The sequence below is a fragment of the Dromiciops gliroides genome, chromosome 2, assembly GCF_019393635.1.
Source record: "Dromiciops gliroides isolate mDroGli1 chromosome 2, mDroGli1.pri, whole genome shotgun sequence".
Taxonomy (NCBI): Eukaryota; Metazoa; Chordata; class Mammalia; order Microbiotheria; family Microbiotheriidae; genus Dromiciops; species Dromiciops gliroides.
The window spans coordinates 424,699,858-424,919,933 of record NC_057862.1 but is presented as its reverse complement, the minus strand read 5'-3'; the positions used below and the strand labels follow the sequence as shown (position 1 = coordinate 424,919,933).

At 42.5% G+C, this 220,076-nt stretch overlaps 2 protein-coding genes and 1 pseudogene across 2 annotated transcripts; 2 read left to right on the top strand and 1 right to left on the bottom strand.

The window, feature by feature from the left end:
* The first annotated feature begins 91,618 nt into the window (after window positions 1–91,618).
* On the top strand, window positions 91,619–149,171 carry ADGRD2 (adhesion G protein-coupled receptor D2). Its single transcript, XM_043986440.1, has 26 exons — window positions 91,619–91,714; window positions 96,061–96,187; window positions 96,546–96,609; window positions 97,128–97,352; window positions 99,490–100,128; window positions 106,746–106,844; window positions 107,989–108,074; window positions 110,288–110,566; window positions 112,662–112,773; window positions 114,933–115,052; window positions 115,943–116,072; window positions 117,487–117,592; window positions 119,691–119,746; window positions 125,870–125,996; window positions 127,036–127,139; window positions 127,730–127,832; window positions 130,019–130,172; window positions 131,744–131,877; window positions 132,433–132,548; window positions 135,473–135,593; window positions 138,590–138,631; window positions 140,077–140,130; window positions 140,430–140,568; window positions 142,058–142,116; window positions 143,880–143,910; window positions 149,072–149,171. Exons 2-26 carry the CDS (start codon window positions 96,152–96,154, stop codon window positions 149,077–149,079), a joined length of 3,144 nt encoding a protein of 1,047 aa, XP_043842375.1. The 5' UTR covers window positions 91,619–91,714; window positions 96,061–96,151; the 3' UTR covers window positions 149,080–149,171.
* Window positions 149,172–158,565: 9,394 nt separating this feature from the next.
* LOC122739026 lies at window positions 158,566–159,170 on the top strand (annotated as a pseudogene).
* A 9,055-nt stretch (window positions 159,171–168,225) lies between these two features.
* Window positions 168,226–206,195, bottom strand: NR5A1 (nuclear receptor subfamily 5 group A member 1). The gene is made up of 6 exons (XM_043986441.1): window positions 206,094–206,195; window positions 203,772–203,913; window positions 198,746–199,377; window positions 190,865–190,984; window positions 186,014–186,161; window positions 168,226–168,473 (listed from the first exon to the last, which is right to left on the bottom strand). Exons 1-6 carry the CDS (start codon window positions 206,193–206,195, stop codon window positions 168,226–168,228), a joined length of 1,392 nt encoding a protein of 463 aa, XP_043842376.1.
* Between the last annotated feature and the right edge of the window lie 13,881 nt (window positions 206,196–220,076).

The window sequence follows — 220,076 nt, the reverse complement described above, 5'->3', positions numbered from 1 at the left end:
TGAGGGTCTAGAGTAAATATAAAGGGAAGATGAATAATGAAGAAAGCAAGAGAAATCCCTTTTTTTTTTTGAAAGGGACACAAAAATGAAATTTAAAAAAAGTAATGAACAAGACTAGCAAAAAGGGAGGGGAAGAAATGGGAACTTACTTGACTGAAAGGAAAAAAGAAGGAAAAGAAATAAATATATAACTAGATAAAAGTAGAAGAGAAAAAGGAAGTAATGAACAAATCCCTAAAGGGAAAAGGGTAATAAAGAAGAAGAGGGGATCAGGGATGAGGGAAAGAAAGTCAGTGGGGAAAAGGCCACCTTAAACCTCTTGTAACCTTGAATATAAATGAATTAAATAATCCAATAAAATGAAAAAGAGTAACATATTGGACAAGAAAACAAAGCCCTACTATCTGTTGCTTATAAGAAACACATTTTAGGGGACAGCTAGGTGGCACAGTGAATAGAATGCCAGCCCTGGATTCAGGAGGACCTGAGTTCAAATCCGGCCTCAGACACTTGACACTAGCTGTGTGAACCTGGACAAGTCACTTAACCATCATTGCCCCCCCCCAAAAAAAAAGAAACACATTTTAAAAACAGACAGACACAAAAATTAAATTATGGGGATATAAAAAAATTCCTATGCATCAAGTGAATAAAAAAAGCAAGAGTTGCCATCATACTATCAAAGCAAAAACAAATATTCAAAAAATAAAAAGGGATAAACAAGGAAACTATATTATGCCAAAAGGGACCATAAACAACAAACCAATATCAGTAATAAACGTATGCACTCCAGATGCCTTAGCATCTAAATTCATAAGGGAAAAATCTGAGCTTTAAGAAGACATAGATAGCAACACAATAGTGATAGGAGATGTCAATATCTCTCTATCAGTTTTGGTTAAGTCTATCAGAAAGATAAACAAAAGGGGAAATATGGAACTGAATAAATTTCTGGAGAAACTAGAGTTAAAAGACCTAGGGCATCTTTTATTTATTTTTTTAAAATAAAAGTATTTTATTATTTTCCAGTTACATGTAGAGATAGTTTTCAACATTTGTTTATATAAGATTTCAAATTTCAAATTTTTCTCTCTCCCTCCCCACCTCCCCTAGACAGCAGGTAATCTGATATAGGTTTTATATGTATACATATATAATAATTTTTATAATATTTTATAATTATATAATTTATATATATAATAACATTAAACATATTTCTGCATTAGTCATGTTATACGAGAAGAATCAGAGCAAAAAAGAAAAACAGAAAAACAGAAAAACAACAGCACCAAAACCAAAAGAAATAGTATGGTCCAATCAGCATCCATATTCCACAGTTCCTTTTTTTTTTTCTGGATTTGGAGAACCTTTTCCATCATGAGTCCTTTGGAACTTTCTTGTACCATTGGATTGGTGAGAAGATTCTAATCTATCACAGTTGATCAACACATAATGTTGATGATACTGTATATAATGTTGTTCTGGTTCTGCTCATCTCACTCATCATCAGTTCATGCAAGTCCTTCCAGGTTTCTCTGAACTCTGCCTGCTCATAGTTTCTTACAGCACAATAGTATTCCATTACATTCATATACCACAACTTGTTCAGCCATTCCCTAATTGATGGACATCCCCTCAATTTCCAATTCCTTGCCACCGCAAAAAGAGCAGCTATAAATATTTTTGTACATGTGGGTCCTTTTCCCTTCTAGGGCATCTTTTAAATGGGACAGCAAAATAATATGCATATTTCTCTGTACCACATTAAACTTTTACAAAAATTAACCATATACTGAGGCAAAGAAACATTATAAACAAATATTTAAAAGGCAGATAGCATTAATATATCCTTTATAGAACATAATGTGATAAAATAGAAATTGGTTCAGGGATCAAAAACAAAAGATATAGAAACAATTGGAGACTTAATGAAATTTTAAATAATAAGTGAATCAAAGAACAAATCATAGAAATAATAATGATAGAAAAGAAAAATATATTCATAAAACAACATACCAAAATTTCCTGGATAGAACTAGTGCACTCCTTGGAGGGAAATCATATCCTTACAATCATACTTTAACAAAATAGAAAAAGAGAACGTTAATGAACTGAATATACATTTTTTAAATTCAAAAATAAACAAATAAACAAATGTAAAATAAGCACAAAAGGAGAAGGATTAAAACTAAAGGGGAAATAGATAAATTGGGAACAAAGAAAAAACATAGATATGGTAAATAAAATTAAAATCCAGTTCTTTGAAAAGACTAACAAAATTGATAAACCCTTAGCTCATCTAATTAAAGAGAAGGCCGCAGAAAATAAATCAATAAAACAGCAAATGAGCAAGGTGCAATTATAGCAAAACTAGAAGAAATAAAAAAGAATAATCAGAACATATTGCCCACAGTTAAATGTTAACAAAACGGAGAACACAAATAAATAGAAAAATATGTTTGAAAACATTAAATATACAAAATATCTGACAACCAGATAGAAATCTTAAATAACCTGATCTCAGATAAGGATGTAGATGTATCTGTAAAGGAAGTACTAAAGGGGGAAAAAACTCCCTTTTCCTGATACATTCAGAGAAGAATTCTGTCAAACTCTTAAAGAACAGTAAGTGCTTATTCTTCACAAATTACTCTTAAAAATTGAGAAAGAACCCTACTAGAATCTTTTTATAAGACAAATATGCTCCTACTACTTAAACTAGGGAAAGACAAAACACAGAAAGAAAACTATAGATCAGCATCATTAATGAATAAATATTGGTTCAACAATTTAAACTAAATCCTATTTAAAAAGACTATAGGGGGAAGCTAGATGGCACAGTGGTTAAAGTGCTGGCCCTGGATTCAGGAGGACCTGAGTTCAAATCCAGCCTCAGACACTTAACACTTACTAGCTGTGTGACCTTGGGCAAGTCACTTAACCCCCATTGCCCCGCAAAAAAAAAAACAACAAAAAAAAAAACAAGACTATAGGAATTTATCCCAAAAATTGTTCATTGTGATCAAGTGGGATTTACACCAGGGATTCAAGAATGTTTCAACATTAAGAAAATAATCAACATTTTGGAAAGCAATTTGGAATTATGCAAATTTAGTGACTAAAATATCCATAACTCTTTGAACCAGAGACTACATTACTGAGCTTATAGTCTAAGGAAGCTATTGCTAAGAAAAGAAGTTCCCATATACTCCAAAATATTTACAGCAGCACTTTTTATAATACCTAAGAATTGGAAACAAAGTAGATGCCATCAACTGGGGAATGGCTCAACAAATTGTGGTACATGGAAGCAATGGACTGTTACCGTGCTATAAGAAATAATGTGTGTGTGTGATGAATACAGAGAGGCTTAGAAAGATCTACATGAACTAACGCAGAGTAAAGTAAGCAGTCAAAAAACACAACAAATACAGTAATTACAACAATATTTTTAAATTTTGAGAGCATTTTAATTTTAATTACATGTAAACATTTTTCAAAAACAACATCTAGAGATTAATGGAAGCCACTGAGATACAAATACCATTCCTAGCCAGAGCTACAGAGAGAGTTGGAGGAAATTGTCTATTTGCCTAAGAGTATGGGTTAGAATAGTGAGTGGCGGGGCAGCTAGGTAGCACAGTGGATAAAGTACTAGCCCTGGATTCAGGAGTACCTGAGTTCAAATCCGGCCTCAGACACTTGATAGCTGTGTGACCCTGGGCAAGTCACTTAACCCCCATGGTCCCACAAAAAAAAAAAAAAAGTGAGTGGCAGTCCCTCTGGATGAGCTACTCTTTCTGTCCATTTCTGGTCCATGCTTCAGGCTCTATATGGATTAGTTCCTAACCACAGCAGTATAAATGGAAAGAATAATGATATACCAAAAAAAAAAACAACCCAAAAGTAAATGAAACAAAATTATAAAGATCAAGTCATGGACATGACATGACATGACAGGTCCACAGGGATTACACATTGCACATGTTTTTGGACTTTTTCCTATGTATCTATCAATTGGGCTATTTTTTCCCTTTCTAAATAATACTGCTTTTTATATGGGATGGCTCTCTGGGAGGGGAAGGGAAAGGGATACCATGGTAATGTAAGAAGGAGAAATGGCTTGTGGGCTGAATCTTAGAGGATGCTGAGGATTCTAAGATGTGGAGGCAAAGTGAGAGTGTACTCCAGGCATGAGGGAACAGCCTAAACAAAATATAGAAGAAGGAAATGGCCATAAAAAAGTAAAACACTAAGAGGAAAATATGATGGAGCTGAAAGGAGTCTGAGAACATGGAATGTTGGAGCTAGAAAAGGGCCTTAGAAAATAGAGTATCAGAAATGAAAAAAAATCATAGTATATAAAATGCTCAACCTCAGCATGGAGAGTAGACAAATTAGAATGATTGTCTCACCCAACCAAAACCCACCATCTTTCTCAAGTAGTTCATCCTTATTTTCTTCTCCTCTCTAATTCCTGTCCTTATACTAAGGAACTTCAATATCTATAATAATGCTCTCAAATTCTTTAATGTCCCAATTCTTTGGTTTCCTTAAACCCCATGACCTTTACTACATCTCAGACACATACAGGAATACTTACACTCTGGATTTCACCATTACCAAAAAATGTCCCATCTCCTTAATCAAAAATTGACATTCTTCCATCCTACCATTCTATCATTCAATCTCTCCCTGTGTATCACCTCTTATAAACCTATTCTTGCACCCTCTAATCCCTTCACCCTTCAGTACTTTCTCAGGTCATTACCCACACTAACACTCAATGTGACTGCTTCTGTAGATAACTGTTCCAGCATCTACCACAACCAACCTCTCTCTTCATTCAGCCTATGGCTTCTGGATCTCTCAGACTCCCAAGGTTGCCTCCAAGCTTGGATATGTATACCTTGAGAACTATGTTAAGTCATTTACTCAGGAAGGGGAAATCAAAATGGAAAAGGTCAATGGGGGCCTAACTCATAAAGACATAAAGTCATCTAATGAAGTCCAAAGCACAGCTGGGTGGGAGAAAGTTCACCAGCTCCTCAAAAGGATCATAGAAACAAAAAGCATTACTTGTCACATGGAAAAGTCACAGTAAAGAGGACATCAAGCAGGAAACTGCCCTCTTTTAACTAATGTAGTGCTTGCCCCACCCCCACATCAAAGGGCAAGGAGACAATCAAGGGGACACTTGGTGTTTGTCAGTCTTGATAAAATACAATGTACTTTAAATACTGTGCTACCACATGGCTGGAAACAGATGCCAAAATATCTACACAGTCCACTGGAACCAGGAAGAAAAGTTCTGAGCATAGGGGGAATGGACTATGATACATCTAAATTGCCAAATTTTCTTTTCTTTTCTCAGTCCTTATCCTACTTGACCATTCTGATGTATTTGAAACTACTGACCAGCTGCTCCTCCTGAATATTCTTTCTTTCCAGGATTTTATCATATTACTCTTGCAGTACTCGTCCTCTTCCTATTTGTCTGACTACTCTTTTTCAATATCTTATGCTCATCATTAATAACATACCCCCTAAAAATGTAGATGTTCCTCATAGCAGTGTCATTGTCTTTATTCTCTTCTATCTCCACATTCTCTCCCGTCAACTTCGTCAACACTCATGTTTATTTTTATTCAGATTAACTCATGAGCTCACTAATATATACAACCCTAATTTCTTCTCTGAGCTTCATTCCTATACCACCAACTGCCTATTAGACATTTCAAACTGCTCTATCTGTTTCAGACATTAACTATTGTTTTTCCCCTCAGGTTTCCTGGATGTTTTAGAAGCCATAAAGAACAGGAAATTCAGGACAGGGATGACTTCAGGTCAGGTAACATAAATTATCCCCAAAGCCATTCTAGTGTCCTGCTATGAGGAGAGCATTTTAAAAGAGCATTACTTAGCAAAGTAGCAGGATATAAAATAAATCCACATAAATCATCAGCATTTCTATACATGACCAACAAAGTCCAGCAGCAAGAGATAGAAAGAGAAATTCCATTTAAAGTAACAGTAGATAATATAAAATACTTGGGAGTCTACTTGCCAAGACAAACCCAGGAACTCTATGAACACAACTACCAAACACTCTTCACACAAATCAAATCAGATCTAAATAATTGGAAAGATATCAATTGCTCATGGATAGGCAGAGCTAATATAGTAAAAATGACAATACTGCCTAAACTAATTTACTTATTCAGTGCCATACCAATCAGACTACCTAAAAATTATTTTATAGAGCTAGAAAAAATAATAACAAAATTCATCTGGAAAAACAAAAAATCAAGAATATCCAGGGAAATAATGAAAAAAAATTCACAGGAAGGTGGGTTAGCGGTACCAAACCTGGAGCTTTACTATAAAGCGGCAGTCATCAAAACTATCTGGTACTGGCTAAAAAATAGAGTGGTAGATCAATGGAATAGGCTAGGCTTAGGAAATGCAGTAGTAAATGACACTAGTAATGTAGTGTTTGATAAACCCAAAGACTCCAGCTTCTGGGATAGGAACTCAGTATTTGACAAAAACTGCTAGGAAAACTGGAAGATAGTATGGCAGAAATTAGGCATAGACCAATATCTTATACCTTATACTAAAATAAGTTTAAAATGGATACACGATTTAGACATAAGAGGTGATACCATAGGTAAATTAGGAGAGAAAGGAATAGTGTACCTATCAGATCTTTGGAAAGGAAAACAGTTTTTGACCAAACAAGAGATAGAGTATATTATAAAATGCAAAATGGATGATTTTGATTATATTAAATTAAAAAAATTTTGTACAAACAGAAGCAATGCATCCAAAATTAGAAGGGAGGCAGAAAGCTGGGAAACAATTTTTGAGGCCAGTGCTTCTGATAAAGGCCTCATCTCTAAAATACATAGGGAATTAAATCAAATTTATAAGAATCCAAGTCATTCCCCAATTGAAAAATGGTCAAAGGATATGAACAGGCAGTTTTCTGATGAAGAAACCAAAGCTATCTATTGCCATATGAAAAAATGCTCTAAATCTCTAATGATTAGAGAGATGCAAATTAAAACAACTCTGAGGTACCACCTGACACCTATCAGATTGGCTAAAATGACAAAAAAGGAAGATAATAAATGTTGGAGAGGCTGTGGGAAAATTGGAACACTAATGCATTGTTGGTGGAGCTGTGAGCTGATCCAACCATTCTGGAGAGCAATTTGGAATTATGTCCAAAGGGCAATAAAGCTGTGCATACCCTTTGACCCAGCAATCCCACTTTTAGGTCTTTTGCCCAAAGAAATCATGGAAGGGGGAAAGGGACCCACATGTACAAAAATATTTATAGCTGCTCTTTACGTGGTAGCAAGGAATTGGAAGTTGAGGGGGTGCCCATCAATTGGGGAGTGGCTGGACAAGTTGTGGTATATGAATACAATGGAATACTATTGTGCTGTAAGAAATGATGAGCAGGAAGAGTTCAGAGAAACCTGGAGGGTCTTACATGAGCTGATGATGAGTGAGATGAGCAGAACCAGAAGAACACTGTACACAGTATCATCAACATTGAGTGTTGCTCTACTGTGATGGACTAAATTCTTCTCACCAATGCAATGGTACAGAAGAGTTCCAGGGAACTCATGATAGAAGAGGATCTCCAAATCCAAGAAAAAAAAAGAAAGAAAGAACTGTGGAGTATAGATGCTGATTGAACCATATTATTTCTTTTGTTTTGGGTGCTGTTTTTTTTTTCTATTTTGAGGTTTTGCATCACTGCTCTGATTCTTTCTCTTGTAACAGGATTAATGCAGAAATAGGATTAATGTTATTATGTGTATATATATGTGTGTGTATATATATATATATCTATATGTATATGTATAGAGATATATAGATATAACCTATATCAGATTACCTGCTGTCTAGGGGAGGGGGGAGGGAGGGGAGGGAGGGAGAAAAATCTGAAATTGTAAAGCATGTATAAACAAAAGTTGAGAACTATCTTTACATGTAACGGAAAAAATAAAATACCTCATACATTAAAAAAAAAAAAAAGAGCATTACAAGGGGTAGCTAGGTGGTGCAGTGGATAAAGCACCGGCCCTGGATTCAGGAGTGCCTGAGTTCAAATCCAGCCTTAGACACTTGACACTTACTAGCTGTGTGACCCTGGGCAAGTCACTTAACCCTCATTGCCCCTCAAAAAAAGGGGGAAAAACCACAAAAGAGCATTTTTAAATAAAAGTATTTTATTATTTTCCAGTTACATGTAGAGATAGTTTTCAGCATTTGTTCATACAAGATTTCCAATTTCAAATTTTTCTCCCTTCCTCCCCTCCCTCCTCCTGCTTCCCTGAGACAGTAGGCAATCCGATATAGGTTTATATATATGCACATACATATACATAACAACATTAAACATATTTCTGCATCAGTCATGCTACAAGAGAAGAATCAGAGCAATAAGGAAACACCTCAAAATAGAAAAACAACAGCACCAAAACCAAAAGAAATAGTATGGTTCAATCAGCATTCGTATTCCACAGTTCTTTTTTTTTTCTGGATATGGAGAGCCTTTTCCATCATGAGTCTCCTGGAACTTTCTTGTACCATTGTATTGATGAGAAGAGTCCAGTCTATCACAGTTGATCAACACATAATGTTGATGATACTGTGTATAATGTTGTTCTGGTTCTGCTCATCTCACTCATCATCAGTTTATGCAAGTTCTTCCAGCTTTCTCTGAACTCCTCCTGCTCAATAGTATTCCATTGTATTCTTATATCACAACTTGTTCAGCCATTCCCCAACTGATGGGCAACCCCTCAATTTCCAATTCCTTGCCACCACAAAAAGAGCAGCTATAAATATTTTTGAACATGTGGGTTCTTTTCCCTTTTCTATGATCTCCTTGGGGAAAAGACCCAAAAGTGGTATTGCTGGGTCAAAGGGTATGCACAGCTTTATAGCCCTTTGGGCATAATTCCAAATTGCTCTCCAGCATGGTTGGATCAGTTCACAGCTCCACCAAAAATGCATTAGTGTTCCAATTTTTCCACAGCTTCTCCAACATTTATTATTTTCCTTTTTTATCATATTAGCCAATCTGATAGGTGTCAGGTGGTATCTCATAGTTGTTTTAATTTGCATCTCTCTAATCAATAGTGATTTAGAGCATTTTTTCATATGGCAATAGATAGCTTTGATTTCTTCATCAGAAAACTGCCTGTTCATATTCTTTGACCATTTCTCTCTTTTTGTGTGTGTGTGTGAGGCAATTGGGGTTAAGTGACTTGCCCAGGGTCACACAGCTAGTAAGTGTCAAGTGTGTGAGGCCGGATTTGAACTCAGGTCCTCCTGAATCCAGGGCCAGTGCTCTATCCATGACCATTTCTCAATTGGAGAATGACTTGGATTCTTACAAATTTGATTTAGTTCCCGATATATTTTAGAAATGAGACCTTTAACAGAAGTACTGGCCATAAAAATTGTTTCCCAGCTTTCTGCATCCCTTCTAATTTTGGGTGCATTGCTTCTGTTTGTACAAAACCTTTTTAATTTAATGTAATCAAAATCATCCATTTTGCATTTCACAATATTCTCTATCTCCTGTTTGGTCATAAACTGTTCTCCTTTCCAAAGATCTGAAAGGTAGACTATTCCTTCCTCTCCTAATTTACCTATGGTATCCCCTCTTATGTCTAAATCATGTACTCATTTTGACCTTATTTTAGTATGTTGTTCTATGCCTAATTTCTGCCATACTATCTTCCAGTTTTCCCTGCAGTTTTTGTCAAATACTGAGTTCCTATCCCAGAAGCTGGAGTCTTTGGGTTTATCAAACACTACATTACTAGTGTCATTTACTACTGCATTTCCTGAGCCTAGCCTATTCCATTGATCTACCACTCTATTTTTTAGCCAGTACCAGATAGTTTTGATGACTGCTGCTTTACTGTAGAGCTCCAGATTTGGTACAGCTAACCCACCTTTCTGTGCATTTTTTTCATTATTTCCCTTTATATTCTTGACTTTTTGTTTTTCCAGATGAATTTTGTTATTATTTTTTCTAGCTCTATAAAATAATTTTTAGGTAGTCTGATTGGTATGGCAATGAATAAGTAAATTAATTTAGGTAGAATTGTCATTTTTACTATATTAGCTCTGCCTATCCATGAGCAATTGATATCTTTCCAATTATTTAGATGTGATTTGATTTGTGTGAAAATGTTTTGTAATTGTGTTCATATAGTTCCTGAGTTTGTCTTGGCAAGTAGACTCCCAAGTATTTTATATTGTCTACCGTTACTTTAAATGGAATTTCTCTTTCTATCTTTTGCTGCTGGACTTTGCTGGTCATGTATAGAAATGCTGATGATTTATGTGGATTTATTTTATATCCTGCTACTTTGCTAAAGTTGTTGTTTCAAGTAATTTTTGAGTTGATTCTCTAGGTATACCATCATATCCTCTGCAAAGAGTGATAGTTTTGTTTCCTCCTTGCCTATTCTAATTCCTTTAATTCCCTTTTCTTCTCTGATTGCTAACGCTAACATTTCTAGTACAATATTAAATAATAGAGGTGATAATATATTTCGCTGTTTCACCCCTGATCTTATAGGGAAGGCCTCTAAGTTATCTCCATTACATATAATGCTTGCTGATGGTTTTAAGTAGATGCTGCTGCTTATTATTTTAAGGAAAGCTCCACCTATTCCTAAGCTCTCTCATGTTTTTATTAGGAATGGGTGCTGTACTTTGTCAAAAGCTTTCTCTGCATCTATTGAGATAATCATATGATTTTGGTTAGTTTTCTTATTGATGTAGTTAATTATGTTAATAGTTTTCCTAATGTTGAACCAGTCCTACATTCCTGGTACAAATCCCACCTAGTCATAGTGTATTATCCTGGTGATCACTTGCTGTAATCTCCTTATTTAAGATTTTAGCATCAATATTCATTAGAGAAATTGGTCTATAATTTTTTTTCTCTGTTTTTGCTCTGCCTGTTTTTGGTATCACCACCATATTTGTGTCATAAAACGAATTTGGTAGAACTCCTTCTTCACCTATTTTTCCGAATAATTTGTATAATATTGGAATTAATTGTTCTTTAAATGTTTGGTAGAATTCACCTGTAAACCCATCTGGCCCTGGGGATTTTTTCTTAGGGAGTTCATTAATGGCTTGTTCAATTTCTTTTTCTAATATGGGCTTATTTAAGGATTTTATTTCCTCTTCAGTTAACTTGGGCAGTTTGTATTTTTGTAAATATTCATCTATTTCATTTAGATTGTCAAATTTATTGGCATACAGTTGGGCAAAATAATTCCTAATTATTGATTTAATTTCTACTTCATTGGTGGTAATATCACCTCTTTCATTTTTGATACTGGTAATTTGTTTTTCTTCTTTCTTTTTTTTAAATCAAATTAATCAATGGTTTATCTATTTCATTGGTTTTTTCATAAAACCAGCTCTTAGTTTTATTAATTAATTCTATAGTTTTCTTGCTTTCAATTTTATTAATTTCTCCTTTAATTGTCAGGATTTCTAGTTTAGTATTTAATTGGGGATTTCTAATTTGTTCTTTTTCTAGCTTTTTAAGTTGCATGCCCAATTCATTGATCTCCTCTTTCTCTTTTTTGTTCATGTAAGCAGTTAGAGCTATAAATTTTCCCCTAAGTACTGCTTTGGCTGCATCCCATAGATTTTGGTTTGTTGTCTCATTTTTGTCATTCTCTTGGATAAAGTTATTGATTGTTTCTATGATTTGTTGTTTGACTCATTCATTCTTTAGAATGAAATTATTTAGTTTCCAATTGATTTTCAGGCTCTTTCTTACATGTAATTTTTATTGCATCATGATCTGAGAAGGATGCATTTACCATTTCTGCCTTTCTCCATTTTACTATGATATTTTTGTGCCCTAATACATGGTCAATTTTTGAAAATGTGCCATGTTCTGCTGAGAAAAAGGTATATTCCTTTCTATCCCCATTCAATTTTCTCCAGACATCTATCATGTCTAACTTTTCTAGTAATCTATTTACCTCTTTCACTTCTTTCTTATTTATTTTGTGGCTAGATTTATCTAATTCTGAGAGGTGAAGATTCACATCCCCCACTAGTATAGTATTACTGTCTAATTCCTCTTGTAACTCATTTAACTTCTCTAAGACATCATCAAAGACAATTTATATTTATACCCTCTGTGTATAATCTTTCTGTCTGCCCAATTACATATACAGTTCTCAAGAGTTATAAGTATTATCTTCCCATGTAGGTATGTAAACAGTTTAACCTAATTGAGTAATTTTTCCCCCCTGTTTACCTTTTTATACTTCTCTTGAGTCTTGTATGTTAAAATCGAATTTTCTATTCAGTTCTGGTCTTTTCATCAGGAAACCCTGAAAGTCCCCAATGTCATTGAATGTCCATCTTTTCCCCTGAAAGAGAATGATCAGTTTTTCTGGGTAATAGATTCTTGGCTGCAATCCAAGCTCCTTTGCCTTCCGGAATGTCATATTCCAAACCTTGCGATCCTTTAATGTTGAAGCTTCCAGGTCTTGAGCAACCCTGACCATGGCTCCATGGTATTTAAATTACTTCTTTCTGGCTGCTTGGAGTCTTTTCTTATTCACCTGATAATTCTGGAATTTGACTACAATATTCCTTGGAGTTTTCCTTCTGGGGTCTCTTTCAGGAGTGAGTGGTGGATTCTTTCAATGACAATTTTATCCTCTGATTCTAGAATATCAGGGCAGTTCTCCTTAATAATTTCCTGGAATATGGTATCTAGACTCTTTTTCTGATCATGGCTTTCAGGCAGTCCAATAATTTTCAAATTATCTCTCCTGGATCTGTTTTCCAGTTCAGTTGTCTTTCCAATGAGGTATTTCACATTTTCTTCTATTTTTTCATTTTTTTGATTCTGTTTGACTGATTCTTGGTGTCTCATGGAGACATTATCTTCCAACTGTCCAATTTTAATTTTAAAGGCATTGTTTTCTTCAGTGAGATTATGCACCTTTTTTTCCACTTGGCCAGATGACTTTTTTAAGGAATTGTTTTCCTCAGTCAATCTTTGTGCTTCCTTTTCCAAGCTGATTCTTTTTTCATAATTTTCTTGTTTTGCTTTCATTTCTCTCCCCAGTTTTCTTCTACCTCTCTCAATTGACTTTGTAAATCCTTTTTGAGCTCTCTTCCCATTTTTTCTTCTACCTCTCCCAATTGATTTAAAAAAAATTTTTTTTAGTGAGGCAATTGGGGTTAAGTGACTTGCCTAGGGTCATACAGCTAGTAAGTATTAAGTGTCTGAGGCCAGATTTGAACTCAGGTACTCCTGACTCCAGGGCTGGTGCTCTATCCACTGTACCACCTAGCTGCCCCTCAATTGATTTTTAAAATCCTTTTTGAGCTCTTCCAAGAAGGCTTTTTGTTCTTGAAACTAATCCTGCTTCCCTCTTGAGGCTTCGCATATAGGCAATTTAAGAGTATTGTCCTCATCTGAGTTTATGTTTGCCTCTTCCCTGTTGATAAAGAAGCTCTCAATGGTGAGAGCTCTTTTTTGTTTGTTACTCATACTGCAGCTTATTTATTTATTTTTTAAGTTGAGGTCTGCTCTGGGGGCACTAGGGTCCCTGTTTTAAGCTTCTTGTGCTGGGGTATAGGAGCTGTGTTACCGGCTTTCTACACTGAGGCCTCTATGGCTTGTGGATTTTCCCCCCACCCTGGACTTCCTGTCAGAGTGCACTGGGATCAGTAGGCCTGGTCACGCCTGACCTGTGTGTGGCCATCCAGCTGGCAACCTGTCCTCTCAGCTGGTGCAGGTGGGTTTTGCCACTGTCCTGCTGCGCCACCAGATTTTTGAGCCGGGATCCAGGGGCCTCAGTTGCTCAGCTGTGGCCCACAGCTTCCTGCTGACTTGCCTGACCCTCTCAGTGCTGCACTGCTGCCCTGCACTGTGCCTCCCTTTTGCCCAAGTCAGACTGACCTTTCCTGAAGTCTTCTAAATTATCTCTGGTTGGAAGACTGTATTTCTCTGTCTCTTTTCAGGTTTGTAGTTTCAGAATCTGTCCAGAGGCTTGATTTAATGTTCTTTTTCAGGAAACAGAGGGAGAGCTCAGGCACTTTGCTGACTCCTCTCTGCCATCTTGGCTCCGCACATTACAACACTTTATGAAGAGTATAACAATGTGACTAGGTAGTTCTCAAAGGAATGAATTCAAGCTATCAACAACCATATGGAAAAAATGCTCCAAGTTAGTAATAATTAGAGAAATATAAATTTTAAAAACTCTGAGCTTCTACTTCATGACCATCAAATTGGATGCACAGAAGAAGGAGAAGTAGTAGTAGTAGTAGTAGTAGTAGTAGAAGAAGAAGAAGAAGAAGAAGAAGAAGAAGAAGAAGAAGAAGAAGAAGAAGAAGAAGAAGAAGAAGAAGACAATTTCTCAAGGAAGGCAAGCATACTAATTCACTGCGGTGAAGCTATGAATTGCTTCAGCCATTTTGGAAGACAATTTGGAACTATTCCCCCAAAATAATTAAATTATGCATACTTTTTTGAACTAGAAATAGAACTAGTACACCAGTACCACAAAGAGATTGAAGAAAAGGGGGGAACATATATTTTCAAAAAATTTGTTGTAACAAAGAATTGGAAGCTAAGGGGTACCCATCAACTAGGTAATAGTTGAACAAATTATGGTATGTGAATGTAATGAAATATTATTTAGCAAAATGATGAAAGGGATCATTTCAGGAAAATTTGGGAATTCTTGTATGAACTGATGCACAGTGAAGTGAGCAGAACCAGGGCAACTATTTACACAATATCAGCAACATTTTAATGGGGAAAAAACTCTGAAAATTTTAAGATATTTGATCAATGAAATGACTAACCATATTGACAGAGGGCTGATGATGAAGCATTCTATCTACCTCCTTATAGACAGAGATGATGGTCTTAAGTTTCAGAATGAGACATACATTTTTGGACATGATCAATGTAGGGATTTGTTTTGCTTGACCATGAATATTTGTTTCAGGGGTTTCACTTTTCTCTTTTTTCAAATGCAGTGGTAGGAGGGGGAATTGCAATAGTATTGCCTCCCCCCCCCCAAAAAAAAGAAAAAATAGGATCATTGAAACTTGTATTTAATGCACAGAAAGTAACAGAAGGAAACTCAGAAGGAAACACAAAAAGGGAAGGTTTTGAATGTAACATATTGAATTTACTACATACTTTAAAATAAAAGCAAGCTGTGCATAATAGGAATTCACAGTTACACATACAATCCTTATTATCTGCTCTACTTTTTATATAGAAATGTTCATTTTATTTTGTAGTTAAGTTCAAAGTAATTTTTAAAAAGAAAAGGCACAGAAGCTAAAATGTTAAGTTTAGAAGACAGTGGTTAGTCCAGTTTAGCGGATTTCAAGCAATATGAAATCAATTTGGAAAGGTAAGGATAAGCAGACTTGTAAAGGCAAGGCAATATGGTACAGTGAAAATTCACACATTGTATTTGGAGTCAAAATACCTAGGTCCAAATCCAGATTCTGCTATTGATTATCTATAAGACTGTGGGCAAGTCATTTAACTATTTGTTCCCCTGTCTATTTCAGATATTAACTATTGCTTTTCCCCTTTTGATTTCTTGGATATTTTAGGAGCCATAAAGAACAGGACACACAGAATTGGGATGACTTTAAATCATGTAACATAAATAGTATGCCTGAAGCCATTCTTGTGTCCTGCTATGAGTGGGGCATTTTAAAAGAGAATCACAATGCTTTTTGAAGAGGATAGTGAAGAGAAACCCTGGAAACCTGTGGGAGAAGATGAAAAAATGGCATCTGACCAATAACCCTATAGTGATTGGCCTTTGAGGTATCCAGAAGTAGCATCACCATTCTAGGGGCTAGAATAAAACTGTAGAGCTCATGAAGGCACTGGTAGCAGTCAGTAAAGGAGCAGCTTGATGGTGGGAGGAGAATGTGTTGAGCCAAGAAAGAGATCGTCCACTGACTCTTTCTCTTTGAAACTGAAATGCTTGTGAAGCATAAAGGAATTGATCAAGACACTCCTGATCAATTGATTTTCCCTGGACCAGTTGATGAAATACCAGAAGGCAACGAACGGGTAGGTAACAGACAATGAGGTGTTAAGGTCTTCACCAAGTACATAGAAGTAGCTATACTTTGTTATTCCTTTATAAGATGTAAAGGGATCTATATAGGGGCTGAGCTATGAGAGATTTATGAGTTAGTACATTAGCTCTTTCTATTCCTATATATGAAAGCCAGACATACACTGATAAAAACCAAGAAGAGCAAAACTAAAATTTCACACGTGCACCAGGAGTGACTTGGTACACTTCAAGCTTTAAACAATATCATGATCAGATATATCAACCAACAGGGTCAGCTGTTTCATTCTCTCATGCCTAGTGATTGGGTTAGAACAGTGGTTCAAAGCTCTGTGGTTGAACCTAGAGCACCTCATGGTGCCTTACTCAGATGTTGTTGTTGTTGTTGTTGTTTGTCCATTCTCAAAGAGGACCATGACATCAGGGGTGATGTCATGACTTGCAGTGAATTGGATTTAAATGAGGCAGTGCTGTGCAAAGTCACCAACCTCACTCTCCTCCAGAGCCATCTGGGTCCAGTGGCAAGATGTACATCACCCAAATGCAGTAGGAGACCTTGGCCTTTTAAACTAAGGCCTTTCACAGGTCTCCGATATAGCTCTCTGAGTCACTACTTTAAACCATAACTCCTAGTGCTATTAATTGATGAAACACCAGACTGATTTGTCAAAGTGAAGCAAAATATTTCATCTAAAATGAGGAATTTGGACTAGATAGCCAGTTTCCTTGTGGCTCACTCCTTTCTGTCTCTCTCTGTCTCTCTCTCTTTATCTCTGTCTCTCTCTGTGTTTCTCTTTCTCTTTCTCTCTCTTGATATAGATATATGATTTCATGATCTTATAAAGTCTATTATAAAATTAATGCATAGCCAAAAAGAAAATGAACTGAGTGTGGTGGTACATACCTGTAATTCCTGCTGTTGGGGAGGCTGAGGTTGGTAGATTGCTTGAGCACAAGAATTCTGAGTTGCAATGAGCTAACCTTATTGGATGACTTCACTAGTTCAGCATCAATATGGAGAAATCATTGCAGCACGGGGCCACCAAATTACACAAGGAAGGGAAAACTAGCCAATAATGAGAGAGATCAAAGTTCAAGTTTCCTATCAATAGTGGGATAGGAACCATGAGTAGGACCTATTAGCCTCACAGTAGAGCTGTGAGATTATTGAGTATGATGTTCAAGATATATTTTCAGCCTGGACAAGATCTAGTCTTTAAAAAAAAGAGTGAAAGGGAGGTAGCATGTACCAAGAGGGTTAAAGCACTGCTACCATCTTGACCAATACTCTGTGCCCAAAAGCCCCAAGAAGAGTAGTGCTCCCCAATCCCCTGGCCCTGCCTCCAGCATGGCCCCAGCAGTCAGAATTTAAAGCAGAAATTCCTATAAAGAAGGGGCCTAAAATCACTCCCTGCCTCTCTGAGAAAATAATGGGATTTGGCAGATACTCAAAGGCCCACCAGGAGATTAATCTAAACTGATTGAATTAAGTGAGAGTGATTGACTTTGCTGATTAGCCTAGTCAAGTTAATTAGATTATAACCACACCTGGCCCTTAAGAAGGTATTGTTCTCAGAAGCTAAGGACTTTGAACATCAACACAAGACCACCCTCAAGACCAGTAAACCAGTGGATTTGGATGATGTGAACCAACCAGCTTGAAGCAGTGTGTAAGGACCGCCTCTGCTCCAGACCTATAAAAAGCTTCCACACTCAGTTTGCTGGAGCAGTTCATGATTGAAGCAGGCTCATGGTGGAGGACTTGAGGAAGAACCAGACAGGCTGGAACTCTAGGCTAGATAGGCTTTTTCTTAACTTTCTGAACTCTATGTGTTCTCTTTTTACTAATATCTAGTATGCTTTAATAAATGCTTAATGCCCAAAGACTGGTGCTAAAACTTATAATTTAAGGCAACCATACATTTAGATTTTATTTGTTTTTTTTGTTTGTTTTGTTTTGTTTTGTTTTGTTTTGCAGGGCAATGGGGGTTAAGTGACTTGCCCAGGGTCACACAGCTAGCAAGTGTCAAGTGTCTGAGGCCGGATTTGAACTCAGGTACTCCTGAATCCAGGGCCAGTGCTTTATCCACTGCTCCACCTAGCTGCCCCACATTTAGATTTTAAACATCACACCACCTACTCCCACCATCAACTGCAGACTAATTTCCATCTACAGACAGGTACTTATAGCATCTCTCATACCACAAACATATTTAAAAAGAAAGTGTCTTGGATACATGTCAAGAGCAAAGGATAAGTCTTTCAAAGCCTATGTAATGCATGAGTATCTTTGTAATGTCGAAAGAATGCAAGGAAGATCCCTCACATGCTGAGTGGACTCCCTGTGACAGACTTGTGGGAGAAAATGGAAAAGAGTCTCATGACACTGGCAAGTATGGATGGATTGTGATATGTGTTATTAGAGCATCCACATTAATGAAATCATGGCTCCATCTGTGTATTTGAGTGTGTATACATTTGTATAGCAATGCCTCATGTAGCCTTTCTTTCTTCCCTAGAACCTAGTACAGTTCTCTGCATCTGCTATCTGCTTAAGAGATATTTGTTTAGTGAATAAGTGGGTGAATGACTATGGTTTACTTCAGGCCAACCCATATCATAGTCATGTGTATCAGAGAAAGGCAAATTGAGGCAGTAGCAAAAGCTGCTTTCATTCCCAGGAGCAACCTCTGCTCTGGAGAGCAGGAATTGTAAAAGGAGAGAACAGTAAAGATAGAGTCAGCAAAGACACTAATCAAGATAATCCATAGCTTCAGTAAAATAGCAGGATACAAAATAAATGCATAAAATCATTGCCATTCCTGTGTAGCAACAACAAAAAAGGGAGGAAATAACAGAAATACCCCATTCAAAATAACTACATAACACATTCAAATATCTGGGAGTCAATCTACCAAGACACACTAAAGACAAATATATGCAGTTCTGAAAATACTCTTTACAGAAGTAAAGGAAGATTAAATAATGGGAGAAATGTTCGTTGCTTATGTTTGGGCCATACTTTTAATTAAAATGACAATTTAAACCTGGAAAGACTTACATGAACTGATGCAAAGTGAAATGAGCAGAAGCAAGAGAATATTATATACAGTAATAGCAATATTGTATGATAATTGTTGTTGTTTGCCCTTTGTTCCCAAAGAGAACCATGACATAGGGAGGTAATGTCATGACTTGTACTGAATTGAATTGAAGTGAAGGAGGGCTGTGCAAGGTCACCAACCTCACTCTCTCCTCCAGAGCCATCTGGGTTCAGTGGCAAGATATATATCAGGATGACTGGAGGTGGCCCAAGATGTTTAAGGATATTGGGGTTAAGTGACTTGTCCACACAGCTGGTAAGTGTCTGAGGTGAGATTTGAACTCAGATCCTCCCAACTTCAGGGCCAGTACTCTATCCACTGCTCCATCTAGCTGCCCATTGTGTGATGATCAACTGTGAATGATTTAGCGCTTCTTATCAATACAATGATCCAAGGCAGTTCTAAAAGATTAATGATGAAAAATGCTATCCATCTCCAGAGAAAGAATTGATGGAGTCTGGATAAAGATCTAAGCATACTTTTTCTTTATTTTTGTTGGGTTTTTTGTCTGTGTTTTTTTTTTCACAACATGACTAACATGAAATTATGTTTTGCATGACTGAACATGTATAACTTCTAACGAATGCTTTCCTTCTCAGTTGGGGGGCAGGGAGAAAGGAGAAAATTGGAACTCAAAAATTTTGAAAAATGAATATTAAAAATTGTTTTTACATGTAATTGGGGGGAATTATAATATTACATTTTAAAACTGGCAGTTTTACCTAAACTAATTTCCAGGCTAAGTGCTATGCCAGTCAAACTAAGGGGTTGTTTTATTGAACTAGACAAAATAATAATTAAATTAATCCAGGAAAATAAAATATTTAGAATGTCAAGGAAAATAATGAAGGAAAAATAGGAATGATATGGTGATACTTTCAAACTTCAAATAATAAAGCAGCAATCATTAAATCTTTTTTGGTACTAGTTTTAAAAACATGCATCAGTGAAACAAATTAGGTAATCAAGAATTGGCAATGATTAGGCTCAGTCACCCAGTGTTCAGTAAACCCTAAAATATAAACCATTGGGGGAGAATTTCATTGATTAAAAACTTCTATAAAAACTATAAACTACTTTGGCAGAAGATAGATTTAGGCCAGCATTTTACATCACATTCCATAATAAGTTCAAAATAGATACTCAACCTAAGATATATAGGGAATTAACATAAATGTAAAGCCCAGGAATCATTTTCCCATAGATAATCAGTCAAAGGCTACATAGGAACATAGATTCAGAAATAAGAAGATCCAGATAAGTCATCTAGTTCAACTTCCTCATTTTCCAAATGGGGAAAATGAGTCCCAGAAAGATCAAATCACAACACTAAATGGCAAAGGCAGGATTTCTTTCTTTCTTTTTTTTTTTTTTTTTGCGGGGCAATGGGGGTTAAGTGACTTGCCCAGGGTCACACAGCTAGTAAGTGTCAAGTGTCTGAGGCTGGATTTGAACTCAGGTATTCCTGAATCCAGGGCCGGTGCTTTATCCACTGCACCACCTAGCCGCCCCCTAAAGGCAGGATTTCAACCCAGGTCTTCTAAATTAAAATCTAGCACTCTTTATACTATGACATAATCTCCATCAAACAGTTCTCCAAAGAAGGATTTCAGATGACTAAAACAATGCAAAAGATTGCTCCATGTCACTAATATTAAGGAAAATTAAAATTAAAAAGATGAAGCTTCATATCCAGAAAATTTATGTCCAGCAAGAAAAAAAGTAAAAGGAACAAATTGTCAATGTTGGAAAGGGTTGTTGGAAAGCAAGCATGCTAATATACTGGTGGTAGAGCTGTAAACTGGTCCAACCATTTAGAAAACAATTTATAATTATAGAGGAGAAATTACTAAATTGTTCGTGCCTCTTAAACCACCAATGAATATATAACATGAAGGAGTTGGGGGAAAAACAGAAAGAAAGGTCCCATGTATCTAACTTTTTGTAATAGTAAGGCATTGTAAACAAAGTGACCACTAGTCTAGGAATGAGAAACAATTTGAGTTAAACCACTGTGAGAAATGACAAATGTGAGGAATTCAGAGAAATTTAGGTAGACGTGTATGAGATGATGCAGAGGGAAATAAACAGAATAAGGAAAACAACAGGCAACTAGATGGCAAAGTGGATAGAGTGCTGGACATGGATTCAGGAAGACCTGAGATTGAATCCTTTCTCAGACACTGAGCCTATGAACCTGGGTAATTCATTTTACCTTTCTATGTTTCAGTTTCCTCATTTGTAAAACAAGGGGTTTGTACTCATGGCCTCTAAGTTCCTTTCCTGCTCTAAATCTGGGGTTCTATGAATATACATAGTGACTACAGTAAAAATACAAACAATATATCAAAGCTTGACATTGTGTAAATAAAATGAGGCATCTTGGTCCTAGGAAAAGACGAAGAAAAATACCTGCATCTTTCAATAGAGAGGTGGGGAACTTTGGTTATGGAATGTTACACACACTATCAAATAAATTTGACATATTAATGGGTTTTACTTAACTGTTTGTTGCTTACAAGGGATAGCTCATTCGGAGAGGAAGGGTAGCATATCCAGAAATGACTGTGAGATTAAAAACAAAAGGCAAAAATACAACTTATTTTTAAAAGAAATAAAGATATTGAGAGCAGAAGTCATGGTTCCACTGTGACAATAGCAACCTTCCTGAAAATATGGGAGCTATCTATGGTGCTGAATCACCCAACGTCACAGGAAGCTTCATTACCAATCCTAAAATATTACATCCAGACTTAGCCTGCAGAATGTTAGAACAGAGATACCACAGTATGAAAGCTGAAAGGGATCACATGAGTCATTTATTTCAGTGCCTTCATTTTCCAGATGAGGAAATGGATGAACAAAGAGGTAAGATGATTTGCCCAGTCACACAGCAAAAGTGGGACTAAAAGACAGATATTTTGATTCTTATTACAATGCTCTTTTCACTACATAAAACTACCTTGCCAATACCAAGCACTGTAGCTGTAGAGACATCAGCAGTGTCCCAGACCATGCCAACTAGGAGTATCCTAGTATAGCCATGCCTATTAGTTCAAGCAAGAATCTCCTACTCTTCACTCCTTATCTTTATTTACATTGGCCTCTCCTTAGTCTCACCAAAGAGTCTCTTCACAGCAATTACCCGATGTGTACAGTAGAATTTAATAGTACAATAGATTTTTGAAGACCTACCTTATTAAAGAACTTACCCTGTGGCATATGGTAACCAACTTATCTTTTCCAACTGTTACAAGTCCTACACCCAGACAGGGGCCTAGGCACTGGTCCCAGGGAAATATATCCTTTATGTTATATACTGGGAAGAGTAGAACTTCCTTTCAGAACTCTGCTGGCCTAGCTCCATCTGTATGGGCACAAGACAGGCAGATTCATGAGATAGTTACAAGCTGGTTATGAGTTATATATAGCTATATATACTTATAAGTTATATATACGTTATAGTTATAAGTTATGTATTGTTATAAGCATCATTGACAGCAAGGACAATTGGCTTTAGTTCAAATTATTTCCCTTTATTCAATTTGATTCAACAAATATTTATTAAGCACATTCTCCCAGTGGAAAACACGCTATATTTGGAGTCATAGAGATCAGCTATCTAGAGCTGAAAGGGACATTCAAAATCATTCAGCTCAAACACTTCATTTTACAGGTTGGGAAGATGAAAACCAGAAAGGTAATGGGGAATGGAAGAGAATAAGCATTTATATAGCGTCTATTATGTGCCAGGCACTGTGCTAGGTGTTTTTGACTAATATTATCTCATTTCATCCTCATAACACCCCATTTTACAATGAAGAAACCTGAGGCAAACAGAGGTTAAGTGACTTGCCCAGTGTCACACAGTTAGTAAGTGTCTGAAATCAGATTTGAATTCAGGTCTTCCTGACTCCAGGACCAGCATTCTATCCATTGTTGTTCTACCTAGATGCCTGAAATTACTTATGTCACACAGGTAATAAGTGACAGAATTGTTCTTTGAACTCAGCTCCCATGATTTCAAATTCACTGCACCATGATGAGTCAGAGATTCTAGGCTTGAATCCTGGATCTGTTCTTTACCACCTTCATTTACCTTGAAATAAGGCATTTCAGTTCTCTGGACCTGTGTCAAATGGTTGACATCATTCGGGGGAACAGATGATGAATAATGCTATTCACCTCCTGACTGAGAGGTGATGGACTTATGATGAAGAATAAGGCATACGTTTTTGGACACAACCAATGTGGGAATTTGTTTTGCATCAATATTCGTAAGAGTCTTGTATTTTTGCCCATGGGTGAAATGGGAAATAGAGAAAATAAATGCTTACTAATTGTTTAAAAAATAATTAAATTAAGGGATTGAAACTAGATGATCTCTAAAATCTCTTCCAGCTCTAAATATGTGATCCTAGGATAGATGCAAACATTGCGCTAAGTACTGGCAAATGCACAAAGATAATAACATATATTCCTCATCCTCATAAAGTTTACAGTCTGATAGCAGGAACAATTTAATATTCAATTCAATATGATAAACATTTTAAGCACTTCCAAAGTTCAAGATATTATGCTAGATAGCGTGGATATAAAGATGAAAAATGGCATGTTCCCTGCCCTCAAGGACTTTACTATCTTATGGAGGGAAGACAGCTACAGCACGTATACAGTAAAAAAGACAAAATTTGACAGGAGATTAGGGTAATGGAAAAATCTAGGAGAGATTCAGAACCATAGATAGCTCTTGTACAGGTAATGTGCTATAAGAAATTGGAGAAATAAATCATTTTCACTTGGAGATTCTTATAGAAGTGAGCCTTGAAGGGAACAGATGGGAGGGATATTTGTTTTAAGCATGTGGGATGGTGTGAGGAAAGGCACAGGAAAGGGAGACAGAAAGATAAGAACAGGAAGTAGATAGTGATCCACCAGGGGAAACCAGGCACGGGGGTATCTTGTTCTTGGAGTTAAAACCAAGCAGAGTAATAGATGCAGAGTGGAGTGTCCAATTTCTTTCCTCTACAAAGAAAGGCATTGGAAGGATTTTAGTACTCCACCTTCTAGCCCTCCAATCAGAGGGGAGAGGAGGCTTAGGGAAGTGGTGTCAATCAAGGTTTGAGTTAGTAGCTTGGTGATAAGATTAGAGGGGAAGCTGAATTTTAACCTAGCCTTTAATTACTGAATGGGTGTTGCCTCAGACAAACTGAGACCAGGAAAGACCTTAGCTTAAAAAGGCCAAGGTCTCCCACTGCATCTGGGGCCATTGCCAGTTGTCCTGATGTATGTCTTGCCACTAAACTCCAGTGACTCTAGAGGAGAGAGTGAAGCTGATGACTTTGCACAGCTCTGCCTCACTTAAATCCTATTCACTTGCAAGTCAAGACATCACCCTCCTGATGTGGTTGGTCTTCTTTGAGAATGAAGGACGAACAACAACAACAACAACAGAGGAGATGAACTTTACCTGGAAGGCACATCTTGTTCTGTGGAATTGAAACCAGTCAGACAAGAAGAGACAGGGTGAAGTGGGACAAGAACTGTTTCACTTTTATCTTTGTGTGCATCTAGAACACCATGCCTGGCACTTATTTACTGAGTGATTGATGGTCCAGGAAGATTTGATGAGAACCTAAGATAGGATGTCTGTGTGAGTGAAGATAAGGATATGTATGAGAGATGTCGTGGAGATAGAATGTGGCTATGAGATGGGAAGTGAGGGGCATAAATATGTAAGTAAGTATAATACATGATATTGCATGTTAAGTTCATTATAGAAGGGCAAGGTTCTATGTGAAGAGTAAGAAAGGAAAGTTCATTTCCATGGGCCAGAGGAGGCTTCCTGGAGGAGGGACCATTGAAGCTGATGATATGTCCTTCCATCCTGCTGACTAGTTTTGGGTTTTTTGGGTTTTTTTGACAAACTGATCATCAGTGCAGTCTGGGATGAAGACTTTGAAAGCGTCTCCCCAATTCTCTATAGGACAGGCATATGGGACCAGATTATGGGGTGGGGGGAGTGGTAATATGGTAAAAGTATGTACCACCTCCTATTCACAGTCCTACTACTTAGTTCACAGTGCACTAGTTGCTAGGGAAACAGTGCGCTCTCTCTCTCTCTCTCTCTCTCTCTCTCTCTCTCTCTCTCTCTCTCTCTCTCCAGATATAAATAGACATAACAAACCTGTGTAGCTTTTTTGTGCACAAATTACAGTAGCTGCTGCACAGCTCCCAGGCTCTGTGCTTCCCACAATCCCTTGCTCAAACCCTCCTGTTTTTCATTGTGTGGCAGAAAGCTGGCTTCTCAATAAGTCCAGAGTCATTAGTTTTCCACTTGTGTGACTCTAGCTTTTGAACAAAGCACAATGTAATTAGGAGATTGTCATCCTGGTATATCAAGAAGAGCTCTCAACTTAGAGGCAAAAAAAAATATGGGTTTAAAATGCAACCCTGCTACTAAGTCACTGTGTAACATTAGGTAAGTTACTTCTCTCTGGGCATTAGCTTCCTGCTCTATAAAATTAGTGTTGGGCCAGATGATCTCTAAGGTCCTTCCCATAGAACTAATGTTCTATGCTCTAACATTCTGTATTCCATATTCTAATATGCTCTGCTCCAATATTCTCTATTCCAACATTCCATGTCCTTTAGGACACCTTCCAGATCTAATATTAGATAATCTATTATTCTCTGACACACCAAAGTCCTTGAGCCTCAGTTTCTCAGGTGTCAAATGAAGGAATTGATCTAAATGGTCTCCAAGGTCCCTTCCAGATCAGAACAATGATCCTAAGTCACATCTCTTTCTTTGGTTTCAAGCTCTCCCTCCTTCTCCCCCACCCCCTTTTGCCCTCTGCTTCATAGGATTACTGTGAGGGGAATACTTCATAAATGTTAAAGCACTATAGAGATGGAAACTATGAAGATAATGATCATTATGTAATAGTTGTACGACCTAAGGGAAGTCATTTCTCTCTTGACCTTACTCTCTCCATCTATGAAATGGGAATAATAAAAATCCACCCTACCTATATCATAAAACATGGGGAAAGAATTTCAGAGAGTTAAATGAACTATACGTAGGTATAACAGAAGACTGGCCAATGTGGGCTCAATACTGGGAGCTTGTACAGGGAACCTATGTGGATGTTTGGTGAGCGTGCTTCTGGAAGTTTATGAGTATAAGGATGACTATTTGAGTTCTGGAGGGCCAGTGGGAGGGAAGTATGAACTTGTGGCCTCTCAGGCCAACCTGTGCCTTGGATAGCACCACCTCTCTCTTGTGTCTTTTTCCTTTTGATGATGAGACTTGTATGACTTCATGAGGTTAGGGAAGCAGAGGATCCTGTATAATGGAAGTCCTTAGCAGACTATAGCAGTTTAGCCCAGAGGAGAGAGACCTACAGAAGGAAGCCCACAAGTGGATCAACAGCAGCCAAGGTCCTCTAAAGATTCCATGTCCTACAAACAAAAGGGGCAAATTCATCCATTGGTCATGCCAAATTCAGAAGTGAACTTGGTGGAATATATGCTTTGTAACAACATCTTTATATCTGAGCCCATTCTCCCCAGGGAGCATGTGATGATTTTATATATATATGTATATATATATAAAATATGTATTATGTATTTTTTCAATAAGTGTGCCTTTATAAAACAAAATTGATACTAGTTAGCTAACTGGTATTGGGGCAATAAACACAGGTGATATTATTGGGCAGAACACACCAGAATAGATGTTAAATCTGATAGGAGTAGAAAGATCACTTAAAGTTATGCCCAGAACCCTAATGAGGGAATCTATCTGTCCTCTGGAAAACCAACTTGCTAGTGTAATTCCTTATGGGTTATACATGCAAAAGGAATAAAAGTGGGAAACTGATAATGCCCAACCCACCATCAGTTGTCTCTACATGGCACTAGATATGGCCGAGGACACTTCACTTTGCAGTATGCCCTGTAGCTGGCATTCTCACAGCATTTTGGAGTATACAAAATTATTTACATCTATTATTTCACAACACTGAGGTAAATAAAGCAAATAGTATTATTGCTGTTCCTTCTAGCTCTAGATTTTTGATCCAATCATTTCTAGTTTACAAAGCAGAGAAAGTCTGCTTAGTTCAAGGTAAATCTCTGGCACATATCATCTATATGACCCTAACAATTCTTTTAACTTCTTAGTGTCTCAAACATCTCTTTAAGTCTGAAAGTTGTAAAATAGAAGTTGATCAGCATTGGTCAAGGAAATTTCCTCATTGAGAATTGTCTATATGAATGAGATGAGAGGTTAGCCTTTCTGGCCCTTGCCCCCACCAAATTAAATCCAAGTGGTCTCAGTAGAGGGAAATGACATCTCTAAAGTCTAACATGTAATAATTGAAGAAGTGAATGAATTCTAGACCTTCTGTCTCCAAGTCAAAAGCATTAATATGCAATGACACTTCTAACTCTAAGGATTTCTTCCCTGGTGGCTTTTACATGTTTGATAGAATTCACTTGTAAATACATCTGGTCCTTGGGGTTTTTTTCTTAAGGAGCTCATTTATGGCTTGTTCAATTCCTTTTTCTAAGATAGGATAATGTAAGTATTCTGTTTCTCCTGTTAATCTGGATAATTTATATTTTTTGTAAATATTCATCCATTTCATTAGGATTGTCAGTTTTACTGGCATGTAATTGGGCAAAATAACTCCTAATAATTGCTTTAATTTCATCTTCATTAGTGGTGTATTCACCCTTTTCATTTTTGGTACTAATATTTTTTTTCTTTTTTTCTTTCTTCTTTAAAATCAAATTAACCAATGGTTTATCTAAGAATTTCTTAAACTTTTCCCACTCATGAACCCCTTTTGCCCAAGAAATTTTTATGATGCCTAGGTATATAAAATAGGAATACATAACCTTTTACTGTTGCCAAATTTTTCAGGACCTCCCACATTCAGTTAAGTGACCCCATATGGAGTCATGACCACAATTTAAGAAGCTAGGATCTACTTATTAGTTTTTTCATAAAACCCGCTTCTAGTTTTATTTATTACTTCAATTGTTTTTACTTCAAATTGTATTAATCTTTGGTTTTCAGGATTTATGTTGTGGTGCTTAATTAGATATTTTTAATTTGTTCTTTTTCTAGGTTTTTTTAGTTACATGCCCAATTCATTGTTCTACTCTTTTTCTCTTTTATTGGTGTACACTTTTAGAGATATAAATTTTCCCCCTAAGTACTGCTTTGGCTATATCACAAAAATTTTGGAATGATGTCTCATTGTTGTTATTCTCTTTAAGGAAATTATTGATTGTTTCTATGATTTTTTTTTCTTTAACTCACCTATGCTTTAGGATTAGATCATTTAATTTCCAATTAATTTTTTCCCAATTAATTTTTCATCTATGCTTCCAAAACCCTTTGTTGAATGTAATTTTTATTTCATTTGGGTCTGAAAAGGGTACATTTGATATTTCTGCATTTGATTGTGAGATTTGTATGCTCTAATACATGGTCAATTTTTATAAAGATGCTTTGTACATAAAAGGTGGACAAGGGCAGTTAAGTGGTGCAGTGGATAGAGCACTGGCCTTGGAGTCAGGAAGACATGAGTTCATATCCAGCTTCAGACACTTACTAGCTGTATGACCCTGGATGTCTCACTTAACCCCAATTGCTTCCAAAAAAAAAAAAGATGCTATGTACAGCTGTGAAAGAGGTAAATTTCTGATTTTTCTGGGACAGAGCCAAGATGGCAGAGGAAAGACAGTAAGCTCTCAGAACTCATGACACGATCACTCCAAAAAACCTCCAAATAATGCCATAGGACAATTCCTGGAGCAACAGAACCCACAAAAGAATGGGCTGAGATCATTTCCCAGCCAAAGAAGGCTTAGAAGGTCAGCAGGAGGGGGCTGCAGTGCTGAGGTAGGAGTAGAGCCCAACCCCGCAGTCATGCTGACACAGATCCAATCCCATGCAGGCCGAGCAAGAGAAAGAGACCCCTGGAGCCTCTGAATCAGCTGCAGCACCAGTGTCATCTGGAACTAAGCTTACAGTCTGGTGAGAGGGCTGAGCAGTTGGCAGGGGGGAAATATAAGGGTCTCTGCTGGTGCTGAGGTGGAATGTGAGTGTTTTATCCTTTCTGGGAACCAGGAAGTAGGCTTGAGTAGTGGTGGCCCAGGTGGGGGAGGGCTTGTCGGAGCTAACAACCACACAGGACACAAAGTTTTGCTGCCTGGTTAATTAGCATGTTGGCCTGGGGTTATCCACAGACCAGAGAACAGTCCAGATGAGTGAAGAACCTACCCCTCCTTAAATCGCACCACCTTAGACCCCCTGAAGCTTGGGACAGTACATCCTGGAAGCAGTGCCCCACTTTAAGAAGGAGTTAAAAGTCAAGTAAAAGACAGGCAAGGGGCAGCTAGGTGGCGCAGTGGATAGAGCACCAGCCCTGGATTCAGGAGGACCTGAGTTCAAATCCAGCCTCAGACACTTAACACTTACTAGCTGTGTGACCCTGGGCAAGTCACTTAACCCCAATTGCCTCACCAAAAAAAAAAAAAAAAAAAAAAAGACAGGCAAGATGAGCAGACAGAGAAAGATGTGGACCACAGAAAGTTTCTTTACTGACAAGGAAGATCGAGGTGCACCCTCAGAAGATGATAGCAACATCAGGGCTCCTATATTCAAAGCTTCCAAGAAAAATATGAATTGGTCTCAGGCCATGGAAGCACTCAAAAAGGACTTTGAAGATAAAGTAAGAGAGGTAGAGGAAAAAATGGAACAAAAAATGAGAGTGATGAAGGAGGATCATGAAAAAAAAGTGAACAGCTTGAAAAGCCAAATTGGCCAAATGGAAAAGGAGGTACAAAAGTTCTCTGAAGAAAACCATTGCTTAAAAATTAATATTGAGGAAATAGAAGCAAATGTCTTTATGAGAAATCAAGACATAATAAAGCAAATCCAAATGAATAAAAAATAGAGGGCAATGTGAAATATCTTCTCAGAAAAATAGCTGACCTGGAAAATAGGTCCAGGAAAAATAATTTGAAAATTATTGGACTACCTGAAAAGTATGACCAAGGAAAGAGCTTAGACACTATCTTCCAGGAAACTGTCAGGGAAAATTACCCTGATATTCTAGAAACAGAAGGTAAAAGAGAAATTAAAAGAATCCACCAATCACCTCCTGAAAGAGATCCCAAAATGCAAACTCCCAGGAATATTATAGCCAAATTCCAGAGTTCCCAGGTCAAGGAGAAAATATTGCAAGCAGCCAGAAAGAAACAATTCAAGTACTATGGAGCCACAGTCCGGATAGCACAAGATCTAGCAGCTTCTACATTAAAGGATCGGAGGGCATGGAATATGATATTCCAGAGGGCAAAGGAATTGGTATTACAACAAAAAATCACCTACCCATAAAAACTGAATATAATCTTTCAGGGGGGAAATGGGACTTCAATGAAAAAGAGGACTTTCAGGTATTCGTGATGAAAAGACCTGAACTGAATAGAAAATTTGACTTTCAAATATAAGACCCTAGAGAAGCATAAAAAGGTAAACAGGAAAGAGAAATTAAGAGGGCTGTTCCCTACATGGGAAGATGATATATCTAACTCATAAGAAATTTCTCAGTATTAGGGCAGATGATAGAAATAAATGTAGACAGAGGGCACAGGTGGGAATTGATTATGAAGGGATGACATCTGTAAAGCATTTAATTTTTTGTTTATCCTTTTTTGGGGGGTGGTCAGAGTTGGGTGACATGTCTGGGTGATGTAGAAGGTGAAAAAAAGGGTTAACAGAAAAAACCCAAGACCCAAGCTTTAATTCAGATATTAGCTCCAAAAGGGAGTTGGACCCCAGTTAATGGATAACTTACAAGTCAGCATACTAGGTTCTTGTACCCACAAAAATCAGTGCCCATAACAGGAACAGAGGGAGAGAGGCCATGATGACCTTATACTAAATGACAAGGGTATAGAAATTCTAAAGAAAAATGATTATGTTTTGAAACTGGTCATGGGAACCAGAAAGAGACGTGCAGAAAAGGCCAAATTTGTCCCCAGATTCACCTTATGATGTGTAAACCCCCGAAACACACCTCCACTGAAAAAGGTACCCACCTCAGGGGTTGTCTTAGGACCCCAGGAACTCCAAATTAGGATAAGCCCTCCCCTGAAATACCCCAAGGTGGAGAATATTATAATGAGGACAGGCCCTCCCCTGTACCTCCCCAAGGTGGAGATTATTATAATCAGACTGATAATCAATTTATCCATACTATAAATATAATACAAAAATACTTTCACTATTCGAGAGATACCTTTCCACTATTCTGATTCTCTCCCTGTGGTCACCCAGAGTATTGCAATAAAACTTGGGAAACTGAGTCACTGAGTCTTACAATTCTTTTGGGATGACTCACAATCAATTTGACTCCAAATTCCATCCCACATCATGGGGTCGAGCAGTGGGTGAATGTCTTGTGATTGGGGCCAGATTTTAGCTTGGGTCCTCCTGGGTCCAGGGTAGGTTCTTTGTCCACTGTGTCACCTAGCTACCCCATGATGACATCTTTAGGGTAAAATTGAGGGGTGAAAGGACTACACTGGGGGAGGGAGAAGGGGAGAGGTAGAATGGGGTGAAATCCCACATGAAAGAAACAGGAAAGGGCTTATGGAGTGAGGGAAGAGATGGGGAAGGAGCAGGGCAATAAATGAATTTTACACTCATCAGAAAAGGCTCAAAGACCTCAATCTCATCAGAATTGGCTCAAGGAGGGAATAACATACACTCAATTGGGTGGAATAATCTCTCTAACCCTGGAGGAAAATAGGAGGGGAAGGGGATAAATAGAGAGGGGCAAAAGAAGGAAGGGCAGATTGGGGGAGGGGACAGACAGAAGTAAATCCCTTTTGAAGAGGGATAGGATGAAAGGAGATGGATAATAGAATAAATACCATGAGGAAGGGAACAGGATGGAAGGGAAATAGTTAAAAAATAGTAATTATGAAATTATGAAAAGGGGGGGAAATTGTACAAAAAATATTTATAGCAAAATCTAGCCTCAGACACTTGCTAGCTGTATGACCCTTGGCAAGTCTTTACTTGTTTGCCTCAGTTTTCTCCACTGTAAAATGGAGATAATAACAGTACCCATTTTGCAGGATTGTTGTGAAGATCAAATGAGACTATATTTGTAAATTGCCTGTCACACTGCTTGGCACATAGTAGGTGCTATACAAATGCTTATTCCCTTCCTTTCTCCTTCTTCCCCCACCCCCCATTATACAAATTGTTTTCCTAGTTTTGCTTTAATCTGCATCAGTTCATACAAGTCTTACTAGGTTATCTGAAACCATTCTTTTCATTATTTCTTATGGTATAATAATATTCCATTGCATGCATATATTATAATCTGATCAACCATGCCCCAGTTGATGGACACTCCCTTACTTTCACAAACAAGAGCTACTATCAAAAATTCTATTCATTTCTTTGACTTTTTTCTTATTTATTTTATGGTTTGATTTATCTAGCTCTGAGAGGGGAAAGTTGAGGTCCCCCACTAGTACAGTTTTACTGTCTATTTCCTCCTGTAATTCATTTAACTATTCCTATAAGAATCTGGATGCTCTGCCATTTTGTGCATGCATGTTTAGTATTCATAGTACTTCATTGCTTATGTCTCTTTTAGGAAGATGTAGTTTCCCTTCTTTTTTTTTCTTTTTTTTTTTCTGGTGAGGTTAAGTGACTTGCCAAGGGTCGCACAGCTAGTAAGTATCAAGTGTCTGAGGCCAGATTTGAACTCAGATCCTCCCAAATCCAGGGCTGCTGCTCCATCCACTGCGCCACCCAGCTGCCCCTGTAGTTTTCCTTCTTATCCCTTTTAATTAGATCTGTTTTTACTTTGCTTTGTCTGAAATCACAATTGCTACCCCTGCCTTTTTTACTTCACCTGAAGCATAATAGATTCTGCTCCAGCTCCTTATTTTAACTGTGTATGTCTCTCTGTTTCAAGGGTGTTTCTTGTAAACAACATATTATTGAATTCTGATTTCTAATCCATTCTGTTCTCTGTTTATGTTTTATGGGTGAGTTCATCCAATTCACATTTCCCATTATGAATACTAATTGTGCATTTCTATCTTATTTTCTTCTGTTTAACCTTCCAAAAGTCTGTTTTGATTCTAACCATTGCCTTCTTTTATCTGCCTTCTGTTTTAATCACACACACACCTTTTCTCTTATCTCCCTCCCTTCCTACTTCCCTATTGGGTGAGATAGATTTCTATCACCAATTGTGTGTGTGTGTGTGTGTGTGTGTGTGTGTGTGTGAATTCTCTCTTTGAACCAATTTAGTTGTAAGTGAAGTTCCAGCATTGCCCCCCATTTCCCCGTCCTCTGTAAAAATTCTTCCTTGTGTACATTGTTTATGTGAGATAATTTTACCCATTCTTCCTCTCCCTTTCCCCTTCTTTGAGTATCCCTCTTTCTTTCATATCCATTTTTTTACATCAGCCCAACATAATCGTTTCATTCCCACGTCCTCTATGTAGAATGCTTCTAACTGCTCTAAGAATGATAAAGTTCTTAGAAGCTACATGTAAAATAAATAAATAAATAAAATTTTAAAATAAAAAAGAAGTTACATGCATCTTCTTCCCATATAAAAGGTAAACAGTTTAACCTTATTGAGTCCCTTATGATTTTTCTTTCATGTTTACCTTTTTGTGCTTCTCTTGAGTCTTGTATCTGAAAGTTAAATTTTCTTTTTTTAAATAGTATTTTATTTATATTTTTCCAATTACATGTAAAGATAGTTTTCAACATTAATTTTTATAAGATTTTGAGTTCCAAATTTTTCTTCCTCCCTGTCTTTCCTCCCCACTCATGAAGACAGCAAACCATCTAATATAGATTATACAGTACAATCATGTTAAGCATATTTCCACATTAGTCATGTTGTGAGAGAAGAATCAGAAATAAAAATGGGAAAACCATAAGGAGGAAGAAACAACAACAAAAAAACCCCAACAACAAAAAAGGTGAAAATAGTATGCTTTAATATGCACTCAGACTCCATAGTTCTTTTTCTGTATGTGGACAACATTTTCCATCATGAGTTTTTTGGGCTTGCTTCTTTTTTATTTTTTGCTGCCTTTCATCACAGATTTCTTCACAGGAGACATGATGATCGAGGAGCCATCATGAGTCTTTTGGAATTGTCTTGGATCATTTTATTGCTGAGAAAAGTCTATCACAGTTGATCATCACACAATGTTGCTGTTACTGTGTACAATGTTCTCTTGGTCCTGGTCACTTCACTCAGCATCATTTAAGTCCAAGTTTTTCTGAAACCTGCCTTCTCATCATTTCTTACAGCCCAATAGTATTCCATTACATTGATATACCACAACTTGTTCAGCCATTCCCCAATTGATGGGCATGCCCTCAATTTCCAATTCTTTAAAAAATCAATTTTTCTAAACAGCTCTGGTCTTTTCATCAAGAATGCTTGAATGTCCTCTATTTCATTAAGTATCCTTTTTTCCATTGAAGGATTATGCTATTTTGCTGAGTAGGTTATTCTTGGTTGTAATCCTAGCTCTTTTGCCTTCCAGAATACCATATTCCAAGCATACTATTCCTTTAATATGGTAGCTGCTAAGTCTTGTGTGATCCTGACTGTGATTCCACAGTATTTAAGTGGTTTCTTTCTGGCTACCTAAAGGATTTTCTTTTTGACCTGGGTGCTCTGAAATTTAGCTACACTATTCCTATAATATTGGGAGTTTTCATTTTGGGATCTCTTTCAAGTGGTTATTGGTAGATTCTTTCTTTTTTTGGAGGCAATTGGAATTAAGTAACTTGCTCAGGGTTACACAACTACCAAGTTCCTGAGACTGGATTTAAACTCAGGTCCTTCTGACTCTAGGGCTGTCATCTAGCTACCTTGATTTGTTGATTCTTTCAATTTCTATTTTACTCTCTGTTTCTAGGTTATCAGGCAGTTTTCCTTGATAATTTCTTGAACTATGATGTCTAGGCTCTTTCTTTGATCATAGCTTTCAGGTAGTTAAATAATTCTTAAGTTATGTCTCCTCAATTTTTCAAATTTTCCTTAATATTTTCCAGGTCAGTTGTTTTTCTGATGAGGTATTTCATGTATTCTTTTATTTTTTCATTCTTTTGATTTTCTTTTATTGTTTCTTGATGTCTCTTGGAGTCATTAGTTTCCATTTGCCCGATTCTGATTTTTAATAAATTATTTTCTTCAGTGAACATTTGTACCCCTTTTTCTCTTTGTCCAATTCTACTTTTTAAGGAGTTATTTTCATCAGTGATTTTTCCTATTTCTTTTTCCATTTGGACAATTGTGTTTTTTAAGGTGTTATTTTCTTCTGAATTTTTTGTGCCTCTTTTGTGCCTCTTTTACAAAGCTTTTCATCTTTTCTCCTTTTGCTTTGATTTCTTCACCTAATTTTCCCCTACCACTTATTTGACTTTGAAAATCAAATTTTTAGCTCTTCCAATAATTTTTAATTTGATTTTTAATTTTGAACTTTTCTAATTCAATTTTTTTCTTTGAGGCATTGTTTGTAGCTATTTTGACTTCATTGTCTTTTTCTGAGTTTGCATCTTGATCTTCCTGTTACCATAGTAGCTTTTTATGGTCAGGTTCTTTTTTGTTTGTATATTTTCTACCCTATTTCTTGATTTTGAACTTTATGCTAAAGTTGGGCTCTGTTCGTGACATAGGGACATGGGTAGTACTGTCTCAAGCTTCATGCTTTTTTGCACTGCCTTTTTCTGAGCTAATTCTGGGGATTTGGAAGTTTTTGGTGCTTCCAAGGTGATATGCTCTGGGGAGAGGTGTGATCACTGCTCTCCTAGTCTGTACTGTGGTCCTTACCCAGTAAGGGCCCTTGATCCCTTGGGACCAGAAATGATACTGTTCTTTAGGGTTCTTGATCCCTTGAGAATAGAAGTGATACTACCCTGAAAAGTCCCTGAACCCTTGTGACCAAAAGTGATACTACCCCTTGGGGTTTCTATTCCCTCTTGACTAAAAATGCTACTCTCTGCCCTTGAACTATGACCCAGAAATGTGTATAGGCAATGGAGGTGACAAACAGTGTATGGTCCTATAATCTTTTTCTGACAAGTTACCAGGTCTCCTTACTGTCTCTGGCTTGAGAGCTCCTGAAGCTGCTGCTGTTTCTGTTGACACCACCTGAATGCTGTTTCTTCCATATGGACTTCAGATCAGCCTCCATCCCAGTGTCACAGATCTCTCTTTCTGACCTGTGAAGTTGTTTAGGGCTGGAAGAATGTCTCACTCTGACCTTTTTTTTTTTTTTTTTTGGATCTACCTCTCCAGAATTTGATTGAGGCATTATTTTAAAGTTGTTTGGAGAGGAATGTTAAGAGAGCTCAGTTGTGCTTTCTCTATGCCACCATCTTGACTCTGCCCCTCAGAAGTTGCCCCAAACAATTTGTATAAAAATGAGAAGCTATCTCAGAACCAGGAAAAAATAGATTCTTAGCATCTGGATTCCAGAGGTTGGATTCAACATGGAGCAAAAGGAGGACTGAGTTGTAGCAAAGAAGGGAGAATTTGAGAAGAGTCATTAGTTCTATATGCCTGTGGGAGAAGTCCCAGGCTGAAGGAAGTCACAACTCCAACTTTCCCTTCTGATTCCCATCTATTGATAGATCCTGTAATATAATCTGCTGTTTTATTACCCAAATGTTCCCAGTAAACTTCATTTTGCCTCAAACTCAGAAACCAAAGGTTAATTATATATAACTATAATATATGTTTGTGTGTATGTATGTGTATGTGTATGTCTATATACACACATCTACACATATAGATACATGTATCTCTGTATATTTTGTATGCACGTGTGTATATAGAGATGTATGCATGTGTATATGTGTATCTATACATCTATACACATATACATGTACATATTTACATTTATATACACATATATGTGTGTATATGTTTGTTTGCATATGTGTATACAGAGGGGTGTGTGTGTATGTGTGTGTATGTGTGTGTGTGTGTGTGTGTGTGTGTGTGTAGTTAGGGAAAGCCCAACCTTTGTCTAGTTTTGGAGACTTTTCCAAACTAGGGGCTTAGAAAAATTGCAGCTAAATTCAGTACTTTTCACCTAAAATAGACTTTCTAAAGCTAGAGAGGAAGAAACCAAGATGACTTTAGGGGCCATATGGCCCCTAGGCCTAAAATGGTTAATTATTGTATGAGCCTGTTACAGTGTTGGAAAAAACCCACAACAAAGTCTCCCTTCAATAGTATATGCCTGGGTTACAAAGTGTTTTCCTCCAAATAACCCAATGGAATAGGTGGATAAATATTGACTGGAACTGTGATTTCATTGGCATAGGGAATTTCCATTGGGGAAACCCCTTCCATCAATGCACAGAGTAGCACTTACTATATAACTTAGAGTCTTAGGCTTGCTTGAAGGTACTGAGAGGTTACATAATATGTCCAGGTAGCTAGCAGAATGGAATGAGTACTAGTTCTAGAGTTAAAGAACCAGGGTTCAAATCCTGCCACTGATGCCTGATGACTGTGTGACCTTAAGCTGATCACTTAACTTCTCTGGCTCTTTTTCCTCATCTATAAAATGATGGAGTTGGACAAAGTGATCTCTGGAGTGTGCTGGCTCTATATCTGCAATCCCAGGTTTGCACAGCCAGTACGTGTCAGGAGGTGGAATTTGACCCTAGGTCCTTCTGAGGCCATCTCTCTAGCCCCTCGAGTATTATCCCCATTTTATAGATGAGGTCACTGAGGCTCAGAGAGGGGACTTACCTTGCCTAGAATCACACTATTAGTAGGTGCCAGAAGTGGAAAAAGAAAACAGAACCAGGTCTCTTGATTCCAAAATGTGCTCTCCCATTGGAAATGAGAGCCTTGGGTAACAAAAGTTCTGCAAACCAGTAGTTTGGAATCCCTGGCTTAGAGCTCTCCAATAGAAAAGCCCCAGGGACTCAGACAGAGGACAGAGGTCTGTGGCTGATAGAACAAAAAGAGGCTCTTAAGATCTTCTAGGTCAATTTCTTGATTTTGAAAACTTGGAAACTCAGACTCAGGCTGATAAAGCGACTCACCTAAAAGTCCCTGTTAGTTCTTGGCAGAGTTGACCCTTAGACCTGACTTACTGACCTTTCTCACAGCACTATACCATCATTAAAGGCCAGGACAACTTCAACCCAAGCCTCCAACCCTTCCAACTGCCTCCAACGCATACCTAGACAGGTGCATTCATGCCCGTTTGTCGCACTCCACCCTCCATGACAGTAGCAGGGATGAGGATGTGAAAATAATTCAACTAAACCCAACTAACATTTATTAAGTATTCACTATATATTGTTTCCACCTGCTCGATTGCTTCTCATGCTTTAAAACCCAACTAAAATGTCACCCTCTCAAGGAAATGTTCCCTGAATCAATGACCTTTCTCCTCAGTCTCACAGGGTATTTTGTTTGCATTCTCTAGTTCACTTGTAATGCCCAGATTGCCTAACATGGAGGTGCTCTGCATCCCCTATCCCACGGGGCATAATCCAGCCCCTCTTATTATTCTATTCTATTATTATATCAGCCCCCCTCATATTCTAGGGAAGGGAAGGGGATTAGGTTAATAGCTTAGTAGAGTCCCAGTTTCAAGTACACATCCCTCCTTGGGCTTGAGTCCCAGACTCCCTGGCTTCTGGGGGCTTCCATGCCAAGCTGGCATGCTACAACACCCTGTCTGCAATCCCGGCTCCAGGACCACCGTGCCTTGAACTCCCTGGGCAGTAGGGAGTATTGCTAGCACCTAACACTGAGAAGGACAAATGACAAAGAAAAAACACAAACACCCCTACTCCCATTTCTCAGAACTTGGAAGAGGGAGAGCAGGAGAGTAGAGATAGAAGTCCTTCCCCTCTCACCTCAGTCTGGCTTTTTTTTTTACAACAATTATTGCCCCAACTTCAGAATGGTTTTCTGTGGTCTCTAGAGAGACATAAACAATTTCCATTCACTTTTCCCCTGGTGCTATATAGTAAAGCCTCAATACAACCAATGTCAAATGATCATATACAAACCCACCTAGAAAGATGAAAATCACAATTATCCCCAAATACAAAGTTGTGTAGTTTTGAACATTTCATAAAGTTCGCCAAATATTTCTGCTTGCTCAGCCTTGGGCTAAAGAGCAAAGACGAGGAAAATTGGCTTTCATACAGAGCAGAAACCTGGTCCACACTGAGTTTTCCAAACTACACCAAGCTCTCCCCCGACCCCAAGCCGAGGAGTTGGGTCATGGTGTCTGTGACCCTTTCTCAAATAAGAAACTGTCCTGGGTGGAAGCTCTACTATTCCTTCAGTGCATAAGGCCTTCCAACTGGAAATCTTCACAAAGGATCTCTGTCTACACAGGGCACATCAATATTCTCTAGGGGTCCCTCTAGTATAGCTGGTGGTCAAAGAGGACCAGGCAATTTCCTCTGTTTCCCTTATCCCAAAGGGCACCCTAAATTCCCCCACGGATCCTTGCTACTACCCAGGGTAAACTCACTGTAAACTCACCCATCAGGACAAGGAGACAAGCGGGCTTAGTTAGAGAAGTAATGAGGAAATAACAGGTACTTATGGATTTTAGGCACAAGGCTTCTCACTCTAAGAAGCTGGAAGACATTTTGCAATCTAGGTCTGTCTAAATGCAAAAGGAACAATATGAACATTTCCACTAGCCATCTAACAATTCCAGATTTATCACATTAAACTTAATATCAATTGTTATACAGGATTCAGTCAGACAGAACAGTATCAGTATATATCAGGACATCTATACTTAACTTATTTATTTTTATTCCTTTATTTAGAATTTTCCCCCCAGTTACATGTTAAAACAAATTTTCACATCAATTTTTAAAACTTTGTGTTCCAAATTCTCTTCTTCCCTCCCTCCCCAGCCCCCCTTAAGAATGCAAGCAATTCGGGGGCAGCTAGATGGCACAGTGGATAAAGCACTGGCCCTGGATTCAGGAGTACCCGAGTTCAAATCCAGCCTCAGACACTTTACACTTACTAGCTGTGTGACCCTGGGCAAGTCACTTAACCTTCATTGCCCCACCAAAAATCAATTAATTAATTAATTAAAAAAAAAAAAGAATGCAAGCAATTCAATATGTTATCCATGTGCAGCCATGCAAAACAAGTACATCAATACTTATACAGAATTCAGTAATACAAGAAACATCAGTATTCAAACAGTCAAGTGATCAACAAATGAAAATTTGCAAAATTAAATCACTAGGAACAGAATACTCTTACAGAATTCAATAATACCAAAAGGATCAGCAGCAGCTAGGTGGCGCAGTGGATAGAGCACTGGCCCTGGATTCAGGAGGACCTGAGTTCAAATCTGGCCTCGGACACTTAACACTAGCTGTGTGACCCTGGGCAAGTCACTTAACCCCAATTGTCTCACCCAAAAAAAAAAAAAAGAAAGAAAGAAAGAAAGAAAAAGGTCAAGCATTTAATAAAATGAAAAATTAGCAAAATGCAAAAAATAAAAATGGCTTGTGAAGGAACATTCACAGGGGTGGGGGGGGGAGGAGTAAACAACATATAGCCTAAATTTTTTCCCCAAATTTCTCTAGGATCTTGCAGGACAGGGTATCTAGAATCAAACTAACTATAGTGGTCCTTACTTCCTGGAAGGAGAGGTTAAGTTACATTTTACCCCATTCCCAGGGTTATCCAGTATCTATAAGGGGGCTTGGAATATCTAGACACTCTGCAAATGGCTCCAGCCCTCACCAACAGGTATTCCCCAAAGTGTGTGGGGAGGGGTCCCCAGCTCTCCAGTTCCATTTAGTTACTATCAGTCAAATTAGCTTTTACAAAGAAATATTTACTTCAAAAAAATATAGGGGCAGCTAGGTGGTACAGTGGATAGAGCACCGGCCCTGGAGTCAGGAGTACCTGAGTTCAAATCCGGACTCAGACACTTGACACTTACTAGCTGTGTGACCCTGGGCAAGTCACTTAACCCCAATTGCCTCACTAATATATATATATAATCACAAATATAACAAACTTGCTCCTTCAACATATTAGTGACATAATCTCCTCCTCACTGCTTCCCACCCCCACTACCACCTTAATTTCTGGGGAGGGCTGTGGATTATTACATTCATAGCTTCACTCAGTTCTCATAGTTACAGTTCCAAGTCTAAAACCCACCTTAGGCTTGGGTCCCAAGCACCCTGACTTCTTGGGGTTTTCCAGTCAGGCTGGCTGGCTGACTGCAGTATCTCCCATTATATTGACTCTGAGGTTACTATGGCTTAAACTCCTGGGTCTGGTGAGGATCACTGGCAGCATCTGAAAGGGAGAAGGACAAATGGCACAGAACAGAAACAAACACCTCCAGTATCTTTTCTGGGATCTGGAGTAAAAGAGAGGGAGAGCAGAGGAAAGAAGTTCTTTCCCTCTCTACCCCACTGCGGGTGAACTGTGATCTCTGCCTTCCTCATAGGACAGAGAGAGCCAGAAAGAGGGACTGTCTCACAGTTTCACCAGCTTTAAAGACATAACTTGTTCCCAAGTAGGTAGCCAATAAAAGGAGGCTACCCCCACCCACATGGTAAGAGACTCAGAGCATCTCTGTGTTGGATGATCTGGGCATGCCTGAAAGGCCCCATTGTACACATCATTCAACATTGCATGTTATAGTTATCTGTATGTGTTTCATACCTCTAACAGAATGTGAGCTCCTTGAGTTCAGGGATGATGTCTTACCCAAACTGTACCTTCCTCCTTCTCTCCAGCACCAAGTTCAGTGCTTAGCACACAGTAGCTATTTAGTGGGTGAAATGGGGAATTTCCAGTGTTGGTTATCTGACTTGTCCCTTCCCAGGCTTGCTGGGTAGTTCTCACATACTGGGGACTCTTTGTATACAGAGAGCATGGATCTTGACAAGCAAACAGTATTTATTAAGTGACAACAATGTCCCTAGCACTGTGCTAGGTTCAGAGGACACAAAGGCAAGAACAAAATAAATAGATCCTGCTCTCAAGCACCTTACATTCCACTAGAGCAGAGGAAGGCAATGTGGAGGAAGGGAACAGGTATGCCCACAGCAGAAGAAACCTGGGCCAGCATTTCTACCAGTGCCGAAAATGTACACAGCTAGCATACATAAGGGATGGGGTAGTATAGGCCCCTTCACCCAAGGGTAGGAAAATCATAGATTTAGAACTGAAAATGATGAATATCCATGAATGAAGCCCTTGACTCCAAAGGAATTCTATTAACTTCTATGTTTAGCCTTATGTGAACTACTCATGGTTGATGCATTCAAAGATACATAAGGTCTCCTTACCTTAAGATCAGTGCATTTGTAAGAGGCTACAGCTCCCTTTGTTTATCTCAGTAAAAAATAGCACAGCAACCTAAAGTCTGGGGTCCATTCAGTGGCCAACCTAAATCTGGATAGGGCTGAATTATCGAGGACAGGAACAAATATTGCTTCATTTCCCTGAACTAGATAAATATGGAACCCAGTGGGAAGTTAAAAAGTGAAATGGAGGTACTTTCTGGGATGATGACACTTACATAATTTCTATATTATTCAATAAACCCTGAAGTTGGAGCAAATGAATGTGAGGTTTTGGTCTTGGTTCCACAAACCCTAAAACAGGACACAATCAACATCTTTGACCCAGCTATTAATGATACTATAAATCAGCAACAGAGAATGAGGAAAGGGGATGGGAAGATTGGACTGTTGTTACCTTAAAACCAGAAAAGCAAGTAGTCAGTAAGCTTGGAGGGTATTTTTGTGTGTATGAGTTTTTGTGCTTTACTAAAATCCTTTAGGAAGAGGAACCAGCAGGAACACATCCTGTGTCCCCTTGTTTGTATCTGTATTGTAGGCTTTTGCTGGTTCCAGTGTCTGTAAAAGAACACAAGGGAATGATTGGTGATAAGCTAAGTACCTCCAGGATCATTCGAACCCCATTTCTTTTCTTTTAAAAATGATCAATACCTTAGTTCTTTTTTTTTAACATCACAATATTTCCTCATATACCACCACCCAGAACACTCCTGATAAAAAAGAAAAATAGTCAAGAAAAGCTGACAAATAAAACAACATTTTTAGCATCTACTGTATTCAACATTTGCAGCCACCTGACTGACCTCTGGATTCAGTCCTGGTCAGTGCATTTTATCCTGAATTCAGTTGCTTGTTTTTATACTATTTTTTTTTTTTTTTGGTGAGGCAATTGGAGTTAAGTGTCTTGCCCAGGGTCACACAGCTAGTAAGTGTTAAGTGTCTGAGGCCGGATTTGAACTCAGATACTCCTGACTCCAGGGCCAGTGCTCTATCTACTGTGCCACCTAGCCGCCCCTCAGTTGCTTTTTAAAGTGGTTTCAATGGTCATCTTTGTAGTCATTCTGTATACTGTTCTGGTTCTCCTTACTTCACTCTGTATCAGTTTATACAAAACTTCCTATTTCTTTTAATTCCCCGTCTTTGTTTTTTTTAAGAACACAGTAATATTCTATTATAAGCATGCATCCAAATATTTTCAACCACTTTCCTAATTTATAAACAAACATTATATTTTTTTGCTCCCCAAAATGGTGAGGGTTTTTTTGGTATCCAATGAGATAACATATGTAAGGTACTTTACAAATGGTACAGAACGGGCAGCTAGGTGGCACAGTGGATAGAGCACCAGCCCTGGATTCAGGAGGACCTGAGTTTAAATCCGGCCTCAGACACTTGACACTTACTAGCTGTGTGACCCTGGGCAAGTCACTTAACCCCAATTGCCTCACCAAAAACAAAACAAACAAAACCAAAAAAAACCAAAAAAACCCCAAAAAAACAAAACCCAACAACAAATAGTACAGAACTATGTAATTGCTATTATTATGATAATGGTGAGCTTTTCTGTCTTTGATTTCCTTGAGATATATGCCCAAAGGTGAGATTGCTGGATCAAAAGATATGAACAGCTTAGTAAATATTCTTGTATAATTTCAAACTTATGTCTAGAACAGTTGAACCAATTTATGGTTCTACTAATTTTGTCCAAATGTGTCTGACTCCTTATGGCCTCTCAGTGTTATTTCCTTTTTTATCATCTTTACCAGTCCATTGAATGTGAAGTAAAACTTTGAAGCACTATAGAATATCAAATAGTAGTGGTGGTGCTAGGTGGTACAGTGGATAAAACAGCTACATTTAAATTCAGCCTCAGACACTACTAGCTATATGACTCTCCACAACTCACTTAACCTCTATTTGCCTCAGTTTCTGCAACTGTAAAATGGGGATAATAATAGCACCCACCTCCCAAGGTTGTTGTGAGGATCAAATGAGATAATTGCAAGGTGTTAAGCACAGTACCTGACACATAGTAGGAGCTATATAAATCATATATATAAATATATAAATCAACTAGTAGTCATAGTAACAGCAGCAGCAGCAATCATAGTATCTACTCTTCCATTTTTTTAAATAGTACCAAATCATTTTGATGACTACTGCTCTGTAGTATAATTTGAGATTTAGTAATGCTAAACACCTTCATTTTAGCATTTTTTCATTATTTCCCTTGAGATTCTTGACCTTTAGTTCCTCCAGATGAATGTTATTATTTTTGTCTAGTAGCTCTTTGGTAGTTTGATTGATATAATATTAAACCTTTAAATTAATTTAGGTAACATGGTAGCGGGAGACCATTTGTCATTCTTATTATACTGGGATGTCCTAAGCATCAAAAATTAATGCCTAATTTTTTAACCTTCCTTTATTTTGTAAATAGTGCTTTGTAGTAGTTATATGAATCCTGAGTATGTCTCTATAGGTTAACTCTGAGGCAGTTTATATAACTTGTAGTTATTTTGAAAGAATTTTTTTTATCTTTTCCCCTGGATTTTGTTAGAGACATACAGAAAGGCTAATGTAATGATTGGAATGATGCCACCTGCTGGAGACTTACTGTAGAAAAGCTCCGCGATGAAGTGAAGGTCTTTGAGGGCAAGACCAGGAGTCTTTTCTTTGGCGTCAGGAAGTGATGTCTGCTTGTGGGAGGAAGAAGCGGGGAGCCTGGCGCTCTGACTGAGGGTTCTTTCCTTTGGACTCTGGTGGAGAGCGGAGCTAGAAATGTGCTCGCCCTTTAATAGATAGATGAATGTAGGCCTTTCTCTATCTCTTTACCAAATTCTTATTCTTCTTAATAAATGCTTAAAAGTCTAACTCTTGCTAAAGCTTATAATTTATTGGCGACCACTCATTAGATATTTTAGACAGAATAGCTAGAATTTTAGCCCTTAACAGATGGCTGACCACGAAGAGGAAAGCTGAACCTCACTCTTCTGATCTTCTGGTTGGGTAAGAAATTTCCCCTACCCTGTCCCTTTAAATCTGAAGTACTGCTGAATTGCCAGGTGTTTTCCCTTTAAATTTTTTCAAATGGACCTTTTAAACTCCCTAATTACCCTATTTTTTATTTTAGTCTGTTTAACCAGACAAATGGGAGATAAGATCATGTTAATGCTTTGTTTTTGTGGATTTTCTATTTTTCTTTTTAATTTTGTTGGAGGAGCCATCCCCTCCTCTCCCAGCCATGCTTTTTCAGAGAAGCCTCACACTCCTGTATTTTTTTAAAATTCTAATGCTGAGAGATTCTCTAATTTTGCATGCCTGGGGGCAATGACCCACCCTCTAGAAGCTTTTAATCCCCTAGCGCCTGGAGGCAAAGTGGGGGAAGAGGAATCCAGGCCTGAGTTCAAAATCAAGTCTGATTCAAATGGCCCTGGTCCCTCCCCTCCTCTCCAGACCCCACCTTCTACACCTCCCATGGCCAAGCCCATTGCTTCCCCTGCCCGGGAAGTCCAGAGATCTAATGTGCATGCACAGCTTTCTCTACCTGCATTTGCAGCTTCAGGCTCAGCCCTTCCCTGGCCTGGCTGTGCTTCTGACTCAACCTTAGAAAGTCCTTTAAATTCCAGATATGCTTGTTTTGTTCATAATTTTGCTAATCTTCTTTTGTCTTTGATTAGTAACCTTATAAAGCATTTGTATGGTGAAAAGACTGACAGACAATATAAAGGGGTTAAAGAAGACAAACTTAAGCTGAATAAAAGTGACAATCTTCATCATAGTTCAAGACTCTGCTTCTTTTGCCATGGAAGGGTACATATTTTACAGAAATGTAGAAGTAAGCAGCAAGGTATTGATATGAGTATTGGGGATTTTAGATACTGGAATCAAAAGTGTTCTGAATTCACTCAGAGTAATAGTATCAGTTCAGAGGTTACATAGGATTTCTATGCTATTACATCTACATTTTGAAATTAATGGTATGGGTCTATTTTCATAGAGATTTTCATGCTTTTGAGATTGTGTTTTATACTTAGCTTTTTTTTAAAAAAAAGAATATTTGTAAAAGCCTTTTATAGTCATGTGATCAAGTTTATGTTTTATAATACTCTTATTAATATTAAGTTCATATTCATTTAGATTTCCCCAGTTTGAATTTCATTGTCTTTTATTGTTCCATGTGTATTTTCTTCTATTCATTCATCTATCTGATTTTGAAACATTGCAAGTTGGTTTTGATTTCATAATACAATGTTGTGTTCCCATATTCTGAGTTGTTTGTTTTTGTTATTTTTTCTCAACTGATTATTTGATCAAACTCTTTAAAGCATTTCCCTGGCAAATTGGTTGCCATTGCAAGTGTAAATTGATTCTAGAAGTATTATTTTTGATAAGCATATTTTTTTAAAAAGAGGGGAACATTTGTAAAAGTTTTCTTTTTTCAAAAAAAAAGTTTTCTTTGAGATTGTGTTGTGCTTTAACTTGTATTTAAATATGTTCTGATTTTTTACAAAAGTAATTGTATACTTAGTAAAAAAAAAAGGGTATTTGAAATTGTTGCATAATTACATATTGTGTTCTAAGTCAAGATGTATTCACATTTTTTGCGATCATTTATTATCCTCAATTTTTAAATCCATATGAGACTTGGATTATGGGAACTTATCATTTAAGACATTAATTGCCTTTATTCTGAATTATCAGATGCCAGTTGGCCAAAATGCCATCCAATCACAAAAGGAATACATGCAAGAGCAGACACTGAACTGTCACATGAGGGGAGATATGCATGAAGTCAAGGTATGGCCAAGAGAACGGCTTTTGACAAATGTTGAGGTTGGATTCTCTTGGTTTAATATTTTATTCTCTTTTTCCCCACAATATTGTACAGATGGCTGGAAGTATTCATCCCACCCATCTCATTCTACACCTGGCTTCTATGCCCCCTCCTATATGCCTGATGCCATGGACATCTCAATCCCATGCATCTGATTAAGTCTGACTCAGTTTCCTCCAATATATTCGGTGGCATGGACATATATTCTATCCACCTATTTTAAGCCTGGCATACTGCATGGGCAGTACATATTGCTCAAGTGTGGGAATGCTCATATCCCATCATTTCTCTGTTCTTTTATGGTAACCACCATAATTATCTCAGGTGTCATGATAAATACACTGTTGAATTTGGCCTTGACACCTGTTACCAATTATATTAGATTTTTAAATTTCTCATAATGGCATGAGGATAATTAGGCAGGTGATGCAAAAAGTGATGAAACAAAGATAAAAATTATTTTTAGAAATTAATATCACAGCAATTGTCTTCTCAATTTACCCTCCATAAGGGGGGACTGTAGTAATATTAATTTTATAGAATGTTTCAATTTTTGTTTTATTATATGTTTCATGTGTAATAACTAAGATTCTGAATTCTCTTAGACATGTTTTTGAGAACTTTCATTGTTTGATTTGATTATTGACAAAGCTATTTTAAAGTTGTGTTAAGCTCAATTTTGTAGGAAATTTTCCTGGCTGATTACCAGCATCCACGCATCAACCCCTGAAAAGACTTCCATTCCATGACTACACCTAGAGGACATCTGAGAAAAGACTTTCAGAGACTTTAAATGAACAGTTTTGTTTTGTTGTTGTTGGGTTTTTTTCTTTTTCTCTTTCTGTTATAATATACACCATCTGTAACATGTACTCTCTGCAGAGGCCCTCCCTTTGCAAGACCAATGTCAAAGCATCAGTTCATGAGGACAAAAAACCGCCCCTCTGGACAAAACTTTCCTCTCTCCCTTTTCTATATTGTTAGTTAGCATAGGTTATTATATTCTGTTATTTTTGACTGTTTCATCAAGGAAATGTACCGTTACTTGAGGAAACAAAGGGGGGGACTGTAATGATTGGAATGACGCCACCTGCTGGAGACTTACTGTAGAAAAGCTTCGCGATGAAGTGAAGGTCTTTAAGGGCAAGACCAGGAGTCTTTTCTTTGGTGTCAGGAAGTGATGTCTGCTTGTGGGAGGAAGAAGCGGGGAGCCTGGTGCTCTGACTGAGGGCTCTTTCCTTTGGACTCTGGTGGAGAATGGAGCTAGAAATGTGCTCTCCCTTTAATAGATAGATGAATGTAGGCCTTTCTTTCTCTCTTTACCAAATTCTTTTTCTCCTTAATAAATGCTTAAAAGTCTAACTCTTGCTAAAGCTTATAATTTATTGGTGACCACTCATTAGATATTTTAGACAAAATAGCTAGAATTTTAGCCCTTAACACTAATGATATTGTATGTTCATTTTGTATCCTTCTACTTTACTGAATCTATTAATCTCTTTGATTAATTTTTAAAATTGAATCACTGGGATTCTCTAAAATCTCAGATTTAGCCACAATTCTTCACCTCAACCACCTTTTATTCTACTCCCACGAGCAACCCCTTGCCTTCCTAAATTTTTACATCTTGCTTTGGGATCAAATCAATGCTATCATTGCTTCTGGAAAAGATATATCAGTTGACATCCCTATTGTTCTACTCACTATCCCTGTGGCTACCCAAACCAAAACCTCTTTTCCTGACCATTGCTACAGAGGGGTACTGTTCCCCCCATTGCTCCTTAAGGGAAGAGATTGTTTCACATATGGATTTACAATGACAACACTTAGTACAGTGCCTGGAACATAGTAAATGTTTAATAAATGTTTTTTCATTCATCATCTACAAAGAGAGATAATTTTGCCTATGTATCTTCAATCTCAATTTCTTGTCTCATTGTTATGGCTAGCATTTCTAGCACTATATCAAGTAGCACTGGAGATGAACAATCTTTTCTATGCGTGATTTTATTAGGAAATATTTTAGTGCTTATTGCAAATAATGTTGTCTATAAGTTTTAGATTGATACTTTGGATCACGTTAAGGAAAAGTCCTTGTGTTCTTACATATTTTAGTATCCTTAACACAAATAGATACTGTGTTTTGTTGGAGTTTTTTTCTTTTATCTATTGCTATACTAAAGTAATTTTTAAAAGATGTTGTTAATCATGTTATTTATATTAAGAGTTTTTCTAATGTTAATCTTTGGATTCTTGGTATAATTCTAACTTGATCATAATAAATATTTTTGAATATATATCCTCCCTCTTTGCTAATATTTCATTTAATATCCTGTATCAGTATACATTATGATTTAATTTTTCTACTTTATCTCTCCCTGTTTTGGGCATTAGGGTCAGTTGTGTCTCATGGAAAGAATTGGATAAAGTACCTTCTTCCTCTACTTATGACAATAGTTTGTATAGCTAGCCTAAGAGCTAATGGTTTGTTAGACATTTGCTATAATTCACCTATAAATCCCACCCCCCACCCTTCACCCTCCACCCCCTACCATGAATGTGATTTTATGGTTTGTTCAAATTATATTTTCCAAGTTTGGGCTGTTTAAAATTGGTTCCTATTCTCTTAATATGAGTATTTCATGTTTTTATAAACGGAGGCAATGTAATACAGTAAAAAGAGCACTGGCTCTAAAATCTTAGGACCTTGATTCAAATCTTGCTTGTCCTTGGATAAATCATTCAACTTTGCTGGGCCTTACTCTCTTTATCTGTAGAATGAGGTGGTTAAACTACATAATCCTACAATTAGTTTTTGGCTTTGATTGTATCACAGGATATAACGGGTTCTAATAATTTTTCTTATTTTCTATCCATTTGTTATTTTTCTCATTTTTTATTATTTTAATTTAAAAGATTTCTTTCATTGAGGCTAATGGCTTCAAAAATTATTATTTAAAATAGCTTTTAGTTTTGTAATCACAAAGAAAAAATAAATGTTAAAAAAACAGAAATGTGTTTTGCATGACTTCACATGTATAATGGGCATCATACTGCTTTCCTTCTTAATGGGTGGAGAAGAGGCTGAATGGAGGGAGAGAATTTGGAACTTAAAAAAATGGATGTTGTCACAATAGTATTCTTGTTTTCAGTGTTGTTCATCTCTGATTTTTCAGTATTTCTATTTTTGTGCTTCTTTGGGGACTTTTTTTTGGTTGTTGATTTCTAGATCTTTTAAAAAATTATATGTTCAATTCATTGGTCTTCTCTTTTTCTAATATGCTCCCCCCACCTCTGAACTGACAGTATCTTATTCCTAGAGAATAGAATAGGATTAGAGATTTAGAGCTGAAAGTAGCAGATTATCCCATCCAAACCCCTCATATTCTAATGAAGAAACTGAGATTCAAAAATTAAGTGTCTTGCTGAAGGTCACAGTTAAAAATAGTGTAGAGGAAAGAGAACTAGACTGGAGTTAGGAGAACTGGATTTACCAATACTCTCTAACCCTGATACCTAGAGCAAGTCACTTCCCCTCTTTCAATTCAATTCATTTGATTCAACAAGCACATATTAAATACCTAACCTAGGTGTGATAGCACAAGGCATTGTGCTAGACCCTAAGGAAAACAAAGCCCTCCACTCTCCAGGAGCTTCTATTCTACTAGAACTTTCTCTTTAAGCCTCAGTTTCCTCATCTGTAAAAGGAACCACTTTGCCAACCATAAAGTGCTATATAGAAACATGAGCTATCATCACTATATGACCAGGGATGTCCAATAGCAGGCATTAAGATATGACAAACTAAGCTGGCTAGACCCAGTCCTGGATTTAGAATCAGAAGACATGAGTTCAAATCCCAGCTCTGACATTTGCTCCCTGTATGACATGGGGCAAGTCACTTCCAGTACCTCGGTTTTACCACATGTAAAATGATGGGGGATGAAGTGAATGGTGTCCAAGGGCCCATCTAGCTTTTTATCATCTACTTCAGGGCTTCTGTAAGACTCCTTAAAGCTTGAAATACAATGTTTCAGGTCTATACTCCACCAGGGGCCCTCAGAACTCAAGAGGTTACTAACCACTTACCCTCACATTACTCAAGCCTAGCAGGACATCGAGTCCTCTTGTACTTTACTCTCTGCAGGGTGCTGCTCACCTTGTTGGGAGGATGCTGGGGTGAGATTCCTGCATGGGAAATGAGAGCAGCTGTATTCTCACATTGGCTTTCCTGCTCATCAGCTCTGTGACTTCAGGCCTGTCGGCATCCCTCCCTTGTGTCTCAGTATCCCCATCCACAAAAAGGAAGAGGTTGGGTCAGATGATTCCTCAGATCCCTCCCAAACTGGAAATCTAATCTTATGATGCTATGACTCACTCCTGAGAATGAAATTCTGAGCCATCACTACTCCCCCCCACCCACTCCCGGCCCCTCCATCCTTAATAGTGAGGGAGAAGAACCAGGGGAGAGACAAGCCCTTCAGAGGCACAGGAGGGAGGGAAGTGATGATCCGTTCACACTTTCTCTAATAAACGCTACAAACTTGATCTTTACCAAACATTCCCACTCTGGAGAGATGGAGACAGATGCCTTGTTCTCGGTAGCTGGCACCAGTGTGCCATCCCTCTCTGGTGTCTCTATTTTATGTCTAATATATTTATTTCTCACATGGAGATGGAATGTTAATTACTCTCGAGAGATAGAGACAAATGCTGTCTCCCCTTTTAGCCATACTGAGGTGTAAAACTCCCAGGAAGCTCTCAGGGAGGGGAAAGGAGAAGGGAAGGGAGGAGGGACCTGTATTTGAAAAAAAAAACTTATATATGTAGGAAAATTGGCTGTTAGCTGCTTGGCAGGTTTTTAGGACACAAGCTCTTGATCTCATGGAGGCAAAAGAGAAGAGAGAAGGACAAAGTGCCCAGGAAACATGAACAAGGGCAGTGAGATGGACTCTGAGCATAGCCTTTGAGCACAGGACTTTGGGAATTAAGTCCAATTAGAAGGCTGTTGTTTTTTTTTTTTTCAAAATGGCGCAGCTAGGTGGCGCAGTGGATGAATACTGGGCATGGAGTCAGATTCCTCTTCCTGAATTAAAATCTAGTCTCAAACACTCAGCAGCTGTGTGCCCCTGGGCAAGTCACTTAATCCTATTTGCCTCAGTTTCCTCATCTGTAAAATGAACTGGAGAAGGAAATGGAGAAGAAAACCCACAATGGGGCCATAAAAAGTCAGACATTACTGAAAAATGACTAAACATAATTTCCCCAGAATATTTGCCATCTCTTCAGGTTAAAATTTCATCCATTATTCAAGCTCCAACTCCAATGCTATTTCTTCCATGAAACCTTCCCTGTTCTTCCCCCATACCAAAAGCTTGAAGTGATCTCTCCTTCCTGTGATTTATATGTTGTTTATATCTCACTTACAAGACTTAGAATTATAGAACCATAGAATGTTGGAACTGACAAGAACCTTAGAATACAGACTGCTAGAACACAGAATGTTAGAGCTGAAAGGGACCTTCGAGCATGGAGTATTAGACTAAAGATGATAGAATATTACAGCTAGAAGGGATCCTAAAACAAAGAGTAAGAGCACAGAATGTTAGAGTAAGAAGGAGCCTATGAAATGGAATGTTAGAACATAGAACAGGGGCAGCTAGGTGGCGCAGTGGATAGAGCACTGGTCCTGGAGTCAGGAGTACCTGAGTTCAAATCTGGCCTCAGACACTTAACACTTACTAGCTCTGTGACCCTGGGCAAGTCATTTAACCCCAATTGCCTCACTAAAAAAAAAAAAAAAAGAACAAAGAACATCAGAGCTAGAAGGGACTCTAGAACACAGCATGTTAAAATATAAAATGTTACAATTGGAAAGAATATTAGAACATAGACCGGTCTAACATATAACCTAAAATGTCAGAGGTAGAAGGGGCCTTGAAACAGAGAATTAGAACATGGAACGTTAGAGGTAGAAGTGATCTAAATAAAAATGTTAGAACATATAACATATTTGTTAAAAACTAGAAGGGACCTTAGAGCATAAACTGTTAGAAAAAATGAATTTTAGAGTTTGAAGGGACCTTCCTCCCATCATTTCTGTTAGATAAAATCTTTTCCTATCCATTTTTCAAGTCTCAGCTCCACTCTCTCCTCCTCTGTGCAGTCATCCCTGACCAAACTAGACCACACTGATCTCTCCTTCATCCACACTCCTGGGGCACTGATGATCTGTATCAATCATCTGACATTTCTCCACACGGGCTTATGTTGATGCCTTATCTATTATATATAGTTTATGCTCTGGTGTTTTAACTAAACCATAAACTCCTTGAAGACAGGGATCACATCATATGTGTGTGTATATGTATGTATGTATGTATATACACACATACATACATATATACATACAAATATACATATTTATACACATATATATTAAACCCTTTAGTACCTTGTATAGTTATTTGCATACATTAGGTTCCCCCAAACTAATTAATGATCAATGAAAAGAATAGCTGGCATTTATATGATTGTTTAAGGTTTACAAAACATTTCACATACATTATCTCACTGGATCTTCACAACACCTCCATTTTACAGATGAGGAAACTGAGGCTGAGAGAGGGAAAATGACTTGCTTTGGTAAAACAGATATTCAACTGTATTAAGGTAGGTATTAAGTACCTACTATGTGCCAGGCACTGGGCCAAGCTCTAGGAATGCAAAGAAAAGGCAACAAAAAAAATGTTCCCTAGTTTAAAGGAGCTCACATTTTAATGGGGCAGGGGTGGGGGCAGACGATAGGCAAACAACCACATACACATGAGATACATACAGGATATATTGGGGGTAGTCTCAGAGAGAAGGCATTAAGATTAAGGAAGACTAGGAAAGGCTTCCTGTAGAAGGTGAGACTTCAGCTGAGACTTAAAGGAATCCAAGAAAACCAGGAGAGAAGGAGGGAGAGTGTTCAAGGCATGAGGACAACCAGGGAAAATACTGAGTTGGGAGATGGAATGTGGTATTCAAGGAACAGCAAGAAGACCAGTGTCACTGGATCCTAGAGTAAATGGTGGTAAGGCAGGGTAAACTGGAACACCAAGTAGAGGACCTTAGATTTTATTCTGGCAATAGACAATAGGAAGCCACTGGATTTGATTGAATGTGTGTGACATTCAAGAAGAATGTCACTTTAAGAAGAACAATCTGACAGCAGAGAAGAGGATGGGCTGGAGTGAGGGGAAATGAGGCAGAAAGACCAAACAGACTATGTGGAAGGGACTAAGGTGTTAAAACCAACCCCACCATCAAATGACTTAGCATCCTGGTGGGGGAGATGAGATGTTGATGTGAATTATTAAAACAAAAACCAGAAAGAATATGGGGAAGGGGCTCATAAAAGGACTGAAAGCTGGAGAAGATCTTAGAGATAGCTCATCTACCTCATTTTACAGATGAGAAATTTGAGACCTAGAGAAGGGAAGAGACTTGCCCAATGTCACAAAAGTTGGCAGAGCCAGTTTTCAGACCCAGATCCTTTGACTCCAAACCCACTCTTCTGTGGTAGACCACAATGACCCAATGGCAAAGTGCTGTGAGCTCACATGAGCTCACCACTGCTTAGGGCAGAGGTTCTTAATCTTTTCTGTGTCATGGATCCCTCTGAAAGTCTGGTGTAGCCTATGGATCCCTTCTCAGAATAAGGTTTTTATTCATAAAATGCATTTTATGAAATGTACAGCATTGTAAAGGAAACCAGGGCATCTAGGTAACACAGTGGATAGAGCATTGGGGCTAGAGTCAGAAAGACCAGAAAGATCAGAATTCAAATCTGACCTCAGACATTTACTAGCTGTGTGACCTTAGACATGTCACTCAACCCCTGCCTAAAACTGGAGAATGGCAAACCACTCCAGTATCTTTGCCCCCCGCCCCCGCCAAAAGAAAACATGAAGAGTTGGTCACAAAGGGTCACAAAGAGTCAAATATGACTGAATGACTGAACAACAACAAAGGAAAAAAGTTATATTAAAATATGGTTATTAAAATATTTTTGAAAACAAATACCCAAGTTAAGAAGCTCTGGGGTAGAGGGATCAAGGAAGTCCCAATGGTAGCATCAAGCTAGGTGGTAGCACCTCCTTAGTGAAATCTTAGACTATGTTAATAGAATCATTTCTACAAATGAAGTGAGAGTCCATTTATCCTCTACCCTGGTTATGTATGTGTTTTAAAAAGGTAGATAGATACATAGATACATAGATGATTGATGGATAGATAGTTGATTGATGGATGGATGGATAGATAGATAGATCTCACTGTGTTCAGGTGTTCAGTTCTGGTACCTACATTTTAACAAGGTTATTGACAAATGAATGTGCATCCAAAGAAAAAGGAATAGAATGGCAGAAGGTAAGGGGGAGATCAAAAAATATTGGTTGAAGGAAATGGGTATATTTCCCCAAAAGAGAAGATTTATGAAGGACCTGATCACTCTCTTAAAGTATTTAAATGATTGTCACATGGAAAAGAGAGAGTAGAATTAACAATGAATGGAAACTACAGTAAGGCCGATTTCAGGTTAATATAACAATGATGGTAGTGGTAGTAATAGTGGTGATCCACCTTTATAGAGAAAGAGTTTTAAAGTTTACAGAATCATTTCTTAACAATTACACGAGTGAGGTATTGAAAGTATTATTGTCCCCATTTTACAGATGAGAAAACATTACATTATCACAGATAGAGAAGTGACATGACTTACTGAGGGTGATACAGATAATAATTGTCAAGGTAGATTGAACCCATGTGTCTACTGGGCCCAATTTCAACATTCTTCCCACACCCCCACATGAGGAAGGCCTACCTAAGAATGATGTCTGACCAAAAGTGAAATGGTTACCCCAGGAGATGGCAAGTTAGCATTTTTTGGAGGTCTTCAAGCAGAAACAGGATGACTGGATCAGAGATGCTATAGAGAAGATTCCTGTTATAGTTTTTGCTGCCTGTCTGGGTATAGACTTTCCATAGGAGATGAAGCTGAAAGAGAAAAAGGACTTCCTCTTTGGGCACCCCCATTAGAACACAGGATCTGTTGGCCAGTGCCAGCCCTACCTCTCTTCTTCCACTGTGTGCTGCCTTGTTGTTGAATCATTTCACTTGTTCCTGACTTTTCATGACCCCATTTGGAATTTTCTTGCCAAAGATACTGGAGTGGTTTGCCATTTCCTTCTCCAGTTCATTTTACAGATGAGGAACTGAGGCAAACAGGATTAAGTGACTTGCCCAGGGTCACACAGCTGATAAATGTCTGAGACCAGATTTGAATTCAGGAAGATGAGTCTTCCTGACTCCAGGCCCAGGACTCTATTCACTGTACCACCTAGTTGCCTGGTTAGTGTCTATTCCCTACTCACTACCCTGAAGAGATCTTTACCTACATATACTACTTATTCATTGAATGACCTTGGGCAAATTGCTCAACTTTTCTGGACTTCACCTGGAAAATGAAGGGGTAGGATTGGATGATCTCCAAGGTCCCTTCCAACTCCAATTCTATTATCTTATGATCTACAATCCTACTGCAACCTATACCTGAGCAAATGGATTTTATGCAGCATCCCATAGAGAGGGCATCCAGTCTCTGCTCAAAGATATCCAACAAGGTATCGGGTTTGGAAGAGGTGGGGAGGGAGGCTTCATTACAGTCACTTTTCCTCTAACATTTGTTTTGAAAAAATGCAAATTTTTCCAACAATTGATATATTAAGGAGCAGTTTGAGCATAATTTTAATTTTGAGTTTGCTTATGTGCAGTTTCATCTGAGAGAAACAGCGGGAGCATCGAAAACTGTACCATTTCATAATAACTCACAAGCTGCAACCCTTCTGATGCCCATTTCCACAAGAAAACTTGAGGGTTTTTTAAGGGTAATGTGCCAGATTTATTATACATCTTCTGGTACAGTAGTAGCTTTGGACTGAGGAAAGCTGATTTGTACTCACACACTCCAACCTTCCTTTCCCTGTGGCTTGGGGCCCCTCACCTGTGGGAACCAGGGTGGCAGCTAAGTAAGCAACCTGGGGCTGAAGACGCCACCACTATTTATTGTAGTATTTATGTATTGGGCCTGAAGTCAGGAAGACTCGTCTTCCTGAGTTCAAATCCAGAAAGTCACTGAACCCTGTTTGCCTTAGTTTCCTCATATGTAAAATAAGCTGGAAAAGGAAATGGCAAACCACTCCAGTACCTTTACCAAAAAAAAACCCAAATGGGGTCATGAAGAGTTGCACAAGACTTAAAAATCACTTAACTTTATGTATTTCTTAGCCATTTAAGATGTATAAAACTGTGCCTCCATTTTTATTAGGTTCTTATCTCTTTTTTGTCACTGAAGAAGTTTTTGAGTATAGTACCCCAGCCCCATTTTACCCATAAGCCCTGTTGTTTTTATTGTGAGATATTTCATAGCACAGTAATTTTTAGGAACACATATGTTGAGTTATAGCAGAACTGACTGTACTTCCTAAGGCATTCCATTCTATTATTAGACCTCAATCTGCATTAGGATGTTCTACTTCATACTTATAGGCTTGAATTAATTGAACATGATATCTAGAGAAGGGATCTCCAACTAGTAGATGGCTGTCAACTAATGAATCTTAGTGGTTTGTGGTACATCTATGCACAAGTCAGATTTATAAAACAATGTGCATTTCCTTTAGCTCCTAGTGATTACATATGGGACAAGGGAGTATATAGGGTGGCTAGGTGGCCCAGTGGGTAGAGTGCCAGGCCTGGAATCAGAAAGATTCATTTTCCTGTGTTCAAATCCAGCTTCAGACACTAACTAGCTGTGACTCTGGGCAAGTCATTTAGCTCTATTTGCCTCAGTTTCCTCATCTGCAAAATGATCTGGAGAAGGAACTGGCAAACCACTCCAGTATCTTTGCCAAGAAAACCCCAAATGGGGTCATGAAGAGTCAGACACGACTGAAACAACTGAACAAGGGAGTATGCACAACAGCTACCAGCCCTTGGTCCCTTACAACCCTCTAGGTTTCCCCAATCCACTATGAAATAAATAACAATTGGGCAACTGAAATGAATTCCTCAGTAGGAGAGGCAATGTGATAAAGCAGAAAGAACATTGGATTCAGAATGAGAAGACCTGAATACAAATCCTCATTCTGTCCTTTATTCCCTATTCAATCTTGGACAAGTCACTTCTCCTCTTGGGACCTCAGCCTTTTCATTTGTAAAATAAGAGGGTTGGACTGGATGACATTTTAAATCCCTCCTATCCACCAGCAAACATGCATGTATTAAAATACCTACCATGTGCCAGGTACTGGGCTTGGTGCTGGTGCATAAATACAAGAATGAAACAAGCTCTACTCTCAAAAACTTACTTCTAATGGGAAGACTATTGCATGTGTAAGGATGAAAAGAATAAATTTCAAAATTAATAATTAGGGAGAGAGGGAACTATACATCCATCAATCAATATTTATTAAGCACCCACAATGTTCCAGGCACTGTGTTCTAAGTACAAAGAATGAAACAATAGCAGTAAGGGGAGAGGAGAAATAAGAAAAGGCTTTATGGGGTGCAGCCAGATGGTGCAGTGGATAAAGCACTGGCCCTGGATTCAGGAGGACCTGAGTTCAAATCCGGCCTCAGACACTTGACACTTACTAGCTGTGTGACCTTGGGTAAGTCACTTAACCCTCATTGCCCCACAAGAAAAAAGAAAAGGCTTTATGTAGAAGATGTTGCTTATGATGAATATTGAAGGAAGAGAGAGACTCCATGAAACAGAGGTTGGGAGAGAGTGTGTGACAAGCATGTGGAATGGCCACATGGGAAGGTGTGGAGACAAGACCGGGTTGGAGTGTCCATATGAGAAACAGAGAGAGGGCCAGTTTGGCTGGATGACAGAGTGTAGAGGGGTGAGCCATGTACAATAAACCTGCAAATTTAGCTTGGGGCCTGCTTGTGAAGGCCTCTAAATGCTAAACAGAGGAGACATATTTTATCCCAGAGGCAATAGAAGGCAGTAGAGTTCACTGAGAAGCAGAGTGGCCTGCTCAGAGTTGCACTTAAGGAAAATCATTTTGGCAGCTATGTGGGAATGAGATTAGAGTGATTAGGTACTAGAAGGGAAGCCAATTAGGAGGCTGGTGCAAAAATCTAGGTGAGAGGGGATGAGGGCCTGGAGCAAGTAGTGATTGTGGATAGAGAGGAGTCAGCTATGAGAGAAAGCATATGAGAAGATTTGGCAGCTGATTGGATCTGTAGGGTGAGGTTGCCAAGGTTATGAACCTGGGAGACTGTAAGGATAGTGGGACCTTTGACAGAAATAGGAGACTTTGGAAGAGGGATGGTTTTAAGGGGGAAAATAAGACAGTAAATTCTGTTTTTTGACATGTTGAATTTGAGAGGTTTCTGGGACATCTGGTCTGAAATGTCTAATAGGCGACTGATGACACATGAACTGAAGTTCAGAAGAGAAACTGAGGCTGGATACACAGATCTGTGAGTTATCCACATAGAGATGACAATGAAACCCATGGGAGCTGATGAGGTCAACAAGAGAGACAGAGTCATTGAAAATACCCATCATTAAGTATCATCATATAGATGATGACCCAGCAAATGAAGCTGAGAAGGAACAGTCAGACAGGTAGAAAAAGCAAGATTAATAAATGAATGGGCATTTATTGAGTGCTAACTAAATGCAAAGTACTTTAATAAATACTGAGGATACAAAGAAAAGACCCACAGTCTCTCTTCTCAAGAAGCTCACGTTATAATAGACAATACCTACATAGAGGAAGGAGGCTTTAGCTACAAGTCAGATGGAAAGGTCCCACCATCCTTAGGGTGCAGTGGCAAAGCAGATAGTAATGCATGACTTTAAATGTCATAAAACCATAAAACCGTATCCATGAACCAAATGCCATAGGCACAAAAATATGAAGTACCAAAGACTTGGGTAATGAGAACTTTCTTCAGGGTCTTCAGTAGCTAGTCTAAGAAGCAGGTGCCATGTTACATCTCCACAAGGGTTGGTTTTTTTATATGATGATGATGATGGGGCTCTGGCTGAAAGCAGAGCTTGTGGTCTGGAATGTAACTGTTCCCAGGGCTCTGGGGTTGACTTGTTTATCAGGGGAGGTTGGGCTCGAAGACTTGAGCTATTTCAACCAAATTATGAGGAGATATAGAAATAGTGTAGTGCAAAAGCAGAGAGGAGAAACTATCCAGGAGCAGGGGGTGGGCAACAGTGTCAGCTGTGGCAGATAGGATAAGAAATGAGCAAAGACCTCACTAGGGCTTTTAGCAAAGCCTGAATAGAATGCTGGGTTCTAGTGAAATTTTTAGTTTGGATAGAGAAGACTTGGGTGTGTTTGAAGGCAATAGGGAAGGAGTCAGTAGGTTGGGAGAGCTTCAAAATTCAAGAAGGGGATACCCACTGAGGGGGCAATCAGCTGGAGGAGATAAGAGTGGATAGAATCAAAGGCACATGTAGAGGAATTGGCTTCTGATGGGTGAAGAACCACAGAGGTTGGGGTAAAAAAAGGAGGGGGTAGAAGATAACGGGAAGGAGTTTTGAGATAAAGGGTAAAGGTGGAAGAGGGAGTTCAAGGGAAACAGCCTCTGTTTCCTCAGTAAAACGAGAGGCAAGGCCCTCTGCTGAGAGGGTGGAGGCTCAAAACCAGAGGAGGCAGAAAGGCTTCTGTGGGAATGAGATACGGGCCCATGAGGGAAGAATGAAAGAACTGACTTGCTGTAGTGATGCACTTGTAGTCATATCTGCTCATGGGTAAAATCCAAGGCTCCTAACTTCCTGACTCTATCATTCTCACTTTGAGCTCTCACCTTGTATGTTCTATAAATGGTTCTCTGAGTCACTTCCAGGCCATTTTCAACCTTGCCACCTTCTGCCATGCTACCCCACCCCCTCCTTCTAGTGCTCCTCATTAGAACAGAAGCTCTTTGAAGGCAGGCACTACCTTGTTTGCTTGTATGTGAATCCCCAGCCCTTAGCACAATGCCTGACATATAGTACATGCTCACTAAATGCTTTCTCATCTATTCATTCTACTTAAGCTAGGCCTTGAAGGACATGTAGGCATAACTGAGGCAGAGAACTGGATGAACCCTTCCTGGGGCTACTCTAAGTTCAGATTCATCATGAATCATCTCCATCTTCTGAAAGTAGCATCTCCCAAGTTGTACCGATAAAGGTCTGCTTCTAGCACTGTCCCTTCTCTCCATCTCAGATCCAAGCACTGGATTTTGAATCAGGAAATATTGTTTCAGATCTCAGTTCTGTCACTAACTTGCTATTTGATCTTGGGGAACTGTTACCTGAGCTTCATTTTCCTCCATCTAATCATTTCACTTGTTGTTGTTCAGTTGTGTTCAATTCAATGTGACCCCATGGACTTTGTCCATGTGGTTTTCTTGGCAAAAATATTGAATTGGTTTTCCATTTTCTTCTACAGTGTGTCCCCATTGTATATCTGAGAAACTGAGGCAAATAAGGGTTAAGTGACTTGTATAGGGTCACACAGCAAGCAAGTGTCTGAGGCCAGATTTTAACTCAGCTCTTCCTGACTCCGAGTCCAGTGCTCTATCCACGTTACCATTTAGCTGTCCCAATCATTTCACTACCCTGCTCAAAAATCTTCCATGTCTCCTACTGTCTATAACCTAAAATGCAAACTCCTTTGCCTCCACTGAAGCCCCTCTATAATCTTGTTCCTCCCTCCTATTTTAGCCTTATTTCCAGGGGCATGCTGGTAAATGTCTAACAACCAGCTCTCTGGCAGAACATAAATTTTAAATTTTGAAGGACTATCACATGAAAAAGGGTTTAGTCTTCTGGCTGGCCGCCAGAAGGTAGAAATAGGAGCAATGAGTAGGAGTTATGGAGAAGCAGATTTCTATCTGCCACAAGAAAAAGATCCTAACAATTGAGGCTACTGAAAAATCATCAAGGTTTAGTGCCTGGCAGTAGTGTGTGTGCTTAGTAAATGTGTGGTGCTTAATACATGCTTTAGCCACCTGACTGCCTATACATGATAGGTTATTATATAAGTCATATAATGACTATTTCATTTCTCCCCTCTAGGCCTCAGTTTCTCTTTCTGAAAAATGAGGGAATTGGATTAGATAATCCCCAAGGTCACTTCCCATTTTAAAAACCTATAAAAACAGCCCACTTGCTTCCATTCCTCTGGGTCTTCTCCCTCTCCCCCCTAACTCCCTCTCTCCCCCTCAGTTCCTTTTCTTCACAACCCAGAAAGTTCAGCCCCTAACAAAGTTCCCTCCCTTCCCAGCCTGGCTTCCTCTGCACTTGGTTTCAGCCAGAGCTGCTGTGAACAGCTACATGCTCAGCCCCTGGGGGCCCCAGGTACATTAAACTTCATGTCATGGCCAGCTCCTGCTCCTTTGCTTGCCTTCTCCTCGTCCTTCTGTCACCTTTTAATAGATTTCTTGGGGAACGAGTAATTTGTTCCTGGTGCCGGCTTTACACTCGACATGAAATCCCGGCAGGCCTCAGAGGTCAGCAAGGAGATGCTCAAAGCCGGCTGTGAGAGGCAGATGCTGGGTTATTCATGACCCCTAAGCCGGACCACTCTACCAATTACCGCCCAGCCGGCTCCCTGCCACGGAGCTGCCCAGGGCCAAGCGTTTGAAGTCCATGCAAGGGATCGGCTGCCGGTAAACAAAACTTCCGCAGCAGCCTGGATTGATGGGCAGCAGAGATGAGCGCCATCCTATCAACACAGGCCCAGGCACGCTGGCCCCAGCTCCCACCAGACCCTGCTCCAGGGTGCCCGCAACAGTGATGAGTTTCCAGTCCAGCCCCCGGCTCACCCACAGCCACTAGGGCAGGAGTTCCTTGGGGGAGAGACTGCTGGAAAGAATCCAGCCTGGAGTTACAGCAGTAACAGCTCAGTTTCTGGGTCACTGCTCTGATTACAGTCTCAGAAGTATAGAATGTTAGAATTGGAAGGGAGTTCGAGACCATGCAGTCCAACTGCATGGAGGAGGAAACTGAGGCCCAGAGAGGAGAAAACACTTACCCAAGGTGGCACAGCCCAATTGGAGATGAGGGGATTTAGAACTGGAGGGGACTTTAGAAGGTCATCTAGCCCACCCCTCTCGTTTTACAAAGGAGGAAACAGAGGCCCAGAGAAGGAAAGGAACTTGCCCAAAGGCACACAGGAAGTCAAGGGCAGAACTAGGACTTCAAATTCTGATGTCACATCTATAAGACTAGGGTTCTTCCCACAGCATCATGTTTTACTTTCTTTTTTTTTTATTTTAAAAATTATTTTTCCAATTACATGTAAAGATGTTTTTTAAGTTCCAAATTTTTCTCCCACCCTCACTTCTCTCTCCACTCCCGAGGACAGCAAGCAATTTGATATAGGTCATACATTACAATCATGTTAAACCTATTTCCACATTAGTCATGTTGTAAGAGAAGAATCAGAACAAAAGGAACAAAAACTCAAGAAAGAATAAACAAGAATGATAACCAAAAAGCAACAACAAAAGTGTGTTTCACTTTCCAAGGTGATATTTCTAATAATAATTATAACCTAACCCCCATTTCTAGAATTCTGTAATTTTACAAAATGCTTTCCCCATGACAACCTTATCAAATAAGCAATAAAAGTATGAAATTTTCAGATAATAGTAATAATAATAACTCATCTGTATAGTACTTTAAGGTCTGCAAAGCATTTTAGGCCCATGATTTCATTTGGTTCCTTTGGCCTGTGAAGCAGGTTCCATTTTATAGCTTCCTAGTATCTGAATCAGAATTGGAATCCAAGTTTTCCTGCCTCCAAGTCAAATGCTATGCCTACTACCTCAGGAAACTAAAACTTGAAGAGATTAAATAACTGGCCTAGGGCCACACAGCTACTAAGTGTCATGTATTCTGTCCAGTGAAGAGCCTGTTTTAGACCCAGCTCTACCAAGAATCCACCAAGAGCAGCCTGACCTCTTGGCACTTCTAGTTCCGTAGTTATAAGATGGGGAGGTTACTTCTTATTGGAGAGTTCCACTTGTGTTGTCACCATATTCAAACACCTCCAACAATTACTCAGCAGCTAGGGGACAAAACTCAGACTCCTCACCCAGCTACTTGAAGCAGCTGGTGGTACGGTGGACAGAATGCTGGGCCTAGAGTCAAGAATATGAGTTCAAAATTGGTCCCAGGGGGCAGCTAGGTGGCATAGTGGATAAAGTACTGGCCCTGGATTTAGGATGACCTGAGTTCAAATCCGACCTCAGATACTTGACACTTATTAGCTGTGTGACCCCGGGCAAGTCACTTAACCCTCATTGCCCCATTTTGGAAAAAAAAGAAAAGAAAATATGAAAGGGATGATTTCAGAGAAACATGGAAAGAAAATTGGCCCCAGATACTGTGTGACCCTGAAGAAATCATTTAACCTCTGTTTGTACTGTTTTTACAGTTTCCTCAACTGTAAAAGGATGATAATAAGACCACTTACCGCACAAGGCTGTTGTATGGATCAAATAAGATTTTATAAAGTGCCCGGCCCATAGTAGGTACTATATAAATGCTTATTCATTTCCTTCTTCCCTTTCCCCAGCCATTTAAGGCCCTCCACAGTATTTCCTCTAAACTACTTCTCTAGCCTCATATCACACTATTTCCCTTCATGTACTCATCACTCCCGCCAGACTGGGCTTACTGGTCATCCCTTCTACATTCATGCTTCCCCCATCTCTGAGCCTTTACCTATTGCCATTCTGTAGGCCAGAAGACACTCCTCCCCCAATTTGTTAAGGTTCATCTTAGGGACTATGTCCTACATTAAGTCATCCCTGGTAACTCCCTTATGTGACCAAGACTAGTACCATTTGCACTGGTCTCCTTTCCCTTCTGTCATCATTAAACATGTGTACTTCTTTCAAGGCAGAGTCCCTGCCTTCAAGGAACTTAAAGGAGATGGCCCCTAGAGTGAACCTCAAAGGATTGGTGGAACAGCAATATTAATAATGGTAATAATGGTAAACCACATTTCTACAGTGCTTTAAGGTTCCCAAAGGGCTTTCTGCACATTGACCTGAGGTAGGCAATGTATTATTATAGCCATTTTAAGGATGAAGACAGAAGCTCGGAGGGTTGCATAGCTAGTAAGTATCAGGAACTGTATTCAAATTCAGGTCTCCTCCCTACGTGCCTTAATCCTCAATACAAGGACTTAGTTTCTAGTAGTTTCTAAGAAGGAAAGAAGGAAGGGAGGGAGGAAGGAAGGAAGAAGATGGGGAGGAAAGAAGGGAGGAAGGAAGGAAAGGAGGGAGGAAGGGAGAATGAAAGGAAGGAAGGAAGGAAGGAAGGAAGGAAGGAAGGAAGGAAGGAAGGAAGGAAGGAAGGAAGGAAGGAAGGAAGGAAGGAAGGAAGGAAAGAAGGAAGGAGGAAAAGAGAGAGGGAAGGAAGGGGGCTGCTCCAAAATAGCCCTTCCCTTTCCCAAGCTAAGCAGTGCTATAGGTCAGTCTTTCTAAGATACTGATTTGCAAATGTCAGCCTCCTCATTAACACCACTCCCCTCCCTGCTGCCACGGTTCTCCATTGCCTACCTGAAAAGTCCACAGTCTGCCTGGCATTCCAGGCCCTCCATAATCTGGTGCAGTGAGAGCAGCCCTGGACCAGGAATCAGAAGACTCGAGTTACCATGCTAGCTCTGTCACTTACTAGCTGGGTGACCTTGGACAAGAACCTTCTTTCAGTTTCAGTTTCCTCATCTCTAAAACAAATTGGACCAAGTGAAAACTAAATTCCCTTCCAGAGCATCCAGTCGATGTGCTGTTTTCTAACATTCTATGCTCCAACAGTAGATTCCAAGGTCCTCTTCTGCTCTAAATTCTAAATTCTCTCCAGGCTTATCTCCCATTACTTTCCTAGGGATCCAAATAACTCTTAACTTTGGAGTTGCCATCTCTGGACTCCATCCAGTTCAGAATCTTGTCCCTGAAAAATATCACAGCATGGTTTGGAGGAAGATCATGGATATTCTCCATTAGTTAGGGCTGTACCCCAAATTCCCAGAAATTCACATAGGAAACCATCATGATTCTGTCATCCTGCAATTGATCTAAATCCATCTTAAATTTAGTTCTATTTCCAACCTCTTCTGCTTCTGGGGAAATCAGTGCCATCTGTTTTCTCACTTCCAGCTTTCAGGGGCCCTTAGCTCTGGTGTCTAGAATAATATATTGGAGAATTAGGGAATATTTACTTGAGTTTTCTTTTTATCTCCTTCAAGAATTTATAGACATCTCTCCCTCTAAGCCTGGGACTCCAGTCCCAGCTCTATCCACAGCACAATCCAGTACATAGGATGCTAGAGCTTAGATCCTAGAACTTACTATGCCAAGTATATTATAGAGGAGATTTCCTATTTCGGGCATGTGTTTGGCTAAATCAGTGAAGTCCCTTCCAGATCTGAGAAATCAAAAGTCATGTGGGCCATCTCGGCCACAATGGTACACTGGACTAAGGACTTTAAGCCACTCTCTACAGTGACTCCTAGGTCATTGCCTTATCACGATTCACCCTACAGATGGTCAAGCAGAGGAATGTTGACTACTTGCTGGGGATATTTTTGTTTGTTTGTGTGTTTTGGGGGTTTTTTTGCAGGCAATGGGGGTTAAGTGACTTGCCCAGGGTCACACAGCTAGTTAAGTGTCAAGTGTCTGAGGCTGGATTTGAAGTCAGGTACTCCTGAATCCAGGGCCGGTGCTTTAAGCACTGTGCCATCTAGCTGCCCCTAGCTGGGGATATTTTTAAGGGGATCCATGCTTGAAGCAGAAGAGTTAGATTAGATGATTTCTAAGGTCCCTTCTACTTCTAATATTCTATATTCTAAGATCTCTTCTGGTTCTAACATTCTACATTCTAATATTCTTCAGAAATTCTAACATTCTAAGGAAACTAGGTGGTGCAGTGAATAGAATGCTGAGCCTGGAATAGGAAGACCTAAGTTCAAATCCAGTCTCAGATATTTATTAGGTATGTGACTCCAGGCAAGTCATGTACTCCAATGTTTGCTGCAGTTTCCTTAACTGAGGAAACAGGGATAAATAACAACACCCGCCTCCAAGAGTTGTGAGGATCCAATGAGATAATATTTGTAAAACACTTATAACAGTGACTAACACACAAAAGGTGCTTAATAATTTTTTTTCTTCCTTCCTTCTTTCCTTCCTTCCTTCCTTCATTCTAACCCTAGGAGCAGGTGTCTTCAATTGCTTTAGTGAAAAGAATAATAGATGAATATGTGAGAGATCTATCTAGGCTCTCTCACTCACAGTGCTATCCTAATGAGTAATGCTACTCCTTTTTTGATGCCCCTTGATGCTAGTCCCTTTTCTCTGTTGATTATTTCCAATTTATCCTGCCTATATAGTATTTGATCAGAGTTGTTTGCATGTTGTCTTCCCCATTAGATTGTAAGCTCCTTGAGAGCAGGGATTGTCTTTTGTCTTTGTTTCCCCAGTACTTGGCACAGTGTCTGGCACATAGAAGGTATTCAATAAATACTTGTGATTGATTGGCTAATATCACTTCCCTCAGTCTCAGTTTCCTCATCTCTAAGAGTGCCACACCACTCCATACCCCCATTTCACTTGAGATCATGGACAAGACCATGTGTTATCCCTGTAAAGTGCTATATAAATTCAGCTATTAGTAGATGTTTAAGTGGATTCCTGGTCTCATCTGCATTGGCTCTCCCCCTGCTGGCATAAACTAAAGCTACTCCATGCTGCTGAATTCTTGCTTATATCTTCCAATACATTCTCCCCAGAGGATCCATACACAAAATGCACGAGAAGCCTTCCCCCTTCTTTGAATATCTCAGGAGTATTCTTCCTTTCTTCTGAATCTGTGCCTTGGAATTCCAACAATTCTCCCCTAGACCCTAGTTTCTTAAACTGTAGGTTATAACTCAATATGGTCTAAACCAGAGATCTTTAAACTTTTTCCACTCATGACCCCTTTTCACCAGAGAAATTCTTATGTGACCCAGGGTATATAGGTAAATAAAATAGGTATATATAACTTTTTACTGCTGCCGAATTTTTCACAGTCCTCACATTCAGTTACACAAGCCCACATGGTGTTGTGACCCACATCGTAAAAAGCTAGGCCCTAGACTACTGGGGAGAAGGGGTAAAATGAGGAGGGAGATTTCTTCTTCCTCTCCTTTTTCTTTCCTCCTCCTTGCCCCCAGCATTTGTGGCTGTCGCAAATATCTGGAAGGAAGGAAATAGGCAGTTATTAAGCACCTACTATGAGCCATTTCATCCTGACAATAACCCTGAGAGGTAGGTGCTATTATCCAGTTGAGGAAACTGAGGCATACAGCTTAATCGACTTGCCCAGGGACCACACTGTTAGTAAGTGTCTGAAGCTGGATTTGAACTTGGATTTCCTAACTTCAGAACCAGCACTTTTTCCACAGCAGTGAGCACATGAGTTTATCTGAGTTAGAGACTTAAGTTTCTGGCTAAATCTTTTGCTCTGTGTGTCTTTATTTGAGCAGAGGGATCCTGAAAGGGGGCATTTCTAGCTTTGGTAGTAGTATTATGAGTTCAAGAGGGTGGGGGTTCTTGGGTCAAGATGCTGGTTGTCCAGCAGGAGGTGATTTCTGAAACAACTTCTCATAGGAGATGACCATCACCCAAAGGATAAACCCAAGCCACATCCATGGCTTGCCAGAAGATATGGACCTTGAAGGATTTGCTTAGACAATATAGAGCCAAGGCAAAAGTGAAATGCCTGTTCAACAGTTTCACAAAGTAGTTCATATATATATATATATATATATATAATTTGGGGGGGGGCAATGAGGGTTAAGTGACTTGCCCAGGGTCACACAGCTAGTAAGTGTCAAGTGTCTGAGGCTGGATTTGAACTCAGGTCCTCTTGAATCCAGGGCTGGTGCTCTATCCACTGTGCCACCTAGCTGCCCCCTGGTAGTTCATATTTTAATGTTTTAAGTATTAGCTTCCTAGAAAAGTATGATATGAGTTATGTATTACTGTTTTGTGTTTGTAGTGTAATGTCAGTGGTACTTGGGGTGGGGGTGGGATACCCTAACTGTATTGATTCTAATCTCTTTCACAGGACACGTAGAAACATGCTCAGCCTCTGGGCTGGCTTATTTATTCCAACATGTCCTCACACTGGCAAGTCTAGATTCCCAGAGAAGGACCACTATGACATGATTGCACTCAAATCCTCTCAGGGTACTAAGGTTAACCCTGTGATTCAGTGATATGCTTCCCCCCACTCACCACTCAAGTCCCCACTAATGCACTCCCATTCACACAATGACACATTAAAATCCTAAGCATATTTACTTAGCAATAGATAAAAATAGTAACAACAATATAGATACTTATGTATTTACATCAAATACAGAAATAATAAGTCCCAACAAAAATATGGGGCACACTTTCCTACCAATGAACTCAGTGGCTGAATAAGGGGGGAAAACACTGATAAGTTAAATGTAAACAAGGTTCAAAGGAAGAAAAAGGAATAGATAAAATCAGAATTTAACTGGGAAAAAGAGTGGGCTCATAAGTATAGATACCTGACTAGGAAACATTGGAATTAAGAAAACCCATTTCCTCAGGCAATTCATAACTGTATAGTCTTCAGCATCAGTGGTTCATTAAGGAACATCTGCACCACCCTTTTGCTAACTGTCCCCTTCTGATTTCACTGTTCTTCAACTGAGCAAATACTCTTCTGCAACATGGAAGCAATGACAGCTCTTTTAAGTCCCAATTACCCTTATAAAACAATTGGAAGTGTTATATTGCTGAGTTGCCCAGAAGTTCCCTTTAAGCCAGAGCTCTGTACAGATCATCTGGGCAATGCAGACAAACCTAGCCAGCTCTTCACTCACCAGATTCTACATCATACAATTAGATCTCAGCATTTCTTCCTACAAAGCAAAATAGTGGCAAAACCTGTTTTCCCCTTTCTGCTTTTTTCTCTCAAAGCAGAAAGAGTAACAGAGAAAAACCAACTTCTGAAAGTCTTCCCTCTCTCAAATTGTAGGTGGCACCAAAGAAACAATAGCTGAAACTGAAGTTTGCTTTCAATGAGCTTGAACCTTTATTCAGCAAACCAAGAACTAGCATCCTTGCAAGGTGACTGTTCCTCCTATTGATTTCTTCATAAAGCCTTTTTTCCATTTGCAAGTTCTTGACCCTTCCAGCCAGGTTCTTCACCTCTACTTTCAATGGCTTAAATCAGAGCCTTCTGACACTTAATGACTCACCTATTCCTTATGAGGTAAAAACTCACCAAATCTCCTCTTAATCGTCCTTATTTAATTATCTCATAATTTCCAGTTATATGTTTTCATTTTGTCAGTTTTAAGCACTAAAAAAGGCCCTTCCTGGGCAGCTAGATGGTGCAGTGGATAGAGCACCGACCCTGGATTCAGGAGTACCTGAGTTCAAATCCGGCCTCAGACACTTAACACTTACTAGTTGTGTGACCCTGGGCAAGTCACTTAACCCCAATTGCCTCACTCCAAAAAAAAAAAAAAAAAAAAAAAAAGGGCTTTCCTGAGCTTTAAAACCATTACATGTAAATCAGTTGAAGAACCACAAAATGCTGAAGTTCCAGACATCCTATAATCCTTTCTTTAAAAGAAACCAGGCATTTTTTTTTCTTCTAAGAGGTTCAGAGGTCTTAAGGGGGCAGATAGCTCTTTATATACACTTTGGAGGGGATCTAGGGGCAGCACCTGAAAATCTAAAGTGGAGTGGAGGTATCCAATCTTTTTTATGCCTAATGGGATTGTGTCCTTACCACCTTGGTATGGATAATGCAGCCAACACAATAATAGAGTTTTACATACAGTGTAGGCAGCACCTAGAAGTCAAGTTCCTTGCTGATATCCCTGATGGATGTGGATTCTATGATGTGGTAGATGACAGACTTCTTGATGGTCTAGTCTTTGGGCACACATTAGGCACAAGTGGTACTCTGGATGAGCTGCACATAACTACAGACCCTGCTTATCTATTGTTCCTCTTCTTCTTGGTCCTCTTGTGATCAAGGTTCTGAAAGTATAGTTCTGTAATTGTTTAAGAGTTCCACTGGAATAGTCTGTGCCTTTGACAACTGTGTTTCTTCATACTCACATTTTGTTATTTTTAATTTTTTTTGTGGGACAATGAGGGCTAAGTGACTTGTCCAGGGTCACACAGCTAATAAGTGTCAAGTGTCTGAGGCCAAATTTGAACTCAGATCCTCCTGAATCCAGGGCCGATGCTTTATCCACTGTGCCACCTAACTGCTCCCTTCATTCTTTTTTTGTTTTTTTTGGGGGGGGGTTGTGAGGCAATTGGGGTTAAGTGACTTGCCTAGGGTCACACAGCTAATAAGTGTTAAGTGTCTGAGGCCGGATTTGAACTCAGGTCTTCCTGACTCCAGGGCCGGTGTTTTATCCACTGCACCACCTAGCTGCCCCCCCTTCACTCTTTAAAAAAAATGTAATAGATAAAATTTATTTTATGTACCTTGCAAACATTAAACAGTTCACAAAAAAAAGAAGGATCACCACACATCCTTTACAAGGGGGTTTGGGCTTCTATATTTTTAAATTTTTAAAAATTAATATATTATTTTGGGGGGGGACAAGGCAATGAGGGTTAAGTGACTTGCCCAGGGTCACACAGCAAGTGTTAAGTGTCTGAAGCCGGATTTGAACTCAGGTCCTCCTGAATCCAGTGCCAGTGCTTTATCCACTGTGCCACCTAGCTGCCCCTGGACCTTTATATTTAAGATAAAGTCCATAGTCAAGAAATAGGCTGGAAAAATGAACAAACAACAAAAAAATGAACTTGACCATATAAAGCTAATATAGTGGCAGGGAAGACACAAGATAAATTCAAAAGAAAGACAGCAAAATGAAAACAGGTACAACCAAAGCCTTAAAGAAAAATGCCATTTAGACCCAAGCCCAACAAAAATTCCTGGAAGAGTTTTTAAAAGAGATAAAAAGAGAGTGGTAGAAGAAAATTTTGGAAAAGAAAAGAATTGACAGCTTGGTTTTAAAAAGGTATAAAAATATTGAGGAAAATAACACCTTAAAAATTGGCCAAATGAGGGAAAAGACACAGAAATTAACTGAAGAAAATAATTCCTTAAAAAGTAAAATTAGGCAACTGGAAGCTAATGATTCCATGACACATCAAGAAATAAAAAACAAAGTCAAAAGAATGAAAAAATAGAAGAAAATGTGAAATATCTTATTGGAAAAAAACTGACCTGGATGAGAGATAGTTTAAGAATAATTGGGCTACCTGAAAGCCCTTATTTTTTTTTTTTTTAAAAAGAGCCTAATCAGGGGCAGCTGGGTGGTGCAGTGGATAGAGCACCGGCTCTGGAGTCAGGAGTACCTGAGTGCAAATCCGGCCTCAGGCACTTAACACACACTTACTATCTGTGTGACCCTGGGCAAGTCACTTAACCCCAATTGCCTCACTAAAAAAAAAATAAATAAATTTTTTAAAAAGAGCCTAATCAACATATTTTAAGAAATTATCAAGGAAAACTGTTAACCTAGAAATAGAATAAAATAGAAATTGAAAGAATCTACCAATCACTTCCTGAAAGAGATCCCAAAATGAAAACTCCCAGAAATATTAAATAGCCAAATTCCAGAGTTCCAAGGTCAAGGAGAAAAGATTGCAAACAGACAGAAACAATTAAAATATCATAGAGCCACAGTCAGTATCACACAAGATTTAATAGCTTTCACATTAAAATATTGGAGAGGTGGGAATATGATATTCGACAAGGCATAAGAACTAGGATTGCAACCAGGAATAACATATTCAGCAAATCTGAGTATAATCCTTCAGAGGAGAAATGGCTATTTAATGAAATAGAGGATTTTCAAGCATTCTTGATGAAAATACCAGAGCTGAATAGAAAATGTGACATTCAAATATAAGACTCAAGAGGAGCATAAAAAGGTGGGGGCAGCTAGATGGCGCAGTGGTTAAAGCACCGGCCCTGGATTCAGGAGTACCTGACTTCAAATCCGGCCTCAGACACTTGACACTTACTAGCTTTGTGACCCTGGGCAAGTCACTTAACCCCCATTGCCTGCAAAACAAAAAGAAAAACAACAACAACAAAAAAAAAGGTAAACATGAAAGAGAAATCATAAAGGATTTAAAATATGGTTAAATTATTTATATTCACATATAGGAAGGTGAGAAGTTTAACTATTCAGAACTTTATCATTATTAAGGCAGTTAGTAGGCATCCATATAAACAAAGGAAAGGAGGGCGAATCAGTTATGTCAGATGATCTCAAAAGAAAGAAAGAAAGAAAAAACAAAGAAAACTCCAAAGGAGTGAGAAAGAGGGATGCACTGGAAGAAGGAGAAAAAGAAAAGTAGAATGGGGAAAATTTCCTCATATAAAAGAGGTGTGCAATGGACAGATTTTATAGTTGAGGGGGAAATAGGTGGTGGGCAATGTTTGAACCTCACTCCCATCAGAATTAGTTAAAAGATGGAAGAACACATATGTATGTATGTATACATACATATATACATACACACACTCTATCTGACCTGACATGGATGTAGGAGGAGAAAGGGATAAGATATTGGGAGGGGGGTGATAAAAGGGAGCGGTATTAAGGGAGGCAGTGGTCAGAAGCAAAATAGACTTTTGAGGAGGGACAGGATAAAAAGAGAGTGAGAGAAGAAGAAAACAAATAGTATGGAGGGAAATACACAGTATTCATAACTGTGAATGTGAATGGTATTAATTCAACCATAAAATAGAAGTGGATAGCAGAAATGGATTAGAAACCAGAATCCAACAATATATTGTTTGCAAGAGCCACACTTAAAACAGACCCAACACAGAGTTAAAATAAAGTGCTAGGGCAGCATCTATTATGCATTAGCTCAAGTTTAAAAAAAAGCAGGGGTAGCAATCATGATCTCAGACAAAACAAAAGCAGAAATAGACCTAATTTAAAGAGATAATTGGGGGAACTACCTTTTGCTAAAAGGTACCACAAACAATGAAGTAATATCAAAAAATTTTTCACCAAGTTTCTCTGATAAAGGCCTCATTTTCAAATACATAAGGAGCTGAGTCAAATTTATAAAAAGAAGAGTCATTTCCCAATTGATAAATGGTCAAAGGATATGAACAGGCAGTTTTCATAAAAATAAATCAATGCTATCTATAGTCATATGAAAAAATACTCTAAGGCACAACTAATTAGAGAAATGCAAATTAAAATAATGCTGAGGTACCATCTCAGAAATGACAAGTGCCAGAGAGGATGAAGGAAAATAAGTAAACTTATAAACTATTGGTGGAGTTGTGAACTCATGATGAAAAAATACTTTCTGCCTCCAGAAAGAGAACTGCTAAACTCTGAGTGTAAAGGGAATAATAATTTTCTTTCTTTCTTTCTTTCTTTCTTTCTTTCTTTCTTTCTTTCTTTCTTTCTTTCTGATATGGATAATATGGAAACATGTTTACATGATTTCACATGTATAATTAATATTATTTTGTTTGCTCAGTGGGTAGGAAAAAGGTACAAGGGAGAGAGAAAATTTGAAACTCAAAATTTTAAAAGAAAAGAATGTCAAATAAATAATGGGGTTTTGTTTTGTTTTGTTGTTTTTTTAATGAAAAGAATGAAGCGATTGTCCTCAAAGTTCTATTCTGGGAGCCAGACAATGTGAATAAAGCTTGATTCTCTTCTTTGGGGCTACACTCTCCCAGGACTAAACTCAGTTTACATGAGCCTAGAGATTGTATTTCTTAGAGATAGAGGAGGCCCTAGCTTCCTGGGCCATTCGTGGGCTGTTGTACTACAATAATGTAAAAGAAAACAACCTTGAAAGATTTAAGAATACTGATCAATGAATGCAAAAACCAATCATGACGTCAAAAAACTGATCATGAAACATACTCCCATCTCTTAGAAACCAGGTGAGAGATCAAGTGTGCTGATTGAGCCTTACATTTTCAGCCACAGCCCATGTGAGAAATTTGTTTTGCATGAGTATACTAAATGTGCTGCTATAGAAGACTTTTAGACTTATATGAACTGATGCATAGTTAAGTGAGCAGAACCAAGAAGAACATTGTGCACAGTAACAGCAATATTGTTCAATGAAGAACTCTTTTTTGGGGGGGAATGAGGTAATTGGGGTTAAGTGACTTGCCCAGGGTCACACAGCTAGTAAGTGTTAAGTGTCTGAGGCCGGATTTGAACTCAGGTCCTCCTGACTCCAGGGCCGGTGCTCTATCCACTGCGCCACCTAGCTGCCCCTCAATGAAGAACTCTTTTTTTTTTTTTAACATATAAGGTATTTTATTTTTTCCGTTACATGTAAAGATAGTTCTCAACTTTTGTTTATACAAGCTTTACAATTTCAGATTTTTCTCCCTCCCTCCCCTCCCTCCCTCCTCCCCTAGACAGCAGGTAATCTGATATAGGTTATATCTATATATCTATATACATATACATATAGATATATCTATATACACACATATATATATATACACATAATAACATTAATCCTATTTCTGCATTAGTCCTGTTATAAGAGAAAAAATCAGAGCAATGATTAAAAACCTCAAAATAGAAAAAAAAAAAACAACAGCACCAAAAACAAAAGAAATAGTATGGTTCATTCAGCATCTATACTCCACAGTTCTTTTTTTTTTCCTTGGATTTGGAGATCCTCTCAATGAAGAACTCTTAATGATTTAACTATTCTCAGCAATAGAATGATCCAAAACAATCACAAAGGACTATTGATGAAACATACTATCCACCTCCAAAGAAAGAACTGATATTGATTGAACACAGACTGAAGCATGCTATTTTTCACTTTCTTTTTTCTTTTCAAGTTTTCTTATACAAAATGACTAATATGGTAATGTTTTACATGATTGGACATAGATAATCTTCATCTGATTGCTTGCTGCCTCGGGGCGGGGGAAGAGAAAGGAGAGAAGGAAGGATATAATTTGGAACTCAAAACTTTAAATTAAAATGTTTATTATTATTTAAAAAAGAAGAGAATACTTTTATTTTACTGGGAAGTGAGTGGGCAGTTTTGGTGATGCCAAGAAGAAAAGAAAGAAAAGAACATCAGCGAAATATTAAAAATAAATTGAAGAAAAGAGAAGGAAGTTCAGAAGGTGACAAAAACAGGGTAATTTTCTTTTTCTGTTTTTTAAGTGGGGCAATGAGGGTTAAGTGACTTGCCCAGGGTCACAGTTAGTAAGTGTCAAGTGTCTGAGGCCGTATTTGAACTCAGGTCCTCCTGAATCCAAGGCTGGTGCTTTATCACTGTGCCACCTAGCTGCCCCAAAAAACAGGGTAATTTTCTTAACTATGGTGTTAAATATATGGAACAAGAGGCTGTCCCCAACATGTAGCATGGGGTTGTCAAAGGGAGGTAGAATAGACATCTCTAGTCTTTTCTTCCCCGCCCCCACTTCTCCAAAGGAGACTTTAATTCCTGCCCGGAGGTAAATAGAAGATTAGGGCTAAAATCTTGGTCACTGTTCTCCTCAGAGAGAAGGACTAGTGGGCTAGAATAGTATCTACCTGCTCCCTTAAATATTGGTATTCTAAGGGATGTGATTTTCAGGTTCAAGCTAACTTCTGATCGCTGTTTCATTAATTGGAGAAGCAGCACTCCAAGCTTAATATCCAAAGCTTAACTACCTTCCCACCAAGGAAAAAAAAAAAAGCAGTTCCATGATAAATACATGTAGCAGGTAGCAAAGAAACCCATTTATCTAAGTCAAATAGCAAAACAAACAAAAACAGAAAAAGAGAAGGTATACATAGGAGTACATATACCAGACAATACAGAGTGAAGAAGCTCTCCCATTGGGAGTGAGGTAACTCGACTCAACCAAGAGAAAGAAAGTCCTAGATTTCACCCAAGGGGAAGTTCCTTAAAGTCTCTAGTGTAGCAGGCTAGAGATTCATTCATTCATGTGATTTGCCATAGAAAATTGTTTATGTAAACCTGGCTATTTCCTTATGTTTTCATCCAAGATACCCTTGATACATTTAGAGACCAGTCTCAGAAATATTCGATAACACTTATTATCTGCATGACCTTAAGCAAGTCACTCAATCTCCTTACGCCTCAGTTTCCTCTTCTGTGAAATGAGGATGTTGAGTTTAGATGAGCTCCGATCCCCTCCAACTCTCAATCTGTGAGCCCATCAGCCAAGAATCTTCCTGTGTTTAAGATACCTTATCAATGTCTCCCTGAGTGCCTTGAACATTGTGTTACTTCCAGAAAGGATTTCTTCTGTAGGCATACATCCATGTGTGTGCATGTGCATGTGCATATGTGTGTGTATGATCTGGTTTGCCCAGTTGAGTGCTCTTTGGTATCATGCTACTTCCCAATACAGCACATCTGGTACTGAGTCTAGCATGTGTTTCCACTAATCCACTGACTAGATTATCATAGAATATCATTTTTACCCAAAATTACTCTGGTTTATTTGTCCTTTACACCAAGTAACCCATTGCTAAAATATAGTCAATTTCTTTCCTTTTAAATGATTTTCATACCATCTAGTACCTTTGGATTCTTCCCCCCTCCCTTCCCCCCAACCCTGATGAGCTAGACCTGCAATTTCATCGAAGCTTCTGGTGAGGAGCTCCCTCTAGCAAGGCAAGTTAGCACCTCTTCTGCAGCTTTGGTTTTAGAAAGTTGCCTGGAACATTGAATGGCTAAGTGACTTGACCAAGGTAATACAGCCAATACAGTCACAGGCAAGGCTTGAACATGGGTCTTTCCATCTCCAAGGCCAGCTCTCTAGTGTCTATGTCACACTGCTTCTTAGCTTCCCATTCCTCTTAGAGAAAGTATTCATGATGTGAAAGCACAAGGCTTCTAAGTGATCTAAAGTGCTGAGCCTCTCATTCCTTCATCCCAAACCATATTCTCTAACATTTAAACTATCCTTCCCGTGCCCTCTTCTTAGTTCCTGAGCTTATGCCAATTTAGTTTAAAGAAACTTGTCCAGAGGCAGCTAGGTGGCGCAGTGGATAGAGCACCAACCCTGGATTCAGGAGGACCTGAGTTCAAATCTGGCCTCAGACACTTAACACTTACTAGCTGTGTGACCCTGGGCAAGTCACTTAACCCCAATTCTCTTACCAAAAAAAAAAGAAAAAGAAAAAAAGAAAGAAACTTGTCCAATTCTTTATGTACTCTCATTGTTTTTTCATCTGCAAAAGCCACATTTATCTTCATGATAGACTTTTTATTTACACTTATCCTAAGCAGTCCAGGTTGAGATGACTAAGTATCCCATGAAATATGTTTACTTTGGGGCATATCATGAAGCCAACTCTTTCCTCCACCTCCCCCAGGAGAATTCAGAAGCTGGGCTTTCATTTAGCAGTGCTCTCTCTCCTCTTTGAGTTTCATTTACAGTGAGAATGTCCACATGGAGCTAATTCCATTCCTCCAGTACTGTGTCCATTCCATTGAACACCAGTCACACACCAAGAGGACCAACAATTAACGTGAATTTTGTAGACAATTCAAGACCTCTGACCCCCGCCCCTTTTCCCCACTCTACCACCTCCCTTGCACAGAGGAGGCAAGGCACCCAGGACTGAGAACCCCTTTATCTATTTCATGGGTTTCCATGGCCAAAAAAAGGCATCACCACGAGAATATTGATGTTAAACAGATGTTGTTGTTATTATTATTAATATTATTATTATCATCTCTCTACTAGGATCCCCTCCACCAGCTGCTCCCTATTCCCTGCACTATACTCCTTTCCCTTATTCCAACCCTGTTGTTTTTCTCTGGCCTGATAAAGTTGGACTACCCCCCTCTCTGGGGTGAATTCCAGGCGTTCAAATTGGATTGGCATTCAAACGCCCAAGCAGTTGCTGGCTGCCAGTCTGGGGAACAGGAACAGCAGGTTTTTGCTGGAGGGGACAACTGCTTTATTTCCCTCGTGGCTGTTGACAGCCAAGCAGATGTCCTACAATGATTATTTTTACCTCGGAGTCAGAGCGGGGCCTCCCGCCCATCTTCCCAGGTGCGGCTTCTAGACCCAGCACAGCCCAGCATCTTGGTCCTTGTACAGGTGAGCAGGCTTCTAGCGCCACCTACCTCCTTTCTCTCCACTGCTTTCCCCAGCTTTATATGTGGATTGGTAGGTCCTAGGTGGAAGGGATCTTGGAGATGGCTAGTTTTAGGGCCCCCCTCTTTTTTTTAAACAGGTAAGGAAACTAAGGCTCGGCAGGATGAACTGACTTGTCAAAATTCACTTAAGAAGTAAGTGACAGGGCTAGATAAAATTGGAAACCAGATAAACCGAATTGAGCTGAATTGGTTTGAACTGAACTGAAGAGAGATGTTTAGTGCTTTATCCACTGTGCCACCTAGCTGCCCCTAGACCATCACTTCTAAGCATCAACTATCCCCCTTCCAAGATCCCCACCCTCAGAATCCCAGAGGTGGACGTAGATTGTTAGAGGTCAGCTAGTCCAAATCCCTCATTTTACAGATGAGTAAACTGGGGCTGAGATAAGAAAAGACTTGCCCAAGGTCACACAAATAATAAGGTACATTGAGTGGTAGATGAAAGGTACTAAGAAATAATTCACTTTATACTAACCCATATTGCTCTAAAGCTCTAAGATTTACAAAGATGTTAAAGTGGCAGTGCAAGTGCAATTATTATCTCCAAGAGGAAACTGAGACTAGGAAAGGTTAGGTGATTTGCCCGTAGTCACACAGCTTGTAAGTGTCAGAGCCACAATTTGAATCCATCTCTCACCTAATTCCCACCAGAATAATCATCCCCAATTCCTACAACTGATCCTGATATGGCATAGACTAATCATTCCAGATGCCATCTTCTGGGTCCTCTCCATTGATGTCCTCCTTCTCAACTATGGTGTCTAGAACTGAAACTCTCTTAATGTAGTCTGGGATTCCATTCCCTTTTGTGGCTGCCATATTAAACTGCTGACTCATATTAAGCTTACAGTCTACTAAAACTCTCAGGTCTTTATCAAACTGCCATCTAACTATGCCTCCTCTAATCCTGTATTTGTGAAATTGATCCTTTAAAGCAAAATGTAAGACCTTAGGACAGCTAAGTGGCACAGTGGATAGAGTGCCAGGCCTAGAGTTAGGAAGACCCATCTTCATGAGTTCAAATCCAGCCTCAGACACTTACTAGCTGTGTGATCTTGTACAAGTCACTTATCCCTGTTTGCCTCAGTTTCCTCATCTGTAAAATTAGCTAAAGAAGGAAATGGCAAACCACTCTAGTATCTCTGCCAAGAAATCCCTAAATGGGGTCATGTAGATTCAGATATGACTGAAAAATGACTGAGAAGCAAAAACAAAGACTTATCCCTACTGAATTTCATCCTTTTAGAGTCAGCTCAATGGTCTAGCCAGTCAATGCAATATTTCTGTGATATTCCATACATTTATATACCACTATTTCTTTGGTCATTCCTTAATCAATGGGAACCCTCCTTGTTTCCATTCTTTTTCAATCATAAAAAGTGCTACTACAAATACTTTGGAATACACGAAACCCTTTCCATCTGTCCTTTATCTTTTTGGGTACATGCCCAGTAGTGACATTACTGATATGTGTCTAGATGTTATGTATTGGTACCCAACCAGTGGGCATCTACTTTGCTTCCATTCTTTTTGCTGCCACAAATATTTTGGTAGAAATGAGATTTTTCCTTTCGTCTTTGATCTCCTTTATATGATCCCATAGGGGGTCAGAGAGCACAAACAGTTTAGTCACTTTTCCAGCAGAGTTGCAAATTATTTTCTGAAATGTTTGAACTGATTTATGGCTCCACAACCAGAGATTGCCATCCAACATTGACTATTTCTATCTTTGCCTTAAAGGCTCTCCTCAAACAACATGCATGTTGTTGTTGTTTAGTCTTTTTCAGTCATATCCAACTCTTCCTGGCCCCATTTGGGGTTTTCTTGGCAAAGATACTGGAGTGGTTTGCCATTTCCTTCCCTTGCTCATTTTACAGATAAGGAAACTGAGGCACACAGGGGTAAGGGACTTGCCCAGGGTCACACAGCTGTCTGAGGACAGATTTGAACTCAGGTCTTCCTGACTCCAGGCCCAGGACTCTACCTAACTGCCCTTCATGTATATGTCAGAATGATATAAGATTACTTGAAAAAATAAAACAGAGATGACTTTGTTGAGCAGCCCCGTGTTCACTAATATCATGAGAAGCATAAAACTGGTAGACATATGCTTGACTTTCATGAAAGAGACTTAGTCTAAAGTCCAAATGAAAGAGGGATTCCTATATAATAGAGAAATTGTCCAAATGGACTCATTTGAGGCTAAGATTGTGGGGACTGGATTAAACCCTGGAACACTGCAGAACCTCCTAAAAGAGACCATTAATCAGTCCAAAAAGTTTGGCTGAACTATCCACAGGAAAAACCAAGCAGATGGAGAATGTCTCCTGCCCAGACAATGATATAGTTAGATGGAATGCCAGTAGAACTTGGCTACACGATAGGACATATAGATACATAGAGAGATACAAAAGAGTATATTTATATGTACATACATATTATATGTGTGTGCACATGCATGTGTACACGTGTATATATTTTAGGGAGGAGATAAACCTGTGATTTCATCAGTATAAGGAGCTCCCAGTAAAGAATTTCTTCCAATAATATAGATCATCACCTTTCCTGCAACTTACAGTCTTAGATATTTGCCTGGGGGCATTGAGGAGGAGAAATGACTTGCCCAGGGTCACACAGCCAGTATGTGTCAGAAGCAAAACCTGAACCCAGGACTTTTTGATTGCACCAGTTTGCCTCAGTTAACTCACCTGTAAAATGAGCTGGAGAAGGAAATGTCAAACCACTCCAGCATCTTTGCCAAGAAAATTCCAAACTGGGTCATGGATAATAGGTTACCAACTGAATAAGAAACTGGTCATCCACGACTTCATGTTGCCACACCTCCACCCCATACATAGAAAGCATATTTCTTGGGTAAACACTGCAAACAGACCATGAATTGGCTCCAGAATGGAATAGGAGGAGGGAAGCCAAATGGATTACCTTTGGAACCTACAAAGCTCTTTTAATGACCCAAAACTTCTCCCTGAAACAAAGGATTTTTTTATACCAATTTTTTTCTGGCAAAGCTGTACAGTTGCAAGTCACATAATCTTGCAATTCCCAAAGAAGGGAAGCTGAGAATTGCCTAAAGGGCATGGAGAGGCACAGGGTACTCGTAAAGAGGTAGGAGCCTATGACAGACAAAGCCCTTTGGAGGAGAAGCAATGCAGAGGATGTTTTTGAATAAAAGTATAATGGGAGGGGGAAGCTAGGTGGAGCAGTGGCTAAAGCACTGGCCCTGGATTCTGGAGGACCTGAGTTCAAATCTGGCCTCAGACACTTGACACGTACTAGCTGTGTGACCCTGGGCAAGTCACTTAACCCTCACTGCCCCACCCAAAAAAAAAAAGTATAATGGGAAAAGAAGCTGGTGTGGTCACATAGTGAGAGCTGAGGATGCTCAATGAATAACCCACATGCTTCACTGGTTTCCTTGTAATGTCTAGAACACTTATTAAAGTTCCCAGCACATTGGATGGACCACTCATACCACATTTATCAGAGAAAATAAACAGAAGTCTCATTGGAGAAGCAGTAGTGGATAGATTGATCCATAACATTGGAGGGAATACCTGCATAAATAAGACCATACGGTAAGGAATTAGAGTATTATCTTTGCCAATTAACTAAGTGTGTGGTGAAAGATCAAAGTTGTTTTAATTTACATTTCTTCCCTTATATGTGATTTGGAGCATTTTTCATTGGGTCATTAGTAGTTTACATTTCTTCTGTTGAAAATGGTTCCTATCCCCAAAAATAATGCAACCAAGATTAGAAGGAAAGCACAAAGCTAGAAACCAATTTTTACAGCAACTTTCTCTAATAAGGACTTCATTTCTCAAGTATATAGAGAACTGAGTCAAATTTATAAGAATGCAAGTCATTCCCCAATTGATAAATGGTCAAAGGATATGAACAGGCAGTTTTCAGACAAAGAAATCAAAGCTATAATCTATGAAAAATGCTCTAGATCACTATTGATCAGAGAAATGCAAGTTAAAACAACTCTGAGGTATCACCTCACACCTATCAGAGTGGAAAATATAGCAAAAACAGAAAAATATTAGATGTTGGAGGGGATGTAGGAAAGCTGGGACACTAATTCAACTATTGGTGGAATTGTGAAAAGATCCAACTATTCTGGAGAGCAATTTGGAACTATGCCCAAAAGGATATAGAACTCTGCATATCCTTTGATCCAGCAATACCATTGTTAGGTTTATATCCCTAAGACATCCCCAAAAAGAGAAAAAGACCTATGTGTACAAAAATATATATAGTAGCTCTTTTTGTGATGGCAAAGAATTGGAAATCAAAGGAATGCCCATCAATTGGGGAATGGCTAAACAAACTGTGGTATATGATAGTGATGGAACATTATTGTGCTATAAGAAATGACAAGCAGGATGATTTCAGAAAGGCCTGGAAAGACTTGTATGAACTGATGTATAGTGAAGAGAACAGAACCAAGAGAACATTGTGCAGACAGCAATAATGTTTGATGAAGAACTGTGAAAGACTTAACTATTCTCAGCAATACAATGATCCAAGACAATCCCAAAGCACTATTGATGAAGCATACCATCCTCTTCCAAAGAAAGAACTGATATTGATTGAACACAGACTGAAGCATGCTATTTTTCACTTCTTTCATTTTTTCTTTTTTTCAAATTTTCCTGTATCAAATGACTAATATAGTATTGTTTTACATAATTGCACATGTATAATCCATATCTGATTACTTACCACCTCAGGGAGAGGGTAGGGGAGGGAGGGAAGGAGGAATAAAAATTGGAACCCAAAACTATAAATAAAAATGTTTATTACTTTAAAAAATAAAGAAAATGCTTTCCACATCAAGAGAAAGAACTGATGGTGTCTGAATGCAGATCGAAGCATACTATTTTCACTTCCTGTATTTTTTTCCTGTTTTTTCCCTCTGGGTCTGTCTTTCACAACATGTCTAATATGGAAATATGTTTTACATAATTGCACATATATAACCTATATCAAATTGCTTAGTGTTTTGGGGAAGAGGGAAGGGAAGGAGGAAGAAAATTTGGAACTTAAATGTTTATTTTTTAAAAGAATGTCAAAAATTATCTTTACATGTAATTGGAAAAAATGAAATACTATTTTTAAATGGTTCATATCCTTTGACCACCTACCTAATGAGTCAAGATTTATTTCCCCAAAAGGCACAGTTATCCAATGGTTGTTTACTTGAATCTTAACAGCATTAATTTGCTAATTATCTTTACCACATTTAGTCTCTAAGGAATTACAGTCTCAAAATTCCAACTTTATCTTGAGCATCTCCATCTAGAAATTGAGCCTGTCCCTCAAACCCAGCATGTCCAAAACTGAATTAATTATATTTCCTTCAAATCTGCCGCTCCTTTTCTTTGACACGTTCTAGCCACCAGGGTACATGTTGATCTCAAAGGTGACCTTTGAGTTATCTTTCATGTTTTTTCTCTCTCCTCCCATAGACAATCAATTGCTGCAATCTATTGATTCTACCCTCAAAATATTTCTCAAATTAGCACAATGCCTCACACATGGTAAATAATAAATGATTGTTGACCAACCAGTTGATATTTATTCTCTCATTTTCACTCCATGGCTACTGTTCTACTTTATTATCTTGCCTATGAATAATAGCCTCTACTTAGTCTCTCTTCTTCCAATAAAGGCAAAATATCCTTCTGCAAACTATCCTTTACCCCTTTGCATAACCACCAAAATAATCTATCTAAAGCACAAATCTGGCTGTTTTACTCCCCTGCTCATTATTTCAATGGCGCCCTATCGCCTCTCAGATAAAATACAGATTCCTTGGCCAGGCATTAAATGTCTTCTGCAATCTAACTCCAATCTACCTTTCCATATTTATTTTACATTACACTCCTTCATGCTCTCCTATTTCAACCATACTAAACCATAAGCTACTTCCTAAGCTCATCTTGTTGTCTGTCTTCTACCCCATGGTCAGACCATGGGTCAGGGTCCTGTTATTCCTTCCCAGTTTGGGGTCTTGAAGTCTCATCCATTCCATACTTTTGTGATGCCTGAGTCCTGGGTGTGTGGGGACAGGGTGATGGGGGTGGAGGAATAGGGGCCAGTGGAAAGAACCACTCATCTCCCTCCCCATAGATATAAAATTGGATCAGTCCCAGTAACTCCTAGCTGGAAATTCTCGACAAATGTGAACCTACTTGGACCTTCCTAGGTTGGCTCTTCATACATGAAGTACACATGACCTCTACTGGGTCCTGGCTGCATATCAGATATTTCTTTATATCCCACAGGCAGAAGCATAACTACTTCCTTCCAATCAACTTCCCTGTAGAAGTCTTTCTGTCCTTCTGATTCTAAGTTTTGGATCTGAAAGTGATCCAAGAAATAATCCAGGACCCTTCTTTAACAGATGGGAAAAATCTTTAAATCCAGTCCTAATCTCTTCTCTGAGTTATAGCCCCCTTAGATCTTCACCTGCTTCCTAGAAATCTCTAACTGGGTATTCAACTTACACCTTAAACTCAATACCTCCAAAACTAAATTCAATATATTATTTCCCAAGGAACCTCCCTGGGAGGTTCCCAAGCTCTTCCCAGCTTCCCTTTTTCTACTTAAGGCAACACCAACCACTCATGCTAACATCACCCCTCCCCCAATTTAGTCAAATGCCCATTCTTATTTTTCAGACCTATACCACCCCTCTTGAATCCCTCCTGATCCTTCTACTCCTGCTGCCATCCACCACCCCAGTTAAAGGTCAATACCTCTCACAGGGATTAATCACCTCCTAAGTGATCTCTCCTCTCAAATCTATCTTTCACACAGCTGCCAAAATAATCTAAAACACAGATACATTCATGTGACCACCACTGGGGAACACAGTCATTCTCCACTGCTTCTGGGATGAAGTACAATCTCTTCTGTCTGGAATTTAAGGGCCTCCACAATTTGGCTCCGACGGGCCTTCCCAGCAATAGTGGAAATTAACTCGCCTTCATGCCCTTTACAACCTGTTACCATGGCATAGTGGGAAAAGCAGGGAATTTAGGTCCAAATCCCAGTGCTAAAATGTCTGTGCCAGCTATATGGAATCGGGCAAGTCATTCAAATCAATCAGTCAATTGATCAACATTTATTAAGTACCTACCATGTGCCAGGTACTGTGGTAATCATCGGGGACCCAAAAAGAGGCAAAGATAGTAGTCCCTGGGGCAGCTAGGTGGCGCAGTGGATAGAGCAACCATATTCTCTAACATTTAAATTATCCTCCCCGTGCCCTCTTTCTTCTTTGTTCCTGAGCTTATGCCAATTTAGTTTAAAGAAACTTGTCCAGAGGCAGCTAGGTGGCGCAGTGGATAGAGCACTGGCCTTGGAGTCAGGAGTACCTGAGTTCAAATCCGGCCTCAGACACTTAACACTTACTAGCTGTGTGACCCTGGGCAAGTCACTTAACCCCAATTGCCTCACTTAAAAAAAAAAAAAGATAGTAGTCCCTGTTCTCAAAGAGCTCACAATATAAAAATTTAGATCATGGGTTTTATTTAGTGCTGGAAGGAACCTTAGAGATCATTTAGTTCAAGGGTCCCCAGCACTTTTTGTTCTACAAACTCCTTTCACCAACAAAACATGTAGTAACCCCCCAGGGTAATTTCATATACTACTCACGATACTCATTAAAATTATTTACTGTTTAAGGCACCATTAAAGGACTTTTAGCTCAAACCCCTTGGACCATTATCACAAACCTCCAAGGAGTTCCTGAATCTCTAATGGGAACCACTGATGTCGTCTAACTGCCTTTTTTGACCGATGAGAAAATTAAGACACAGAAACATTATGCAACTTGCCCAAGATCACACAGCAGGCAAATAAATGTCCACACTGGAATTTGAAATTAGGCCCCCTGGCTCCAAATCCAGCCCTCTTTCCACTGTACCCAAGCCTCAGTTTTGGCCATCTATAAATCATCATTAGTAATCCTTGCTCTACTTACCCCCATAGAGTGTGAGCAATCTTGAAAGCACCATGGAAGTGTGAGTTGAATTGTTACCAATGGCAACTTGTCATTCTCCCTTACCAGCAAAAGAGGCTCATTTTATTACAGCTAACCATCAGCATCACAGCAAAGGTCTATTGACCACCTTTTCAAAATGGAGGCCATGAACCAATAAATCAGACCCATGAAAAGGGCAGTATGTTGTATGCCCAGGCAAGGAAGGGAATGGGGAGCAAAAAGAGGGACAATCAACTTGGACCCTCTCTCCACACTCTCAAGTGCCCTCATTGCCCCCCCCCCATTGCTGAGGGGTCCTAAATCACTGCCAACCCTAATAATGGGTCTCCAAATATCTTGTCTCTGGCTGAAAAGATGAGCAATATCAGTAGCCAATGTCCAACTGAGCTAGGAGCCTGGGCTCTGTTTTCTTAGACAATACTCCCGTCACCACAAAACCCATAAAGCTTGGAATTAATGGCATGGTCTGTGACTTGCTTTCAGCCAAGACAATGAGTACAATCTGGGAAAGTGAGATTAGGTTTGTCTGTTCCTTGGAGACTGAGTGATGGGGTAGAAGGAGCAGGGGGGAGGTGGCATTAGTTTGGCAAATGTACCTCTACCAGGATGACTAGATATGGAGTCAGAGGGTCTTCACTCAGGTCCTAGCTCTACCAATTACCAGCTGTGGGCCTATGTGCCTCTGTTTCCTCATTGGTAAAATGTTTTTTGTAAATGGTAAAACTACTTCATAGGGTTGTAAAAATCAAATGAGTCGGGGCAGCTAGGTGGCGCAGTGGATAGAGCACCGGCCCTGGAGTCAGGAGTACCTGAGTTTAAATCCGGCCTCAGACACTTAACACACACTTACTAGCTGTGCGACCCTGGGCAAGTCACTTAACCCCAATTGCTTCACTAAAAAAAAAAAATCAAATGAGTCAAGAACATAAAGTGCTTTATAACTGTCTACCTTTGCTCTTATACCTCCAATGGCATCTTTGATGCCTCACTATGGACTGTTGTGACAACAGATCCCAAGGCAGGGCAGGTCCCACCAAGCCTAATGATAATCTGTCCCTTGTCCTAGTTGCAGCTTCCATAAGTGGTGAGAGCCTCATCTTGGCCCAGCTTGGCCACAAGGGATGAATTACCAGCTCCAACAACTCTCCAAGGTTTTCTGTTGTATCCTAAAGGACTTGTGATTGTATATCACATGGATTGTGAAGGATTGTGTATCAATGGACAGAGAGTATTCAAACCAACCAAGAATCATTCACCCTTTTGACAGCAACTAGAGGGCAGAGTGCTAGGCTCAAAGTTAGGAAATCCTGAGTTAAAATCTGGCCTCAGACACTCCCTAGCTGTTTGACCCTGAGCAAGTCACTTTGTCTGCCTCAGTTTCCTCAACTGTAAAACAGGGATAATAATGGCATCACTTCCCAGGGGTCCTGTTAGGATGAAATAAAGTAATATTTGTAAAGTGCTTACCAGAGTGCTTGGCACATAGTAGGAGCTTAATAAATGTTTGTTTTCTTCCTTTTAAGTCTTGGAGTCTCTTCCTCCTTTTCATCATCATCATAATCACTAAAAAATGTATAAGACTTCAGAACTACACAGATCTGGAATGACGAGGAAAATGAATCATTTAATATAATATGACAATGACATTTATATTTAATATGTATTATATGTAAATATAATATATATTTAATAATGTATTTGATGTAATATAATAATGACATCTGGAAATCTAGGAGTTTCAGAATTCTAACTCAGTATTCTAATAAATACCTCTGACTCTGTCCCCATGGTGCCAGACAGCAAGGTGGATGTTCCCTCTCCCAGCCCCATTAGATTGTTTTGGGAGGTGGAATTCAGTCTCCAGGGTTGACATCTTGGACCAAAGCCTTTTGAGAAATTGGTCCTAATTAATTAGGTTTGGTTTTGTATGTATTGGAGTTCATGAGATGCTCCTAACCAACACAAGATGAAACAGAGGGTAGAATATTTAACTTGCGGTGAGGAAGAGCTAGCGTTTGAAGTTCCCAAATGTTTTATCTCATTTTGATTCTCACAACAACCTTGGGAGGTGGGTGGCATTATTAGGACTGTTTTACAGATGAGGAAACTGAGGGTGACTAAAGTCAAAGACTTGCCAAGAGTCACACCACAGATGGTAAGAGTCTGAAGCAGAATTTGAAATCAGGATTTCCTGATTCTAAGTCCAATGCTCTATCCATCCAGGAAGCCCTGAATTCAAATCCTACCTCAGCCATTTATTAGCTGCATGACCCTGGGCAAGTCATTTAATGTCATGGTGCTTCCTCATCTGATAAATGGGGGTGGGGTGGAGATTCAAGCTTTAAATTTATGATTTTATAAACTTCTTTTATTAACTTCTTTCATTTTATCCCCTGCTCCCCCAAAATCTCAAAATCAGGCAAGCTTAGGCAAGTTTCTTTGCCTCGCTGGGTCTCAGTTTCCTGCAGTAGAAAATCAGTCAAACAAGCAAGCATTTCTTAAATGCCTATTATATACCAGGCACTGTGCTAAAAGAACTGGTCTCTGCCCTCAAGGAGCTTTCGTTCTATGAGTGAGATGTTCACCAATAAGCAAATGTCAGAGATTTCGAGGTAGAAGGGACTTCAGAGGGCATGTCCCTCCTTTTATATGTGAAAATTCCAAGGCCCAAAGTAGATAAGTGACTGAGGCAGAATTTGAATCTGTGTCCTCAGCCCCATGCAATCCCCTCCACACTCTCCCTTGTGCCACCCGAGCCTGCTCCTTTGGGCTCTGTGTTCTGTGCTCATACAGTCCCGTCTAGCTCTAATGTTTTAAGGTCCACATGATGGAAAATGCTCTCCAAACCCAGAAAAAAGAACTGTGGAATCTAGACACAGATTGAAGCATACTGTTTCTACTTTTTTTGGTTTTCTTTTTGGAGGTTTTTCCCTTGTGTTCTGATTCTTCCTTCACAACATGACTAACGCAGAAATATGTTTACTGTGATTGTACACATATAACCTATATCAAGTTATTTGCAGTTTTGGGAGAGGGGGTGAGAGGAAAGGTAGGGAGAAAAATTTGGAACTAGAAATCTTGTAAAAATAAATGTTGAGGGGGCGGCTAGGTGGCGCAGTGGATAAAGCACCGGCCCTGGATTCAGGAGTACCTGAGTTCAAATCCGACCTCAGACACTTGACACTTACTAGCTGTGTGACCCTGCGCAAGTCACTTAACCCCCATTGCCCCCCCCCACAAAACCCCAAATGTTGAAAACTATCTTTACATATAAATGAAAAATAATAAAATACTAAAAAGAACAACAAAAACGTTCTATAGTCTATGAACGAACATGCTGAGTTCTAAAGTTTAACTTTCAATGACTCTAGAATTACCTTGGAACCTCTGCATGTGGACGAGGTGAAGAGGGATGCTCAGCGGGGACCAGAAAAGGGGAGGACAAATGGAGATGGGGAAAGGTTTCATCTCTCTGTCTGTTCTAGGTACTAGAGGAAACGGTCCTTGGGGAAGGGCCTGTGTCTCGGACCTAGAGGGAGGGTGTCTAGAGCCCTACAAATGCCCCCCACTCTTCCTGTCGCCTTCAGGACACACAACCCCGGATATTCGACGGTCAAGGAAAACACCCTGACCCTGGTCACTCGCAACTTCTCCTGCCCTTTAACCCAACGAATAGCTGCAAGAAACGGCCCCAATTCAGGGGGAGGATCTTCGGACCCCGCCCCTCCTCTCTGGGAGCCGCCCCGAGGAGGGCCGGAGCAAAGGCTGCAGCCGCGCGGAGGCAGAGAAGCTCCTGGTGCCCACCTCTGAGAAGGACGCATGGGCGACGCGGACTGCACCGTGGGTCCCTTCCAGGTGAGAGGCAGGGCCCCTGAGGCAAAGGGCAGGAGCCACGGGAGGCTTGGGTGGGGGCTGGTCTTAGGGGCCCCGTGACACCCCCACGGAGGGACGACGTGGGAATGCTGAGTGGCAACCCCCCAGCCAGCCTTTGAGATGCGACGAATATCTCATTGCTCCTAGTTCACAACTGGGCAAGGGTCCTAATACCCCTTGCCATTCGCAGACCTAGGGGAGGGAGAGAGAGGCTACTGAAAAGTCCAGGGATTGTGGTTTCTTTAAATATTAAGAGTTTATGGGTACTTAATATTAGTAGTTGATAACTTTATAGGTGTTTTGCAGTGAGCAAACCCGTTCTTCACAAGTAGGTGGTGCCAGTATTTATCACCTTCTTTTCGGGGATCAGAAAATAGACTCAAAGAAGTTGTTCAGTAACTTGTCTGGGAAGCTTGGGAGCCGAGATTTGAGCCCACATCTATCTCCTGTCTCCCCGACCGAGCGCATTTTCCCCTTGGGCTAAGATAACCTTAAAGCATAGAATATTGGAATGTAATTCTGGGAGGAAACTAAGAACATAGGCTACTAGTACATAGGGTATCAGAGCTCTGTAGGGACCTTACTCAGTTCATAAAATGTTAACAGAGCAGGAAGGAATTCGGAATTTAGGATGTTAGAGCTGAAAGTGACCTTACAACAGCAAAATTTTAAAACCCAGAATGCTTAAAAGCTAGCAGGAACCTTAGGGTGTAGAATGTTAGCACCGGTGGTGAACTCAGAATACAGAAGTTAGGTCTGGAAGGGACCTGAAAGTGTAGATGATGATGTTTTGGTCCCTTCCAGTTCTAATAAGTCATTCTTTTTTTTGGGGGGGGGGTGTGAGGCAATTGGGGTTAAGTGACTTGCCCAAGGTCACACAGCTAGTAAGTGTCTGAGGCCGGATTTGAACTCAGGTACTCCTGAATCCAGGGCCGGTGCTTATCCACTGCACCATCTAGCTGCCCCCTAAGTCATTCTTTTTTGAAGGTCACTTTTAGCCCTAAGAGACTGTGATCTCTCCCCAAAGCCCTCTGGGATGGGCTCTAAACATACCTCCTTCCCCTACAGACTTCATGTTTGGGACCAAATGCCTGAACCCCTAATGTGATCCATTCTCCAGAGTAGGCTCATTTTGAGGGGGTGGGAGAACAAGGAAAGGATGTAGGAGGGAAGAGGGGGTGTAATGGAGCTAAAGTGGGGGTGAACTCATTCCTTAGCCTCATTTGCCTGACCACAATAACCTGAAGATGCCAGCCTTGGTGTTGACACAACCCAGAAGTGAATCACGAGACACTTCAGGAGGCTGGCAAAGTTCTGGTTTTTCTGTGTCATTTTCCCTATCTACCCCTTCTACTCCCATTCATTTTATTTGACCTTGCCTCCCATTGGCTGGAGTTAGAGGATGGTAGGGGTAGGATGGAATTAGAGAAAATGGTGAGGAATGTGACCTTTTGTCAGACAACCACAGGAGCTGGGAGCTCTCCAAGGTGATGCTGGCTCCCAGACACAGACTCCATCTGTCCCTCCCCCCTCACCTTGGCTTTTAGTTGTACCCCCTTTGGAATGAAGGTCAGTTGTTTGTGTATTGAAAAATCACTAGGAGATTGAACTAAGTTGGCCTTTAGTGACATTTGATTGGAAATTGTGACTAAAAAGCCAGAAGTAGGGGGAGAGCCTGATCTGTCCAGACTGATTTTTTAAAATAATAATAAACATTTTTATTTATACTTTAGGATTCTGATTTTTATCCCTCCTTCCCTCCCCCTCCCTGAGGCAGTAAGCAATCAGATATGGATTATACATGTGCAATTATGTAAAACATGACCATATTAGTCATTTTATACAGGAAAACTTGAATTAAAAAAATGAAAGAAGTGAAAAATAGATGCTTCAGTATGTGTTCAATCAATATCAGTTCTTTCTTTGGAGGTGGACAGTATGTTTCATCAATAGTCCTTTGGAATTGTCTTAGATCATTGTATTGGTGAGAATAGTTAAGTCATTCACAGTTCTTCATCGAACAATATTGCTGTCATTGTGCACAACGTTCTCCTGGCTCTGCTCACTTCACTATACACGAGTTCATATAAGTCTTTCCAGGCTTTTCTGAAATCATCCTGCTTGTCATTTCTTATAGCACAATAATATTCCATCACCATCATACACCACAGCTTGTTTAGCCATTCCCCAACTGATGGGCATTCCTTTGATTTCCAATTCTTAGCCACCACAAAAAGCTGCTATAAATATTTTGTACAAATAAGTCTTTTCTCTTTTAGGGATGTGTCCAGACTGATTTTAATGGTGCGACTGTCTAGAAGCAGGGGGATGGCTGAGTGGACCATTTGTTCTGGGGTGTCTAAGGTCAACAGGGTTAGACAGAATTCTCCCTGATGCTTGCTAGGTACTGTGTATAAGGCACTATGCTAGATGCTGGGGGTACAAAATTGAAACAAAAACAATCCTCAACCTTAGGCAGCTCACATTTTTCTAGGAGGTGTCAACATGTACATAGGTAAATGCAAGATGATTCCAGGGGAAAAGGAACACACACAATGGGAGGATCAAGACACCTGAGTTAAGTCTTAAAGAAAGGCAAAAGTCTAAAAGGCAGAGGTGAGAAGGGAATGCATTACAGGCACAGGGGACAACCTATGTAAAAGAATAGAGGTGGGAAGTGGATTGTAGAATTGGATGAACAGAAAGAAGGCGACTTTGGCTGGAACATAACATGTGAAAGGGAGTAATGTGACATAATTCTAGAAATGTAGGCTGGAGCCAAAAAGCAAAAAACTTTAAATGCCAAGCTGAAAAGTTTGTATTTTTTCCTAGAGACAATAGGGAGCTACTAAACATTCTTGAGCAGAGAAGTGACACAACCAGACCTGTGCTCTAGGAAGTCTATTGCAATAATTCATCCTCCAATCACTCTCCTTCACCCTCCTGATTCAGCCAGTTGCTGAGTCTTACGCATTCTACCTCTACAACATCTCTCTCACCTGTTATCTTTTCTCTTTACATTGCCTCAAAATATACTAGCCAAAACCCTAATTATTACCTGGACAATTGTCAAAGAATCCTAATTGGTCTCCATGCTTCTAGTCTCTCTTTTATTCAATCCATTCTCTTCAAAGATACCAAAATGCTCTTCCAAACTATAGGTCTGACCATCTTACTCCCCTGCTCAAGAATCTCCCATAGCGGGGCAGCTAGGTGGCGCAGTGGATAAAGCACCAGCCCTGTATTCAGGAGGACCTGAGTTCAAATCCAGTCTCAGACACTCGACACTTCAGCTGTGTGACCCTAGGAAAGTCACTTAACCCTCATTGCCCTGCAAAAAAAAAATTAAATTAAGAATCTTCCATGGCTCCCTACTGCCTCTAAGATAAAATATGAACTCTTGAGCCTGATATTTAAAGACCTCCATGATCTGGCACCCATCACCCCAAATTCCCAGACTTTATTGATATTATTCCCCTTTGTGCACTCTACATAATAGCTAGACTGGCCTGTTAGCTGTTTCCCAAACTTAACATTCTACCTTCTTTCTCCATGCTTTCATATCAGCTGACCTATACTGGAATGTATTCCACCTTCACTTCCTCCTGTAAGAATCCTTACCTTCTTTCAAGGTTCAACTTAGGTGCTACCTCCTATGGAAAGTCTCCCCTCTCCCCTGTCCCAGTTATTGGTCTTTCCTCTTCAAATCAGCTTGCATTTATTTATCTTACATAGAAAGATAGATAAAGAACTTAATAAGCATTTACTACGTGGGGGAGTTCTGTGGAAACCTGGAACTAAGCAAGATAAGGCCAAAGCTGGCCTATAAAACTCAGAGATTTTAGGAGTGGCATACAATTTTCCAGTTGGGAGGTGATGATAGCTTGAGTTGACACAGTTCATCTGGAAATGTCCAGGGAAGAATATATTCTATCCCTCAGCAGAATGTAGCCCTATAAAGGAAGGGACTGACATTTAAGGCAGGGACTCTCATTTATGTCTTCCGTATCATGAGCACCTAACACAGTGTGGCAGTGCCTGCCACAGAATAGGTACTTACTCCATCAATCAATAAACATTCATTAATGCCAAGTATGTGTCAGGCACTGTGCTAAGCATTGAGGATGCAAATGCTTGTTAAATGTAATTGGATCTGTAAAATGTAGATAATACTATTTATACTTCCTTCCTCACTGGGGTGTTGAGTGAAAAGAATTTTGTAATCTTTGAAGTTGAATAGAAATAGGAAATATTATTATAGGTTCTTAAGGTGGTTAGAAGACTAATGTGTTACTGTGAATAATCTTTTTTCTATCTTCCTGTTACAGAGTTCCTTGCAAACATCCCTGTGATCCCCAAGTCTCTTCAGCTATAGGTCCACCTGTTCTGCCCCTGGATATAGGGGCCATTACTCCCAGCATGCCAGGAAGACTTTCTTGGTTCCTCTTCCTCCTGGTAGGTTTGATTGTCTCTTTACAACCTGTCATAGTCATCCTGACTGATCCTTTGACCTTGGGAAACTGCCTTTACCACCCTGGGCTTCATTTCTACAATGGGAGGGACTGGACCAGGTTATCTCTAATGTCCTTTCAAGCTCTATAATTCCCTTTGAATTAAAAATCAGTGGTTTGGTGGTGGTAATTGGGAAAGGGAAAGGGCTGTGGACTCAAGGAAGGGGATGGAGGCTGCCGAGTATGTCCCTTTATTTTCCCATCAGCCTGTGGGTGGTGGGAAGCATACTTTGATCCAGAAGCCATGATCTTAATATCAGCCTGTCTCTCTGGATTTGTGTCTGTGTCTGTCTATTTGGGAGATCGGGAGTCTCTCCTGGAACCCTTCAAACTCCTCAGCTTCCTTGAAGACCCTCAGATCCACAGGTGGGTGCTAGCAACCCCAGGATAGGTAGGAAATGGCTAACTGGGAATTCAACCCCAAGGCTTCTGACTCAGTAACAAATGATCTTTCTTTCTACTGAGACCTGAACTCAGGGCTTCTCCTTTCTAGTCTAATGCTCTTTTCCCTCTACTACCTGTAAAACTGTAGCTCAGATAGAAACATCCAATCATGCACTCAGTCAAAAAAACATTTTATTTGGAGGTATGATAAAAAACAGCTAACATTTTTATAGCACTTTAAGGTTTGCAAAGCATTTTAGAAATACAATCTCATTTTATCCTCACAACAACCCTGTGAGGTAAATGCTATTGTTGTCATTATTCCCATTTTACACATGAAGAAACTAAGGCAGACAGAAGGCCTTGTTCTTGGCCTCACCTTCAGTGACTCAGCACTAGTGGAGATGTTGGGATCATCAGCAAGGGACTGGAAGGGTCCTTGGGTATCATCTAATCCAGCCAGGGCTTGTGTCCTTTCTCACTGAGTCTTCCCCTGTTAGCTCCAGAGGCTTCTCCAGCAATAGAGACATCCAGTGGGGTCTACGAAGTGGAGGGAGGCCAACGGCTAGACTGGTGGCATGCCCACAATTTCTGTGACCAGCGTTTTGCCCGGCTGGCTTTGGAGCCCCGAGATGAAGCCGTGACCGAGCTACTTCAGGGACAAGTACAGGGTCCCATCTGGGTGGACCAGAGGACAGCCTTGCTACAGAGACCCCAGCAAAGGCGTGAGTGCTATTGTTTGGGGGGGGGGTGTAGAAGGAGATGGGAATCACAGATACTTTTGGATCTGGACCCTTGGCAGAATTAAGATCAGGGACTTCGTCTCATCTTGTGGACCAAATAGGACCCAGTCCTAACTGGTAGAACACCAAGGTACATGAGATTTAAAAAAAATTTTTAATTTAATGTTCTTTCAATTAACAAGCATTTATTTTCTCTTCTCACTTCCTTCCCTATGACACCTCTCAAAAAGAAAAACAAAACCTTCATAAATATGCATGGTCAAGCAAAACAAATTCTTATGTTGACCATGCCACAAATATTGATCTCATTCTACATCAGTCCCTACCTCTCTTTCAAGGGATGGATAACATACTTCATCTTTGGTCCTCTGAAAGCATAATTGCTCATTGCATTGATCAGGGTTCTTGAGGGTTTGTAGAATTTGTTCTCCTCATTTCACTCTGTATCAGTTCATGTAAGTGTTCCCAGGTTTCTCTGAAACTACCCCTTTTGGCATTTTTATGGCACAATAGTATTCCATTATATTTATGTACCATAATTTGTTTATCCATTCTCCCAGTTAATGGGCAGCTTTTAATTTCCAGCTGCATTACAAACATCTTCATACATATGGCTCCTTTAACCTTTCCTTGATCACTTTGGAATATAGGCATGGTAATGCTCATGCTAGGTCAAAGCTTAGTAACTCTGGGGGGCACTGTTCTAAAATTTCTTCCAGAATGACTGGACCAATTCACAGCTCCATAAACACTGAATTAAAATGTCTCTTTTGCAACAGCTGCTCCAGCAAGTGCATCACAGCTGGAGCTACAAAGAACCTTTAAGACCATCTCATCCAATACCCTCATTTTATAGATGACTAAATTGGGCCCCAAAGAGGAGTAGTGCCCAAGCCATATAGTACAGGGCAGAATTGGAATTAGAACCCAGGTACTTCATTTCCAAATGCAGTGTTTTTTCTACCATACAGTGCTTTCTCTACCAAAGACCAGTCCTTACTCCTACCCCTTTCTCAAAGGCTGAGGGACAGACCCATCCTAGAGGAAACTGAGAGATCTGGCAGAGGTGGCCCTGTAGGCTGGCTTCCTAGGGGGGTGATGAAGGGACTAATGTATCAACATGGTATAGAAAGGAGAACTGGACTTAGAGTCCAGAGACCCGGCTTTAAATCCCAGGCCTGACAGTTACTGGCTATGTGGCATCTGGAAAATCATCCCTTTGAACCTCAGTTTCCCCATCTGAAAAATTAGAGAGGGTTGGAACTGATAATCTAACATTCCGTGTTCTAAAGTCCTGACTTTACAGACATGGAGACTGAGGCACAGTGAAATTAAATGAAATCTTGAAGTCACCAAGGAAATAGTAGAGCACCTACTAAATGGTGTCAATTGAGTATATACACTGAGACATTTTTATGGGGATGGGGGAACAGCAAGCATTTATTAAGTGCCTGCTGTGTTCCAAGCACTTTATAAATGTCATCTCATTTTATCCTCACGACATCCCTGGAAAGTAGGTGCTGTTATTTTACTGTTGAGGAAATTGAGGCAGACAGAGGTTAAGTGACTTACCGAGGGTCACACAGCTAGTGATTTGAACTCAGGTCTTTCTGTCTCCACTGCATCAGTCTTCAGTCTATAGTCTTAAAGATTTGCACAAGAGTAGCAATGTAATATAGTGGGAAAAGCACTAGATAGAGACAGACAATCTGGGTTCAGGTTCTAGTGGGAAGATCATTTACTTAATGGCAAATATAGTCAGGAAACCTAGGTTGGAATCTCACTTACTACCTGTATGCCTTTGGGTAAATTCTTTCTCCTCCCTGGGCCTCAGTTTCCTCATGTGTAATATAAGAGGGGGTGGAAAAAATTATCTCCTTGGTCCCTTCCAGCTGTGACACCATTCTGTGTTCTGAGACTACTTTCAGTTTTAAATCTTAGAGTCTTCTTTGCTCTTTGTTTCCCCACTTATAAAAGTAGGGGCTTGGATTGGGTGATGTCTAAGAGACCTTCCAGGGCTCCAGATTCCTATTTCAGTGTTACAGAACCCACTATGTCAAGTCTCATTCCTCATCCCTGGATGAGTTACTGGGGTCTCCTCTTCTTGCCCTCCCCTCAGGTACACACCTGCTACCCGGCCTGGTGTTCGAGATGCAGACTGCCACAAAATATGCCAGGCTACTGGTGGACATTCCCATGCTGGCTGCCATCACAGTCTGTGCCCATATACAGTGGGACCTAGCCACGGACAAGGTGGGCACCATCTTCTCATACGCTGCCCCAGCCTTCGCCAATGAGCTTCAACTCCGTGGTTTCACTGCCCACAATGGACTGGTTCACTTGGCCCTTGTTGTCCATGGGCACCATTCCCCCTATCTGCCCGTCTTCTCTGCAGATGGAATGTGGCACCATGTTTGTGTCACCTGGGAGGAGCAGAGTGGTCACTGGGCCCTTGTGGCTGATGGCAAGCTGCAGAAAGGGGCTCAGAGCCTGTCCCCAGCTCAATCCTTGGCTCCTGGAGGAATGTTTGTCATTGGACAGGACCAGGACTCCTTGGGTGGTGGTTTCAAGAAAGAAGAGGCCTTCAGAGGCAACATCACAAACCTGAATGTCTGGGGCCAAGTGCTGGGCCTGGAGCAGCTGGCTATGGCCCGAGTGTGTGACATACCTAAAGATGGCCTTCTTTTTGGCTGGAATCGCTGGGCCCTGGAGATCGAGCCCACACTCCAAGAGGTCCTGTTGCCATTCGTGTGCCCTGGTAAGCCCTCCAGCAAGCCCTGGTTTTCCATTCAGTGCATTTCCCCAAGCACATGATAAAGATCATCTTGTTAAGCCCTATTTCACACAAGCACCAACTGAAGAAGTAATTTGTCCAAGGTCATAAGTCTAATAAGTGACAGAGTCAGAATTTGAACACTGCTCTCCTGGCTCCAAATCCAGTGTTCTTCTCACTCTGCTACGCTGAACCAATTCAATTTAAGTAAGTCACCAAACATTGTTAGCATTTCATTTTATGAGTCCCTTGTGGGCTTAGAATCAAAGAACTTGGAATCAAGTCCTAATCCTATCGGTTTATAGCTGTGTGACCTTGGGCAGATCACTTTACCTCAACTGAGCCCTTGTTTCCTCTATGAAATGGGAATAACTAATAATAATAATACCTGCACTAACTTCTTCATGGAGCTGTTGAGAGGAATGTGATGTAATGAAAATATGGTAGGAGAAGCCCTGGGTTGAAGTTCATATGGTGTTTAAGGTTTACAAAGTGCTTGGCTCATAACACTCTATGAGAGAAGCAGTGCAAGTATAATTACCCCCATTTTACAGATGAGAAAACTAAGGAACAAAAAGTTTAAGTAAGTTGGCCAAGATTATATAACTAGCAAGTATTGCAGTGAGGATGAGAACCCAATTTCTTTGATTTAAAAATCCAGAATTTAGGAGCAGCGGTGATGCAGTGGATAGAGCACTGGCCCTGGAGTCAGGAGGACCTGAGTTCAAATCCGGCCTCAGACACTTAACACTTACTAGCTGTGTGACCCTGGGCAAGTCACTTAACCCTCATTTCAACGCCCCCCCCAAAAGAAATTGTGGCATCATTAATACTACATAGAGGAAAATTTTTTTTTAATTAGAAAAAAAAATACTACATAGAGGATAACACCATCATCCCAGTCCCTTAGGTTTGCAACCTAGGAGTCATCCTGGATTCCTCACTCTCTCTCACCCTCCAAATTCAAGCTGTTGCCAAGGCCTGTCGATTTTACCTGTGCAACATCTCTTGAATACATCTCCTTCTCTCCTCTGACACAGTCACTAATCTAGTACAGGTTCTCATCACCTCTCATTTGGATTGTTGCAATAACCTGCTGGTGAGTCTGCTTACCTCATATCTCTCCCCATTCCAATACATCCTACATTCAACCACTAAAGTGATTTTCCTAAGACACAGGTCCAATCATGTCACACACACACATACACACACACACACACACACACTCAATAATCTCCAGTGACTCCCTATTGCTCCCAGGATCATGTGCAAAATCCTCTGCTTGGCCTTTGGAGCCCTTCATAATCTAACCCCTTTCCCCCTTGCCAGTCTTCTTACACCTTACTCCTTGCCATGTACTCTTCACTCCAGTGGCTCTGGCCTCCTGGATATCCCACCATCAAAAGACTTCATCATCGTAGAATTACATGATCAGACCCATGTTTTAGGAAGATCCCAGACAACTGAGTGGAGAGAGACTTGTGCAGGGAGACCAACCAGAAGGTTATTGTAATAGTTCACATTTGAGGCAATGAAGGGCCTGCACTGAGGTTGTGGCAGTGGAGAGAAGGGGGTAGATATGAGAGATGTCAGAATCAATATGATAGAATGAGGAATAATCAATGAGTTGACTTACAAGTCAACATCTGCCTATGTCACATGTTTTGACAGATAATACGAAAAGTTGGTCGCTTCTACTATTATGTGAAATGTCAGTATAACCTGGGTTTCAAGCCAAACTTGGGGTATTTTGCATGCTGTATATAGCTGAGTATGGATCGGTGGAGAGATATGTTAAAAAACCTTTTGGTTTTTTAGAATCCTCAATTAAAAAGAAAAAAAGGCACTTCATCTCTGGGCTCTGGGCATGCCTAGAATGCCCTTATCTCTGCCTACTGCCTTCCCTGGCTTCCTTTAAGTCTCAACTAAAATTCCTCCAGGAAGCTTTCCCCAGTCCTGCTTAATTCTAGTGCCTTCCTTCTCTTCTTCATTTCCTATTTTCCTTATATATAGCTTGTTTGTGCATATTTGTCTGCTTGTTGTATCATCCATTAGATTGTGAGTTCCTCAAGGGCAGGGACTGTCTTTTGCCTCTTTTTGTATGCCCAGTGCTTAGCACGGTGTCTGGTACATAGTAGACACTTAATAAATGCTTATTAACTGACATTAAGCATTTGCCATGTGCTCTACACTCTGGTAGGTGTAAGGAATATAAAAATGAAAATGAAACCATCCTTTCCCTCAAGGAGAATACATTCTCCTGGGGATGATCCTATAGTTTCTCTACATTTATTACTTTCTGGTTTCTACTACCTAGTATGAAATGCCTGAAGAGAGAGGAACTACACCAGAGGGTTTTCACAACACTCAATATATTTGTTTGGTTTCTCGCCAGTGTGAGTTTTCTGATGTTAAATGGAAGCAAAGGAATGAATTGAGGCTTTGCTAAATTCGTTGAATTCATAGGATTTCTTTTTATGAGTTCTCTGATGTTTAGCAAAGTTTGAACTTCAACCAAAGGTTTCCCAGCATTTGGTGCATTCATTGGGTTTCTCTCCAATATGAACTCTCTGATGTTTAGTGAAAGACTAGCTTCTTCATGGCATAAGTCGTTCCCACATTCATTACTGGTAGATGGTTTCTCTCCAGTGTGAGTTCTTTGATGTTGAAAAAGAGCTGAGGCTTTAATAAAGGCTTTGTCATAGGGGAAGGTTTGAGGGAGGTGGATTTTTTGACTCAATATAAGGAAGAATATCCTAATCGATCAATCACAAAGCATTTGTTATGCACCTCTCATGTGCAAGGTACTAGGCTAAACACCGGGGATACAAAGAAATATAAAAAGCAGACTCCAGAGCCAAGAACCTTATGTTCTAATGGAGGAGACAATTTATACATAAGTAAGTACATATAATATGCATACATAGTACATGGCAGGTCATGGGAAGTCACTAGCACCTGAGGGGACTGGGAAAGGTGTCCTGTAGCGTTTGAGTTGTCTATTGGGGGGGTTAATTGGGGTTTAATTGGGGTTAAGTGACTTGCCCAGGGTCACACAGCTAGTAAGTGTTAAGTGTATGAGGTCAAATTTGAACTCAGGCTCTCCTGAATCCAGGGCTGGTGCTCTATCCACTTCGCCACCTAGCTGCCCCGAGTTGTCTTTTTTTAAATAAAATGTTGGGGTAGCTAGGTGGTGCAGTGGATAGAGCACCAGCCCTGGATTCAGGAGGGCCTGAGTTCAAATCTGGCCTCATACACTTAACACTTACTAGCTGTGAGACCCTGGGCAAGTCACTTAACCCCAATTGCCTCACCAAAAAAAAAATTAAAATAAAATAAAATATTATTCAATCTTTTGTTTGTACCTCATCTACATTTTTCACTGTATCCCTCCCCCCTCTCTCTCCCTCTCCTAGAAAGCCATACCTTCTAATAAAGAATTTGCAAAAGGAGGAAAAAAGAAAAAAATTTCAGCAAAACTAACCAACATACCCAAAAAAGTCTGACACTATCACATACATTCCAGACCCATGGTCTCCTACTTGTGCAAAGGGGAAAGAGGGAGAGATGTCTTCTCATATTTTAACTGAGTCATGAAGGAAGGAAGTCAAGGGATTCCAAGAGGCAAAGGTGAGGAGGGAGAGCATTTGGGGCATGAGAGGCCTCTGGTGCAAAGGTGTGGAATGTCATATGTAAGGAAGAGCAAAGATGGTCAGTATGGAATAGACTGGAGAGTACATGCAGGGAAGTTATGTGCAAGAATACTCAAATAATAAGAGAACAGGTTTTAAAGACCTTTAATGCTGAATAGTGGAGTATATATTTGATTCAAAAAGTAATAGGAAGCTACTGGAGTTTGTTGAGTAGGTGAGGTGATATGGATAGACCTATATTTTAGGGTAATCACTCCTGCAGCTGAGTGGAGGCTGGATTGAACAAGGGAATTTGACTAGAAGTCTGTTGTAATAGGTGGCACAGTGGATAGAGCACCAGCCCTGGAGTCAAAAGGACCTGAATTCAAATCCTGGGCAAGTCACTTAACCTTGATTTCCTACGCCCCCCAAATTGTAATAGTCAAGGTGAGAGGTAATCAGGGCCTGCACTAGAATGGTAATTGTATGAATGGAGAGGAAACATATGCAAGAGATATTGTGGAGGTAAAAAGAGCAAGATTTTGGCAACTGATTGGATGCATGGGGTGAGCCAGAGTGGGGAGTTGAAATTGTGACACCAAGGTTGTGAACTTAGGTGACTGGGGTGATGGTAATTCTCTTGAAATTAATAGAAAAGTTGGGAAAAGGGAAAGGCTTGGGGAGAAAGGTAGTGAGTTCTATTTTAGACATGCAAAGTTTTAGATGCCTCTGAGACATTCAGTTCAAAATACCTACTAGACAGTTGGAGATATGGGACCAGAGCTCAGGAGAGAAACAAAGGCTAACCATATGGCTCTGAATCATCTCCTTAGAGAAGATAATTGAACCATGGGATCCCTTGAGATCACCAAGCAGGAGAGTCTAGAGAGAAAAGAAAAGAAGCCCAGGGGTATATCCCAAAGCTCTTTCTTAGGCCCTCCTCTCTTCTCCCTTTTTACTCAGTGGCTTGGTGATCTCATCAGCTCCCCTAGGTTCAATTATTATCTCTATGTTGATGATTCCCAATCCCTGTATACAGCCCTAGTTTCCCCTAAGCTACAATCTCATGTCACCAACTAACTGCCTTTTTAACATCTCAAACTGCATGTCCCATAGGCATCTCAAATTCAACATGTCCCAAACAGAACTCATTATCTTCCCCCCCCACATCCTCCCCTTACCCCAATTTCCCTATCACTGTCAAGGACACTACCATTCTTCCAGTCATGGAGACTTAAAATATTGGTATCATCTCCAACTCCTCTCTTACACTCACTCCACATATCCAATCTACCATTAAGTCTTGTCTTTTCTCCTTTCACAACATCTCTCATATACACCCACTTCTCTCCATCCACAGAGCCAGCGTCCTAGTGCAAGCTATAAATGATTGCAATAGTCCACTGGTTGTTCTTCCTGCCTCCAGTGTCTCTCCACTTCAATTCATCCTCCATTTATCTGCCAAAGTAATTTCCTAAAGTGAAGCTCTGGGGGCAACTAGGTAGTGCAGTGGATAAAGCACTGGCCCTGGATTCAGGAGGAACTGAGTTCAAATTTTACCTCAGACACTTGACACTTACTAGCTGTGTGACCCTGGGCAAGTCACTTAACCCTCATTGCCCCACAAAAAGCAAAATAAAACAAAACAAATAAAGTGAAGCTCTGACCAAGTCACCCTACTACTATTCTACTCTAGTGGCTCCCTATAGCCCCCAGGAGCAAATATAAACTGCTATTTGGCATTTAGAGCTCTTCTAACCTGACCCCTTCATATCTTTTTAGGATTCTGAGACTTTACTCCTACACACTCTATAATCCAGCAATATCGGCTTTGCTGTCCCTTGAACGTGGAACTATCTTCCAACCCCATGCTTCGTCCCTGGCTGCCCACCCTCCTTCCCCATGTAGGGAATACTCTCCTTACTTATCTCTGCCTCCTGGCTCCCCTGGCTTCCTTCAGAACTCAACTCAAATCCTTCCTTCTACAGGAAAATGTTCCTCCTCTACCCCATTGCTATAGCCTTCCTTCTGAGAATACCTTCTCTTAACACTGTATATATGTTGTATGCACAGTTATTTGCATGTTATTTCTTCATTAGAATGTAAGTTATTTGAGGACAGGAACTGTGTTTTTGCCTTTCTTTGTATCTCCAGCGCTTAGCAGAGTGCATGCTGGCACTTTAATTTTATAAATGCTTATCGACTGACTGACTAGGATAGAGCCTCGGGGATACCCACAGTCAGTGGATATGACATGGATACATATCTAGCAAAGGAGATTGAGATCGAGTGGTCAGACAGGAAGGATAAAAACCATGAGAAAACCTCTCTCTGTCTCTCTGTGTCTTGCTCTGTCTCTGTCTCTCTGTCTCTGTGTATGTGTTTCTCTTTGTCCCTCTCTCCCTCTCTCTGTCTCTGTTTCTGTTTCTATCTCTGTCTCTCTCTCACACTCACATACACACACACACACACACACACACACACACGAGAGTGTCTAGGAAGAAAAGGTAGTCAACAGTGTCAGATTCTACAGAGGTCATGAATGAGTACTGAGACAAGACCATCAGAATTGGGAAATTCAAAAATCATTGGTAATTTTGGAGAGGACAGTTGAATGATGAGGTTAGAAGCCATGTTGAAGAGAGTCTAGAAGAGAACAAGAGGAAAGGAAGTGAATGGTGAGGTGTAGATGGATTTTTCAAGGACTTTAGCTACAAAGAAGAGAAAATCTAGGAAGATTGCAAGAGGGCAAGGTAGAATCTAGTGAAGATTTGTGCTAACAATATTAAGTTCTCTGTCATGGACGTGTACAAGCAGAAGCTAGAAAACCACTTTCCGGTGATACTACAGAAGGGATTCATACATTGGGTGAAGGGGTTATGATGGCTACCTCTGAGCACCCTTCCAACACTAAGATTGATATTTCTGCTAGAGGACTGACCTTCGCTTCCTGCTCCCCTCTGCCCACAGTGCCCACAGAAGAATGCCCAACTTTGGATGCTGGCGGTAGAACACTGGGTTCTGAGCAGTGCCTACAGTCCCTTCCTTTCCTCTGCCATTACAGGCCAGGTAAGCTTTGCTTATCCCATACCAGCTCCCAGTCAGCTTCTTGGTGGGGCTAGAATTGAACCCATAACCACTGCCTGCAGTCTTGTGCAATAATAACCACTAAGAGAGGGATGGTGAGATGAAGTGGGCTAGGTATAGGGGTAGGGACTTTAAAGCCCAACTTCTAAATTCTTAGAGGCCTCCACTGGGCCTATGTCAGTGTCTTATACATGGGCTCTTCCACAAAAGGTGTAGAGTAGATGTTTATAGCACTTTTATTCAAAACATCATTTGGTTTTGCAAAATTGCAAATCTGGGTGAAATTTGTAAATTTTGTGGTGTGGTAAAAAGAACATTGGTTTCAGAATCACAGCTGGACTGTAGACCCAGTTCTGTAACTAATTGAACATCTATGTCTTCAGACTTAACCTCTCTGGGCCTCACTCTCATAGAGGAAATTCATGACATTTAGATCTTGAAAGGCTTTAGAGATTATTTCCTCCAAGCCTCTAATTTGACAAATGAGGAAACAGATCCAGAGAAGTTAGTTTAATTGTCCAAGATGACACAGGCACTAAGGAGCATAGTCAGGATTCAAACCCAAGACCTCGAACTCCAAAACCAGTGGGTACTCCAACTACTCTGCTTCGCGGTTGCCTCATATCATAATAACATTAGCATGTTGAATTAGACCATTTCCATCATCCCTTTCAGCTCAAATGTACTGTTCTCTACCCTAACATTCTGCATTCTAATATCTCTTCCATGCTAACAATCCATGTTCTAACATCTCTTCCAGTTCTAACATTCATTGTGCTAAGGTGTCATTCATCACTAATGTCTTCTGTTAACATATTCCACATTCTAAGATCCTGTCCAGCTCTAGCATTCTACAATCCATGTTTTAACATCTGTTTTTAAAGGTCTATTCTAGACTGAATATTATGTTCTATGTTCTAGCATTCAAATGTTTTAAGGTCCCTTCCAGCTCTAACATTTTATATTCTGATTGTTGTCTCTCAGATTCCTTCCGGCTCCAACATTCTGTGATTTGAACAACCTATGGCTAGGGGAATGGGTCTCAGAACTGGCTTAGAGACAGTTTAAGCAAAAGAAAACCCAATTTTCTGCCTTGATGCCATGTGCTACATTTGCTTATTTTCAGAGGTATATTGGCGACTGAAAGAAATCCAGAAAACCGCAACTGGGGAGTTTATCAGCCGGGTCAATACTTTGGCCAATGCTACCATGGTGAGCCAGGGAAGGTTTGGGGAACCCCAAGGACCCCCCTTGAGGTATTGGGAGTCATAGGACTGATAGACTCTTCTATAATAAAATCTCGCTAATTCAGCCCCCACTAATTAGAATCTCAGTAATTGAAAATTGGCATAATTCAGTCAAGGAAACTAGCAATGTTGACATTTTAGGAGATGACATTTAACTTCCCAAGGAGTTCAGCAATGCATGCAAATAATGCTTCTTTTTCATAGCAAAGGATCTGTGTTTTCACTGGGAATGGCATTCTCTGAACCAGCAACCTCTTCCTTAGTAAACAATTTTTTTTAAATATTATAACCAGTCAACCAGTTTTCTGTTGATATGACCTTGGGCAAGTCATTTAACCTCCTCAAACTTCAGCTTCCTCCTCTTTCACTGTACTGTCCTCCACTGACAGACACAATCTGGGCCTACAGAAGAAACTTCTCCAATTTGGCAGGATCTACTGAATTTTTCATTCTGTTGCTATAGCATTTGAGAACCCAGAACTGACTCCACCAGGCAACGAATGTGCTAATTACAAAAGGGCTTTTATCTGTTTATTCCAATAACATTTTCCAGGGTCACATAGTTCCAATTCCTATGTATATTGGAAAGCAATAAAAGTATATTTTTTCAGAAATCCATAACAATTGTTCCCACTTCTCTATGGCTTTTCACGTCAACAATCATTTTCTTCACAATAATCCTGTGAGGGAAATGGCCCAAGATTATATCTACTGTCTCCCTTTTATAATGCAGCTCAGGCATCATCTTCTGCATAAAGCCTTTGCTGGTCCCCCCAACAGCTGGTGCCCTCCCTCCCAAACTACCTGGTACTTAACTACTTTGTGGGTGTATATTTGTATTTATTAGCTTTATCTAAATGCTGAATATGTTTTTGCGTGTTTTTTGTTTATATGCCCTTATATCTATATCCTGATCTAATAAAACCTCGCTAATTGAGACCTCACTAATTGGGATTGCAGTAATTGAAAATGGTCATAATTCAGACTAGGACCATATTTTTATATGTCCTTATTTTTTCTCCCATTAGGATATAAGCTGCTTCTTGTGAGTGGAGATTGATTTATTCTTTACACCTGTATCCAGGGTGCCTAGCAGAGTACCTGACACATAGTAGGACTTAATGAATATTTGGTGATTAATTGATTTACAGATTAGGAAATTGAAGGTCAGGAAGTTAAAATGATTTGCTGGAAAAAATCCCACAACTAATGAGAGCCAGAGCCATAATTCAAACCCAGGTCTCCTGCCTCCAAGTCCAGGTTTCTTTCTGCTAAACCTTCCAAAGCTAGACTGAAGGGTGCCAGGCCCCTGTGAAATGCAAACAAGGACATACAAACACTGAATGTGATGGGGGAAAGAAACTTTTCTTTCTTTTTAAAAAAAATTTGAAATATATTTTTATTTATTTCATTAAAATATTTCCAATTATATTTTTAAGTTTTTAACATTCCTTTTTTAAAATTTTTGAGTTCCAAATTCTTTCCCTCCTGCCCCTTCCTCAGCCCTTGAGAAGGTAAGCAATATAATAGCAATTATACCTGTGAAATCATGCAAAACATATTTCCATATTAGCTATGTGGTAAAAGAAAACACAAACAAAAAACAACAAGAAACATAAAGGAAGTGAAAAAAGACTGCTCCAATCTGCACCCAGAGTTCATTGGCTGTCTCTCTGAAGGTGGATTGAATTTGTCATCATGGGTCCTCTGGAATTGTCCTATTAGCCACTGGAAATTAAAAACAGAAAAACCTCAAATGGGAAAGCATTAGAAGCTTCCCCCAAAACACCTCCCCTAAGAATATGGATATCATTGCATTCCATTATTATTTTGCATTATTCAAAAATTACATTGACATTTCTACATAGCAATAAACAAAAAAATTCAGTGCATTGTTGTCTTGCTCAGAGTAGCTAAGAGACTTTTCTTTCCAATTTAGCTAATGAAGGGGCAGCTAGGTGGTGCAGTGGATAGAGCACCAGCCCTGGATTCAGGAGGACCTGAGTTCAAATCCGGCCTCAGACACTTAACACTTACTAGCTGTGTGACTCTGGGCAAGTCACTTAACCCCAATTGCCTCACCAAAAAAAAAAAATCACAATTTAGCTAATGAGAAACTACTCCCTGATCTGCAGAGGGGAGGGAGGGCAAAGGGAAATTTGGCTTCTCTCCTCACAGCTTTCCAAAGATGGTTTTCAAGAAGACCCTGGGTTTCTGAATGTGCCTGAGGCTATCAGCTTCTTGGTGGTCCTGGAACAGGCCCTGGCAGCAGAGGAGACCCCCCTGCAGCCAGCTGACCTGCTTGCTGTGATGAGCTTCCTGAAGAGAGTGGTTGCCATCGAGGTTGGAGGTCAAGACCCGTCTGGACAGCAGGAACATCTCAGTCAGAGCTTCTTGGCCGTGGCTAGCCTGCTCTTGGAGAAGCAGACTGAAGCCCAGTGGCTGGAGATTAAAGAGGTAAACCTCAGGAGAAGGGGGCCAGTCACCCTTATGGCCCATCGATAGGCCACAGACACCTCTAAGAAGGTCTTCGGCCACTGCAGAACAGCAGCGAGCCTCAGTTTCCACATTTGTCAAAACAGGACAACAATAACTACCTGCAGGCTTTTAAGGAAAGTTATTTGTAAAATGCAAAGTACAATATAGAGGTTTGCTATTAGTGCTCTGTCTGTCTCACAGAGCCAGCTGTTTTAAGATTCAAGATGAGGTACAGGAAAACGCTTTGTAAACAGTAAAGCAAAAAAATAAATAAATAAACAGTAAAGCACCATACAAATGTAAGGAGTTATATATGAGGTGCAAACTCTAATGCGTTGGTCTCAGCAGAACATACTATTCATAGCAAATCACAGTCATTACATTTTATAGCTGGAAGAAATCCTAGAACACAGAAATAGGGACGGGTGTCTCTAAGGCAATGAGACCAAAGTTTATTAAGCGCCGATCGCTTGCCAGGCATGTACCCCACAATGGGAATAGAAACATGAAAATTATATCACTCATGTCCTCAGGGAGCTCACAATCCAACAAGCAGGTCAAGATGGGCACATTTAACTTGTCAATCATGGGACCTCATGAAATATTATGGAAAGAGTATGGGATTTGGGAAGGTCAGGGTTCAAACCCTGGTTTTGAAACAATCACCTGTATGACTGTGGGCAAGTCCCTTCCCTTTTCTCTAGAGGCAGCTACATGGTACAATGGATAGAGTGCTGGGCCTGGAGTCAGAAAAATCTGAGTTCAAATCCAGCCTCAGACACTCACTAGCTGTTTGACTCTGGGCAAGTCAACCTCTCTAATGTCTCAGTTCCCTCAACTATAAAATGGAAATAATAATAGCACTTATCTCCCATGATTGTTGTGAGGATCCAATGAGATAATATTTGTAAAGAGCTTACAATACAATGTCAATACAATGCCTGGGCAAGCGCGCGCACACATGCACACACCCCCAAAAAGGGTGCTTAATAAATAATTATTCTTTCCTTTCGCTCTGGGCCATAGTTTGCTAATCAGTAAAATGAGGAGTTTGGACTTTAAGATCTTTTTTTTTTAATTCTAAGGTTCTTTGCCCTGTGTTCTAAAGTTCTATGTTCTAAAGTGAGTTCTAATCCTAACATTCTGTATTTTAGCACTTTGTCTCATTGGGCCCCTTCTAGCCCTCTTGGTCAACGTTGACCTCTTTCAACTCTAATGCTCTACATGTGTTCTAACATTCTATGCTCCAAGATTCCTTCTACCTTGAGTCTGTGTTCTAACATTCTGTGGTCCAGGGTCCCCTCCTGGCCTTACAGTTCTGTCATGTTTTAATATTCTGTGTTCTAAGTGAGCTTTCAGCTTTAACATTCTCCAGGTCTATGACATATATGCATTCTATACCATGGGATCATATTTGTTCATATGACTTCAAATTGTTGCCTAGAAAAAGTCTCATATGTTTCCTATTGCTCCAACTAGACTATAAACCACTTGAATATAGGCATTGTATCTTGCTTTATATCTTTCAAAGTACTTAACAGAAGGCTGGGGACCAGAGCGAGGTGCCTAAAGCCCCATATCTCAATATCTGCTCCTTCATAGGAAGCAAAGTGTTGCAGTGGATAGAATCCTGAACCTGGAGTCAAGAAGACCTGAGTTCAAATCTGTCTTAGGATACTTGGCAAATGTGACCCTGAATAAGATACTTAACCCTGTCAGTCTCAGTTTCCTTATCTGTAAATTGGGGATAATAATAACACTCCCCTCCCAGGGTGGTTGTGAAGATAAAATGAGATAATATTTCTAAAGGGCTTTGCCAACTTTAAAGCAATGTATAAATACTGACCATTATTACTGTTGTTTTAACCACATCACAGATCCCTTCTCTTAGCACAGATCATTGAGAACTGTCTTAAACTGTCAAAATACACTGAATTACACAGTTCATTGTCAATTATAAGGCAGTTCTTTGCTGATGTTGCAGGGGTTGTCAGAGGATGGAGGGAAGGGGTGCAGCTATAGAGGGAAAAGGGGGTCTCTCAGCCCGGGCTACAGCCATAGGTTCTTTCCTCAGATCATCAGAAGTCCCATGATCCTGGTGGACAGTGTGGACCATATTGCCGCCAGCCTGAGCCTGCTTCTCACAGCCGAGAGAACCAACATCTCCATCCAGAAGGGCTCCATTGGTGAGTCTGCCCGATGGTGTCCTGATACTGGCTCTCCATCTATGTGAACTTGAGAAATGTATTTCCTCCCTGGGCTTTACTTTATTTCCTCCTGTACAAAATGGGAATGATCATGTTTCCACTCTCATAATCTCAGAATTGAAAGGAAAAGATGCCTTTCTATAACATCCACAACATGTGGTCATCCAGCTTCCATTTAAAGACCTTCAGCAACGCAGAATTCACCATCTCTCAAGATACCCCATCCTACTTTCAAATACCCTCAGATTACTAAGAAATTCTTCCTTGTCTCAAGCTGAAATCTGCCTCCCTGTAACTTCTCCTCATTGTTCCTAATGCTGCCCTCTGGGACTAAAAAGTACAGTTAAATCCCTCTGTGCAGAATACCTTATAGAGATAAGGCTGTGGCTTGGACCTGTGATTGCATTAGTATAGGGAATTCCCAGATGAGGAAACTCTCTCCAACAATACAGCGCCTCCTCTGCAACTGATTTGAGAGAGTTACCTAGAGCACTGAGAAGTGTCTTTCCCAGAGCACTTAAAGCTAATGATCATAGTCCTCTATCCCCCAATTCTTCCCCAGTTTTCTCTAGTGCCCTGAACATCCTGGTCACCCACCACTAATGTCCTCTCTGTGTAGAGTCTCCCCTGGGTTCTAGAAGGCTACACTTGTAGAATACAAGATCTACCTGCTGCTCCAATCCATCCTCCCCACAGCCATTCAAAGTGATATTCCTAAAGCTCAAGTCTGACAATGTCCCTCTCTGATGAATAAGCTCCAGTGGCTCCCTGTTCCCTCCAAAATCAGATACAAGTTCCTCTGCTTGGCTGTTTAAAGCCCTTCACACCTGGATCCTACTTATTCTAGGCTTTTGTTTGTTTGTTTGTTTTGAGAGGCAATGGGGGTCAAGTGACTTGCCCAGGGTCACACAGCTAGTAAATGTCAAGTGTCTGAGGTCAAATTTGAACTCAGTTCCTCCTGAATCCAGGGCCGGTGCTTTATCCACTGGGCCACCTAGCTTCCCCCTTAGGCTTATTTTATGATTCTTCCCTTCAGTCATCTTATGACCTAGCCAAATTGGTCCTCTTGCTGTCCCTCACACATGACACCTCGTCTCCCATTTCCATGTCTTTGCATAAGCTCTTTGCAGTGCCTGGCGTGATTCTTCCCTCTTGCCTCCACCTCTTAGAAATTCCTAGTTTTGGGGTAGCTAGATGGTGCAATGGATAGAGCACTGGCCCTGGAGTCAGGAGGACCTGAGTTCAAATCCAAACTCAGACACTTGACACTTAGTAGCTGTGTGACCCTGGGCAAGTCACAACCCCAATTGCCTCACCAAAAAAAAAAAAAAATCCCTAGTTCCCTTCAAAACTCCACTTAAGTATGACTTTCTACAGGGGTCCTTTCCTGATCCCCCAGCTGCTAGTGCCTCCTCCTAAAAAAATCCCTTGTATTCATCATGTATAAATTTTACAAATGCACATGTTGTTTCTCCCTTGTAGAATGTAAGTTTCTTGAGGATGGAGACTATTTCATTTTTGTCTTCCTCTTCCCAGTGCCTGGCACACACATGATAGGAACTTAATAAATGCTTATAGATTGATCTGATTACCACACAGGAAAGAAATGGTGAATAGACCCAGTTTGAGGACCAAACTAGAGATGTGGGGTTCATTACTAGAACACCAGCAATAGCAATTACAGAAGACCTCTCCACTAGAGCACCCCATTATGTCATTGATCCTCTTAAAAATGAAGGGTATTGGGACAGCTAGATAGCGCAGTGGTTAAAGCACCAGCCCTGGACTCAGGAGTACCTGAGTTCAAATCTGGCCTCAGACACTTGACACTTACTAGCTGTGTGACCCTAGGCAACCCCCATTGCCCAAAAAAAAAAAAAAAAGAAGGGTATCAATGAAGCTGTGGATCCTGGATATATTGAATCTTATAATACTTATACTGCCAAATCCACTTTTGATCCTAAACCCACAGAGGAGGATGGGGCAGAAGGGAAGGTCTACAGAAGGATGAACCATGCATGGGCCAGTGAAGTGAAGCTGCCCAGTTCAGGGGAGAGCACTTAAGCCTAAAAACAGGAAGTTCCAACCATGCTGAGCATGGGGAGCTCTTCAGCCTTGGGGCCCTTATCTTTCTTCAGGCATTGAAGCTCGAAGCCTGGACCTGAGAGACCTGAACAGGGGTGATTTATTGGAAATTCCAGGTGGACCAGAGTATATCCAAGTGTCCTTTGAGGAAGTGAGAAGACTTCAAGGAAGAGGTAAGCTCTGGGAGATGAGACTGATACACTCTATCTGGGAGACTGAGTCTGATAGACTAGATTCTCCTCTACCTCGGGCCTCTGTTTCTCCTCTAAAATTTCTGAGGGAAGAGAGTTCAAAGAGAAATTCCCCCCCACCCTTCAGATGCTTTCAGGCAGCAGTGTCAAACGTGTAGCTTCGGGTCACTACCACACTCCCAAGCGTAGCCCAAACCAGATTAAAATGTAATTGGGAAATATTTAACAAAATACATACAAATATAATAGAACATAGATAATATTAATATAACATAATAATAATGTTAATGTTGTTTAAGTTAATATACGACCTGTAGGGATCCTTATGAACCACTGCTTTAAGGGGACAGACAGTAGTCCTTATGGGAAGAGAGGGAATAGACTCTTAAGGACATGATATGGGCTCAGAGGAGAGCCCAGGGCATGGTCCTCAAGGAGAGAAGAGACAGAGTCCCTGCCTTTGAGTCCTCCATTCTGAGGGGAATAACATTTCTTCTGCCCTCAGGAAATCCCCCAAAATAAGAGGGAAGACATGGCCCTTGCCCCCTGGGAACACCCAGCCTGAGTTGGGAGATGAGATAGTTACAAAGAAAAGTATCCGGGGCAGCTAGGTGGTACAGTGGATAGAGCACCCGCCCTGAATTCAGGAGGACCTGAGTTCAAATCCGGCCTCAGACACTTGACACTTACTAGCTGTGTGACCCTGGGCAAGTCACTTAACCCCAATTGCCTCACAAAAAAATGAACACAAAAAAAAGAAAGAAAAAGAAAACTATCCACTGACCTCCTCTTGCAAATGAGGCTCTGGGACTGAGTGGAGCAGTCATCTGAAGAGGGTGTGTCTAAACAGAGAAAGTTTCCCATCTGCCTAGGTCTCTCCAAAGTCATTGTGATCAACACCTGGTTTGCCTACAGTGCCCTCCAGCACTCCTTGGGGTGGGAAGGGCAGGAAGGTGGCAAGGACCTCAGCCAAGACGTCCCCAGACCTGATGAAAGACAAAAGTGAGTGGGGGCTTTTCTCCTTGGGTCCTGGGTGGGGCAGGGGTAGAGGTGGGGGGAAGCTTCTAGGGACCAAAGGATCCTGATCACTGCGGATGTCCTTTCTTCCCAGAGAAGGACTTATTGATGGAAGGGAGAGAAGGTGCAAAGGTGGGGAAGGAAAATAGAATCAGAGAATATAGATTTAGCTCAAATGCCACTACCTACAAGAGGCATCTCCTAACTGCCCCAGCTGCTAGTGCCTTTCTCTCCCCTATTAAAATGACTTTATATTGACTTGACATATATTTGTATATGCTTCTATGGGTAAACATCTCCCTCTACAAAATGTAAGCTCTTGATGGCAGGAACTACTTCATTTTTGTCTTTGTAGTACCTAGAACACAGTAATGCACTTAAGAAATATTTGCTTGATTCTTCTCAGCAATACAATGGTCCAGGATAGGTCCAAAGGACTCATGATGGAAAATGCTCTCCAAATCCAGAAAAAAAAAGAACCATTGAATCTGGATACAGATTGAACCATACTATTTCTATTGGGTTTGTTGTTGTTGTTTTTCTTATTCGAGGTTTTTCCTTTTTGCTCTGATTCTTCTCTCATTACATGACTAATGCAGAAATATGTTTAATGTGATCGTACATATATAACCTATATCAGATTACTTGCTGTCTTGGGGAGGGGGGAGGAAGAGAAGGGATGGAGAAAAATTTGAAACTAGAAATCTTATAAAAACAAATGTTGAAAATTATCTCTAAATGTAACTGGAAAACAATAAAATATTTATATGAAAAAAATAAACATTTGCTTGGTTAAATGATAGTTACAAATAGAAAGGCCATTAAAACATACACTGTTGGATCTAAAAGGAATCTTAGTACCTAGAATGTTAGAACATAGATAGACCATAGAAGGTTAGAACTAGAAAGGACCTTAGAACATAGAATGTTAGAGCTGGAAGGAGCCTTAGAAAATCAAGTATCATAGTTTAAAAGACCTTTAGAAATGATCTTCAGGGCAGTTAGGTGGTGCAGTGGATAGAGCACCAGCCCTGGATTCAGGAGGACCTGAGTTCAAATCCGACCTCAGGCACTTGACACTTGCTAGCTGTGTGACCCTAGGCAAGTCACTTAACCCCAATTGCCTCACCAAAAAAAAAAAAAAGAAAAGAAAAGAAAAGAAAAGAAAAGAAAAGAAAAAGAAAGAAATGATCTTCATTTTATTAAACAGTAAAGAGACCTCAGGATTGAGAGAGGTGATGGGACTTGTAGTGTGCAGATAATAAATATAAGAGCTAGGACTAGAAAATAGGTGCCCAAGACAGGGGGTGACTGGAGCTAGGTCACCTAGCAAACTTGTGTCTCTTCCCTCTCAGACAAAGCTTTTTCCATTTCAACACATTTTCCGATTTGTTCCTAGGTACCTAAGCACCCAGGTGGGGTCAACTATTATCTCATCTACAGTTTTGGTCAACCTCCAGGAGGTCAGCACAGCTGTGCATTACCGTCTTCTACACCGGGCCCAGGTAAGGTAGGGTGGGCGGCATCCATAGTTACAAATTTGTTAGAGACCTAGTGCACAGTCTTCAGCATCGGAAAGAGATACTTTCCCCTTCCTCCCCTGCTTATCCCACTAGTAAAAAAAATTGAGGCTCAGCAAGAAACTCTTAGAAGCAGAGAAGTGTTTAATTTATCTTCTTTTATAGATATATAGCAGGAAACAGAACTATTGAATAAATATTATAAATAATACTGTAGGGGATAGAAAGCCAGCCTTGGTTTCAGAAAGACTCAGATTCAGGTCCTCCAAGCTCTACATGGATCATCTTATGAACTTTCCCATACCAATGCAGAGAAGCACCTGCTCTTCAACTTACAGCCTTGGCTAATTAGCCAGAGGTACTTGAAAGTTGTTATTTGCTAAACCTGGAGATATCAATGAAAGAGAAAAATAACCCACAGAAACAAAAATATTTATAGCAGTTCTTTTTGTGGTGGCAAAGAATTGGAAACTAAAGGGATGTCCATTAACTGGGGAATGACTAAATAAGGTATGGTGTATGAATGTGATTAACACTATTGTGCTATAGGAAATGATGAGAAGGATGGTTTTAGAAAAACCTAGGAAGATTTGCATGAACTTGATGCAGTTATAGTATGTGAATGTGATAGAATACTATTACACTATAAGAAATGATAAATAAGATAGGTTCCAAAAAACCTGAAAAGATTTATATGAACTGATGCAAAAATGAAATGAACAGAACCAGGAAAACAATTTATACAGGGACAGCAATGTTGTGAAGGAAATCAACTTTGAAAGACTTCATAACTCCGATCAGTGCAATAACCAGCCACAACTCCAAAGGACTCATGATGAAACATGCTATCGACTTCTAGAGAAGTGATTGACTCAGGATATAGACTGAAACATAATTTCTTCTCTTTCTTTGTTTTCCTTTCCTTTCCCCTTTTTTTGGGAGGGATGGCTAATGGGAGGAATTTGTTTTTTATGACTATACATATTTGTAATGAATTTTGTTTTTGTTACCTTCTCAATGGGTGAGGAAAAGGAAGGAAAGGGAAATAATTTAAATTTAAAATTAAGTTAAAATTAAAGAAAAAATTAAGTAATTTGCCTAGAGTCACACAAGCCATATTCTGATACAACCTGTGTGACTTTGGGCAAGTCAACTTTAGGTTCCTGAGGTCCCTAAAATTAGGATTATAATTTGTACACTACTTGTCTCACAGGGTTATTGTGGGAAAAGCACTTTGTTAATCTTTAAGTACCCATCAAAAATTGAGTGAATTTTGGAAAGGTAGCATGGTATAGTGTTTAAGAGCCTGCACTTAGAGTCAGAAGGCTAGAGTTCCAGTTATGACACTGATGCTAGATCATAGGATCATATTTTTAGGTCTAAAAGGGATCTCAGAGATTCTCTAGTCAAACCCCCTTATTTTATAGCCTAGAAAACTAAGACCCAGAGAGGTTAAATAACTTATGTAATGGCATATAGGTAATAAGCAGGAGAAGCAGGACTTTCAGTGGCTCCTTCTTCCCTTTAAGGATCCCATGCAGACTTCTCTGTCTGTTATTTAAGGTCCCTTCACCATGTGACTCCAGTCTACCTTTCCAGGCTTATTGCACATCACTACCCTTCCCATACTCTTCAGTAAAATTGGCTTTCTTACTATTCCTCACAGGTCAGAGTCTATCTCCCATCTCCATGCCTTGAATGGGCTGTGGCCTGGAATGCACTCTCTCCTCACCTTTGCTTTCAGAAGCCTTAATTTCCTTCAAAACTCGGCCCCACCTTCTATATCCACTCTTTCCAAATTCCTCAAGTTCCTAGTGCCTCACCCCAGAAAATATTTTGTATTTATTTCATATTTTACATATAGTTTGTGCCTGTGTGTGTGTGTGTGTGTGTGTGTGTGTGTGTGTGTGTGTGTGTGTGTGTGTGTGTGCGCGCGCGCGCGCTGTATACACCTATAGACTACAGGGTCTATCTATCACTGTTGCCCTGCACAATGCCTGGTGCTTAACAAATGCTTGGTGATGGATTGGGAAAGAGGTGAGCTCTCTCTCCCCTTCCTTTCTTGTCTTTTATTCACCTGCAGGGCTTATCAGACAAACTTGTGGAGCCTGTCTGTGCCTTCTGGAAGTTCAGCACCAGGTGAAGTAGCCCTTGATTCAGGAGAAGGCGGCCATGCTAGCTGTAGCTTGGTTCGAGCCGGAATTTCCTGGGGAGGATTGGGAAGGGGACAATGAAAGAGGATAGAACCCCTCACCTGGGGGAAGGAGGGGGAAGGGCAATCCCACTAGATCTGACCTGGCTGTGAATCCTGGCCCTGTTTCTTAACACCTGAATGACTTTGGGCAAAATTACTTAATCTTTCAAGGCCTCAGTTTCCTCATCTGTTAAAATGAGGAAGCTGGGATAGATCAGGGGTTCTTAACCTTTTTTGTGTGTCATAGACCCCTTGGGCAGTCTGGTGAAGCCCATGGATTCCTTCTCAGAATAATGTTTTTAAATACATAAAATAAAATACATAGGTTCAGAAATGAAAACTTTTTAGTGAAATGTAATTATGAAAATATTAAAAGTTCCAAGTTCACAGGCTTCAGATTGAGACACCCCCATTAGATGATGTTAAAAGAATTGTCTATGGGCTCATGGGTAGTAAGTGGTAGCAGCTGCATTAAAACTCATCTCCTCTTACTCCAAATCCAACATTTTGTCTACTGTACCATGGACAACCTGGGGCAAGTCACTGAAATACTCCAAGCTTCAGTTTCCTCATCTGTAAAGTGGGTGTAATTATACTAGCACTAGCTAGGTGAGGAAAACACTTTGTAAACCTTAAAGTGCTGAAGAAATGGGAGTTGATATTTTTAAGCAGCATTTATTTGAACCATCTTCATGCATTGTCTTCCTCATGTATTAGAATGTGAGATCCCTGAGAGCAAGGGCTGTCTTTTCTATTTGTTTCCTCAGTACTTAGCCCAGTGCAATACACAAAGTGCTCAAATGCTTATTCATTCACCCATCCATCCATCCATCCATTCATTTATCCACCCATTCATTCATCCACCTCTCCATCTATTCATTCATTCATCCATCCATCTATCCATTTATTTACCCATTCATTCATCCATCTATCTATTTATTCATCCATTCATTCATTCATTCACTTATTCATTTATGCATGCATCCATCCATCCATCCATCCATCCATTCATTCACTCACAATATCTACTGTCCCCTACAACTCTAAATCCTTTGATTCTGCTCAAGGTGTCACTTGCTCTGTACTGTACCTGCTTCAAGATAGACTTTCAGAGTGAGAGGAGAGTAAGGTGATTTCTAAGCACACTAGGGTCCCTGAATGTGTGACAGGACCCTTCCTTTTCAGTCTTTTGATTTTCTTCTCTGTTTATCTAGAACTGAGACAGTTGGTTTTCCATGGTGCTTGGTGTAGTAGAAAAAAAAACAAAAATCAAGCAGCCTGGACATACTTAGAGTTAAGAGTTGTGACTCCTCCACTAGCTAACTCAAAGACCTGAGGGATCATTCCAACTCAGTGAGCCTTGCCTTTTCCATTTGCTGCCCCACCTACCTGGTTTTGAGGTTCATGAGGCAGCATGATACAGGGAAAGGCATGTTTTCCAGTCCCAGTGCTCACATGCACTAGCTGTGTGGCTGTGGGTAAGTTCCTTAAACTCTCTTAATTTTTGGTCATGGATTTCTCTAATGGTCCCTTCCAAAATGCACTGATTCTATGGAGAACGGAAAGTGATACAGCTGAAAATCATGTTATTAGCAATACTACAGTGACCCCCACTGGCCAACCAGGAAAGGAGATGTTGCTAATGTACCCTAAACACAACCTAGTTTATGGAATCAAATTTAAATACGACAAATATCTGAACAAGAATTCTCTATACAGCCTTTAAAAAATTCATCTTGGGGGCAGCTACGTGGCGCAGTGGATAAAGCACCAGCCCTGGAGTCAGGAGTACCTGACTTCAAATCCGGCCTCAGACACTTAACACTTACTAGCTGTGTGACCCTGGGCAAGTCACTTAACCCCAATTGCCTCACTTAAAAAAAAATGTTAAAAAAAAATTTAATTTAATTTTTAAAAAAAGAGATCTATGATAGCCTTCTAAGTCTTCTCTTCCTCCCAGATTAAATATCTTGTTTCTTAAACGAGAGTCTAGGATATTGTAGTTTTCTTTTCTTTTTTTTTTTTGTGGGGCAATGAGGATTAAGTGACTTGCCCAGGGTCACACAGCTAGTGTCAAGTGTCTGAGGCTGGATTTGAACTCAGGTCCTCCTGAATACAAGGCCAGTGCTTTATCCACTATGCCACCTAGCTGACCTATTGTATAGTTTTCAACAGGGGCGTGTTGATAAATGCTTAACAGCCAACTTGACATATCTCTGGATTTCATCAGCATTATTCAAATTTTCTCCATCACTTTCTGAAATCTAGACAATTGACAAACAATAAACAAAGCCCTGATTCGTAACATTTGCCAGGGTATAAATACTCACACTGAAACTGTAACAGGAGCTGACTCCCACATACCCTTGACTCCCCAGTCCCCTCTCCGTGCTGATCACCATCCTCTGGCTGTGCTAGTTTGTCCGTGTGCCTCCTGAAATGTGGGGACATGATGTGGTCTAACCAGTACAGAGAGGAGGGAACTGTCACCACCAAAGTGCTGAACAAGAAATTCCTATAAAGGAAGCCTAAGGTCTCGTTAGCTTTCTTGGCTGCCATGTCACTGGTAACACCCATTGACACCAGTTTAACCCCCAAGATCTTCTTCATACTAACCGTTGTCTAGCCACACCTTCCCCTTCCCATACTTACTTGGTTTAGTTTAGAGACCCCAATATAGAACCTGACATTTATTGCTCTTCAATTCCATCTTGTTAGATTTGATTGATCATTCTCCCCTCCCATCACTCTAAACTCAATGGGCAGATCCAGATCAACAAGGGGCTCACTGGGTCCTGCAAACTCACTGTATGAGCCTTGGACCCCCAGATTTCCCACCCCTTTGGAAAGGCTGGGCAATATTTCTGCCCCTCATCCACCCCTTTAAAAACCTGGGCCTATGGGGCAGGCAGCTAGGTGGCACAGTAGATAGAGCACCGGCCTTGGATTCAGGAGGACTTGAGTTCAAATGCGGCCTCAGACACTTAACACTTACTAGCTGTGTGACCCTGGGCAAGTCACTTAACCCCAATTGCCTCACCAAAAAAAAAAAAAAAAACCAACAACCCTGGGCCTTAAAAAAAAAAAATTAAAAATTAAAACCTGGGCCTTCCTTCACTCCATACATACATGTTGGGTTTTCATTTTTATATATTTCCCTGGCTTTCTAGGGGGGTTGTGGGTTTCCATTGGTTTCCAAGGGAGAAGGTAAGGGAGACATGGTTCCTTCCTCTTGCCTGAGGAGAGTATAGTAAAAGGGAAGGGAAGACCCCTCCCCTTCCATATTATTAAAGAATGGTTTTAAAGAGGATGAAGTTTCCTGGAGGGACGGATTGAGGAATTGTTGCCTGCCTGCATGCCTATCAAAATAGATAAATAGATTAGATAGATGGATGGATGGATGGATGGATAGATAGATAGAATCTATAGGTAGATATAGTATCTATACCTTTATACACATATGTAATAGACACATACACTATGTATGTGTCTATAAACATTCATATGTATCTATGTAGATATTTAAAGGCATGGATGGATATAGAACTATACACACATAAGTACAGTGGTAGGAAGGAAATTTTCAATAATAATTGACATCCTTGAAATGATGTTGCTGCTAATGATCATGGTGATGATTTAATGTTATGACTGCCTAGAAAGCCTTAGAACAACCCTGACGGGGGAGGGGGGGGCAGACCTTTTTCTTTTCTTTTCTTTTTTTTCTTTCTTTCCTTTTTTTTTTGACAGTTTTATGATCTCAGGTTCGAAGAAGCTGTGATTAACCCTAGTTATAAAACCTCTTGCTCTGTACCCCTAACCAAAACAGAGGATGCAGAATTGAAGAATGTTTCAGTTGAGGCACTCAAGTTGCTGCCCAATCTTTCCCACTAAATAGAATTTTATTTATCTATCTATCTATTTATTTGTTTGTTTGTTTTGGTAAGGCAATTGGGGTTAAGTGACTTGCCCAGGGTCACACAGCTATTAAGTGTCAAACGTCTGAGGCCACATTTGAACTCAGGTCTTCCTGAATCCAGGACCAGTGCTCTATCCACTGTGCCACCTAGCTGCCCCTAAATCAGAAACTTTTTAACCTGCCATCTGTGAACCTGCTCTTTTAATATTTGGCTGATGTTATTTACATATAATTGATTGCCTTTCCTATTTTATGCTTTTAAAAACATTATTCTGAGAAGGAAGAAAGAAAAAAAAGGAAACAAACATTTTACAGGCTACTATGTGCCAAGCACTATGCTCATTTGATCCCTGCAACAACCTTGGGAGATAGGTGTTATTATTATCCTCACTTTATAGATGAGGAAACTAAAGCAAAGTTAAGTGACATCTACAGTCATACAGCCAAATTTGAACCCAGTTTTTCCCCACTCCAGACCCAGCACACTATCCACTGCATTTCCTAAATACCTCTAGGCTGGTCCATAGGCTATACCAGACTGTCAAAGGTGTCCATCACTCAAAAACCTTTAGAGCCATTGTTCTAAAAGATCCAGGGTCCCTGATTGGATGGGGTTCTGTCTATCAGGAAAGTACAAAGTCCCTAAATCCCATAAAAGCTATAGTAACATTGATAATTAACCATGAATGAAACTTGGCATCTATTTGGTGCTTTTCTTTATTAATGTTTGGACTTAAAAGGGATGGAGTCAGAAGGGACCTCTGCTTTCTGGGTGAGAAAACTAAAAAGAGACAAAGGTAATTTTTGGTTTTCAGTAGTTTTTCAGTCATGTCTGACTCTCAGCCCATGTGGGATTTTCTTGGCAAAGATACTAGAGTAGTTTGCCATTTCCTTCTCCAGTTCATTTTACAGATTAGGAAACTGAGGCAAACAGGGTTAAGTGACTTGCCCAGGGTCACACAACTAGTGAGTGTCTGGGGCTGCATTTGAACTCAGGAAGATGTCTTCCTGCCTCTAGGGCCAGAACTGTATCCACTCTATCCATCAAGGGAATTGCCCAATGTCGATTAGGTAGTAAGTGGCAAGGCAAGATTTGAACCTAGGTCCTCTGACTTCCAATCTCTGTACAATGCTTCTAGTCCTCAAATTTGACTCAGGTCCCAGGGAAAATGGGTAGCAGAGTCAGGATCCTCAGAGTTTGAATCCAATGTTATTTCCATGCCATACGGCTTGCCTACCATTGCTCAAGTGCCTGCACATGTGTGGTAGCGGTGGTGTTTTTAAAAGCTTTGTTGATGCTTTTTGCTTTTCACATCACATTTTTCTTTTTTAATTAATTTTTTTCAATTAACAAGCATTTCTATTTTCTCCCTCTCTCCTCCTCACCCCACCCCCACAAAATTGACAAAAGGGAAAACAAAGCCTTTTAACACATGCACTCCCCTGCCCCATATCCTCCCTTGTATCAAAGAAAAGGTTGAGGAAAACTGAGTGGATGCAGCAATCATATCTGGAAATGTAGGCAGCATTCTACACCCATAGGAAGATACATTTAGAGCCAGCATTGGGAAAGAAGGGAGGGAGGGAGGGAGGGAGGGAGGGAGGAGAGGAAACGAGCGTTTATTAAGTACCTACCATGTACCAAGCACTGGGCTAAGCACTTAACAAGTATTACCGAATTTGATCCTCACAACAAGGAGGAGCTGTGCTCCCAGGTGCTATTATTTTACAAATGAGGAACCTGACTCACACAGAGGTTAAATGACTTGCCCAGGATCATACAGCTAATAAGTGTCTGAAGGAGGATTTGAACTGTGGTCCTTCAGACTTCAAACCCAGCACTGTACACATTGTGCCCACTCCCCCTCCTCAGGAGAGAAGTAACTTACACACATCTGAGTTTATCCTTATAACATCCCTGGAGGCAGAGTCGAATAGGTATTCTCAAGTCCTCCCCCATTTTATAGATTAAAAATCTGAAAGGAAAAATGAGCGTGTCTAAGGTCAGACATCAAATTGGTGGCAGGATTAGAGTCCGCCCTGGAAGCAGAGGCCTTGCCCCAACTTCCCTGGAGAGGGGGCAGAGGCGGGTGCAGGGCAGTGTGAGCTCATGCTCATGAAAGGCTTCTTTGTTTTCTTCCTATACCAGTCCTGAGGCTGACGGCTCCTGGTCCAACGAAGGATGTTCAGTGATTGCTCAGCACCAAGAATCTACCTCCTGTTTCTGCAACCACAGCACCAACTTTGCCATCCTCTTACAGGTGTATGATGTCCAGGTGGGTCAGGAAAAGGGAGAGGACTGTAAGGAATAGTGCCTCGTGATGGAGTTAAGGGGTTAAATCAGTCCTAGAAATAGTGAGATGGCACAGTGGGTAGAGTATTGAACTTGGAGCAGAGAAGACCTGAGTTCAAATTCTGCCTCAGACAGCTAGTAGCTGTGTGACCCTGAACAAGTCACTTCCACAAACTGAGCCTCAGTTTCCTCATTTGTAAAGTGGGGAGAATATTAGTAGCTAGCTCCCAGAGTTGTGAGGATCAAATGAAATAATATGCAAAGCACTTTGCTAACCCTAAAGCGCTATAGAAATGCCAGCTGCTATTATTATTATAATCATTAATAATAATCTGACTACTCATGTATAATTTATATTAAATTGCTTGAGTTCTTGGGATGGAGAGTGGGAAGGGAAGGAGGAAGAGAAGTTAGAACACAGATTTTTTTTTAATTGATGTCAAAATTTGCTTTTACATATAATTTGGAAAATAAAATTCTAAAAAAACTGGCTGGAAAAAAAGAAAAAAATAATCCATTGCAGGTCATCAGAGTCCTGACTAGGCCAAGGTTTGGGGAGGGGGGTGGGAAAGAGCATGAAGGAGGCAAATGTTAAAATTGGAAGATACATGAGAATGTGGGTTGATAGAGCTGGGAAGGACCTCAAAACACACAATGTCGGGGCAGCTAGGTGGAGCAGTGGATAGAGCACCGGCCCTGGAGTCAGGAGTACCTGAGTTCAAATCTAGCCTCAGACACTTAACACTTACTAGCTGTGTGACCTTGGGCAAGCCACTTAACCCCATTTGCCTCACACAAACAAAAAACCACACACACAATGTCAGAGTCAGAGCTATAAATAAGGGAATTTAAACATCATTTCATCCAACCTCCTTACTTTAAAGTTGATCAAACTGAGATCCAGACAAGGAAAGTGACTTGTCCCAACTAGTCATCCTGACACGGGCAGAAAGGTAGGGTGGAAGAAGGCTCCATGACTACCAATCTCCATGTGGCTTTGCCCTGTATATTTTTCCAAACAGAGGAGCTCTGAAGAAGAGTCTGTGTTGAAGACGCTCTCTTTCATCGGCTGTGGTGTGTCCTTCTGTGCCCTTATCACCACCTTCATCCTTTTCCTCGCTGTTGGGTAAGGAGTCCTTGGATACCCAATGAACCCTGTGTATGCTCTGCCCCAGACTCCATCCACCACACCTCAGAAGGACCCCCAGGGCTCATGTGATCCCACTCTCAAACATCATTAGGAAAGGAAATGCTCAGATGCTCCCTCCAAAGTTGGCCTTTCTCCAACCTCTACTCCAACTAGACATGGGGAGAGGACATGGGAACTTTGCATAGGATAGTGTTTGGGGAGAAAAGTTGGTATTTCAGCTTATTCTCCTTCCTTCTGCACCCTTCTCCCTCTTCTCCATTTCCCCCTCTCCCTCCTCCCCATCTCCTCCCTCCTCATCCCACTTTCCTTCTCATCTTTTCTGTCTTTACCATCTCCTCTTCATTACTCTACTCTTCCTTTAATTCATCCTCATCTCTCCTCCCTCTTCCACTCACCCTTCTTTCTCATCTTTTCTTCTTGCTCATCTCCTTGTCCTCCTCGCCTCCTTTTCTGCATCATCTCTTCCCTTTTTTTGCCTCTTCTCCTCCTCTCTTCCCTTCTTACATTCTTCCCTCCTCCTCCTTTCCTTCTCTCCCTCCTCTTTTCCTCCATCTGTCTCTTCCCAGGCTCCCACAGTCTGAAAGGACCACCGTTCACAAGAACCTTATCCTTGCTCTAGCAGCTGCTGAAGCCCTTCTCATGTTCAGTGAATGGGCAAAAGCCAAGAAGGTGGGAAGTCCTGGACCTGGAAATGTGTGTATGGGTCGGAACATGGAACATGGGTCCTGACTAGACAGAGAAGGCACTGGGTCTACAGTATCACAACCTCTCTTTCTTGCTCCTCCATCCTCATTACCTCCCTGAGAGAGAAGAAGGAACAGAATGAGTATTTCCATCCTATAGAAAGAAATCCAGAATTTTGTATTTAAACTTGTTCCCCTTGAAACCAAGACCTATGTTTTTTCTCTTATGAGGCTAATCAGAGTGTAAACATTAGTTCAGAGAAAAGATATTTAATCAGACAGCATAACAAAATAAATAACAAAGATTTCCCCATACATGCAAGGGTACACACCCATGAGTTACCACACCTTCACTGGGAGAGGTTACACAAACAATAGAGTACATCCAAAGAAATTGCACGGAGCACATTTCCCAGGCAACTGAAGCCGCTAGATGGTGCAGTGGATAGAGTGCTAGGTCTCAAGTTAGGAAGACCTGAGTTCAAATCTGTCTTCAGATACTTACTATGTGACCAAGCCAAGTCACTTAAAAAAAAAAAATCTCTGTTTGCCTCAGTTTCCTCAACTGTAAATTGGGTAATAGTAGCACCTACCTTCCTTGGGAAGATCAAATGAGATATTTTTTTAATCTTTTTTTTTTGCAAGGCAATGAGGGCTAAATGACTTGCCCAGGGTCACACAGCTAGTAAGTGTCAAGTGTCTGAGACCGGATTTGAACTCAGGTCCTCCTGAATCCAGGGCCAGTGCTTTATTCACTGCACCACCTAGCTGCCGCCAGAGATATTTTTTTTAAAACTACTGCGCCTGGCACATAGTAAGTGCTATATGTATGTGAGCTATTATTAACTTATACCTCTGATGCGACAGGCTCTGTTAGGGTCCTCTCTGGTGATGTCATCACACACTGCTCTCAACTTCTCTGCTCTCTGCTGCCACCCACTGGTCTTTAGTTGTTATGTATTACTTCACTTGACTTGTCACTGATGATATAGAGCTAAAGAGACTACCTTTAACTCCTTTGTGATTCAAGTCCCAGCCAGCTAGATAGAGAAGCTCTAGGATATTTTGAGTCTGTCTTTTGAGCTATTTCTTCCAAAGCTACCCATTCACACTCACTTAGCCTAAACTCAGATTATCTAAGTTATAGTTCCCAAAAGATATCTGCAAAGAAGTAAAATCAGGGATTCTTTTCAATACTAATTGCTCCTGGTTGCCTCATAAATCAAGTAGGAATCAAGACTAAAAAGACTTGGGTAAAGCTTGGTGAGCTCCATCCTACTTCTTCCTTACACACTTTACTCATTCCCCAAAACCCAAACCATGATATTCCCTATGTACTTTTCAAAATGATTTCCCATGCAATATCTCATCCAAACCTCAAAACCACCCTGTAAGGGAAAGAAGGCAAAATATATCCCCATTTTACGGGTAATGAAACTGAATGAAACTAAGAGATGAAAAGTAACTTACCCAGGGTCACCCAGAATTAGTGGCAGTCCAGACTAAGTCCCAAGTCTCCTGACTTTCATTGTATCACTCATTTCAGTGAATCAATCAATCAATTAATAAACATTGCTTGATTAAGCCTCCTATGTGAACCTCCCTTCCGATGCTGATGCTGATTTTAACAGCAATTCTGAGAGCCACCTACTACCTTAAGGTTTGCAAGATGCTTCACATATGTGGTCTCATTTGGTCCTTAGAACTACCCTTTAAGGGAGATTATACAGAGTATTGTCATCTCCATCTTATTGATGAAATTGAATCTCGGTGACATGAAGTGGCTTTCCCAATGTCACCCTGCTAATAAAGGACAGGCTTGAACTCAAGTTTTGTACATACCCAGTGTTCTTTCTATATGCTACTGATCATTCTTTCAATCATGGAATGATCACACTCAACTTTCATTTCTTTAGCATTTTACAAAGTGTTTTCCTCTCACAACAGCGTCATGAAGTAGGGGGTGTTCTGCTGTCCCCATTTTATGGATCAGGAAACTGAGACCGAGATGGGGAATGGCATTGCTCGAGATTATTCAGTTGATAAGGATCAGCTCAGAGTCTGACACAGATCTTGTGACTTGAGTCCCATGAGTGGGGTGGGAAGGGCCTAAGGTAGCCCAGACTATGGGCAATAATACCCTGGACTTTACACTTTTCCCTCCTATCCCAGGTGGCGTGCATGGTACTGACAGCTTTGTTACACCTCTTCTTCATGGCCACCTTCACCTGGATGCTGGTTGAGGGCCTCTTGCTATGGAGTAAGGTCGTAGCTGTCAATAGGAGTGAGGACCGAAAGATGAAATTTTACTACATGATAGGCTGGGGTAAGGATTGAGCTCCAGGAGGCCCCTAAAGGAGGGGAAGCAGGAGAGAGATGAGGAAATGACTAGACTACATTACCTCTTCAAGCAATGATGTCATAAGGGTGCAGCCTATGGGGAAGGGAGGCCTATATTTGGACCAAAATGTTATGGAAGAAGAGCTGGATTTGCATTCAGAATATCTGGATTCAAATCCCAGGCCTACTACTTACTGCCTATGTGGTCTTGGTTGAAATGACTTAACCTCCTTAGGATTGTTTTCTCTTTGGTCAAATAAGGTAGTTGAACTAGAGGGTCTCTGAGGTCTCTTTGAATTCTAAGTCCTATGATCTTCCTCCGACTAGGACCACAGGGCTCTAGCCACTACCCCAAAATGCCTCTGATCTTGAACAAGATTGGAACCATGACTACATATGCCCAAATCCTGATGACCTTCCCCAGTCCAGATCCAAATGTTCTGTTCCCCACACTCCGGCTCTCTCACAATTCCCCTTGTTCCACCTGGGAAAAGAGAGAGGAGATACCCCAGGGTCTAGGAGGTTGGCCTGCAAAACTGAGGCTATTTGGTCTCAGGTTATTGGAGAGAGGGGCTAGAAATGATAGTTGCTATCTTGTTGGTTGAATTCTTCCTTCTGATGGAATTGAGGGGATTGGAGTAGCAAGTGGTTAATTGTGGGAAATGAGTGAAGCACAGTGACTCCAACTTGTGACTCGGTTCTGGAGCTAGCTCAGTTCTCTTTCTATTCAATTATGGGTCTAGTCCAATTTCTGTCCTGTATGAAAACTTTATTCAATAATGGGAATGAGGAGAAAACCCTATTTTATTGTTTGAACCTAGCACTGCCTGGCTGGGAAACTGGGCTAGTTCTCCCTGCTGCTTAGAGACCCTTAAGTAAGGGCCTAGGTTATGCTGACCAGAAACTCAGTCAGATCCAAAGACTGATGCAAGGAGTGTTCTCACAATCGTACATCTCAAGCAACATATATGCCTTATCTGAAAACTGGTTCTATACTGATCAATCAAGGGGGCGGCTAGGTGGCACAGTGGATAAAGCACCAGCCCTGGATTCAGGAGTACCTGAGTTCAAATCTAGCCTCAGACACTTGATACTTACTAGCTGTGTGACCCTGGGCAAGTCACTTAACCCCCATTGCCCCGGAAAAAAAAAGATCGTATACTGATCAATCAGTTATTGTTTCCACATTCCTTTGATTGTTTACAGATACTTGGAGGGTATGGGTCAACTCCTTTTCTGAATTTAGGGAATTGCACCTATTTGCTTTCTCCCTCCCAACTTGGAAAGTCCTTAATCTTTCATCCAATTATAAATCAGATGACCTAATGTTGTATTGTTTCCTTTTAATTAAGTGGCTTTATTTGATTAATTGTTTTTAATGTATAAAAGTCTATCTTCCCCTATATTCAGGGTCCAGTCCCAAACTGAGGAAGGTGACTGGTCCTGATTTGTTGGGCAATTGGCATGCATTGCTTAATAAATCAATATGCTCGGAAGGTCAAACCTTTGTTTCCTCAGTCATTTCATCTTTCATCTGCCATAATTCCCCTCTTCCAGGTCTCCCAGTGGTCATTGTAGGTATCACTCTAGCTTCTTCCTTCGATGGCTACATGGCTGATCACCACTGCTGGCTTAGCTTGCGGAAGGGTGTCATCTGGGCCTTTGCGGGACCTGTCCTCTTTGTATTGACTGTGAGTAAAGAGCAAGGACAAGGGGAAGCCTGTGGGGATGGCTGTGAAAATTGGGGTTAGACAAAAAGATAATATTCAGTGAGGCTTGAATGAGAAGGTTTCAGGGAGTCCAAAAGAACGGTGGATCCTATGAGGATCTGAGGGACCAGGAATGAAGCTTAGAAAAGAAGAATTAGAAGAGAATAGGTCCTGGGGCATAGGATTTTAGGAGGACTAGGTTAGGGCCCGGAAAGTTATAGGTCTTGAGGAGGTTGATGAGTTGTTATGGGGGATAAGGATAGAGAAAAAACTCCAGGGAAAAGGAGATAAGCTCCAAATGGACAGAAGCAAGGCTCTTTTTTTGGGGGGGGGGGTAGATGGGGTGAGGCCTGAGGGTCTAGGACATTGGATTTTGGAGGGCCTGATTAATAGTAGTTCTTGATGGGAAGGGGTGGGAGTAGGAGCAGGAATCAATGCACCGAGGGAGAAAGCTAGGCGAAGGACCCAGGACAGATGGTGGGAATAAATGCAGAGCAAATGGGAGTAGAACACGCCTATTCTGCACCTGGCCCACAGGTGAATGCTTTCATCTTGTTCCGAGTGGTGATAGTCACTGTGTCCAGTGCCCGGCGACGTTCCAGGATGCTGAGCCCCCAGCATAGCCTGGAGAGGCAGATTGGAGTCCAGATATGGTGAGGGGCTGCTGGGACCATCTGTGAGGACTGGGCACCAAAAGCACATTTTCACTGACAACCTGAGTTTGATGGGGGAATACTCAGGTCAGTTGGCACATTCAACCTAGACTCGATGGGCCAGCATGATGACATGTAGGTAGGTAGAAGGCTGGGCTTGGAGTCAGGAAGACCCAGCTTCAAATGCCACCTACAGCCATAGCTGTGTGAACATGGGCAAATGACAATGTCTCTGAGCTCATTTTCTGAACTGAAAAAAATAGATAATAAAATCGCATTCCTCAGAGTGGTGTTGTGAAGCTCAGATGGGTTAATGTATGCAACGTGCTTTGCAAATATTAAAATACTATAGAGGGGCAGCTAGGTGGCACAGTGGATAGAGCACTGGCCCTGGATTCAGGAGGACCTGAGTTCAAATCCAGCCTCAGACACTTGACACTTACTAGCTGTGTGACCCTGGGCAAGTCACTTAATCCTTATTGCCCTGCCAAAACCAAACCAAAACAAAAAATCCTATAGAAATGTCAGTTATTATTATTAATGGAAAGTACATTGAATTGGAATCAGAAGACTTGTATTTGAGTCCTAGCTCTTCCATTCAATCCCTGGGTGATGTTGAATAAGCTACTTTCTCTCTCGGGGTAAAGGGGGAAGGAGGATAATAACAAAATAAGGGAACTGAACCAGCTGGCCTCTGAGGTCTCTTCCAGTTCCATGTCTGTGACCCTAGGAATACTTAAGTGTATCTGTGGGCAGGAACATGTGCTGGATCTGTCCCATGTCTCCCAGTTCAGGAAGGAGACAAGGAGAGACATTCCCTACCTTTGCCCTGAGGACTTACAGTCTGGAATAGGAGGCTCAAGCTGAGAGCTTTTCAGAAATTGAGATCCTGAAGTGGTAAGCTAGAGGAAAAACAATTCCCAGCTAGGTGGCACAGTGCCAGGCTTGGAGTCAGGGAGACTTGAGTTCAAATCTGAGATCAGGTACTTGCTAGCTGTGTGATCCTAAGCAAATCACTTAACCTGTGTTTGCCTCAGTTTCCTTATCTCTAAAATGAGGGTAATGGGGGCAGCTAGGTGTTGCAATGGATAAAGCACTGGCCCTGAATTCAGGAGTACCTGAGTTCAAATCTGGCCTCAGACACTTGACACTTAATAGCTGTGTGTGACCCTGGGCAAGTCACTTAACCCCCATTGCCCCACCCAAAAAAAAACACACGCACATACACACACCAAAAAAATTTTAAAAATAAAAATAAAATGAGGATAATAATGGCAACTACCTCTCAAATTTGTTATGAGGATCAAAAAAGATAATTGTAAAGCCCCTAATGCAGTGTCTCATCCATATAAATGTTATAAATTATATAATTACGTATAATTATATAAAATTTATGTAAATATATTATTATATATCAATTATTATAAATTCTGTAAAGCACTATATAAATGTTAGCTGTTATTATTTCTCATATAATCCTTTGGCAATTACTTAACCTTTCTGAATCTCAGTTTCCCCATTGAAAATAGGTGTGCTATTCCTTGCACTAGTTCTCTCTGGAGAGTTTGGGTTTTTTTTTAAATAAGCCTTAAAGTAATATAGAAAGAAAGAGGAAAGGTGGCCCCCAGTGGTTAGAGGTGGTGAGACAAAGCCAGAACAGGGCAGCCAGTCGGCCTTCTTTGAGCTGCTGGAGAAGTGGGGAGCCATCTCCTGGCCCAAATCTCCTTCCAAAATGTGTCTGTTCCTGAGGAGTTCTTGGGAAGAGAAAGTTTTTCCTTGTAAAAAGGAGAGGGTTTTTTGGGATGTGCTTTGTGGAGAGAGTGTGCTCTGAGCAAAGGGAGGGTACGGATTAACATCCAGGCAGATGGAGGCCTCTTCAAGAATTTGGGCGAAGAGTCACGGAACATAGAACGTCAGGACCAACAGGAACCTTTGATCAGGGAACACTAGAGGTGGACATGACCTTAGGACAGGAACTCTAGGTTCTACCTGGAGAAGACCTTAGAGAACATCTCATCCAAGGGTTCTTGACTTTCTTGGTGTCATGGCTTCCTTTGGCCATCAAGCCAAAAACCTCTGGATGGACCCCTTCTCAGAAGGATGCTTCACCAACCTTCCTGGGCACCCTGGTCCCCTTCTTCTTACTTATCATTTCTCAAGCCAATGAAGTCCATTCTCAGAATGATGTTGTTATTACCCCTTTTCAGAATAATGTTTTAAATATATAAACTAAAATATACAGATTACAAAGAAAATCAATTATGCTGAAATAATTATCAAAAAGAAATTTAAGGGGCAGCTAGGTGCTGCAGTGGAGAGAGCACCAGCCCTGGATTCAGGAAGACCTGAGTTCAAATCCGGCCTCAGACACTTTGACAACTTACTAGCTGTGTGACCCTGGGCAAGTCACTTAACCCCAATTGCCTCACAAAAAAAAAAAATGAAATTTAAGTTCATGTACTCCAAGTTCGGAGCCTCTGATTCTAATTCGATCTCTCTCTACTCCCTGCCTCCTATTTATTTATTCATTTATTCATTTATTTATTTTGTGGGGCAATGAGGGATAAGTGACTTGCCCAGGTCACACAGCTAGTGTCAAGTGTCTGAGGCCGGATTTGAACTCAGGTACTCCTGAATCCAGGGCCAGTGCTTTATCCACTGTGCCACCTAGCTGCCCCCCCCTATCTATTTTACATATGAAAAAACTGAGGCAGAGAAAGAGGAACTCAGTTGCCTGTGATCACACAGCTATTCTTATAGGATGATGGGAAGATAAGTCGGGAGGATTCCAGTTACCCTTCCTAGCCCTCAGTCTTTTTTTGTAGCATGAAGAAATCTGGGGCTTAGCTGTCTCTTTGGTGTCCTCCACCCTCCTCTCCCTTGGCTTCTGTGCTGATGGGGCTCTCTCTCCCTTTTTCTCCCAGGGCAACAGTGAAACCTGTGTTGGTGCTGCTGCCAGTTCTGGGCCTGACTTGGCTGGGCAGCATGCTGGCCCACCTCAGCATGGCATGGGCATATGTGTCCATCATCCTCAACTCTTTCCAGGTACCCCTCCTCAGGGGACAACAGAGGAAAAGCAAGCCACAGGGCCTGGGTCCAGTTTATCGGACTGCCTCAGCACCAAGACTCCCTACTTCCTCCTTACCATTCCTCTGCCCAAAGTAGCCCATTTCAGAAGGTGACCCAGAAATGCAGGCAGAGAATTCAGACTCCACGATTGGTGTTGGCCCCATTTTTGGTGCTGGGGTAACAAGATCACTTTATCTGGAATCATAGCACTCTTGGGATTTGTTATTGAAAAGACATTCCCCGCCCAATGCTCTCATTTTATATATGGGGAAACTGAGGCCCAGAGGGATGAAATTCTTTGAACAAAGTCACACAACTAGGAAATAAAAAGGCTGGGATTCAAACCCAGATTCAAATCTTTATTGAATTAAATCAAAACCTCTGACTCCAAATCCAAGGCTCTTCCTACCTTCCACTGCCCTTTTGCCTCTTTAGAAAATTCAAAAATAGGTTCAATCTGGGGACCTGGATTTAAACCCTCACTCCTGACAATTACACAAATGTGGCCTTGAACAAGTCTTGTAACTTCTCTGAGCCTCAGGTTCTCCATCTATAAAAAGGAGTTGGGGGCAACTAGGTGGCGCAGTGGATAAAGCACTGGCCCTGGATTCAGGAGGACCTGAGTTCAAATCCAGCCTCAGACATTTGACACTTACTAGCTGTGTGACCCTGGGTAAGTCATTTAACCCTTTGCCCTGCAAAAAAAAAATAGTCAGAGATGACTTCTATGGTCCCTTCCAGCTCTAAATCTACAATATGTACTGATGTCACATACATTATAACTACACGCGGTGTAGCTTTAAGCAAGTCCTGCCCCTCTTTTAGCCTCATCTGTAAAATGGGAATCATAATGCCATTCTCCCTACCTCACAGAGAAACTATGTAGAAAACTCTAGGTGGGTTATTATTGTGTGGTCTTGTCCTACAAGGTAGAGCAGAGGGGTCTGTGTGTGTGTGTGTGTGTGTGTGTGTGTGTGTGTGTGTGTGTGTGTAGATAATCTCAGAAGAAGTCCTGTGTCTAGCCCAGTCTAAGGCAGGGAGAGGGAGGAATATGGAGATGGAGAGAGATAGATCTCTGCTTCCAGGTCCTGTAGATGGATGAGTGACATCCATCTGGTCCCAGTCTTGATGAAGTGTACAGCCATATTCTCCAGGAGAGCTCTTCCCCCACACACCCCCATGTTCCATCAACATCATTTCCATCTGGACTAACTCCGTAGAGTATACATGGGACAGCCCTTAGAGAACTACATTCAAAATTTACCACCCCCAAACCCAGTCCAGCTCTCTTAAACTGACCCTTGTCTCCCATTGGGGAAGAAGAAAATACCTGATACTCATTCACACTGAACTCATGAACTTTGCATGTCTGTCTGTCTCTGTCTGTCTGTCTGTCTGTCTGTGTGTCTCTGTGTGTCTCTCTGTGTGTCTCTCTGTCTCTGTCTGTCTGTGAGTGTGTGTGTCTCTCTGTGTCTCTCTTTCTCTCTGTCTATCTCTGGCTTTGTTTCTCTCACTTTGCTTCTCTCCCTTTCTCTGCCCATCTCTGTTTCTTTTTCCCTGTTTCTCCATGTGCCTCCTTATCCCTGGTATCTCCTCAGTCTCCTGAGTACTCAGGCTCTCCCTCAACCTCTGGCCCATGCTAGAGCTGCTTATTCCTATACTTGGGCTTTAGCTCCCTCACCAAACCCCTTAGCTAACTCTCTCTTCCTTGGATAGTGGGCAGGGTCTGAGGTACCTCATTTCCATAGATACTGGCTCTCCCCAGCCCCGCCCCACTTCTCCAGGCCTACCTTCTGCCTCCTCCTCCTTTGCCTCTGACCTATTCCCTTCCCTATAGATTTATGCCTCTCCCTGATTCTGTCTCAGTTCATGCATATGTCTATGTGTCTTTCTTTTCTTCCCTGCTTCTCTTTCTGTTGTTTTGTGTGTGTGTCTCCCCATGTAGGTATTTCTCTCTGTGCCTCGATTTTTTCCTGTGTCTCTATCTTAGTCTTCAGTCACTCTCTCTTCCCTGCCCTAGTCTCTCCTCTGAAGTTCTCTCTCTGCCTGTTCCCTTCCCATCTCTACCACAGGCTAGTCCAGTCTCTCCATCTCTCTGTCTTTGCTTCTATCTCTGTGGATTTCATTTTCACTCTATTCCTGTCTCTCATAGACTCATAAGGCACTCATAAGGCTGGAAGGGAACGTAGAACATCAAATTCAGAATGTTAAAGCATAAAATGGTGGTGGAATATAGAAAGTGAGGGCTAGAAAGGCCTCTGGAACACAGACTGTTAGAGCAGAACGAGACTGTTGGGGAAGGGAAATGGAAGGGAATAAGCATTTATTAAGCACCTACTATGTGCCAGGCACTGTGCTAAGTACCTTACAAATATTATCTCATTTGATCCTCACAACAACGCTGTGAGGTAGGTGCTGTTCTTATTCCCATTTTACAATTGAGGAAACTGAGGCAAATGGAGGTTAAGTAACTTGGCCCGGGGTCACACAGCTAATAAGAGTTTGAGGCTGGATTTTCACTCAGGACTTAACTGAGTTCCTTTAGAACAGAGAATACTAGAGTTGGGAGAATATTAGAATACAGAACATCAGATCAGGGAAGACCCTAGAGAATTCTTTAATCCAAATGGGCACATCACAGGGAGTCTCTGAACCAGTTCCATCACTCACTGTGTCTCAGGGCTGGAGGAAAAAGGATATTATTCCTTGACTTGCCAGAATTTCTCACCATGTGACCACTAGAGGGCAAAATCTCCCAACGGAAATGCTAATCTTGGTTTTCCTTGGGGAAGAAGGAGCTGGTATTCAGCAAATCATCACTCCCCCTGTTCAGCATCCCCTTGGCCTGCCCCCCCCATCATAAAATGGCAGGCCTGGGCCCCTGCCCACTCCTCCCTCCAGGAGAAGGTCGATTATTCCAAGCCCCTGGGCTAGAGGTAATGATGCTCTTCCCCCTTCTGTTCTCTCCCTAGGGGCTGTACATATTCCTGGTGTATGCTGTCTACAACAGTGAGGTGAGTGGTGGGGAGGGGGCTGGTGAAGGGTACCTTAAGATTTCTTCAGTGACTCAGTATCCCCCGCCCTACAGGCCCATCTAGGCACACCAAACACTCACAAAGATGTAGTCTGAAGAAGGAAAGAATGAGGGAGCTAAGACTGTAGAAGGGAAGGAATATCTTAAACTCATAGAATCTTTGATCTATAATGACTCCAAGATCCGAGCTCTTGAGTCATAGAGGACCTTGAAGGCCACTAAGCCCAAGTGACTTGCCCGAGGTAACTTGCCCAGGTAGTGGGTATCACAGGTGAGATTTAAAACCCAGGTCCTCCAACTCCAGAGCCAATGGGCATCTAGTCCAGCCCTTAACTGAGCAGGAATCTCCTCTATGACATGCCTGACAAGTGGTAACCTCCACTAAAGAACTTTCAGTGATGGGAAGCTCATTACCTCCTACAGCAATTGTTGTCATTGTTGCACAGCTCTATTTGTTAGAAAGGTCATCCTTGCATCAAGATGAAATCTGCCTTTCACCCTTTGTTCTTCATTCTGCTGTCAGGAACCAAGCAGAACAAGTCTAATTCCTATCCCTCCTAAAAGTAGGTGGTGGGTATAGCGGCTGGAGTGCTGGGCCTAGAATCAGAAAGACCTGAGTTCAAATCTAATCTTGGACACTTACTAGCTGTGTGACCTTAGGCAAGTCATTTAACCTCTGTTTGCCTCAGTTTCCCCAATAGTCAAATGGATATAATAACAGCACCTATTTATAAATAGCACTCTGCATAGTGCCTGGCATATAGTTTGTTGTTATGCAGTTGTTTTAATCATGCCTGACTCTTCATGACCCCATTTGGGGTTTTCTTAGCAAAGATATTAGAGTGGTTTGCCATTTCCTTCTCCAACTCATTTTACAGATGAGGAACTGAAGCAAACAAGGTTAAATGACTTGCCCAGGATCACACAGCTAGTCTCTGAGGCCAGATTTTCATTCAGCTCCTCCTGACTTCAGGCCTATCCACTCTATCCACTGTACCACCCTTGGCATATAGTAGATGCTGTATAAATGCTTATTCTCTTCCCTCATTCACATGATGTCTAGAAACAGAAATCCTGATTTCCCCTCTAGCTGGCTCCTTTAAATGAATTCTGATTGACACTTAAGGTCTGGGGCCTAGAGTTTACTTCCAAAGCTGTCTCTTAAGTGAAGCTAAAATCAGGGCTTGCTGTCCCTGCTACAAAGCTGATGAGATTCTCCTGGGACTGGTGGCAAGAGCACTGGGCTGGGTTTGTGTCCTAATTCTCTCCTTTACTAATTGCGTGACCTTGGTCAAGTCACTTTCTGGGTCTCAGTTTCCTCCTCTATAAAATAAGTAGGTTGGAACCTCCAGTTTTGACTTTCTCTGATTCTTTGGTGAGATTGCCTTGGCTCTGGTCCCTGTTTCTCCTCACTCCCCACCCCAGGTTAGGCTCGCCATACGGAGGATGAAGGAGAAGAAGAAAGCTCTCTTGTTCACAGTAAGTATAGCATGTGAGACATTGGGGAAAGGCTGGAGGGTCTCCCACCTTTTTACAGCTTTGCTGATTTTTCTATACATCTCTAATCTTTGTTACATAAATGAGATGGATTTGCCAGCTCTTTACCTCAGCTGTGTCTCCCTTGTCCCATTGGCAATGTAACTCAGGGGCCCATGTGTACTTGGGTCTGCTTTCTACCCACGTCCCCCAACCTCTGGACTCCCACTTAACCTCAGCCTAGCTCTCTTGGAGTCATCCTTAGGGCGGGTCCAAGGCAGCAGGGGATTTGTGATTTACAGAACTGTTCCCGGCCAATAAGCTACTCATCCAGCCCAAGGAACACAGCCTCCTGGGAGATGAAGAAAGGAAATCCTCCTGGCCCCTCTGCTCCAGCCACGGCCACCTGGACCCCACCCCAAAGGAACATCATCCACCAAGGTACAAGGTAGCCCCCCTCAACCTCTGACTGCAATACTCTGGGCAAGTCACTGTGCCCTGCACTGTAGCATCCTTTCCACATCTCTCAAAGTAGGACTGTCAGCTTCAGTCTTTCAACAGTATTTTCACCTGTTCAAAAGTACCTTAGATAATTGTGCTTGGTCCTTGAAACATCCCTGTAAGCAGCCTACTGTTAGCACAGTGCTAGGTCACTGAAACAGTAGCAGAAGATCTGAGTTTAATAACAAGAATAACAGTAGCATTTATTTAGCATTTTAAAGTTTGCAAAGTGCCCAACAAATAGTAACTCATGTGATCCTCTTAACAATCCTGGGAGGGAGGGGCTAGGGCTATTATTATCCCCATTTTACAGATGAGGAAACTGAAATGAGAGAAAGGTCAAAGAATAAGTATCTAATATGGGATTTGAACTCAAACCTTCCTGGCTTGAAGTACAGCACTCTATCCACTGTACCACCTACCTGCCTGTTCAAACCCAATCTCTGACGTTTAATAGTGGCGTGACCCAGAGCAAGTCACTAAATCTTAACCAAGCCTTGATTTCCTCATCTGTAAAATGGCGATAATAATTTTTGTATAGCCTACCATACAAAGTTGCTGGGAGAAGAGTGCTTTGTAAGCTTTAACCTACTATAGAAATGGAAAGAATTTTAATTAGCTGAAAAGGATCTTTAACAACAATAACAGTGGTTGTTAGAGGTGGAACAGAGCTTAGAACACTAGAATAACTCCCATTTCTATAGCACTTTAAAGCTTCCAATGTGTTTTCCCTTCAGGATGACCTCTTGAGTACAGGCAGTGTTATTAACATTTTATAGATAAGGAAACTGATACCCTAGTAGGGAAGCTTAATTTAAATTATGACAATGATAACAATTAGCACACATATAACACTTTAAGGTTAGATCCTCACCACAACCCTGTGAGATGGGTGCTACTATTATTCCTGTTTTATAGATGAAGAAACCAAGTCTAAGAGAGGTTAAATGACTCATCCAGGGTCACCCAATTAGGAGGTTTCTGAGGCAGGATTTGCACTTGAATCTTCCTACCTCCAGATCTTCTTCCAAGTCCTGAGCTCTTTCTACTGTGCTGAGCTCTCCCTAAGGTAGACTTTTAGAGCTGGAGGAGTGTTAGAAAAGTTGGGGGTGGGAGACCAAAGAGGTGAGAAGCAGCCATTCGCCAGAGTGGGGTGTTCTGGGAGGAGACAATTTTTTTTGACCATCTGCTTAAACTTCAATGGCACCAATTAAGGAGGGTGACTTGCTCTCCTTCACTGTCTGAGATTTGGTGCCATCTTTGTTTTGTTGAGTCAGTTTTCAGTCGTGTCTGACTCTTCATGACTCCTTTGGAGGTTTTCTTGGCAAAGATACTGGAGTAGTTTGCCATTTCCTTCTCCAGCTTAGTGGTTTCTGGACTCTGTTAAAGCCAAACCTTAACGCAACTGTCGCTGTTTTCTTAAAACCAGGGAATCTTGGTGCCAAAATCCCAGTGGGCATTTCATCTATCATGTCATCCGAGAAGTCAGTAAGTAGCCTTTGGGCTTGGTGTTTGGGGATGGGAGCATTCTCTGAAGCCCCGTAGCAGGATCTAGGAGGTGACACAGCTCCTGAAGCCCACTGGGGCCAGGGGGCTCATCACCAAATTCCATCACCAAAAAGGACCTTCAAAACCTCCAATGTCAGAGCCGAAAGATACATAAAAAAATGCAACGTTCAGTTTGAGAGGGAGCTTGGAACATAGAATGTCAGAGCAGAGCACTGGAACACAGAATGTCAAAGCTAAAAGGGATCTTGAACTGTTGAATGTTAGAACATAGAACATAGATTGTTTGAGATGAAAGAGACCTTAGAGAACATCTAATCCAACGCCTTCATTTTAAAACCAAGAAAGCGGGAGAGCCAGAGATGAGAAGTGACTTGTCCAAGCTCCTACAGTGAGTCAAGGGCAGAACCAGGGTTGGAATAACCATGTTCTGACTTGTGCACTGCTCTTTTCACTAGATTAAAGCTGCTTCTAGTCCCTTGGCCTAACCTGGGCTATCCCTAGACTGGGGCATGCTTTTACTTTCCACCCCACAAACCAAAAGGAATTGAAAAGGAGGGACTGGAAAGGCAGAGCCTTGATCAGATGATCTCAAGTCTGTTGGGGCTCTCCCCACCCCCTTCCTGCAGCTCTGGTGGACCAGGCAAGCCTCTCCACCCTAAGCCCACCAGGACAGAGGAGCTTTCAGCCACCTGGGGGCTGAGTAGTCAGCTGGGCATTCAGTTACTGGGCAGAATAGCCCTAAGGGAGGTGCTAGCTGGGAGATGAGCCAGGTGACATGATTTCTGAGCCCGGGAGCATTAATCTCCACATGGTGTCTGAATGCCAAGGCCAAGAGACGGAGGGAGGCTGAGAGATCGAATCAGTTTGTTGCTGGGCTGGTGTTTGAAGGGAGGAGGAGAGATGAGGAAACTGTTTCATAACAGCTGCAGCTGCTGGGAAGGGGGGCAAGCGGGCGGGCAGTCAGTCCCTGATCTGGTCTGGGAGAAGTAGGGAGAAGGCAACTTCCCTAAAAGAGGGTCCCACTCTCCCTCCCACAGACCCTTAGTGTTACCCACACTGTCAGGGCAGGGAGGGATCCCAGGTCATAGATTGAGCTGGAAGAGACCTCCAACGTCATTTAGGGGGGCCGCTAGGTGGCACAGTGGATAGAGCACCGGCCCTGGATTCAGGAGGACCTGAGTTCAAATGCAGCCTCAGACACTTGACACTTACTAGCCATGTGACCCTGGACAAGTCACTTAAACCCCCATTGCCTCGCAAAAAAACAAAAACAAAAGACAAAGTCATTTAGTCCAACCCTGTCATTTTACAGATGGAGAAACGGAGACCCAGAGATGAGGAAGGTCACAAGAGGGCCCAGCCCCCTGGGAGAGTCAGGGAAAGTAGCCTGAGGAGACCCCCCCTTCCCACTTCAGGGAACCAGGGAGCCCCTTCCCACAGCCCTTTAAATTCTGAGTCCTTGAAGGATAAATGGGGTGAAAGGGGAAGGGCTGAATTAGAAAATGGATGGCAGAATAGGGGCAGACTTGGGGTGAGGGGTGTCGAGAGGGGACCAAAGGAGGGTTGGGTTGAATGATAGAGAAGGGGAAGAATAGGCATTCCTGGAGAAGATGGAGTGGGTTCAGACCAACGACAGTCACTGGATAGAATTTAAATGGGGAAACTGAGCCCCAAACTCCTGTGGTGTCCCTGGTTTGAGATGTGCTAGTAACCCTCTCTTTGATTTTTCACCCTGTTTTCAGGCAGTGGAGTTGACAGCATTCAAATCCTCAGGTATGAGATGGGGGGAAGCAGGGACAAAACCTTTAATGGGGCTGGGGGCTGGGGGCTGGGGAGTACCTGGCCTAGGGCTCAGGACTGGGCAAACAGTTCTGCCCTGGAGCGTAGGGACAGCTCCTCACTCCCTCTGGAAGATCCAGTGGGATTCAGAAAGGAGCCTAACTGAGAGCTGAGCTCACCACACAACCCTCTCCATCTTGTCCCCTCCCCTGTCTCAGTGCCTGCCCCAAGGTCGCCTCCCCTGTGTAGCTTCTTGCCACAAATTTCACCATTAGACTGTCATTCCTTTGGTTTAATGCTTTATCCCCTGGAAGAGAGTGCTTACGTGTTCAGTTGCCGAGTCCTCAGGCTGGATGAGGGACTTGACTGGTCCCTTTCCAGAAAGCAGGGTTTGGTTGTGGGGACTTTTTGTGGGAAAGGCAAGGAGAAGACAGAAATACGCTGGACACCTTATGGCTGGTAGAGTGGGAGGGGAAACACGCCTGAAGTGGGGTTGGGGGTGAAAGGCGAGGGGAAAAAAAGAAACTGAACTTGAAGAAGATAAACAAAGCAGTTTTGAGTCTGGCTGCCTTGGCCCCATCATGCCCCCTTTCTTTCCTCCTTCTACTCTTCCCTCCCCTCCCCATTCTCTCCTCCCACCAAAGCGAGAGAGCTCATCTCCCCCCTCCCACCTCACCACCCCCTTGTCACCAAACACAGGACCTCCCTGCTTCCTGCTCTCCCCCCACACTCTGTTTCCCTCTAGATAGGAGGCCCCCCATCCCTCCAAATTCAGAGATCCCTTTTCTCTCCTCCCACCTCCCTGTCCTCTCCCGGCTTGAAAGCAGAAGGTCCTTTCTTCCTTCATTCCATCCCCCCCCCCCTCCAAGCCCAAAGGCAGGAGATGAGTCTCCTTGGGATGACACAAGAACCACTTATCCACCTGCTCCCAGTTTTCCTTTCTTGGTCTTCCCCCTCCCCCCTTCCTATAGTAGCCCCTGAATCCAAAGGTGGCCCAGGCAGAGGTGGGTATTCAGAGCTGGTGGGGTGGTATCCTGTTTGTGTCCCTCCCCACAAAAAAAAATGACGGCCCTCTTCAGTTGGGGAGGACTGTGGCTGGGCCCGACATAGAGGGGGATGGAAGTGGGGGGGGGGTGTAGAACTGTGACATAGCCCTGCCCAGCCCCCTGTGATTGTCTGTTTGCATGTTTGTCCGTGATACATGCCACATGCATGAGTTGTGGTTCTATGCGTGATTCCCAGATATATATATATATATATATATATATATGCATGGATACATACAGATATATAATTATCCTTCCAATCATCCGGGCCCCCGCTCCCACCCCCCACCCCAGGTTAACTAAACAAACCCATGTCCTAAATAAATCTGGAGAATTTACTGTCCTAAGCCATTTGGTGTAGCAAGGTCACTATCATTTATCTCCTGGGGAATTGTCAACTTCTCAGAAGAGCTCATACTTTCCCCTCACCCCCTTCTCCATCCCCCCCACCCCTTCCTGCATCTCTGCCCCAGGGACAAAGGGAGGGAGAGGAGAGGAGAGGAGAAGGAATCCTAGAACGTCAGCACTGCCACTGTAGAGCGTTGGAGCTGCCGCTACACTGCCCCCTAGAGCAGAAAACATAGACTGTTAGACCCAGAAGGGACCTTAGAACAGAAAATATTCATTATTAGGTACCTACCCACCCCCACCCCGATCCTGCACCCTAATCATGGAGGCCTTCATTCCTACACTCAATCAACTTTTCAGAACTCCTGAACTCAAGAAATCCCCCAGCCTCATCCTCCCCAGTCACTGGGATAACAGATGTGTGTCAGGAGTGCTGACACCCACTTTAGAAGGAAACTCCCCAGAGAAGGGCAATAACTTGTCCAAGAGCATCTAATTATCCAGTAGCAAAAGGAAGGTCTCTGCTGAAACTGTCAAATCAGATGAATTTCAGATTCAGAGCTGGGAGGGACTCCAGAGAGTGCCTAGTCCAACCCCTGTGTGAAAAGCCATGTCCTCGCTAGTCTCCTCAATGAGTGGTCTCCCCCTGAGAAGACCTCCATGTATGGATTCTTCCATTCCACTTTGAGACAACTTGAATGGAGAGGTAGTACTTCCTCATATTGGGTCCCACTTTCATCCAGGTCTCCAAATTACTAGTGGCTGACTTTTTGGTGGGGGGGTCCATGAGGGTTAAGTGACTTGCCCAGGGTCACACAGCTAGTGTCAAGTGTCTGAGGCTGGATTTGAACTCAGGTCCTCCTGAATCCAGGGCTGGTGCTTTATCCACTGCACCACCTAGCTGCCCCCTAGTGGCTGACTTTTTTTTAAATTGAGGCAATTGGGGTTAAGTGACTTGTCCAGGGTTACACAGCTAGTGTTAAGTGTCTGAGGCTGGATTTGAACTCAGGTACTCCTGACTCTAGAGCCATTGCTCTATCCACTGCGCCACCTAGCTGCCCCAGTGGCTGACTTTTGAAGGCCTATAAAGTCCCCACTCTGCCCCAACCCCATGAGGTAGGTACTACATCTCGTTTTACAGAGAAGGAAAGTAAGGACCAGAGAGGTTGAATTCCTTTCCCGGGGTCACACAACTAGCAATTATCAGAGGCAAGATTCAAAGCTAGATTTCTCCATTTTCCACTATACACTTACTCTCCAGTTTTGCCCCTAACAAAAATCATCATCAGAATGCCCCCACCCCCAGGTCCTCTTTTTTCCAGTTCCTCCAATAGCGTGGTACTCTAGTCCTTTCCACATCTTGGTCACACACACACACACACACACACACACACACCATGGACATGCTCTTGTTTGTCAGTATTCTTCATAAAACATGGTACCTAGCACCAAACACAGTACTCCAGGATTGGTTAGACTAGGGTGGAAGTAGAAAGAGCCTGAGATTTGGACCTAAGGTGTCCTGAATCCAAATCCTCCCTAACTGGATGAAGGTGACCTTGGTCACTTCAGATCACTTCATCTCTCTGGACCTCAGTCTTCCTCATCTGAAAAATGAGGGAATTGAACTAGTCTTCTAAAGGCTCTTCCAAGCCTAAAGTTATGATCCTATGAACTTCCTCATTCTGGCCACCATATATTTATTAAGGCAACCTAAGATTGGATTAACAGGGTAATGAATGGCAAACTTCCCTGGAGGCAGGAAAATGTGGGTTCGGGTTCTGCTTCTGAAACAAACTGGCTGTAATGACCTTGTGTAATTCACCTAACTTCTCAGTAGCCCATCAGCTCTCTAAAACTACACCTCATTAAGATGTTCTTCCCCAGAAGCTTCCTGTATGATTTAATAACAGGTCCAGTTTACAAAAAGAAACAAACAAAAAAAAGTCCCAATGAAGCTGTTTGACTGCCATGGTACACTATTGATTCATATGTAGCTTGAGGTCCACTAAGGCCCCCAGATCTTTTACACACTTACTATTTACTACTTACCTTTTTTCTCTTCTATTGTCCCCTCCAGTTTTACTATTCTAAAGTCCCTTACATTCCATATTACAGCAGTCTACTACTCTAAGATCCTTTTCAGCTCTAACACTCTACAGTCTAATGTCCTACAGCTGGTCTTTATGTCTCTTCTCTCACCCCAGGCCCTCTTTCCCATAGAACCAAGGGTCAGAATGTCAGTAGAGGAAGGAGGGGCCCATGTGGCTGGTGAAGGACAGAAACAGAGTAAGGCAGTCACCCAGGGAGGAGCAAAGGTCATGCTGCCAAGGACAGAAGACATGGCCTGCGTCTTGAAGGGAGACTGGCTTACCCACCACCTTAGCACCCCTATTCCAGTTTGGTCCCTGGGCAGGATTTACAGGGGAAAGCCTGCCCTTCACTAGACACTTCTAGCCAAATGGATTTTCTTTCCCTTCTCCTTAGCCCTCGGTGACCCCTCAGGGCTCACCTCCAAGCGCCAGGACTGAAGGTGACCACCTCTACCCTTCCCCTTTTCTTTCCCCCTTTCCTCTGAGTTAAGAATGAGCTCAAGGCCTCCTCCCTTTTTCCCTCCCCCGCCCCCCCACCTCCAACTCCTGTGGCATAAGCCTTGTCTTAACAAACAAAGATGCCAGCAGCTCTGGCTCCTTCTTGGCTTCAAGTGATGCCTGCATTGTTTCCTGGGGATAATTTCATTATCTTCAGTGAATGCACGTTGCTAAGCCATGCATAGCAACATGGAGTGAGCTTCTCCCTGACTCCAGGAAGGTGCTGCCCTGCCCAGCAGGGCCCAGCCCCCTGGGAGAGTCAGGGAAAGTAGCCTGAGGAGACCTCCCCCCTCCCCCCCCACCCCCGACCCCGCTTCCCACTTCAGGGAACAGAAATCTTCCACCCCACCCTCAGGGAAACAGTCTTGTCTTTTATCCTAGAGACATAGACCTTCTTCCTCATCTCAAAGAAAAAAGATCTTACTCTTTTGCCCCCTGTTCCTCCTCCCCACCAGACACATCCAAGTCACTTCTACCCTCCCAGGAAAATATCCTCCCCACCACAGGGCCTGCCAGTGATCTGATTCTCTCCCCTGCTAAAAGCCCAGAGGTACTTGTCCCTACTATCCTACCATTCCACCCTCAAAAAATAGTGCCCTCCTTTCACATCAGAAAGGCCAGCCTCCACCAAAAAACCTAGCTACTCCACCCAGAACACCTCCACCCACCCACTCCACTCCAGAAACAGTCAACTACCCCCATGATCCTCACGGCCACATGTCCCTGTCTCCAAAGATTTAGGTCCTCTTATCTCATGGAACTGTGCCCTTCCCCCTCCCAGTCAACTAGCATTCAGCACCAATTATTTGCCAGGCACTGTGCTAAGTTCAGAAACAACCAGATTTGCTCTCTCTTCCCCTTCTCTACCCCCCCATCCAAAAATAAAACCCAAGTTCTCTCTTTACTACCTAGTCCCCTCCCCTACTCTCTATACTCACCCCATAGGGGCAGAATTTGAAGGAGCAGACTTGGGAAATTCTGAGACCTCCAGATAGAAGCTGAAGGATTAGGAGCAGATGAAGTGGGGATGAGTAAAGATCCCTTTCCCTCCCTTCCCCTTCCCCATCTCTGTTCTCTCCTCCCAGTGAACCTAGAATATCAGGGGGGTAACCAATGACACCTTCAAAACCAGACTTAATTCCTCACCAATAGGCCCTGGTCTATGCTCAGGTTTCTAGGGCAAGTGTCCACATGGGAGTCTAACATCTTCAGTGAATGTTACCTGCCCATTATGCCAGTCACAAGCCAAGCTCTCGGATGTATATCCTGGAAATTAGCACCCCACCTCCACCATGAGGAAGAACTTGACCAGCATACCAAGGACATAGGCCTTGCACACAGGCGGCCTTAAATAAAAGTTTGTCGAATTGAATTGTGGTATTTAATTGAATGGGATAGAAGCAGAGCCCTGGATTGGAGCACAGATCTGATGGCTGGATTCACTCCCCTTTCTGTGTCATTTAGGTAGTTCCCCTCTTACAGCAAGTCCAAAGGGGACATTTCTGACCCAATACAAAATGATAGAATTTGGGGTTAGAAGTTTCCTCCGAGGCCACCTTGTGGTCCAACCTATGACTGAACGAGAATCACCACCACCACTCACCTACACATGATTGTCCAGCCTGAGCTTAGACTCACCAATGAAGGGAAAAGCCACTCCCCTCCAAGGTAGCCTATTTCACCTTTGGACAGATCTAGGGTAGGGAGCTTTTCTGGACATCAAGTCCAGATTTCCCTCTTTGAAGCTTCCACCCATTGCTCCTGATTCTGTTGTCTGGGGGCAAACAGAATTAGTCCAGCCCTTCAGATATTTGAAGGCAGCTAAAATATTTCCCCTAAGTCTTCTCAGGCTAAATATCCCTATTCCTTTCAACTGACCATCCTAGAACACACACAGATTCAATGATCCTTGTCCTATTGCCATCCTCTGGGCAGTTTCCAACTTCTTGTGTGTGAGATTCATCTCCTATTTGGTATCATGTGGTCCTATAGAGAATGTTAGAAAAGACCTTAGACCATAGAATGTTACAGATGGAAGGGACCTTAAAGTATAGAATTTCAGAACTCAAAAAGACCTTTAAAATATGGGATGTTAGCATTGAAAGGGGCCATGGAAAGAGGATTGGGTTTGGAGTCAGGAGTCCTGAATTCTAACCCTAACACTGCCACTTTCACTATGGAGTCTTACTTCCCTTCCCCCAGTCTCAGTTTTTTTATGAACAAAATGAAGGATGGTTTTTAGCAATCTATTCTGAGCAATATATGAGGCAGAGCAAAGCACTTGAGGTTTAACCCAATTTAAAGAAAACTTGCCAAGACATTCAACTAAACAAAGTCATTCCAAAAGCATCCAAAGATGAAAAGGGTGCGGTTATAGACAGAAGAAAAGTGGAAAACATTAGCAAGAAACAGCTAAGTGAGAACAATGGAGCCACCATACTTCGACTCTAACATTGTAAGCTCAGTTAGGGAGTTACGGCATTGAAAAGGAAAAAGATGGGGGAAACAGCTGGATTGGACCAAGTGGCTATAGAGATCTCTGCTAGAAGCAACACAGTTGTGAGGACACTCAGGGATTGCTACACAAATTATCCAAAGGAGAAGATACCAAAGGCATGGAGAAAATCTCAGGCATCTGAGAGAACATCCATGACAACTGATTTGTATGCCTGCTCTCTCATCCACACAGAATCTTTATTAACATTTTCTCTATATAGATTGAGAGCATCCTCGATGAGAGAATTACTAGGAAACAAGGAGGCTTTTGCAAGTAACATATTCAACAATGGACCACACTTTATCATTTCACAATTAACTGAAAGATGTAGAGAATATAAGATCCTATTGTGCTAATCCTTTGTTGATAATGAAACACACATATTTGATTTGGTAGAACAAAACACTGTTTTACTGGCTCTGACAACAAAGTGCTTCCCCTCCACGCATCAAAATCATTCAAGATTCCTTGGAAGACATAACAATAGAAATAATCCTATTCCATGACTCACTAATAAGAATCATCAGGCAAGGCATAAAACATGGAGATGGATGTATTCTACAAAAGGTGTTCACCACTGCAATTTGAGGAAACCCAGGGCAAAGTCCAGGTAGAAGAGGGGATTTCCCTATGGATGGTTAAGTTCTCTAGATCTCCTGTTTGGGGATGTCATTTGTTCTGATCACATTGAGACTCAGAACATTGCAGAATCTCCTGGAAAGAGATCTGTAATCTTTCAAAGTAATTTGGCTGTCCACCTACACAAAAAAGACCAAGCAGATGAAAAATGTCTTTTGCCTAGATTTTAACCAGCATTTGGAGCGATAACCCATAGAGCTTGTTCTGTTAGGACAGCTATTAGAGATATACAATTATACAATTAGAGATATGCAATGATTTAAGCTCAGAACTGAACAGGAAAAAGATAGGGAGCTGGATTGTTGTGGAGAAATCACAGAGCCATGAGAGCCAAGGCCCATTTTTTAATACTGATAGAATATAATTGCTTCTGAAGAACTAAAAGAGAGCATCCTACAGAGGACAACAGACGGGATCATCAGAGTGAGAGAAGGCTGCAACATGTAACCAATGTAAGAATAGGAGCAGACAATGTCATCAAGGAATTTTATGATAAGAAGAGATAATGGGTTGGTCACATGGCAAGAATGAGGGATGACGGGCAGCTAGGTGGCACAGTGGATAGAACACCAGACCTGGAGTCAGGAGGACCTGAGTTCAAATCTGGTCTCAGACACTTAACACTTACTAGCTGTGCGACCCTGGGCAAGTCACTTAACCCCAATTGCCTCACTAAAAAAAAAAAAGGAAAAGAATGAGGGATGACAAGCGAACATGTTGCCAGAATTCTTTCCTGGCACCCTAACAATGTGGAAGAAAGCCAAGAAGACCTCCAGAATATCTATGTCTGGAGCCCCAGTGGCGAATTTTTGGAAGACACAGACAAGAATTGCACAGAATAGGCAGGCATAGATGAGTTGGAATCTACATTGGTGGAGGACACCACTGAATAGATGAAATCATAGATCCATTTGAGGAAAATAAAGGATTTGGGTTAGATGACCATGGAGGTCCCCCTCCAGCTTGTGAATCAATGAATAGAATGTTAGAACATAGAATGTCAGCGATGGAAGAGACCTTAAAATTCAAGAATGTAGAACATGGACCACAGATAATCAAGAAATGGAAAGGAGTTTCGAACATGAAGGTGAGTGTTCAAAGAGACCTCAGAACAGGAATTGATGGAGCTGGAAGAAACCTTGAAAGTAGTTTTGTCCAACTCCTACTTGAAGCATGAATCTCCTTTACAGTCTTCCCCAATGCTGACCTGTGTGACTTTGGATAACCCTCAGTTTCCTCATTAAAACCAAGAGGAGGGGCAGCTAGGTGGCGCAGTGGATAGAGCACCGGCCCTGGAATCAGGAGTACCTGAGTTCAAATTCGGCCTCAGACACTTAACACTTACTAGCTGTGTGACCCTGGGCAAGTCGCTTAACCCCAATTGCCTCATTAATAAAAAAAAAAAAAAAAAAGAAGAAGAAGAGGGGCAGCAGCTAGGTGGTACAGTGGATAGAGCACTGGCCCTGGAGTCAGGAGGACCTGAGTTCAAATCCGGCCTCAGACACTTAACACTTACTAGCTGTGTGACCCTGGACAAGTCACATAACTCCAATTGCCTCACACACACAAAACTAAGAGGATCATACTCATTCAAACAATTAACAAGCATTTCCCTAAAATGTCTCATGATCTAAATTTTATGACCTTATGCCTGAGGCAACCCATTTCATTCTGGGGCAGCCCCCATTATAAGGAAGTTCCTCCTTAAATTGCAGAGAAATTGTTTTTTCTTTAACTTCCGATCATTTGCTCCTGGCTTCTGGAGCCAACACACACACACACACACACACACACACACACACACACACACACAAAATCACCCAAGCTTTATTCTTCTTCCATATGACTGCCCTTCAAGTAATAATAATAATAATAATAATAATAATAATATAATAATTCACATTTCTAATTAAGCTTTTACAAAGTTCTTTAGATAATCTCTAAAGTCCCTTCCAGCTCTAGATCCTCTGATGCTAATTACCCATCTCACTCCATGGTGCTTTAATATTGACAAAGTACTTCTCTTACAACAACCCTTTACAAAAAGTACTATCCCTGTTTTACAAATGAGGAAACTGAGGTTCAGAAAGGGGAAGTGGCTTGCTCGGAGTCATACAACCAGTAAGGTATTGAAGGTTTCCTAACCCTAGGGCCCTGGACCCCGTGGAAGAGGGGAAAGTGGCACAGTGGATAGAGCGCTGGTCCTGGAGTCAGGAAGATTCATCTTCATGAGTTCAAATCCGGCCTCAGATACTTACTAGTTGTGTTACCCTGGACAAGTCATTTAACCCTGTTTGCCTTAAGTCTTTGTAAAATGGAGAAGGAAATTGTCGTTGTGTTAGTTGTTGTTTGCCCTTCTTTCTCAAAGTAGACTATGTCATTGGGAGATGATGTCATGACTTGCACTGAATTGGATTTAAGTGAGGGAGGGCTGTGCAAAGTAACCAACCTCACTCTTTCCTCCAGAGGCAAGAGATACATCAGGATGACTGGAGATGGCCCTGGATGTTTAAGGCAATTGGGGTTAAGTGACTTGCCCAGGATCACTCAGCTAGTGTCTGAGGTGAGATTTGAACTCAGGTCCTCCCAACTTCAGGGCCAGTGCTCCATCCACTGTGCCACCCAGCTGCCCTAGAGAAGGAAATAGCAAACTGCAGTAGTATCTTTGCCAAGAAAACCCAAAATGGGGTCACAAAGAGTCAGATATGATTGAAATAAATAGAAGGTAGAATTTACTCATGCTTGGAGAAATTGGATTCCTAGAAAAGTCACATTTGAATAATTCAGGTTGTGTGGGAAGTCCAAGGAGAAAGGGAGATAATTTTATATAGGGGAGTAGTGACAGAGAGAAAATGTAGAAGGGAGAGAGACAGGAAGAGAAAGAAGGTACAATTTAATCCAGTAAGTATGTAGTATGTATCTGAAATATGTACAGTCTCTTATGGAGTAAGACACAATGACTGTCTCTAGCACAGTTTACAGGGCGGGGTGGGGGTGGGAGGGTCTGGTAGAAAGAGACCAGTAACATTTCTGTAGCTCTTTAAAAATTCTTCTGGAGGGATAAATGAACAAGAATCTACAGCTGGTCAGCCTTGTAGTACCAGATCTCAAACTATACCATAAAACATTAATCATCAAAACTATTTGTGACTGGCTAAAAAATAGAAATCAATAGAATAGATTAGATATACAACATGAAGAAACAAATGAACACAGTAACATAGTTCTTTGATAAATCCAAGATACCAACTACTGGTATAAAACCTCACTATTTACCAAAAACCACTAGAAAAATGGAAAAGAAATTAGGTTTAGACCTACATCTCACACCATATACCAAGCTAGACTTCAAATGAATACAGGGCTTAGATATAAAAATTTATATAATAAATTAATTAAAGGTACAATGGACATATTATCTTTCCCAATTATGGATTATGCAAGAACTCTTGACCAAAGAAAGGATAGAGGGGATCACAGAAGATAATATGGACAATTTTGATTAATAAAATTGAAAGGTTTTTGCACAATCGAAGTTAATAAAGAAGGAAAAAAATAACTAGAGAAAAAATATTTGTAGCAAATTGCTGTGATAAAGGTCTGCTGTCTCAGATCTACAGGGAATTGATTCATATACACACACACATACACATATACACACATATATATGCATATATACAAGTACACATACACATACACAAATACATATACATACACAAGAACAAGAGCCATTGTCCAATAGATAAATGGTCAAATTATAGGATCATGTACAGGGTGGGCCAAAAGTCACCATGTTTTAATAACTTTTTAAAAATTATTTTTCTTTATTTTCTACCATTTACTAGATTTGATTTTTCACACATAATATCAATTCATTTCCTATATACTGTATGTGATGCTATGGTATTGTAAATTAAAAACAAAAAATAAAGGAGTTATTAAATATTAAAACCCCTTCATGACTTTTGGCCCACCCTTTAGTTGTCCAAGGGGCAAATTCAAATTATCAGAAAACATATTTAAAAAAAAAAACTCACCACACTGATAATTAGAGAAATGCCATTTAAAACAACCTTGAGATTTCACATCAATACTATAAGATTTGCAAAGATGATATAGAAGGAAATGCCCATTGTTGCAGGGGCTGCAGAAAGAAAAGCACATTAATATACTATTGGTGAAACTATGAATTGGTCCAGTTATTCTGCAAAGAAATATATAACTGTGTCCCAATAGTTACATAACTTTTGCATTACCTTTTGACCCAGTAATACCATTAATAAGACTATACCTCAAAAAGATTTTTTAAAAAGATGGGACCCTAGGAAAGTCACTTAACCCTCATTGCCTAGCAAAAAAAAAAATTACATTTAGGAGCTGCTAGGTGGCACAGTGGATAGAGCACCAGCCCTGGATTCAGGAGGACCTGAGTTCAAATCTGACCTCAGATATTTGACACTTACTAGTTGTGTGACCATGGGCAAGTCACTTGACCCCAATTGCCTCACCACAAGAAAATAAAAATAAAAAAGATGGAAAAGACCTGTGTACACAATAATATCTCTACCAGTTCCACTTATTATGGCAAAGAATTGACAATGAAGTGTGCTTATCAGTTTAGGAACAGCTAAACAAATTATGGAATATGAATGTAATGGAAGCTGACTAATGAAAAGGATGGTTTCAAGGAAACCTTGGAAGACTAGTATGAACTGATGGAGAATGAAGTGAACAGAATCTGGTGATTTATTTATACAATAACAACAAAACCATAAAGAAAAACAACTCTGAAAGACATTAGAAAGTTGAGGTCTTGATGATGAAGTATGCTTCCACCTGACAGAGGTGATACTCTCGAGATGCAGTATTCTGCATCACATTTTGACACACATTTTGAGACACGGCCACTGTGTACATTTGTTTTGCTTAACAACAAGACCTCTTTTTTCTTTAAAAAAATTTTTTTCTGAATAAAGGGAATTGGGAGGGGAGATAGCAATAATATTGCCCCCAAAAAAAGAAAGAAAAGAGGGTCATTGAAGCATTTTTTTAAATGCACAGAAGCTAATAGAAGGAATAGAATGGAAATATAGGTGAGTAGACAGTTCTGAAAGTAGTACTGAATGTTGTTGAGTCATTTTTCAGTCATGTACAAATCCTCATGACCCCATTTGGGGTTTTCTTGGCAAAGATACTGGAGTAGTTTGCCATTTACTTCTCCAGATCATTTTACAGATGAGGAAACTGAGACAAACATGGTTAAGTGACTTGCCCAGGGTCACACAGCTAGTAAGTGTCTGAGGCTAAATATGATCTCGGGAAGAGGAGTCTTCCTAACTCCAGGCCTGGCACTCCCTCCATTGCGCCACCTGGCTGCCAGTATTGGATGTATTCTGTACTTAAAAGGAAAAACAAGCTGTACATAACAGATTTATGGTTTCCTGTACAATCCTCATTATTGCTCTCTACATGGGAATGCTCATTTTATTCAGGGCTTATTAAGTCCACATTTTTTTTTTACTTTTAAACCCCTTCCCAGAACCAGGACTCCCAGGATTTCAAGTTGGGTCATAGCCTACAGGCACCCTGGGCCAGCTAGAGCTGTGGGCAGTCAGGGTACCAACTCCAAATGTGTCTTGAGCTCAGTGGAATAAGGAGAGAGGCTCCAACTCCTTTCCCAATGATCATAGAACATTAGCATAGGAAGGGACCTTAGAACACAGCATGTTGAGCTGGAAGGGACTTAAGCCCGTCTAAGGATGCTAGATGCCCTTGGAGTGTTGGAACATAAGGGGCTGTAGTATGAAAGGACCCTCAGAGTTCATCTAGCTCCATCTTCTCACGGAATCAATAAGAAAAAATTGAGATTTTCAGAGGAGAGGTGACTTGCCCCAAGGTGGCAGAGCAGGACTAGGACCCAGGTCTCTACACTTAAATATCCAGAGCTCTCTCCACTACACACAATGCTTAGGAACTAAAGAGAAGAACTGGGCAATGGAGCGAGAGGAAAGGTTCCTCCTCCTGTCCTGCCTCATCCTGCCCAATAACAAGGAACAGAGATTTTCCACTTTCTTTTCTCTCTACCTGCCTCTCTTCTCTGTTTTATCCATCCCAACCATTTACATGCATCAGAAGTATGAGTCTTGGGCAGCTAGGTGGCGCAGTGGATAAAGTACTGGCCCTGAATTCAGGAGTATCTGAGTTCAAATCCGGCTTCAGACACTTAACACTTACTAGCTGTGTGACCCTGGGTAAGTCACTTAACCCCAATTGCCTCACTAAAAAAATAAAAGAAGTATGAGTCTCAGTTTACTCATCTGCAAAATGGGGATAAACTCACCAAGGAGAGTGATTGTAATGAAAGTGTTTTGCAAACCTTAAAGGGCTATAGAAATATTATTAATCTCTGCCATATCCTCTTTTAAATATATGTATGTACACATAGATAGTTAATATATAATATGCAAATATGCTGTATGTATATACATATAGTTAATATACTACACATATATAGTTAACATAAAATATATAAATATTATATATGAATACTATGTTGTTATATATTGATCATAGTTATATGTCAATCATATATAGTTTATATAGTATATATAGCTTATAAATCAATATATATTCTAATATATATAATATAAGGAGGCAGCTAGATGTCTCAGTGGGCCTGGAGTCAGGAAACCTGAATTCAAATCCAACCTCATACACCTACTAGCTATATGACCCTGGACAAGTCACTTAATCTGTTTACCTTAATCTGCTAGAAAAGGAAATGGCAAACCACTCCAGTATCTTTGCCAAGAAAATCCCATGGGCAGTACACACACACACACACACACACACACAAGTTTCATGAGAGCAGCTTCCCAGGGCACAGAATCTTTCGTGTTTGCAGGTGGTTAACAAGTTCTTGGTGAATTAAATTTAATTGTCTTTGTCTTTTGTTTTGCTCTGTATCTCTCTCTTATCATCTCTTGTCGAGTCTACTCCCTGTGTACTATCTAAAATCATTTCCACCATATCCCCACCCTCTAGTCCTCACCTAAAATGTTAAATTGGTATGAGTTTTCCTAGAAGTTCAGTTTTCCAACGCACAGGTCCATTCTCCCATCTCTTGATACCCTACCTTCCAGCTACCATACCTCCCGGGATAGGGTTCCACTTGTCCCCAAACCCTCTCTGCTCAGTGTTTGCTTCCACTCCCAATAGAGTCTACAGTCCCTCCCCTCCTCTGGATCTCGGGATCCTGGGCTGGGAAAGATTCTGTCCCTTGCTACTTATGTGTGTGACCTTAGTCAAATTACTTCTACTTCTTATCTTAGTTTCTTCATCTATAAAATGGGCATAGGACTATTGTAAGAGAAGCCCTTTGTAAACCTTAAAACACTATTGAAGCTCTTTCCCTTCTCTCAAGATGGCAGACAAAAAACTCCGAAAGGAACCAAAGGAAAAAAAAAAGGTCAGAGGGAAGAAAAAAAAAGAAAAGAAGGTCTAAAAGGAAGGTGTGGCCGAAAAGGTGATGAAAAAGCCTCAAAAGCATTGCAGCCGCAACACGGTCCTGGCCCGAGGGATCGGTAGATACTCAAGGTCTCTCAAGTATTCCCAGCGGGCCATGTACAAGCGCAAATACGCTGCACCCAAAACCCGGATTGAAAGGAAAAAGAAAGAGAAGGTACCTGCTACCATCTCAAAGCCAGTTGGTGATAAGAAGGGAGGAACCCGAGTGGTGAAGATTCGCAAAATGCCTACGTATTACCCTTTACTGAGGATGTGCCTAGAAAGCTGCTAAGTCATGGCAAAAAACCCTTCGGCCAGTACGTGAGGAGACTCCGATCTAGCATGACACGGTCTTGATCATGCTCACTGGCCGCCACAGGGGCAAGCAAGTGGTTTTCCTGAAGCAGTTGGCTAATGGCTTGCTACTGATGCCTGGACCTCTGACCATCAACCGTGTTCCCCTGAGAAGGACCCATCAAAAAATCTGTCATTGCCACCTCTACCAGAGTTAACCTTTCAGGTGTGACAATTCCAAATCATCTTACTGAGGCTTACTGCAAGAAGAAGAGGCTCCATAAACTTAGACACCAAGAAGGAGAGATTTTTGACATAGAAAAGGAGAAATAGGAGATTACAGAGAAGGTCAAGGCTGACCAGAAAGCAGTAGACTGGACTCTCAGATCCTGCCCCAAATCCAGAAGATTCCTCAGCTCCATGGCTACCTGCATTCTGTGTTCTCTCTCTCCAGTGGAGTCTGTGGGCACAAACTGGTGTTTTAAATGCTTTCCAAAGATCTCTTATTAAAATATTTGTAACAACTGAAAAAAACCACTGTGGAAACAAAATCTGTAATTAGGATCATAAGACTTAAGAGCTGGAAAGGACTCCAGAGATTATCTAGTCCAGCAATGTCATTTTACAGAGGAGGAAACTGAGGCCCCAGAGGGACCTAAAGATATTCAATGTGTAAGGAACTTAGATGGGATAAGAATTCAGGTCCACTGACTACAGATTCTTTGATATTGCTATTGGAACAGAGTACAGGAAAGAGACCAAAACTTGAAAAGGCCAAGAGGCATCTGTGGTTTCCTTTACTTCTCATTAAAAATAATAGTTGGCTCTTAGAAGACACTTTAAGGTTGGTGTTTTACATTTATTATTTGATTTGATTCTCCCAATGACTCTGTGAGATAGATGCTATTATTAGCTCCACTTTACAGATGAGGAAACTGAATAGAGGAAAAGAAGTGACATGTCCAGGGTCACACAACTTGTAAGCGTTTGAGGCAGGATTTGAATTCCAGTCTCCTTGACTACAAATACATCACTCTATCCACTATACCACCTTGCTACCTCATATACTTCCCTCCTCCTGGACCTTTATTCACACAGACGCAGTCAGATACACAAACATACAAGCACACTGACACAGCCTCAGTCCCTTAGGCCAAGGCTCTCCCAACTTTTTGTTTATATACCCCTATCAATAAAACATTTTTGAGCCCCGCCATGTATGTATATTTATGTATTTATAAATTATATATATGCACTTTTGTATTAATTGATACATTATAAAGCTTACACCAAAATTTAAAGTGTGAGATAAAGATAAAATAATATTTGATTCTAGATTCAATAGAGAGCCAGCCATTTTATTTGTTTGTTTTTTTGGATGGGGGGAGTTACATGATCAGATCTGTGCTTAAGGAAAGTCTCTTTTGGATCATAAGAAAGGAAAAAGGACCCACATATACAAAAATATTTATAGCGGCTCTCTTTGTGGTGGCAAAGAATTGGAAGTTATGGGGATGCCCATCAATTGGGGAATGGCTGAACAAGTTGCAGTATATGAATGTAATAGAATACTATTGTGCTGTAAGAAATGATGAGCAGGCAGATTTCAGAAAAACCTGGAAAGACTTAAGTGGACTGATGCTGAGTGAAGTGAGCAGAACCAGAACACTGTACACAGTAACACTGTGTAATGATCAGTTGTGATAGACTTGACTCTTCTCAGCAGTGCAATGATCCAAGACAATTCCAAAGAACTCATGATGGAAAATGTTCTCCGCATCCAGAGGAGGAACTATGGAGTCTGAATGTAGATCTAGGCATAATATTTTCACTTTTTTTGTTTTTTTCTTTCTCATGGTTTTTCCCTTTTGCTCTGATTTTTCTTTCACAACATGAATAATGTGGAAATATAGTTAACATGATTGTATTGTATAACATATCAGATTGCTTGCTGAGTTGGTGAGTGGGGGAGGAAAGAAAAAGAGGGAAAAAATTGGAACTCAAAATCTTACAAAAATGAATGTTGAAGGGGGCAGCTAAGTGGCACAGTGGATAAAGCACTGGCCCTGGATTCAGGAGGACTTGAGTTCAAATTTGACCTCAGACACTTGATACTTACTAGCTGTGTGACCCTGGGCAAGTCACTTAACCCTCATTGCCCCACCAAAAAAAGATGAATGTTGAGAACTATTTTTAAATGTAATTGGGAAAAAATAAAATATTTTAAAATAATAAACATTTGTATTGAAAGTTTTGAGTTCTAAATTCTATCCCCCACCTCCCTGAGGTGGTAAGCAACCAGATATAGGTTATACATATGCAATTATGTAAAACAAAATAAAATATTATTAAGTGGAGGGGAAGAGGGAAAAAAGAAAGTCTCTTTTGACAATTATGGAGGATAGATTGGAGAGAGAAGAGCCTGGAGGTGATGAGTCTGGAGGCTGTTCCCAAAATGTAGGTGAGAGGTGATGAGTTCCTGAACTAGTGTGGAGGCTGAGGACAGAGGGACACAGATGGAAGAGACATTGTGGAGAGAGAAAAAACATTTGGCAAGTGATTGGATATATGGAGTGAATGAGAGGGAGGAGGCAAAGATAGCACTGTGTTTGCAGTCCTGGGGACTGGAAGAATAAGGGTTCCCTCCACAGTAATAGAGAGCTCTGAAAAGGGCTGGGCTTGGGGGATGAGATGTACCAAGATTTACAAGGCAAAGCATAACCTGCTCGTGTCAGCTTACCCCATGCAACTTATCCTGACCCACCAGGATGGGTGGAGGTTTGGGGGGAGGTAGGGGCAGGACTCTTGAGCTCTGCCTGCCAAAGTGAAGGTCCAGAGGTCCGACTATGGATAGCCTCCTGGGCTAGAGGGAAATTGTGTCAATGCAGTCACTTCAGGTGACATGGGCCAAGACTAGATGATAACAATCTCAGGGGCAACATCAGCCATAGGTGGTACAGCAAGGGGATGTTAAGTGATAATGGAGGCAGGGGTTAGTTTAGTTGTGCTTGTCAAAAGTTCTGAATCTCTGAATCATCCTCTGATGGATTGATGCCCACCCATTCCTTGTGCTCATGTCACAGCCTCCTGGGGAGGCATAGCCCCTACTTTGGAGACCACTGTCCTAGACTCCTGGGTCTGAATGGCCTTGACCCCACTTTTCACTTGGGAGTGGGGATCACCAGCCCTGATACTGCCCTCTTGGGCAGCTGGGTGGCGCAGCGGATAGAGCACCAGCCCTGAAGTCAGGAGGACATAAGTCCAAATCCAGCCTCAGACACTTGATACGTACTTGCTGTGTGATCCTGGGCAAGTCATTTGACCCCAATTGCCTCACACACAAAAAAGAAAGAAAAAAGAAAAGAAAAGAAAGATACTGCCTTCTCTCAAAGTCTCTGCCCTGGACATTACCCCAGGTGGTGAGTGGGGACCCTGGAGGTATGTCAAACTTTCATTCTTTTTCCTCTTCCACTGCCATTGTCCCCAGTGCTTCCTCATGGCATGGAGGTGACTCTGGAGTCTAAAAAGCTATGCCAGTGGGCAGCTAGGTGGCATAGTGGATAGACCACCGGCCCTGGATTCAGGAGTACCTGAGTTCAAATCCAACCTCAGACACTTGACACTTACTAGCTGTGTGACCCTGGCCAGTCACTTAACCCCCATTGCCCTGCCCAAAAAAAAGAAATGAAGGGGAAAAAAGGCTATGCCAGGGTAGCATTGAGTGGAGCTGGAAAGACTTGGAGGCTGAGCACCTATCAGGGGCAGACCAGTCTCTGTGAGGGGAGAGATGGTTAGACATGAATTTTTGGTCACTGCAATTCTTCCTCTCTCATTTCCGTAGGGGGCGTCACTATACTTCCAGTCATCCAAGTTCTAACCCTAGGAATCATCCTTGACTCTTCACTCTCTCTTACCACCACCACCACCCCAAGTCCAATAACTTGTCAGGTATCACTGATTCCAATCTTTAACATCCATAGATTCCATCCCCTTTTCTCTACACATACCACAACCACCCTTATCCAGGCCCTCAGGACCTCTAATTGATACTACTGCAATAGCCTCCTATTGGTCTCCCTCCAGTCTAGCCTTCACACCGCTGCTAAATCAACATTCCCAAGGTAGAGAACTGAACATGTCACTTTTCCACCTCAAGAAATGTCAATGGGGGCAGCTAGGTGGCGCAGTGGATAGAGCACCGGCCCTGGAGTCAGGAGAACCTAAGTTCAAATCCGACCTCAGACACTTAACACTTACTAGCTGTGTGACCCTGGGCAAGTCACTTAACCCTGATTGCCTCACTAAAAAAGAAAAAAAAAAGAAATGTCAATGGCTCCCCATTACCCTTAGGATAAATTCCAAACTCCTCTGGTTCTTGAAGTATTTCATAATCAGTTCCTGCCTATCTTTCCACTTACTTTACAATCAAGCTAAGTTGACTTGCTTGCTCTTCTCCATATGTAACTTTCCATTTCCCACCTCTGCATTTACATGAGCTGTCGTCCCCCTTACCTGGAATTCTCTCTCTTCTACTCTCTCAACTCTTGGAACTCCCAGTTCTCTTCAAAGGAAAGCTCACTTTGACACCTCCTTCCAGCTCTTCATGATTCCTCCAGTTGCTAGCGCCCCCCACTAACTATTTTTTTGTGTATATCCTGTATGTATTTTCTTTTCTTCTTTTTTTTTTTGAGGCAATCAGGGTTAAGTGACTTGCCCAGGGTCACACAGCTAGTAAGTGTTAAGTGTATGAGGTCGGATTTGAACTCAGGTCCTCCTGACTCCAGGGCCAGTGCCACCTAGCTGCCTCTACTGTATGTATTTTCTAGCAGGGTATAAGCTTCTCAAGGGCACAGACTGCCTCACTTCTCTATTTGTATCCCCAGCTTCCAGTACATAGTAGGAATTGGCTGATTGATTGATGAATACTGTTTGGTAAGGCAAGGAAGGGCAGTGATCTGCTTCAGTGAAAGGGAAGGGCCCACACTAATGGGATCTTACATCATGGAGTACTTTGCCTCAGATAGTAGTAGAGTCAAGGACAGGGCAGAAGCTGTCCTCCCTAAGCACTATCCCTTCCTTCTTCACCAAAGAGGTGGGAGTCATGGGACTAACAACAGCTTGAAAGAGGCACTTGGTTTGGGTTCCCCATATTTAGGGGTCCCCAGTGTTCCATTTGCAATGTGTGTATATTGGGGGCAGGAGGGTTGGTCAGGGGATGGTTCTCCTGCTAAGCTCCCCTCTCCAGTTTCTTCCCAGCATCCTTGTAATATCTCCATCTCCATGGTGATGGATGACACACAACCCTAGTGGGTTAAATTCATCTTGAGTTTGAAGTCATGTAAAAGTCTGACGGAGCAAGCGAAGAGTCCCATTCCATCCAGCACAGGGCATCAGGAAGGCTGGATGTAGGCAAGGAAGGAATCCTGCCCATGGGGTGGGAATGATGGGGAGTTAAGTCACAGGTTCCCAGGTATTCTCACTAACCACCTGCTCTCCTAATTCTGTGATTCCAATTGGTGAATGCCTGCATCCAGGCCCTTCTATTCTCTCTCCCTTCTAATCTCATCAAACACCTGTCCCCACCTTGACTGAGTTCAGCTGAATCGTGTGATCACATACATCGCTCACTTCGATCCTATTCTTATCCCCCTCCCCACCATGGCAATGCCAATCTGCCTTCTTTGTCTTGCCAGCAGCTGAGTTACCTTGGGACACAGGAACCTCACTTTGGGAAGTAGGGGACAGGTCAAGACTCCCACCCCACAGAATCATAAAATGTTAGAGCTGGAAGGGAGCTTGGAACATAGAATGTCAGAGGGGAAAGGGAGCTTAGAACAGAGAATGTTAAAACAGACCCTCAGATTTGTCAATTCAAAATACAGAAAGTTACTCCTAGAAAAAAACCCAAGACATAGAATGTTAGATGAGAGAATGTCAGAGCTGGAAAGAAGCTTAGAAATCACAGAACCCAGACCCCCTCACTTCACAGGTGAGGAAGCTGAACCTCAGAGTAGGGGCAGTCACTTAGCATCCAAGAAGGATTAAAATCCAGGTTATCTGATTCTCGGTACTGTCTGGACTGTTCATGTTCAGTCATTTAAGTCATATCTGATTCTTCATGACCCCATCTGGGGTCTTCTTGGAAGAGATACTGGAGTGGTTTGCCATTTACTTCTACAGCTCATTTTACAGAGGAGGAAATCGAGCTAAACAGGATTAAGGGACTTGCCCAGGGTCACACAGCTAGTGTCTGAGACCACATTTGATCTCAGGAAGAGTCTTGCTGACTTCAACCTGGCACTCTATCTACTGAGCCACCTAGTTCCCACTGTGTGTACTACCACAGTGTTTTGAGAGTGTGCTTCCTTAGTGTCCCTATCTGCTTTTTTGAAAATCACTGATCCTGCTCTCCCTCATTTCTTTTGGTTCACTCACTCTTATCCCTAACACACACACACACACCCTTGGTAGAGACCTGGGTATATGCTATTCAGATCTAGGTACCTTACATGTCTGTCTCTGCTGAGTTTTTAGCCTCAGCTTTATCCACCACCCTTCACCTTCCCGCAGAGCTCCAACCAAGATGAATCGAGGTAGGTACTCCAAGCTTCAAAAGGCAAAAGTAAAAACACTTCGAAACCAATTGCAAAATTTATTGGAGGAGGGCAGAAGGGTAGAGACCTTCCCATTGGGGAGGGGGAGACACTTAAGGGCACTTCTTGTTTTCCAGAAAGAGGACACAGTGTGTATCTCCCATCTGCTGGTCACCAGCTCTTCAATGGGCCGCCCAGTTCCAAGTGGGGATTGAATCACAGACAGAGACTGACAGACGGGAAGGAAAAAAACACCCATGCTCTTGAGCCAAGGTTCAGCAGGTCTGGGCAAATGGCAACAAGGAAGGCTCTAGGGGAAAAGGCCCCTGGTTCGTCTATTCATGCACTGTCTTGTTCTGAGGTCTCTTGCCCCCATCCCACCTAGATTGCCAGCCCAGCCCTGATGGGTTAGGCAGATGGGGAAAGCAGGAGGTGCGTGCCAGGGAACTGGAGCTGAGGACAGGAGTACAGAGACTCTGGGCCACTGACAACACAATGTAGAAGAGGCGAGGGAGGCTTTGGGATGGGTCTGTGTTTGGGACAGAAAAAACGCCAGCAGGGAAAGGGAGAATGGACCAGTACCAGGCAAATGAGCAACCCACTTTTGATGTCAAAGCATTATGATCGGCAGGCGCTAGAGTCCCCATTCCCCAGCTCTTCACCTCAAAATAGCTTTTGCCTCCACCAGCCCAGCAAAGGTGAACAGGTGCAGGCTACAGACAGAGCTCCTTGGCAATCTGTTTTCTTCCTGGGCATCGACAAGATAGAGAAAAAAGGGGCTGCCCTCTGGCTCTCCTCAATGGACCAGTGTATCTCCACAGCGGCAGAGGCCTCAGAAGCTCAGGATTTCTTTCACTTCACCCCCACATACATACACACACAGCCATCCTGAGAATCCTCCTAGGGTCTAAACCACCCTTAAAGGTCTAGAATTCCCTTAGGGACTAAGGGTGGGCAAGAGACCCTTAATCATTCTGAATCATTCGATCTCTGAGTTAGAAACTACCCCCGAGGTCATCTGGTCAAAGGACAACCTCCATCATTCCTGAACATGAATCCTCCCCACAATGTTCCCCAACAAGCTGATCATTCAGACTTGGTGAAGCCCTCCAGGAGCGGGAAATCCATTTGACATTTGGGCAGGTCTAGCAGTAAAGATGGTATTTCTTAGATCCTAAATCTGCCATTCTGCAATTTCTAATCATTGCTCCTAGATCTAGATGCTCTAGATCATTGCTTCTCCTCTGAGGGCCAGGAGAAATGAGTCTACTCTGAGTAGGGGAACCCCAAATTCCTGTAATTAAAAGAACTTCATGGACAATGGCCCAATTCCATAATGAGGCTAGGGAAGAATGAAGGTATTGGTGATGGGAAGGTAACAGCATTGGGGGAATTGGCAATGGGTACCAACCCTAAACCCTTTCTCCTTCCTCTCTTCAAATCCTAGGATTGTCCCCAAATCTCTCCCACAGAGAGCTCCAAATCTCTCTCTCTCTCTCTCAAAGAGTAATGAAGATGGTTGGAGAGAACAGACCTTTTCTGTAGCCTTGCAAATAATACCAGCCTGAATTTGCCAGCTGAGAGGATGGAATATGGATTGTATCCAATTTTTTCTCTAGGAAGCCAGTCTCCAGGTTCCCTCTGTCCCCCATGAGTCCCTGCCCAGTGCAACCCACTCTTTTATTGCTAAAATAACAAAGTCTATGAAATAGGGGCTGATCCCCACCCTACCTCTACTCATTCTATGTTCTTTTAAGGGTCAGTGAAGAAATCGGACAAATGCACAATATACTGGAGCTGTGGGCTTCCTTCTTGTCCTTTTCCTGGGGAGATTCTCTGCCTCCTCTTTTCCTCTCTCCCATCTTCTCCCTGCGTCTGGGGGTATGTATCATAGAATCCATGTCTGTCCCTTGAGGAGGGTGAGACTAAGAAGAAAGGGCCTCCTGTAAAATTACACCCCATCCTCTCCGACCCTGTTCTGTACTTCAGCCTCTCAACACAAAGATCAGGCTGGAGTAGAGAGAATACACTGACTCTCTCCTGAGAGCTCAAGGCTAGTGGCTGGCAGCCAGTCAACTTAGCCAGCCAGTCATCAGCTATATAAAAGAAGAAAACGGTGGAGCTAGAAAGGACCTTATTGATCATCTCACCCAACATCTCCTCTTCATTTTACAGAGGTGGAAACTGGGGCACAGAGAAGGCCACACAGTGAGTTAGCATTAGGGCCAGGACTAGAATTCAGGTCTCCTGACTCCCAGGTCAGAGCTCTTTCTGTCACACCAGACCTCTCCTGGCTATTAGCATAGAATCCTAGAATTTAGAGCTGGAAGGGGTCTTAGAGATCATCTAGTCCAACCAATTCATTTTACAGAAAAGGAAACTGAGGCCTAGGGAGGGGAAATGACTTGCCCAAAGTCACACAGGTAGCAAGTAGCAAAGCCAAGATTTGATCTCCCAGGACATCAGCCAGGTCAGGAAAAAACTCTGGCTTAACAGGAGCCTGGGAGTCGCAGGCACACACGGGCACATGGGCTCTCACACACATACATACACATACATACACACACCAGGGGTCAGGTCCATCCCCCTTCCTCCCCACTTTCCCAAATGCTGGCCAGGGAGCATGTCCCTGGGAGGGCAGGGGTGGAGGAGTTCAGAGAAGTGAGACCCACCAGGCTTGTGATAATAAAATAAATCATCTCCAGATATGGCCAAGGCCACCCCTCCCCTGCCCCACAGCCTAGCTCCTGGCTCCTCCGAGAGTCCCTGGGGCTGGGCGGAGCCAGGCCAGAGGCTCAAGTCCGCTTGGCGTGCAGCATCTCGATGAGCAGGTTGTTGCAGGGGACCTCCCCACCCAGGTGCTTCTGGTAGAGGTACTCCTCCGCCTGCATGCTGAGGGAGCGCACCTCCGCCAGGCGCAGGAGCAGCTGCCGGAACTTGTCGCCACAGTGCGGGTAATGGCACATGGTGTACTCCAGCAAGGCCGCGTTGGCCTTCTCCTGCGCATCCTTGGCCAGGCTGGGATTCTCCAGGAACTTCACATCTGCAGCGAGATGAGCACATCATCAGCATTGCCGCAGTCCCTGTGTCTCAGCTCACCTGTGGCCTAGCCCTTACTGCCTGGACACCTTTACCCCCATCCCACTGACTGTCAGCTTATCACAGGCCCTGTCCTTCTCCTCTCTATCCCCATCATTAGCCAGCACAGGACAATGGAAAGAACAAGAAATTGGGAGCCAGGGGACCTGGATTCAAATTTTTGCTCTGCCACTTACTATCTGACCTTGGATAAATCACTTGTCTTCCCTTTTCTGTACCTTAGTTTTCTCCTGTAGAAATGTGATATCATAGAGGACCATCGCCGAAGTCAGGGAAAGCTGGCTTGGAGGTTAATCACACACACACACACACACACACACACACACACACACACACACACACACAGAGGCTGTGTCATCCTGGGCAAGCTATATAACCTCTAGTGCCCCAGGCAATTCTCTTAGATTCTGAGCTGCAGAAGGTGATGACCTGCTGATAGAAGGAATTCCCTACATCAGTGAAATCACAGGTCTTGTCCCTATCCCTATAAAATTACTACAATGGATTGTGTGATGTCTAAATTCCTTCTATGTCTAACGGAAAGATGTGGACAAAATGTTTTGCAAGATCGGAGGAGGAAAAGATCATTCTAATTTTGGTTAACACTTATATAGCACTTGCTTTGTGCCAAGCCCTTTACAATTATTAACTCATTTGATCCCCATAACAACCAGGGGAGATAGGCGCTATTATTACCCTCATTTTACAGATGAGGAAATTGAGGCAAACAGAGGTTCAGCGACTTGCCCAGAGTCACACAGATAGTAAGTGTCTGTGACTGGATTTGAACTCGTCTTCCCCATTCCAGACCAGGCACTTTGTCTACCTCACCACCTAGTTGCCTTAGTGAAAGATGACTTCTAACTGGTCAGATAAGGGAGAGTTTCATGGAGAAGGTAATGGTTAAGCCAGATCTTTGAGCATGAGTAGGATTTCAATAGGTATAGATGGAGAAGGATGGAATGCCAGGTTGGGGGGAGGGTAGAGTGAATAAAGACACCAATGCAGGAGAACAGGGGGGTATCTATGGCAGACAATGTAGCCTCATCTGGTGAAGTATAAAATACATGGAATGGAACTGCATTTGCTAAAGTTGGAAAGATCATGGCATACCTTGAATGCCAAACTAAGAGGCACAGGCTTTGTTCCATAGGCAATAGAAAGCTATGGCTCAGCATGCTCAAATCTGTGCATCAGGAACATAGATAGGGCATCTTTTGAAGCATGGAACTGGAGGGGATAGCAGCAGTATCACTGGTCACCATCGTTACCCTTAGACATTAGCAGTTCCCCTCATCCCTTTATCCTCACTCCTAGTGCCTATATCCCCATCACCACCATCTCCAGCGTCTCTGTAAAGTCACTGTAATCTCCATTCCCATCATCCCATCTCCAAGGTCACCACCCCCACCCCTGTTACTATCATTACAAAGTTTTGCTGAAACACCTGATTGCTCTAAGGATCATATAGACAAGATACTTCATCCCCCAAGGTCTGGGATGACTTCCCAATTGGAGAGATATACATTCCTGGGCAAACTCCCATGGAGAGGACGCCCAGGCCCACGTGGTGTAAATGTGGAATAGGAGAAAGGGAATGGGATGGAGTCCAGAGGCCTGGGTTTGGGTCCAGACCCTGCCAGCTTGGCCTCTAGGTTACTTGGCTTCCTCTTCTGTAAAATCGGAATGAGGGGGCAGCTAGTTGGTGCAGTGGATAGAGCACCAGCCCTGGATTCAGGAGGACCTGAGTTCAAATCCGGCCTCAGACCCTTGACACTTACTAGCTGTGTGACCCTGGGCAAGTCACTTAACCCCCACTGCCCCACAAAAAAAAAAAATCGGAATGACACAGGACTTGCCCTCCATCCCTCACAAGATTGGGGGATCCCTGCTAGGCAATCATTAAGCTTTCTCTTAAGGAGCCCGGTGATGGAGATCATTCACCATGGCCTGAGGCAGCCCATTTCACTTTTGGAAAGCTCCCATCCTTAGAAAGTTTTTCTTTACAATAAGTTCTGCCTCCCAGTGACATAACCTCAGTGCTCTTTTTTCTATCCTCAAGTCTGTAAGCAACCCTTTAATTTGTTTCCTCCCCTTGGTAGTAAGCCCTTTAATTTCTTGAAGACACTGATTCCAGTCTTTTCATTCTATGAGCAAAAAATTCCAGCTCCACCTGTTGACAACTTTTCTTCCTGAAAGGCCCAGAAAAGGTGTTATCTACTCCAGGAGCCCCTCTCTGATTTCCCTTGTCCCCCAGCTGAAAGGATCTCTCTCTCTCTCTCTCTCTCTCTCTCTCTCTCTCTCTCTCTCTCTCTCTCTCTCTCTCTCTCCCCCCCCCTTGGCCCCCCCGCCTCTGATTATGCTAGAGCATTTTGTCTGAATTGCTCCTTTGCTCTCATTCCATCTTGGAGACAGCCCAGGACCCTGAATCCAAAAGACCTGGGGAAAGCTTAGCTTATCAGCCCTCTTTCCAGCCTGACTCCCACAGACATAATTGAGGGGAACAATCCCCATGGAAGAAAGTCACACCATCCGCTGCCCTAACTGCTAACCTGACAGCTGCCTTTGCGGAGCCAGGCAACCCCTGCCTTCTTGGCTACTGAAGACCAGAAAAAGAAAGTCTTTACCACCAAAGACCTTGGCACCATCAGATGGCTCAAAATCATAAGCAGATATGATTTTATCAGGGGAAATGACACGTAAGAGGATGCATTACCATCTGCTTTGCTGCTGCACCCTAAGAACTATGGGACCTCTCCTGACTGGAAGCTGAAACCTCCTCAATGTGTCATGTCCTCCTCCCACAAGCTCCTAGAAAGCAGGTCTCACTGTTTTATTTATATCCCTGGTGCTTTGCTCATAGTAAGAGATGATTAAATGTCCTTTCATTCATTCATCACATTTTACCCAGTAACATGCACATGTTGCATCCCTCTTAATAAATTGTAAGTTCCCTGAAAAACATATTATTTCTTATCTTTTTGTTCCAAGAACCAAATATAGGGCCCTTGCACATAGTAAACACTTTAAAAATGTCTTCTGAAGGAAATGAATTGAACTGAAGGACAGGTAGGAAGGAAAGAAGGAAGAAAGGAAATAAGCATTTACATCATGTCTACTATGTGCCAGGCACTGGGCTAAACTCTTTTTACAAATATTATCTCATTTGATACTCCCAACAACCCTGAAAGGTACCCAATTTATAGTTGAGGAAACTGAGGCAAACAGAAGTTAAGTGACTTGTGCAGGGTCACACAGCTAGTAAGTGTCTGAGGCTGGATTTCAATCCTTGCTCTCTACCCACTGCACTACCAACAGGTAGCATGGTGACCTGGAAAGAGAGAGGGCATCTAGGTGACACAGTGGATAAAGCACCAGCACTGGATTTGGAAGGACCTGAGTTCAAATCCAGCCTCAGACAATTGACACTTACTAGCTGTGTGACCCTGGGCAAGTCACTTAACCCTCATTGCCCTGCCCCGCCCCCCACAAAAAAAGAGCAATGAGTGCATGGTCAGAGGAACCGGCATTGAAACTCAAGCCACACATTTACTACACACGTGAGTTTTAGCAGGTTATTTGCCTACTCTGGGCTTTAGTTCCCTCACCTGAAAAAAAAAAACTGAAAGAAATTGAATTAGATGACCTATGGCTAGCATTCTATACTCTAAGGTTCCTTCCATCTCTAACATTCTATGTTCTAAAGATCTTTCCAACTCTAGATCCAGTGAATTTTCACCTCTGTCTCCTGGTGAACCTGGGGGTGGGGGAAAGGGAAAGGGAGAGCGAGCGTGAGAGCCTCTTAGGTGGAATGGCCCGGTCTCTGCCCCTCATGAAAAGCCCTAAGCTAATCCTCCTAACACTCCAGCGAGCTGAGGAGGCCCAAAGAGCTCAATGATCATGGAAACCCTGATCCCCCTGCCCGCCCACAGCGCCTGCCTAAGGCCCTTGTTGTCCGCAACAGCTTTTAGGGAAACTTGAGCCTGAGCAACCAGAGGCTAAGGTGCCCCCAGATGCTGATCCCCATCTCAGCCCTGTACACACACACACACACACACACACACACACACACACACACCTCTCTTCTCTAGCAACTATAAAATTAAATTAATATCTTCATCTAAGAATTAGTAATAAAAAATGTTAAATAAAAATAGGACTTGGGCACCTAACCTCTTGAGTCTTCAGTCTACTTATCTTTAAAATGATGGGACATGGGGCAGCTAGATGGCGCAGTGGATAGAGCACTGGCCCTGGATTCAGGAGTACCTGAGTTCAAATCCGGCCTCAGACACTTAACACTTACTAGCTGTGTGACCCTGGGCAAGTCACTTAACCCCAATTGCCTCACTAAAAAAAAAAAAAAAATGATGGGACATGAGACATGGGATCTGGGTTCAAATTCCTGTTCTGACACTAACAGTATAACCTAGGTAAGCTTATAAGGGCAGCTAAGCGGTAGTGGATAGAATTCCGTGCTTGAAGTCAGAAAGATTCATCTTCCAGAGCTCAAGTCTGACCTCAGACACTTACTAGCTGTGTGACCCTGGGCAAGTCACTTCCCCCCGTTTGCCTCAGTTTCCTCATCTGTAAAATGAGCTCCAGAATGAAATAGCAAACTACTCCACTATCTGTGTGTGTGTGTGTGTGTGTGTGTGAGGCAAACGGGGGGGGAAGTGACTTGCCCAAGTGTCAAGTGTCTGAGGTCGGATTTGAACTCAGGTCTTCCTGACTCCAGGGCCGGTGCTCTATCCACTGCGCCACCTAGCTGCCCCTACTCCACTATCTTTGACAAAAAAACAAACACCAAATGGGGTGATGAAGAGTCAGACACAATTAAAAATAACTAAACAACAACAAAATAAGTATAAGAAATGGGGTTTGTGGACTTCACAGAACTCTCGATAAATGGGAGTAATTGTTATTAATATATATAATTCAATGTTTCGTGGAGGGTGTGATATAGTGGAAAGAACACCAGAACAAGCCTGAAGGACCTAAGCTTTTCTACTTCCTGTGTGACCTTGGGCAACTCAATTCCCATCTGTGCCAAAGTGTCCCAGTTGGTAAAATGAGGTTAGGGAGGTGTCAATGAACTTGGAGCTCTGAACTGGAGTCACAGGACCTGAGTTTATATCCTGGGTCTGCTACTTACTAGCTGCATGACCTTGAGACAGTCACTTACTATCACTGAGCCTCAGTTTCCTCATTGTAAGATGATGGAGTTGAACTCCCAATGACCTCTGAGATTCCTTCCAGCTTTAGGTTGATGACTGTGAATATCATCCATATGTGGGCTCCCTCCTACAGGGCCTTAGTAGAGAAACTTAAGGAGTAGCACTAGCTTAAATAAACCCTCCACCATCGAGCTCTCTGCCCTTGCCAAGGCAGGTCCTCGGACAACAGGTACCCAGCCCATTGGCAGTGTAAGCTTGAAGCCTTCTCTGCCTGCTGGAACCCACCCGCACTCTTGCTCTGCTGGCAAAGAACCCTTTGAGAACCCAGTCACCTCTGGGCCATCATGAGGCAATGAGTGCAGATATCAGTGAGGAATGTGTATGTATAATTTAGTAAGTTAGTAGTACTTTTAGATTTCCTAAGAGCTTCACACACACACACACACACACACACACACACACACACGTCTATGAGGTAGTAGGACAAAGACATCTCCCTCTTTAGCAACCCAGGTTCAAGGATATGAAAGGATTTGACAGTGGTCACATACCTGGTAAATGGATGAGTCGGGACTTGAACCCAGAACTTTTAGCTGTAATTCCATTGATTTTTCTCATAGAGACAACCCTCCTCCCCTATCCCAGACACAAGACCTATTGCTTACAGTTCTCTCTAGGTCCATCCCAATATTCTCCATATTAGGCAGATTTAGTGAGGCTCAATTTACCTTCTCCACCAAAATAAAACTACCAGGCAGCTCAATGAGAATTTCAAGTGTTTCTCCGGTATTTCCAGAAGCCAAATGTCACCCTCCTCCCCAGATAACTTGGCACTAAGCACCTGACTTAGGGTCAGAACACTTGGTCTGAGTTTCAGCTCACTTGCTACTTAAAAGGGCAAATCATTCTATGTCTCTGAACCACAATTCCCTGTGCAGTAAGATAGTAAAATGGGGATTTTACTCAGTTTGGTTAGCTGAATAGATAACTGACCTCAGAGTCAGAGACTGTGGTATGTGTTGGAGTCCACATACTTGTTGTGTGGCCTTGGGCAAGTCACTTAACCCCTGAATGTCCCCAGTTAACTCTATAAGACTATTATTAATGGAGCAGTTACATATCTGCACTAGTAAAAGGCATTTCCTCACTCCATTAGTGTAGAGAACCCCTATATAAATGAAATCACTAGTCTAAACCAAAAAGGGGGGGGGATTATATTTAGAATCATAGCTCAGGCAGCTAAGTGGAGACAGCACCTGACCTAGAGTCAGGAAGACCTAAGTTCAAATCCAGCCTTGGACACTAAGTAGCCATGTGACCCTGAGCAAGTCACTTAACCTCAGTCTGCCTCACTTTCCCCATCTGTAAAATGGGAAAAATAATAGCACCTACCTCCCAGGGTTGTTGTGAGGAATAAATAAGATAATATTGGTAAAACCCTTAGCACAGTGCCTGGCAACAGGTAGATGCTATATAAATAGCTGCTGTTGTTACTGTTACCATCATTATCTTATTATTGTTGTTGTTGTTGCTGTTATTTATCATAGCTCTAGAGCTGGAAGGTGTCTCTGCAGTCATCTAGTCCAGCCTCCTCATTTTACAGAAGCAGTTACATGACTCGCCTTAACTCACACAAGTAGTAAGAGGCTGAGTCAGGATTTGAACTGAGATCCTCTAATTCCAAATTCAATTCTCTTTCTTCTTTAACTTGTTGCTTCAAAGAGTTTCCTCCAGAGCTCAGCTCAAACCCCACTTCCTACAGGAAGACTTTTCCCGATCCCCCCAGGATCTCTTCCTCATAGCCCAGAATGTTTTTGTTTTGTTTGTTTTTATACACACACACACACACACACACACACGTGTGTGTGTGTGTGTGTGTGTGTGTGTGTGTGTGTATTCTCTTCCATGATGGCGTGTAAGCTCCTGGTGCGTAATAACTGTTTAACCTGCCTCTTCCCAACCCTCCATTCATCTCCCAGGGCTTTGTTGCCCCTAGTTGCTCCTCACTTTCTTCTGGGAACAGTAAATCTCTTCTAGGTCAGACTGATGTTGCTATGAGCCCTGGTGGGGGGATGCCTCTCTGGGGAGGCACCCCAACTCTAACATATCTGCCCCCTCTGGGCCCTTCTAAGAGCTAAGAGCCTTCTCTGGCTGTGTGACCTTGGAAGAAAGGAGGAAAACAAGCATTTATTAAGCAACTACTATGTGCCAGGCGTGTAACTAAGTGCTTTATAAATATTACCCCATTTGATCCTCACGGCAACCTTGGGAGGCCCAGTACCTGACACTTGGGAGGTGCTTAAATGATTCTAGATTCATTGGTTGATTTGGTTGGCAGGCTCTACTCTACAAAGCCGGAAAGATCCCCATTGGGAATCAGTGACAGGCTGTATGTCCCTGGTGGGATGACCGGACTAGCTGAGAATGAAGAAGTCATCACAACTTTGGCCACCAGCATAATAATTGTCACAACCACAGACACTCTCAGAACCACTGGCCACATAACAGAGGAATCACAACCTGATCAAATCATCAATCTTTTAGTATTGGAGGAATGTGTAATTGTATGGTATACAAATTATTAGAACAATTTGATATAAATATCATATAACTATATGAAAAATAATATCCTTGCCTCTGCCACTTACAACCTGTATAGCTGTGGGCAAGTTCCTTCCCCTCCCTGGGCCTCAGTTTTCTCATCTGTAAAATGAGAAGGTAGAGTTAAATGACCTCTAGAGTCCCTTCTCAGTCTAAATTGAAAGGCACCCCTTTCTACAACACTTGGAAGTTTTCCGAAGTTTCATTTTGTTTTTTGTTTTTTGTTTTTTTGCAGGGCAATGAGGGTTAAGTGACTTGCCCAGGGTCACACAGCTAGTAAGTGTCAAGTGTCTGAGGCTGGATTTGAACTCAGGTCCTCCTGAATCCAGGGCCGGTGCTTTATCCACTGCGCCACCTAGCTGCCCCCAACACTTGGAAGTTTTCAAAAGACTTTGATCACAACTCTGTAAGGTGGGGTGGATCCCTCTTTGACAAAAGGAGAAATATGGTCTGGATGAGCTAGCCAGGATCAAACCCCTCACTCCTAAGCTGAAGCCCAGGGGATTTTCTGCTCCATTGTGGCTCCTGAGTCTGCTTTCACATTTTATGTAGGAAATAGAAAAGGTCCAGGGAGGAAATTTGCCCAAGGTCACACAGTGAGTTAGCAGCAGAGGTCAGATTCAAATCCAGGCCTTTGTAACTTCAGCCTTATTTTCTCCATGTCCTGAGTGCCTGCCTGAGGTCCAGAGAATGGGAGAGACTGGCCAAAGGTACCGAGGTATTGCAGAGGAGAGAGGGCACAGGACCTGAAGTCAAGAAGACAAGTTCAAACCTGGCCTCAGACACTTACTAGCCATGTGACCCTGCACAAATTACTTGAGCTCTGTCTGCCTCCGGTTTCTCAACTGTAAAATGGTGATAATAGCACCTACCTCCAGGGGTCACTGTGAGGATAAAGTGAAGTGATATTTATAAAGCACTTAGCCACATGCTTGGCACATAGTAGTTGCTTAATAAATGTTTGTTTTGGGGGCAGCTAGGTGGCGCAGTGGATAGAACACCGGCCCTGGATTCAAATCTGACCTCAGACACTTGACATTTACTAGCTGTGTGACTCTGGGCAAGTCACTTAACCCTCATTGCTCCACAAAAACAAACAAACAAAATACATATTTAGTGGAGCAGCTAGGTGTCGAAGTAGATAAAGCACTGACCCTGGATTCAGGAGGATCTGAGTTCAAATCTGACCTCAGACACTTGACATGTACTAGCTGTGTGACCCTGGGCAAGTCACTTAACCCTCATTGCCCCACCAAAAAAACCCAAAGTTTGTTTTCTTCCTTTCTTCCAAGGTCACACAGCCGGAAAAGGCTCTTGGACCTCCGAGGGTCCCAGGGGTGACTGATCTAGTAGAGTTTGGGTACCTCGCCAGAGGGACTTCCCCCTGCAGGGCTCATAGTAACATCAGCCTGACCTAGAGGATCTTAAGGAACTTTGTTCAGACTTCAGCTCTTCCTAACCCTAAGAGCTCAGACAAAGTTCCCTGCTCTGGGACCAGATTCCTCAGTCTCAAAATGAGAGGATGCTCAGCTGAGCTCTGAGCTCTCCTCCAGCTCTCCTGTGCAAACATGCTGATTATTCACACACCCCAATGGGGGAAGACCAACTCCTGGGGTCAGGGGAAGGAATCCTTTCTCTCCTTGACAACACAGCCCAAGAATGACTATGGTATCATATATCTAACCTGGAAGAGATCCTCCAAGACCATCTAGTCCAATTCCCCAAGTCCCTCATTTTGTGTTAAAATAAAAAGGAGGGGAGGGGAAACTGAGGTAGAAGGAGGTAAAGTGATTGGCCCAAGCTTACACAGGTAGTAAATATCAGGAGCAGAACTAGAACTCAGGTCCTCTGACTTCAGAATCAATGCTCCTTCTACCGTGCTATGAGAAGGTAGGATTCGTTTACCTTCTCCCTCTCCCCACCAATAGCATACATGGAAGGAATCAAGGAGATATGGGCTGGTGGAGCATTCATCCCTGAGTGTCCATTCCCCCTGGTCATCAGGGTCTGTGAGCAAGTCCTTCCCTATTCTGCCTCCAAGACTATCTGCCCAGTCAGGTGAGGGCACAGATGGACTGCTTAGGACCACCTGCTAAGTGAGGCAGGTAACACCCTGCTGGACAGGGGGCAGGGGAAATGAGATCGGTCAAGCCTTCCCTAAGTGGGGCTCCTTCATCCATGGTCGCAGACTTTGAAAGAGACAAATTAAGCATCAAGTCATAGAATCTTCCACCACGTAATCTTAGAACATGATGTTAGAGCTAGAAAAGACCTGAAAACAGAATATTGAAGCTGGGAGTGATCTTAGAATATAAAATTATAGAATATTACAACTGGATGGAGTATTAGAAAATGTAATATTAAAGCTGGAAGAACACAGAATGATTTCCATATAAATAAAGACAACAATAACAGCAACAAAAGCCAACTAAATTATACAGGAATCAGAAAGGTCATGGAAAACAAACAGGGCAATTTTGTTACTACCATGTTGAAATTATTTTGGCTTTTTAAAAAATCTGTAAATAATAAGTTTATAGTTACATGTACAATAACTCTTTTTGTTTTGTTATAGTCTGCTTTTGTTTTTCTTATTTTTTATTCTTGTTTATATAATATGTATACTTGTTGATGGAAGTCAACATAGTAATAAAAAAAGAACACAGGCTGGGAGAGAAAAACAAACAAAACACAATGTCTGAGTTGGAAGGGATCTCAGACCAAAGAATGTTAGAAAATAAAATGTAGAACACCAGAGATGGGACCTAGAACACAATGTTAGAACAGAGAATATCTCTCAACTAGAATATTTGTGCTACAGAGGATCCCAGAGGCTGTATAACCCAAACCTCACCTGAACCAAGAAGCCCCTCCCCAACATTCTTACCAAGTCTCAGCATTGAACCTCTGACTTGTATGATTTCTACCCAGTGGTCTTAATTCTGCCCTCTCTAGGGGGCAAGAGAACAAAACTGCTCCCTCTTCCACAGTACAGCCCTTGGGATACTTGAAGACATAGAGCACATCCCCCCCCCCACATCTTCTTTACTCTAGGTATTCTAATGCCATGCTGTTGGTTCGCCAATGAGAGCAAGAGGTGGGCACCATTCACCCCTTTTCCTGACAGGGCCATATTAATAATAGTCCCCACTTCCATAATGCCTTCCTCACAATCCTTTGAGGTAGAAAGTGCATTATCCCCATTTTACGGTGGGAGAAACTGAGGCCCAGAGATGTAAATTAACTTAACGGTGGGGGTCATAGATTTAGAGCTGGAAAGGGGTGGGGGTGGGGGGCAGAGTCAAGATAATGGAGGAAAACCAGAAGAACCAGAAGGAATCTTAGAGACCATTGAGTCCAAACCTTACATTTACAATTGAGGAAACTGAGGCATGGAGCCTTGTCTATGGCTATACTTGTTAGTAATAACCTGGGGTGCTGAAACTTCAGCCTGGCCTCCTGGCTGTCAAATACAGCCCTCTACCCACTGGCTCTCTTTGCTAGAAATGTTACATTCAGCCCCGCCCCAAGACCTGGGAGAGGGCAGTCCCTGCTTTTTAGACTCAAAGGGGTCAAATGATCAGAATAACCTCCAATATAATCCCCTCCAATTCATCTCTTCTTCTCTCTCCCTTCACCCCCCCCCAATCATGCCTGGGGGGGGGCGGGGTGGAGAAGCTGAGCATCTGCCACAATCCCCTCCTGTCTTTGGGGACCTCTCTTTATCTGTGTAGGGTGACAGTGGGTGTCAGCAGCAGAGAAAGAAGTTATATTGATAGATGTCAAACCCAGGCCCCCCCTTCGAGTAACCGCTGACAATAGGCAGTTCTGCTGGATGAACTCGCCTGAGGTTCTCAGGGGAAAAGGAAAAAAAAAACACCTTTTTTTTTTTTACTGTTTAATTGAATATTTGAATAATCCTTTCATTCCTCCGAGGAATAAAGAATGTTGTCCAAATAACATTGACTCACTCCATTGGGAGATGGGGAAACAGTTGCAAAGGCTGTCGGGCACAATGGCCCCCCTCACACATCTCCAGCCTCTGGGATGATGTGTGTACCCTCAAGTGGGCCTGCTATTCAAGACGCCTTTTGTTGGCGAGAAGCTGTTGATAAATTGCAAACGCTTAAGGGAATGTGCGCTCTGAAAGCCGCCCGGCCCCCGCCTGCTGCCGCCCAGCTCCCTGAATGTGAGTCATGAAATCGAATGTTAGGTCAATCCATTAAGCTTCTATTAAGCCCTTCGGTAGAACAAAGCTACCCGGGCCGTCTCCATAAATATTGCTATTTTGAGAAGAGGGGTCCTAATTTTAATTAAGCCTCTTTACCTGCTCAGGAGAGAAATCTATTTAGACACCAAATGGCTGTCCCTTGTGCAAGCAAATTCTGATTGTGCCGTTGCGGGGTGTTGAGGAGGGGGAAGTGGGGGAGAGGTGATTACATCCTAAGGTGCTGCTTGCTGTGGGCTCATCCTCCCCAGTTAGGTCAATCCCGACCTGCCTCCAAAACTGCCCACCCTCAGACTGCCCAGTCCAGCTTCCCCAGGGAATGGGGTCCAGGGAGGGGGTGGGGGCTCAGGAGATCCCCCCTAAGTTTGCTAAGTTCTGATCAGTGGGAGAAAGTGGAACAGGGAGAGGGTGGGTTTAGCATTGTGGAATGCTAGAAAAGATTTGGGGCTAGGAATCAGGAGCTCTGTGTTCTAGTCCTGACTTTGTCACCAATAAGGAGAATTTCATGGGAGATAGATATAGACTATATATGTGTGTATACGTATGCATGTGTGTAGATATAGATATGTGTATATGTATGTGTACATGTGTAGATAGATAGATAGATAGATAGATAGATAGATAGATAGATAGATAGATAGATAGATTAGAGAGAGAGAGAGAGAGAGGTAGGTAGGTAGGTAGATAATTTCACCCTTGGGATATCAGGAAAGGGAGAGGAGACAACAAAGATAAAATGTAGACTGCTGACTGGAATAAAAGGATCCAGGTTCAAATCCAGCCTTTGATGATTGCTGCCTTTGTGACCTTGGACTTAACCACCCTGGGTTTTGGTTTTGGTTTTTTCATCTGCAAAATAATTTGATTGGGGGCAGCTAGGAGGCGAAGTGGATGAAGCACCAGCCCTGGATTCAGGAGTTCCTGAGTTCAAATCCGGCCTCAGACACTTGACACTTACTAGCTGTGTGACCTTGGGCAAGTCACTTAACCCCCACTGCCCCGCAAAAATAATAATAATAATAATAATAATAATTTGATTGGAGAGAAATAGTCTCTGAGGTGACTTCCAGCTTTTTTGTTTTGTGGTCCTGATCCCTGGCCCTTCCCTAAACCTCTGGACCTATAGCCTAAGGGTCTTTCCTCTTTTAGCCTATGACCTAGGACCCCTTCAAGCTGTAATTTATATAATCCTATGAAAATTACATGGGTTAATAGTCCAACTACCTCTTGGAGCTGTTCTAAGACCCCTTTCACTTCTGACATCCTAAAGTCTCTTTCTGCTCTGAAATTCTATATTCTAAGGTTCGATCTTGGAGGAGTGTGTTAGGGGCAAAGGACAAAGGTGACCAAACCTTGAAATACTTTCTCAAAGTGGACAAGGGTATAGGAGGATACCTGAGTCCTTAAGGAAATTAAGCAGACTGATCAAATTCTAAAGTACCCTCTGGGCCAGGCCCTGCTGCTGTTTAGTGGGAAATTAAATCCAGTGGTTAAATCCACTTACTAGCTGCCCAAGGACTGCCCAAGTGACCTTCCCATTCTGAAACTCTGCTTCCTCAGCCATAAAATGGGAATCATAATCATTGTCCTAAATACCTTTCGGTAAGGGGAACATTTTTTCTAGCCTCAAAGTGTTATAGAAATGGTGGTGGGGCAGCTAGGTGGCGCAGTGGATAGAGCACCCGCCCTGGATTCAGGAGGACCTGAGTTCAAATCCGGCCTCAGACCCTTGACACTTACTAGCTGTGTGACCCTGGGCAAGTCACTTGACCCCCATTGCCTCACCAAAAAAAAAAAAAAGAAAGAAATGGTGGTAATGCTATCAATAATAAATTACAAAGTGTTAAAGGAATGAGAACTAGTTACAGGAGAAGGGAACAGGGTAATGTGGGAGGATGGATAGAAGAGGCTGGGACCCCCAACAGATGTCATCAGATCAGTCTGGACAGAAATGTTGAGGTGGAAGGGTGGGGAGGGGAGGGAAGCAGGTTATAGTACTATAATCCCAGAGAAAGGGAGAAAAGGATTTTTGAGACAAAGAAAGGATTTGAATAGGGAGGATGGGACAGCGAGGAGCTTTCTTTGCCACTGCTCTAATTCTGGGATATTTAGTCTGGGTCAGAGGGAGCTAATCATGGAAGCATAGAGGTCCTGGGCCAGGAGCCCAAGAAGGCGGCACCCAGGGTGATGAGCCGACTTGTATCCCCAAGCTGGACCAAAGACCTCCTCTAACTGAGGAACTTATGCCCCAGTCTCTTCCATCCCCATCCTTGTGTCCTCCATAGGGGATTCCACTCGGATTCAGAATTATATGGCTCACTTCTGGAATTTAGGGAAATTCCAGGCATATAGCCAATTATAATAATAATTTAGGATTACATGATTTCGAATAGGAAGGAGCCTAATCAAAATCACCCATTTTATAGATGAAGAAACTGAGGCCCAGAGGGGGTCGAGGTGAAAGGACTAGTAAATAGCTTTTTTTGTTTTTGTTTTGTTTTGTTTTCAGAGCAATGGGGGTTAAGTGACTTGCCCAGGGTCACACAGCTAGTAAGTGTCAAGTGTCTGAGGCTGGATTTGAACTCAGGTACTCCTGAATCCAGGGCCGGTGCTTTATCCACTGCACCACCTAGCCGCCCTTAGTAAATAGCTTAATTGGGATTCCATCAAATTACAAATTCGATGTTCTTTTGGTCATACTACACTCTCACATTCATATAGCACTTTGTAAAAGAAATATTACCTAAATGTAAATCATTATTTGCTGTAAAGCATATATTCTGTTTCTATGTTTACAAAATACCTACTTCCTCCTCTGTAAAATGAGAAATGTAAATTAGATGACCTATAAATTTCCTTCTGGCTCTAAATCTGTGATCTTATTATCTTCACTGACATTATTTCATTTGATCCTCACAATAACCCAATGGGGAAGGTAGCAGGGGTAATACTACCCTTATTTCATGGGTGAAAATACTGAGGACAAACAGTAACTTGTCCAAGGTCACAGCATGCCAGAACTGGTGTTTGAACCTTCATCTTCTGATGATTCCAAAATCAGTATGATTTTCAATGTGCCACCAACCCTTAGTACCTTCATTCCTGTTCACTACTCCATAGCTTGGGATATGCCAAACTAAGAAGCTGTCCTTTGGGAAGAATATTTATAGCAATATTATTTTGAACAGCAAAAGTTGATAAACTATATGCTCAATAACTGGGACATGGCTGAATAAATTGAGATATGTTGATGTAATGGGATATTATTGTTCTTAGGGCAATAATAAATGGTAGCATCCCACTAAACCTTGTGGTCAGGAAGAGCTGGGTTTGTATCCTGCATCTAATATTATTGGATATGTGATGCTAGGCACTAATTAAAAATAATAATAATAACAGCATTATATATTGCTTTAAAGTTTGCAAACTGCTTTACATAAATATGTTAACTCATTTGATTCTCACAATAACCCTGTGAGGTAGATATTATTATTACTCTCATTTTATAGATGGGGAAACAGAAGCTAAGAGGTTATGTGATTTACCCATGATCACTCAACCTGGCAAGTGTCTGAGGCTGGCTTTGAACTCAGGTCATCCTGATTCCAAATGCCACACTCTAAGCACCATACCACCTACCTGCTCCGGGCATCTGTCAAATTCTTTAAATTAAGCAAGTGTTTACCTGCTTTGGTAATGAGAATTTCCTCATTGAGTATTCTCTATACCAAAGAAAATATAAGGTCAGGACCCCCAAAAAGGGGGAGGGGGGAAATGGGAGGTTGGAAAAGGCTCATGTGAAAAATTCAGAGAAATATGGGAAGACAAATGAAGTGATACAAAGGAAAGCAAGTAAAGCTGAGGAGAGAAAAAACATTCACACGTGACTACAACTATGTAAATGAAGACAATATTAAAAGGCAACAAAACTCCGGCTGAATACAATGGGTGACGTTGTTGCCGCCTGGCAAATTTGTAAAATTTAAAGCACACAGCATTCCCTTTTGCAAAACAAACTGCAAATGACAAAAGGGTACAGTTGCACTAGTATCAGTCGTAAACACCCCTTTTGTTTTTTGCTTTTCAGGGAGCTCACTTTGTGGTTTGTTGGTGTGTTTGTTTATGTGTGTCATCTGTGTTAAGACAGAATTTATCAATTTAAGAAAAAAAATCTACATTTCCCCCAACACATCTCTAGCCTTCTCTTCCAAGGCTCTTCCCTGCAGCTAAACTGGACAGGTCAGCTCCCCAGCACTCCCACGATTCTAGTGTCTATGTTTTCCCTGCCCCAGTGTGCTTCCTATACCTTGGTCCTCCCTCCTCCTCTTCTCCAGATGACTTCCTACCCAGACTTTGAGAGCCAGCTCAGCACCAACTCCTCCGAGAAGCCTTCTGTGCTTCAGCACCCCACCCCCAATTTGGTGAAAACCTTACATAGCACCCTGTTTTATAATGCTTCAATGTCTTTGTCATATAATGTTGTATACTGGAGGTATTTGTGTTTTTGTTTTATTCTCCCGCTCCGTGGTAAACTCCATGAAGGCAGGAATCATGTCTAGATTTTGCATCTTCCCCAGCCCTGGGTGTTGGGTTCTGCAAAACGTTATTTAATAAATGTTTCTTGAATAGATGGATGGATGGATGGATGGATGGATGAAGGATGGATGAATGAATGAATGAACGAACGAATGAATGAATTCTCTGCCCAATTCTAATCGACATTCATTGCAAAATCCCCCAAAGTCCCTCCAGAATAACTGATACCCTGCAACCAGGAAATGGCTATTGCGTTAGTACACTGGGCTTTGGAATATGGCAGAGCCATACTGGGCCCCCAAGCAAGGCTTATGATTGGACGGGGTGGGGGTGGGGGGGCTGGGAGGGTGTGAGAGAGAGATGTCTTTAGTGTGGCCTGATGCTGAGACCATCTGCGTATCCTTGCTAGATTGCTGTGGATCTAAGGTAAACAACTAGCCCTCATTGTGAAGAGTTGATTGACAGTGGGTGATAGATGCCTGCTTGACTCCTCCAGAAGAAACCAAATGGCTGAGGTTTCCAGTGAACAATGACCCCCGAGTGTATGGGGGGGGGAGGGAGGGAACAGCTTTATAATATCATAGAAACATGAAATATTAGAGCTGGAAAGCACTTTAGATAAGAGAATCTTAGCACCAGGAGGTATTTCAGGATGTAAAATGTTTGAACAAAACCCAAAATGTCTGAACTGGAAGAAATCTTAGATTACAGAATTTTAGAGGTAGTAGAGACCTTAAAGATAATCAAGTCCAATTCCCTCATTTTACAGAGGAGGAAACTGAGGCGCAGAGAAGTTAGTAACTCATCCAAGGTCACAATGAACTCCGAATTCAAACCAACGTCTTCTGACTCCTAACCCCATTGCTCATTACACTCCCCCACCTTACCCATCTCCACCTGGTCCCATCCACACTCACCCTCCCAACCCAGCTGCACACTCACCAAGGCTGAAGAGGATGAGAAATTTCAAGCAGACAAACTCCTGCCGGTCGACCTGTAGAGAGTGCAGTTGTCGAACGAGCTCCTGGGCCCGAAGCACTAGGCTATGGAGAAGAGACCCTGCCTGGACCGCCACTGTTGACAAGTCTACCTGGAGGAAGAAGAAGCAGGACTTGGGATCAGAAGGAAACCACCGGGGTCTCTTATCCGAATCAGAGGGAGGGACTGTGTGATGTGGTGTAATAGAAAAGGTTCTGCATTTGGAGCCAGAGACCCGGCTGTGAGAAGGTGGGCATGTCAGTTCTTCCTTTGGGTATCAGCTACAAAGTGGAAGGCATCTGAGCTAGATCCTCTCCAAATCTGGAATCTGAAGAGGTCTATTTACAACAGACACCACCGTCCCCAACTCAAGAGGATCTAATTCTCTTTTCCTTGCAGTCACTTGAAAAAAGTCATCAGCCCAATTCCAGTCTCAGCCCGAGCCCCTCCACACCCACATCCCCACATGAATACACAACCCCCTCTACAAACTACGGTCCCTGGACGTGGCACAGATGTGGCCTGCCCAGGTCTGGGCTGGGAGGGCAGGAAGAGCGAGTTTGGACCCCAGGTTTATTTATTTCACTTGAAATTGTTCCAAAGTTTTCTAGGTACTGGTTCTGGGAAAGAGGGGTGAGAGGCTGCAGTGCATAATGGATAGAAACTTGGCCTTGGAGTCAGAGAGATCTAGGTTTGGAGTCCGCCTCTGACACATACTAGCTGTGTGACTTTGAGCACCAGTGAGTCACGGCTTCTCGGGACCACTAGGCAGCTCTCTAGGACTCTAAGTTACAGAACAGCTGCTTTTCTGACTTGATTGAAGGCGGTTCCTGATGCAGAATTCCCTTCACCAATGAAATCACAGATCCAGACTCCCTCCCCATCCCCAAATCTGGAGGATCAAATCTAGAGCATCAAAGGACCTGAAAATAGTGTTTGAACTGACATAGAATGCCAAACAATAGAATGTTAGGGTTCAAAGAGACCTGAGATCTATGACTGTTAGAGATGGAAGGGTCCTTAGATTAGAGACTGTTTGATGAAAACAAAACACAACAGAATGTCATGTGATTATAACATCCAAGCTTGTCCTGGAAGAAGAGATGAGAAAATGAATCTTCCCCTCCTTTGCAGAGAGGAGCTGACTGGGTGTGGACTATCAGACTGTGTGTGTGGGTTAGTTTGGCTGAACAGCTTCCCCCCACCCCTTTCTTCATTCTTCCTTGTTACAAGGGAAGGCTCACAGAGTAGAGGAGGGGAGGGATAGATATTCAGAAGTGAAAATGATGTAAGATAAAAGATGTCAATAAAAATCTATTTTTAAAAGAATGGAGAATGTTTGAGCTGGAAAGGACTTTAGAATAGAGAATTAGGCCATAGAAAGAACACAGACTGTTAGGGATCCTTAGAATATAAAATATCAGGGATGGAAGAGTTCTTAGAACACAAAATGTTAGAAGCAAATAGAGAATGTTAGCATGAGAGAGGAGCGTAGAGACCATTTAGCTCCCTATCCTCAATTTACAGATAGATAAACTGAGCTCCTGAATGGGGAGGTCACTCACTCAAAGTCACACAGTGAGTTGATGGAGGACCTGGGAATTTCCAGGTCCTCTGACTCAGTATGGTACTATTTCCACCATAAAAGGCTATTTCAGTCTATCCAATTCTATAGGGGTCCAAGACAGGTCCTCTCCCCATCTTCTTTCTCCCAGCAAGGAACCTTGTCATTCTTAGGTTCTGAACTCTTTAGTCCCTAGGGGTCCAGGGTAATACCTCCCGTCTCTGAGAACACACTGGGGTGGGGAAACAAAGACGTGAAGAAACCTTGGCATGTTCTCTCCCTCATTCCCACCTTTTCTTTCTTCAGCTAATCTCTTTCCCAGAGTATTCCACAGAACCTGAGGTCATCATCCCTGAACATTCTAGATTGTCCAAGTTACTGCCATCACATCATATTATAAAGGAGACTGAGGGCCTAGAAATGTGAAATGATTCGCTCTAGGTCACACATCAAACTGGGATTGGAACCCTGCTCTCCACCACGAAGACTCTTCCTGAACCCTGAGGAATATGGGAGGAGAGAAACTGAAGGGAGAAGAAGCAAAGAGAAATCCCACCACAGTACATGACCCAGAACTGCCTAAATTTCATCTTCCAAGAGTGAAAACAGGAACTAGGCAAAATTTTAGGCAAATTTTACATGGATCCATTTGTTGTTGTTGTTATTCATTAAAATGTATTCTCTTCTGTCATCTGATTATATTCTATGGTATGTGGAAAAGGGCAGGGAAAGAAAAAAGATGGAGAAAAACTGTTTATAGCAATCCATTTTTCACTTCTGGTGCACAGACTTTGAATGACTATAAGAAGTGTTCATTAGTCAATGCCCAAGTGTGGTCTGGTCAACCCTGGGGTGTCCCTGAGACCATTTCAGGGGGTCCATAAGGTCAAAACTATGTTAAAAATAATAACGATGATCTTCCTTTCTAATACCATATATACATATATATCCCACAAAAACAAAAGCCCTTGGGGGGGGGGAGTGCTCGCAATTTTTAAGAGTATAAAGAGGTTCTGAGATCACAAAGTTTGAGAACCACAGATCAAATCCAATCCTTTCCTTTTTGAGATAAGGAAGCTGAGGCTCCGAGCAGGGCAGTGACTCGCCCAGGGTAAGTGCCAGGTCTTGGGAGGTCTTCTCTGGCCCATCCCTTCTTCTGCCACCCCCTCGACTTCCCCGCCACAGCCCAGGCCTCGGCGGCAGCAGGCAGGAGCCAAAGCATCAGTGGCTGCACCCAGAGCTGACACTGCCAGTTTCTGAAGGGCCCTCCAGGCACAAAGAGCCTGGAGCCGCCGTTTGCTGTTGTTTGTAAATCATTGTACCTGGTGAATGGGAGCTGGGCTCAGACTCAGCTCCCTGAGCAGGGTCAGGCAGGCCGAGGGGGCGGGAGCAGGCCCACAGCTCTCTGCTCCTTCCAACACGTGGCTACAAGAAAGCGCTGGCACGTGCATGCACACACACACACACACACACACACACACACACACACACACACCTCTCTGCAATGTGTGTACTCCCCCACACAGACAGGCTGTCAGATGAATGCACAGACACATTCACAAAGATAAGCACACAGATATACATACCTGTATCCATATACATTGACACATAGCCACAGACACACATGCAAACTCACAATATGCCAGATACTATCAGATACCCAGAAAATTCTCACAAACACACTGGAAAGCACATTGGATTTGCAGTCAAGAGGATCCAGGTTCAAATTTCAGCTCATGGACTTACTTCCTCTGTGACCTTGGATAAATTATTTCCCTCTCTGGGCCTCAGTTTCCTCATCTGTAAAATGATTTCTAAGATCCATTATTCCAGCTTTAAATCTATAATTTGTTGTTCAGTTGTGTCCAACTCTTTGTGACCCCATGGATATGCCAATGGGCATGCCAATACCATCTGTGGGGTTTTCTTGGCAAAGATACTGGAGTAGTTTGCTATTTCCTTTTCCAGCAGATTAAGGCAAACAGAGGTTAAGTGACTTGCCCAGGGTCACACAACCACCACGTGTCTGAGGCCGGATTTGAACTCAGGTCTTCCTGATTCCAGGTCCAGCACTCTATCCACTGGGCCATCTAGCTGTCCTATGATACTATAATTCAACATACATACATACACACACACAATGCACACTTATTTTCCTCTCATTTTTTTCCAAGTCAAGCCCCCAAATTGGAAGATGAATAATGTTGGTCAAGACTTCATCTCTGAGACTGCCATGAGTAAGACTTTAAATGAAGAGATGATGGGGGGGGGGGCCGGCCGGGATTGGTCAGAGAGGACTCCAAACTCCCTTTATATGTAAAGCACTCTAACCGGATATGTTCCAGCAGAGAATCAGTGGCAAATTCTGAAACTCAACATGAAACGGATTCATCGGTAGAACAGAGATTGGATTAAATGTCTTCCAAGGTCCCTTCCAGTTCTGAGGCTCCATATTGTCACAGTGTGTGTCGTGTGGTTTGTTGTGATATTGCCACTTGGCAGTTTCTGCTTTGTGTCCTTCTACTCGTATAATGGAAAGAGCCAGAGGATTGAAGTCAGCAGACCTGGGTCCCATTCCTCATTTCACTGATAGATGACTAGCTGTAGGGCCTTAAGCAAGTCAATTCCCTTCTTGAGACTTAGTTTCCGAAAACGTACAGCGCTCCTGATACAATTACCCCAAAAACAGCAATAAAAGAGACTTAGTTGGGGCAGCTAGGTGGCGCAGTGGATAGAGCACTGGCCCTGGAGTCAGGAGGACCTGAGTTCGGGTCTGGCCTCAGACACTTAACACTTACTAGCTGTGTGACCCTGGGCAAGTCACTTAACCCCAATTGCCTCACTAAAAAAACAAACAAACAAAAAAAAAGAGACTTAGTTTCCTCATCTGTAAAATGAGGCTAGCCATTCCTGCACAACCCACAGAAATCCGTAGTGCTTTGGGAAAATGAAGCACCTGAGAAATATATTAGTATTGTCATTGTCATATTAAAATTCTCTTGAGGAACCTAACCTGCTTCTGGGAGCTAAGTGGGGAAGGAGGGAGTATGCAATGGTAGAGATACACAGAAGAGGCTGCACCTCAATTATTTGGAACAGGAGAATGAAGTCCAACAGAGAGCAGAAAGAAAATTCTATTCCTGCCTGGAATCTCATCCTTTGGAACCTAACACTAAGAAATGTACATCCCCAAAGTATTTCCAAGAACAGAGGGAGGGGCAGGAGAGGTGGAGACAAAGGAAAAGTGTTACCTCCTGGCCAGTGACCAGCAAAACGCTCCCCTCCTTCCCGTGTTGGATCTGTCTGTAGATATGGTCGAAAACAAGCAGCTCACTCCAGCAATTCTGCAGAAGCTTCATCTGGTCAGCCACCTGTCACGGAGATAAAGGGACTGTATGTGGGAGAACCTGGGGGAGGGGCGGCTGCAGGGGAGGTACGGGGTGGGGGCAGGGTGGCAGCTGTAATGGAGTAGAAGGAAGGCCAGACCAGGGGGCCAAAGACCTGGGTTTGAATCCCCCTCTCAACCTCCAGGCTTCTAGCCCCTCAGGCACACATTCCAAAGCTCAAGGACACCTCTCCAGCCCCGCCATTGGACAACCTTCCTAAGGAAGTCCCATCCAGGGACTTGGAGCATGAAATGGTAGGGCTTGAACAACTTTGAGAAGATAAAATATTAGTGTCAGAAGACCTCAGGACAGAGAATGTTAGAGACGAGAGGGACCTCAGAACATAAGAACATGAACCATAAGATATTAGTGTCAAATCTCCCATATTACAGATGAAGAAATTAAGGCTCAGACACAGGAAAGGGACCGGCCCAAGGTCACATAGTGAATTAACCCAGGTTTTCTGATTCCTATTAAAAAGACGCTGTTTGCAAATGGCTCCCTTATGGTGGCTAAGTGCCATATGTCTAACAGGACTGGCTGACAGACCACCTACCTGCCTGTCGTGGGGAGGAGCTGAACCTAGACAGAGGTCAGCGCTAAGTAGAGGGAACAACGTGAACTCCCTCACTCTCCCAACCTCCTTCTCTTCCTTCCCCATCTTCCCTCTCCCTTCCCTTCAATGGCCCAGCTGTTTGAACAGGACACTGAAAAGAACGTAAAGTCGGGACCATCGGCCCACAGAAGGTTCGTGGTTAAGGAGGCGATGCTATGGGCTCTGACCTGGTGAACTGGGAGTCAGAGCCCTAGAGATAGAGAGGGAGCCTCCACCCGCAGGGCTATTAGTGCTGGAGCAGAATGAGATGGGAGATAAAAGAGATCTCCCGGAGCCAAGATAGGGGGAAGGGGTCACTGTGACCCAGGGACTCGGAAGGCCCAGAAGACCTGCCATGTACAAACTCCTGCCCCAGAGATCAGCGCTGGCAAAAGCCAAGTCAGACCTTACTCCTCCTAACCCTAGCTCTGCCCTGCCCCACCCCTCCTTAGCTTAGGACACAGAGTCTGGGGCTGGGAACCCAGCTCTGTCATGAATCCTATAAATGACATCCTCTCTCTGGGCCTCAGTTTTCTTATAAAATGAGGATAATAATCTTTGTCTCCCTTACAAGGTGGCTCTGAAAATAGAGTGAGACTATGGCTGGGAGAAGTGCTGCTACTGTATAAATAATAATAGAAGCCTTCTCCACCCCAGGAGGGAAGCAGTAAAAGGATGATTACCTTCATTATAAAAAAGAGGAACCTGAAGTCCAGAGAGGGTCAGTAACTTCTCCAAGGTCACACAGCTGGACTTGAACCCAGGTCTCCTTTCTCTCGCAGTCTAATGTAAAGGGCAGAGTGGCCCTAACCCAATCCACGATAATTTTGCTTGGAGCAACTGACCTATTCCTACCAATTCCTCGAACAGCAATGGAAGCCTATTTCAGACTCTCCTTCCTGCTTCAATGTTGACTCATCTCTCTGCTTAGTTAAGAGATAGATGAATGGAGCCTTCAGTCATTGAACACAGCATGAAATGGAAAAGGTCACTAGCCTGGGAGTCAAAAGACATGAGCTCTATGGGCAGCTAGATGGAGCAGTGGTTAAAGCACCAGCCCTGGATTCAGGAGTACCTGAGTTCGGATCCGACCTCAGACACTTGACACTTACTAGCTGTGTGACCCTGGGCAAGTCACTTAACCCCTATTGCCCTGCCAAAAAAAAAAAAAAAAAGACATGAGCTCTAGTCAGGGATGTGCTGGGAAATATTTAATAAGCAACTGGAGGGTGGGGAGGAAATGTAGGACACATTATAGTTTAATCTACTACATTATTCACATCTTCTCCACCACTTTCTTAAGTCTCGACAGTGAACAGAACCATAAATCAAGCCCTGATTTGTCAGCATTTGCTGACTTCTGCGGTATAAACGCTCACACTGAAAATTTAACAATCAGCTCAGCAAGACTGAACTGGCTCCAAGGCATCCCTATCTCCGTCTTTCATTTACAGAGACCTTAGGTGAGTCATTTTCCTTCACTGGGGCTGTTTCCTCATCCTATAAATGCAGAGGGAGAGTGGACCATACAACCTCTAAGGCCCCCTCAAGCTTTCACATTCTATGTTGTGGGATCCCTGCCATCTCTGACATTCTATGTTCTAGGGTCCTTGTCTGCTCGAGCATTATATGATTCTGTGAGTCTGTTAGAAGGCAGGTGGCTGGGACCCTCATTTAACCAAAGACAATTGGTTTAACCTTCACGAGGCTCAAGTTAAAGGTTATTCTCCTGTCCCAATGTACATGCCCTATCCCCCTCCCCTCCGAAATATATATAAAAATGGAAATTTATAGCCCCTAGGACAAAGTTGGCCACCACTCCCCTGGGCCGGCCCCACTCCCTACAGCCTACAGCCCTTCTCTCTGGACCAGGGGAGGCCGCAAATCTTCCCCTGCACCTTGACACATCTCATCCCGTCTCGTTCCAGAAGGGTATTTATGGATGTCACGCTGACCTCGCTCCCGTCGCCCCCACCCCTGGCCTACCGAGGCCCTCTCACAGCAGACCAGCCCCCGGAGCCCCCTGCACCCTCCCTGCTCTGATTAGTCTCCTTGCCGAAGGCCAGCTCGGGTCTGTAATTCTCGGGTGGTTGACATGCTCCCGGCCAGCCCTACAGAGTGGCAGGCAGGGGGCTCATTTGTCAGAGACAGACTGACAGAATTACTGCCCCTTAAATGAAACCATATATCTGGGGAGTTAAATCTGTTGCCAATCGTGGCTCCGGGGGGCTTCAAAGGCCAGACGTGGAGTGTGAACTGATGTCAAAAGGGACTATTAGCCATAACCCTCCCCCCATGGTCCTCCCCTGCTCTCTTTCCAACCCCCTGCCCTTCTTCTCCAGCCTTCAGACTAACACAGGGTTTGGCCAGGGCCTGAGCAGAAAGGAGATGGGTTGTAACTCTCTTGGGCAGTAGGTACAGCAGCAGTGGGCAGGCTATCTGAATATAAGAAGTTAGCATGAATCAACTCCCAAGAACCTTAGTGGAATACACATCCATCGGCCAGTCAGTAGAGGTTCGGTCCAGCTCTGAGATTGTATGCTGTGTCCTGAGGTCCCTTCTATCTCTCAGATACTCTGTCCCAAAGTCTCTCTACTTCCATGTCCTAAGGCTCCTTCTACTACTAACACTGTGGGGGTCGAATTCTATCTTCTAGAGTCCCTACCAGCTCTAGCAGCCTATGAGTTGACGCTCTCTCTCTTCCTGGGGCTGCCTGTGCCACAGACATGTTCAGGGAAGTAGATTCTCCACAACCCTCCCGAAAGAAAGTGAAGGGTGGTGTCTGGGATGCTCTGCCATGTAAAGGAATGGGGAAGAACCTTTCAGCTGGCTGTCCTCGACTTCCAACCAAGCCTCTTGTTTCATAGGCTACTTAACCCCCACGAGGTCCCGGGTGGGCCAGCAGGAAAGAATGTGTACATAGCCCAAGATGAGGAGAGAATTCTATGGACCCAGATGGTATTTATCTGCATGGCTGTTTTAAGAATATCGTACGACATCATGAATGGTGTCCCATGATGTAGAGCACTATGAATGCTTTGAGAATATCGTAAGGTTCTATGAATGGTGTTTCTTGGGCTCGGTGCTGACCCCAGCAGAGGGAGACAGGAAGCAGGAAGGCCCAGCCAGTAGAAGAGGAAAAAACGCTCACCAAAGTGGGCAGAAAGCCTTGCTTCTCCTGGATGGGAAACTCTCATGGGGATGGCACCTTATGCCCCGCCCCCTGCACTGGAATCCAGAACTGTAGAAAACCCCAGGGTCTGCCTACTTCTGCTGCCCTTCGAATGCATCCAACTGAGGCCTGGGCATGTGAAAGAACCCAGGGTCCTCCACTGAAGAGAGGATTTGCCCTCTCAGGGGTCCTGGTGACTCTCTTTCTCCTACCTGTAATATTTCCTAGCTTAATTGGACCCACTTCACAGCTTTCCCCAAACTCCATGACACTATCCATTCAGATATGAAATATGGCTTATGTTAATAAACACAGCTCATGTCTAGGCCTCCAGGGCTATATTAGCCAGCTTCCATTCCAGCAGTCACAGAGAGACCAGGGCAAAGAGTACCCTCAGACTGTTTCCCCCAACCTTCATCCTCCCAGGATGGACCATGGCCTTTGGAGCTGATAGCCCTGTCCCAGGTATCTAAGATGGAAAATCGTGCCCTTCCCTGGTCCCCACCCTGACCCAAGAACAGATGTTGCCCCATAGGCCAGCCCAGTCCAGTCTTGAGAACAGATAGGGCCTTTAGTCTGCCCTCTTTTTCCCAGGAGAGACATCAGGCTGTACCCGGCATGCTCAGAGGAAACCGTGGCTCTCCAGGCATCAGCACAGATGAGAGCCAGTCAAGGCTGCTCCAGCCCCAGAGCCCAGTTTGGCCCCACTGTTTACAATCCAGATCCAGGAACAACAACATCCCGGCTGGAATAGAAGGCAAACACTGATAGGACTGAGACAAACAGTCACTGCCCACAGGGACACCTCCCCCTCGACTTCCTGAAATCAGCAGAGTCTGAATCTTTGAGAGCTAGTAGGGTACAGAAATTATTTCTCACCTCAGTGATAGAATGTTAGACCAAAATGTAGAAAGATGAAACACAGCCTGTCAAAACATATAAAGTGAAAGAGCCCAGAAGTACCCTCTCGAAGTGTCCCTCTCCCTGGTACCACATTATAGGGATGGGAGTTCCCACCAACTCCCTAAGAACCTCTGCTCCATCTTATTGGGAACTTTTCATCTTATTGGGAAGTTCTTTATTGTGTCTCTACTATTCCTGTTGCCTTTCTTCTTATCTCAGCCTGAGGGACAGAGAATGGAAGAGAATCAGCCCAGGGGTTGGAAGAGCAATAGAAGGCAGAGGCCAGTCTGCCTTTGCCAGAAACATTATCAGTAGGAAGGTCCCAGCTACCCTATTCCCTCATTCCCATTCCTTTTATACATCAAAGACTAGTTTCTGTAGGAATTCGTAGGATCATAGATAGAGATCAGGAAGGGACATTAAAGGTCATCCAGTACCACCCTTTGTTTCATAGATGAGAACGCTAAGGTCCGGAGAGACTAGCCCAACCTGTCATTCCCATGTCAAAGGTGGGATTTGAACCCAGGTTCTCTGGATTCTAGAGCCAATTCTTTTTCCACTGTACCACAATGACTCCCTCTACCAATGCACCAACCCTTGTAGGGCTAGGTACTTTCTCCTTGAGAACTGCTGAGGCCAAAAAATTCACCCACATACAGCCAACTCAGCAATGAGTTTTCTGTCCCATACCTAGTGAGACTGGTCCTGGGACACAGATGCACAAAAGCCTGTTCCAAGACTTTTCAGCTCTGTAGAATTAGTCAGAGCTCACCTTAACACAGCCTTCAAGAACCCAGGGTCAGAAAAACCTGGGAAGATGCGTATGAACTGTATACAGAATGAAGTAAACAGAACCAGGGGAACACTGTATGAAATAACATGCATATAACATATATAATAATAGCACATTGCATATGTAAATATATGCCATAAATAAACACATATATACACATGCACATACAAAACACATGTGTGTATATGTATATGCATATGCACATGTTAGACATTGTCAGTGTGGGAATGTGGTCAGTATACCCACATATGCATATGATATTTTATGCATATTATATTATATTTTATGCATATTATATTATATTATATGATAGGCATAGATATTTTAGATATAGCCAATGTAAGAATCTGTTTTGCTTGACTACACATCTTTGTTACAAGTTTTTTTTTTCCTTTTAAATTTATGTAGAGAGGTGGGAAAGAGAGAAAATAGATTTTTGCATGGAAAAATATATTTAATTTTTATAAAAAGAATTCCGGGTCAGCCCCATATAATAATAAGGAATCAGAGGCAAAAGTTAATAAAAATGCCCTCACTAATTCCCTCCAAATCCTTGCTGTGATGCCACACCCCAGTGATGTCCCTCCCTTGTGAGTATCTCCCAGAGACCAATGTACCTGGAGAACCTGGAAACCCAAATATCAGCCGTGCTCAATGGTTCATGGGTAGATTTCTCATAAATTTCTCACTTTGTGCAGCATGGGCAGACAAGATTTGAAACCTTTCTTTCCTGTGTTGTTCTCCAGTTGTGGACAGGGCCAGGCAGGCAGGTGAATACATAACAATATAGCTCCCTTCCCTAAGCCCAGAGAACTAAAAGGATCCAGGATCTCTATTCTGGCCTTTACAGTATTCAGGGAGGGTATGCAAAGGGGAAACCTCTGAATTGATTCCACCTCTTCCATCAGAGAATCACAGATGGCAGAGATGCAGGAGACCATAACAGCCGGGCAACATCTCAGAAGTCATCTCCTCCAACCCCCTCATTTTACAAGTGAGGAAACTGAGGCCTAAAGAGTAGTGACTCATCCAACATGACACAAGGAATAAAGGGCAGAGCCAGACTGGAGCTCAGGTCTCCTTACTCCTAATCCATTTTTCTTATCATGACAGTATGTCACAAAGATAAAGAGCAAGAGAGAGATAGAATAGTCATTGGTCTGAAGGACATCTGAGGCTCTCATTCAATTCTATGATTTAAATAAATCAAAGAAAGATGGGGAAATAAAAGTAAGGGAGAGAGGGAGGAAAGGGGGGAGAGAGGAGAGAGAGAGAATGAGAGAGAGAGAGAGAATGAGAGAATGAGAAAACTAAGAACAGAGTGGTATAGTAGAAAGAGCAGTAGATTTGAAGGCCAAAAAATCATAACTAATTAGTGCTAATTACTATCTGTCTGCACAAGTCACTTAATCTCTATGGGTCTCAGTTTCCACCTCTGAAAATGAGGATCTTAGCTTTAGAACTGGAAGGGACATAGGCTCTAGCTTAGCTAAAGAGAGGAAGACAGAGCAAAGGGAGAGATGGGAGTGGGACAAAGTCCCAGAGCAAGCTGGAGAGTGGAAATCAAAGAGGAAGGGAAGGAAAGAAGAAACAGGAATAGAAACAGAGATGTCTTTGGTTGTTTTCTCTGTCATGTTGTAGGAACATAAACCTGGAAAGGGCCTTAGAGATACTCGGGTTCACAATCTGCCATTTTACAACTAAAGGATGCTGCACAGGCAGAACCTGAGGCCCCAAGTTGAGAAGCCACCTACTCTGGTATCATCCAGCTAAAAAGCAGCAAAGTCAGAAAAGCCAACCCAGACCCCCTGATGCCTAATTCATGCTCTTCCCATACCACATCTCACTATCAGGGGTGGGAACTTTCTCTCTCTCTGTCTCTGTCTCTGTCTCTGTCTCTGTCTCTCTGTCTCTGTCTCTGTCTCTCTGTCCCTGTCTCTGTCTCTGTCTCTGTCTCTCTCTGTCCCTGTCTCTGTCTCTGTCTCTGTTTCTCTCTGTCTCTCTCACCACCATACTCTTGACCCAGAGAGATACCAGAAAAAGAGAAAGGGATTGAAGAGAAAGAGTGGGAGAAGGGGGAAGACAGAGAGAGAGCGAGAGAGAGAGGGAGGGAGGGAGGGAGAGAGAGAGGTGAGAGGAAAGGGGAGAAAGAGGAGAGAAAAGGGGGGAGAAAGGAGAAAATGAGAAAGATTGGAGAAGAGGAAAAGAAAGAGGAAAGAAAAGGAGGTGGGGGAGGGGAGAGGAAGGACAGGCATAAGGGGACCATTGACCTTAGCCACTCACCTCCAGCTCCTTGAACACCACACAGCTTCGAGCCCATTCAACAATTGAGAAGAGGGTCTGGTCGGCCATCTTGCACATGAGGCCAAAAGGTGTGGGTCGGTCAGGCCGGCCCTTGGCAGGCTCCTGTAGGCAGGCCAGGATTCGGGCCTTGAGCTGGCCTTCATCAGGCTCTAGCTGCAGCAGTGTGAGGATGAGCTCTGGGACCCCTGGCAGGCCAGGGCCACTGGGGTAGGGCTCTGGGTAGCCATAGGGGGGAGCCGGCTCATGGGGGCTAGCATAGGGCTCTGGATACTCTGACTTGATGGCACGACCAGGGAAGGCAGGGTAGAGGTAGCCAGCCAGTGGGCCATGAGTGGGTACAGCCATAGGTAGGCTGGGAGGACCATAGGGGCCCCGCTCATAGTCACCAGGAGGCCCTGCAGGTGGGGCGGGTGCCAAGCCCTTGGCCCCTGGGTGAAGGGCTGGTGCCAAGGGGTAGTCAGTTTGTGGAGGAGGTCCCATGGGTGGACCCGTCTCAAGCTTGAATCCATTGGCTCGGATTAGGGCCTTCTTCTGCTGTTTTAAGGCACGGTCTCGCTTGTACATGGGACCAAACTTGTTTCTCCCACCTCGCATTCGGTCTGCCCGAACAGCTGTGGAGAAGGCAAGAGGGATCTTGTCAAGAAGTCCTCTGGACTGACCAGAGAGAAGTCACCTGGGCCTCCCCTGGCTCCTCTCCCCAATCTCCACCCCCCCAACTCCCACCCTGGCTCTTAGAGATTAATAAATGAAAGCATGACACCCCAGATCTGCAACTAACCCTCGGCATGACAGGGCATTTCTTTTCTATGAGCCTCGGTTTTCTCATCTACAAAATGAAAGCACTAATCTCTAAGGGTCTCTTTTACCCTAGTCTTCTACATTTGAAGCTTTGTGTTCCAGTTTTAAGACTCTATGTTCTAACATCCCAGGTACTGACCATATCATTCCTCTGCTCAAAATAACTTCATTGGATCCCAACAGCCTTTGGATAAAGTATATACACTCCTTAGCTTGGCATTCAAGGCTCACAACAATCTGGTTCCAACCCACTTTCCCACTCTAATTTCACATTACTCCCTTTCATGAACTATGAATTCCAGCCAAACTACCACTATTCTAGTTGTTCTTTACACCTGACTCCCTCTCACTTCCATGCATTCACACAAACTATCACCTACATCTGGAAACTAACTCCTCAAATCTGTTTATCAGAATCTTCATCTTCCTTCAATACTCAGTTTAGCTCCTACTTCCTCCATTAAGGTTTCGCTGGTCCTTGCTCAAACCACACACACACACACACACACACACACACACACACACACACACACACACAGAGTTAGTCTTTTCTCTTTCTGATTCAAATTAGTTTTTTGTTATATTTATTCACACACAGGTTACTTTACTCTAATTGTAAGCTTCTTGAGGGAAAGGACTTAATTGTTGTTGTTACTGTTTTCTTTTTGTATCCCTGGCCCCCTAATACAGTGCCTTCTATACAGTAGACATTTAATGTTTGCTGCATGGAATGCCACGACAGTTCCTTAAATCTCTAACATTCTATATTCTGAGGTTTTCACATTCTCTCTTCTTTGTTCTAACAATCTATGCCCTAACTAACTCTGATGTTTATGTTCTAAGTTCTAACAGTCTATGTTCCGCTAACTCTGATGTTTATGTTCTAAGGTCCTCTCTAGCTCTGACATTCTCTGACAATGATTAAAGCAAATGGAGGATGCCTTATCAGCCATACTTTCAGGGCTATATCCATTAAAAAAATGACCCACACTCACTTACCCGATGAGTTTCTGAATCTTACTTCAGGTGACTGGCAATCCACCATAGCTGGTATTCTAAGGAATATGGCTCTGCCCCAGTTTGGGAACCACTTGACTCTCTGTCCCTTCCAGATAAATTGTTGCCCTGGGCCTCAGACTGTCCAATCCAACTCTGATTTGCTTTCCTAGCTTTAAACAAACATGGGTGGGGGGAATGTAGGAAAATGAGGCTCCTGCTCTTCCTCTTTCCCCCTCCAGAAACGGGTTGGGGCAGCTGGGTGTCTTTTAGGAGGGAAGAAATAGCATGCCTTATAGGAGGGAAACCCTGCCTTATCAAGCCTAGGGCTCAGTGTTTTGGGCTCCCCTAGATGCTAGCGTTTTATTTCCTCCATCTATACTTTGTAAGTCCCTGAGCATGGTACTCAGCACACAGTAGATGCTTAATAAATGCTTATTATGTTGCATTGTATAGTGTCTCTCCTTGTTAGAAGATTTTCAGAACCCTGACGACAGGGAGATGGTTTTACCTATATTTGTATTCCCTACAATGGGGATGGCATGGGGCCTGGCGCATAGTAGGTGCTCGGGAAGTATCTGTTTGAATGAATGGATAAATGGATCTCTATTTTGTTCAAACCTGAGTGAGCCCAACCCTTCCGGAAGCTCCTTCCCCCCGGGAAGGCCTCTCCAGTCCCCAGCCAGATGTTCCTCCCACGGCCCAAGAATGTGTCACTTGGCTGGGAACAGGTGCTTCTCTGCAGCTCAGCTCTCCCTCCTCCCTCCCTCCTTCTCTACTCTATGCCCCTCCCCCACCATCTCTCAGCACAGCCAGAGAGCCTCCTAGGGAACAGGGAGAGCCCTCCCTTGGCCCAGGAAGAGTAGAGGGAGGGAGAGAAGGAGAGAGGGAGGAAGATGAATAGAGAGCCCAATCAGTTACTGATCTGTGCCAAAGCTAGTGCTGGTCCTTCTTCCCTTTTCTAGAATCTCCTCTGTTATCCCCTCCTCTGTTTCTGAGACTCGATGAGATAACATTGCCCAGCCCCCTGCCCCCCACTCTCCCACCAATGTTGAAGAATATACGTAATTATGCTCACATTGTGGGGCCATGGAAAAAGTCCTAGCTAGGAACTCAGGAGGCATTGCTCCTGGTCCTGCCCTGGCTGTTAAATCACTTGGTGATCTTGAATAGGTTATAGCACCTTTCTAAGATAAAAAGACATTAGATCTTAGAAGCTTAAAGAGATCTAAGAGATCTCCTAACCCATCCACCCCTAATTTTATAGATGAAGGAACTAGAGTCCAGGGAAACAAAATCATTTGGTGGAGGTCCCACAGGTTATGTCAGGTGGGATTTGAAAACTTTTGTCCTCGCACTGCAATGCTATTGTTCTTTCTACTGTACTGCACTGCCTCCAACTAGATGACCTCTAAGGTCCCTTGCAGCGCTAAAGTTCTTTGTTCTAACAGTTGAGGTTATTAGGTCTTCTCTAGCCCTAACAACCTCTGTTCTGTATTCTAAGATCTCTTTTGGTGCTAACGTCCCATGTCCTGGTGTTCTTTGAGTTTTGAGTTATGAACTTCCTGTCTTCTCCCCTACATACACACACACACACACACACACACACACACACACACACACACACACTCAGAGAGAGAGAAAGAGAGAAGAGAGAGAGAGAGAGAGAGAGAGAGAGAGAGAGAGAGAGAGAAGGGAATTTGGAGGGGCTTGAAAATAGATCAGTGCCATTTCTTACATCCCCTGTGTAAAGAGGATCACAGTAAAAGCAAGCAGAGTCAGCACTGCAGCTTGGCTGTCTGAAGAAACCTCTCTGGAGCATCTTCAATGATCAGCTCAGATGCTACCTCCTCCATGGAGTGTTTCCTGAGCCTTTCCCTTCTCTCTCCTCCCCTATGGTACCAAAAGTGATCTTTCTTTCCTCCAAGCAGGCCTTACAGTATTTTGTTTGTACCTCTTTTCATCACCATATCATGTTCTTTTGGGTATTGGCACACATCTCATCTCTCCTTCTACAAACTCCCCAAGGAAAGAGATTATAATAGATTCCTCTTTGCACCACCTCCTCCAATGATGCGTTCCAGGCCATGCACACAGTAGGTGCTTAGGAAGAGTATGTTTAGATAGACAAGTTGATGGATTTCAAATTCATTCAAACTATTTGGTTCTCAAAGGGAGATCCTCCAACTCCATACCACATGGGTTCCTTTCAACCACTGACATGACCACATGTCTAGAATGTCAATATGTGGGAGGAGTCCCTCTGAACTATCACAAATTGTGGCTGTCCCAGCCCTGTTCCAAGACAACTGGTTTGGATCCCAGAGGGCAGCTTATGCTTGTTTACTCCTCCATACTTAGAGGCAGCGTGTCTTAGTGGGAGAAGTGGCAGATTTTAGGTCAATAGACCTGTGTTTTACTCCTAGCTCTGACACTCGTGCTAGCCTTGTGAACAATGAACAAATCACTTTCCCTCTCTGAGCTTCAGTTTCCTCATCAGTAAAATGGGGATAATTCTCTTTGCACGCCCTGACTCACACTGAAGAAATAGCTTTGAAAAGCTTAAAATACTATACAAATTTGAGAGCATCACCAAAAAGGACACAGAAAGGGTTGGAGAGGAGTTTGGATATGGAATCATGAAATAGCTCCATCCAAACCAACCTCTCTCGTTTTTCACAGGAGGAAATGTCCAATTCCTCATCCAAGGAAGGTCACACTGAGTGGGCGATGGTAGAGTCCAGACTTGAACCCAGGTCTAATGGTTAATTTTCCATGACTTTTATCACTACACTAGCTGTCTTGGTAAGTGAATGAAGCACAATTTCAGAAAATTCCCCTATGATCTCCGGAGGTCAGGATCATACCTGATCACCACCCCCAGAATAACGCAGACCCCCGTCAGAAGCTCTCTCCCCGTATCACTGAGGCCTCCCTCCTCCGTGCCCCCGTCACCTACCTGCCCCTCCCACTCATTGTACTGGTCAAGTTGGGCCACCTTCTCCCAGCTCTCTTCTCCACATTTTCTAGCCCTTTTCTCTCTTTACAATAAACTCAATTCTTGCTCCCCTACTGAAGTAGCTCCTCCTCCACCCTGCAGACTGGGGCACCAGCGGGTGCTGGAGACGGAGGAAGCAGGGAGAGAGGAATCTAGGGGAAAGGACATATGGCCACTGAGCCAGGGCTGGGGCTGGGGCCGAATCACACCCACCTTCCAGTCGCATCCCCACAGTCAGGCACTTCTGGAAGCGGCAGTAGGGGCATCGTTTTCGCTGTGTCTTGTCAATCTTGCAGTTCTGGCTCTCGGTGCACGTGTAGTGTTTGTTATTCTGTACGGTGCGCTTAAAGAACCCCTGTGTCCCGGGGAGATACGGAGGGAGTTAGCACCCGAGAGTCCGGTAGGGGAGGCCAGTTGGGGGGTGGGGGGAGGGAACACCTGCGTTGGGGAGAGGCAGCTGAGAGAGGATGAAGGAAGAAACTGTGGGAGGAGGGGAAAGGAGAGAGAGATTACAAGAAGAGGCCTGGGGAAAGGATACTGAAAGATGAAAGGAGACATGGAGGAGTAGGGAGAAGGTGGGGAACGTGGGATAGGAAATGAAAAAAGGGGGGAAAGATTTCAGGGAGCAGATATGTAGCAGAGCGTTGGAGGACTGGGAACTGACAAGGGATGAGAAGAAAGGCTAAAAGAAGATGGGAAAAGATGTGGGGAGAGGACCCAAGAATAAAAGGAAAGGACCCAGGGAAAGGAGAAGATGCCGAGAGTAAGGAGAGGATGTATGGAGACGAGAGGACAAGGGGAGTGGGGAAAGCACATGAGAATCAAAGAGATGTAAGGAGAGGGGAGAGACCAAGAGGTGAAGGAAGAAGGCCTGGAGACAGAGGAAGGGACCTTGGGACAATGTGGAAGGACATGGGTAGAAGGCATGGGAAAGGGAAGGGGAGCTGGGAAGAGGGTTGGGGAAAGGACAAAGGGAGAAATTTGAGAAAAAGTGGAGAGAAGGGAAAGAAGTCGAGAACAAGGATATGGCGAGAGGCAAGAATATACAGGACACAGGGAGAGAGGAGAGAATGGGGGGGGGGGGAAGGTTGGAGAAGATCCAAGGAAAGAGAATGAGGAACAGGGTTTCCATAGTTAGGCCAAGAGTGGAAGAGTTCAGCAGGAAAACGAAGAAGCTTAGGATCCCCCGGGAACTGCCTTAGGTCCAGGTGAGGAGACAGCCCCCGGAGCTGGGAACAGGGAACGGGGAAGGGGGCTAACGCACTAGTCCGAACCAAAGAGCGGCTGTGCGGGAAAGAAGACGAGTGTTTTTTTCGCAAGGAGAGGAGCTTGTTCCAAGATAGTTCCTCGGAGCGCAGTCGGCACAGAGAAAGGCTTCCACGCGGCTCCAGGAAAGATTCGGGCCGCGAGGCTGGGCGAGAGCCAGGTACAAGCAGATGACAGGGAGAGGGTCTGTGTCCCCAGGGACCCCTTTTTGACCGTGAAGGGCAGCGGCCCCCAGAACTAGCCCAAACCCTTCCTAACTGGAATTAAAGGGATTAGAGAGAGATAAGGCTCTCCGCAATTGACTCCGCAGGTCCCAGGAAACTGACAAGTTGACAGGGACGACCTTGCACCTGGAGAATCCAAAAGTTATTCTTGCCCCAACTGGGGGAAGGGGGGCGGGATTCAACAGAGTGCAACAAAATAGAGGCTTCTTCTAGCGGGAACCGGGAGAGGGTTGCAATCCCGGCCCTCGGGGCTTTTGGTTCCTTGACCGCCCCGCCTCGGGCCCAAAGTCTCTTTCAGGAAGGTGGGTGTGGGAAGGAGGAGCTGTCCAGAGTCAGCGCTTCCGGAGCGCTGTCACAGTCACTTCACTCGCTTTGCCCCGTCACAGCGCCTCCGGGACTCCCCGAAGCCCCTCAAATTCAGCTTGAGTGTTAGTTTTCAGACTAGGGAGCCCCCGGCACCTGTCACTTTCTTTTTCCCCCTGTCTGTCCCAGTCCTTACTGCGTTACAGCTACAATACACCTTCTCCCTGTCCCCTCCCTCTTTCTTGGGCTAACTTGTCCCGAGCATCTATTAGGGACACGGGGTCCTGTCCTGGTTACTCCATCAGCTTAAAGCTCCTCCTCTCTTCCAACCACGTTCCATTTTTTCCGTCTCCCCCTCCCCTCCCCGCCCAACCCAGGTCTGTCATCATCCCTTCCCCTTTCCTCTCACCGGGCTGGCCAGGCCAGATCCCCTCGGTCAACTCTGGACTACCCCCAGGCTATCCAACCCACTGTCGCAGACGGCCAAAGCACCCTTTCTCCCTTTCCCTCTTTCCCAGTCGTCCCGGGCCAGTTAGTTCTATTGCTTCCTGAGGGTCCTCATCTCTCTCCTTCCCCACTGCTGACCCACCTTGGCCAGAGTTCCCCGTCACTGTGCTGCCTGGCCGTCACCCCTCCCTTCACGGTCCTTTGCCTGTCAGTGGCCCCGCCATCGTCCTCCCTCCCGAGTTCGTCTGAATCCCTCAGTCCGTGGGTCGGCCTGAGGGGGGTGGGGGCAGCTCACCTTACAGCTCTCGCAGGTGAGCAGCCCATAGTGGTATCCGGATACCTTGTCTCCGCACACCGGGCATAGCTCGTCCAGGTCCTCGTCGTAAGAATAGTCCATGCCCTCGGCGGCTGCCTGGGGGGAGAACAGAAAGGGAAAAGTCACCACAGAGCGATCACAGGCAGTTCAGGGGCTGGAAGTACAGAACCAAGGAAGGGGCAAGGGGGCCTGCGGCGCAGCAGAGCCAGGCGTGGCTCAGGGCTATGGCTGAGCCTTTATAGCGCCCGCGGTGCCCTGGAAAGACCAACCTTGGGGGGGGGACTCCCCCTCCTTTCTCCTGCCTCTCCCGCCCCCAGGAGGGCGGAGGGCGGGATGGCGGGCGGGGCATGCAGTCTAAGGGGACTCAAACTCTGGATTTCGGGCTGGGCCTCTGGGGATCCAGTAACCGCAGGCAGCACAGCGCAGGGCCTGGCCTTGGTCCTTAACGGAAGAGCAACCAGTGCCGTCGAAGTAGAAGTTTGGAACCCTATGCGCTTCTCGGGCAACAAAAATTCCCCACTCCCGAGTCAAGAGCTCCAGGACTAGCTGAGGACCAGCCACCTGGAAGAAGAGGAAGGGCGGAGGGGCTGGGGAGAGAGAGATACTAGGAAGGAAGACAGGTCCTGAAATCATGGCTAAAGAGGGCTGGTGTTGGTGAGACCCAGGGCAGATATAGTAACAATGGGCAGAAACAGAAGGAGGGGTAGCCTACGGGTAGATCCAGAACAGAGACTCTGGAAGAAAAAGAGACTTGGGGTAGTGCAGGTTCAGAAACAGGCTGGATGGAGGAGGTAGAGACAGATATTCCTAAGAAATGACAAAAAAGAAATAGTCACACGGAGATAGAGACACACACAGAATCAGAGATGGAGACTCAGAGAGAAGTAGGAACAGGGAAAACCTGACCCCAGATATAGATGTTGAAGCCGAAAAAATGGAAACAGAGACAGATTGAGAGGGGATTGGGGTAGAGGCCCAGCCCGGGTGGCCAGGGATCGGACTACGGCTGACTGAAGCAAAGACCCCAAGAGAAACAGATACCAAAGAATGGCAGTGAAGACAAATAAATCCGTGCAGAGACGAGGGAGAGAGAGACTCCGGACAGAGCTAAGAGTGAGGAGTCTAAAGAGAAGGCATAGACACAGAGAGAAACTGAGGGCTAAGAAACAGAGACCCACGGCAACAGGAGAAGGGTAGAGACTTGGGGGGCTGGGGGAGGCATCTGAGACAAAATTATAGAGACGAAAGAGAAGAACCAACGGAAGAATGGAAACGGAGACAGAGACACAGCAGATAGAGACTGGAACAAACCGCTCAAAGCAGGACAGGGACTCTGGGTAGAGACAAGGCGAGGGGGGGGGGGGAGAGACATTGGTAACGACCGAAGGGTGGCAACGGAGGCAGAGAAGCAGAAACAAAGACGAGAGGCAGGAACAGAGACTTGGAGAGTGAAGTGGGTATCGAAGAAGGGCATAGAAATGCAGAAAGAGAGATGTGAGGGGTTAGCAATAGAGATTCAGAGACACACAACGCCAGAGACGTAAGACACAGGGAGAGAGAGACAGAGATAATACAGAGAGACACGACGTCCAGAAACAGCAGAAACCGAGGAAAGGAAATGGAAAAGAGAGACACTGAATCCAGAGAAACAGAGACACCGACAGACTCAGGGAAAAGGAGGGATGGAAACGGACACAAACAGGAGGCAGAGATACAGACTGAGATACAAACGACAGAGACATTAAAACAGAGACACACAGAGATAGGGAGACAGAGACAAATAGCGGCAGTCATCAGAACCAGAGAGACAAAGTCAAAAACATCAAACGCAGAGACAAATGCACGGGGACAGAGACATGAGACGCAGGGAGGGAGAGAGAGACTGACAGGGAGAGAGAGAGACAGACATCGAGAGAGAGAGAGAGAGAGAGAGAGAGAGAGAGAGAGAGAGAGAGAGAGAGAGAGAGAGAGAGAGAGAGAGAGAGAGAGAGAGAGAGAGCGCTCTACAACTGCAGCAAAGACAAGAGTTTAGAGCCAGAAAGCTCGTCCGCCTTGGAAGGACTCTTCCCCGGAATCCCTGCAGCTGGGGCCCTGACAGTAGCGGAAAGCTGAGTGAGCCCGGGATCCGCCCGCCCCGTCCCAGTATCCAACCCCGCCCGACCCCCAGTCCCTAGCCTGCCTCCTCCTCCACCTCCTTTCTCCCTCCGTGGCCCTGTGGGGCTCCTGGGCCCTCTCCCTCGTGGGGTCATAGGCGCTGGGACCCACCTGCCCAGACGAATACCGGCCGGCTATAAGCCGCACCCCGTCCGGCAGCTGATAATCGGCACTACAGCTTAGCTCCAGGGAGAGTCAGCTCCGCCGTGCTGACAGCCCCTGGGGGCGGGGGCGTAGGGCTCTCCTGGGCGGCTTCCATCTGGGGAGCTCTTCTCCGCCCCCCGGCCCCGGCCTCCGCTTCCTCCTCGGAGGGGGGAGGGGGGAAAAAGCCCTACCGAACACAGACGCCTCTACATATAAGCCGCCACATCACTGCCCACAGCGACCCCCATTTTCAGAAGAGCTTGCACTGATTGGGGACCGTGATTCTTCGCGGCAGGGGAGCCCCCAGATTTCTGTTGCAAATGGAGACTCTAGGCATGTCTCATACACCTGTAAATACGGTATTCCTTCTCTAGCTGGACGAGGAAAGCATGGGCTGGGGTCCCAGATCCACGGACCTCACACCCACCGTCTACTTAGTACCTAAGACCTATGTGATCTTGGGCAAGTCACTTAATCATATTGGACCCCGTTTTCTCCTCTGAAAAAAAATAATTTTCAGATAACATGATTCCTGAGGTTTCTTCTAGTTCCACGTTCTATGTTCTAAGCTCTAACATGCTGTATTCTAAGGTCCCTTTCTTCTTTGGCTTCCATGGTCTCTGATTTAAGGTCCTTTTCAGTTTTAACATTCTATGCACTAATGTCCTTTTCAGTTCTGATGTGTTCTGGCTCGAATATTGTGTATTTTAAGGGCTCTTTCAGTCTTAATATTCTAGGTTTCAAAGTCTCTTCCGATTCTCAGTCCTAACTGAGTTGGAGCCCCCAACCCTGCTGCGTGCACTTCCCTCCTCCCTTTCCGTCTGTGGCTAAGAAAATTTGGGGTACTCAGATATTCGATGCTCAAGCATCAGGGCTTGGTTCTGGGGGCAGAACAAAGCCTTCTCAGCTTCACCTTGGGGAGAAAGAAGAAAGTAAAAACCCTTAACAAGCACAAATCGACAGTTTCGGGACTATTTGCAAGCCTGACTTAGACCAAAGGGGTACTGTGCATTCTTGATTTGGTTTGGCTTGGTAGTTTTTGTTCTAACGTTTTCTTGAACGTTTATTCAGTGGTCCATGGGGTTGAGACCCATGGGGTGAAGATGCGGGAGGAGACACATCCCAAACCCTGAACCTTGGAGAAAGAAAGACACCAGAGCCGGGAGAAACGTTCCCAGCTAGGAATAGAGTCCAAACTCCATTCCCAGGTAGCTCAACCCAGGGGAGGAAAAAAAAAGTAATCCCAGGACTCAAAAAAGCCGAAAACTCAATGCTTTGAAGAAAGATCCTTCGGGCATTTGATGAGAAGGTCGGAAGAGCCAGAGAGGGAGGAGGGGGGAGAACCTACCATAACAACAACAAATATATATACCACTTTACATACCCGTACTCGCTTTGTGTTTAGGAACAGGTCGCTTTTAACCTCTCTGTCCCTCAGTTTCCTCATCTGTAAAATGGGGTGGTGGTGGACTAAATGACCTATAACGTCCTTTCCAACTCTCATAGTCTACACAGGCCACTGCGCTTCTCTCAGGCTCAGTTGCCTTATCTATACAATAGGCATAAAAATCCCGACACTGCCCATTTCACACCGCTGCTGGGAGCAAAGAGCTTTGTCAGTTCTAAAAAGCTTGAAATGTGAACGATTGTTACTCAACTAAGAGAGAATGAATTGGTGAATAGAAGACTAGCCTTAGCTTTCTGAAGACCTTCGATTAAGCCTTCGCTTTTACTTACACTAGCAGAGTGACAAGCCATCATTTCTGAATGCCTTCAAGCAACGTTCTAAATTTCAGACGGGTTGCTGATTTGCATATGTGAAGAGAGTGCCCACACCGAGAATTCCCTACCTATATGAAATCACGGGTCCAGAATTTAGCCGTGCGTGCGTGCGTGCGTGTGTGTGTGTGTGTGTGTGTGTGTGTGTAAATACACATATTCACAAAATATACACATATGTATACCTTGGGCAAATCACTTTAACCTTGTTTGCCTCAATTTCTTCATCTGTAAAATGAACTGGAGAAGGAAATGGCAAACCACTCCGGGATCTTTGCCAAGAAAACCCCAAATGGGGACACGAAGAGTCGGACGCTACTGAAACGACTCAACAACAAAAAGTATACATGTACCTGTATATGTATATACATGAGTTAAATTTTTCATCAAACTCGTATTAAGCTCCTATGGTATGCAGGATGTTGTGCCTGGAGCTCGGAAAGGTATAAAATGTAGTTAAAGAATGCTTTCATTTGAGCTTCCAGATAACCCCGTGTGATTGCTGTGCTAAAGAAAAGGCGAGTTATTTGCATTTCACCCAGAAGAAAACTTAAGCCGGTGGAACAGAAGGGACCGTCTTCCCGAAGCGTTATAGAGAGCTAACGAAGGCGTGGGACTCGAATACAGGGTCTCTCTACTCCTAACAGCTCTGGCTCTTTTCGCTACGCCCCAGCTGCTGCTAAACGTGCCCACCTGGGAAGACTTCCTTCTTGGAAGACCCGGGAGAACTTGCAGGTGAGGAATGTTCTCTCCTTCCCTTGGCCTAAAAGAAAGAGGTTGTGGAAGCTGGGGCTTCCGGGCTAAGAGCCTGAGCTCTAAGGCCTGAGCTCCGAGACCTCCCGCCGCCCCGGCTTCGGTGTACCTCCCCTCAAATCCCAGGGAGAAGGCGCGGTAGGAGTGGAAGCCCCTCTCCGCAGACTTGGGAGTGCTCGCCATCCCCGAGGTGGGCAGCGGCCGGGACCAGGAGCTTTGTTCGTGGCGGCCCAAAGCTCCTTCCACTCGCCTCCCCACCGACTCTCGGAATGTGGAGCCACGGTCTGCTCTTTTAAAGTCCCTGTTTGTGTAGCGCTTCCAGTCTTAATGAACCCCCCAGGGAAGGCGGGACAGGAGTCATCCCCATTTAACAGACGGAGAAACTGAGGCCGAGCAAAGGCTCCACAAATTAAGAACGTGAAGGGATTTTTAACTCGTGTGGATAGAAGATAGCATGGTGCGGGGAGCGGAAGGAGTAATGGCCTGGATGGCAGGGGGCCGGGGTCGAGGCCCGCTTCTCTTGCTGTTGTGATTCTGAACAAATTCCTTAACCTCTTTGGGCCTCGATTTCCTTCTTTGATGAATAATAGCAATATAATAATAATTAGTATTTATACCGCGCTTTAAGATTTGCAAAGCGTTTTACATGTGTGTTTTTTCTTTTAATTTGATTCTCGCAACTATCTGTGACAGAGGCAGCGCACATATCATTATCCCCATTTGACAGAGAAAGAAACTGAGGTCGAAAGAAGTGACAGGACTTGATCAGTCCCACTGTCAGTAAGTACTATAATGTTTCCAGCGCCCCACAGGCTTCAGCGCTTGGGGGTGGAATTAGGGCATCTCGCTCCGAAAGTCCGGTGAGAATTAAGGAGCCTGGGGCAGATACAAATAAAGGTAGCCAGCTAGATAGACTCGGATTTCTTTAAGGACCGATGTTACAGTCCAAAGCATTCCCAAGCGTTCCTGGCCAAATCACCGCAGCCGAAGGGACCGGAAAGCAAGCGCCAGGTATCTGAAAAACGCAATCTAAACATATAAGCAGCTACTATGGGTGCGACCAGATCAAGAGTTGCGGCAGATTGCTGCAGCATCCTCCTGAACAATGGGGGCTAATTGCTGGGCCCTGCTGCTTTTCCGGGCTCTGCTCTAGATGTAAGTGGAAAACTTGGGGCTGGCGTGGGGTGGAGTGGTTGCGGAGGGTAGGTGTTTAATCCCTCGGCAGCAATACAGTCATCTGGATTGGCTCACCCTTCCAAAGTCGCGCCAGGTGAATCCTTAGCCTCTGAATCCTACCCCTAGCATATGATCGTTCCTTTTCATCTGGGATCAGAAGAGAACACTGTACCTAGCACCAGAGAACACCGTGAGTCCAAAGGACTCAATGAGCCGCTCGCTGCCTCTGAAGCGCTCTCTGTCTCTCTGTCTCTGCCTCTCTATCTCTACCTCTCTGTCTCTGCCTCTCTCTGTCTCTGTCTCTGTCTCTCTCTGTTTCTGTCTGTCTGTCTCTTTCACACACACACACACACACACACAGGTACTGGCACACAAAGACATACGTAGATACACACAGGTAGACACATACACGAAGGCTCGCTGAGAGTAGAAGGTGTCTCATTTTGTCGCCTCCAGCGTCTAGCCCAGAGCTTTGCACAAAATAGAAACTTCATAAATGCTTGCTGAGTGATTGACCACCAGACACATAGAAGCAGATACAGATATAGGGATACATGTGAAGACACAGATGCAGACATATCTTGGCACAGACACAGACACAACACCTTGACTGATAAATACACAGAGAAATAAACGCCCAGGCAGACAGATTCGCAAACACATGGACACACAGATATAGGCAGATACAGATGCACTACCCATGGACACACAGATCCACACAGACACACACAAGCACAGAAGCAGAGACACAGGTGCTTACACTCCCAGTGAGTGACACGGACACACAGGCACATGGCTAGGGCCACACAAATCTTAGACACATTAATAGCTCTCCCCATACACAAACACCGTTAGACACAGATGCATATATAGACACAGAGATAGACATGCAACCAGGAAGATACAGATAGATACATAGACACACTCACTGATACAGACGTTTCTCCCCCATCCCACACTCCAAGGAAAAGAAAGCTTAGAGCCCCGGGGAAGAGGCTCAGAAGGATCAGAAAGAAGAGTGGGGCTGGGGCTCCACTTTATGTGTAGCTTTATTGCTACACATAAACCCATTTCCCTACCCCCATTACCTCTCAGGGAAGTGTCTCCTGTGCCACAATGTTCTATGTTCGTCCTGGCCCAAGGTGCCTTGTTTTTTTTCCCCCAATGGCAGCATCAAGGACTTAGTGGCAGTTAAAAAAAAAAAAAGAAACCACCAAGGGGGGATGGGTCACAAAACACAAAAGACCTTGCCTCCCTCAGTGGAGTTAGGTTAGGAGGCAGGAGAGTGGCCATTAGGTGCCTGCCCTTCCTTCCAGACTAGGGGCATTGGTAGAGTGCTAAAATGGAAAGTGTTAGAGCTGGGAAGATCTTAGCTCATAAAATATGAACATTGGACTGGACTTTGGACATCATAGTATTCAAACTCATTATCTGAAAGGTCCATAGAGTAGAGGGGACTTGCCCATGGGTACACAATTACTTGGGAGAGCTGGGCCTAGAGCACAAGGCTTCTGACAGCTCTTCTGGTGCTCCCTCCTCACCACACCACACTCTAGCCCAGAGAGGCTGCCCCTCATTTGGTCGGCTGTCTGATTGGGACATGTGAAGGCAGAGGAAAGGGGGGAGGTCTGCCTGTGGGCACATTTGGGGAAAGAAAGAGGACAAATAAGACCTAGACCTTTTTTGAGGTGGCATGGTGTAGCCGATTGGGCATTGGACTTATAGACAATTGGACCCGAATTCAAATTCCTCCTCAGGCACTTACGTTTTCTGATCCTGGGCAAGTCACTTCTCTCTGCCTCAGTTTTCTTACCTACAAAATAGGGTCATTGAACTCAATGGCCTCTGAGGTCCTTTACACCTGTAAACCCATGATTTTATAACTGGGGGGGGGGGTACTAAGGGAAGCCAGCTGTGAGCTGACATATGGTAGCTTCAAGTCCCATTTTCATATTATTCTTCCCCAGACCAAATGCAATTTCAGCAATAATAAATCGGATTTCCATGGCACTTGAAGGTTTACAAAAGCCCTTTCCTTACAACCATATTATGAAGTAGAGAGTGCAAGTATTATTGCCCCCATTTTAAAGAGGGGGTAATTGAGGCTCAGAAGGAAAGTAATTTGTTCAAACTTCCTGAGGTCAAAGGGGAAGGGAATGGGAGGTTCTTAGTCCCAGAGTCAGGTAGAGATTGACTCCTTCCTTCCTTCCTTCCTTCCTTCTTTCCAGGGTTAGTTCAGTCCCAAATAGCAAAACCCCAGTCTAAAGTGCCACAGATAGGAGCAGCTTCCAGAATGGCTAGACTGAGTCTTCTTTAGAGAGGTAGCCCCCTTCCCAGTTGTGGTGCATACTCAGATACACATGTTCATAAGGTATAGACACATATAAAGACACACATGCAGACAAGACATGCAGAGACACACATGGCTTAGTGAAAACTGAAGGGAACATTAGTAAACCATCCTGTCCAACTCTGAGCTGGGCCCTGAGCTCAAAAGCAAGAGGAAACCAACCCCCGGCCATGATTGCTGCTCCCAGAGGGAGACTACAATCTATTCCCAGTCCCTCCTTCTCCAAGGGGACCCTAACTGGACATTGGCTACAGACCAGGAGCCAGTGTCTCTCCTAGCCGATGCCTTCCCACCTGACCTACGACAACAGTCATTCCCCAACCCCCCCATTATTCCCACTGTCTTCCGTTTCTGAATGGATGCAGCAAAGCTAGTGGAAACAGACACTGGACTTGAAATATGGAGAGGCACGGCTGTGAATTCTAGCTCTGACCTGTAACCTTTGGTGATCCTAAGCCAGTCATTTCCCCTCTATGAGCCTCAGTTTCTTCATCTACTAAATGGGAATATTCACACTGCCTACCTCAAAGGGAAAGTACTTTGTAAATCTTAAAGTGCTACAGAAGTCAAAGTTTTTCTTTCTTGGAAACCCCACCATCACACCCTTCAAGAAGGGTTAGGGTCCCCTGACTACCCGCAATGCCCCCAACCTGGGCCTCTACAGTGAAGGCCAAGGCCAAAGCCAGAGCCCGCGGCCTTGTCTCAGTCAGTGTAGATCCGTTACTTACTGGGAGCAGGGGCGCCTCTTGCAGGGCTCGGGGGCCGGCCAGCCGGACGGACAGACAAGCCAGAGCTGGGGCCGTGGCTGGGTTGTGGGGAAGGCGCAGGGAGCTCCCTCACGCCGGCAGGATGGGTGGATGGGTGCTGGCTGCTGGCCCTGTCCTGGCCGTCCTTCTCCTCCTCCAGCTCCTTCCCTCCCATCTAGGGGTGGGGGGGCATAGGAGGGAGGCCCCCGCCTGAGGCCCAATCAAGTGTCTCATTGGTTTCTGCACACACGTGATTTGCTGTCTCTTCATTTTTTCTTAGGAGGAAAAAAAATAATAATAAGAGGAGGGTGGGCTGGGGGGGGGGGGGCTGGGCCCAGGGGGAACAGGCATCTAATGCTCCCCAGGGTGAAGGGTAGATAAGGGGATCTTTGCTGTCAATTAAGCCAAAGACAGAGGTGGGTGGGAGGGAGCTCGTGGGGGGGAGGAAGGAGAGGCACAAACTTCACTGGGGAGGAAAGCAGCTCATTATCGAGGTGGGAAGGCTGAGGGCCAACCTGATTTATGGGCCCATCCTCCACAGCCTACAGGGCTTCTTGGCCTCTCTGGCCTCTACTCCCCACTTGGCCTGTGGGGTCCTGGCCTGGGGACCCAGCCTGACTCTCAAGGGACCCAGGGAAAAGAGTAATCCTAGACCGGGGCTGTAGATGGGCCTGGTAAAAGGCTTTTATGGTGTCTTAGACAGGCTAGGGGAGTCATGAGGCAGGGGGTTGGACAGCATGACCTTGAGAGCACAGCTTCCCTTCCCCCCACCTTCCCAATCCTCAGGAGGCAGATTTTTAGTCTAACAGAAGAAAAAAATATTCTTAACAATGGGAGCTTTCCCAAAACAGAATGAACTGCCTTGGGAGGGAATATTGACTTTTATTTTTATAGTGCTTTAAAGTTATCTGAGTATTTCCTAACTCTTTGAGGGAGGTAGGGCTAGTATCGTCATTTTTAAAAGATGGAAAAACTGAGGCATTAAGTGACATGAGTAAGTCACACAGCTACAAACTGTCCAAGTCAAGACTTAAATGCAGACTTCCTAATACCGAAACAATCGCTCTTTCCATGACACCACACCCTATTGGTGGATGTCTTTAAGCAGAGGCCAGATGGCCATAGTCAGGGGAGAGGGGGTTCCCCTTCAAGTGTGGGCTGAGCTAGTTCTCTGATGAAGTCCTTCCCATCTCTGAGATCCCAGGATATTATGAATCCTCCCATAATAACTCCCATTTCTACAATAGTCTAAGGATGTATTGATTTGATGCCTGTTGATTGGTTGGCCTATAAGCTCCTTTCTTCACAAGAATCCTATGCCATTGGTAGCATAGATGCCATAAAGGATTATGGAGCTAGAAGGGTTCTTCAAGACCAGCTAAGCCCAAACCCTTCAGCTGACACATAAAGGAACTGAAATCCTTAGATACTGAGTGATTTGGCCTAAGTCACAACCAGAGCTGGGATAGCTTTTTTTTTTTAAACTACATTTATCAAACAATCGCATTTATTAAACCTGTATTATGTGTCAGGCCCTATGTTTATTATTCCCATTTTACTGAGGAGGAAACTGAGGCTCAGAGAAGTAGAAAGCAGTGAAGGAACAGCAGAGTTCAGACTTAAAGGATCACAGGCCTAGGAAAGTCAAGTGACTCGGCTAAGGACAAACAGCTATTAAAAATCAGAGCTGAGATTTTTAAATACAGATCCTCTGATTTAAAGTCCAGGGTTCTTTCCTCTGCCCCACACTGAGGAGACCCAGGGAGTCCTAAAAATCCCCTATGGGGCATGAAGATTGTTTATCCAGAATATTTTCTAATGTGGGGTGCTCTTCCCCCTTGCTTCAAGCTCTCCATCTCTGTATCTCTGTCGCTGTCTCTTTGTCTCTTGTCTCTCTCTGTAGATGGCTAGCCTTCTATCCACATTCTTACCTGTAAGGTTGTTGGACTAACTGGAGGGGGCAGGGAGATATTGAAGGAAGAGGCAGCCCAGAGGTCTTTTTTATCTAACGTAATGAGGAAATGGAGTCTTACCCAATTAAATCATCCATAAATTGAACCTTATCCCTTCAATTTATCAATAATTGCATGCCAAATATTTGTATTAAGTGCTTGCATATGTTGTATAGTACCCTATGCTATGGGTTAGGGAGATAGAAATTTTAAAGAAGACAGTCACTGCCCTCACAGAGTTTACAATCTACTGGGGAAGATGGCAAACAGATGGATGTACTATACAAGGAGGCATGATACAATCATGAATAAATGAGGCTGGAGAAAGATAGGGGAGGAAAGGATTAGAGAAGGCTTCCTGGAGGAGGTGGTATTTGAGTTGGTCTTGAAAAGATGGGTAGGAATTCAACAAGAAATTTTAAAAATTTAACCATTTTGATAAAAATCTTCAAACAAACCACATAGTTACCTTCTTTAAAAGAATATACAGGGGCAGCTAGGTGGCGACGTGGATAGAGCACCAGCCCTGGAGTCAGGAGTACCTGAGTTCAAATCCGGCCTCAGACACTTAACACTTACTATCTGTATGACCCTGGGCAAGTCACTTAACCTCAATTGCCTCACTTAAAAAAAAAAAAAGAATATACAACAGGGGGCAGCTAGGTGACGCAGAGGATAACGCACTGGCCCTGGATTCAGGAAGATCTGAGTTCAAATCTGGCCTCAAACACTTGACACTTACTAGCTGTGTGACCCTGGACAAGTCACTTAACCCTCATTGCCCCACAAAAAAAAATACAACAAAATGTAAAATAGATAATTTTGATTATATAAAATTTTTTAAGTTTTTGCACAAACAAAACCAATGAAACCAAAATGAAAGGGAATGGAGAAAACTGGGGGGAAATTTTTTGCAACATGTATCTCTGATAAAGGTATCATTTCTCAAATACATAGCAAGCTGAGCCAAATTTATAAAAATATGTCATTCCCCAATTGATAAATAGGCAATGGATATGAAGGCAGTTTTCAGATAAAGAAATCAAAGCTATCTTTATTCACATGAAAGAATGCTCTAAATCCAAGCTTCTTAAACTGTGGATTGAGATTCCATATGGGCTTGGGTACCTGAATGTGGGAGTCAGAAAAAAATTGGCAATAGTATAATGCTATGTATACCTATGTTATATACCTATATACCTGTGGTCATGTAAAAATTTCTCAGGCAAAAAGAGTTCTGGAGTGGAAAGTGTTTAAGAAGCCCTGCTCTAAATCACTGTTAATTATAGAAATGCAACTTAAAACAACTCTGAGCTACCACCTCACACCTATCAGATTGGCTAATATGATGAAAAGGGAAAATGATAAATATTGGAGGAGATGTGGGAAAACTGGGACACTGATGCACTGTTGTTGAATTATGAACTGATCCAACCATTCCGGAGAGCAATTTGGAACTATGTTCAAAGGGCTACAAAACTATACATACCCTTTGATCCAGAAATACCATGGCTAGGTCTTTATCCCAAAGACATTATTTTTTAAAAGGGAAAAGGACCCATTTGTACAAAAGTATTTATAGCAGTTCTTTTTGTTGTGACTAAAAACTGAAAATCAAGAGGATGCCCATCAATTGGGGAATGGCTAAACAAGCTGTGGTATATGATTGTGATAGAATATTATTGTTATAAGAAATGACAAGCAAGATGATTTCAGAAAAACCTGAAAAGACCTACATGAACTGATGTATAGTGAAGTGAACAGAACCAGGAGAACGTTGAACACAGTAACACCAATGTTGTATGATGAAGAACTGTGATAGACTTAGCTCTTTTCAACAGTACAACGATCCAAGAGAATTCCAAAAGACTCATGATGAAGCATACTATTTGCCTCCAGAGAATGAATTGATATTGATTGAATACAGACTGAAACATACTATTTTCACTTTCTTTTTTCCTTTTCCTTCCTTCCTTCCTTCCTTCTCTCTTTATTCTAGTCTTCTTGTACAAAATGATTAATATGGAAATGTTTTACATGATTATACATGTATAACATATTGGATTGTTTACTATCTCAGGGAGGGGGAGGGGAGAGAATTTGGAACTCAAAATTAAAAAATGTAAAACAATTGTTTTAACATTCAACTGGGGGAATATATATATATATATATATATATATATATATATATATATATATATATATATATACAGACCAGTATTTAACTTTTTTTTTTAGTGGCATGGTGGAAAGGGCATTCGATTAGGTAGGAGTCAGGAGAGCTATATTCTTGGCTCAGCTACGCTGGGACACTTAGTACCTAGAAGTTTACTTCCCCTCTTGAATTTCATTTTCCTTATCTAGAATATGAAAGGGTTAGAGTAGATGATGTCTAGGGTCCCGTCCAGATTGAAAATGGTTCTTTAGGGGTGGCTAGGTGGTACAGTGGATAAAGCACCAGCCCTGGATTCAGGAGTACCTGAGTTCAAATCTGGCCTCAGACACTTGACACTTACCAGCTGTGTGACCCTGGGCAAGTCACTTAACCCCGTTGCCCCGCAAAAAAAAAAAAAAAAAAATGGTTCTTTAAAATGTTTGCCCCTTGGATAGAAGGCAAACTCCTTGAGAGCAGATACTGCTTCCTTTTGGTTATTGTTATCAGTTCCTATTATATAGTAGGTGCTTAATAAATGCTTGTTGATAATCAAGTAATTAACTGATTCAAAGTTCTAAGGCCCCTACTAATTCTAACATACCATAGTCTAGCTTTCTATTGTCTGAGGACCCTTATAGCTCTGAAAGCTTATAAGAAAGTACAATATGGTGATAGATGAGCTTGGCCAATATGACTTTTGAGGTTCTGCAAACCCTTTTCCTTAACCTTGTCTTGTTTTCTTTCTTTTCTTTT

Coding starts and splice junctions, on each gene's coding strand:
- ADGRD2 (XM_043986440.1), top strand. CDS start 96,152: ATGCCAGGAAGACTTTCTTGGTTCCTCTTCCTCCTG. Junction 110,567..112,661: donor AGTGGCTGGAGATTAAAGAG/GTAAACCTCAGG, acceptor TTCTTTCCTCAG/ATCATCAGAAGTCCCATGAT. Junction 127,140..127,729: donor ATCCTTTTCCTCGCTGTTGG/GTAAGGAGTCCT, acceptor GTCTCTTCCCAG/GCTCCCACAGTCTGAAAGGA.
- NR5A1 (XM_043986441.1), bottom strand. CDS start 206,195: ATGGACTATTCTTACGACGAGGACCTGGACGAGCTATGCCCGGTGTGC. Junction 203,914..206,093: donor TCACCTGCGAGAGCTGTAAG/GTGAGCTGCCCC, acceptor CCCGGGACACAG/GGGTTCTTTAAGCGCACCGT. Junction 190,985..198,745: donor TGGTGTTCAAGGAGCTGGAG/GTGAGTGGCTAA, acceptor TCTCCGTGACAG/GTGGCTGACCAGATGAAGCT.